The sequence below is a fragment of the Choloepus didactylus genome, chromosome 5 (assembly GCF_015220235.1).
Source record: "Choloepus didactylus isolate mChoDid1 chromosome 5, mChoDid1.pri, whole genome shotgun sequence".
NCBI lineage: Eukaryota > Metazoa > Chordata > Mammalia > Pilosa > Megalonychidae > Choloepus > Choloepus didactylus.
In genome coordinates this window covers 126797924-127086281 of record NC_051311.1, presented here as the reverse complement: position 1 = coordinate 127086281, position 288358 = coordinate 126797924, and positions in this window count along the sequence as shown.

Below are 288358 nucleotides of genomic sequence, written 5' to 3'. Positions count from 1 at the left end.
TTAAATCATCAGTCAATTGGATGCAGCTGTGACTGATGACACCAGTGAAGGGCATGTCTTCTACAATGAGAGAATGCAGTTAGCTGGATTTAATCCAATCAATCAGTTGAAGACTTTTAAATGAGACAGATAGAAGACCTTCACTTCTTCTTCCGCTGACCAGCAAAGTGTTTCCTGAGGAGTTCGTTGAAGTTGCCAGTTTGTCTCCTGAGGAGTTCATCAAACACCTTCATTAGAGTTGCCAGTTTGCGTCCTGCCCAATGGAATTTGGACTCGTGCATACCCACAGTTGCGTGAGACACTTTTATAAATCTTATATTTATAGATATCTCTCATTTATTCTGTTTCTCTAGAGAACCCTAACTAATACAGGGATACTCTTAATTTTGTAAATAGAATAGCATTTGTTGATTTGTGGAGTCTCTTACTATGGTTCTTAGCAATTAATTGTCAAAGAATAATACAATGAATTGCTAAAATGCCAGGTGCTATTTTTTCAAACTTATTAAAAGCTGTCTTGCTGATGAGTCACAGTTGCAACTTCACCTTTTGCTTAAGTAATAATATTAGAAAAGGTAATACTTTTCCCTGCAGGTTAATTTTAAGGGTGTCAAGCATGGAAAAATCCTGTGTCTATTGGCAATAATTTTTAAAAATCATTCCCTCTAACACTTTCTTCATTAAAATTGTTACATATGTGTAAGGCCTAATTATCACACAGAATACTTGTAATGAAAATCCATTTGCTACTTACTAGACAGCTGAATTTTGCTACCTTTCACCGTTTTAATTGGTTTTTCTTAAAATAGTATCATTCTTTAATGGGAGGCAATAATTTAGATTTCTTTCCTTCATCATACTAAATAATCTATCACACACCTGGTAAGATCATCGTTTCTCCAACATTGTGTGGCTTACTGCATTTGTGATCCTCTGTGCTCTGATATGAAACAAGACTTTTATCTTTTTTATTATAAGATTTTTAAAACTTCCATTGACAATATTTATAGTTGTCAAACTTCCCTTTTAAATCTTACAAGAATGATATATTTTTTTCAGCTCTGTTAATACGTTTCTTGGAAAATGTTCAGTTACTCTTGATGGGTTAATTGCCTCAATTAAAGAAAAACAGGAGGACACAGATACATTTACAGGGCTGAAAGCTGGTTTGTGCCCATATGGACACATCAGTTGTTAAAATAGTGAACCATTCTCATTCCAGCTGATAAAAGAACCCTGTTCTGAGTCTCTGGATGTTTAAAACAGTGGGTTGATATGCAATTTTGTTTATATATACAGCAGCAGTAGAAACTGGGCTCAGATAATTGGAAGCAGTTTTAGTGTATTCTCTTTTAATCCACATAAATGTCTGGAGCAATATTTGAATATTCTGAAGAATATAGGACAAGGTTTTGTAGTGCTGGACTGCCTAGCTTCCCACAGTAAATACCAACAGCATTCTCTGGTCATTGGGTCAACCAAAAATGTCTTTTTGAGTTTCCAGAATTTTCCATGAAGGGCAAAACTGGCCCCATTGGGATAAACTGGATTCACATATGTTATTAAGTACTAGAATAGCCCTTGCTTTAGCTCATCAAGCAGACTTGAATCAAAGCAGTTAGTTTTAGTTCCTCTCTTTGAAAAACCAGAATAGAATAATGTGTCTTATTTCCATATAAACAGAGAATGTGAGGCAAATGAGATGAAAACTAAAAGAGGAAGGGCAGGGATGAGCTTTTGGGGATAAGAACATTCTGAATTAAAAACACTGTGAGCACATGTGATTTTCCATAGCAATAATGGTAGTAAAGTACTTAAAATTTATTGAAGGATTACTTTGTGCCAGACTCTGTGCTCATTATTTTAGATTTTAGAAGTTTAGTTAATCCTCTCAGCCTAAAGGGCATAGGTATTACCATCCACTTTAGAGTAAAGATGTATTCTCAGGAAATCTGCCTCTTGTGTATCTTAGCCAATGGCTGATTTTTCAACAGGCTCTTTAAGGTCAGGGTTTTGGGGTTGTTGGCTATGCCCAGACCCAGCAAATATACAGTGTGAATGGTTAAGAGCACAGAAAACATCATCTATATATTTTTTTGTCTGCCATACTATATCCAAGAACCCTGATTTTTCAACTTCTTACATGCAGTTTTTGTTTTATTTATAAAAGTTTCTTCTTAATTTTCAAAATTGGGGCTATTAGCTTGATCTAACCATGTATTTATTTTTTAAGCATCTTCATATACTATTCCTTGAATTCTTGGACTGATCACCAGAGTTTTTGTTTTCAGATAGGAGTAATCAAGTCTTTCTGTAGCTGATTAGTTCTGTAGCTGAATAGAAAGATATTGCTATTTAGAGATAAATTGTTTCTAGCAGAAACTTGGAACATCAACACACTGGATAGAAAGAAGCCATTTAACTCAAACTTATGGGAGAAAACATTGCTTTTGTTAATTCCTATCATTTGGAAATGAAAAGTTTATTCTTCCTGTCAATTCAGATCTGTTGATATATCATTGAGGGTAGTATTTGGGTTCAGGAATATCTACGATAAGGCAAAAAGAGTGTGTTATTTGGACTTCAGACAAACATATCCTAACTGTGTAATGGCATTAGAAAATCACTACAGAAACACTATTAGAGCCTTAATAAGGGATGTTTGGGTGAGGACAGGCTTGCCTACTTGAACTGATGTGCTCTGGGTATGGAAAACTTCTTCTAAACATAAGCAGTTTTTATCTTAACTCTAAGTTTATCTCTGCTATGACAGGAGTCACTATTATTTCTCATCAATAATCTTGGGAAATTGTAACATTAAACACTCAGAGACTCAGAACAGGGGTTATTTACCAACTAGAATGGGAAGAGTTCAGTATTTTAACAACTGATATGTCCACATGGATACAAACCAGATTTCGGCCCTGTAAATGTATATGTGTCCTTGTATTTTTCTTTAATTGTGGCAACTAACCCATCAAGATTAAATGAACATTTTACAAGAAACACATTAATAGAGGAGAAGTGGCAGTTGATGCACTGACTTACAGATTTGTTTTCTGAACTATTGGAACTGATCACTATTCAGGGACTCGAGGACACATAGTGTCTTCTAGTGATGCAATCTGTCACTATCAAGCCAATCTACAATAATATTTAAAGAATAAAGGAAAATTTGATTGTCAGAGTGTGGCTAACAAAATTTCAAGTCAGAATTTCTCTTTGAGGTAGGGGTTGGCAGGCCATAAAGAACACTAAGAGCAGTTAGTGAACACACATCTGTGTGCAAGTCAGCAAGAGAAGTGTCCTGAACAAGGATTTTCCAAGAAGAGGGAACACATATCAAAAGCTTCAAGTTGCCAAATGGTGTGGCACACCCTCACCATGGGGAGACATTCACTAAGGCTGGGGAGAGTGGGAGACAAAGGGGCCTCTTTTGAGACCTGGATGCAAACAAATACTGATTTGATACCTGGACTCATCCCTTATTTATTTAATACATGTGAGCTTTAGTATAAAGTTGGTAGATACAACTTGATTATAATACAGAATTTTAAATTTAGGGGCTATTCCAGTTTGCTAATGCTGCCAATTATGCAAAATACCAGAAATGGATTGGCTTTTATAAAGGGGATTTATTAGATTACAAATTTATAGTTCCAAGGCTATAAAAGTGTTCAAACTAAGGTATCAACAAGAGGATACCTTCACTGAAGAAAGGCCGATGGCATCCAGAACACCTCTGTTAGCTGGGAAGGCACATGGCTGGCATCTGCTGGTCCTTTGCTCCCAGGTTGTGTTTCAAAATGGCTTTATCCAAAATGTCCCTGGGATTCTGTCTTTGCTTCTTTCTCTCAGTTTCTATGAATCCTTGCTTCTTTCTTCCAGGGTGTTTTTCTCTAGGCATCTGGGGGTCCTCTCTTAGCTTCTCTGGGGCAAACACTGGGCTTCATCTCTTAGCTTAGCATCTCCAAATGTCCTTCTGTCTGCATCTCCCAGTGTCTCCAAGTGTTAGCAAGCATCTGGGTCTGTGCTGACTCAGCTTCTCTCTTAAATATTCCAGTGAACTAATCAAGACCCACCCTGAATGGGTGGGGTGTCTATACCTTCCTGGAAATAATTTAATCAGAGTTTCATCCACAGTTGTGTGAGTAACACCTCCATGGAAATACTCAATGAAAATTTTCCACCCAACAAGATTGGATTAAAAGAGCATGGTCTTGGTCTGGAGATAGGCATGGGATATATAGAGCAAAGACATATAGGGAGCAGTGTTGGTGAAAATGTCTACTTATATATGGAGAGACATCTGTTATTGGAGTCATTGAACCACTAAATTTAAGTGGCAACTATTAACTTCTATTTCATACACTGAAACAAAAGAACATTGTGGACCCAAGATTTGCTATTTATTGTATAGTTAATGGAAAATACTGAACCTTTTTAGCTTCTTAGTTCAGATAGAGGGTTTGGCAAAAAAAAAAAAATGATAAAAAAATAAAAAAAAAAATAAATAAATCCATTTACTCTCTGATCCCTAAGCTTGTATAGCTTACAGTGAGAATTCCTATAAACAAAACAAAATTATCTCAATGCATTTAGTTCCTTGGTTCATATAAAAATAATTTGAATAGCAAGGGTTATGTGTAGGCATGTTTGTAAATACACAAAGGAGGAAGAAGGGGAAGTATTGATCTGTATTCAGATTTATTCTGCAACCTATGTATGGTGAGAATAGTGCAAGAATATCTTCATCTGTAAAATTTGTAACACGACCACTGTGATGGTTAGGTTCATGTGTCAACTTGACCAGGTGATAGTACCCAGCTGTCTGGTCAAGCAAACACTGGCCTAACAATTGCTATGAGGATGTTTGAGGCTGGTTAATAAATCAACAGGCTGGTTTATTAAATCGTCAGTCAATTGACTGCAGTTGTGACTGATGACTCACCAAGGGGCGTGTCTTCCGCAATGAGAGAATGCAACTGGCTGGATTTAATCCAATTAATCAGTTGAAGACTTATAAGCGAGACAGTTAGAGGACCTTCACTTCTTCTTTGGCTGCCCAGTGAAGTGTTTTCCTGAGGAGTTCGTCGAAGTTGCCAGTTCGTTTCCTGAGGACTTCATCGAACACATTCGTCGAAGATCCCAGTTCATTTCCTGAGGAGTTCGTCGGGCATCTTCCTTGGAGTTGACAGTTTGCTGACTGCTCTACAGAATTTAGACTCGTGCATACCCACAGTTGTGTGAGTCACTTTTATAAATTTGATAGTCAGAGACACCTCTTATTGATTCTATTTCCCTAGAGAACCCTAACTAATACAGCCACTATTTTGTGATATCAAATAAGATGACTATAAATATCTGAAAATTAAATACTATTCTAAATCTTAAAAAAAATAATAGAGGGGCACACAGGGAAAAAATATACCTATTGCAAACTAATTACAGTTTGTAGTATTTTAACGTTCTTTCATCAACAGTAACAAATGTACTATACCAATACTATGAGTCAACAATGGAGTGAGGGGTAGTTAGGGGTATGGGAGGATTTGAGTTTCCCTTTTTTTGTCTGTATTTCTTTTCTGGAGTAATGAAAATGTTCTAAAAACTGAAAAAGAAATTAATTGTGGTGATGGATGCACAGCTGTATGATGATACCGGGGGCAACTGATTGTTTGATTGTACGCTTTGGATCTTTGGATAATTGTATGGTATGTGAACAATCTCAATAAATAAAAAATTAAAAAAAAAAAAAGAAAAGCATGGCTTTTGTGGGTGACATAATATATCCAAACTGGCGCAGGGGCAAATTAGGAGCTAAAGCTGAAATATAAGCAGATGATTGAAAATGAGTGATATATATTTAAATCTTATAGGTATTTTAGCCCAGGTGCTATAGAAAATAGAGCCAGCAAAGTGTTTGTTCAAATACACTATTAGGGGGTGCAACCCCAGAGAAGCAAGAGTGAAGGAAGTAGGAAGTGGGGCTAAGAAGGAAGGGGAGCAAATACAAGGAGGGGCATTTTGGAGCTAGATGCCATTTGATAACAAATTTAACTGATTGCTCTATTTCACAGGACCATTTTATGAGAGGTCATGTGAACTACTGCATTTTAGGAAGGTCCATTTTAGGGGAGAATGAAGAAGAATTTCTCTGCTACCTCCTATCTTCTGTTGGTCAAAGATTTACCCCACAGAGTGTTAACTCTTCACAGGATGTTTACTCTACCCTTCCAGGGTGCTTTAAGCACACCCTTGAGCATTAAGGGGATCCCTGGCCCCGCAGGCTTCATAGCAACAGGGACACTAGGGAGAAGAGAAGAATGAGGCAAGGCACTGTTGGATTGAGCTATGGCAGCTAATGCAAAGCAAATGGCAAGGGCCCTAGAGGTAGATGGTGCTAAGAAGATCTGAGGCAGCAAGTAAAGGTCCTGATACAGGGGTGACTCAACATGAATCAAGATGAAACTCTGTAACCCCATGTAGAGAGAGAGCCCCATAATAGGAAAGCCTCTCTCTGGGCCTCCTTTAGGCTACAAGACACATCACAAATCCTGAGACAGGAGACAATTAGGACCCAATTTTCTTGGTATACCAGTAGGATGGATTTGACTGAAAGTAGCTGAAAACTCAATTTTGCTTAGCATTGCAGCAGAGTATTAACTCAGATAAGAAGTCCAGATGTTGGCTGATTCAGTAGTTGAATTGTGTTCAAGTTCTCTGTCTTCAAATAAGCACCATCTGTCTGTCTTTTTTTTTTTTTTTTTTGATAGAGCCATACATGTGAAAGAAGGGGAGCACAACTCTGTCCTCAGTGTCCATGCAAAAGAAAGTTTTATTCTACTCATTTCTACAGGTCTTTATAGCATACAAGGTAGTCTCCTACATGACTGTTCTCAGGTACATTTTTTCTAAAGCCATGAGGTGTATTTACATATCTTTAGTCTTAAGGGACAATTTCCTTGGGGGCTAGACAGGAAACAGCAGGGGTAGGGGGCAGGAGGCAGGAGACAGGAGCACGGAAGGAGCCCAGCAAGAGCTCAGAGACTATTCCCTCATCTAAATTGCAGTCCGCTTTCAGACATGCAAGGCTTTTGGCCTTTTGCAATTCCGGAGCCCGCCTACAGGCTTCCAGATTTTGGGAAATGGGCCCTATGTATAATCTATCGAGCCAGGGGACCTTCTGTGTGTCCACACATGCAGTCAGAGATCTACATGTGATATGCTCCAATATCATATATTTTCCCATTTCCCTTTAGACAACAGCCACTGCACCCTGAGGTATTACTGTTTAGTCAGCTGTTTTCCAACTTCATAAGAAAAGTCACCAATTTATCAACTAGAATATGAGTTGGGTTCTCATTTATTTCTTCCCTAACTCTTCCACTCAGACAAATCCACATTTTAGGTTCCCTTATTTGCCATCTCTCCTCTTCCTATACCACGATTTGTACTTTTAGGATTCTTGGTTGCAAGCAAAGGAGAAAATATGGCTAACTTAAGCAGTAGTTGAATCTATTAAAAATATGCCTAACCTGACAGAATATGTGGGGAAGCTGGAAAAACACTTTGGTCAGGAGCCAGGCCAGGTGAGGCCCAGCCCAAACTCTGCTCCAGGAATGGTCAGCTTAGGACATCAGTGTTGGTGCTACCACCATCCCCCAGCTGGACCCATCGCCTCTGCCAAACCCATCCTCCTATTGTGACACCTCACCTGTGCACTTGGTGACGCTTTTTCATCATTATTCTTTGCTGAGAATCATAAAGTGTGATTAATAATTGCATTTCAGAAGTAGAGACCTTTAAGTTGAATGGGTTTTTCTTTCAGGTTTTATTGTCTCTGAAGACTTGATTTTTCAAAATAAAGGATCTTAAACATTATCCAATAGCAAACTTCATTACTTTACTATGTGATCTAAGTTTCCCTGTTGTAGTTTCACTACAAACGATTGATATTTTCTCCCCTTTGGTTTTGCTACAGGTTTAATCAAATATAATCAGATAATTTGAATTTTCTGCCAGAGTATTTGGCATGTTTTCAGGCAACTGAATGAATAAATTTATTGAGCATGCATAGCTTGAAATTTTCTGGTTATAGTGTTTTATTGATTTGCTCTTTGTGTAATTAAATCAAATAAGCTAACATTTCTAGGTACCCAGGCAAAGAGAACATGACTTAAACACTTATTGAACTGGATTTTTTATTTTGTGAAATTGTACTGATGGACACACTGAACCATGCAAGATGAGATAGGAAATGTAATAAATCTCATGTTTTATCCACAGAGCAAAATCTACTATTATCTGAGCTGTCCAGATTTTTCAGAACGGAGGGAGGAGAAGACCAGAGTAATGGTAGCTTATATTACCCATGTAAGTATGATTATAGCTAGAGAAATGGATTCTTTTCAGCCTAGAGGGTCTTTTCTCCAAAGATTCCCCAAACTGTGACATTTTGCAGCTGTTTCCAATGTATTTAGTTAAGGAAAAACAGTAGAAGTCAATGAAATTTAACTGGGAAATGGGATCTATAAGACACATGCAAACAAATGTTTGACTTTTAATCCTCAATCCAGCATTTAAGATATGTTGAGCTAGTCAAAATTTTTCATAAATACTATATACCTTCATTGAGACTGGGTTAGGGGCTTTAAAAAGGAAGGAACCAGAACACAGAGATCTTGCATTGCTGCTATTCACAAAGTTAATGAACGTAAGCCATGACTAGATTATTTTGCTTTCCATAATGTATAAGCAAACAGTCTTCACCAGCCCTTCCCCACACCAAAGAGTTGTCTTCTCTTGATTGTGGCTCCAGAGTGGGCAGAAATATATAAGAGGCTCCTGCCTGACTTGATTCTATTAAAATTGCATATGGGAAATCCAATCTAAATAAACTTAGAAATGTAGTCTTTCTTTTTCTAACCAAGAAAAAAGATCAGGGCTTAAAAGCATGAACTATTGAAACTGAATGTTAGTTTTAGATGAAATTTTTATAAATGGTATCATTGCATGGAGTGGCAACCTTATTCCAGGGCAAAATGGCAAGAGGACATCCTGCTTCCATCTGGATGGCAGCTCTAGAGGCACAAAATGGGGGTGAGCTTGGAGAGTGTCATTCTTCATGAGCATTGCTAAATGAGCCCCGCTGGAAAGGCTGTTTAGCAACTAGAGATACTTCAAAAGAGCTTGTGGAGGCCTGTGGAATACAGGTTTCCTCCACAAACTTTAAAGGGCTTTGGGAACTACCTGAATTTCTCTGGCTGGAATGTATTCTGTACTTAGCAGTAATAAAACTAACAGAATCAGATGCATTACAAGCTCACTAGAGTTCCTGGCTCTTGACCCTGTAAAGATGGAGAGCTCCCTTTGAAATGCCTGACATTGTAATCCTAGTTAAGAGGTACAGATTGGAGGTGACCTGTAATTGGAAGGTTTCCTTTTGATCTCCCAGCCCCCCTCTTTTGCTGCACTGCCACATGTGGGTTCCAGCGGAGCAATTGTCCCTGCACCTTCCCTAGAGAGCAATGCACCTGCTCTCAGCCAGCAGTGCTTTGAAGTGAAGACTTCATTTCACACGGTGCTCCCATCCCTTACCCTCCCAGTCCCCTAGCCCCTCCCCTTCCTGTTGGAAAAAAAATACATCATATTGGGCTCCTAGTTTAGACTGTAGAAGCTGATTGTATGTTGGCTTCCCAAAGAAAATTATACCATAGTTTTTATGATTTAGTAGCCAACAGGAATGATGCAATTAAGCAAAAATTACCCAGTGACATTATGAACTCAAGCTTGTGTCTGTGGTGACCTGGGGGTAATTCATGATCACAAACAATTCCCACATTACAATCCAGCATAGACTGTTTCTTGGCACTCTTTCTCTAAGTTATATAGGGATAATATGGTTCTGAAGTTCTTATAGACTTGCCATTAATTTTTAAGTTATTTTAATCATTTTGTACTTAGCAAATGGCCAGCAGTGTGCCAAATGTTCTGAGTATGTCATTTTTGAATAGTGATTAAAAGATGATTAATTATTTGATCTCTGTCTTATTTGCTAGCCATTATTTAAAAGCAACACAAAATCTTGGTTTCTCCACTTTAGTGTTTTTTGGAAGATATAAGCAACAGTTCGATTTTTAAAAAAAGACTTCTCCTAAACAGAACGCAGAGCCTAGAGTAATGCCAAGGACTTTTTTATCTTGGGTTTTCCAACATTACTCTACATTTTAAAGAAGGTTCAGTTTAAAGGGGTAACAGGATGGAGTCCTGCTTCACTTTGTTAGTTTGGAACAGATTTCATGACCTCTAGGAGCCTCAGTTTCCTCACCTATAAAATGAGGAAAATGGTTATTTCCTCCTGAGGTTAAGTGAAGGTAGTGCTCAAAAAATACCTGGGGCTGCTTCATAAGGAGAAATCCCAAAACTGCTTGTGTGGAAGGATGTGTGTGTGTGTGTGTGTGTGTGTGTGTGTGTGTGTGTGTGTGTGTGTGTTTGGGGTGGGGGTGGGGGGATGGCCCAACTTGACTTCCTGGGGATTAAGTGAAAGTTTATGAGAATCAGGTCTTTTCTCCAGAACCTCACAGTGGAGCCAGTTTCTCCCTCTGCTCCCTTCTTCCTTCCCCCAAGCTGATTTCCTACTCTTTGCGTAACCACCTGACTTAGAAATTCCTTCCAATTTCCCAAGGCACAGGCTTTTAAAAATTTTTATCTGTATTTTATTAGAGAAGCTGTAGGTATACAGAACAATTATGTATAAAATAGAGGATTCTCATGTGCCACTCTACTAACATAATTCATTGTCACATGGTACATTTGTGACAATTGATGGAAGCACACTTTTATAATTGTACTATTAACTATAATCCATAGCTTAGCTTTGTGTTCACTGTTTGTGTAGTGCAGTTTCATGGATCTTTAAAAAAACTTTTTATTTTATTACCATAAACACAACCCAACGTTTCCTCTTTTAACCACATTCAGATATATATTTCAGTGCTGTTAATTATGTTCACAATGTTATGCCACCATCACCACCATCTATTACCAAAACATTTCCATCATTCAAAATAGGAAACTTGTGCATTTTAACCCTTAACTTCCCATTCCCTATCCCCACTCTGTCCCCTGGTAATCTATATTCTAGATTCTGACTCTATGAGTTTCTTATTCTAATTAATTCAAATCAATGAGATCATACAATATTTGTCCTTTTGTGTCTGGCTTACTTCACTCAACATGATGTCTTCAGGGTTCATCCATGTTGTCACATGCATCAGAACTTCATTCCTGTTACAGCTGAATAATATTCCATTGTATGTCTATACATATATATCACGTTTTCTTTATCCACTCAAAGGTTAATGGACACTTGGGTTGCTTCCATCTTTTAGCAATTGTGAATAATGCTGCTATGAACATGGGTGTGCAAATATCTGTTCAAGTTCCTGCTTTTAATTCTTTTGGGTATATACCTAGTAGTAGGATTGCCAAGTTTTATGGTAGTTCTATACTTAACTTTCTGAGGAACCTCCAAACTGTCTTCCAAACAGTGTCTGCACCACTTTACACTGCCACCAGCAATGAAAGTGTTTCTGTTTCTCTGCATTCTCTCAAAATTCTCTCAAAATTTTCTGTTTTTTTTTTTTAATAGTAGCCGTTCATTCTAGTGTGTGTGAAACGGTATCTCATTGTGGTTTTGATTTTTATTTCCCTGATGGCTAATGATGTTGTGCATCTTTCCATGTGCTTTCGGTCATTTGTATATCCTCTTTGGAGAGATTCAAGTATTCAAGTTGTTTACCCATTTTTAAATTAGGTTATTTGTCTTTTTGTTAAGATGATGGATTTCTACAACTATCCTAATTATTAACCTTTATCATAAATGTGGTTTCCAAATATTTTCTCCCATTGTGTAGGTTGCAATTTTACTTTCATGATAAAGTCCTTTGAAGCACAGAAGTTTTCAACTTTGATGAGGTGTCATTTATCTACTTTTTTCTTTTGTTATTTGTGATTTGGGTGTAAAGTCCAAGAAACCATTGCCTATCACAAGGAACTGAAGATGCTTCCCTACGTTTTCTTCCTGGAAGGCACAGGCTTTTGAGCAGTAGCATTTGCCAGATCCTCGAGACACTTTTATAAGATGCTCTACCGCTCCCACCTGTCCCCCAATCCGCTCCCGCCAATGGCCCTCCATATTGACCAAACTGTAAAGTTTAAGGTTACTTTGCAGTTCTTTATGTCTTGAGAATATATTCGAAGAGTACTGTGTTCTGATTACATGAATGAATTCTTTTTCTCTGTGTGGTCATGTTCTCAATTAGAAATACAGTTAAGATAATTTGCTTCTGATTGCATTTAATTTTCAGACTTACTTTTTCCATTCTTTTTGATTTAATTTTATTTATTGAATACATAAAACATTTATTTGGTATATAGATTATACCTGGAGAAGTCTTCTTCCCATTCTAGACTTCTCTATACATTCAACTCTGTCATTATAGGTAAATATTTTCATTAGTTTCTAGTTTATCCTTTCAATGTTTCTTTTAAACAAAATGTTATATATATTTTCTTATTCCTTTTATTTTTCTTACACAAAAGGCAGAATACTATATATACTCTTTTGTTATTTACTTTTTTTTTTTTAAACTTAACACTATAACCTGGAAATGACTCCTTATCAATTCATAGAGATCTTCCTCTTATGGCCATTATTTTTATCAAATTCAGTTTTCCTGACTTAAATGGATTCTTCTATCAATTTTAAGTCAATAAAATTTACTGGGTGCTATCAATGTCAGTTATGGTTTATGTTTTGACCTGGTTGGGTTTTAAAAATTGATTTCGTTTATTTTCACTGAGATATTATTGTGATGTCAGTTTTTTCATCTAAAACAAATTTTACCATTGTTAGTTTCAATATTGTTTTTTAAAAATCACAATTGTAATTTTAGCATTTTTTAAAACAACAGGCTTATTTTGTTATTTCTTTTAGAAATATTTTTATTAATTTGATAATTAACCTGTGATTTTTATTTACTTCTCATCTAATCTATGGGAAGATTTTAAATAGTATCCTTCAGAATTGCTCTATTGTTCAGGTTTAGATGACACATGAATTTTGCATTCTTTACATCACTTTGCCATGTGAAGTCACTGACATCATATTGCTGTCTGAGTGGGGTTAAAATTGGTTGAATTTCCTTGGTTCAAGTAGCAGGGTCAAAATGTCTGCTGTTTCTGCAGGACAGACAGCTATATGGATAACCTGTACTATTTCATTAAATGAATTAGTCTCTTCTGATATTCCAGATTGGCTTTTGACATTTTATCAGATGATAAGAGTCTCTATTATCACACCAAATTAGAATTTTCTAGTAGATTATTAGAGAAAACAGAAGAATTTGGTGACTTGGTGGCTCTATTTCTCAAGCCGGAACATCACAAGAACAAATCCCATGATTATTCTATTTGCTTGCCACCTTTGTGCCAGTTACAAGGTGGCCTCTAACCTCTCGCAGTCAGGTTATGTCTGAAAATGTTTTTCTCAGGCAAGGAGGACTTGCTGATCAGATCCCAGTTGTTCTTCGAGGAAAACCCAAACTCATACCCTTGTTGCAATTCTTCCACTGACTTGTTCTTTCTGTATGACATTTATAAATTTATCTCAGTCTCTCCATTTACAGACAACAGTTGGTGCAAACTGAGAATTTTGGGTAATGAGCTGGCAGGGGTGGGGAGAAATGAGCTGTACAGAGGGGTGAAATAATCAGGGATCAAATTTCTCTCCCCACATTTCACTTGGAGTCATTACCATATTCTTACAGAGTCAGGAGATTACAGTTCCTGTCCTAGTTCTGCCACTGACTAGCCATTTTATCTCAGGCTCTTTTGAGCACCAGTGCTCTCTTAAGTAAAATGGAGATAATGACGCTCGACCTATCAACTTGAGAAGTGTTACTGCAAACATCACAATTAAACTGTGCTTATTCAAAGAAAAGCAATAGAGATACTGTAAAGACCTATATAAATAAATGCAAGGCATTTTCATTATTGCTGCAGCTATTAACATGACTCCATTGTTACTTTCCTACATCCAGCTCCATCATAATCTTTTTAGTTTGGTGGCGGTGGACATTTTCCCTGGTAGTAATATTTGAGAAATAGTATGAGATTTGGAGTTTGATTTGATTTAATATGGTGGCTCTTTCAAGTCATCACTTCTTTTAAAAGTGGAAAGTATCTAAGGATGTACTTTCTTTCCCCCAAGGCTAGCAAATAAGGCATTTTGACTATTAAAGCAAGTTGACAAAATTCTTTTAATTCTCAGTAAAGGGACATCTGGAAGCATGCTTCTTTAGATCAGCCTCTGGTAGGTAGAGTAGAGATCCAAGTTTGAGCCCAAGTGCTCTCCCTTCAGCTTTGGACTTGTTGGGTAACACCTGGGATTGTGAGGGCAGGCTCCAGAAGAGGGTATTTGCCAGATAAAAAAGGCATCCCATCCTAAGGAAGGAGAGAGTCTGAAGACACAGGCTTGGTCTAACAAGAAGGTCTCAGCTTAGGAGAGGAGCTGAGGACAACATGACAGCTGCCTTTCGGGGCCTCCTCTGGCATAGCCCACAAAATTGAGAGGCTCCATGGGCAAAGAGGAGACAGGGTGATCACAGACAGACATTAGGGATTTGAGATAGTGTGCTTTGGGAACTGAACTGTGTAACAGGAAAAAGGGATCTTGTAGCCTTGCTTTGGTGGGCTGGGAGCTCTGATGCCAGCAGTTCTGACAGTGACAGACACAGAACAAGTGAAGTACACGTCCGAGTGTATGACATCAGGCCAAGACTCCCCTGGGCATCCAGAAATGTGTGTGACTATGTGTGTGTATAGGAATGTGGGATGGCGTGTGTGTGTTGGGGGAGAATGTGTGAGAGGAGGTACTTAAAAGGGGCTATAGGTCTCAAGATAACAAGTGGAGAGGGAGCCAGAGACACCATTTTTTTTTTTTTTTTTTACCATTATTGAGACCTTCTATTTTGTCCCAGACTAATGCAGTAGGATGCTTAATAAATTAAAATTAAATTTGGAGCAGGTGGGAGCAGATAACTTTTTCCTTTGAAGGGGGGAAAAAAAGGTAGCTAATTTAATAAGTAGAACAATATAGGACAAAGGATAGCCCCAAAGGGATTTCTACCAGCCAGGCTGAATGATAATCCACTCTGGCTGGGTCATTAGCTCTCCTACCTGGTCATTAATCCCTGTACCTTGAAAAAAGACAAGTGCCAACTGCAATCCTTCAACCCATTTTCCAATAGGATATTCAAATCAGATCCCATTCCCCTGAACCTTTTCCAGACCAGATGTTTGAAGATGTTTTAGTCCTCTGGATGAAAACTGTCCTTTATCTTCTTGATTTATTATGGCCTTTCGTTTGATGATCTAAGGGAGCAGCTAATAATTCTGCTATAGATGTCTTAGGAGGCCCTTAAAGGAATATTTATACCTGGACTGCTTTCAGCCTTCGGTCCCGCGTCACTCTATCATCAAAGGTTTTAGTGCGCTCTGAAACTGAACTTCCCTTCCATGCTGGAATATTATTTACATGTTTGCTCTTTTCTGTTAGTTCTTTTACAATCAGCGCCTGTGGGGTGATGCCCGAAGTGGCAGCCACCTGCTGCAAGGCACCACGGGGGTCTCGGCCGAGCTACTCTTGTAACTTGGCTTGTTCTGGCCTGGGGTTCTTCTGTCGGCACAACCACTGTGGTATTACATAAGGTTTTCTATTTTACCCACTCCATATGGTGGGAAATAAAATGACTATATATTATTTATAAACCTGTATCTTTCTTTTAGAAGAAAGATAATGAAAGGAACATCTTTTATTTCAAATGAAAAACTTGTAGAGGACTCAACAATAAGGTTGAAGTGGTTGGAGCATTCAAAGAGATGCACATTTGGAAATGTAACATGATGTTTCTACTTGATTCCCCCCACCCCATCCTGGCTTTAAGAATAGCACTATAACATGACCACAGACATAGGGGACTGGTGGTTTGATGGGTTGAGCCCTCTACCATAGGTTTTACCCTTGGGAAGACGGTTGCTGCAAAGGAGAGGCTAGGCCTCCCTATGGTTGTGCCTAAGAGCCTCCTCCCGAATGCCTCTTTGTTGCTCAGATGTGGCCCTCTCTCTCTGGCTGAGCCAACTTGAAAGGTGAAATCACTGCCCTCCCCGCTACGTGGGATCAGACACCCAGGGGAGTGAATCTCCCTGGCAACGTGGAATATGACTCCTGAGGAGGAATGTAGACCTGGCATCGTGGGACGGAGAACATCTTCTTGACCAAAAGGGGGATGTGAAAGGAAATGAAATAAGCTTCAGTGGCAGAGAGATTCCAAAAGGAGCCAAGAGGTCACTCTGGTGGGCACTCTTACGCACAATTTAGACAACCCTTTTTAGGTTCTAGAGAATTGAGGTAGCTGGTGGTGGATACCTGAAACTGTCAAACTACAACCCAGAACCCATGAATCTCGAAGACAATTGTATAAAAATGTAGCTTATGAGGGGTGACAATGGGATTGGGAAAGCCATAAGGACCACACTCCACTTTGTCTAGTTTGTGGATGGATGAGTAGAAAAATAGGGGAAGGAAACAAACAAACAAACAGACAAAGGTACCCAGTGTTCTTTTTTACTTCAATTGCTCTTTTTCACTTTAATTGTTATTCTTGTTATTTTTGTGTGTGTGCTAATGAAGGTATCAGGGATTGATTTAGGTGATGAATGTACAACTATGTAATGGTACTGTGAACAATTGAATGTACGATTTGTTTTGTATGACTGCGTGGTATGTGAATATATCTCAATAAAATGAAGATTAAAAAAAAAGAGAGAGAGAGAATAGCACTAAACAAAGCAATTGAGCCGTCTAGTCATTTTAGTCTTCTTAAACACTAAATTACACGGACCAGGCAGCAATTGATTGGAAAACACTTGGTTTGATTTTGGATAAAGCCATAGACCTGTGAGCTTTTTGCTTTTTGTTTTGTTTTGTGTTGTTTTCTATGTAAGAAAAAAAAAGATTTTACAGTATTGGTAAGTATATGCAATTTTGAGAGTCTAGGGAAACCTATACTCCCTGAAGAATAGCTCTATTATCTACTGTCAGGTTCCCAATGTGCTAAGTTCCTACATTTTTTTTCTTCTATACTTTAATAACTTATGTACAAATGTCTCTGGGAGAGTTATATTTAAATTCACTTTTTTCTAAGTGTGGAATAGATGTTTTAAAATCACTTAGGGTGCTTGTTAAAATTCAGGTTTGTTGGAGGGTCAGCAAGACCATTTGAATCAGAAATTTGAAAATCTACATTTTAACAAGGCCATGGGCCATCCCCCCCTCCCCAAGCTTAATACCACTGTTTTAAACTGTTTTTCAGTCATTTTGAGGTAAAATAAGCTGTTGTCCTGAGGGCAGATGTTGCTAGGGAGGAGATCATGAGGGAACTGAGAAGGAGCAACTCTCAAAGAAGGAGGAAAAGGAGGGAAGGAATGAGAAAACAGAGGCTGGTGGCAGAGAGACTTGTCCTATTTCACAGTTTAACTTTTGGAATTCAAGTTGAATTCAAGGATCCTCTGGGTGTTTCAGAACGTGTGTTTCAGGAAAATTAAAGAAGAAAATAAAAAGTCAGACCCTAGAAAAACTAGAAGGGACAGAGTAGACATCCTACTTAACAGTGGAGGAATGAGAGCTTGTATCTCTTGGAAATGACAAGAAATCACAAAGAAAAAGATGATTTAAAACTTCATAAAAATGTAACATTTCTGTATACCAAAATACAAGAACAGGAAGGTAAACTAAAAAAAAAGGTAAACATATACTTAATAAAATATGGCAAAAATTATGAAAAAAATTTAACGTATTGTAAACCAGGAATTTGCACATATTTAATCTCATTTAATCCTTTCAACCACCCTACAAGTTCTTATTCTTATGGTCATATTGGAAAATGAAAAAACTCAGCATCTGAGAGGTGAAGTAACTCGCTCAAGGTGGTGATGAGAGTTGATGGGTGTTTCTCATTCTAGAGCCTGTGTCCTTACCATGGGGCACAGGGTGTTTCATTCATGGTAGAGACTGAGAGCTGCTCACCATGGTCCATGTTATCCTCTTCCTGGGCACACAGCTGGACTGCATTTCCCCAACCCTCTGCAGTGAGGTTGGCCATATGATTGAATTCCCACTTCCAGGATTGGCCTAAAATAAATCCTTCTATGAATAGAAGGATTCTATTCTATTCTTACATCCTCTTACTGCCTGTCCCTCTATTTGCTGACTGGAATGGAGATGAGTGGCAGGGCAAGTTTGGAGCCTGTGGGTTAAAGATGGAGGTGTCTCCATAGCCTGGCCCCTGGGAACTGTGTGGAGACCAGTCGGTGTGCGCAGTGAACAAATTCCTCATGTACTTGAGCCATAACACATTTAGAGCTATTGATTGCAATGATTATCCCATCATAACCAATATTCATGTGAAGAAATCATACAATACCACCAAAACTCCAGGGACACATGAACACATGATTTATAAGCAGTTTATATAACAGGAGACATGCCCATAAAGAAATTAATGGAATCATATTCCATCTACAGAATAAAGAATTGCAAATTAAAATGTGAAATATGTGAAATTCATATTTTTTATAGGAAGTAAAATAGTTAAGAAAGGAAGAAAGTATATGTGGGGGGGAGGGAGAGACGGAAAGAGAAAAGAAGGAAGGAGGGAAGGAGAGAAGGAAAGAAGGAAAAGAAAATCATAACAGTTCCAACCTAATCAACACTATTATGTCAGCCCCCACAAGACTGCATTAAAGAACATGGCATTTTGGGAGGACATAATACATCCAAAATGGCACAAAGTCATAACTAGTAAAATTGAAAAGTCAGTGTATGGTAGGTAAAATCAACAAAGCCAAAAGTTGTTTTTTTGAAAACACTAGCAAAATTGGTAAACTCTTAGTAAGACCAATCGTGAATAAAAAAGAGAAGGCAAAATTCACCCATATCTGGGCTGAAAAAGGGACATTGCTATATATTCTAAAGGCATTAAAGAGAGAAAGAGGATATTAAGAACATTTTTATTCAATATATATAAAATCTCTTGAAACGAAAAACAAAAAGAAAAGCTTCTCTGACTTGTCAATCCTGGAGACCAAAGATTGCTAAATCAGGGCTGCTCTGTCATTACAGAAGGAACCCTCTGGTTTTAGAAAATTGAGGTCAGCAGTAGCAACTTCGGTTTTTCTGAAATGAGCCAAGGTTCATCAGCAGACTTATGGATATGTTCACTGTGGTATAGTCATCCCATGAACAAACTTTGGCACACAGGGGAGCATGGATGGATTTTGTAAACATAAGATTGAGCAAAAGAAACCAGACACCAAAGAGTATATTCTGTATGGCTGTCTAAAGTTGAAAGGAAGAGAAAACTGATAATGGCAAAAACAGAATTGTGGTTGCTTTTGGAGGTGAACTAATGAAACAGGCTCCTGGGGTGCTGGAAAAGGACTGTACCTTAATCACTGTGGTGATTAGGTGGGTGTCTTTGCTTTGAGAAAATACATCAAGCTGTACCCTTAAGATTTATTTATGTATTTTTCTATATACGTGTTATACTCTAATTAAAAATTTACTTAAAAAATTCAGTCCAGACAGAGGCTAAGAGAGGGGTTCTTTCTTTCTTCTAGTCTCATTCCTCTCCTACTCCTAGTTGACTCTGCATTGTCTTCTGATTTGCTTCTGTGCTTCCCATTCAACCAGGTCTGCAACCGCTTTAATCAGAACAGGTGTGGAAGTCTGGTTTGCAATGGCTCAAGAGGTTGAAGTACAGAGACATTTTGCTTTCATTAGGAGGACAACATCAGCTGGATTTCAGCTGCACTGGCTGATTGGGTATGTCACACAAGCTGCAAATAAGGGAACTGTGGGGAGAGGGACGCTTTCTAATGACAATGCACTCAGCTGAGCCTTTTGTAAAACTGTTGGTTTGACTTGCTGGGTGGGTGGAAACTTTATAAATTGCTCTGATTTTAGGCAGGAAAAAAGATACCTCTGGGCTAAACATCACTCAGAAATCATTTTTGCTATGGTTGTTTCTAATCTGTTTCTAACTGTATCCTCAAGATTGCCGGCTTGCTGCTGCACTGGGACTTTTGCTGTTCAACTTTTTCATGGTTACTTGCCTCTAGGTGTTACTTACACAGTAACAACTTTAATGGATTGGATTTAAAGAGTATATCCCACAGAGTAGCCATATAAAAATACAAAAAGAGAAGAAAAAATCCATTTACATTTTTAAGGGACACACTAACACTTTTTTTTAAAAAAAGTCACCAAATTTTGTTAAATTTAATCAATTTGCAGAAAAAATAAGCAGTTACATGGGGTGTCACGGAAGAAGGTAGATCATCATGTTATTCAGTTTTCAATTGTCTGAGTTGGTTTCATGTAGACAGTTTATATGTCTTTGTCTTTCATATACTTAGACTAATAATCTTTTAATCATTTGACCAAAGTTTTGACCACTTTTCGGCCTTTCTAGGCTTTTGTTTCTGTAGCCATCCAGTGAAACTATTTCTTATTGTTTGAATATAGATTGCCGGGGGACAGGACGCTTTTAGGTTGTCTTTGATCCATTTTGAGTTAATTTTTATATATAGTGTGAGGTAAGGGTCCAATGTTATTGTTTTGCATGTAAATAGCAGTAGTCCCAGCACCATTTGTTGAAAAGACTAATCTTCCTCCATCAACTTGTGCTGGCATCTTTGCTGAAAATCCACTGATCATAAATGTATGGCTTATTTCTGGACTCTAAGTTCTATTCTACTGATTTAGATGACTGTTCTGATGCCAGTACCACACAGTCTTGCTCATTGTTTCTTTGTATTAAGTTTTGAAATCAGGAAGTGTGAGTTCTCCATCTTTGTTCTTGTATTTCAAAATTGTTTTGGCTATTTTGGGTCTCTTGTATGCCCATATTAATCTTAGGATCAGCTTGTCAATTTCCACAAGAGAGCGAACTGAGGTCTTGTTAGCAATTGCATTGAACCTGTAGATCAATTTGGGGAATCAAATTGCCATCTTAAGAAGATTGGAAGATCTTAATATATTCCAGTCCATGAACTTGGGATGTCTATTCTATTTATTTAGGTCTTCTTCAATTTCTTTCAATATTCTGTCATTTTCAGGGTAAAAGTCTTGCACTTCTTTTGTTAAAATTATTCTTAAGCATTTTATTGCCTTTTTATGCTATTGTGAATTGAATTGTTTTCTCAACTTAATTTTGGATTGTTCATTGCAAGTGAGTACCTTCTTTTATGTCCAAGAATGACTTTTCAATTTGATTGAAATAGTCCTCAGGCATTCACTTTTAAATATGGCTTAACAGAAAAGGTGATTTTTGTGATATGAAGAATTTAGAGGGACCATTAAGACCACATGGGTAATTTTTTTGTAACTGCTCAAAATTTGAGCTCACACTTCCAGATTGAGCTTAATCTCTTTAGAGGAGGTAGAGTTCACATACATAGCTTACCATTTAGTTATCAATGAGACATGCACAAGAGTATTCAGTTCCAAATTGAGCATTTTGGTAAATATTTTATTCCTTACTCAAATGACTCTAATTCTAAGTTTGATTAGTAACTTTCCTTTTGTACACTTAGTTAGAATGATATAAGCTTTAAACTGCTTATGAAAAATATATCTTCACTATTCCCTGAGGATAGGTCTCAGGGATACTAAACTAGGTACTTAAGTGTCTCTTGTGTTTTTTTAAAGTTTCCAGAAGTTCTTATAAAGTGCATTGGATCAGCAGAAAGGATTTCACAAATCCAACTCATCCTGTCACAAGCAACTGATACTTTGTGCTACTTCCCATCATTTCCAGGGTTGAAACAGGAGATTTGGAGAATATTTATTATGCCAGGATAATTCTGTCAGTTTCTTAGAAAACAAAAGGTTACCTTTTGTTAAGATTTTCCTTACAATGTGGCTGTGGACAAAATAAAGTTCTCCAGGTAAAGAGGGAGAGCCATCAGCCCTTGCTGATGAAGGCTGCAATTGTTAAACAGCACTGCCCTCTTGTGGAAAACCTCAAAAAATGACCAATTTGGAAAAGTTCCCTCAGGGCAGTGCTGCTTGTCTGTTTATAATAAAACTGTCGCCTAACCAGAACCTAAAGTTTGCGAACCATTGATTTCTACCACAGGTTTCCATCATAGTTTAGGAAAACCCACTGACACTAAATTTTTGCCTAAAAGAACAAAAATGTTCCCTGTGCCCTAAATAATCATGGTTGTGCCCCCCCCCCCCCCAGTAATTCAAAGTGTCTTAGATTTCTAACATCTCAATGTGTTTTACAAGGTAAGTATAAACAACATCAAGTATGGTTTTTCCTTGGTAATGAAGGCTTCCTGACAGCAGGAAATTGACCATGTGACTAAGAGGAAAATCGACTAGAGTAGCAGTTTTTTCAGAGATGATGCTCCTCCTTTATGTGGGCGAGAAGCCAGAGTCGAGAGAAACCGGGGAATTATCAGAGCTCGTGATTTGCATTCCTCGTCTCTTTCCTCTCAGTCCAGCCCTCTCATTGCTACAGCATATGACAGGGAATAATTCTGTAAAGACAGAACCTGCTTCCTTAACATTTCTGTCAGCCAGACAGAAGTATGATGAATATCGATTACAGAGGTTTTCCTTTCACTCATCAATTTGCATCCCATTTTAAATCTCTTTTCTCATAGCCTTATCCTCCATCCCCTTGAAACCGCTGATTAAAAAAAAATTTTAACTTTTTATTGTAGCTGTTACATACAACTCAAAATTTCTCATTTTAACCACTTCCAAGTGTACAATTGTGTATTGATTATATTCAAAATATTGTGCTTTCATCACCAATATCCATTACTCCAACTTTTTCATCACCTCAAACAGAAACTCTGCACCAATTAAGCCTTAACTCCCTCACCTCTCCTCGACACTGGCCCCTGGTAACCTGTAATCTGTTCACCATATTCTTCTAGGTATTTCATTTAAATAAGATCATACAATATTTGTCTTTTTGTGTCTGGCTTTTTTACTCACCATGATGTCTTCAAGATTCATCCATACTGTGGCATGCATCAGAACCTCAATCCTTTTTTCAGCTAAATAATATTCCATTTTATGTATATACTGTATTTTGTTGATCCTTTCATCTGCTGATGAATGCTTGGGTTGCTTCCATCTTTTGGCTATCGGTGAACAAATGTCTGTTTGAGTCCCTGCTTTCATCTTTGCAGTATGTATTAAATATGTAAGTGGGATTACTGGGTCATATGGTAATTCTATGTTCAACTTTCTGAGGATCCATCAAACTGATTCCCAAGGTGGCTGCACCTTTTTATAATGCCACCAGAAATATTTAAGGTTTCCAATTTCTCTGCATCTTTGCCACACTTGTTTATTTCTGTTTATTTAATAATAGCCATCTTAGTGGGTGTCAAGTGGTATGAAACCATTGATTTTTGAAAGAAAGAAGACGTAAGAAGATAGGAAGAGGTAAGCAAGGAACTAAAAGAGAAGGGCATTCAGGAGTGGTTAAGGGGAATTAAAACCACAGAAAAGAACAGTGCTTCTTGCCTTCTTGCATTCTTGCTCGGTTTCTTTCCCTCCCTACCCACCCCTAATCTATTTTTAAGCAGCTGACCCAAATGTATTTTTAAAATGACCAGTTGGCATAATTGCATTATCTTTTCCCCAGGCTGGCAGTATTTGTTTGCTTTATCCTGTTTTCCCACTCTATTTCCCAACCCTTAGTCTCTGGTGAAAAAGTGCACTTCACATGACCTGATTAAAAATTTTCACTCATTCAAAAAGTGGGGGTTGGTCAGTGATCTTCTGTTATGTGGGATTAAGGCATTTACTCTGAGTTGTCTCCTGAACTTCATCTTCCTTATTAGTCACTCCATGGTGTTTACTGAGAATCATTTCTGGGGCTCATGGTTGTGGGTTGTGTATTGCACAACCCTACTTGGTAGCTGTGAATAAAACACTATCCTTGCTCTCACAGGTTACAGATTGTACAGATTCTATTTCCAGTGGCCTATTTGGATGTCTCAAACACCTTAACTGAGTGTCTTCAAAACCAGACTCACTAGCATCCACTCAGCAATCTAAGCCAGGGACCTGGGAGTCACCTGGGCTCTCTGTTCTCCCACCACTGCTGTTCATTTACTAGGGCCTGTTGATTCCACGGGAGTCCATCCCCTCTCCATGACTACTGCCGCTACCCAGTTCAGGCCTGTGTATCAGGGCCACCCATAGACTTGTGCATTTTGGGCATTTACCCCCAGGGCAAGAGGGTGAATGGGGCTGAAAACTAAGCCCCGCTCCTGGCACAGGTCTGCGAAGGTGGAAGGAAGGGCAATCTGTTTCTTGTCACAAAGGGACTCTTTCCAGCTGTGTACCCAAGGGACTGCGTAGCTCTGAGAAGGTCCTTTGCTTTCATTATTCTATCCAGAGGGGGGTAATGTGGTGAATTTTTCTAATTGATACAAAGATTTCTTAAAGAATAATGGCCAACTCTTTTCTGGGTTAGCACAGTTACTTCCTTACTGTTCTCTTGGGCCCCTTCTCTCTTCTAATACACCTTTACATGCAGCAGATTAGACTGATTTTTATAAAACTCAAAACTGAACATGGTATATCCTGCCAAAAATCTTTCTTTGGCATCCCATTGCCTTCAGAATAAAATAAAAATCACTTTAATGGCATATAAGACTGTTCCTAATATGGCCCCAGCACCATTGCTACCAGAATTCTGTTTTGCACCCTACACTCATTTTACAGCCCATCCCTTGTGGATCACCTCACAGTCCCTGAATGCTCCAGGATGTCTTTACCTCTATCCCTTTGCAGGTGCTGTCTCTGCACCTTATGGAGTCTTTTGTCTTGTTCATTTGGCTCACTTCTCTGCATGTTTCAAGACCTTGTCTGTGAGTGATTGGCCCCTAGCATTATCCTTGTGATATAGTTGACTGCCTGACCTCCCAGAACATCATGGTTGCTCAAGAACTGTGCATTAAATGAATGCACTGACTCGTCATTCAAAATGTTAGAAGAACCTGTCCAGCTTCTTCTGAGCTCCTTCCAGAGAGAGCAGGTCTCAAGCTGATGTTCCAATGAAAACACTTGCAATACAAATTACCAAACCGATCAAATAACAGACATTGGGTGGGGCTTTGCAGGGTCAGAGAAGGCAGAGGTAGACTCCCCAATAGGCAGGCTGAGCATATGCTTAGAGCACCGGTAAATAGGGACACACATGCAAACAAATTTAAAAAAAATGGAAAGAATTTCATACTTCATAAAATGCACTGCATAATTATCATGGTAGATGTCCAAACATTCTTGAAGTTCCTTTTACTTATTTCAGGGTTTACATTGTTAAAACATTTTGTGTCACAAATGGTGGTGGTGGTGTGGTGGGCAGCATTATCTCTGGATGTTTGAGGAGGCAGGCCATATAAATCCTTACATTAAGGTGGAACATTTGCTCCAAGCTTTGGGCTAAGTAGCCCAACCATTGCTGATGACTGGTGATCTCCAGGGACAAAGTCCTAGCGGAGAAGAGGGGAAGGGCCTCCCCAGCTGGATGTCTTTGGCTCCTTCTGCCACTCTGGAGGCCTGTGGGAATAGTCTTCCTCTTCCCACACCCCCTCTGATTGCAGGTTACCCCGTTCTGCTCTGGAGACACAGTCCAGGCGAATTTTACCTTTGTCAAGGATCTAATGGGTGTCCCCTCAGTGGGATTTACCAGGACCAGAGATGGCCTTGACTGAATGGTTTCCTGATTCTTGTGAGGAAAAAAAAGGGGAGTGCTGGTGCTGAAATAGGACAAGCAGTGAGGTCAGAGGAGAAAAGCAGGCAGTGTTAACAGATTCACTCTCAACATCAATCAGAGGTGGAGCTGTTTAACTTAGAGAACAGAGGAGAATTCAACCACAAAGACAGAAAGAAAACATGGAAGGACAGCTTGTTAAATTAACTTCTCTGATGTTTATCAGCTTGAATACCTCATCTTCTCTTTTACTGACAGAGATTTCTCTCTGGTGAAGTCATCTTAGTGAGTAAGAAAGGCTAAGTAATTTTCATCTGCTCGCCTTGTGCAGGAGGGGGGCCCTGTGGACGCCTGCCATTGTTTGCATTGCTTGGTTTGAGTGACGCAAGACCCAAGCAGCAACCTGCGACAATGCTGGCCTCGCTGAATGCCTCCGGCCTTGTTCTAGACAATATCTCTTTTCAGGCTAAGGGGTGGCAGGCTGCCCACACTGCTTTATTCCCAGTACCGAATGAAACCTCCTTTAAGTGATACTACATGTTAATAAACATAGTCAGTGAAACCCACTTAAAAAGAATGATCTGTTTATGAAAGAAACCTTTTGAAAGACAGAATATTTTCCCCTATGGGCCAACGCTTAGGCATAAAAACAAAGAGCTCTTTCAAAGGCTTAAAACACGATGGAAGATGGATTCTGACTTTCTAACTGAAAAAAAAAAAATACTTTCAGCTCCAACCTGCCTTGCTCCAGGGAGATGTAAATACACTTCATAGGCAATGGATGAGTCTTCCAATTTTCTACTTCAAATGCTATTTGAACTTAGGGGGAGTGATGTTAGCCCCAATTTATGCACCAAGAAACTGAGGCAATAGAAATTCTGTTATATACTCAACATCAGCAAATAACAAACATGTGAAATCAAGAATATAATAAATGGAGGCCAAATGCTTCTGTGAGACATGAATATCTCCTACCATCAGGATTGGTTGCTGTGTTTTTTTCTCATTATCTTCTTCTCTTTTTCCCTCTTCTCTGATTGTACTTTACGTTTCATTGATTTTTAGCTCTTTTCCAACATGAGGGTTGACATTTCTGTCAGAAGATGTGTGTTAGCCCAAGAGGTAAAGGTTCTACAGCTTATACAGCTTGTTGTTCCCGTGAACAATAAAATATCATTAGAAAAACTGATCTTGTAACCAACAACATTCTTTAATCCCAAACGAGCTTGTACTTCTAGAAGTACTCTAAAATATTTAATTTTACATTAAAAAAATTCCCCCGGGTTTGATTGGCATTTTTCTAAAGAAATGGTGGCTAAGTAGTTCATAATTGCTGCCTTTGATTGGTCTGTAATCTTTCACATGCACATTCATTCACTCACTCATTAATGTTTTTATTTGTTAATCATATATTCTAAACTTACTTTTGGAATTTCACTGGGCTTTGTAACAGATGTGGTAAAGGAGATCAAACTTCTATCTTCTTTCCTACATGTTTCTTAAGAAGTCTATTTGAGGAATTGGAGCTTGTGTCTGGTTGGTTAATTTCCCCAATTAGAGAATTGAAAGTTAGCTTAAGGGAAATGAGTGTCACTTTGAGTAACTAACCACTTTTGATGTATTGTCTAATACTATTTTGAAATATATTAATGTGCTTTCTCTTGTGCGGTCGCAGTTGATTCGTCTGGGGGAGGGTGGCGGCCGGTTGCTAAATCCTAGGCTCCCAGGATTGCTCCGAGGGTACCGGCGGCGGGGGCTCTTTCCCGGAGGCGAGGGCGAGGCGGGGGACTTGGCCAGGTCCCCGGCGGGAGGCGTGCAAGTATGGAGGGCGGCGAGAAAGGAACAGGCGGGACATGGTTCTTTTAGGGTGATGAAACCAAGAGAGTTTATTAGGGGAGAGTACAAGCTTATATCGGGCATTTAGAGGGCGGGGTAGCTGTAAGGGTTAAAGGCTTGGATTGGTTCTGAGAGGGCGCGGAGGTTGATTGAAAAGGGGCGGGAGTTGCTCCGGTAACGGGGAGTGGGTGGGCAAGGTAAAGGGGGCGGTTTTCTCCGGCAAGCCCTCCCCAATGGTTTTTACTTTGGGGTGAGGAAATGGGGCCTGCATTCGGCTCCACTTTCTCAGGCCCGGGGGGCCGTGGAGGGCGCAACCACCCGTGCCCCACTACCTTTCCTAGGGGCTGATCAGTTCCCCTGGCCCAGGCCCGCCAAGTCAGAACTCGATAACAGTGTCCCGCACTCTTGGATACGTCTATGTAGAAGACCTTCCTCAATTCAAGTGTCCCATTGCCTTGGGGTAGATTAAGTTTCCAGATTTGCTCAAGAATAAGAAAGGATCAGTGCTCAACCTTGAAAAATAGGACCAAATAAATCCCTGAGACAGTAGTTGTAGAGCTAAATCTTTCTATTCGAAAGAGCTTTCTGAGTGCATGTTAAAAAAGATTTCCTAAACAAATAAAAACCAAACCAGAAAACATAAATCTACCCAAAAACTTGTACATGAATGTTTATAGCAGCATCACTCATCATAACCAAAAAATAGCTAATGAATGGATAAACAAAATGTGGTATATCCATATGGTGGAATATTATCCAGCTATAAAAAGGAATGGAGTTCTGACACATGCCCACAACATGGGTAAAACTTGAAAATATTATGCTGGTAAAAGAAGATAGTCACAAAAGGCAACATATTGTATGATTCCATTTATATGAAATGCCCCAAATAGGCAAGTCCATAGAGACAGAAAGTAGATTAGTGGCTTTTGTGTACTGCGGGAAGAGGGAGATTGCTAATGGACATGTGGCTTCTTTTTAGGGTGATAAAAATGTTCTGGTATCAGATGGTGGTTATGGTTACACAACTTTGTTAATATACTAAACCTCGCTGAACTGTATGCTTTAAAAGTTTGAATTTTATGCTATGTGACGTTTATCTCAATGAATAGCAACAACCACCACACTGAATGTGAAGATAGAGTAGAGAGGAGATAGGTGTGGGGCCCCTGTGGCCTCTTGGATCTGGGAGATCCTCGTGTCCCATCCTCGGAGGAGGGGGTCAGCTTTGTGAGATTGCTGAGCATGGTCTGGGCAGGGCTTCCGGGAGCGGGGTCCTCCGTGGTCGGCATGAGGTAGCACTGTGGGAGCCAAGCAGACTTCAGCAGAGGGTTCATTCCTGTGAGGGAGCCCCTGACGCCACCCAGCACCTGCTTGCGAATCTCACTTGTATCTTCCAACGGGAAAGATGGATGCTGCTCCTTCAAGACATTGCTCAGCCCATCCAGCACCCCTCTCCCTTTAAAAGATCAGGACACTTGGAAGTGCCCACCTCTGGAGTAAAAACAAATTGAATGAACAAAATAAAGTGCATGGGAGATGCAGGTAGTGCAAAGGAAAGTCCCCTTGATACCACCTGCTTGGATGCCCTCTGATCTGAGGTGTGAGAGGATGAAACCTCTTCCCAGGTTGTGATGATATAATTCATCTGGAGAAGATTCTTTTAACAGCAATGTTGCTTCTGGGTGTGTGTGTTGGGGGGGTGTTCCGGTTTGCTAATGCTGCCATTATGCAAAACACCAGAAATGGATAGGCTTTTATAAAGGGGGTTTATTTGGTTACAAAGTTACAGTCTTAAGGCCATAAAGTGTCCAAGTGAAGGCATCAACAATAGGGTACCTCCACTGGAGAAAGGAGGATGGCCCCTGGAAAACCTGTTAGCTCGGAAGGCATGTGGCTGGCATCTGCTTGCTCCCAGGTTGTGTTTTAAAATGGCTTTCTCCAAAATGTCAGCTTCAGCTTTCAATGGCCATCCTCAAAATGTGTTTCTGAGCTGCTGCACCGAGCTCCTTCTGTCTGAATTCTTATATAGGACTCCAATGATTAAATCAAAGACCCACGCTGGATGGGTGGGGCCACATTTCCATGGAAACATTCAATCAAGAGGTCACACCCTAATCAAAGGTGTCACTCACAGTAGAGTGGGTCACATCTCCATGGAAACAGTCAATCAAAAGGCAGACTAATATGTCTGCCTCCACAAGATTGCACCAAAGAACATGGCATTTTGGGGGACATAATACCTCCAAACTGACACAGGGGTACAGTGCTGGGTGCCATGAGCCTCACAGTTTCTTAAGGGGGCTTAGCTTTTCTTCTTCTTGGAAGTTCTTCTATTACCAGTTTTCCCAAGACTGCCACTCCTTTGACCTTAGTCCCCATGTTCAGGAATTTTGAGGCCTACTGGTATACTGGAAGGACATGGGATTAGAAACCCTGAAGAGTGATGGAGAAACGACTTCTTCTTATCTGTGAGGCTTGGACTGGAGACTCCCAGCCCCAGGGGTGTGAACGAGTGGCAGGCATGCTTCAAAGTACTGATTCTGCCCATCCCTTGGTCACTAACACCCCAGGCCAGGCACCTCTGGCTATGAGCAGGCTTGTCTGGGGCTCTCGGAGGGCAGACCCGGCAGAGGGAGCCCACGGTACTCAGGTGGTGATGGTGAGTACAGTCAGTTGCATCAGCATTCACGGCTCATTCCCTGCCGATGAGGTACTCTGCCACCAGGACAGCTACCTCAGCAGCCCAAACCACCGCCCATCATAAAAGAGTGGCCCATGGAATTGTGGGTGGTTCACATTCCAAATGCCCAAATATGAACACAGCTCAGCCCAAAGTGCAGACGGTCAGAAGTGGGACTATGGAGCGGGGGTAGGGATTCTGGGTAGGGATACTTGAGGGCACTGGTCCACGTGGAAGTCCCTGTGCCTCTCCTCGTATCTATGCTACTTTGTCCCATGTTGGCTGAGGGGCCATTTTAGTAGGATTCATGCTTGCTGTGGGATGACTGCTCCAACAATGCATACATCTTTTGCAAATTAGTGCTTCATCTTTATCTGGAAACACCTGATAGTTCTCTTGGATTCAAAGTAAATTTGCAACATCATAAAGAAATTTAATAGTACGCTTGTCAATGAAAGAAAGGAGGTACTCTTCCAAAATGATCCATTTGTGTGCTCTAGTGTGGAAAGGGATGAGAGGGAAGAAAAAGCCTCAGTTTTCTCATCTGCCAACTAAGTATAATAATTCATAACTAATTTAGGCCAAGGCTCAAGGGAGGATCTCTTCTCCTTTCCATACCCTCAATTAATTTGTAGGTTCTTTTTATAAGACATAAATAAAAGCTTGAGAATTCCAAGAGGCAGACTTTTTTTTTTTTTCAATAAAGTCCCTTTTATTTTATGCTCAAGATAACATTAATTAGTAATCAGACATTGTCCATACTGGTTTCTCAGCTTGTGCTGGTGGGGTTTTTCCCTTCCTTTGTTTCACATCTTAGTGCAATGAAAATTTCTTTCCTCCCTCTCCCCAGTTTTGGGAGACAGACATGGAGAGAGCCCTCACCGCCCAGCTCCAGGCACATAGTTTGTTCACTGTTAACTTCCCAAAGTGAAGTGATCCACAGTGAAGTCATCTGCTATAAATTATTTATTTTTTTCATTTGTGTCTCTTTACTCTCATTAAGAAATATTGCAAGGTAGAAGGCATATAAAACCTCTCACGACAGAGGGCAAAACATAAAGATGGCAAAAATTGTAAGCTTTCTGTCCTTGCCTTCTTTTATTTCATATAAACTCTCTCCTGGCAATGGAGCAGCCCGAGCCTTGGGGTGACGTGCCCTCTGGTGATGTCGAGTCCATCCTTCTCCCACACAGAAGAAGGATTGTCACACACAAATAGGCAGGGAGCCTTGGCCTGCTAGGACATGTCCCCAGGGATTCTGGAACACACAGAATATATATGGCGAACAATTTACAGGGTTATTGTGAGGATCAAATGTTATATCTGTCAAAGTGCTTTGTACATTTCAAGTACCGTGTGCCTGTGCTCTATTATGGGGACTGTTTTGGCCAAAGGTGGCTCTCTTAATTAAGATGTTAGACTGAATTGAAATGGGAATCCTTGTGGATGTGGCTGGAGTTCAGGCAATGAAGGGTGGGAGCAGGTGGTGGCAGGAAGAGTCGGAAGAACCTGCCCTTTACTTGTGCATTTTAACTCTTCCCCCACAGGACCCAGAGGAGAGGGGTGATTTTAGATCACAGCAAGGAATGTGTTTTTCTACCTAATAATGGTTACCATTTCTGAGGACCACTGGAGCAGGATGGCTGCTCTAAAGGGAAGTGATGTTATCACAAAGCAGTGGCCTCAGAACATGAGGAAAACCAGTCATATTTCAGCCAGAAACACCCACTGTGCCTGTGGTGCTCAGAGCCAAGAATAATTCTAGAAATGACTTTCTAAACCACAGTTGTTATGCTGTCTTTTCTACCATATTGGTGTTTTTCATCAACTCTAGAAACTTACTGTAGTCTCAGGGGGAAATAGGGGTGGGATGTGGGGAGAACATGTTTCAATTGAGCCAAATGAGTTTTCCAAAATGTAAATACTCCAAGTTAAGATCTTGGAATCACTTACAGATGGGGATCACTTTTAAACATGTCGATACCTCTTAATGCATAAAGGATTTATTCTAACTTACACACATTTCTTCAAAGGAGGGAATCTTTATTATACGTTGTCATTATTCTAAATTAGAGCTTGAATCTGTAATCACCATTTCATACAGACAAAGAAGACAATGGTAGCCCTACCAACTGAACCAAGACTTATCTTCTTGAATTTTAATGATGGACAGTAGTCCCAAAGTGATAGTTTGAAGCTGTGTGTACCCCAGAAAAGATCATTTTCTTTTAATCCATTTCTGTGGGTATAGTAGACCTATTGTAGGTAGGACCCTTTGATTAGGTTATTTCAATTAAGATGTACCTACCTCATTCAAGATGGGTCTTAATCCTCTTACTGGAGTCCTTTATAAGAGGATAAAGGACAGAAAAAAAGCACCAGAGAAGCTGAGAGAGGAAGCCACTGAAGCCAGAAGCTGAAAGCAACAAAATCCAGGAGAGAAGGACTGACAGATTTCACCATGTTCCCTGTTATCTGACAGAGGAGCCCAAGCTCATTGGTAGCTTGTCTTCAGGGAGAAAGCATCACCAGTTGATGCCTTGAGATGGATGCCTAAGAACTGTAAGCTTGTAAGTTAATAAATCTCTATTGTAAAAGCCAACCCATTTCTGCTATATTGCATTTTGACAGCTTTAGCAAACTAAAACATCCATCACATATATAAGTGCTACTACATTCCTGGAAGGAGTGTGAGCCAGCCATAGTATAATTAAGTTGCCTATGACTTTGAAACTTCCTTCAACCAATTCAACAATAAATTGAATCTGTTCTGTATGGGCTTAGCTCTTGTTGGAAGTTTTCCTTCAGCCATGATCTTGGCATTTGGCTGTCCCGGGTTATATTCTAATTGAGTACCCAAAAGGCTGAAGAAGCACCCCGTATGTAAAAAATGAAGGGGTGTTAATTTTACTCCATGGCACAAGGTATAAGAAATATCATGTTTCTGTTTGTTTCTCTAACTTCAATTTAACCTAAGTTCCAATTCTCCAGGGTGGGTGGGAGATTCAATCTCTTATTGTCATGTGCCATCTCCTTTATTCTTATCCCAGGGATGTATAAGGGCCCAGGTCTTTCATTGTCCAGAGCGCGTAGAGGAGGCCCTATGGTCTCTTGAGTGTACAGTATTCGCTTCTGAGATTTTAGTTGTCCTGGCCCATTTGGTCCCTTAAAGGTAAATAGCTTGACTGTCTTCAGGCCAAGCTTGGACATGTGCTTTGACAAAACTAGACTCAAGGGCCTGGGCCCAGCCTTTCTAAGTTTTACTTCAAGAGACAGGAAAGCTTCCACTCCCTTCCTGACCTTCACAGGAAGTCACCCCAATCTTGTATCTCTTTCTGATGTGCCCATATCCTTAACTACAAGCCCATTCTTCCATTCCCTCTACCTCTAAGACTTTCAGCATACGTCTCCTGAATGAGCTAAGGTTTTCTATAAATAAATAGCTATGGCCAGAAGGGGTGAGGTGGGCATTGCTGTCTTCAGCCCAGCAACACAAAATCTCTGAGGTAAGGAAAGTCAAGTCCAGACTACCCTCTTAGCATAAGAAAGAGATGAGTCCTTACAATAATGAAAGCAAAGTAAGTTATCCTGTCGATTGTAATGCCATATTTGGTCCATAGTCACAGAATGCAAAAGCTAGATCAGACTGAGAAACAAATAAGCTAGTAGGGAAGTGAAACATATGAGTTTCTATTATATGCCAATGCGTAACACAAAAAGGTATTTTGTGTTTCATTTAATCCTCACAATAAGCCCATGCAGAAGGCATCATTATTCCCATTTTCAGAGAAGGAAACAGAGGCCCACAAAGATGAAGTAACTTGCTGTGAGAGACATTGGTGGCTGCTAATTCCACCTGCATTCCCACTCCTTTATTTCTGGTCTGGCTCCGTTGTGGACCTGGAAGAGCTGAAGACGCACTTCCTCAGCCTCCCGAGGGCCACGAGTGGCTGTGGGACATGGTGTTTGTCCATGAGACAGGTAGGGGTGATGGGAACTTCTGGGGGAGGTTTTGGCATCCTTTTCTGGTTTCTTCCTGTCCTGTGGATGCTTATTCACCTTCAGGTACCTCACATACCTGAAATGCTGAGTGGTGTTCTCTAAAAGTGCTTGTCTCTGGAGTGGACTTTACTCCAGCCCCACGTCCCAGTCCTACTGACATGGTTGGGCCCAGCTTAACTGTTACCTCTTTCCTTGAAACATTTTCTGGTTCTACTGTATAAAGAGCAATGTTTCCATCTCCTGCATTTCCACACACATTATGTAGTTCTCCTTTATGGTTCTTAATGCAAATTTGCCCTAAATCATATGTCTTCGTGTTTGCTGTTCTCTGCTTTCATATAAGGCCTTCTAGGCAGGGCCTATATATATATATATACATATTTATTTATTTCCCCCAGAAGAGCCTAGCATAGTGCCAGGAATATAATAGCATTGAATAAATATTTTCTGAGTGAATAAAAGAGAATCTAACACCAGATTTGATTTGGGGGACCATGAGGAAGAGGCTCGGAGACTCTTACACCCCAACTCAAACAAAGTGAAGCCTGCTGAATGAACGCCAGGTGCTGCTTCCCTTCAGACTTGGCTTACATGACATAATTTACTGTCTTTTGCTTAAGCCACTGTTTGTTGGGTATTGTGTTACTTAGAGCTAAAAGCAGTCCAACTGATGTACTGCCCAAGATCACAGGAGTTAAGTGCAAGGGATGGTGGCGAGTGGTGGTGGATATCTGACTCGTAGATGCAGCATCTCTTACAAACAGGGCCTAAAAAGTCAGCCAGTACTGAACTACCTGTAAGTGTAGCCAGAGAACACCTGTGTTTTAGAAGAGGCTGGAGAATAAATAGAGTTTGATATTAAGATATTATTAGAGAAGAGTTGAAGCCCTTGCACAGCACCAAATCTGAGCAGAGCATGAGTGCAATGGAAGGAAGATGTGGCTTTATCTCCTATCAGCAGGATAAGGATTTTAATGTATTGAAATTTATGGGGAGAGGTTAATGTGGGCATTTGAGTGCTGGCTGGGGTGACCACAGTTTTCAAAAAGGTTAGATTTCCAACCTTTGGTTTGTTTGTAGCCCTGACAGAAGCAGAGAATCTCCATATGTTCTGTGAATAGCCATGGCTGCCCCTGACATAGAAGGGTTGGGGAAAACTGCCAATTAATTCACACCAGCAAACCACTAAGACTTCCTGCAGATTTACAGCTCTTTGGAGAGCAGTTAGAGACCTGTGGTTCAAAGTACAGTAGTTCTCTCTATCTAAATTCACTGTATCAACAGGATGGAAAGTGAACTGGAAAATGAACTCTCAGATTCATTTGGGGAAGGCAGTGTATAATCACATGTGCTGAGAGGGACATTGAATCCTTGAGAAAGAAAAGCAAGGCTATAAACTAGGGTGTTATGAAAGGACCCAGGGAGGGTTTTAACTTTGAGCTATTCATGGTGGGCACTATGGACTGTTGGTTTTATGTAGCAGCACTTGCTTCTGATAAGAAGACAATTTTTACGATGTTATTTATTGATTGATTTTTTTCTTTGTTACCCTGGTAGGTACCTGGTCAGGAAGGTTTCAAGAGAAAAAAAAGCAGCTTCAAGGGGCTTCAGGACTTGCTTGCATGCCCAGGTATTATTTCAACCCCACCCCCATCAAATTAGGCTAAAAAAGAAAAAAGTAAGCACTAAAGGAATTTTAAGGCCATTTCCCCCTCTACAGTCTCATGCTGTTTTAAATCACTCTGGCAGTATAACTGCCCTTAGTTGGAATCAGTGTTTTTACTGGTCTGTATATTGGTATGAGATAAAAGACCACCAGCCCATGCTTTAGGGCACATCTGATATCCCCAGGGGCACCAGAGATTTGAAAAAACAGGCATTTGATATTACTATATTACTTCATATTTTCTTTAAATTGGTTTAAATTGGTTCAACTTTTAAACTTATATATATATTTAAAAAATAATACCTGAATTCATGGATCTGATGAGCTGGAGGTATATATATATATGTGTATATATATATATTTAATGCAGTTTTATTGAGATATATTCATATACCATGCAATCCATCCAAAGTATACAATCAATGGCTTTTAGTATAATCACAGAATTGTGTATTTATCACTTCAATCAATTTTAAAGCATTTTTATTACTCTGAAAAGAAAACCCCAAACCCCTTAGCAGTTACCTCTCAATCCCTTTATCTTTCCCTAGCCCCACATAACCACTAATCTAATTCTGTCTCTATAGATTTATTTATATTTTCATTTAATATAAATGAAATCATATAATATATGGTATTATATGGTCTCGTTTCTTTCACTTAGCATAATTATTAAAAAGATTATTGTTTTTTTTAGTTAAAGAAGTTGTAGGTTTATATGAAAGTCTGTAAAAATACAACATTCCCATATACTCCCCCTATTTTGACACTTGGCTTGAATGTGGTACCTTTGTTACAACTGATGAAAGAATATTACAATATTACTGTTAACTATAGTCCAGAGTTTATATTAGTTGTTTTTCCCCAAATACCACCCTATTCTTAATAGTTTGTAATAGTGACTTACATTTGTTATAATGCATGAAAGAACATTCTTATATTTGTACTATTAGCCACAGTTATTGTCCACAACAGTGTTCAAAAACAGTGTCCAAAACAGTCCCATGTTTTATCCTCTAGTTTTCCTTCTAGTGACATGAATGACCCAAAACTTTTCAGCTATATTCACCAACATAATTTAACATTGTTAATTATAATCACAATAATGTGCTCCCATCACCACTATCACTTTCCAAACATTTACAATCAGCCTAAATAGAAATTTTCACAATTATGCATCAGCTCCCCATTCTCTACAATTTTTCTATCCCCTGGTACCCTATATTCTATATTCCAACTCTACAAGTTTGCTTATTATAATTGGTTCATATTAGTGAGATCATGCAATATTTGTCCATTTGTGTCTGGTTTATTTCACTCAACATAATATTCTCAAGGTTCATCCATGTTGTCACATGTATCAGAACTTCATTCCTTCTTACTGCTGAATAATATTCCATTGTACTTATATACCATATTTTGTTTATCCATTAATTGGTTGATGGACACTTTGGTTGCTTCCATGTTTTGGCAATTGTGAAAAATGCCATTATGAACATTGGTGTACAAATGTCTGTTCACATCTCTGCTTTCAGTTCTTCTAAGTATATACCTAGTAGTGTGATTACCAGATCATATGGCAATTCTATTTTTAGCTTCCTGAGGTACTGCCAAATTGTCTTCCATAGTGGCTATACCAATTTACATTCCCACCAGCAGTGAATGAGTATTCCTATTTCTCCACATTCTATCCAACACTTGTGGTTTTCTGTTGTTTTTTTTAATAGTGGCCATTCTAGTAGTTGTCAAATGATAACTCCTTGTGGTTTTGATTTGCATTTCCCTAATATCTAGTGAGATGGACCATCTTTTCATGTGCTTTTCAGCCATTTCTATTTCCTCTTTGGAAAATTTGCCCATTTTTACTTGGGTTGTTTGTCTTTTTATAGTTGAGTTGTAGGATTTCTTTATGGAGGGATCATTTATTTTTTCTTTTGTTGCCTGTGCTTTGGGTGTGTAAAGTTTAAGAGACCACCACCTTCCAAGATCTTGAAGATGCTTCTTACATTTTCTTCCAGTTTTATAGCGCTTACTCTTATACCTGGGTCTTTGATCCATTTTGAGTTAATTTGTGTATATGGTATGAGGTAGGGGTCCTTTTTCATTCTTTTGGACATGGATATCCAGTTCTCCCAGCACTATTTGTTGAAGAGACTCTTCAGTTCCAGTTGAGTAGATTTGGAAGCCTTGTCAAAAAATCAATTGACCATAAATGTGAGGGTCCATTTCTGAACACTTTATTTGATTCCATTGATTAATATATCTATCTTTCTGCCAGTACCATGCTGTTTTGACCACTGTAGCTTTGTAATGTGCTTTAAAGTCAGAGAGTGTGAGTCTACCAACTTTGTTCTTCTTTTTCAATGTATTTTTGGCTATTTGGGCACTCTTACTCTTCCAAATAAATTTGATAATTGTCTTTTCCATCCCTGCAAAGCAGCCTTTTGGAATTTTGATTGGGATTGCATTGAATATGTTAATCAGTTTGGGTAGAATTGACATCTTAATGATATTTGGTCTTGCAATCCATGAACACAGAATGTCCTTCCATTTATTTAGGTCTTCTTTGATTTCTCTTAGCAAGGTTATGTAGTTTTCTGTGCACACGTTCTTTATATATTTAGTTAACTCTATCCTTAGATATTTGATTCTTTTAGTTGCTATTGTAAATGGAAAAATTTTTTTCTTGATTTTCTCCTTAGATTGTTCATTATTAGTGTATAGAAACACTACTGATTTTGGGGTGTTGATTTTGTATCCCATCACTTTGCTGAACTCATTCATTAGGTTTAGTAGCTTTGTTGTAGATTTTTTTTTTTTTTTTGGACTTTTTATACATAGGATCGCATCATATGAAAATAATGAAAGCTTTACTTCTTCCTTTCCAATGTGGATGCCTTTTATTTCTTTTTCCTGCCTAATTGCCCTGGCTAGAACTTCCAGCACAATGTTGAATAAAAGTGGTGACAGTGGACATCCTTGTCTTGTTCCAAATATTAGAGGAATAGCATACAGTCTTTCATCATTGAGTATGATGTTAGCTGTGGGGTTTTTATTAATGCAATTTTTTGAGATATGTTCACATACCAGATAATCATCCAAAGTGTACAATCAGTGGTTCATGGTATCATCATATACTTGCACATTTATCACTGCAATCAATTTTTGAACAGTTTCTTTACTCCAAATAAAAGTAAAAATAAGAATAAAAATAAAAAAGAACACCTAAACATCTCATAACCCTTATCTCCCATCTCCCTCCCCCCCCCCATTATTTCCTTATTTTCTGTCTTTATTTTCTTACTCATCTGTCCATACACTGGGTAAAGGGAATGTCAGTCACTAGATTTTCACAATTGCACAGTCATACCGTAAAAGCTATGTAGTTATACAATCATCTTCAAGAATCAAGGCTACTGGATTACAGGTTAACAGTTTCAGGTATTTCCTTCTAGCTATTCAAGTACACTAAAATCTAAAAATGGATATCTATATAATGCATAAGAATAACCTCCAGAATGACTTCTTGACTCTATTTGAAATCTCTCAGCCACTGAAACTTTATTTTGTTTCATTTCTTTTTCCCCTTTTGGTCCAAGAAGGGTTTCTCAATCCCATGATAACAGAGCCAGACTCATCCCCTGGAATCAGGTCCCACATTGCCAGGGAGATTTATACCCCTGGGAGTCATGTCCCATGTAGGAGGGAGGGCAGTATGTTTACCTGCAGAGTTGGCTTAGAGAGAGAGAGAGAGAAACCACATTTGAGCAACAAAAGAGGTTCTCTGAGAATGACTCTTAGGCATAATTATAGGTAGACTTAGCTTCTCCTTTGCAGGAATAAGTTTCACAAGGGCAAGCCCCAAGATTGTAGGCTTAGCCTATTAAATTGGTAGTCCCCAATGCTTGCAAGAATATCAAGAATTCCCTAGGTTAGGAAGTTTAATATTTCCACATTTTTCCCATCCCTGAAGTGGGCTTAGCAAATACTTTTTTATTTTCTGACCAAATATCTCTGGGATGTATTAGGGCTCCCCACTAACCTGTACAAACCAACAAGATCTCACTCCCTCTCCATGTAATTATGGTGTTCTTATAAAATGACTATACAAGTTAAATTAGATAGTGTGCTACCAAAATATAAATTTTGCACCAAATAAACATCTCTTCCTTTGGTATCACAATAATTTGAAGTTTTAAAACACAGTCAATGTTGTCCTTTAGTCTTTAGTCTGATTTTCCTTAGCCCTAACCAGATCAGCTTCATTCATATCTCTAATTGAAGTCTGATCTCTTTTTTAGCTGTTTAAACAGTTGCTGTATGGAGTAATGATGACTTTCATAGTTGCAGAACTCTAGCTCTGAGTCTCAGGTGTCGCACAGCTACCCGGAGTTCCAGGGAATGAACACGTTATACAGAAAGAGCTCAGGATCTCAGAATTTAGAAATAACCATAACAACTCTATAATAGATTTGACTGCTATAAGAGCTTACAATCTAGGAACCTTTATAATAAGCCTTCCCCTGATAACCTATGCTTTCCAATTCAATTTCTCAGAACTTGCACATTGTGTTTAGTCCATATTGGTGAAGCATTATAATATTTGTATTTTTGTTTCTGGCTTATTTCACTCAACATACTGTCCTTAAGTTTTATTATCTAGCTGCATGCCTCATGTGTGGGTTTTTCATATATGCCTTTATCATATTGAGGAAGCTTCCTTCTATTCCAATTTTTCAAAGTGTTTTTGTCAAGAAAGGATGCTGGATTTTTTCTGCTTCAATTAAGATGATCGTGTGGCTTTCCCCCTTCAATTTGTTAATGTGGTGTATTACGTGAATTGATTTTCCTGTATTGAACTATCCTTGCATACCTGGGATAAAAATGACTTGATCATGGTGTATAATTCTTTTAATGTGTTGTTGGATTCCATTTACACATATTTTTTTTTCACATTTTATTTTATTTATTTATTTATTTTTTTAATTAAATTCAGTTTTATTGAAATACATTCACACACCATACAATCATCCATGATATACAATCCACTGTCCACAGTATGATAACATAGTTATGTGTTCATCACCACAGTCTATCTCTGAACATTTTCTTTACATCAGAAAGAACCAGAACAAGAATAAAAAATAAAAGTGAAAAAAAACACCCAAATCATCCCCCCATCCCACCCCATTTGTCCTTTAGTTTTTATCCCCATTCCTCCACTCATCCATACACTAGATAAAGGGGGTGTGATCCACAAGGTCTTCACAATCACACTGTCACCCCTTGTAATCTACATTATTATATAATTGTCTTCAGGAGTCCAGACTGCTGGGTTGGAGTTTGGTAGTTTCAGGTATTTACTTCTAGCTATTTACACATATTTTGTTAAGGATTTTTGCATCCATATTCATTAGAGAAATTGGTCCGTAATTTTCTTTTCTTGTAGTATCTTTATCTGGCTTCAGTATTAGGGTAATGTTGGCTTCATAGAATGAGTTAGGTAGTTTTCCCTCCTTTTCAATTTTTTGGAAGAGTTTGAGAAGGATTAGTAATAATTCTTCTTGGAATGATTGGTAGAATTTTCCTGTGAAGCCATGTGGTCCTGGGCTTTTCATAAAAATATTGCTTTACCTCTGAATTTCCAGCTGGCTTTGTTCCTCCTTCATGGCTTTTCTTGCAAGCTTGGTTGAAGTTATGTGTATACACATTTGATCTTCTCCCATGTCATGTAAGTTATTTTGGGCAAGGAATATATTTATTAATTTCCTGTCAAAAACACCCAGCACAGTGTGTGGCATATAGTAGCATTCAATAACTATTGTATTTAATGAGCAATAAATGAATACCTGAGCATCCAAGCCAGCTCTTATCTTGTGTGTTGTGTGTGTGTGTGTTTGAGTTAGAGGAGTACCCAAAGTTTAGGGTTCACCAGTTATAATATCTTTAAAATACATAGAAATTAAGTCAACTTTGGGTGTGTAGATTAGGTCATAAGGCAGCTTTTGGGACTTAGAAATTTTCAACCACAGAAATGGTGACAGCACAGGCAGTAGTGAGTCTAGGCTCCATGAACAGCCTGGTGTATCTAAGACTTGCCTCGTGCCACATCCTCAAAGTGTGGATCTGGACCAGCAGTATCAATATCTCCTAGAATCTGTTAGAAATGCAAATTCCAGGGCCCCATCCCAGACCTACTTAAGAAAAAACTCTGGGGATGGAGCCTAGCAATCTGTGCTTCAACAAGCCTTCCAGCTGCACTGATCCATGCCCGAGTGTGAAAGCCACTGGTTTACAGGATGTTTTAGCAGGGCTTCAATTCAGACTTTACCCCTCTTGTTTCAGCTACCAAAATAGGGCTTTTTCTTTTTACAAATTGTATTTTTTATTGTAGAATACGACATACATACATAGAAGTGATAACTTTCCAAGTGCAATTTAACAACTAGAGAGCAAATTTCAAAGAATATTATAGGTTGCAGTTCCACAGTTTCAGTTATTTCCTTATTATGAAATATAACTTATATACAAAAAGGTGATATCTTTCAAAGTATGATTTAACAAGTAGATATATAGGAAATTTCCAAAGTTGTTATGAGTTATAGTACCATAGTTGCAGTTATTTCCTTATTGTGAAATATAACATATATACAAAAAATATAACTTTCAAATTACAATTTAACAAGTAGCTATAGAACAAATTTCAAAGGCTGCTATGGGTTACAGTTCCACCATTTCAATTATTTCCTTCTAGATAGTCTAATACCCTAGCAACTAAGAAAAATAAAATTATTTAAAGATTCAGTATTCATAGTCCTTTGTTAAATTCCATCTTGTCTGTTGCTACCCCTTCCTCTAGTTTAATCACTTTCCCAATCTTCAGAGATGTCTAGGCATTGACCACCCTAACCCGTTCATGTTGATAAGGGCTGTCAACTTTATGAGCAAAGGGGACACATCTAGTAGAAGTTCTTGAAGAGGCTATTGCCTCTGGGTTTTGGCATAGGAGCACTCTGAAGGATTTATGTTTCTGAAGAATAAACTTAGTGAGTGAAACTTTTATAGAGTCTCAGATAGGGATGCGAGTGTTCTTTAAGATTTTCAGGACTACTGTTGACTTGGGCTTATCATTTTGTGGTTATTTGGCATAACTAGATGAAGCTTGCATGGGAGTAACCTCCAGGAGAACCTCTCGACTCAATTCTCTTAGCCACTAAAACTTTATTTTGTTGCCTTTCTTTTCTCTCTTTTGGTCAAAAAGGCATTCTCAATCCCTCAATGCCAGGGTCAGGCTCATTCCCAGAATCCATGTACCATGTTGCCAGGAAGGCTCATTCATCTTGGGGGTCTTGTCCCACATCATGGGGAGGGTGATGAATTTATTTGCAGAGTTAGTCTTAGAGAAATTCCACATTTGAGGAACAAAAGAGGTTTTCTGGAGGTGACTTACATTATAGGTGGGCTTACAAAATAGGGCTTTTATAATTACAGAATGATGGAGTGTAAATTCTATAATTGGCAGATTACAGCATGGAATAATGCTTGCCCAGTCTCAATAAATGAGTCAATGGATGGCAAATTAGGAGCCAATCTTTACCTACCTCTCCCATTTGATTCATTGTGAGAAATTGCTGCTTCCTTGAGAGAAATTGCTGTCAAGAGAAACTGTTCACTTGACAAGTGAAAAAAGGTGCATGTATCTGAGAAAAATATGCTGATACTGAGAAGCTGAGGTGAGAAATAAAAGGGGCTGATTCTTCCTATCAGCTGACTAGTGAAGGTAATGGTGGGACTAATGTCCCATCTTAGAGGAATATTCATCAGCTCTGAGTTGCCTGGATGCCCCATTTTCTGATCTCCCATTTCCCAAATGTGTGCTTTGGTTGCATTATCCTGCTGTAGCAGACAGCACATTTTCCCTTTCTTGCATGCTGGCAGAACCTCATTTTGTTTCAGTGTCTGCCCTTTCCCCACATGAGTCAGATTCTGTTTTATCCAAACCAATCATGATGGGCCCATTCCCTCAACAGTGACTGGAAGAAGATTGGGCAGGTAGCCCACTTATGGCCAATAAAATGAGAAGGTAAGTCTGCTAGAGAGTTGTTTTGAAAATTTTCTTCTTACTTATTAATAGATGCACAAAGGGAAAATATTCCATTTTTATGCCTTTGGGCTTTGGTGTGTGAAGATGTGATGCTTGGAGCTGTACATTTTTCTCGGCACCACAAAAGCACTTTAGCCAACACAATGAGGATAGCAGAGTAGAAAAAGTGGAGGGAACCTGGACCCCTTATAATGTTGCTGAGCCACTGAAATAACCACTCCAGGACTTCTGTTACAACATGTAATGAATCCCCTTCTGTCTAAATATTTATTAAATATTAAACATATATCATTGTTATTTTCTCTCCTGAGTTTCTCATTAAAAAATAAAAAGGACTGATGTCATAATGTTGCTTGAATTTCTTCCAGCTGTAACAATTGATGATTCTTTCCTTAAAGCATCTGTTGCTTCCAGGTGAGGCAATATTTGGCAGAGGTGGAATTTTGGAAGGTAGTTCAGGTATTATCTAAGTTAGGGTCTAGTTGGTCTGAGGTCCTAGAGGTAGCAGCAATGTGAGGTAGTGGGGTCAGTACAAAGGATGCTCAGGAAGGACATGGAGTAGTGTCTTAGTGGAGAGCCTAAGTCCTAAGTTATAGGACAGAGCAAAATCAGAAACCCATAGGAGAAACCAGACACTGAAGATAGTAGCAGGGAGTCACAGATAGGACAAATGAGAAAATTCTGATGAATAAGGTGCTTGCCAGCAACCAGAGCTCACAGTATGTGTGTACTACAGAGCCCTTGCAAGAATTCTTTGGTTGTCCAGATTCACTGATTCTCCTTCCTGCTGTCTATCCCGTGAACTCCTGTCCTGACCTGCTGTTTTGAGACCATCTCTGTTACCTCATGCAGCTCCTTTCCTTTCTCCTCCAGTTGTCTCTTTACTTCTGATTTTCCAAATCCCCATGTTTCATTTCTCAGTTCTCACTGTATAGTAGTGCAATTTCTAACCTTTTTGTATGCCTTGACTCTTAGAGAATAGATTTAAATTAGCCACAAAATAGGAGTGTGTTTACCTTGGTTGCTAACATTTTTGGGTCAACATTGCCACCTAGTGGTAAAATAATCTTTAAACCTGTGTGTGACTTGAAACTTTAATTTTATTGTGATTGGATATTTGATACGTCATGGATTCTAAAATGATACAAATTTAAGCAAAAGAGACCTTAATGATGATTCATTTCAAATGCATCGTTTTCAACTCCAGGAGATTAAAACTCAGGGTATGTCATATGGTAACCAGTGTCCTTATGCCCAATAACCTAATTACTAACCTATGGTTTCTGATTCACAGACTATAACTTTTTCCAGGAATTCTTAATATCTTGCTGATGCTTGATTTTAGCAATAAAGTGATTGGGGAATTCTGATGTGCAAAATGCATTATTCTCTCTTAAGGTTTTGGTTGCTTCCTCAACTTTTCTCCCTTAAGTTTTAAGAAATTCTTACCCATTTTTGCCAATTCCTGGTGGTAATTACAAAACCAAACCTAACCAAAGCAAAACAAACAAGAGCAACAAAAATAAGTTTCAAATAAACCAAGTTTATATTATTTTCTCCCTTTTTTATGTGCTTATTTTTGCCTCTTTTTCTGAGTCTTTCTCAATGATGTGTCAGTCTATTAACATTTCTTCCACTACAGTAAAAATATTTTAATGATTCTGTGTCATCTAGTGACATATCTATACTACATCTATATCTATGTAGAGTTACATCAGTGCATACATATATATGTAAACTTTTAAAAAAAAATCGTTTTCCTCCTTTTGGATTGTAGACTCCCAGGGTCAAAGAATTATTGTGCTAGGTCATCCTGAATTTCTTGCCCATTTAGTGTATACGTACATATGCATGTTTATACCGAAAATGCTTGATGGTGGTGTAGTTAATTCACGTACTGTTTTGTTAATCAATTTTTTTTCAAAACTCTATTGACTCTACTATGTATCTAGGACTAAGGAGACCCTATGATAGATGACAAGGTTGTAAGACCTGATTCTTTCTTCTAAAAGCTCCCATGGTCCATGACTTCAATACTTCCTTATATTTATATAGTTCTTCACAGTATTAAAAGTGTTTAAAAGTGCACATATTATCTCCTCTGTCTTGATACTAGCTGACCCTTGGCTCAGTTTTCCCACGACTGGTCCTTCTCATTGTTCTTTCTTAGCAGGAGTGCTTTTGAGAGTGGGACTAGTATAATTATGAGACCTTTAATGCATCAATTCGATGTCCTCATATTTATACATATTTGTCTTGTTCATTTGATCACTTGTTTATGGTCTATCTCTTCCACACTGTATGTTTTATGAGGTCAAGGAAACTGTATGTTTGCTTGCTATTGCAGTCCAAAAGTTTAGAAAAGTGGCTAATGCTAAAAGAACAAAATTCTTGTTGAATGAATGAATGATGAAATGCCCATAGCACGAGGGACAAAAAAGACTTTAGAATTTGGCTGTTTTAATAGCTCAGGTTCCATATCTAGGAAAAAAATCTTTCTTTTAGAGAGCTCAAACTCAATTTCCCAGTTACAAGCATGTTGGCTATAATACTAAAATAAACCTCATCATAGACTGGCAGGCAACTTGTTATTATGGAATGAAACCAGGCTTTTTTAGTCAACTCTGGTCTTTGCAGACCATTTTTGAAAACTCATATTCTCCTACATACAATGTCATAAGTACTGTTGTCCATATTTATAAGGGTTTTGTGCATCAGATGTCTTCTTATTAGTGCTTCTAGAATGTGCTTACAAATTGCTTGGGGATCTTGTTAAATTGCATATTCTGATTCAGCAGGTTGGGGTGGGATCTGAGCTTTTGCATTTCTACCAAACGTCCCGATGATGCCAATATTGCTGGTCCCGGTACCACACTTTAAATAGCAAGGCTTAGTGGAACAATGGACCGCAGTCTTGATAACCCAAAATCTTTCTTTAAAATGGATGAGAGAACTGTGTGTTTGTTTGCGTGGATGCGGAGGATAAAGTAAAATTACTTTGCCTTAAGCAGCACCTCAGCTCGTGGCTAATTCCATTTTGGCTGACATGAGGGTCATGCAACCATGTGAAATTGCTGCTGCTTGCACTATTTAACATGACGAGGTCGGGAAATTTTCCACTCCAAAGAGGCCTGAGCTCTGAAATGACCATTAACTCACTCCAGGGTGTCTGGGATAACTGGGTCTGGTGAATGTCCTCCCAGCAGTGATCTTAGTGAGATGGTTGTATTAAGGTTCTAAATTTGGTTACACACTGGAATCTCTTAGGAAGCTTAAAAAAATACTGACATCAGATGTTTAAAAGCTGCTCAGGTGATTCTAATGTGCAACAGGCCTGATAACCTAAACCCTGTAACAGGCCAAGAAGATGCCAGCTTGTCCCTTCCCTTCCTCTCTACTCATCACCAGTTCAGTCTGGAAAGAGATTCAGCTCTGAGATGCTCTGATTATTACTCATTCTCTCATGTCCCTCCTTCCCATCTGTACTCCAACTGGATAAACAAGCTTTTGTGAAGCAAGTCCAATGCCTTCCTAACATCCCTAAGGGCTTGGTGAACTTTGTGTTAAATTTTAATGTCACACCCACCTGCTCTCCTCTAGACCAGCTGAGGCCATTTGATAAGGTGGCTGCAGCAGTTTGATGCAGGTCATTTGATAAGTGCTGCATCCGTTTTACCTCCTGGGAATGATGAAGCAGAGGAAGCAGATGGTCTGGATTTGTAAGGCTTGTGGAGTCAGAAATGTTTTCTAGATTTTTCCTGTAGAACTTTTCTTATGAGATACTGGGAGTTAGAACTAAAACGACTTTTGACTTTGAAAACAAATTAATTAGGAATGAATTTCTTTTAGGCTGCTTTTGCTGCTTATATATAGTTTTGATAAAAGACAGCAGTGCTTAGGGTTGAAACTTTAATGAGATGGAGAACAAATTTCCAATTTCATAAATTATTGATCCTGTGGAACTGTGGTTAAAGATCAAAAGAAAAATGCTTTGTTTCTCCAATCCTGTCTTTTGCATTAGACATTTACTGGCATCAGAAACAAAGAAGAGAGGACAAGGAGGTGGGGAGGGGGGATCTGTACTACTTATGTGTAAACAGAACATTTGTCTATCCTTATCTTCTTTGCTCTTCTTTGTTTTTCGTCCTGTTAACCAAATCTCCTTCTTAAAAATCTTTCCTCTCTGACTTTCCTGTGTTCCTGCTTCGTGGTTCTCCTTTAAACTCTCCAGATGCCCTTCAGTCTCCTATTCTTTCTCAAATGCAGAAGTTTCCAGAAATCCATTTTTGCCTCCCCACCCCACCCCACTCCAAACTCTCCTGTCAGAGGGCTAACACTCAGAACCCTTCAACTTTGGTGATACTCATCAGTATGCTGATGACTCCATCACCACTGTATATAGCCCTGGGCTTTCTCCGAAGCATGAGACCCATATTTTCACTGCTGACTGGACATCTCCATCCATCCATCTTGCAGAATCTAAAATTCAACATGCCTCAAATATGTTGACACATTCAGTGAACTGCTATGAACAAGACATTCCAGTGGGGAGAGTAACAAAAAAGCAATATGATGTAATGTCAGGAAAGGATACATGATATGAAGAAAAATAAAGCTGGGTAAGGGGATGGAGGATGATGGATGCATTGTGGGAAGGAGAATCAGGGAAGCCCACTCTAGGGAGGTGGCTTGGAGCCCAGACAGTGTTGAGAGAGACCCGGGGCTCTCAGCAGGGGAGTGTGCTGGGCAGAGGACATCTCCAGATCTGCTGCTTCGTCTATCATCCACTTAGTTGTTCAAGCTGGGAACTTGGGTGTACTTTGTTTCCTTTTCCTCACCCCACCCCTCCCATGTACCCAAAGTCATAAGACCTATGGTTTTCTTTTAATGCAATTTTATTGAGATACGTTCATATACTATAAAATCATTCAAAGTGTACAATCAGTTGTTCACAGTATCATCATACAGTTAGGCATTCATCACCACAATCATTTTTTTTTTAACATTTTCATTACTCCAAGACATAAAAATACAAATAAGCATAAAAATAAGTGAAAAAGGACACCCCAATCATCTCATACACCTTTCCCCCCTTTTGTTCATTTACTTTTTGTCCCCCATTTTCTACTCATCTGTCCATACACTAGATAAAGGGAGTGTGAACTGCAAGGTTTTCACAATCACACAGTCATCCCATATAAGCTAAATAGTTATATGATCATCTTCAAGAATCAAGGATACTGGATTGCAATTCAACAGTTTCAGTTATTTCCTTCTAGCTATTCTAATACTAAAAACTAAAAACAGATAGCTATATAATGCTTAAGAATAACTTCCAGAATGACCTCTTGACTCCATTTGAAATCTCTTAGTCACTGAAACTTTATTTTGTTTCATTTCTCTTCCCCCTTTTGGTCAAGATGTCTTTCTCAATCCCATGATGCTGGGTCCAGGCTTATCCCCAGGAGTCAGGTCCTACATTGCCAGGGAGATTTACACCCCTGGGAGTCATATCGCATATAGGGGAGAGGGCAGTGAGTTTACCTAAAGTGTTGGCTTAGAGAGAGAGGCCACATCTGAGCAACAAAAAAGGTTCTCTGGGGTGACTCTTAAATACAATTATAAGTAGGCTTAGCCTTTCCTTTTCAGTAAAAAGCTTCATAAGGGCAAGCCCCAAGATCGAGGGATTGGCCTACTACAATGGTAGTCCCCAATGCGTGCAAGAATATCAGGAATTCTCCAAGTGGAGAAGTTTAATATCTCCAATCTTTCCCCAATCCCTCATGGTGGCTTTGCAAATACTTTTTATTCTCTACCTATATTACTCTGGGATGTATCAGGGTTTCATACTAACCTGTGCAAACCAACCAGATCTTGCCCCCATTCAAGGTTCCAGGTAATTATGGTGTCTGAGTAAACTGACCATACAAGTTACATTATATAGCATGCTACAGAAAATATAGATTTTCCACCAAATAAACTTCTCTTCCTTTGGTCTCACACAGAAGTCAAAGTTTTAAAGCACAGTCAATATCATCCTTTTTCCTTTAGTCCCTTAGTCCTAACCAAGTCCATTTTGTTCATATCTCTAATTAAAGTCTGATCTCTTTTTCAGCTTCTTTAACATTTGCTTCATGGAGTAATGCTGACATTCATAGCTGCTAAACTCTGGCTCTGAGTCCCAGGCATTACACAGATACCCAAAGTTCCAGGGACTGAACAGGTTATGCACAAACAGCTCATCACCTCAGAATTGAGAAATAACCATTACAACTTATGAATATATGTGACTGCTTTAAGAGCTTACAGTCTAGGAACCTTTATAATAAGCCTTCCCCTGATAACATACGCTCTCAGATTCAATTCTCGGCGTTTACACATTATAGTTAGTCCTTATTACTGAGATGTTATCATGTTTGTCTTTTCAGTTCTGGCTTCTTTCACTCAACATACTGTCCTCAAGATCCATTCACCTAGTTGCGTACCTTACAACTTCATTTCTTCTTGCTGCTGCTCAGTTTTCCATTGTATGTATATACCACAGTTCACCATTCCGTTTATTGGTCGATGTACCCTTAGGTTACCTCCATCCATTGCAAATCATGAATACTGCCACCACAAAGACCAGTGTGCAATGTCCATTCATGTCCCTGCTCTCAGTTCTTCCAAGTATATACCCAATAACATGGTTGCAGGACCATATGGCAACCCCATAGGTAGCTTCCTGTGGAACCACCACACTACCCTCCAGATGGGCTGCCCTGTTCTACTTCCCTACTAACAGTGAATAGGTATTTCCCTCTCTCCACATTTTCTTCAGCACTTGTATCCCTCTATTTGTTTTTTAAACAGTTTTATTCACAAACCATACAATCCATTGTAAGCAAACAATGATTCCCAGTATAGTCAGATAATTATGCATTCACTACTACAATCTATATGAGGACATTTCCATTTCTTCTGCAAAGGAAGAGTAAAAGGAGAAAAAAAAAGAGTAAAAATATAAAAGATAGAAGAGAGTTAAAACAAAATAAAATACAATGAAAAGGTCAGACACCGCCACCACCACCACCACCACCCAGAATCCCATATCACTCCCTTATATCCCCATCTTATAGACACTTAGCTTTGATATGTTGCCTTTGTTACACTTAATGGAAGCATCTTACAATGTTACTGTTAACTATAGACTCTAGTTTGCATTCATTATATTTTTTTTCTCCTATACCATCTAATTTTCAACACATTACAATGTTGATATTCATTTATTCTCTCTCTTTTAAAAACATTCATATATTTGTACATTTAATCACCATCATTGACCACTCTGGGTTTCACTAAATTGTACAATCCCTGTCTTTATTTTATATCTTTCCTTCTGCTGTCATACATGCCCCTAGCCTTCCACTTTCAACCATACTCACACTCATCTTTGTTCAGAGTACTTACAGTATTGTGCTACCATCACATAATATTATGCTATCCATTTCTGGATCTATACAATCAGTCCTGTTGAACCTTATGTTATCAGCATCAAATGCCAATCTTCTAACTTCTTTCTATCTCCTGACAACCTGTGTTCTCAATTTTAACTTTCAAATTTCGCTCATCATTGTTATTTCATGTTAGTGAGTCCATAGAGTATCCACCCTTTTGTTTCTGGCTAATTTCACTCAATGTGATGTCTACTGTCTACCATTTAGTCTTTTGGATTTTATATGTCATATCTTATTTTTATTTTCTCTCTTTCTCTCCTCTTACTCTTACTGATAGTCTTCATTTCTACTCTCTTCTCCAAACCTTTCTCTCCTGTCTTTTCCTATCTGCCTGTAATGCTCCCTTTAGTATTTCTTGTAGAGCAGGTCTCTTAGTGTCTGTTTCGCTGAAAATATTTTAAACTTTCCCTCATTTTTGAAGGGAAGTTTTGCTGGATATAGAATTCTTGGTTGGCAGTTTTTTTCTTTCAGTATCTTAAATAAATCATGACACTGCCTTCTCACCTCCATGGTTTCTACTGAGAAATCTGCACATAGTCTTATCAAGCTTTCTTTGTATGTGATGGATTGCTTTTCTCTTGTTGCTTTCGGAATTCTCTCTTTGTCTTTAACATTTGATAATCTGATTATTTTGTGTCTTGGTGTATGTCTATTCATATCTATTCTGTTTGGGGTATGCTGCACTTCTTGGATCTGTAATTTTATGTCTTTCATAACAGATGGGAAATTTTCAGTGATTATTTCCTCCATTATTCTTTCTGCTCCTTTTCCCTTCTCTTCGCCTTCTGGGGCACCCATGACATGTATATTCATGTGCTTCATGTTATTCAGTCCCCTGAGACCCTGCTCATATTTTTCCATTCTTTTCTCTATCTGTTGTTTTATGTGTAGGATTTCAAATATTCTGTCCTCTAGTTCCTGAGTCCTTTCTTCTGCCTCTTAAAATCTGCTGTTGTATGTCTCCATTGTGTTTTTCATCTCTTCTATTGTGTCTTTCATTCCAATAAGTTCTGTAAATTGTTTTTTCAAACTTTCAAGTTCTTCCTTATGTTTGCCTATGTCTTCTTTATATCCTTCATCTCTTTTTGCCATATCTTCCCTCAACTCTTTGATTTTATTTTTGACTTGATTTAGCATATTTGTTTGAAGAGCTTTAATTAGTTGTTTCAACTTCTGTATCTCATTTGAAGTGTAAGTTTGCTCCTTTGACTGGACCATATCCTTGTTTTTTCTAGTGTGATTCATAAGTTTTTGTTGTCTAGGCATCTGGTTTCCTTGATTAACACAATCAGATTTTCCCAGACCAGATGGGCCCAGGTCTTAGGAAGAGGGTGTAATCAGTATCAGGTTTCCCTGAGGATGAGACCCAGCAAGTTGTCACTTTCCTCTAGATGCTGTGCTTTTCCTATCCTGCCCAGCAGGTGGTGCTTGCCAGCCTGCAGCTCCCTACTGGTGTAAAGAGATGCATTGCCTTTAATTCTCAGTAGACCCTGCCCCTGCCAGGGGATGAGAGTGTCAGCAGCCCAGTTTAAGCTGTTTCTGTTTTTTTATTTTTCCCCTGGACCTAGGGCCTGAGTTCTCTGAGGGAAGGAAACCATTTGAGCTGGGTGCTGCCTCCCCCTTTTCTTAGGGAGGATAAGCCCTTTAAGGATTTATCTCCTACACTTGACTTTTTCCTTTGACCCTCTATCTTAACTCCACCCTTGCCTGGGTCAGTACTGACAATTGAAAATGCCTGAGGTTTTCAGAATGAGAAAAAAAAAAAAAGGAAAAAGAAAGAAATTCCCTTTTCAGAGCCAGTCCCCAGCCCCTGATCTCCCATTACCAATCAAGAACTGGAGTTGGAACACAGCTCTATTCCAGTAATCTGAGTTCAGATGATTTCAAAAGCCTCTGCTTTTATTTATTTATTTATTTATTTATTTATTTATTTTTTTTACCATCAGCCCTGCCTCCTCTCTGCTGGGAGAAATCTCCAGGTTCCTTTCTTGCTTGCACTTCATCTTGAAGTCATTGAGGATAAGATGTATCACTACTGAAGATTCTTCAGGTATTCAGGTGGGGGGGAGGAAATGGACTAAATTAAAGTAGTGATAATGATATAATGAAAAGATAATTTTGAAAGTTATTAAGGTCATTAATTAAAACCACAATTGGAGCTTAGTTGAGCTACCTTCCCTTCCTCCTAGTATGCTGCTTCTTTTCCCCACAGGGAAGTCTTCCAACTTCATCTGCAGTGCCTGTGGGGGAGGGGCACCAACTCCGCAGTTTGGGGAGCTTTACTTACACTTCTTATGCTGTGATCTCAGCCATTCCACCCATTCCAGACTGGTGTATGATGTTTGTCTGGTCACAGATGTCCCTCAACAGTTGTCCCGGACTATTTATCAGTTGTTCCTGGCTATATGCTGGTTGTTCCAGAGTACTAACAAAATTGCACACCTCTCTATGCTGCCATCTTGCCCTGCCTCTCCCTATGGTTTTTATGACCTTAATAGCTTTCAAAATTATCTTTTCATTATATCATTATCACTACTTTAATTTAGTCCATTTTCCCCCACCTGGATACCTGCAGAATCTTCAGTAGAGAGACATCTGATCTTCAATGACTTCAAGATGAAGTGCAAACACCTTCACTTGGCACATGAAGACTTTGATGATTTAGCTCTTACTTCTGTCTCAAGCCTTATTTCCCTCTAAAGTAACACCCTGTCCCTAAACATTGCCTTTATCTCCCAGTCATACTTAGAAGTTCTCCAAATAAACCATATTCATTTTTACTTTAAGACTTTGCTCTTGGAAGAGCTTTCCTCTATGCTTTGTTGATAAACTCCGACTCATTACCCTAGAAAGTCCTTCCTAATCTCCTCAAGGATAGTTAAATGACCTGTCCTCTTACTGTACCCTGTGCTCTTTCAAAGGACTTAACTGCTTCTTGATGTATCTAGCTCAACCATCCTCAACTTACCTATCATGGAAGCTTCAGCATATGACTCACAAGAGGTCCTTTATTGAATGTATGAAAAACATGTAATATGTTTTAATATTGAATTTTAAATATTGTTTTTAAAATAACAGTAGTAATAATTACAGTACCTATTAAATGTAAGGTGCTGTTCTGAAGGGACAATAAACATTTGAATGTTCTTGCTGTGATATGTTAAGAAATTTCTGATTTTACTCTTAGCAAATCTGGGATGAGTCAATAGACTCACAGACTTCCACAACAGGGTTGAGATGAATGAAATGAAAAACATGGGACTGGATCATATCTCAAGATATTTGTTTATGGATTTCTTTTCTTTCTCTTTTATCCTCCATTTCCTTTCTCTCTTCCATTTAAGCTAGGAGGCAGGCTTTGTGTTTTATTGCCTCAGGAAAGGTATCTGGAAGTACAGAAAGATGAAATAAACTAGATTTCCTGACTTTTGTTTTCAAGAGCCTAAGCCCATCAGGAATGAAAGGGAGTAAAAGAGAGAAGGAGGCTTATAAAAAGAATGAAAATGATTTATAAGAAATGGGAGAAAAAGCAGCAGATACTCCTCCAAGAGAGAAAAAATATTTCACTGGGCCTGGGAGGGAGGGGTGGAGAATAAAAGAAGATTTTGGGGGACCCTAGATAGGTGGAGACATGCCTAGCAGCAATTTGGGGATGTGGGAAAATTTGTCGATAGATGAACAGAGGGCCCCTTCTGCTACCTTAAGGATATTTTAGGTTTGCATAGGACTCTGGAGCTATGCCACAAATTTGGGTAGGTTTTGGGTGGAGGAGTTAAAATTTCTACCTCCATGGTTGAATGGGAGCTCATAAGAAAATTAAAGTACTTTATAGAAAATATATAGCTGCAAAAAATCTTGCACATAGATATTTATATGCTCCCAGCCTGTAGAGAGCTGTTCTCTGAATATATCACTGCTTTCTGTAAATTGTTCTTTGAGAAAGTTTGTTGATTGAGGAAAAATTTTAATAAAATCCTCTCTAGTCTCAAATTGGGCAAAGTCATCCTTGGAGAGCAATTATCGTCTGATTTGTAGACTTAGAATGAGAAGGGAGGGAGGTTATAAACATGCAATTTCAGGCAAAAACACCAGGTGAATGTAATCAGAATTGTTGACGGACACCATTACAGTGAGAGATTTGGACTATTGCTTGCCCAAGAATTGCAAAATGCTTTTGGTAAATAGCAGATCTCTTGTAAAAGTAAAACCTCTTTTTGGTTGTGGTTATCAGCAGCCTCCAGTAAAAAATTATTAGTTTAAGTTCTCTCAGTGGATCTTATATTCCATGGCCACTCCCTAAGTAGTTGTATCACTGAGTGAGGGACAGAAACCATATTTGGGGTGTAAGTCAGACTGCCAAGGGGTCTGGGGTCTGGGATTTTGACTGTGGAGTATAGAGTTAGAATGTTCATGTCCTAATATCAGCTTGGTTATTTATTCTCCTTAGCCTCAGTCTGTTTATCTCTACATACAATTGAGCTAGCATTCCTCTCAATCTTTCAGGGGAAGTATTGGAGGGCCCATTTTATTTATTTCGTAAGCATTTTTTTAAAGCATTCCTATAGTTTCTCTTGTGTGCTGAATTTATTTATTTAACAAACAAATGAATGTTCTAAACGTTCAGCAAACGGTTATTGAATGCTACAATGGGCCAACCATCTGTGATGCAGAGATGAGTGATAGGGTTCCTGCCTCCCAAGAACTGCAAAGTGTGACGGTGGAGAGAGGGCTGCAAATCGGCCACTCTGAGTCTGTTGTGTGGCAGACATTGTTAGATCTCTGTTCAATAGTCATCCTCTGCATCTTCCTGCTAATAGTCTTGATTTCTTTAAATTTTATTAAATTTTAGATAAGAGGCAGTAGTAGCCTCAAAAAAAGGTGACCCCCCCCCCATGGGATGAATCATTTTCAGTCTAAGCAATTTGTGGAATGCTCTCCCCTTTGTCTCCCCTTTGTCTGATTGGTTGGAGTGGCCATGTGACTCAGCTCTGGCCAATCAGGGAGAAGGTAGATTCTGGGGAGGCATGCATGGAAAGGAAATAGAAAAACAGAGAAATGGGTAGAATGTGTCTCCTCTTCCTGCCATTAAACGTGGTCTTTTGAGGTGATGGTGTTGGAGCTTGTAACCGTGAAAGACAATATTCCTAACTCACAATATTCCTAACTGAACGACAGAGTAGACAAGATGGAAGGAGTACACAGCCATGGTGATACCATAGAACAACCGAACCAATCTTATCACCAACTTTCTCCAGAATTATTGTCCTGTGTGGTAATAGTGATAATAATCTACTTATTGTTTAAGGCACTTTTAGTCAGCCAGTAAATTAGACACCTGAAAAAATCCTAATTGACATGTATTTCAATAATGTTATATACAAATCCTGTGTGGACATTCATGGGGCAATGAAAGCAGGTAAGGGCATGAGGGAGGGTGGAGGGAGGGCACGTGGAATGACATGAAGGAGTGAAGGGGTGTGGACTCTAGACTAGTTTGTGGTTATGAAGTGTCCAGGGTATTTTAGATTTTCAATAGAATAGATTCATGGCGTTTTTGCATTTAACATTCATTTACATATGATCTTTAAAGGTTTTCACATTAAGCCTATGAAATGTACGGTAACCTGTAATTTGTCCAAGACTTGACTCCAAGCCTTGGCTTTGAGGCTGGGGAGTGGAGGGACCTCCCGTGGGTAGTGAGCAACCAAGCTGCCTGCGGAGCAGAGTGCAGCTTCTGTGTTCTCAGTTTTTTACTGATAACTCGGCTACTTTCATAAAATATTGCAAACTTTGTTCCTTTGTTGCCCAGGTCCACTGAGAAGCAGAAACCAGGATGGGATTAAACACATTTAAGTGTTTTATTAGAGGAAATGCCTGGTTTTATTAGGGAGCCAGATGAGGGAGCCAGACCATGAGGCACTTCTTAGGCAGAGAGAAGCAGAGAAGCAGAGAGGTTGGGAACCTTGGGTGGAAGTGTCCTAAACCACTGTGTGGTCTAAGAAATGTTTGGAAAGGCCCACAGGGAGTCCCTGAGCCAAACATGTCATCAGAAGAGTCCCCTGTCTCACAGAACAGTCCTGCCTCAGTATCTCTGCTTTGCTCAAAGCAGCCAGTGGGAAGCAAAACAGCAAAAACTGGCAAAAGATTTCAGCGGATATAGATGGGGGTCATGTCTACTATTCTCCTTGTACTTGGAGGTCTATGGTATATTCTCATTGTTTTTTTTTAAATTGCATATATTTTTTATTAGAGAAGTTGTAGGTTTACATAAAACTCATGCTGAAAATACAGAATTCCCTTATACCCTCTCCCACAATATTGCCTATTATTAACACTTTGCATCAGTGTAGTACCTTTGTTACAATTAATGAAACAATATTATTATAATTTTACTATTAACTGTATAGTTCATGGTTTACATTAGGATTCACTGTTGGTGTTGTACAATCCTATGGCATTTTTAAAAATTTATACCAGTAACATATATATGCCCTAAAATTTCCCCTTTTAATGACATTCAAATGTATAATTCAGCAGTATTAGTTATATTCAAAATGTTGTGCTACTAGCAGCTCCATCCATTACCAAAACTGTTCTGTCACCCCAAACAGAAACTGTACCAATTAAGCATTAATTACCTATTCCCGCCTTGACCCCTGTATTCTAGTTTCTGGCTATGAATTTGCTTATTCTAATTATTTCATATCAGTGAGATCATACAATATTTGTCTTTTTGTGTATGGCTTATTTCATTCATCTGTTTACTGACACTTGGGTTGCTTCCATCTTTTAGCAATTGTGAATAATACTGTGATGAATATGGGTGTGCAAATATCTGTTTGAGTCCTTTCTTTCAGTTCTTTTGGGTATAAACCTGGAAGTGGGATTGCTGGGTCATATAGCAATTCTATACTTAGTTTTCTAAGGAACTGCAAAACTGTTTTCCACAGGGCTGCAACATTTTACACTCCCACCAGCAGTGAATGAGTGTTTCTATTTCTCCACATCCTTTCAAAAACTTGTTACTTTCTGTGTGTGTGTGTTTCTAATAGTAGCCATCCTAGTGGGTGTGAAATGGTATATCATTATGGTTTTGATTTGCATTTCTGAAATGGCTAATGAGGGTCTTTTCATGGGTTCTGTGGTGATTGGTACGTCTTTGGAGAATTAACTATTCAAGTCATTTGCCCATTTTCCAGTTGGGCTGTTTGTTGTTTTGTTGTTGAGTTGTAGGATTTCTTTATATATTCAGGATTTTAAACTCTTACTGGATATATGGTTTCCAAATATTTTCTTCCATTCTGTAAGTTGTCTTTTTGCTTTCATGATGAAGTTCTGTAATGCCCAAAGGTTTTTAATTTTCATGCAGTCCCATTTAGTATTTTTTTTCTGTTGTTCTTGTTGCTTGTGCTTTTGGTGTAACGTCTGAGAAACCATTGCTTAACACAAGGTCCTAAAGATGTTTATGTATGTTTTCTTCTAGGAGTTTTATAGTTTCAGTTCTTATAGTTACATATTTGATCCATTTTGAGTTAATTTTTTATGTGATGTAAGATAGGTGTCCCTCTTCATTCTTTTGCATATGGATATCCAGTTTTCTCAGCACCATTTGTTCTTTCCCAGTTGAGTGAACTTGAAATCCTTATCTAAAGCCAAAAATCATTTGGCTGTAGATGTGAAAGTTTATTTCTGAACTCTCAATTTGATGCCATTGGTCTTTATGTCTATTCTCATGCCATGCCATGCTGTTTTGATTACTGTAGCTTTGTAATAAGTTTTAATATCAGGAAGTATGAGTCCTCCAACTTCATTTTCTTTCAAGATAGTTTTGGCTATTTTGGACCCCTTACCCTTTATAAATTTGATGATTGGCTTTTTCATTTTGGCAAAAAAGGCTGTTGGAACTTTGATTTGGGATTGCATTGAATATGTAAATTGCTTTGGTAGAATTGACATCTTAGTGATATTATTCTTTCAATCCATTAACAAGAAATTACCTTCCACTTATTTAGGTCTTCTTTGATTTCCTTTAGCAATATTTTTTAATTTTTCATGTATAAGTCCTCCACATTCATGGTTAAATTTATTCTTAGAAATTTGATTCTTTTAATTTCTATTGTAAATCAAATTTTTAAAAATTTCCTCTTCAGATTGTTCATTACTAGTGTATAGAATTCTACTGATTTTTGCTCTCTCCATATATCTATGGAGAGAGAGGGAGAGAGAGGATCATATCATCTACAAGTAGGGAAAAATTTACTTCTTTTCCTATTTGGATGGCTTTTATTTCTTTTTCTTGCCTGAATAACTTCTAGTGCAATGTTGAGTACAAGTGTGTCAGTGTGCAGCCGTCTTGCTCTATATCTTAGAGGGAAAGCTTTTTCAGCCTTTCACTACTGAGTATGAAATTAGCTGTGTTTTTTTGTAGTTGCCCTTTATCATGCGTAATATATTGAAAGAGTGTGAGAAGGATTAGTATTAATTCTTCTTGGAATTTTTAGTAAGATTCACTGGTGAAGTCATCTGGTCCTGAACTTTTCTTTGTTGGGAGGTTTTTTATGAGTGATTCAGTCTCTTTACTAGTTATTGGTCTGTTGAGATCTTCTGTTTCTTCTTGAGTCAGTGCAGACAGTTTATTTGTTCCCAGGAATTTGTCCATTTCATCTAGGTTATCTAATTTGTTGGCATACAGTTGTTCATAGTATCTTATAATCCTTTTTATTTCTTTGGTGTTAGTAGGAATGTCCTGCTTTCATTTCTGATTTTAGTAATTTGTGTACCTTTTTTTTTTTCTTTGTCAGCCTAGCTAAAGGTTTGCTAATTTTATTGATCTTTTTCAAGAAACAACTTTTGGTTTTGTTGATTTTCTCTTATTTTAGAAAATTCTCTATTTCATTTATTTCTGCTCTAGTCTTTGTTATATTCTTCCTTCTGCTCATTTTGGGTTTAATTTGCTCTTCCTTTTCTAGATCTTACAGTTGTAAAGTTAGGCCTCTGATTTGAGATCTTTCTTTATTTTTAATGTAAGCATTTAGAGCTATGAATTTCCCTCTTATCACTGCATTTGCTGCATCCCATAAATTTTGGTTTGTTGTGTTCTCTTTTTCATTTGCCTCAAGATAATTCCTAATTCCTCTCGTGGTTTCTTCTTTGACCCAATGGTTGTTTAAAAGTAAGTTGTTTAATTTCCACAGATTGTGAATTTTCTAGTTCTTCCTCTGTTATTGATTTCTAGCTTCATTCCATTGTCGTCAGAGAAGACACATGGTATAATTTCCATATATTTGAATTCATTGATCCTTGTTTTGTGGCCTAACATATGGCTTATCCTGGAGAATGACTCATGTGCACTAGAGAAAATGTGTATTCTCCTGCTGTTGGGAGAAGTGTTCTATTTATATCTGTTAGGTCTAGTTGGTGTACAGTATCATTCAAGTCTTCTATTTCCTGACTGATCTTCTGTTTAGATCTTCTGTGTATTATTGAAAGTGGTGTCCTGATGTCTCCTCCTACTGTATAACTGTCTACTTCTCCCTTCAAACCTGTCAATATTTGCTTCATATATTTCAGGGCTCTGCCGTTACGTGCATACATATTTAAAATTGTCAGGTCTTTTTGTTGAACTGGTGCCTTTATGGATATGTAGTGACCTTCTTTGTCCCTCATAACAGTTTTTGACTTAAAGTTTATTTTATCTGATGTTACTGTAGCTCTCTTGGTTACTATTTGAATGATATATATTTTTCCAATCCTTCACTCTCAGCATATTTGTGTCTTTTTATTTAAGGTTAGTCTTTTTTTAAACAGCATATAGTTAGGCTGTGATTTTTATCCATTCTGCCAATCTCTGCCTTTGACTGGAGAGTTCAATCCATTTACATTTAAAGTGACTACTGATTATGCAGGATTCTCTTCTGCTATTTTGCTATTTGGTCTTTTAAAAGTCTTATACATTTTTCTGCTCCTCAATTCCTCCATTAATGCCTATTTTATATTTATTTAATTTTTTTGTGTTGTACTATTTTGAGTCTCTTCTCATTTCTTTCTGTGTATACTTTTCATATATTTTCTTTGTAGTTACCTTGTGTATTAGTTAGGGTTCTCTAGGGAAACAGAATCAGCAAGAAATATCTGTAAATATAAGATTTTATAAAAGTGTCTCACGCAACTGTGGGGATGCATGAGTACAAATTCCATAGGATGGGCACCGAACTGGCAACTCTGATGAAGGTGTTCGATGAACTCCTCAGGAAACTCTTCAGTGGCTAGCCAAAGAAGTGAAGGTCCTCTCTCTCTCTTCCTTAAAAATCTTCAACTGATTGTATTAAATCCAGCTTATTGAATTCTCTCATTGAAGAAGACATGCCCTTCGTTGACATTATCAGTCACAGCTGCAGCCAATTGACTGATGATTTAATAAACCAGCCTTCTGTGTCAGGATTCAGCTCTCAAGCTAGGGAGTGTTAAATAAAGTGGGGGCCCTGCCTCAGGGAACTCCCAGTGTGGCCTTGGTGCCAGGGAGAGAAGTAGGGCAGCCTTCTGCTTTCTTAACCAGCCACAAATGTCCTTGTGATAATGGTTAGAACAGTGCTTGCTTGACCAGACACCTGGACACCATCACCTGGCCAAGTTGACACATAAACCTAACCACCACACCATGGTTCCTCAGTTTAACATCCTAAATCTATAATGATCACATTTGATTTGATATCCACTTAACTTCAATTGCATAACCATAGACTGTTCCTATACCCCCGTCCCTGTGCCTTTTGATTTACTTGTTACAAATTATATATTTATACATTGTATATGCACAGTATCATAGATATATCATAACTTTTTGTGCACTTGCAGTTTACATCCTGTAAGAAATAAACAATGGAGTTACACACCAAAAAATACAATGCAATAACACTGTCATTTGTAATTACCCATAGAAGTACCTTTATCAGAGATCTTTATTTCTTTATGCCACTTTGATCCATTGTCTGGTGTCCTTTCCTTTCAGCCTGAAGAGCTCCTTTTAGCATTGCTTGTAGGGCAAATCTAGCAGTGAGAAATTTCCTTGGCTTTTTTAAAATTTGGGACTGCCTTAATCTCCTCCTCTTTTTGAAAGAGAGGCTTGCTGGATATAAAACTCTTGACTGGAAATTGTTTTCATTCAGCACTTTAAATATTTTGTGAGAAACCACAGAGGCAAGTAGGCAGTGGACTCTCTTGGGTGCTCTATTTATGACTTCAAACAGGCAATCCTTTGCCCTAGGCTGCTTTGATTTAATTGTTTCGTGCGCTGTTTCAACTGTCTGCAAGCTGCTTCTGCCTGCAGGATCTGTAAGATCTGGGGGAACAAGCCGAAGATGAATTCCTGGTTCCATCTGATAGATTGTCACCAACATATAGGCACCCCAGTATGTGCACAGAGGTTACTCTGTCTCCTCTGGAGCAGGCCCAGGTACCCACCAGGGAGCACAGGCTGGCTCCATTACTTGCTGGGGAGGGGGTGTAGGAGGGGCTGAGAGTGCCATGAGCGTCTCCGTTTTTTAAAGCTGCGTTTTCTAGATTTGGATTTGCCCAGTTACTGCAACTCAGAGTTTTGAGGAAGATGGCTCTGCCAGTTTTTACTAGTCGTTCACAGATTCTCTGGGGAAACTGCAACTGGAGTGTCTTATGCTGCCATCTTAGTCAACCACCTGATGTTTCTCTCAGTTTCTTTTGAAAATATGTCTTAAAAGGAAAACTATCAGCTAGGATTTTTGATGGAATTAGAAAAAAGAAAGATTATTTTATACATTTTGTAGGTAAAGTTCTTAACCTTTTCTATATCATGGATCCCTTTGATTTCACCTATTGTTTCTAACCCCAGAGAAGTTCACGCTTAGCAAAGGCTCCTGGGTTACAATGACTCCTTGAGTTCCTAAACCTCCAGTCTTTCTATGTCTGTGTTTCCACCATCTGCCACTGCAGTGTCTACTTCACTCACCACTTGCTGTCATCTGAATTTCTTCTGCCAATTGTTGTCTTCCTCTCGAATGGACTACTCAGCTCCTGGGTTCAGCAGTTACAAGCACACTTTTCATGTGAACAATGCCTTGGCTAAGAGTTCTTGCTTCAGTTACATCCTCTTCCCATGTTTCTTTTCCCATATGGGCCCTTTATCTGAAATTTGGGGTTGACAACCCCTAGAAATTTGGGGTTGACCTTGACTTCATCCTTAATACTTAAGTTTATCATGTGTACTCTTTTTATATACAACCTCAACCCTGTGCTCCTGTAATAATAAAAATGAAATATGTAATATACATGCATACATACTCTCACATATTCAGTAGTAAAAATACACATATAAGGTTAAAAAATTCATAATGTGCAAAAGCAGTGAAAAGCAGTTCTCCTTCTCTCCCCTGTCCTTGGATGTTCCACTTCTCCCCTCTTCCTCCACCAACCCTCAGGAAACGACTATTATTGATCTTTTATTTATCCTTTCAGAGCTACCCTTCATAACACCTTGGACAAAATGAGTGGTTAAGAATAGGGAATTTGAATTTGAACAGCTCTAGCTTCAAAAGAGCTGTGCAAACATGGTGTCTTAGTTTCCTAGGGCTGCTATCTAAGTACTACAAACTGGGTGGCTTAAAATAGCAAGTTATTGTCTCACAGTTCTGGAGGCTAGAAATCCAAAATCAAGGTGTCAGCAGGGCCATGCTTCAATCCAAGGCTGTTGGGCCATGATCAATCTAAGATCTGCTCTGTGCCTTTTCTACCTTCTGATGATTTGCCAGCAATCCATGGTGTTCACTCCTCTGTCTCCCTGTGTCCAAATATCCTTTTTTTTTTGTAAGAACACCATCATATTGGACTAAGGACCTTTTCTGCACAGCATGACATCATTTTAACTTGCCTAAATCAGACTCTCATGGTTCTATTTCCAAATACAGTCACATTCTGACGTACTGGGGATTTGAACCTAAACGTGTCTTTATGGGGGAACAGAATTCAATCCAAAACAATGGGAAAGTTGTGTAAACTCTGAAGCCTTAGTTTCCATAACTCTAAAATGGAGGCAGTAATTTTTCTTCATAGGTTTGCTGAGAAGATGAAATTGTATCACCTTTGTAAAGTACTTACTTGTCCCATAAATAGCCTGCATGCCAGCCATGATCTTCACCTGCCCCCCAAAGCCTTCTGATTTACACTGTGATTCTAACTGACTTTGCCTGTCCCATAGCTTGGACTCACTAACATGTTCTCAACCTTGGGACAGATTTCGAAGTGAAGGATCTGGCTGGAGGGAGCAGTTAATTAACTGTAGCCATTCTATGCAGATTAAGCGACCACTTTCTAGTTAGAGGATTTATGAAAGGGTCATATAGATTTTCTGCATTTTTTTTAAAGAACTGATAAATATCAGAGTTTAATTTTAGCTTCAGCCAAACACATAGAAAGGAGACAGAAGATACAGGCTAAAGGAGAAGAGAGGGGGTATTTCCTCATTCAAATAAATCAGACAGTGTTGCTTCTTCCAGAGTAAGTACCCAATAACACTAGTGTTCTTTCCTTCTTTAGGTATCAGTTTTCCTCAGAAAAACTAGGGGAGTCAAAAGCCTATAGAACCTTGCATTCTGCCTTTCCAAATAAATTTTAGACCTGATAATGCTTGAAATGATTGATGTGAAACTGATTCCCTTGAAAGAATTAAAGAGCTTTTTTTGGGCAATTGTAATTATTTTTTCAATTATACATATATTCTCACTGACTAGATGCGTCACAGCTGACAGTCTGGTAGAAAGGATTTAGCATACATGCCACCATTTATTTAAAGAAAGATAGTGTTGTATGTGGCTCAAATCTTTCATGCAGTCCATCAGTCAGCATATAAATAAACGTGAAAATAAAATAAAAACCATGTCACGGGGAAATGAGCCTATATTTGAATCCTTTATCTGTTTTATATTCCTGGGCAAAGCTGCCTGGAGCTCTGTTGTTCTATGGGAGACAAGGATACTGGTGTTTCTCTCCATTGTGTATCTTTGAGATTTAATTTATACTGACTTGAAAGGGAAAAAAGGTAGCATACACATCATTTCTGTTATAAGTAGGGCTTCAGAGGCTTGTCTGCCCTTTTAAAGAAAATAAAAGCCTTTCTGTTTCCTCACTTACTCAGGAGCTATTGTCATTAATGTAAACTCACATTTCTCATAGTTTTATGTTTTACGTTAGGAACAGAGTATCTAGAATATGCCTGTATCCTTTAACTTTTTCTAACTCTGTAGCCTAAGACACCTGAGTTAAAATCAGGACATGTAAAATTTATTCTGATTATTGAACAATTAATTCCTTTTTCTATTTTTGATGTATTAGCTCTGGGCCTATATTTGGGAGGGTGGGAACCTTTTGCTTACTTTGCATCCCAGAATTCCAGACCAAAAATATTACTATAGTATTCCAATAATATTCTAATATCAAAATATTTGAATGATATTACTCTTTGCTCCCTGCCTCTACCTCGAGCTCTGGATCAAGGTGTGGGGACATTTACTAAAACTAATTCTTTGCTGGCAATCTGTAGGCTGCATCATAATTATTGACAAATACTTTCTCACTCTTTGTAAATCTCTTGGAGATGAAGGGGAAATTCTCACCTTATGTAGCTGTTTATAATCTAAAAAAATTAGTAGGTGAGGTGTTTTTAATTGCTCCATGTCTCAGAAAATGTTTCTATTACTATGTGCTCTTCATTGGATTATTCCCCCACCATGGATCAATGTCCCTTAATGGGGAAAAATGTCCCCTTCCTGTGCCAAATGATGACTTCTTCTAATAGTAGAAGACTAAGCTGGGCTCAATACATGGAAAAGGAAAATTTGTTTTGTGTTCTAGGGAAGCTTACAGTCTGGCTGTTAGGAACACACATGGAATTGTTTGCAATGATATACAAGTACTTAATGTGGTTGTGGTTTAGATACGTAATTCTCAACCCATTTCTATGTCATAGCACATGTGTAAATTGAAATTCACATGTGTGACACATACCCGTGTGTGTAATCATGGTTAAACAAGTTTTTTTCAGAAGTAGCTATATCCCCATCCCTTTCTCTCCTGTTTAAGAAAACATTAGAAGCAAGTGAATAAATATGCTAGTATTTTAAGGATATCCTTGAATTTATTCCATTTAATTTAATTTAATTTATTCCCATTTGTTTTTATTTAAAAATGCCAGTTACTTAGGAACTTGGGTCTTTGGTAATGAATTATTTGTCCACACAGTTCAGAAGCTGAACGATGTTGATCTATGCACTCATTGCTACTGGGGTTCCTACCGCGTCCCTTGGATTGGGCCCCACTGATGCACAAACATGAAGTTTTCAAAGAACCTACTACATGTGCCAGTGCCTCAGGAGTCTGCACTCTGCACTGACAGCCCCCAACCTGGACATACCTTCATGTGATGAACACTTTGGAGGCCCCAGAGAAATGTGACTCCACATCTCTTGCCCTGTGTCCTTGATGTCCTGTGTCTGAATGCCACAAAGATTTGTAGGTGCTACTGTGAGTGTCAGAGACTGACCCTACTGCAGAGGCAGAAAGGATTTTAACAGCGGAAGTGCTTGGGTACGCCGATTCTGCTCTTTCAGTTTCAGTCGAACAGCAGGCTGTGCATGCAACTTGCTTTGTCCATTTAAATAGGGAGCAGACGTGACGTATGTCATTTCCAAGTGGAAGCTTTAGGAGTTGTGTGTTTCCACCAGTGCTTTTTTCTCCGTTGCCACAAGAGCAGCACTCACTGCCCAAGGTAGGGATTATTCTGGAATGCACAGGACATAGAATTTGGCTGAAACCCACCTGCAACAGAACTAACGTGAGCCAGAAGTAAACCTTTGTTGTTGTAAGTCACTAAGATTGTGGGACTGTTTTATTGTTTGTTTTTAACCAAGCACAACTCAGCCAATTGATGTACGTGGGGTCATGAAAATGCCGTTCATCTTCATTTAGAGACCTGGCCTCAAGTTGGTGCCTTTTTACCGCAGTGGGCTGAATGGCGGTCTCCAAAAAGATATGCTCTCACCCTTGGAACCTGTGAATGTGGCCTTATTTGGGAAAAGGGTCTTTGCAGATGTAATTAAATCGAGGACCCTGAGATGAGATTATCCTGGATGATCTGGATGGGGCCCTAAATCCAGCAATAGGTGTCCTTATGAGAAAAAGGCAGAAGGAGATTTGAGGCAGAGAGGAGAGGAGTGACGACAAAGGCAGCGATTGGAGTTACGCAGCCCCAAGCTAAGGAATGCCTGGGAGAGGCAAGGAAGGGATCTCTCCTAGAGCTTTTAGAGGGAACATGGCCTGCTGACACACCTTGATTTCAGTCTCTGGCCTCCAGAACTGTGAGAGAATAAATTTCTTTTGTTTTAAGCCAGCATGTTTATGGTAAATTGTCATGGCAGTCACAGGAAATGAATACATTTACTACAGGCATGTTCCTTAACGTCTGAGAACTTCCATTGCTTCACCAGCAATAATAGGAAATAACTTTTTACTGCTGCGGTGCAGATCAAGTTGAACAATTGAAAGTTCATTGTGAACTTGAAGAATGGACCAACGTCAGGAGGCAGCGTCCCTTAGAAGGAGGTTCACCTAGGTTCACCTCTCCTCCTGATTTGCTTTTCAATCTTGCCCTGAGATGTTCCTGAGATTATCCAGTTTCCTAAAATGTAAAAAGTGAATCTGAAAACTAACTATGCAGCTTTGCTGAGTAGTTATTGTTTGGAAAGTGTCTATCTCAGTGTAAGAACTGTGGGTTGTAGATTAGTGGTATACAGTCAACAAAGTTATTTAACATTTGAAGGGGTTACGCATTTTGTACGACCCAGTTAAGTGTGTGGTAGCTGTTGTTTACCTGCTAGAGTTCTCCTTCCTGTACTCTGATATCCTTTAAAAAAGAATCAATTTATTTTCCTATCCCTGGCCCTAGCACGTAGAAGGTGTTTAGTAAACGTTTCTTGGAAGTTGAAAGATTTAAATTTTAATTGTGGATATCCTTAAATACTAACAGCTAAAAAGTTTGTTTGTTCGTTCGTTCGTTCGTTCCTTCCTTCCTTTCTTCACTTCTGTCCTTAACTTCCTCCCTGCCTTCCTGCTTCCCTCCCCTCCCCTCCCCTCCCTTCCCTTCCCCTCTGTTAGTATTTCTGAAGGTGTGGCCTGAGGACTAACTGTATCAGAAGTTTGAGAAGAGGAGTAGGTGGGCACTGCTTGTTAAAATGCAGATTCCTGACCTACTGAATCAGAATCTTTGAGGGGCTTGATGCTCACAGAATCTGGCTTTTTAACAGGAATCCCGATTGACTCCTTTAAACACTGAAGTTTGAGAATTGTTGTTCCCAATGATAGAAGGCTCTTAAAAATGACTCTCATACATTAGAACCTAGTGGAGAGCTTGTAAAAAGGCACATTCAGTGACCTCACTTCATACCTTAAGGCTGAGTGTGATGGATGCCTGGAATTGGGCACTGTACCCACTTATACTTGCATTTATCACAAGCACCCTTCCCTGCCCCCCATCCCAGGTAAATTCTGATGTGGGCATCTGAACACCAAGCTTTGAGACACATGGAACTAGACATCTAAGAACTGACATCCTCTTCCTCTATTTTAGTCATTGCTGCTCCCTTGTTGATTTTGTGTTCTTGCATTCAGCTGAAAAGTACCTGAGGAAGATTTAGAATTCTCTGCTGCTGCATTTCACCTAAAGTGGGTTAGGGTCGCTGGGAAATAAAAAGTAGCATGTGTTCTCATGGTTCGATGATTTGTGAGGAGTGATCTGCAAAGTGTTTGTGGTTGGCTCTAGAACTGACTATTGTCTGGGCTCAGATGCATGAAGTATTACTAAGTACTTCCTAACTTAAGATGGATCAGTAATGCATCTGCCCCAGCAATTTGCTCAAGTGGCATAGATCGAGGCCACTATGTCCTTTGGTGCTTTCCCCAGTCCCTGCTGCTGCTTGGCTTGTTTCAGTTTCCAGACTCCACAGAGGATAGGGAGAGGGTCATGACTACCAACAGGGTGCTTTTTTTTTTTTTAATTACAGAAGTTGTGAGTTTACGGAAACAATCATGCATAAAATACAGGATTCCTGGGCACCACCCACTCCACCCCCAACAACTTGTATTGGTGTGGAACATTTGTTACTGTTGATGATAACACTTTAAAAATATTTGTACTATTTTTTTTTAACGTAGTTACCTTTGTTACAGTGATGAAAGATTATTCAAATAGTTCTTTCTTTTGTCCATTATTTATATTAGGTTATTTCTTTTCCCATATACCATCCTGTTATTACCATCTGGTATTAGTATCGTACATTTGTTATAATTTATGAAAGAACATTCTTGTACTATTAACTATAGTCCATCATCTACAATAGGGTTCATTGTGTTGTACAGTCCTATGGTTTATCTTTTAATTTTTATTCTAGTAATATATACATCCTAAAGTTTTCTCTTTTAACCACATTCACCTATACAGTTCAGTGTTATTGATTACGCTTAAAGTAAGGTGCTATCACCACCATCCATTTCCAAATTTTTACCACCAGCTAAATAGAAAATCTGTATAAATTAAGTTTCAATTCCCCATTCTCTAACCCAGTCTGTCTCCTGGAAACCTATATTCTAGATTCAAACCTATGAGTTTGCTTATTATAATTAGTTCATAAGAGTGAAATCATACAATATTTGTACTTTTGTGTCTGGTTTATTTTATTCAACATAATGTTTCATGGTTCATCCATGTTGTCATATACATCAAGACTTCATTCCTTTTTACAGCTGAATATATTCCATTGTAGGTATACCATACATTGTTTATCTTAATCATTGGGTTGATGGCAACTTGGGTTGCTTGCATCTTTTGACAATTGTGAATAATGCTCTATGAACATCGGTGTGCAAATGTATGTTCGAGTTCCTGCTTTCAGTTCTTCTGGGTATATACCTGATAGCAAGATTGCTGGATCATATGGTGATTCTATATTTAGCTTCCTGAGGAACTGCCAAATTGTCTTCCACAGTAGCTATACCATTTTAAATTCCCACCAGCAGTGAATGAGTGTTCCTGTTTCTCCACATTCTCTCCAATATTTGTAGTTTTGTTTTTTTAATAGTGGCCATTCTAGTAGGTAGAAAATGAAATCTCATGGTTTTGATTTGCATTTCCCTAATAACTAGCAATGTTGGGCATCTTTCCATGTGCTTTTTAGCTATTCATATTTCCTTTTTGGAGAAAGGTCTATTCAAGTCTTTTGCTCATTTTAAAATTAGGTTGTTTGTCTTTTTATTGCTGGGTTGTAGGATTTCTTTATATATTCTGGATATTTCACCCTTTTTGTATATGTGGTTTTCTAATATTTTCTCCTGTTGAGTAGGTTGTCTTTTCACTTTCTTGACAAAGTCCTTTGATGCACAAAAGTATTTAACTTTGAGGATGTCCCATTTATATATTTTTTCTTTCATTGCTTATGCTTTGGGTGTAAAATCTAAGAAACCATTGCCTGCCACAATATCTAGAAGATCCTTCCCTCCCTTTTTTCCTAGGAATTTTATAGCTCTGGCCCTTATATTTAGGTCTTTGATCCATTTTGATTTAATTTTTGTATAAGGTGTGAGATGGCAGTCCTCTTTCATTCTTTTGCATATGGATATCAAGTTCTTCCAGCACCATTTGTTGAAGAGACCATTATTTCCTAGTTCAGTGCTCTTGGCAGCCTTGCCAAATATCAATCTGCCATAGATGTGAGGATTTGTTTCTGAACTCTCAGTTTGAGTCCAATGTTCAATATATCTATCCTTATGCCAATATCATGCTGTTTTGACCACTGTAGCTTTGTATCCTGGTGATTTGGGATGTAATGTTCTATATATGTCTGTTAAATTTCTCTGTATCTCTCTCTGCTTTCTTTGTTTCTCTGTCAGTAGGACTCCCTTTAGTATCTGAAGTAGGGCAGGTCTTTTATTAGTAAAATCTCTCAGCATTTGTTTGTCTGTGAAAAATTTAAGCTCTCCCTCAAACTTGAAGGAGAGTTTTGCTGGATAAAGTATTCTTGGTTGGAAATTTTTCTCTCTCAGAATTTTAAATATGTCATGCCACTGCCCTCTCGCCTCCATGGTGGCCGCTGAGTAGTCACAACTTAGTCTTATGTTGTTTCCTTTGTATGTGGTGAATTGCTTTTCTCTTGCTGCTTTCAGAACTTGCTCCTTCTCTTCAGTATTTGACAGTCTGATCCAAATATGTCTTGGAGTGGGTTTATTTGGATTTATTCTATTTGGAGTTCACTGGGCATTTATGCTTTGGGAAGGTTTGGGAAGTTTTCCCCAACAATTTCTCTGAATACTCTTTCTAGACCTTTACCCTTCTCTTCCCCTTCTGGGACACCAGTGAGTCTTATATTTGGATGTTTTATTTTATCTATCATATCCCTGAAATCCATTTCGATTTTTTCAATTTTTTTCCCCATTCTTTCTTTTGTTCTTTTATTTTCCATTCTGTGGTTCTCAAGGTCACTGAGTCATTGTTCAGCTTCCTCTATTTTGTACTATGAGTATCCAGAATCTTTTTGATTTGGTCAACAGTTTTTTTTATTTCCATAAGATCATCTATTTTTTTATTTACTCTTGCAATTTCTTCTTTATGCTCTTCTAGGGTCTTCTTCATGTCCTTTATATCCTGTGCCATGCTCTTCTTCATGTCCTTTATATACTGTGCCATGCTCTCATTGTTTGTCTTTAGTTCTTTGATTAATTGCTACAAGTGCTGTGTCTCCTCTGATCTTTTGATTTGGGTGTTTGGGTTTGGGTTATCCATATCATCTGTTTTTTTCATGTGCTTTAAAATTTTCTGTTGTTTTTGGGCTTTTGGCATTTGCTTTACTTGATAGGGTTCTTTTAGAATATGAAGGATTATTCAGACACCAATCTCTAATTTTTCAGATCTACAGCTTGGTGGCTTACACTTTCTCTAACTAACCAGCAGATGATGTCCATGAGTCACCTATTCCCCTCAAGTCAGTTCTCCCCAACTTTGTCTTTGTGGTATGTGGGGGTCTGGTTCTTGTGGGGTCCAATTGGTACACCAAGTTTGGGTGTGTTGTTGGTGCTGTCCACCCTGAATGTGGGGTGTATGTCTGAGCGGTTAGGGAGGCAGGGCAGCTTTAATAGTCAAACCTCCCAGGTGTTCCTGGAGATTTAAGGCCGCTGCAAGAGTCTAAACCTTCATTTCAGTCTCACCACAGATTGTCTCTGACAATGATCCACAAGTCCTTGGTATTGGTATAGGGTCCCTGGGATTTCCAGGTAGGTTCCTCTTCCCAGCTGTGCCCTTCTAGGGCCTTTGCTGAGGAAAGGCTGTGCTATGTCACAAGAGCACACCGTCCCCCTATGGAAGCCCTGGGCTGTGGGGCCATGCAGGGGCATTCCCAGCCTGCTGTATAGGTGGCTGAATGGGGCATGTTAATTTCCCCCTCTTTGCACAGCTCCACCCTCCCAACTCTGGGACAATTAGCTGTGGGTGTGTGAAAGGCTATTGTCCATGCCCGATATTGTGGCGTGTGCGCGGTGTTGCTGGAAACACTTCCCATCACACTGGGTCCCTTGGCGCTGCTCTGGGCTGTGGCTCAGGCACTGGGCAGGAGCGTTTCCAGCCCGCCGGGAAGATGGCTGCAAGGGGCATGGTTTTTTTCCCCTTTTGGCTCACCTCTGCCCTCCTTGCTCTGAGACAACTAGCAGTGGGTGTGTGAAAGGCTATCTTCCACGCTAGATATTGAGGCGTTCGCACAGCCCTTTCCTGCTGCGCTTCACTGTGTGGTTCTCGCTGTCGTATCTGCAGCTGCCCTTGGGTTTTTTTAAAAAAGAACTAGTCCACCTCCAAACACCAACCCATGGTTTCCTCACACCACAGCGTGGCTGCCGGATATTCAGTGGCTTACTCACTCATTTCAGAATGCAGACTCCTGGTTTCACCAAGTGCACAGTCCCTGTGGATTTAGCAGATCTTCTCCAACTGGTGCATTGCTGGAACTGGTATTCTGGGTCACTTTCTGGACATGGAGGTGTTTTTTTGCCGTCTCTTCTAGCTGCCATCTTAGGTTCTCCTCCCCTGTAGCTTTGTAATATGCTTTAAAGTTAGGAAGTGCAAGATTTCCAATTTTGTTCTTTTTTAAGATGTTTTTGGATCTTTGAGTCCCTTACCCTTCCAAATAAATTTGTTAATTGGCTTTTCCATTTCTGCAAAGTAGATTGTTTGAATATTGATTGGGACCAACAGGGTGCTTTTAATTCGAGGGCTTGAGAAGGAAGCAGTTAGGTGTGGGGGAACCTGAATATTTGGCTCTTCTGCAGCTCCATCCTCCATATCAGAGATGCGGTGCTCCTAGCACTGCCTTGTAGCATAAACCTGTCTCAAAAGGTCTGATGCCAGAGGCAATGGTCTGGGCAGAGCTTTGATCTCAGGTGCATTTTCTGTGGGGGACTGGTGTCCTTGTCATTGGCCCCTTGTGAGGGATAAGGGGAGAAGGAAGAGGAAGGAGGTGCTACTGCAGTTCTTCTAATTCCCAACATTGTTGACTCCTTCCCTGCCATTCCAGACCCTTTTTTGATGACAAATGAGTTCAAGAAAGGCATAAAAATGGAGGGAGAAGTGACATGTACGTGGATGAATTTCTGTACATTTCTGATAAGAAAGGCAGGAAGGAGAAGTGATGTGGAGGTCTTGAGCAAAAGCTTTCAGTCATTTATATTTTGAGATAAGAAATCCCCAATTGTGTCACAATTACTGAGGGACAGCAGCTTGCCCAGTTGGTGTGCTTTTTAGTCAAAAGGGGGATTTCTACCTTGTGATAATCACAATTAAAAAAAAAAAAAAACAAAACCTGTAAAGGCTATTTTTGTTTCCCAGTTGCTAAAACAAATACCATACAATGGGTTGGCTTGAACAATGTGGATTCACTGGCTTACAGGTTAAAGGCTAGGAGAAGTCCAAACTTGAGGCATCAGGAAGGTGGTGCTTTCTCCCTACATGCTGTGGTGTTCTGGGGCTGGCTGCCTGCCATCCTGGTTCCTTGACTTTTATGTCATATGGCAATGCACATGGCAGCACCTTCTCTTCTATCTTCAGGATTCCATTGACTTCCAGGTTCTGGCTGCTCCCTGTGGCTTCCTCTTTTGTGTCCACTTTCCTTTGCTTTTAAGGATTTCAGCCATATGGGATTAAGGCCTACCCTCGTGCAGTTTGGGCACACCTTAATTAATAACATCTTCGAAGGTCCTATTTACAAATGGGTTCACACCCACAGGACCAGGGGTTGGGAGCTGAACATGCCTTTTGTGGGGGACTTGATCTCATGCCTGACATAGACTCAAAACACTTTATCAAATTCTTGAGGTTTCTTGAGATATTTCCATTCTTGGAACTGAATGAGCCACTAGAAGAGGGGTGGGGAATGCCTGTGCTCAAAGATGGCAGTGGAGAATCAGAATAGATTATTGTAATGCAATATGTTGACAATAAAGAAATAATATCCAGTTTTTATTCATTTGCTAATTCAGTTCCAGTTTATGTAGTTTATTTTAATTAAGTCATCCTCAGTAACCCTGCAAAGCATGTATCATTATTTCCATTTATAGTGGGGAAAATAAGATTCAGCAAGGGTTAAGCAATGTACCCAAGCTAGTAAGTGGGAGACGGAATTCAATCCCAGACTCTCTGGCCTCAAACCTGCGCCCTTTCTTGTGAACCCAACCCACGGTGGATGCGTGGCCACTAAGGGTATTGCAACCTCCTTGCAGATGTTGCAGCCGGCACTCACTCTCGCAGTCATCTGCCAGCGCATGGTGGTGCCACCAGCGTCATGCTTGCCCTTGAGACCCTTGGTGGTGGTGGTGGAGGAGCTTTTGGAGGATGGTTTATGTGGCCAATTTCCACCTCCTTGGGCAGAGCACGATGGCAGCATGCAGGTCTCCCTTTGTAGATGTGACCCAGTGGCCCCATCAGAGGACAGCAGCTGTTGCAGGGTATGGGGCGAGGAGAAGTAGACCAGATGGGGTCCAGGGTGCCAGGGATGGGGCAGCTGACAATTCATCCCTGGATGGTGGAGAATAGCTGGGGAAATAGCACTGCACATGAACTGGGGCTCCAAATCCACAGTGCAAATTCAAGGCTGAACTTAAGAAATTTAGTACGGTGACTGAAGAGCATTAAGTCCCTCAAGCAGGGCCCTTTAGAGGGAGAGGCAGATTGCACACCCACAAAGCCCATGCTGAATCTAGGGATGACTCCTTTTGCTTCTCTCTTAAAGGGAATTTTGACTTTCTAAGCTTTCAAGAGTTGTTGAGGGTTTCTCTCCTTGCATGGATGAAACAAAACAATACTTTGGACCAAGATAATATTACAAATCATTATACAATTTTGTTCTTTTGCTTTTTAAGATTTTTCTTTTATTTTTTCTCCTCCTCACCCCCCATCCTCCCCCTTCCTTCCTTCCCCTCCCCCTCTTCCTCTCCTCCTTCTCTTTTTTTGTAGGGATGAGCAATCATTACAGAGTGCTGTGAAAAGTCCAAGTAACTATTCCCTGTCTGTGGATCATTTAAAGATTTTGTTTTCTTTCTTGAGGGCTCCCTGTAGACTTAAATCTCATATGCCCACAGGGTCAGCATGGTCTAATTCTAGGAAAATAAGATGGTTTTCTACTAAGGGAGACCACATACACATTTGATGTGGATACATAATATTTTCCACATGTGACCACAAAGCAACCCAAATCTTCCATCAAAGGAGACATGATTATGACTTTAAGTCCAGGGCAAACAGCAGGTGATGAGGGTAAAGGAAACTATGATTGGTGAGTGCTCCTTGCCCCTGAGGTTTCCATTTAATAATTAATACAACTTTAGAAGCCACTTAAAGATCTCTCTGGGGATTACATTGATAAGAGCAATAAGACGTACTATGCATGTTGCCACTGGTTTTCCTTGTGAACTTGAACCTACTTTGCAAGCTGTTTCTCGCAGTCAGGGCAGCATTATGCTCTTGTGTCTTTGCAAGAGTGTGTGGCTACTATGTGTTATGGGTGACATTCACTGGTCCTAGGTTTTTCAGATCTTTTCTCATGAGTGGAATCAAAAGAACAAAGATTGTGCCTGACTATATGTTCCATGTTGTATTTTGAAACTGGAGTGTCTTGAAATTGCTAGCATACTAGGGAGATTCACAGTTGGATATGCTGATTGGCCCCAGTGAAGGTGCTCTTCTCAGGGAAAATAAATAAGGGCAATTCTCCCAGCCCTCAGGAGTCTCTAAGACTTAGCAGAGATGGCTTCTAAAGGATTGTTTTCTTTTGCATTGAAAAAGGAGGCAGAGAGGGGGTTATTCTGTTCTGCTTTTTGAGTTTGGGGAACTGGCATGTGAGAGAAGGATACCTACTTTGTTTTAATCATGCTTCCTTTCTTGTTTTGTCATTGTAGATTCATTTCATTTGATTTCATGTTCCTCTGCTTTGTTTCTTCTCCATATTACTTATCATTTAAGATGCATTTACTTGATTTTTTTGTTTATTGTCTGCCATTCCAGCAGAATATAAGCTTTCTACTGGCAGGGGCTGTGTTTTTCCTCTTCTGTGTACCCAGCTCTAGCCCAGTGACTAGCAGAGAGTGACAATAATCTACATTTATTGTTGACAATAGCTGACATTGGCATTCATTATATTACTTCATCCTCACAACACCCTTTGTGATAAACAATATTTTTATCCCCATCTTGCAAAAAAAAAAAAAAAAAAAACACACACTAAAGCTTGGAAAAATTAAGCACCTTTCTCCAGTCACTTAGTTGGAAAGTGGCAGAGCCATGATTCAAACCCAGGCCGGGCGGCTCTAGAATTTGCAACTAACCATTAGGTTATACTCTTCCATGGGTGGGCAGGACCAGTAATCAGCTTGAAATGTAGTGTTCTTGGCAGAAGGGACAGTAGCCATCAAAGATAGAGAAAAAGATGCAGTAAGTCATCAGTACTGGCTTTGTCTCAAGCAGTCAGGTAGGATAATATGGAGACAGTTCACATTCCTCAAACCTGTGTCTGCCCCTTCTTCCTTTTTTCTCCACCCTTCCTTCACCAGCATGTAGGTTGCTGGGAGCAGCGGCTGCTCTGGATTCAAAGGGGTGAGCTCTGGGAGAGGCCTCAAATCTCTGCCCACAAATCCAGAGATCAAATCCCTCTGATGTGCCGCTGAGTCATGGGTGCCTGCAGAGCCAGCACGTCTCCAGCCCAGCTGTCCATGCCCTGGATCTCATCACAGTGCCCCCACAAGTTGTTTAGCCCAAGAAATGTACGGATCCATTTGACTCATGATGTTGTCATTTGATGTCCTTCGTAAGGCGCTCTCTCCGGGGGCAAGTCTTTGATTTACCCTTCTCTTGTCAAACTAAAGTGCTCAGCAATGTGTGTGTGTGAGTGTGTGTGTGTGTGTGTGTGTTTGTTGAATTACTGTGGCTGGGCCCAGAGAGCATTTGTATCAACTTTAGAAGCAGTTAAGTCTAAAATATTCAATTTCCCTTGTTCTTTCTCTTTGCTGCACAGTTGTTAAGTTGTAAGAGAGTCCAGTGGCAGCTTTGGAAAAGAACATTGCTCCATTGAGTATGTGTATGTGTGTGTGTGCAGGCTTGTGCACCTGGGTGGGAAGGAGAGGACAGTACAGCTACACCACCAGGGTTCAAGTTTCAAAACACAAATGTGTTGCTTCACCAGGGACTGTTAAGCTTTGCAGCCCATTAACACACACAGTGGGGAATCTCCACCCTTCCTGTACTTGGAGTTAACACATTCCACCCCTCCTTGGACACAAAGGCTGCCTTGGGAATGAGGTTGCTAACCACAGTTGAGGGAAGGCCTTTCAACTGAGAAGGAAATGAGCAGAATAAAAGAGGCCTCTATTTGCCTACAACTGACAAGCTGAATCCTGCTTCTGTCTCTAGGGAATTGTTTTAAGAACAAGGTATGATATAAGCCTATAAAAACTGAACAAGGAAATAGAATTACTGTTCAACCATCAGGTTTCTGATAGATACAAAGGATGCCTTGGGACTATTTCAGACTTCTACACAAAAAGGCAAATATGTAATAATGTAAAACTCATTTGGCAGCCAGATATCCTTGGCTCTCATCGCATATTCTCATATGGGAGTATGGGAGCTTTTATTTTAAAACATCTGGTAAAGAAATGGCATTTGTCCTTAAAAGTTTATTTAAGTGTTTTTGTTTTTCAAACTATCTTTATTCTTATAATTCTAAAGTTCTGGTGTCTTGCTAGATGCCCCTTGGAAAGGTGGCTGCTGCAAGCATGGTTTACCTCTGCGTGTTTGATAACTGCGTGCTGCCCTGGCACTGCAGAATCTTGAAAACTGTAATGTTGAATAAAGAATGATAATAACGAGTAATGTATCCAATTCGAGTCCATATTAACTATTTTTACATGCTAACAGAGGGTTTTAATGATCTTCATACAGGAATAAACTCTAGGTTTTTGTTCAGGGAAGGGCACTTTACTTAAACATTTGCTAAGAAACAGGAAAAAAGAGGCAACGATGTCTTCCCTCTTGGAGCCTACATTTTCTTTTGCTGAGGAGAGAGCCGATAGACAATTGACATAATAAGTAAGTAAAAAATGCACTGCTAAAAGGTGATGTAAGCTATGGAGAAATAAACGTAAAATGGGAAAAGAGAGATCAGGAGTCAGGGGTGAGAGATATGTGGAAATTTATGATGCGACGGTCAGGGTAGGCCTCATTGAGACGGGGTATTTGATCAAACATTTGAAGGGGGCAGGGGAGTTAAATGTGTGGATATCTGGGGGAACAGCATTTCAGGCAAAGGGAACAGCCATTGCAAAGGCCAGGGTGCGAGCACACCCAGCATGTTGAAGAACAGCAAAGATGCTTGTGGGGCTGGGGCAAAATGAGTGCAAAGGAGAGACTCATGGGATTTGAGGTCAGAATAGGGGTTTGTAGGATATTTTAGGTCATGTAAGGATTCTGACTTTTACTCTAAGTAAAGTGATCCATTGTGGGGTTATGACTTGAGGAACAGCTTGTTCAGACTTGTTTAAAAGTTTTAGTCTGGCTGCTGACTTGATGGTCAAAAGTTGAAGTAAGGTTACCAATTACAAAGCTATTCTGTAATCTGGGTGTCTTAGTTATCTATTGCTGTGTAACAGAGTACCTCCAAATATAATAGCTTAAAATGACAGACATTTATTATCTAATAGTTTCTGTGGGTTAAGAATTTGGGAGTAGTTTGGCTGGTTCCTCTGGCTCCAGGTCTCTCATAAGGCTGTGATTGAGGTGTCATCCAAGGCTGCAGCTATTTCCAGGCATGATTAGGAGAGGATTCACTCCCAAGCTTACACACATGCAAGACAGTTCCTTGTGGGTTTTTGGGCTGAGGGCTTTGGTTCCTCGCTGAATATTTATCAGAGACCACACTCAGTTCCTTGCCATAGGGGCCCCTCCTTAAGATAAGGAAGCTTAAAACATGGCAGCTTACATAATCAGAGTGAGCAAACAAGAAGAGCCAGAGAGTATAAGATGGAAATCACAGTCTTTTAAAATTTAATCTTGGAAGTGATACTCCATTTATTTGTCATAGTCTATTTGTTAGCAAGAAGCCACTAAGTCAAGCCCACACTCAAGGGGAAGGGATTGTACAAGATCATGAATATCAGGAGATGAGGATCATTGGGAGCCGTTTCACAAGCTGCCTAACACACTTGACAACATTTGATGCCAGAATATTGGCAGTGGAGGTGGTGAGAAGTGGTGACAAAATCTTGGAGCTGTAATCCGTGATCATTCTGTAGATGATTTCATGATGTTTAATACCTCTGGGCTTCATTTTTCTACTTATAATTGAGAATCTACTGCTACCCCAAAAGTAGTTGAACCTTAGAGTTTAAATAACTTGCCAAGGTTTACATGACTCTGTACTTTTAAACCCTGGCAGTCTGATTCCAAACCTAAGCTCTTAATCCAGAGAGGACATCAGAAAGGATGAATTGGCTGAACTTATTTTAAAAGATGCAAAGTGCTATAAAGATTCAAGTAAATCATGGTTACCAATGTGGGCACAAGAAGAGAAATAACTGTTTATTTCAAATGATGATGTTGGTGTCAATTTTCCTGGGTGGAGAAATTGAACAGTGCTGGGAAGAAGAAGAAGCCCTTCTCTCTTTCCTTGTGTCTCTCATGCGTTTCCACGGAAGTAGAAGCAGAAAGTAATTCAGAAAGCTTTAGTCTGTTTCTACACAATCTGGCAGCACTCAGATACCACCCAGGATAAAGCTACATGGATATTGACCTAGAACTCAATGTCTGGAGCTGGAAAAGGAAGGATGTTGGGGAACAGATGTAGAGTTTGACTTCTGTAGGGCTAGTGTGTGTGTGTGTGTGTGTGTGTTTTCCATTGTAGTTTTACCTACATTCAGTAAAGCACACAAATCTTAGATGTGCAGCTTGATGAAGTTTTATATTGTATACATCTATTTTAATATCATGCAGGTCAAGATAATGAACATTTCCAGTACCAAAATAGGCCCCCTCCTTCCCCTAGTCTGTCTATATTGCCAACACCATCTTCCCCCAAGGTATTAACTCTTCTGAACTCTTCTATCATAGATTCATTTTGCCTGTCCTAAACTTCTTATAAATGGAATCATATAGTCTTATGCATCTGGCTTTTTCAGTCAACAATATGGATTGTTGTGCATAGCAATAATTAGTATTCATTGTTATTTAGTATTTCATTATTTGAATAAGCATGTATTGTTGGTTTTTTAATTGTGGTAACATGTATTACAACATACATTTCTCATTTTAACCATCATCAAGCATTACAAATTAAAAAAATTATAGATCAGTTGTAGGTTTACAGAAAAATCATGCAGAAAGCACAAAGCTTCCAAATACCCATCCCCTACTCCCTAACCCTCCACAGTTTTCCCCAGAATTGGTTCTGTTTTTAACCAAGAAGGCATGTGGCTTTGGCAAGGGCAGAAGGGCCTCATAGGACCCTGTAGTGGCATGAGGTCTGGAGTGAAATGAAATCCACCAGGGGCTAGGTAGTTCAGGGTGGAGTTTAGGGGCTGAGCCAACTAACTAGTTGCAGTGTGGGTAGAAGGAAGTGAGTCTACATAGACACAGCACTAAAACAGAATGAGACAAAAGTCTTAGTGACATTTGGCTATTGGAACCACAGTGATAGCTGTTCATATATTATTATAGCAATTCCAGCTTTCTCATGAGTAGATTTCTTTTTGCATGGTAAGTCTATTTTCCTCCTTTTACTCATTTTATGTTATTTGTGTCTTTATATTTCAAAGGAGTTTCTTGGTACCATATAGTTGAATCTTTTTTTTTTTTTTTTTTTTAAATCTAGTCTGACAGTCTCTGCCTTTTTATCACAATGTTTAGGCCATTTACATGCACTCTAACTAGCATTATGATTTTTTTTAAAGTATGCCATTACTATTGTATTTTTTTTTTGATATGTAACTCTACTTCTTACAGGTTCTAAAATGAAAATGCATAAAAAGTAATGATAAATCTATGGTCTTGGACATAAAATGTACAAAGATATAGATTGTAACAAGGGCAAAAAAGGATAGGGGTGGAAGAGTACAGGAAGGGTATACATTTATGCTATTGAAGTTAGGTTGGTATCAAATAAAATATGATTATTATAGATTTATGATGTTAAATTTTAACCCCATGATAACCACAAAGAAAATACATGAAAAATATATACAGAGAGAAAGAAGGGACTCGATGTAGTACAAAACCAAAAAATCAAATGAATATGAAAGTAGGCATTAATGGAAGAATTGAGGAGGAAAAAGAAGACTTATAAAGACTAAATAGCAAAATGGCAGAAGAAAGTCATGCATTATTAATAGTGACTTTAAATGCAAATGGTTAAACTCTGCATTCAAAGGGCAGAGATTGGCAGAATATATAAAAAAGCATGATGACTATATGCTACTGTTCCAATTTGCTAAAACTTCTTTGTGGAAAAGGCTGATGGCGTCTGGAACATCTCTGTCAGCTCGTCAGCTGGGAAGGTACGTGGCTGGCATCTGCTGGTCCTTTGCTCCTGGGTTGCATTGCTTTCCGCTTCTGATTCCAGTAGCTTTCTCTTTAAGTGTCTGTGGATTCTCACTTAGCTTCTCTGGGGCAAACTGAGGGTTTTATGTCTTAGCTTAGCGTCTCCAAATGTCTTTCTCTCTGCATCTCCAAGTGTCTTATGATTGGTTTTGAATATACAATTTTCTTATGTGTTTTTTATTTGTACAATTTGTTCTTTTCTTTTTTCATGCTTCCTTTTGGGTTATTTTTTCAGGATTTCATTTTATCTCAACTATTGGCTTATAAGCGCTACCTCTGTTTTATATTTTTAGAAGTTACTCTAAGATTTATAATATGCATCTTTAACTTACCACAGTCTACTTTCAAATAGTACTATGTATCACTTCACATATAATGTATAAATCTTACAACAGTATACTTTCATTTCTCCCTTCCAACCTTGAAATTATTGTTGTCATAAATTTTATCTCTAAATATGTTAAAGACCCCAAAATACACTGTTATTGTTTTTGCATTAAACAGTTAATTATCTGTAGAAGAAATTAAAATGAGAAAGAATAGTTTTTTATTTACCCACACATTTACTTGTTTTGGTACTCTTATTCTTTTGAGGAGTCCACATTTCCATCTGGTACTATTTTTCTTCTGCCTAAGGACCTTCCTTTAATGTTTCCTATAGTACAGTTTAGGTGGTGATGAGTTCTTTCAGCTTTTGGTTGTCTAAAAAAAACCTTTATTTTTCCTTTATTAAATTTTTTTTTTATTAGAGAAATTGTGGGTTTACAGAAAACTCATGCAGAGAGAAGAGTTCTCACATCCTCCTCCTCCTCACTCTCGCAGTTTCCCCTATTATTAACATTTTGCATTAGTGTGGTACTTTTGTACAATTGATGAAACAGTCTTATTATAATTATGCTGTTAACTTTAGCCCATTGTTTACATTAGGGTTCACTCTTTGTGTTGTAAGTTCTATGGTGGTTTTTTATTTTTTTGAAGTAACAACCCAGAATCTCCCTTTTTATCCATTTACACATTTACAATTCAGTGGTATTAATTAAATTCCCAATGTTGTGCCTCCATCTCCATTATCCACTGCCAAAACTTTTCCATCACCCCAAACAGAAACTCTAGACCAAACATTAAATCCCCATTCCCCTCCCCACTCAGCCCCTGGTAACCTGTGTTCTATTTCTGACTCTATGATTTACTTATTCTAATTATTTCATATAAGTGAGATCATACAGTATTTGTCCTTTAGTGTCTGGCTTATTTTACTCAATATGATGTCCTAAAGGTTCATCCGTGTTATAGCATGCATCAAAACTTCATTCCTATATATGACTGAATAGTATTCAATTGTGTGTATAAATCACATTTTGTTTAACCAATCATCTGTTGATGGACACTTGGGTTGCTTCCATATGAACATGGGTGTGAAATATTTGTTTCAAGTCCCTGCTTTCAATTCTTCTGGGTATATACCCAGAAGTGGGATTGCCAGGTCATATTATAATTCTATACTTAACTTTCTGAGGAATTGCCAAACTGTTTTCCACAGTGGCTGCACAATTTGACTTTCCCACCAACAATAAACAAGTGTTCCTATTTCTCCAACACTTTTAGTTTTCATTTAAAAAAATAGTAGCCATTCCAGCAGGTATCAAAAGGTATTTCACTGTGGTTTTGATTGAATTTCCCTAACGACTAATGATGTTGGGCATCTTTTCATGTATTGATTTTCCATTTGCATATCTTCTTTGAAGAGATGTCTATGCAAGTCTTTTGCCCATTTTTTAATTGGGCTGTTTGTACTTTTGTTGTTGAGTTGTAGGAGTTTATATGCATATTCTGGATATTAAACCCTTATCAGATATGTGGTTTTCAAATATTTTCTCCTAGTCTGTATGTTGTCTTTTTTACTTTCTTGATAATGTCCTTTGCTGTACAAAAAATTTTTAATTTTGATGAAGTCCCATTTATCTATTTTTCTTTTGTTCCTTGTGCTTTTGGTGTAAAGTCTAAGAAACAACTGCCTATCATAAGGTCCTAAAGATGTTTCTCTCTGTTTTCTTCTAGAGTTTTATAGTTTTAGTTCTTACATTTAGGTCTTTGATTCATTTGAGTTAGTTTTTGTAGACAGCGTGAGGAAGGGGACAATCTTAACTCTTTTGCATATGAATAGCCATTTCTCACAAAACCTTTTGTTAAATAGATCATTCTTTCTCCATTGAGTAGACTTGGCACCCTTACCAAAGACCAACTGGCCAAAGGTGTGGGGGTTTATTTCTGAACTCTCAATTCGATTTCAATCATCTATTTGTTTGTCTTTGTGCCAGTACCATGTTGTTTTATTTTAAAAAAATTAATAAAGTATTTTATTTGACCAGATATATTTAAAATATCATTTCAGCATGTAATGAAAGTAAAATTATTAATGAGGTATTTGACATTCTTTTCAGTACTGTCTTTGAAATCTGGTATGTATTTTATACTTCGAACATATCTGAATTTGAAGTAGACACTTCAAATGCTCAGTAGCTGTATAAGGCTAGTGACTACCATACTAGACATGCTGTTTTGATTACTATAGCTTTGTAGTAAATTTTAAAATCAGGAAGTGTGAGTCTCCAACTTTGTCCTTCTTTTTCCAGATGTTTTTGGCTATTCGAGGCTACTTACATTTCCATGTAAATTTGATGATTGGGTTTTCCATTTCTGTGAAAAAGAAGTCTATTGGAATTTTGATTGGAATTGAGTTGAATCTGCATACCACTTTGGGTGGAATTGATGTCTTAATAATATTTAGTCTTCCAATCCAGGCACATGGAATATCCTTTCATTTATTTAGGTCTTTAAATTTCTTTCAGCAATGTCTAGTTTTCTATATATAATCCTTTGCAACATTGGTTAAATTTATTCCTAGATATTTGATTCTTTTTGTTGCTATTGTAAATGGAATTTTTTCTTGATTTCTTTTTCATATTGTTCATTACCAGTGTATAGAAGCCACTGATTTTTGCATGTTGATCTTGTACCTGCCACTTGCCTTCATTTTTGAAAGATGTTTTTCCTCAGCATATAATTCTAGGTTAACATTTGTTTATTCTTTCAGCACTTCAGGAAATTGTTCTATTGTCTCCTGGCTTGTATAGTTTCTGATAAAAACCTGTGGTGATTCTCTTTGTTTCTATGTTCTTATTATGTCTTTTTTTCTAAGACTGTTTTTAAGAGTTTCTCTTTATCCCTGGCTTTAAGCAATTTGAATATGTTGTCCCTTAGTGTGGTTTTCTTTATATTTCTCCAGCTTCTGGTATGTTAAGCCTCTTAGATTTGTCAGATTACATAGTTTCATCAATGTTTGAATATTTCAACCATTAATTATTCTTTTTTTTTTTTTTTTTTTTTTGTATTCCTGTTTGTCCTTTTGGAAGGCCAATTACATTTATGTTAAAGCTCTTGACATTGTGCCACAGATCACTGAAGGTCTGTAATTTTTCCAGTATTTTTTCTCTGTGTGTGTTCTAGTTTGCTAATGCTGCCGGAATGCAAAACACCAGAAATGGATTGGCTTTTATAAAAGGGGCTTTTTTTTTGGTTACACAGTTACAGTCTTAAGGCCATAAAGTGTCCAAGGTAATGCATTAAGAATCGGGTGGGTACCTTCACTGGAGGATGGCCAATGGTGTCCGGAAAACCTCTGTTAGCTGGGAAGGCACGTGGCTGGTGTCTGCTCCGGAGTGCTGCTTTCAAAATTGCTTTCTCCCAGGACGTTCCTCTCTAGGCTTCGGCTCCTCAAAAATGTCACTCGTAGCTGCTCTTGGGGCGCTAGTCCTCTCTTAGATTCTCCGGAGGAAAAGTCTGCTTTCAAAGATCATCTCCAAAATGTCTCTGTAAGCTGAAGCTCCTCTCTCAGTTCCAGTGCGTTTTTCAAAGTGCCCCTATTGGCTGTAGCTCCTCTTCAAAATGTCACTCTCAGCTGCACTGAATTCCTTCTGTTTGTCAGCTCATTTATATGGCTCCAGTGATTTAATTTAGACCCACCCTGAATGGGTGGGGCAACACCTCCATGGAAATTATCCAATCAGAGTTATCACACACAGTTGGGTGGGGTGCATTTGCATGGAAACAACCTAATACAAATGTTCCAACTTAATCCCCACTAATATGTCTGGCCCCACAAGATTGCATCAAAGAAATGGCTTTTTCTGGGTGACATAATATACACAAATCAGTACAGTGTGCTTCATTTTGGATGGATGGTTTCTATTGCTTTGTCTTCAAATTCACTGATTTTATGTGTCTAATATTCTACTGATCCTATTCAGTGAATTTTTTTATTTCAGATACTGTATTTTTCATCTCTGTTTTTATTGACTGATTTTTTCCCTTGGTTATGAGCTCTATTTTCCTGCTTCTCATGTCTAGTAATTTTTGTTTGGATCAAGTTGTGGACCAGGTTTATCTTTTTTTATCGTTTTAAAAAAAATTTTTAGGGTAGATCTCAGTCTTTACGTTAGGCTGATTAAACCCACTCTCTGGTTTGGGCCTTCTGTTATCTCCACAACATACTCCACAGGTCTTTTACTTTTGCTGGTAGAAACTCAAATTTCTCCTGACCCTGAGTGAGTTCTAGGAATTATTTGACTTATAGATCCTCAGTATGTTTTCTTTCCTCAGAAGTTATTCTTTGCCTTACCTCATGATTTTTCATGCTCTGCAAATACATATTGATATTCATTCATAGATTCATGGTTCTCCCATGTATATTTTTGGAACTCTTTCTCTGTGTGGGTCCATCTTCTTAGGTATTCAGGCATGGAATTATAGCAACCTTTGCTTCTTGAAATTTTATCTCTGTCTTCTCTCACTGAGACTGAAGTTTGGGTTTTTCCACCCTGCACAGTAGTTCAGAAATTATCTCTAGGCAGAAAGCCTGGGCAAGCATAGGGCTCACCTCATTTATTCCTTTCTCTGGGATTACAGGCCTCTTTTGTTCGGTGTCTGAAAATAGTTATTCCTATATTTTGTCCTGTTTCTTAGTTGTTTACAGTGGAAGAGTATAGTGGTTTGGAGTTATGTATCCCAGAAAAACAAGTTCTTAAACTTAATCCATTGCAGTAGTCCATTTTAAATAGGACCTTTTGATAGGTTACTCAGTTAAGGTCTGACCTACCACAATCAGAATGGGTCTTAATCCTATTATTGGAATCCTTATAGAGAAGGTCACAGAGAGAGACACCATGATAAGCTAGAAGCCAAAGAGAAAGGAGAGGACATCCCATGTGACAGAAAAGCCAAGGAATCCCCAGGATGACAGGCAGCCAACCCCAGAACACCACAGTCATTGGAGAGAAAGCATTGCCTTGCCGACACCTCAGTTTTGGATTTCTCCTAGTCTCAAAACCATTAGCCAATAAATTCCCATTGTTCAAGCCAACCTGGTGTATAGTATTTGTTTTAGTAGCCGAGAAATTAGAACAGACGGCAGTTCCAGACCCTAATGCTACCCTATAGCCAAAGCAGGAGTTCTTCCCTAACCGTATTGACAACTTTTATCTTGTAGACTTTATATACCTCTGAGACAGGGACCTGGTAATGGAAGACACTTAATAAATGGTTTTTGAAATAATTGAATTAGTGAATGAAGCTTGGAATTAGTTCGAATCAAATGAAATTGCCAAGATGAAGGCAGCTTCATCATCAGTATGAGAGCTCAGCCAAAGAGATATCCTTTTATTTTAAATGATGTCTGGAACCATGCATCTGGAAATCTTAGAACATTTTTGTTGACTCCGTTCTTCAAACAGAAAACTAGGTCTATATGGGCTTTGGGTTTTATATTTCTTTGGAAAGGAGCACACTTTCTCCGAGTAGGTTTATAGTTTATAAAGGAGTATGTTCCTCATAGTTTCAGTTGAGTTGTGTCCCATGACAAGAGGTTTATAAAAGCAGATTTCAACTTCATCTTCACCAGGGTGATCAAGCTCAGTGACCCAGTGTCTAAGCCCTGGATCTTGTAGCTGGAGTGCGGTTGAGTTCTTTGTAAGAAAAGCAATCTCACTAAGGAATAGGACCATTGTTTGTTGTTGAGCTTGTGGTTTTGACTGCCAGGAGGGAGAGAGGATTTGGGGACTATGATAGGGAGCAACAAGAATGCACTGTTTTCTGCTTGTTAAATACACAAAGTGGAGAATTAAGCTTAGTAAATACCACAGGGGAGCAAGATTGAAGAAATAGGCAAAGGTATTTTGTTCTCTAATTGCGTTCTATAATTATCTATTGTGGTTTTAGTTTCACTATGTCAAAATATTTTACATTAGAGATTACTTCAGATATATTGAGAAGAAAAGGTGCTTTATGGGACACCAGATTGCAATAAATTTCATTTAGCATTCCAGGATAGATGCTTGTGAGGATTATACTGTGAGCTTACTTGAAAAGGTGTTAATGAGCTAACATATGACTCAGTGCGTTTGGCATCCTTGTTTCTTAGAGTGAAATGTATGGAACACGTATAAATCATAGTATTTTAGTTAAATGTTTGGTATTTCTTATTATCTAGTCTCTGTCTTTCCAAGTTATGTGGGTAACTGTAGTTTTTTGGACACCTAACTTATCCTTTCCCCTACTTGCTTTTTGTTTATAAAATTTTGGCCGGAGTTAAAATGGCAACTGTCTTAAAGTACAAAACAAAGGAATGAAGTCCAAATATTACCTCTCAAACAATGAGACCTTATTAGTGATGGAAATGAATAGCCCCAGACGCTCACTCAGAGAATGAGGGAGGCTGCTGAAGGGTCCCCAGGCCTGTTGGGAGACTGTTAGAATTGATGCCATTCCCATTACTCTGACTGCTGTATAATTGAAAACTCAGTTGGTTGGCTTGTCTCAACTTGATTTTAACAGTTCCCAGGCTGTAAGGAGTTTAGCCAAAGAGGTTTTCATTAATTTGCCTTCTCCCTGAAGACTTGAGGCCTGCTGTTTCAAAGAAAGCTGGATACCGTAAAGAGCCAAGTTTTTGGTGAGAAGTTTCTCCTCTGGGAGAAAGCCGTTTGCTTAGATGCCAGCCTTTCAAAGGTCAAATGTTACTCATCGTTGCTTTGGCTCTTCTTAGCATGTGTAGTTCTTTTTTATTTTAATTTGAGAATGTTTGCTTCCACTGGTAGCTCAGGGAACTTTTACTTGCTGTTTGAAATCTAACCCTGCTACACAAAAAAGAATGACTAATCCTACTTACTGGAATTTCAGTGTTTTCATCAAGGCCGCAGTTTCCATTTTCAATTTTATATAATAGGGGCAAAATACCAACTGGCAAACACACTCTTGTTCTTCTGGGTTGTTGCAAATCAAAATATCTACAGTGTTATGATAAAAAAGAGAAGTTGCATGTCAGTTATTTTTGCAAGTTAAAGAGAACTGTTGCCAAGTGCATTTGAAGAGTTCAAGATATGATTTCCCTGTTAAGATATTTACTCAGTGTGGCACTTAATGCTAACTTCTCAGCTGCTCTTCATCTCCTGTACATCAAGGATGTTAGATTATCTCTAGGAAAGAGGAATGGAATATGCACTGGAGTCACGGCCAATGGAAAGGTTTTAGAACAATATACAAATACTCATGCTATAACAATGACTTAGTTAAACAATCATTGTGATGGCCATTGGAAAGAGGAAAGAATATCAGTTAACCAAAACCAAATTGTTGTCTTCTTCCACAGCAGTCCTTTATCGTTTCCTTATGTCATTAGAGCTCTAAATATGGATTTCTGGAATGTTGGTGGGAAATACCCATATCAGGAAGCTTGGTAGAATTGGATTGAGACTTTACTCAATAGGCAGCACTTTTAAGTCAAGGTCTGACTAACTTAAAGGGAAGAGAGATGTTAGTTTGAAGTGGCCTAAAAGAGATTTCCAGAACTTTCTGCTCAAAAAAATCACCTGAAGATTTTTAAAATGTAGATCTCCAGGTTTCATTCTCAGAATGTCTGATTCAGTAGATCAATGAGTATTCAAATTTGTTTCCAGATGATTCTGAGGCACAGTCATGTTTGAGAACTCCTGGCCCAAATTGCCAGATTAAGTAACTGAGGCAAAAAAGGACTTATTCTGAACGATGGTATCAACTATCTAGGGTCTGCTGAATTTGGCACATAAATACAAAACTTTCTGCTTTTTGTTTAATTGATAGATCAACCCCACGTCTCCTATTGTTTGTGTGCCTTCCTTGACTCCTTGTGGGCTGGTACATTTGTGCGTCAGCTGATAAGCAATCAGGTGGGATCTTTCTTGGCAAAACAATTTCGGGGACATGGATGGATGTACATCAGAAACACCTGTGGAGCTACTTGAAAATATATTTTTCCTGGACCTATTGAATCATAATCTTAGGGAGAGACCCAGATCTCCATTCTTATGTAGCACCATGGTTGATTTTGATAGCTAATTTTGAGAATCTGGTTATGGTAATTGGGTGGGTGTATTAGTTAGGGCTCTCTAGGGAAACGGAATCAATAGGAGGTATCTGTAAATATAAGATTTTATAAAAGCATCTCATGCAACTGGGGAGATGCACGAGTCCAAATTCTGTGAGTCCAAATTCCATAGGGCAGGCAGCAAACTGGCAACTCCTATGAAGCTGTTCAATGAACTCCCCAGGAGACACTGGCTAGCCAAAGAAGTGAGGGTTCTTGTTCTTCTCCCTTAAAAGTCTTCAACTGATTGGATTAAATCCAGCTGATTGAATTCTCTCATTGTGGAAGACGTGCCCTTCATTGATGTAATCAACCACAGATGCAGTCAACTGACTGATGATTTAATAAACCACCCTTCTGGTTTATTAACTAGCCACAAATGTCCTTGCAGTAACAGTTAGGCCAGTGCTTGCTTGACCAGACACCTGGGTACCATCACCCGGCCAAGTTGACACATGAACCTAACCATCACAGTGGGGGAAGGAAGTTGATTGACTGTTGTTGACTGTTAACTGAAGCTGAATTGTCTGTAAGGAAATTGTATTTATTGGATTAAGAAGATGAAAATTATTCATTTCACTCTTCCGTGATTAGATTCTGCATTTGATCAATAGATATTTGCTGAAACACCCACTGTGCTAAATTGTTTGATAATGATCATAAGTCCCACTGAGAGGGTAGGAGAGATCTTTAACACTTGGGGTATACAAAAGCTTTCAGTTAAGGTTTGAGGTGAATTTTTTTTTAAATTAGAGAAATTGTGGGTTTACAGAGAAATCATGCATAAAATACAGAGTTCCCATATACCACCCTACATTAAAACCTTGCATTAGTGTGGTACATTTGTTACAGTTGATGAAAGAACAGTTTTATAATTGTACTGTTAACTGTCATCCATGGTTTACATTAGGGTTTATGCTGTGCTGCACAGTCCTATTTAAGTTGAAGCTTGAAGTATGGGTAGGATCTAAATAGCAAAGAAGGGAGGAGAGACTTCCAGGGGAGGACAGAATGAGTGAAGTGACTGAAAGGGTAATAGAATTCCAGGTCAACAGGACAGTGTGTTAAACAGAATAAAGCATATCTACTGGGAAATAGTGGAAGGTGAAATTGCGCTGGGTGGACTGGGACCTGGGAAGTGGCTTAAAGCGGCAGGCAATTAGAAACCATTATAATGTTTTTGTGTGTGTGCACGGGAGTAAAGTGATAAAATGTTATTTTGGCTGTTGGTGCAGCTGTTTGGGAGCAGGGCTGTGGCAGGAATGCAGTGAAAAGATGGAGCTTGGTCTAGGGTAGTGGCTGGGGAATAGAAGGACAGATTTGGCTAATATGTATAAAAATACCATTAAAAAAGGCCTAAGAAAAGCTCTTTCTTTTGGAGTTTACTTAGACTTTTTCTGTTTGAGAAAAAAAACAAAACAAAACGATATGCAGAAGAAGAAAATAAATATCTCCAGAATTACAAAGATAACTTCTTTGGTCAAATTAGCTGCTTGCTTAAAATGGTGAGTCAGAAAGTAAATTCAGACACAGTTTTTGCAAGATTTTTGGTTGTTCCCATGGTTGAAACTTGCTCAACTTAATGAGGATAGAGCTACCCTCGTTTGTTGTGCAAACGGGTATTCAGGTATTTCAGTATTAGGAATAAGCAGCTGAGAGAGATGAATATAATTAACTGTAAAAATGTTTTAATAGTCTCCTTTCCCCCAATATGCATAATGTTGGCAATTCATAATGAGACTATACTCTTAGAATGACCCTTGAGTTAAAGGAGAAAAATCCTGGAATTTTCCTAGCTTTCTATTTATCTTTCAAGATTCATTTCAAAATTGCCTCATGGGTGAATCTTTCCTTGTATACTTCCTTTTCATGCCTTGCCTCCTACCTAATGGCTCCAATTGCTCCTCACCCCTCTTCTGTTCACTCCCAGAGTCCTGATGCCAAAGCACTCAAGTCAACAGAGGTCAGCAGATGGCCTATGTAAAAATCAGAGGACTCTCTCTTCTGCCTGAGCGTTGTAAGGGACACCCAGACTAGCTGGGATGTACTCCTGGAATCTGGATCTTGGAGCAGAATGGGGAAGCAATGAGAACTAGAAAGGACTTAGAAAGATCTGTATTGTGTGCAGATGCATCAGGTTGCAAGTTTGCAAGTGAAAGTCGATAGTTCATAAGAATAGAATTTGTTCAGTTCATAAAGAATGCTCCACAAACATTCATGAAGAGGTTACTAAGCGTCAGGCACTGGGAATATGGTGTTGAATTAACTGAACACAGTTCCTGCTGTTATGAAGGCTTGCCTCAAAATGATCTCAATTTGTGAAGGAAAAAAAAAAGGATTATAGAATACGTACAAATCCATTCTGCTTTTTGACCCTCCACCATCCCTGTGGGAATAACTTTAGTCTTGCTAGAACAAAGCCTTCCTATTAAATTACATTCAATGTTGTGTTTCTTTATGTCCTTAAACACGAAAATGAAATTGAAAGGTGCACAGATCTGAACAGCACAGACTTGGGGCACCAGATTTTAGGATTTAAAGTAAAGAGCAATAGGAAAAGGTTGCTTACAGCCTGGGAGGTTTTTCTCAAAGGACCTGTCCAATTTCTCTTGTAATTTTTAAAATTCTCTTTGGAGATCCCAAGATATTGCAATGTTATCAAGTTCGGTAATTTCTTAGCTTAAATTTCTGTCCAATCACATATTAAAGAATGGACTCTATTATTACTATGGATTATAACAGGTGAAAGATAATTTGTCAAACATAATTTCAAATACAATGTGCAAATTTGAATTTTTCTTTAATGACCAGTGAAAGCTTCTATTTAGTAACAAAAATCTTTCAACTAAATGAAAAGTTGAGAATGGACTTTGCACTAATACTTAGATAAGTTGCATCTAATGTTAACATGATCTAGTGGGGCAATTAAGTAGAATTATACTGGCCTAAATTAAAATACATTTTGTCTTCCAATTTCATCTATGAATGCCTACAATTCCTCCTTCATTCAGATGTCTGCTCCTCCATGGGTAGAGAATGCCAGAAGACTTCATTCCAACAATGTGCACTTTTATAGCTCAGGTTACTTTGACAGGGAAACATTTTATTCACCTTAATTCAGGCATTATCTTCTCTCTTTGAAAGCAGGCTGCGTGAGTGGCTTGCTGGAAGATTCATTCCCAATGTGGTCCTTCTTCCCTGTGCCTTGGCCACATCCTCAACTTGAATTCTAGCCTGAGATTAGAAGGAAGATGCTCTTTCCCTGTCCTTAAGGATGTGTGACCTAAATTTATAGCAACTATCACTTACATATGAATACTCAAGCTCAATATATGCTTTGATATTTTTGAAAGGTAATGACAGTTTTTCAGCACTGAGAAATTCTGTGAAATAGAAGCATATCCAGCAAGGTCATTTCTTTTGTCCTGTCCTTTCTAGCTGGAATGCTTAAAAGATGGATAATCCAGCATTAGAATGTTAATTCATGATTTGGCTTTTGTTTCATAGCTCAGCATCAGAAATTTATTATGGATTCACCTAAGGGTTTAATTTTTTTTAAAACTATAATAAAGTTTTTAGTTTGACAGATCATTCAAGAGATTGATTCTTGTCACTGTTTTCTTCTTCCTGGGCAGTGCTGTTAACATCAGATATTTTTAGTTCCAGTGCCAGAAATTCCCAGCAGATGTCATTGTAGGGCAGATTTGTTTAGCGAGGCATTTCTAAAATAACAAATAGAAGTGTTGCATATAGGAGTTGTGTTTATGTTGGGTAATGGACTTAGTTTTACCAGAATAGGAGCTGTTATAAAGCTAGGCAGGAGACTCCTGAGATTCTTGCCTGCCTTCGCCTAATGTGGGGGAATCACTTTCATTCATTATAAATGAGAGAGGAAGGGGTAGCAGCTTGCACCTAAGCACTCCCTGGACTACTCTTGGGGCTGCCCAGTTCATCATAAGGCATGGCTGTTGCTTAGACACATAGACAGTAAGCAAGGGAGTTAGGGTTTGAAACGAGGCAGCCTCACTGATTTTGCTCTTAATGCCTAAGGAGAAGTACAAACAGATGTAAACACACATATCCTTATCATGACCAATAGAATACATCATTGGTCCTTATCTGAAAAGGAAGGGGAAAGTTATATTGGAACAGCCTAATTTATTTCTTGGATACAAAATTCAGGCGGGAAAAAAAAAATTCAGGCAGAAAAGACAGCTTGCGTAGGGAAAACCAGGATGCATTTGACATATCTGATATAAATGTAAATGAAAATCAAACTATAATACATATTAAAAAATTTAATATGGTGATAATTTTTTTTTAACCTATGGAGATTACATTCTGTTACTTTTTAATATTGAAGGAGCTCAATAATCACTTGCCCTTTTTCAGTTTTTTGGGTGGAATTTTTGAACTACAATCTACTGAGGAATCCCCTTCTAAAAAGCCAAAATGATATTTTATATGACATAACGTTAACCAAAAGACTAATGACTTTGAAAATTTTAATACAATGTATCTGGAAACCAACTACTTTATAAAACTTTAGGCATCAGGCAAAAGAAGCACAGGGCACAAAAGATGGCAGGGTGGAGGTGTAACAAAATCAGTGAATGATTTGGACTTGAATATGCTCCCAGTTGAGTAGCTCCACTTACTAACTCACCAGATTAACCAATTTCTTCTGAAAAAAAAAATTATTTGATGTCTCCATCATTCTGAGCATTTATTTGTGGGAAGATTTTTGATGACTGATTGGATCTCTTTGCTTGTGATGGGTTGGTTGAGGTCTTCTATTTCTTCTCTGGTCAGTCTAGGTTGTTCATATGTTTCCAGGAAATTGTCCATTTCTTCTACATTGTCCAGTTTGTTGCCATACAGTTGTTCATAATATCCTCTTATAATTTTTTTAATTTCTTCAGGATCTGCAGTTATGTCACCTTTTTCATTCATTATTTTGTTTATATGGGTCTTCTCTCTTTTTGATTTTGTCAGCCTAGCTAGGGGCTTGTCAATCTTGTTGATCTTCTCAAAGAACCAACTTTTGGTGATATTTATCCTCTCTATTGTTTTTTTGTTCTCTATGTCATTTATTTCTGCTTTAATCCTTGTTATTTCTTTTCTTCTACTTGGTTTAGGATTGGTTTGCTGTTCATTTTCTAGCTTCTTCAGTTGATCCATTAGTTCTTTGATTTTGGCTCTTTCTTCCTTTTTAATATATGCGTTTAGTGCTATAAATTTCCCCCTTAGCACTGCTTTTGCTGCATCCCATAGGTTTTGGTATGTTGTGTTCTCATTTTCATTCGTCTCTATATATTTAGCAATTTCTCTTGCTATTTCTTCTTTAACCCACTGATTGTTTAGGAGTGTGTTGTTTAACCTCCAGGTATTTGTGAATTTTCTAAGTCTCTGATGGTTATTGACTTCTAATTGTATTCCATTGTGGTCAGAGAATGTGCTTTGAATAATTTCAATCTTTTTAAATTTATTGAGGCTTGTTTTATGTCCCAGCATATGATCTATTCTGGAGAAAGTTCCGTGAGCACTAGAAAAGTATGTGTATCCTGGTGATTTGGGATGTAATGTCCTGTATATGTCTGTTAAATCTAATTCATTTATCAGATTGTTTAGGTTTTCAATTTCCTTATTGGTCTTCTGTCTGGTTGATCTATCTATAGGAGAGAGTGATGTGTTGAAGTCTCCCACAATTATTGTGGAAACATCAATTGCTTCCTTTAGTTTTGCCAGTGTTTCTCTCATGTATTTTGTGGCACCTTGATTGGGTGCATAGACATTTACGATTGTTATTTCTTCTTGCTGAATTGCCCCTTTTATTAGTATGTAGTGGCCTTCTTTGTCTCTCAAAACATCCCTGCATTTGAAGTCTATTTTATCTGAGATTAATATTGCTACACCTGCTTTCTTTTGGCTGTAGCTTGCATGAAATATTTTTTTCCATCCTTTCACTTTCAGTTTCTTTGTGTCCCTGTGTCTAAGATGAGTCTCTTGTATGCAACATATTGATGGTTCATTTTTTTTGATCCATTCTGCGAATCTATATCTTTTAATTGGGGAGTTTAATCCATTTACATTCAACGTTATAACCGTGAAGGCATTTCTTGAATCGGCCATCTTATCCTTTGGTTTATGTTTGCCATATTTTTCCCTGTCTCTATTAATATCCTTTATTGTACCCATACCGAATCTCTTTAGTACTGAACCTTTCTCCAAGTCTCTCTGTCCTGTCTTTGTTTCTCTGTCTGTAAGGCTCCCTTTAGTATCTCCAGTAGGGCAGGTCTCTTGTTAGCAAATTCTCTCATCATTTGTTTGTCTGTGAAAAATTTAAGCTCTCCCTCAAATTTGAAGGAGAGCTTTGCTGGATAAAGTATTCTTGGCTGGAAATTTTTCTCACTCAGAATTTTAAATATATCGTGCCACTGCCTTCTCGCCTCCATGGTGGCTGCTGAGTAGTCACTACTTAGTCTTATGCTGTTTCCTTTGTATGTGGTGAATTGCTTTTCTCTTGCTGCTTTCAGAACTTGCTCCTTCTCTTCTGTGTTTGACAGTGTGATCAGTATATGTCTTGGAGTGGGTTTATTTGGATTTATTCTACTTGGAGTTCGCTGAGCATTTATGATTTGTGTATTTATGTTGTTTAGAAGATTTGGGAAGTTTTCCCCAACAATTTCTTTGAATACTCTTCCTAGACCTTTACCCTTTTCTTCCCCTTCTGGGACACCAATGAGTCTTATATTTGGACGTTTCATATCATCTATCATATCCCTGAGGTCCATTTCGAGTTTTTCGATTTTTTTCCCCATTCTTTCTTTTATGCTTTCATTTTCCATTCTGTCATCTTCCAGGTCACTGATTCGTTGTTCAACTTCCTCTAGTCTTGTACTATGAGTGTCCAGAGTCTTTTTAATTTGGTCAACAGTTTCTTTAATTTCCATAAGATCATCCATTTTTTAATTTAGTCTTGCAATGTCTTCTTTATGCTCTTCTAGAGTCTTCTTGATTTCCTTTATATCCCGTACTATGGTCTCATTGTTCATCTTTAGTTCTTTGAGTAGCTGCTCTAGGTGCTGTGTCTCTTCTGGTCTTTTGATTTGGGTGCTTGGGCTTGGGTTATCCATATCGTCTGGTTTTTTCATGTGCTTTATAATTTTCTGTTGTTTTTGGCCTCGTGGCATTTGCTGAACTTGATAGGGTTCTTTTAGGGTTTGCAGACCTATTGAAGTCCTTATCTCTAATTTATCAGATCTACAGCTTCGTGGAGTACACTTTCTCTAACTAACCAGCAGGTGGTGTCCACGAGCCACCTGTTCTCCACAAGCCAGTTCTCCCCTGCTTAGCCTTTTTGGTGAGTGGGGGAGTGAGTCTTGTGGGGCCCAATTGGTGTACCAAGCTTGCGTGTGTAGTTGGTGTTGCCTGCCCTGTATATGGGGCGTGTTTCTGGGCAGTCGGGGAGGGGGGGGTGGCCCTAACAATCAAATCTCCCTGGTGATCCTAGAGTTTTAAAGCTGCTGCAATAGTCTAATCCTTCAGTTCAGTCCTGCCACAGTTTGTCTCTGCCACTGACCCACAAGTCCTTGGTATTGGCGTATGGCTCCTGAGACTTGCAAGTGGGCCCCTCTTCCAGGCTGTGCAGCCCGGGTCCTCTGTTGAGGGATGACTGTGCTATGTCACAGGTGAGTGCCGTCCCCCCAGGGCAGTTCTGGGCTGCTGGGCTGTGTAGGGAGGCTCCCAGTCTGCTCAAATGATGGCTGAGTGGGGCTTTGTTAATTCACACTGCTCCACCTTCCCAACTCTGGGACAATCAGCTGAGGTTGCAGGGAAGGCTAATGTCCACGCCCAGTTTTGTGGTGTGTGCCTGTTATTTGAAGCACTTCCGTCACACTGGGTTGTCTGGGGCAGCTCTGGGCTATGGGGCTGGCGATGGGCAGGAGTGTTTCCTGTCCACCAGGATGGTGGCTGTGAGCGGACACCCCCCTTTTCTTGGGAATTTGTGGTGTTTAGTGAATTTTCTCAGCCACTGGATTATTGCCTTTTGTCTCAGAGCTCTCTTAGTTCTGCTCTTGACTTGACGTGCCCAAATTGAAAGTCTTTGAAGCTTTCTGTATTGGGCTTCTTAGAGTAATTGTTTTAGAAAAAGAAAAAAGGATTAAAAAAAAAAAAAAAAAAAGGGCCCTCCTCAGAGATCTAATGGGTTATTGAAATGCTAATAGACAAAGCAACCAGGGCCATTAAGGAAAGGTCCACAGGGCAGAGAGATCAACTTTTCTTCGGGATTTGCATATGTGCCTGAAGGCCTGAGCTCCGCCCTTCCCCTTTCTGTGTTCACCAGAACTCTAAAAATCCTCTGCTTTTATTTTGGAGTTTTTCGTGTTGTTTTTTTTTTCTATGCCTGTCTCCTCTCTGCTGGGCTGGCTGCTCTCAGATTCTCTGGTGTCTGGTCTCAGTCTATCTGTGGTTGGAGTTTGGATCAGTAGAATGAGTTTCCGATAAGGGCTGCCACTGCAGTTCTCCCTTCTCTTTCCCAGAGCTGACAGCCCCTCCTCCCACGGGACTGAGCCTGGCAGGGAGGGGCGCGGGTCCCCAGGCCACAAAAACTTACAGATTTCGCTGATCTCAGCAGTTCGACATTTTCATGAGTGTTGTATGAAGTATGCCCAAAGACAGATTGCTCTGTGGTGTCCAGTCCACGCAGTTCCTGGCTTTCTACCTACTTTCCTGGAGGAGTAACTAAAACATACAGCTCACCAGTCTGCCATCTTGCCCCGCCTCTCTCCATCATTCTGAAGCTAGGCAAACAGGCTCCTCACACTTCTCCCCCAATAAAGTTGTATGCTTGTCAAGAGTCAGTTGTATTTATCTCAAACCTGTTTATGCCAGTTACACTTGCTATTCAATTAAAGTGGATAATTACAATATTATGTAAACTGATGAACTATGACTGCAAAATTAATGGGGATTTTTATTTCTGTGAAAGCTAGGGGGTACTCCTTGAAAAAGAGTCAATAAAGAGAGGTTAATAAAATTGCTATTAACTTGAACGTGGCTCTAACAAATATAAGTCAGAGGGGAAACAAAATCTTGAAGAAATCTGTACTCAGATTTCTACACAAATGTCTGAGTTCTTGCCCTATTTAAAAAAAAGTGAAACTGGAATTTGCAGAGGATGCCTTGTGGGTGTGGCTTATGCAGGAAAGATGATGTGGATTTCTGATCAGATAATATGCCCTCAAAAAAAGAGACCCTCTACAAAAGATCAGTGAATGGATGTTTATTCCTATGTTTTAAGTTACAGTGTTTACAGTATATTTGATTTTTTAAAATTTCCACTTTATTCAACTTTTCCAATTAACTATTGATCTTATCACCAGGTGGAAGTTTCTACTCTGCATTTTAAAATGATTTTTAAATGGAAACTGTGATTTGATGATATATTCAGTACAGTTTATGCTGTGATACAAGGGGACACTCTCCAGGTGAACTCAGTAACTTTCCAGGTTTGTTTTGCTCTTTTAGGAAAAGTTATTTTAGAAACAGATTACGTGAATACCATAAACTGTTGCACTAGCGCTTGGTGTAGAGGATTGTATGCTAGCTAATGATGCCAAGCTTATTTCTATATGAAATGTGATTTTAAAGCAAATTTACTGATTTCTTAAATAATCATGCAGTCATTTGCAGCCCCCGTTGGCATGCTGAAGTTTTTGCCAGGTTGACTTTGGCATGAGGTCTGGGAAAACTGACTTGGCAAAGGGTGATAAGCTTGTGGCAAGCCCGAGTCCAGGTTGTCCCTAGTCAGGGGATTCTGATGGATGTACAGGAGAGTGGAACATGGCACGTTCTTGTGCAGGAGGGGGCCCACTTTTCTAGCTTATCTCTTGTCGTACTCAGTTTAGTGTAGCTTCTGAAATCATCACAAATATTGAAAAATAGGTACATGGTATGCATAATTCTGACCTTACAATGCACAGTTTAACCTTATGTATTAGCAAAATAGTGACAGTAGTGATGGTAGAGATTGCAAAAGAATCTTTTTATTGGTTTTCTTTTTTCCATCAGGTTTAACTCTCGAGTTGTTCATGTTTAAAACAATTCTAAGGTGGAGGAGAGGTAGAGGACTGTCTTTCAAAGGAATAAACCTTTTTGGGTGGTAATGGGTAGAGATAGCAATGGGGAAATGGAGAAAGGAAGGTGGAAGGAGGAGGAAGAGAAAGGGAAGGAAAGCAGACAGCTCACTTAGAAGGTGAGATGGTACTTCTTGGAATCTTGTACTTTGATTTCTTTTGCACTCTACTGGGAAGACATTAGCTTAGTTTCATTAATAGTTGAAGTTAAATTGAATAATAAGCACTGATTATCTACAGTCTAGATCTGTACAAACCCTTCCTAGGCATTTTAAATTAAAACTTTTTTCCTCAAGTGTTTGGTCTTGTAAAGGAAAATGGCATAATCAGCTTGAGGATGATGGTTTGAAGAAATGTTTATGAGTGTAAGCATACCCTGCAGTAAATACAGCAAGTGGAAAATCAAATTTCAATTGCCATTTATTGTCCATCAGAGGAATATAATCATAGAGGGTATATGTAATTCATGTTTCAAAAAAATACAACATTTTTTTGTAAAAGGATAATAATTATTCCCATGGAACTTAAAAGACTTTTCCATTGCTGAATTTAAGCATCTGGGGAGAATTCCCTGAGCAACTCTAAATGCATCTGAAAATGGGATTGATCTTTGAGCTTTCAAGCCAGATGCCAAGATTCTGACTGCTCTCTCTCTTTTTCAGTGGGGTATTGTTTTGGGGTGAGATCTTACATAACCTTGGCAGAGAGCCTCTCATTTTCTGCTTCTGGGCTAGTTGCTGGAGCTGAATTTTTGGTTTTCCTGGATTTTGTTCCAATTCAAAACATATTGACCCTAGACGGCCTGGGGTGTGGAAAAAGAGTGTTAACTTTTACATACTTTATTTTGATTGTTAGGCATTTTGAGGTAGTAGAAAGGGTACTGAGCTGAACGTTAAGAGAGTTTTTGATTCTCATCCTAGTTCTGTCCCTCTTGGGTGATCTTTGTTATGACACTTAAATTTGAAGCCTCTTTCTTCAAGGCTTAGGAATGTGGACAGAATTTTAAAATTTTATGGAGAAAAATAAAACTTTAGTCATTTTCTTTCTCAGGAATTCTCTCCTGGGTTTGAAGCTTGTTTGGGAAAAAAGAAATTCAAACTGAATGACATCTCAAATCCACTTTGTGTGTTAGTTTGAATTCTCTGATATTTCTGGGAGATAGTTTCTATCTAGCTGTCTAATAGGTACATGGGGTGATGGGGAAGGTCGGGCAAAGACTGGCTACATTTCCAGACCACAGTTATGACTTTAGGCAGTAATAGAGCCCCAAGAGGTTTAAGTTTTAGTTCTGTTGTTCCTTAATCTCTCCCAAAGAGATTTCCTTGTTTAAATTGAAAAGAAGTTTCTGCCATGTGATTTTATTTTTTTGATAGGTAATAGTTTCTCTTTTTTAAAATTCAATTTAATTGAGATATATTCACATACCATACAGTCATCCCAAGTGTACAATCAGTTGTTCACAATATCATCATATAGTTATGCATTCATCACCACAATCAATTTTTGAACATTTTCATTACTGCAAAACAAAAAAATAAATAAAAATAAGAATATAAATAAAAGTAAAAAAGGACACCCAAAACATCTCATCCCCCCTATTATTCATTTAATATTTAATTTTTGTCCCCATTTTTCTACTCATCTGCCCATACACTGGATAAAGGGAGTGTGAGCCAGAAGGTTTTCTCAATTACACAGTCACACCATGTAAACTACAGTTATACAATCATCTTCAAGAATAAAGGCTCCTGGGTTGCAGTTTGACAGTTTCAGGTATTTCCTTCTAGCTATTCCAATACACTAAAATCTACAAAGGGATATCTATATAATGCATAAGAGTAACCTCCAGAATGACCTCTCGACTCCATTTGAAATCTCTCAGACACTGAAACTCGATTTTGTTTCATTTCTCTTCCCCCTTTTGGTCCAGAAGACTTTCTCAATCCCACGATGCCAAGTCCAGGTTCACTCCCGGGAGTCACATCCCACATTGCCAGGGAGATTTACACCCCTGCGAGACAGGTCGCATGTAGGGGGAGTCTGCCAGGTGATTTTAACGTGATTGAAAAGACAGGTGGCTGATAAAGAAGCTCTGGCTCCACACACTGACCGCTCTGTCTCCATGGAAGTCTTCCATAGATTTTTTTTTTCTTTTAAGCCTAAAATACCATTGTTTTGGGAAAAGTAGAGGAAAAGATAATGAAGGTGAAGATGAGTCCACATGTATTTCTTTTTTTCACCTTTATGGTTATGGGCACTTGGGTACCATCTTCCACAAATACAACTCCTGCTGCGTTCAGTGAAAAAAGGAAAGACGACCGACTCGGGCAGCATGTGCGACGACGGCACAACCACCGCTAACTTGTTAGACACCTTGGGTGCCGGGCTCCCGACCTCAGTGCCCTGCACGCGGGACCTTGTTTTATTCTCACAGGGTCCCCAGGAGACAGGTCTGATTATTACTCACATTTTACAAACGAGGAAACTGAAGTTCTGAGAGATTAACTTGCTCAAAACCTTTTAAAACCACCAATCTTTTAAATCTTTTTGAAGTTTTGAATCTAAATTTTATCAACACTTTTAAATTATATTTCTCTTACCATTTCTCCCCTCCTCTTTTTGTTTTGTTGGATATTTTCCATCAAATATTTCTGGCTGTGAAGTGAGATCTGATACTTTCATTTTCTGATTTTCATAGAGTTGATGCAGATGAACTTTATGAAGATTCTACAGTTTAGAAATAGCATTTCACAAATAATTCTTCAAAATATGTACTTAATATGATCCAGTACCTGAATTTAAGCATCAGTAGAGTCATTTTATCACATGGATTAGGTTTTGATAGAATTTATTCTGCTGTAAGAAAATCCTAAATGGGAAACACCACACATTTACTCAAAAAAATAAATGATGGAGCAGTCATTAATTACTCACTTTGCAAAAACATCTTTTGCTTAAATTATTCATGGAGACCTATTAAATGTGATATTTTCCTAATTCATTTGCTGCTATGTGATTAGACTTAGAGTCAGTTTTATGATGAAGAAAGAAAATGCCTATTGTAAGCACTGGTTATAATTCTAGCCTGTGACTCACTATTTGTGTGATCTTGAACAAGTTATTCAATTCTCTGAGTCTCTGTTTTTAAATCTGTAAAGTGAAGATTATAATAGATCCCATACCATTATTGAGAGGATTAACTGAACTAATAAGTGTAAAGCTCCTGGCTCATTATGAATATTCAAAAAATAAAATACTGGTTTCTTTCCCCTTAAATTCCCTTGTTACACTGGAGGAACATTGTAAGTTTACGGCAGCGCAGGACTGAATCCAGGTACCTCCTTGACCAGTGCATTCCCTGCAAGCCCATACCCTTCTCAGAAACCTAGTTCTGTGTGCAGCAAGGGATGCCCGTCCACTTATGGAACAGGTTGTAACTTATGGAATCTGCAAAGTCACGAATGCTCACCAAATAGACTGACAGAACCTATTTGAGTGGACCTATTTGTTAAGCTCATCCTTGGTAAACTGTACCAGGCATATTTTCCAGGCCCTGTTTAGTGTCCCTGCACTCATCCCCCCACCCCCACCCTCTCTACCCACTGTAATCATTTTCAACAGCTCAAGTCTGTAAAAAGCCCTCTCAAGATACGTAAGCACAAGCAATAGGCTCTTCTGAATCAGAGAGCCTAACTCTCCAGACCTGTGAGGAGACTTGAAGCCTGGTGGTTTTGACAAGTGAAAAGCTGTGTGCAGTTTAGTGATGGATGAGCCACTTTCAGAAAAGAATAACTCACTCTATCTCCTGGATGCATTAATTGCTTAACTGCCAGTTGGTTTCTTCTAGTCCCTTCTAACTTTGTTTGATTCTTCAAATCACAAGGATGTCTACCTTGTAGACAGAAATGTTTAACCTTTTGGCATCAAAAATTGCTTTGAGAATCAGACGAAAGTCATGGACCTGCTCCCCAGAAAATGCACATCCATACAGCAACCTTTACAAAGATGTTTGAATTCAATTTCAGGGAGCTAACCTCTGCTGTAAAAAAGTTAGACATCAAAAGCACTCAAACACTCACAAAGGAGCAAAACTAACATTGGAAATTAAAGTTAATTATTAAGCTGTTGCCTCTCTCTATTATAAACAGACAATCAGAGAACCTCTGAAATGAGCCACATTCACAAAAAATGTTAAGCCCAAAGAGTTATTCCTTACTGTATAAGTGGACAGGATTAGGTTTAGGTTGCCCATAGAGTTGGTGCTCAAAAGTGAAGAAAGGTCAGCAAAAACTGTTTCAGCAAAAAAAAAAAAAAAAAAAAAAAAAATCTAATTCTAATGAAACAAAGGCAGCCAATATTTAAAATATTCATTTAAACAATAATCTGTAAGTATATAGCTCTCTTTCTCTACATACTTTTAGGAAGCATGCTTAGAAAAAGCAGCCAAAAGTAGAGTGCTTTAGGAAGGAAATTTCTTGGTGGGAAAAATGGAATCAAAACATTATTTGGTATGTTTGATCAAGTGGAAGGTTGTTTTGAGAAACTGAGAATGAGGGAAGCTAAAAAGTTAAAGAAAATACTGTTTTCTGGAAAAATAAAACAAAAGTTGTACATGAAGGAAATAATTATGGCTCAATACTTGGCTTAGCAGTGAACCATTTTTACAGAGCTGTGGTAATTTAAGTAAAACTAATGAAGGGGGACAGGTAAGGAAACTAATTCCCATCCTACTTTCATAATAAGAATTGAAAAGAATGCCCTTAAAATTGATATATCAAGAAATATCAACATAAGCACAATTTTTTTGAAATATAGAGTTAAATACTTGGGGAAATACAAGACATTAAAAGTGCTTACCTATGGGGATTGAAATTAGAGAGTCAGAGGGATAAGTTGGGACAGCAGGGTTTTGTTTTGTTTTTTAATGTAGCAAGATCAAATGAAGATTTTATGAAAAGTGAGAAGCCTGTATCAAGAGAAGAAAACAATGGAAGGAGGGAAATGCAAGATGCTGGAACAGCAATGAGAGAGTAAAATCTAAGAGGAAAAATGAAGGAACAAAATGGGGAGACTGAGAGGTTAGTGTCGAAAATGGTACCCTCTTCCTCTGAGCCTTGAGGGAAGGATGAGTTGACACAAGAAAAGTCAAAGACATTTTGTAGTAAACAGGTTATTTAAGAGATTAAGTCACATTATTGCTATAATTGTGCATCAGTAAGTTTCCCATTGATGGAGTTATTACTGTGTGACAAACATTATGTTCTTTGTAATTTTCACGACAATCTTCAGTATTAACACCATTTTTCAGGGGAAGAACATGAGGTTTAGAGATTACACTGAAGTAAGATGAACATTTAGGTCCATGTATCTGTTAGACTTCTCAGCTTGCTTTTTGAGGGTTATGGGCATTTTTGATAATCTGATGAGAGCAGAGAATTCTCTCTCACAATAGAAAAGCACAAAGGCACATACAAACCCATTTTACATCTAATTTCAGAAGATTCATTGACTGCTGGAAACCCATCTAAGGATATTTGTGGGTGTGTTGACTCCAGAATAAGAGCTATGAGTCAATTTTTAAACAAAATAACCTTTAAATATGTGTTAGCCATCTAAGTCATGACAGTGTATTACTATTCAAGTGAACCTTCTGTGGCTCAAAACATTTCTGGATCTCTATCTTCAAAACTGCCTCAGAACCAGTTTACTGGCCACAAAAGAAAATCAGTCCCAATTATTTACTTTAGTTTTCCCGCAAGCAGTATTTGTTTGTCCTGGCTTGTTCATTATACTTGGTTTCAAATGACTTTTGGCTGTTTTCAAAATTGTAAGCAATCCTCAAAGCATTTCATCATTAAAGAAATTCAAAGAATGTTCAATAGGCTCAGAAAGAAACCCTAAAGGGGAATTTTAGGAGGGATTATGTGAGAGGTTAAATTTTGGGATAAGGAACTATGTTTTCACCTACAATCACATGATAGATATACATGCAGTCTAAAGTTATTACTTTAATGACAGAAGCATGGAAAGGCATGCTTCTGAAAATATTATTTAAAAACATACTAAATTTGAAGATTTTGTTATCTGGTAAAATTGCTGCTTCAAGATATTTCTAGATTATTGGAAATAGAACTTTTTCACTCCTGTGAGTACAATGTAGTGTCAATTTTGCAAATCTAATCCTTCAGTGAATCCATGTAGAAATATTACACAGCTTAGTCAAAGTCACCTGACTTTTCTTGTATGTTTCTGTGATCCAGTTAATTTTCTATGCCTCTGAGGATGTGTACCAGTACCTAAAATAATCATGTTTAAAAATTGCTTTTATTTCTTGTGGCAGTTTTTGTGGCATCCTCTTTTCTTCTAAAGTCTGACTGAAATATATCCATTTTATAAATTAATTTTATTTTGGGATAACAGTTACCTCTTAGATTGGAGCTAATTCTAGAATTGTTTATCTGAACTCACTTTGAATGTTTAAGTTATCAATTGTTTTGACCAGAAAACTGCTTCTTCCTCACCATGTATCCTGTGGTGCTGGAAAAGCCAGGTACCCAATTTTACTGCACGTAAATGTCCATATATAGAAGAACACTATTACAGTTTTCACAATCTCATCCTGCCCCCATCCCACTTAAATGAATGCTGATTTTACTTATGTGTTTATACCAAGCTCTTGGGCTACCCTTCTGGAATAGGCTCAAGGGCTACAGAGATAAGTATATTCCTCCCATAGCAGCAGACAAATGATTAGGCAATGATTCTCATCTTTTTTTGTTTGCTTGTTTTACTGCCCCACACACCTGTTCACAAGTTCTCATGGTCAATACAGCCCATAAGTAACTAATAGTTGGGTCATCAGTAACATAGACTGTTGTGTACAGGGGTGATTCCCAAGACCAGGTATCAGCTCTAATTCTATCACGTTCCTTTTCATGGCACCAGTCCTGCTAGTATACTGTGTTTTCTCCATTGTTGCAAGGGATAGTCAGGTGATGCCTTCTCATATTTCCTCAGTGCATTTAGGGTTGCTTCTTGCTACTCAAAGTGTGATGTGATCTGGGGACCAGAAGCATCAGCATCACCTGAGAACAGAATCTGTCAACCAGCTTGTGTGAGATGCAGAGTCCTAGGCCTGGCTCATCACAATACCCTGTGAAGGAGGGATTATCTTCATTTTACAGAGGAGAAAATTGAGGCCCAGAGAATTATTCATTACATAGTTAGCAAGAGGTAGAGCTTCTGATTTTAATCCTAATGGTTGCTCTATCGAATAGACTGGTACAGAACTCTGTCCTTATGAGATCACATCCTAGCAGGGAGAATTTTTGGAGATTATTGTCATGTATTCTACATGGGTCCTTAAAATGTTTTGTTTTGTTTTGTTTGTTTTGGTGAAAATACCTTTGTAAATATTTAATTTGCTACCATGGAATTAGCAAAATATCCAGTTTTAAAGTTTTTGAGTTATAGAAAAGAGATACTCTGTGTTCCAAATATTTAACATTCAATAGCCAATGAGGATGCTAAATCTTATTTTTGACTTACAGAGCTCTCTATTAGAGGTGCATGTTGCTCTGATTGGAAAGATGGTGCTGCTGAGAAATGGAATGGGACTGACTCTGCTATTTTGGGTTATGTCTACACTGACAAGCTGTGCAACACACTCTTACCTTTTATTCCAGGAAAGCCCTGGTTTCATTTCTAGTAGTTGTTGGTGTGATACTGCTGTTAAACTGCTATATTTATACTTCCATTAAACTTTCTGAACAGTTTCCCAACTGTAGGGGAAAAATAAATCTCCTTTAAGCATTATTTAACAGCTATATGTGTTGAGCACTTATTATGCATCTGTTATTGTGCAAAACCATGGTACCAGAGAGGGAACAAAGGACCTAAGAACCTGTGTCCTCATGTATTCAGATCACTTTTGTCAGAGGTCCACTTTTAAAACCCCTTTCCCTCATTTTTAAGTTAAAGATCAATTGAAATGAAGTTTTGTGTATAATCTAACTTGTTGGAAGTGTGAAGGTGTGTGACATCCTGTACAAGTGAAGCATCACTCCCGTAGAGGAAGATCCACAATATATTAACTCTGTGTTAAAAGTGCAATTATTGTGGTAGTTTGAAGCTGTTATGTACCCCTGGAAAAGGCCATGTTCTTTTAATTCATTCCTGTGGGTACAGACCTATTGTGGGTTGGACCTTTGGATTAGGTTATTTCAATTGTGATGTGACCCAGCCAATTCAAGGTGGGTCTTAATCCATTTACTGGAATCCTTTATGAGAGGATAAAACACATATAGTAGCAGAGAGATGAAATAAGAGAAGCTCATAGAGAAAAACCCTGGAGAAGCTAAGAGAGGACCCACAGAAGCTCAGAGAGGAAGCTATTGGAATCAGAAGCTGAAAGCAATGAAAGCTGGGAGCAAATGACCTGCACACACTGCCATGTGCCTTCCTATGTGACAGAGGTGCCCCGGCTGCTGGCAGCCTGCCTTCGGAGAAGGTATCGTCCCATTGATGCCTTAATTGGGACATTTTCATGGCCTTAGAACTGTAAATTTGTAAGCTAATAAATCCCCATTGTTAAAAGCCAGTCCATTTCTGGTATATTGTATTTGTCAGCTTTAGCAAACTGAAACAACTATTATTATTTTTTTTTGGTAAATAGAGTCAAAGAATATGGTTACTCTGAAAATCCTGTCATGCTATTTAATGCTCTTTCGTTGTATCTGATCTTCAATTTTATGGCTGCTTTGGTCAGTAGTGGTAATAGCAGAGAACTATTGTAGTCTTGAGGGAATAAAAGGAGGGATAGATATGATTTTAAAAACAAAGTTAGCTTTTTCCTTTGTAAGAAGGAGGAATGGTATGGAAACAACAATGCATTCTTAAAATGATTAAGTAATTTACTGGGCATTTTCAAGTCTCATTATAAATTAACAAATTGGAAACTGCAGGGTCTCATTCTCAGGGGAACTTCATATGGATTATGCTTTCCTTTCCTCCTGAGAGCTGGGCCTCTCTGGACTGGAAAAATCTGATTGGGGTTATCACGTCTGGGGAGACCCTCTCACAAAAAGGTTACAGATAAGCAGGGTAAGAACCAGAAAAACAAGAGCTGAAAAATTCTGATCAAACTAAATAGAAGCTATGTTAGAGGTCTAGAATAAGTTGAATTGAATGCCAAAGAACAGATAGTGAACAAAGCCAACCAACAAGAAAACCCTAGGTAAAAGAGTGAAAATGAGCTCCAGAATAAACTAATCAAGACAATCAGATGCCTAGACAGCTGAAACTAATGAGCCATACTAGGAAATATGAAAATATAGACTGTCCAAAGGAACAAACTAACACTTCATCTGAGATACAGGAATTGAAACAACTATTTAAAGATGTCCAAATAATATCTAAACCAAATCAATGAGCTGAAGAAAAATGTGGCAAAAGAGATGAAGGATATAAAGAAGACACTGGATAACCATAGAAAGAACTTGTAAGCTTGAAAAAACAGATGGCAAAACTTACGGGAATGAAAGGCACAATAGAAGAGATGAAAAACAAAATGGAGACATGCAAAAGTAGATTTGAAGAGGCAGAATAAAGGATCCATGAACTGGAAGACAGGCCATCTAAAATCACACAAACCAAAGAACAGATAGGGAAAAGAATGGAAAAGTAGGAGCAGGGCCTTAGGGAATTGAATAACAACATGAAGCACATGAATATATGTGTTATGGGTGTCCCAGAAGAAGAATAGAAGGGAAAAAGGGCAGAAAGAATAATAGAAGAAATAATCACTGAAAATTTACCAACTCTTATGAGAGACATAAAATTACAGATTCAAGAAGCACAGCATACCCCAAAAGAATAGATCCCAATAAACCTACTCCAAGATACTTACTGATCAGATTGTCCAATGTCAAAGACAGAGAGAGAATTCTGAAAGCAGCAAGAGAAAAGTGATCCATCATATGCAAGGGAAGCTCAATACCACTATGTATGGATTTTTCCACAGAAACCATGGATGCAAGAAGGCAGTGGTATGATGTATTTAAGATACTGAAAGAGAAAAACTGACAACCAAGAATTCTATATCTGGCAAAACTTTCCTTTAAAAATGATGGAGAGATTAAAATATTTTCAGACAGACAGTGAGAGAGTTTGTGAATAAGAGACCTGTGCTACAAGAAATACTAAAGGGAATGTCACAGGCTGATAGGAAAAGGCAGAAGAGAGCGGTTTGGAGAAGAGCATAGAAATGAAGACTATCAGGAAGGGTAAAAGGAGAGAGAGAGAAAAAAATAAGTTATGACATATAAAATACAAAAGACAAAATGGTAGAAGAAAATACTGCCCTTACAGTATTAACACTAAATGTTAATGGGTTAAACTCCCCAATAAAAAGGCATAGACTGGCAGAATGGATTAAAAGACAGGACCCATCTATATGCTGTCTACAAGAAACTCACTTTATATACAGGACAAAAATAGGTTGAAAGTGAAAGATTGGAAAAAGATATTTCATGCAAACAACAACCAGAAAAAAGTGGGAGTTAATATCAGACAAATTAGACTTGAAATGTAAAACAAAAGAGACACAGAAGGACACAATATATTAATAAAAGGGACAATTCATCAAGAAGACATAACAGTCAAATATTTATGCACCGATCCAGAGTGCATAAATACGTGATGCAAACACTGACAGCACTGAAAGGAGAAGTAGATACCTATACAGTAATAGTTGGAGACTTCAATACACCACTCTCTTCAACGGATAGAACATCTAGACAGAGGATCAATAAGTGAGCAGAAATGTTGAATTGTACAATAAATGAACTAGACTTGACAGACATGTATAGAACACTACACCCCACAACAGCAAGATACACATTTTTTCTCAAGTACTCATGGATCATCTTCTAAGACAGACCACATATTGGGTCACAAAGCAAGTCTCAACAAGTTGAAAAATATCAGTATTTTACCAAACATTTTCTAGGATCATAATGGAATGAAATTGGAAATCAATAACAGGCAGAAGGTCAGAAAATTCACAAATATATGGAGTTTAAACAACATGCTCTTAAACAGTGGTTAAAGGAAGAAATTACAAGAGGATTAGTAAATACCTTGAGCATTGACAATGAAAACACAACATATCAAAATTTATGGGATGAAGCAAAAGTGGTGCTGAGAGAAAAATTTATTGCCCTAAATGCCTATATTAAAAGAGATGAAAGAACAAAAATTGAGGAATTAACTGTTCACCTGGAGGAGCTAGAGAAAGAATAGCAAACTAACCCCAAAGCCTACAGAAGGAAAGAAATAACAAAGATTAGAGTAGAAATAAATGAAATTAAGAATAGGAAAACAGTAGCAAGAACCAACAAAATCAGAAGTTGGTTCTTTGAGAAAATAAATAAAATCAATGGACCCTTAGCTATGGTAACAAACAAAAAAAGAGAGTGGATTCAAATAAATATAATCAGAAATGGGAAAGGGACATCACTACTGACTGCACAGAAATAAAGGAGATGAGAGGATACTATGAGCAACTATATGCTAATAAACTAGAAAACTTAGATTAAATGGACAACTTCTTAGAAAAGTATGAACAACCAACATTGACTTGAGAAGAAATAGATGACATTAACAAATCAGTCACAAGTAAAGAGATTGAGTCAGTCATCAAAAAGCTCCCCAAAAAGAAAAGCCCAGGAAAAGATGGCTTCACATGTGAATTCTATCAAGCATTTAAGAAAGAATTGGTACCAATCCTGCTCAAACTCTTCAAAAAAATTGAAGAGGAGGGAAAGCTACCTAGCTCATTCTATGAAGCCAACATCACCCTAATACCAAAGTCAGACAAAAATAATACAAAAGCAGAAAATTATAGACCAATCTTTATAATGAATATAGATGCAAAAATCCTCAACAAAATACTTGCAAATTGAAGCCAACAGCACGTTAAAAGAATTATACACCTTGACCAACTGGGATTTGTTCCATCTATGCAAGGCTGGTTCAACACAAGAAAATCAATTAATGTAATACACCACATCAATATATCAAAACAGAAGAAGCACAAGATTATCTCGATCGATGCAGAAAAGGCATTTGACAAAATTCAACATCCTTTCTTGATGAAAACACTCCAAAGGATAGGAATAGAAGGGAACTTTCTCAATATGATAAAGGCAATATGTGAAAAACCCATAGCTAACATCATACTCAATGGGGAAGGACTGAAAGCTTTCCCTCTAAGATCAGGAACAAGACAGGGATGCCCACTGTCACCATTGTTATTCAACATTGTGCTTCAGAATTTCCAGCTAGAGCAATTAGGCAAGAAAAAGAAGTAGCAGGCATTCAAGTTGGAGAGGAAGTGAAACTTGCAACTGTTTGCAGATGACATGATCCTACATTTAGAAAATCCAGAAAAATCTACAGCAAAGCTACTAGAGCTACTAAATGAATATAGCAAAGTTTCAGGGTACAAAATTAACATGTAAAAATCAGTAGAGTTCCTATACACAAGTAATGAACAACAGGAGGAGGAAATCAAGAAAAAAATTCAATTTACAATAGCAGCCAAAAGAATCAAGTATTTAGGAATAAATTTAACCAAGGCCACAAAAGACTTATACACAGAAAACTACAAGAAACTTCTAAAAGAAATCAAACAGGACCTAAAAAAATTGAAGAATACCGTGTTCATGGATTGGAAGAGTAAATATAGTTAAGATGTCAATTCTATCGAAACTAATTTATAGGTTCAGTGCAATACCAATTAAAATCCCCAACAACTTAATTTGCAGAAATATAAAAACCAGTTAAAAATTATCAAATTTATCTGAATACTTCTCATATTATTTTGTTGCCTAGTTGCCCAATGCCTTAAGGCTCTGGTAAACGGGCTTAGATGATAATCTTTACCAAATGGCAATAATCTGACTTTTTAAAAACCACTTTCTCTTTCTGTTGATTATAGTGATGCAAAGATAGAAAAAGGGGGGCCCTTCCTTTCAGTGATTATCCTGAGATGTTAATTTATTGGCTATACAAAGAAGATGAAATCTGCAAGTGTGGCTGCTGAATCTGGGACTTACAAATGCCTTTGCCAAACACCAGCTACATCTACAAATGTTTAAGTAAATTAGACAGGAATCAAAATTCTAAATCTCTTTGAACGACTTAAATTTGCGATAATTGTATGGAAGTTGAAAGTCCAATAAGCTGGCCTGGCTGTGGGATCCAGGCCAGTGCTGGACTTGGCACTATTCACTCCTGCTCAGAGAGGCACAGTCCTATGGGTGTTTATTTTTGTGTTAGCAAATTAAGAGGCCTCCTGTGACTGTCCATGCCCAAAAGAGTTTTATCTTCACAGGGCACCAAGCTTTTCTTTTTTGGTATGCATCATTACTTCATATTGAAATCTATGGTAACTAACAATCATTGAGCTAGAAAGATTCCTAAAAGCTGCTGATTCAAATCCATGCTTTTAGGACTTTTTTTCCCTGTACACCTGCCCCCATTTTTTATGGCTGAGGCTATGTAGTTTGCGTAAAGACATAGAACTAGAATGCAGAAGAGAGTCACAACAAATTCTCTCCCTTGGCTCATCACCATCCCCACCTCAATTATTGACTGAGTCCTTCCACCTTATTCATTTATTCAACACACACATGCATGTGTACATGCACTCTGCCTCCTCTTCTATTTACAGTTATTCTCTATTTATTGATTGGTTGATTGATTGATTGAGATTGTTCACATTCCATACAATTATCCAAAGATCCAAAATGTTCAATCAGTTGACCATGGTACCATCATACAGTTGTGCATCCATCACCACAATAGTTTTTTTTTGAATTTTTATAACATTTTCATTACTCCAGAAAAGAAACAAAGACAAAAAAAAAAAAAAAAGGAAACTTAAATCCTCCCATACCCCTAATAACCCCCCTCCATTAATGACTCATAGTATTGGTATAGTACGTTTGTTACTGTTTAAGAAAGAATTTTAAAATACTACTAACTGTAGTATATAGTTTGCAATAGGTATACTTTTCTCCCTATACGCCCCTCTATTATTAGCTTCTAGTTACAGTGTCATACATTTATTCTAGTTCATGAAAAAGATTTCTAATATTTGTACAGTTAATCATGGACATTGTCCACCACAAGGTTCTCTGTTTTACACATTCCCATCTTTTAACCTCTAACTTTCCTTCTGGTGACATATGTGACTCTGAGCTTACACTTTCTACCAAATTCACACACCATTCAGCACTGTTAGTTATTCTCACAATGTGCCACCATCACCTCTGTCCATTTTCAAACACTTAAGTTCAACTTAGTTGAACATTCTGCTCATAATAAGCAACTGCTCCCCATTCTTTAGCCTTGTTCTATATCCTGGTAACTTATATTTCATGACTATGGGTTTACATATTATAATTAGTTCATATCAGTGAGACCCTGCAGTATTTGTCCTTAGGTGTCTGACTTATTTCACTCAATGTAGTGCCCTCAAGATTTCTTCATCAACCCATTTTTTTTGAGATGGTTTTGTTCACACCACATACATTCCATCCTAAGAAAACAATCGATGGTTCCCTTTATAGTCACATATTTATGTATTCACCACCCTCACCACTATCTATATAAGGACATCTACCTTTCTTCCACAAAGAAGGGGGAAGAGTCAAAGAAGGTAGAGAGACAAAAGAAGAAAAACAGAAAAAAACAAATATCAGCTAGAAAGCAACAAAAGGAAAGATAGCATTAAACTAAAGTAGAATAAGGAGTCAGACAATATCAGCAATGCCAAGAGTCCCATACCCCTCCCTTATGTCCCCCTTTTATATTCATTTAGCTTTGGTATATTGCCTTTGTTACATTAAAGGAAGTATAACACAATGTTTCTGTTAATTATAGTCTCTAGTTTGCACTGATTGTATTTTTCCCCCAATACCACCCTATTTTTAACACCTTGCATGGTTGACATTCATTTGTTCTCCCTCATGTAAATACATATTTATACTGTTTATCACAATTGTTGAGCACCCTAGGTTTCACTGAGTTATACATTCCCAGTCTTTGTCTTTCCTTTTTCCTTCTGGTGTCCCACATGCTCCTAACCTTCCTCTTTCAACAATACAGTCATCATTGTTCAGTGTACTTACATTGCTGTGCTACCATCACCCAAAAATGTGTTCCAAACCTCTCACTCCTGTCTTTTCCTATCTGTCTGTAGTGTTGTCTTTAGTATTTCATGTAGCACAGGTATCTTGTTCACAAACTCTCTCATTGTCTGTTTGTCAGAGAATATTTTAAATGCTCCCTCATATTTGAAGGACAGTTTTGCCAGATATAGGATTCTTGGTTGGTGCTTTTTCTCTTTCAGCATCTTAAATATATCACACCACTTCCTTCTTGCCTCCATGGTTTCTACTGAGAAACCATAGTCTTAATCAAGCTTCCTTTGTATGTGATGGATTGCTTTTCTCTTGCTGCTTTCAGGATTCTCTCTTTGTCTTTGACGTTTGATAATCTGATTATTAAGCATCTTGGTGTAGGCCTATTCAGATCTATTCTGTTCAGGTTATGATGCACTTCTTGGTTCTGTAATTTTATGTCTTTCATAAGAGATGGGAAAGTTTTGTTGATTATTTCCTCTATTATTGCTTCTGCCCCTTTTCCCTTCTCTTCTCCTTCTGGGACACCCATGACACACACATTCATGCATTTCATGTTGTAATTTAATTCCCTGAAATGCTGCTCATATTTCCAATCTTTTCCCTATCTGTTCTTTTGTGTGTAGAATTTCAGGTGTCTTGTTCTGCAATTTCTGAGTGTTTTCTTCTGCCTCTTAAGATCTGCTATTGTATGTTTCCCTTGTATCTTTTATCTCTTGTGTTGTGCCTTTCATTTCCATAGATTTTGCCAATTGTTTTTTTGGGACCTTCGATTTCTACTTTATATTTGCTCAGTGTTTTCATTATACATTTCATCTGTTTTGCCACATCTTCCCTAAACTTTTTGAATTGATTTAGCATTAGTTGTTTAAATTCCTGTATCTCAGTTGAAGTGTAAGTTTGTTCCTTTGACTGGACCATAACTTTGTTTTTCTTAGTGTAGGTTGTAGTTTTCTGTAGTCTAGGCATCTGGTTTCCTTGGTTACCCCAGTCAGGTTTTCCCAGACCAGAACAGGCTCAGATCTCAGAAGGGGGCAATATTCCATATCAGGTCTCCCTGAGGGTGTGTTTTAGAAGATTGACACACCCTGTGAGGACTCAAGCCACTGTGCTTTTCCTAACCTGCCCAGCAGCTGGAGCCTGTCAGCCTGTAGCTCCTGACTAGTGTAAGGAGGTGTGGCCCCTCTAGTCCTTAGTCTCTGTTTTGGCCTTTTTCCCCCAAGCTCTGGGGTCTGATTCTGAATGGGAGGCAGGTAGTAGGGCTGGGCACCACCTCCTTCCTCTTAGGGAAGATACACCCCCTAGAGAGTTTTCTTTTGCAGTTAAATAGGCTCTTTGTCTCTCTGACTTTGCTATCTCCTCCCTTGTCTGGGTCAGGGAGGTGAACCGAAAATGGCTGTGGCTTTCTCCACTGAGCCATCCAGGTTGAGAGAGAGATAAAGGGACAGAAAGCCCCCATTTAGGGCCAATCCATGGTCCCCCCAGGTTTACCCACCAGCCAGAGATAGCACCCAGTCCTCTGGGCTTCCCCTCCTGGCACAGAGAAGTCCACCAGCTCTTTAATGTCAGTCTTCACTAAAAGCCTCTGTCTACTTGTTGGGAATTTGTAGCTTGTACTGAGCAGTCCACACTTGTTAATCAAAACCCCAGTTGGAGCTTGACTGAGGTATATTCTCTTGTTTAGAGAGTGCTGCTCTCTATCACAGTGAGGCTTTGCAGTTTGGGCTGCTTTGGGGGAGGAGCTCTCGGCATGGGTCCACAGTCTTTACAGATTTTATGCTGTGATCTCAGGCATTCCTCCCAATCCAGGTTGGTATATGATGTGTGGACAGTCACGTTTGTCCCCCAGCAGTTATTCCAGATTATTTACTAGTTGTTCCTGGTTGTTTATTAGTTGTTCCAGGGGGACTAACTAACTTCCACTCCTCTCTGTGCCACCATCTTCTTTCTCTTTCCTGGTTATTCATTTATAAGGGGAGGGATAATTTACTGATACTTTTGAAGCAATCCATATAGAGCCTTAAGGCATTAAATAAAATGCTCCAATATTCCTAAGCAGTTCATCCATACCTCATATATTAACAGTTTTTTTCCTAGAGTTTTGCATTTGTGAATTTTTCCACAGCATCAAATTTAGTGTCTATAGAAATGCTAAATAGCTGTCTCTTTCCTCTCATACCTCATGGGTTTACAAAAAATTTACATGATTGTACAATAATAAGTATAACTGGAATCTGCAGTTTTGAGACCACAGAGTGATGACACACACAGGACGGAAGTGTGCAAGGGCATCCGAGAGGCGTGTGCTGCTCATGGGGTTCAGCATTCAATGGGCAGCAGTGATGTGATTAAGAGGAGATTAAGAGAGCTGTAATGACTCACATTTACAGAGGGTTGCTCTAGGCCAGGCCCTGTGTTAATCACTTCATGTACAGTCTTTAGTCTGGTCTTTACTGTAACTATGACAACTAGGCATTATCCCCATTCATGCAGATGAAAAAAATCTCACTAAGCAGTTTGTCCAAAGCTACAATGCCAGTAAGTGGCAGAGTAAGAAAAATCCGAGATCCAGCTAGCTGTCTCCAAAGACTAATCTTAACCACCCTGCTATATTATAATAATGGATTTTGACTCTCTAAAAACTGAAAGAAATCTACACCCACAGAAAGAACATAGATGTCACAAATGAAATCTTTATTTCAATAAATGACTATCATTTTCCTCTTTTTGCATCTGTTTGTTGCTATTTCTCTTATAAGAATTCACGAGAAAAGTTTTGTAAAGTATCCTGGAGAAACCCAAGGCAATAACTTTTGGGTTCTGCATAAATAAATAAAATGTTTTCTCCCACTCTAAGTTATTTATTAGAAAGTTTACAATTTCAGTCATGAATGATATCAGATTTAATATATCCCCAGGATTTACATGATTTGAGTCAGCTTGAAAACTTCTAAGCTAGCAACATGGAGACTCTACGACAGACGTTTGTTTTCTTGTGGTTCTTTGTACTGTTACTCCACCCTGTTTGACTTAAGCTCTTCAGTTTTGATGAATGCTTTGATCTTTCATTAGAGAGAATAATTAGGGTAATTAGGGAATGTTTTTGGTTTTTATTGATGATTTAGTTGGTTGATATGTATATAGTTAAGCTGTGGGATGAACTTGATTTCATATAAACATATATATATATATATATATTTGTAACTTCTGCTTTTAAGAATAAAAGGATTTTTATAAAGGAAATTAAAAATAGAAAATTTAACCTTGACTTTTTGAAATAAGTCTTGGGGTAAGCCAAACATTTGTTTTGGAAAGTCCCTAGAGTTGTTGAAAAAACTGTCTAGAAGCCCTAATCATAAGTGGATCAGCCGGCTCTATTGCCCCCACTCTGCTTAATGGAGTCAAGATAATCCTGGGTTTCATTGATTTTTGGAATCTCCTGCACCTAAATGGAATGCTCCTGCCTTAAACTAGTTTGGTACTCAGTTCGCTAGAGCACCTTCATCATTGGCATATGCATTTCATACCTCTTGCTTACTTTCATGAATTAAGGAATTACTTCTGTCATTCTTGCCTCTGAGTGGTAATCCAGGACACTCAGTTGATGCAGAACAGCTTCTCCTTCACCCAGTGGTGTGCTAGCAAGTGGCTCTGGGGGTTTGCTGATTTCTGTAGTGTAAATACTTCCCCCATGTCCTGTTCCAAGCTACCAGGTGTTGGGGAGAGCCATTCACAATCACCTCTCACCCGAATGGCCCTGCTTCACCCTCTGTCCATTAATCAAATAGCACTTCAGGCTCTTCTGATGTTCTTGACCAATGCAAAGAAATGAAAAGTCTCTTCAGGCAGCAGTTCTTTGCTAGGTTTCAAGTTGTTGCTTTGTCAATTCCTAATATAAATGCACTTCTAAGTGACAGATTTCATTTTAGGAATTATTTGTATCTATCTTTCACTCTTTATATATACTTAATATAAAAGTATATTTTTATGTATTTATATATTTATATATAACATTATATGTAAATATATGATATATATATTTTGAATTTATATCTGTTGTGCTTCAGGTACTCATTTTGGTGGCTTACCACGTTTCCTGGTATTTTCAAGGGTGTAAAGCCTTGTTTAACTTCTTCAGCACCATCAGTCAGTAATAAAATCAATCCAAACATCAGTCCAACAAATTCAACCCTATCTCCTATCCTGTTCTCACTGATTTCCCTGTTGCAAACTGTTACTGTGACTGTGAGCCTATGATTCCACAAAGTTTATGAAAAAATCATGCAAGAGGGAAAAACTATGCAAGTGTGATACCAGTCTTCAATTTTGTACAAAGCTTCCTAACATTTGAATAGGATTCCAAGTACAATAAGATGATACAAATGATCTTTTAGTGATATAATGAAATGGGGCTAACTTTCTCATGAAATGTCTTGTGCTTTTCCTCTCATGTTCTAAAGCTCTCTATATTGAATTGTATAAGATCAGCAGGATGAAATGCAAGAATTATACTATCCACTGGTCTTTCATCCTCAAGACAGGATTTCTAAACTTAAAGACCATTTTGCTCTTCTTGGATAAGCCTTTAGGCCTTTTACACTTGGTACAAAGAAATGACTACTCCATTCAAGAAGATGCGGAAAATTCATGCTTTGATAATTCCTTCTGCTTCAAACTCATAGAAATGACAGATAAATATAACATGCAAAAAAATGGACCATACCCCAAAAAGACATAGCTTGCTCAAATACAAAATAAATATTTTTGGATTCCCCAAATATTGAAGGAATGCCCAAGGGTGAGCAAAGCTGATGCTACCCTCTTTCAAGTCTTTCTTAGTTATCACCTTCTCAATAAGGCCTTCTCCAGACACCCTATCTAGAGCTGTAGCTCCTTCCTCCCACCCTCACCCTCACTGTCTTCCATCCCTGCTTCTCTAGCCTCAGCACTCATCATCTTCTAACACACTACACATCTCACTTATTTATCTTACTGTCTTTCTCCTCTGACTATGGTGTCAGCTTCACAAGAGCAGGGATTTTGTCTGTCAGATATTTGTTGAGTGAGTCAATGAATGATAACACATGTAGAGCATTTAGCATGCAAGAAATGATATTTAGTGTTGTTTAGTTATTATCATTAGCAGAGAAGTTATGGTGCTGGCAGTCTCTGATGTTTCCTAGCTCATTTCTAGTCTCTCCCACCTCTCTGCTACCTTTTCCTCTGTATTTATTCTCTATTTACTGCTCTCTTTTCTCACTTTCTCTCTGTCCAGTGTTGGGCCAATTGCTTTGTGCCTGTGGAGAAGAGCAGAGGCCTCTAGGGACCCTTGTGCTTCCAGTTCAGGTTTCTTGCAGGTGTCTGGAAGCCAAGAGAAGAGGCTGTGGTGGAAGAAGGAGGAGGCTCGAGGCACAGATGGAGGCTAAGGCCCCTTCTCATCCCTCCCTGATCTCAACTTCACTGCCGACTCCTCAGGGGTGTCTAGCTTTGGTGAGAGTACAGCCCGAAGTTTGACCCGATTCACACCAAACCACACAGATCTCAGTCAGATTGGTTTTGTGTCTGTTTATGAAAAGAAAGCTGGGTTTTGACATGGAAATGAACTGGAATTTGTGGAATCAAGAGGTGAGAAATAACCCACCACAAGGATATTATGGGAGAGGGGCAGGGCACCAGGGATTTGCATTTTAGTGCTGGAACAATTTCTGTTCAGAAATCCAGCGAGGTCAATAAACACAGCTTCCGCCTAAACAGGGTCTCAAGAGAAACTTGGAGCCTTGAATTGGGCTTTAGTATCTGAGGGCCCTGATGTTTCCTGAGCTCCTAGACCCCTGTCTAGAGAAGAGGAGTCAGCGGGGTGCCTGGTAGGTGGGAGGACGGAGCACCTGCCTTTGGCAAGAGTGAAGTTGCCAACTTTTCTTAGTAAGAATCAAGTGAAGAGTGCAACTTGGTCCTGTTAGCAGTTTGTGAGATTTGTCACATCCTTTATGCTACTCCTCAACATATAGAAGAAAGAAATTATAGACACTACTGAGGATTTTATCCACCATAAATAACATGTGGATTACAGGAATTATAAGATGATAGAGCACCAGCAAAGCAAGAAGGTGTCAAAGCTAAGTTGAACATTCTAGCTTGAATTTAAAGTTAAATGAGGATAAAACAGCTTCCAGTACCATGCCCATACATCTAAATATGACTTTAATTATAGGTGTTTACAATAAATAGCTTAGTATTTGACTGATTAGCTTCAAGGCGATGCTCATCTCTGCTGAATCTTGGACGGTGAGAGGAGGATGCAGTACTTGGGTGCCCTAAGGTAGCAGTGGGGAGTGGGAGATGTTAGCTTTCTATGCCAGTGAAGATCCCTCCAGGGATACCATCCTGATGCCCACAAGTTGAGGGGGCTACTTACATCTCTGGGGACTTGAAGTGGTGAAAACTGTTGAGAAGTTTCACAAGCAGGAAATTCCTCAACCACAGGCACCCCCGTTGCTAATGGGCACTGACTGCACATCAGTTTTGGGGATCATTGCATTTTAGAGCTGGGAGAAAAATGGAGCGTGCTCCAGTCTGTTTCCATTGCTGCAGCCTTGCAGAACTAGTCCAGGCTTTGGGGTTATAAAACCTGGTTCCAAATCCAGGCTCTTTTGTTTACCAACTATGCTACCTTCTGAAAGTCACTTACACTTTCTGAGTCTCAGTTTCTTCAGCCGTCAAATAAAAATAATGCATATCTGCAAGGTTGTTATGACAATGGACATAGAGTCATGAAAAAAATCTTATTAAGTATCTGCTATATGCTAGACCTATGTTTGTTGTTGGAGATACAGCGATGGGCAAAGGAAATAGTGTCCTTCCCCTCAGGGAATTTATAATCCAGCTGGCAAGAGAGCTATTGAATCATGATGGCACAGAGCAGGGTCTCAGAAATGTGGCTCTATTATTATTCATGTAAAATATGAGATCAATGCAGTGCCAAGCGGTTAAGTGACATGCTCCAAATTACAGTTAATGAGTAGCAGAGTCAGGACTGTCCGTCAAGCCCTCGAACTTAAAATCCAGTGCCTCTTGTGGAAGCTAGGGTGATGCTGAGCCCTGGTGACGACACTGGCCCATCTGACTCATTTGGAGGCAGCAATCTCTGACTAGAGGCTAGCATGGGTCTCCTACACCACTGCTGACTGTTGCCAGGTCAGACTTATTTCAGGTCAATTGGAATAATTTAAAAGTCACCATTACTTCATTCTATATGGAATTTTTTATGCTTTTGTGGGTTCTTGAAAAATTTGCCTAAAGGTTGGTAACAAGCCATAGGCGAAAAGGGTTAAAAGCATTGCTTTGCACTGACCACAGAAACTGGATTTTAGGAGAAAGTCCATTATGTAACTGAAAGGCTCCCACTAAAAGACCCATATGAAAAATTTATTTGAGAATTTTGTGCCAAAAAAACTTCATGCCCTTCTTTCTTACAATGAGAACCATGTAAATAATCATGTTTGCCTTTTAGCCTAGCCTGCCAAAAACTTGGATTCAAAACTTGTGCCCAGTCTCAGGGACTGCATTAATCCTTGAAGTTGGCATGTTTCCTTCTCATTTCCTTGGTTCTCTATATCTTTCATTTCTATTGTTTTATTGACTATATGAGCTGTTTTCTGAGCTAACATAAAAAAAGTTGTATTCTTAGCAGGAATCAACAGACATTTTTTCTGTTTGCTACCAATGGAACGAAGCCCAAGGATCTATGCTCTCTCTATTGACCTGGATCTGTTTTCAGAATGAATGCCTTCCAGCCCTTTCCCTCTAGTCTCTGTATAGCTTTTGTCTGTGTATCAGATAAGGCACAACAAATTAAAAGCCTTTTGGTCCCATATTTCCCCTTTGTCTAGATTTGCAAGGTCAGTTTAACCTTGGTGTGCCAGTTTGAATGTATTGTGTCCCCCAAATGCCATTATCTTTGTGGTCTTGTGGGACAGACATTTTGGTGCTGGTTAGATTTGCTTGGAATGTGCCCCACCCAGCTGTGGGTGGTGACTTCGGTGGGATACTCCTATGGAGGTGTGACCCCACCCATTCAGGGTGGGCCTTGATCAGTGGAGCCATATAAAAAATGCTGACTCAAAGAGAAAGAGAGTGCAGCTGGGAGTGATGTTTTGAAGAGAAGCAAGCTTGCTAGAAAGGAATGTCCTGGGAGAAAGCCGTTTTGAGGCCGGAGCTTTGGAGCAGACGCCAGCTGCCTTCCTAGCTAACAGAGGTTTTCCGGACACCACTGGCCGTCCTCCGGTGAAGGTACCCGATTGCTGAGGTGTTACCTTGGATGCTTTGTGGCCTTAAGACTGTAACTGTGTAGTGAAATAAACCCCCGTTTTATAAAAGCCTGTCCATCTCTGGTGTTTTGCATTCTGCAGCATTAGCAAACTAGGACACTTGGCTTCCAGTATGCCCATCCTTTATGATTAGGAATTTGTTCTCAGCGACAAGAGTTATGGTTATCTCTATTTTCTTTACCTTTGTGCACTAAGTTGACATCATTTTTCTGCAAAATGGCATGCTTTCTGCAGAATTGGCTCTTCTATTGTTATTGAGAAAGGAATATAAATAAAGCATGTGGACCCAAGCCTCAAGTATGAATACATTTCTACCAGGTACAGCTATTAAAAACATAAAACAATCCAGATTGACATCAGCCCTTCAGCCTAGGTACACAATAAGGTCATAGTAAGAGTCATACAGCAGCCAATTTATACCTCAGCCCCAACTATTGATAATGCTGCAACCCAAGTTTCTTTCTATTTGAAGCGGTTACGGGGTGCCCACAAATGACTTACTCTCTTGCTGCTTTGGTGGTCCTGCTGTTCCCTCTGCTGGGTTGTTCTGTGTTTCTCCAGTGATCCTCTCCTTTGGAGGACATTCTTCCTTTTACTCCATCCCCCTTGGAGCCATGGTTGTAGCTACTACACCTCTGCTTCTTTCCCATAGTATCCATGCTTCCTCTGACCAGGGTTACAGCCTGTAATAAGGTGCAAGGCAGAAGTGCCCATGTCCTCAGTTATTTATGAGCCCCTTAACATGACCATTCTTTTACTTGATCTGCTCATTAGTTGGGTGGGACATACTGCTAATTATCCCCCAAATCTGTCTTGCCCTTCTTCCGTAGACTATGCCTGTCTAGTTAGAGACTGCCTTTCTCAGCCTATCCATCAGCTAGGTGAGGCCACGTAACCAGCAGAATATGAGTGAAAATGAGGTATTCAACTTTTTGTCACTTGCTTAAGAAGAAAATGTGTATGCTGCATCTTATCTTTTGTCCTTTCCCCTAGGAAACTTCAGCCATGCAGATGAGGACAGAATTGCAGTGCAGCAGTTTTCAAAGTGTGTTCCTAGACCCCTGGAGATTCCCGAGGCAGTTTCAGGGGATCTGTGAAGTCAAAACTATGTCCATAATAATATTAAGATGTTATTTGCCTTTTCACTGTTTTGTGTTTGCACCAATGGTGCAAAAGCAATGGTGGGTAAAACTGCTGGTGCCTTAGCATGAATCAAAGCAGTGACACCAAACTGTACTGAGTCATTGCATTCTTCACAGCTATGCACGTGCAACAAAACAAAACAAGACAGAAATGCTTGTTTCACTTAAGAATGTCATTGAAGAAGAAGCACAAATGATTAATTCCTTTGAATCATGACCCTTGAGTGCATATCTTTTTAATATTCTGTGTGACGAACTAGGACATATGCATAAACACTTCTGATGCTTATGGAGGTTTGTTATCTCAAGGAAAAGCACCTACATAATAAGTTTGAGTTGTAAGCTGAACTAGTCACTTTTCTCAGAATACGATCTCTACTTGAAAGAATGATTGAGAAACTATGTTTATTCAGATATTTGGCATATATTTCCTTGAAAATGAGCCTGTCACTACAAGGAAAATCCTGACAGTATTTGTTACCAATGATCCAATTTGAGCTCTGGAGTGAAAATGTGAATTTTGGACAATATGTATCTGCCTCCATGAACTTGACTGTGTCCCAATAGTAACAAACTTTTCTGATGAGATTGGTAGTGATATTAATGAATGTGATTTTTTTTTTGTTATTGTGTAATGAAATGTGCCAACATTTTGACATTCTGCACAAATCAGTGAACCGATAATTTCTAAAAGACCAACGCATGATATTATAAAACAATGCATTAGTAAAGGGTCCAATGACAGTATGAAATAAATTTTTGTTTGTATGAAGTCAGATTCATTGAGATATAATTTGCATACAGTAAAATTCATCCTTTATAGGTGTAAAATTTGAATTTTGACAAGTGAAATAAGTTGTTTAATCACCACCAAGCCAATGGATTTTAATGTAATAGAGTATGAAAGGCTTATTGATAGGTTCAGATTCTACATTGCAACTAACCTTTAAGAAATCACCACTTAGTTTTGATGCATTAGCAAAGTTTTGGTGTAGTATAAAAGAACAATATTCATAATTATCTGAAATGGCTATTAAAGTATTCCTATGTATTTGTGTGAAGTTAACTTCTCTTCACATACTTTACTAACAACTTACTACATTAGACTGAAGGCAGAAACAGATAGGAGATTCCAGATATTAAAGAGATTTGCAAAAATGTCAAATGATGCCACTCTTTTTAATAATTATTTTGGGGAAAGATATAGTGTTTTCCATATAATAGCTTACTATGTTAGCATGCAAGGGGTTTATCATCATTATTTAAAAATAAGTTAATAAATAAACATTTCAATATTCTAATTTCAAATACAGTAAAAATTAATGCATATCATCCACATAAACAGAATCTTTTTGGGGTCTTTGGTAATTTGTAAGAGCGTAAAGGGGTCCTGAGTCCAAAAGTTTCGAGAGTCCCTGCCATCAGTTATGGCAGACAAACGTGATGGAATCCATCTGTACCATTGAATGAGCTCTCAGAGCCCAGCTAGCTCCTTCCAGACTGGTATATGAAAAAGAAATAAATCTCTACTTTGTTGGAGCCACTGTATATCAGGGACTCTGCTACAGCAACTTGACCCGTAAGACTAAATAATATATTAGAGTCTCCAAAGTGATCTAAGGGACTCAGTTAGAATTGTTCCTCCCCTTCAGTCCCCACAGTTTCCCCATATGAGCTTCTGTATCCTAACTCTCTTTCCCAGGTATAGCTTTCCTTAACTTTTCAGAAAAATCATTTGTGAGGGCAAATGTTAGTCTGAACACATCAAGTCAATTTTCCTTCCCGTGAAGGACCTCAGGATTCTGACATGGGGGAATTTTTAACAAGTAAACCACTGACGCCCATATTCTGGGTCCTTTGATACACAAGGTTTTAATCTGCATCCTGTCTTTGTTCTAACATCAGTGTGTTTGGTCTAGTTGTTACGGTAATAACATCTTTCTGAAACAACAATTAAGGCATGTGGTCTAACAAGTACAGAGCTATCACTTGGAACAATGGATGAATACTTGAATTTGAAACTTTCCTGGAAAATTCATCATTCTTGGTCATCAATCATGCTTGTAACAAAAAGTCCCTAGAATATAGGAATCACATTTCACTAATTTTTCCTTTACTGGACCCTGTACAGTGGATATAACTGATTTACTAAGAAGCTCTTTAATAATAGTGTTGCTGTTCTGCAGTGTAAATTCAACTGCATAAACCCCCACAAATCTTTTTTTTATGAGTAAAAGAACTTCTAGTTTTTATTTTTTAAAAATCATTTAACAAGAAAAATATTCAGCCAAATTAAAAATATCAGAATGGATTAATTTACAATAAAATAGTCAAGTTAAAATCAGCCATTTTATTTAAGGCCAAGGAAGCCAACAGTTCCTATTTAAACAGCAGAATTGCACAGTTGATATTTTTACCTATATTTGATGGCACGGAAATATAAAAGTCATACAACTTCCAATGAGAACCTCCTCCCCCTCCAGAATAGAGTTCATATAATTGCTTCTTAGGCTTTTAAAAATCTTGTTATATTTTGAAATATATCTGCAACTACTCTGATAATGAGTACACTTTAAAAACAATTCTTATAGAAAACAAAGTATCTTAAAATAATTTTGTGGTATGTTAGACTGCTTAAAGCAACTTAGCAAAGATGAAAAGTAACATACAAGAATTACAGTGCCTTATTTATAGCAACCACCCAAATAAAATATTTTTCCTAATTAATTATCCTCACTTCTTAAATATATTAGTAAAGATGAATTATCAGAAGTAGAATGTACTGTTTTTTGGTTTTCGGTTGTAGCTGCCAGCTAATGCATTCATGACTGTAAATGTGAAGCAAAATATGATTATGCTCACAAATTCTGGAATGGGAAAAACCCAAAATATCTCTTTCAAGTTTTTCTCTATCCTTGCTTTCAAGTCAAGATAAAAAATTCACAGCAGATTAGAGGATGGTGAAAGACTATGGGGCACACTAAAATAAAATTGTGATTAATTTTACCTATTACACTTCTAAAGTGCTAATTGTAATAAGTATGATATTTTATTACCAAGTAGCATTCTATGGTAAGCTTTGAGTAAAACAGCACTTAACAGATTCACAGATTAGTCATGGTAGCCTTTAGATAGACAGAACATCTTTTTTTTCTCTTAACCTGCATCCTTAGAAAAAAAAAATACATAAAGGAATATGTAATTTATCATAGCTGGCCAGGCACTTGGGGAAAGAGATTTTCAGATTTTGAGGGAACTTAACATTGTTTTCAGCAATATATATTCAAAAAAACACATTTTATACCAGCTCTTTTTTAAACTTTAGTTTTGTCACACTATTGTGCCAAAACTTATGCCTAAGTTCAGCTTCTTAAGATGATGATAAAAGAACATTTTCAAGTCTGAATTTTGGCCCTGTTTAGATAGTTCTGTGCTTAGAACATACTTGAGAAAACTATAAAGAAAGATGGGCATAAGAGCCTGAGATGAGTATCTCTTTCTCCTTAATTTCACATTAAATTTAATAGACTTTTTAGGAAAAGAGTCAAGCTACCATCATATAGACACTTGAAAAAGGAAGAAGAAGATTGGTTGAGGTGATAAGCCTCAGTCTAGCCTCAGGAAAACATCAGAGCAATGCTCAAAAGGAGCAGAAGTAAAGGAGAGAGTTTCTGTATAGGTGAAGACCTTACTGTGAAAGCCTCCAGAATCACCACTAAGGAGCACAACTCTCTGAGTTTATTGTATTCTAGGCACAGAATGTTTCTTCCCCACTTCTGAATTCCTTTCAACATAATATGGAGTTTGCTTAACAAATGAAGATTCATACTAAATACTCATTAAGTATTTAGAATTAGAAGATCGGAACAGACAGTGGTCATTTGGAATTATTCTTTTAAAAAAATTATCCAAGTCTATTTTATATTTTCTATTCCTTTATCAGAAAGCAATTTCAATTCAAAGACTACTTATTTTGAACAAACTTATTAGCTTTGGTTATCTGGTATGCATAGACTAATTAATCAAATTCCTGTTTTAAATCCTTCAGAGAACATTGTATATAAAGAAAAATTTTTTAGTTTTTATTTGAGGCATCCTCATTCTCAAAAAAATATTTAACAAGAAAAACTATTGGTTACTTTAGTATTTCTACATGGCTTAAAAAACAGTCTAAATACCTAATTCATAAAGAATTCTAAACTGGCCTGCGTTAGTATACCAAGTTATGGTGAAGGATTTGTGCTAATTGCCCTCTTTACTTGCAGGACCTACAGCATGCATCTGAGAAAACTACTAGCAGGATTTACTGGTGCAATGTGCTAATGTGGGAGAATTTCTCTCTCTGTTATGCTAACTGGCTTGTTCAAGTTTTTTAACACTGTGACCCTGGTTCATTAGCATCATACTTTACACAAGTGAAATAATTAATTAAGTATGTTGATGCAGGGTGAGGGGCACAGGATGGGATGAGAAGGGGATTGAGGGCAAGTGTTATATCATCATCAGGATACCATTTGCAATGAAAATGTAACTTGTTTGTTAATATACTGCATTTGAGGCTTGAAAATAGTTGATCACAGCTATTAAACAAAACTGCACCCAAGTTTTTTGCAATATCTGAATACCTGCAAATGTCCAGTTCTCTGGTATGACCCAAATTTGAATAAGAGTGGAAATTCATTGAACATAAGTTTATCAGTAAGCTAGAATAAACAAATAACATATATTTTATACATAGTAACCTACAAAAAATGTGGAGATTAGGTAAAAATTAAGTGAGATTATTCATAATTGTTTCCAGTTTCAACTTTCTCTTTGGAGACCCCCCAAACAGGCTTCTGGAAGACCAACTTAATACATGTAAGAAATGTCATCTGCTACCGTATAGGTGTATCTTTCCCTCACAGGATAGACTGATCATAAATATATCTCAAGACATTCATTTTCATAATGTTTTTTTGAGACATCAACTCCACTGAAGTATCTAAAGGAAATCTATTGTAAAGGAAGTCTTCTGGAAAGAGGCACTTCATTGTGAAAGTTGGATTTAATTACACAAAAATTGAGAAGACTAGGGTAGACTCAAAAGCCAGTATTCTATCTAATTTATCCTGTATAGTTAGTTTATTTAAACAACATAATTACATGGTGCCTAGAATAGGGAATGATATCCTGTTATTCTGTACAGGTTAATGTAATACCCTGAAACATCTCAGAATATTTTGGGCAGAAAACAAAAAACTATTTGCAAAGTCTCTTTGAGGGATTGGGGAAAAATGTGGAAATATTAAAATTCCCCACCTGGGGAATTCCTGATATTCTCCTAAGCATTAGAAACTCCCAATTTAGTAAGTCAAGCACTCAGTCTTGGAGCTTGCCCTGATGAAACGAAGCTTATTCCTGCAAAGGAGAAGCTAAGCTTACCTATAATTGTGCCTAAGAGTCACCCTCAGAAAACCTCTTTTGTGGCTCAGATGTGGCCTCCCTTTCTCAGCCAACTCAGCAAATAAACTCACTACCTTACCCCCTCCTGGGATGACTTCTAGGAGTGTAAGTCTCCCTGGCAACATGGGACATGACTCCCCTCTTCCTACCCCCCCCCCCCTTCTTTTTTGAAATGTCTTTCTCAGGTCCCTTGCACTTGCCCTTTTCTCCACTTGGAACAATGCTCATTTAGGTCTCAGCCCACAGATCACCTCCCACCTCCCCAGAGAAGCCTTCCCCAACCACAGTAACTAAGGTGGGCTTCCCTCCAGTAATTCTCTTTCCTGTTGTGACGTTTTTTTCCTGTAGTATTTATGACTATCTGAATTTGTATTATTTATCTATTTGTTTATGTATGGCTAGCAAGATGTCTAGCACAAAATAGAAGCCCAATGAATATATGTGGAATAACTGCAAAGGCAGGGACGGGATAGGATACAGATTCTTTGTTTCAGCCTGTTAATTTTTGTTCTCACTTCTGCACCATTGATATTTGGTTCTATTCCTAATGCTTTTCTTTTCCTCTTCAAATCCTTCAAGGTTTATACCAAGGCATCTTTCTAGAAGTCTTCCAAAATACCATGGTCTAGACTAATTTTTCCAGTCTCTGAATCGTCTACAGCAGTTGTTGCTTCAATGAATTATTTTGGCACGTCATTTAATATTGCTTGGGGTTCTCTAACTGCTCCATGTCTATCGGTATGCTCCATCTCTCCAGTAAGACTGTGGTATCCCCAAGGGTGACAAACATCATTTATTTATTTTGTTTCTGAGTATATTATAGAGTTCTGAGCTGGTCATGAAGCTGCATTAAACAGACTTGAATGCAATTTCCTTTCCTCATTTAACAGCAAAACAGGCAGCGAGAATGGAGCTGGCATTTATCCATGTGGTTGCTTTCCACATTAAGAAGAATGCTCTGCACTGCCTATTCATTTTTGCCGCATCCATCCCTCCACATTTGTTCATAGGTACCTAAAATTCTTGTAAAGGCAACTTTCTGGAAAGTTTTTCAGGTTGAAAAATAAATCAAGCTGTTTCAAATGAAAATATCTCCCAGGGGTTGTACCTCAGGGACTACATCCAGATTTATTGATGGGTAACTTGCCTTTCTTTAGAAAACAGTCTTAAAGGAGGTTGAGAGGGGACTGGATGCCTGGAGTTCTGGAGGCATGAAAAACAGGCTGAAAAAGAGAAGCTGAGGACTAATTTATTCTTTAGCTCATGTCAGCCCTGACCTGGACCAGCAGGCTGAAAAATAAGATATTTTCTTCAGTTACAAACATGTGTGGCTGAATCTCTGCTGTAGGGCACCAAATGTCACTCTATTAATTAGAAACATTAGGAATATTACGTAACTTCTTTGTTTCTGAGTACTCCATCTGTAAAATAGAGTACTTGCAGGCTTACTGTGAGGATTAAATTAATGTTTAATATATGTTAACTATTTTTTTTTTTTAACTATAGGGCCCTTTTCTTTATTTAAACCATCCTTACTGTAAGTTATTCTCCTGGGAGGGAGTATGGGGTTGGGGGTTGGGCTCACTGATTTATTTACTTACGGGTTTGCCATTCTTTCCCTATATGCTTATTTATTAAGGGCAGTGGTCCTCAAACTTTTTGAGAAGAGCTGCTTTTTTTATTTTCCAGAAAGTTACCAGGATGCAAATGAGAAGGGAGGTACTGGTAATGAGCAATCATTGAGTAAGTTGAGTTGGGGTTGGGGAGATGGTGCTGACATAGTCTCAGAGAGTGGTATTGCCCCTTAGAGATCATAGAAGGAACAGTTTTTTTTTAGCACTGGGAAATCCATCAAGCTATGGAAAGGCGACTAACTGTGAAAGAAAAATAGGTCTGACGTTATTCCTATTTTACAGAAAAGTAAAGCCCAGTGGATTGACTTGAACGAAAGTCCCACAGATGAACTCCAAGTCAAGTGACATCATGCTGCCTTTTCCACAGGGTTCAGTGATAAGAGCTGGATCACAGAACTGTCAAATTCTGAGGTGTATTCTAGAAATCCATGGGGACCTCTCAGAGGTCCTTAATGTAGGGTGGGAGTGACCTTGCAAATAGTTTAGAAATACAGTGTTTATATTACATCAAGATTTTTTATAGGCCTCATCTACTTTGAGGCCAATTTGATACTCTGGAGACACATACCACTTCCTGCCAGCTACCCAAACAGCCTTGAAGTGATGGGAATAATAGCTCATCATCATGAAACATTCTTTTTAGACACATATCAGCATATCTGTTTTTACATTACTGCCCAAACACCCACAGAATCACAAAAGGTTCAATAGGCTTTATGTTGAAGAATTCAGTCCACCCATTTCTCTTTCCTCCAAATCAAACTTTTGAAATGATCACTGTTGAATATTATGTTTTGCTTCTAATAAGAAATAAGGTAAGGATGTATGACCAGGCTGGCCTCAGTCCTTTGGAATCAAGCCACATTCTGTAACTATTTTATTTGGAAACCACATCTATGTCATAGCAAAGAAATAATCCAACGTGTATCACATAACCCAGCTTGCAGGTGTGGAACTGGAAGGAGCTGACATTATATAGCAATGGCACAGTATATAATGAGTAGCCAAAGGTATCCTATAAAATGCCCTTTAGCTAGTCACCTTGCAAAAATTTCTTATTTACAGCTGAAACTGGTAATTTGAATCTAAAAAAATGGTCCGATTCACCAATCTCAGCCATTAATCTCATACCATAAAACATGGCCAGACTCTTTTGCATGATTTGCTTAACTGGTCTGTAAATAGTGTAAAATATCTGTGATAGCTACAATGTGCATTAGATTAAGTAAGGAATAGTTTATGTCAACCATAGGGTGTAAAGGTGCTAGCAAATTTCTGAAAGTCCATTACATGTGCATTTGAATAATTTCATAGAGTTTGTTAACATGCTGAAAATATTTTAGTATCACCCAAAATATTTATTCTTTATATGAATATTAATGTCATAGGCACGTTAATTCATTTATTCACTCAGCAAATATTATTGAGTACCTAATCCAAGCACCAACTCTAGTTCTTTCTCATTGAATGACTTTTGGCAGTTACTTAACCTTTTGGCTTCAGTTTCCTCATGTATAAAATCAGTAAAATAATAGTGCTTCCCTCCTAAGGTGGTTGTGAGGATTAGGTGAATGAATTTATTTGAAGTGCTTAGAGTATTGACCCACACATATAAACACTTATAGTTATTATCTTTGATATAGGAGATACAATGATCTGCTGCATAGCAAATTGCCCTAAAGCTCAGTGATTTAAAACCGTAAACATTTATTATCTCATACTTTTTGTGGGCCTGGAATCTGGGCATGGCTTAGTTGGGTCCTCTACTTCAGAGTATTTTATATGCTGCATTCAAGGCATTAGGTGGGCTTCACTGGGGAAAGATCCACTTCCAGGCTCTCTCAGGGGGTTGTTGGCAGGATTCTGTTCCTTGATGACTCTTAGCCACAGGCTATCCTCATTTCCTTGCCATTTTGGTCTTTCCAATATAGCAGCTTGCCTCATCAAATTTTGCAACCTGAGAGAGTCTACAGCAAGATGGATGTCACAGTCTTTTACAATCTAATCATGGAAATGATATCCCATCACTTTCCCATATTCTCTTTATTGGAAGCAAGTTACTAGGTCTAGCTCATACTCAAAGGGAGGGGATTACACCAGAGAGTGAATACCAGGAAGCGGATTATTGGGAGCTATATTGGAAGCTGCCTACCATGATGGTGAACAATACAACTATGAAGATTACATGACTAGTAGGGGAGACAGACACATATAATCCTGAAATAAAATACTAATAATTAAAAATTGGGATCAGTGCTGTGAATTGGAAGTCTATTATTTGATGAGAAATTATAACATTGGGTTCCAGGATGGAAAGCCCGAAGGAACACTCCAAGGGAAGGAAGCAGAAGCTGCCAGGTGAAGCTGCATGGAGTTCCTTCCACTGTATTACTTGATCAAAGCAGTCACAGGCCCAGCACAGAGGCAAGGGAAGGGGGAATAACCTCCCCTTTTTGACTGGAGGAGCAGCATGCTTGCACAGGGAGGAGCAGAAATGTTTTGGGGCCATATTTGGAAACTAACAATCACAGTCAGTGATAATTAGCAAGAATCACAGAGATTAAAGATTGAATAAGAAGTAAGAAAGCAAAGAAAATATGTGTAGATACCTCTTTAAGAAGCTTAGGTGGGACTGGGAGATGAGACTTAGATGAGTAACTGGAAAAAAATGGGGGTAAAGAGAGGCTTTACTAAAAAAGAGTGATGTTTTCATATTGTAGGGAATGATTCTTAGAGAGGAGAGCCTGAAGATCATGGTTGAGATGGGATTGCAGATGAAACTGGTTTCTGAGAGACAGAAGAGGGAGAAATTCAGAACACAAATTTAGCAGATTGGGCTTTTAAAATTTTTTTTTAACAATTTACTACTTTAGTATCCTTTATTCCTTCTCAAACCTCTTCCTTTTTTTAAATGTAGATTTGAGTTTCTGACCTATATAATTTTCTTCTTTTTTAAAGAAATTCTTTTAGCATTTCTTGTAAAGCAGATCTACTAGTGACAAATTCCCTTAATTTTTGTTTGTCTGAGAGTCTTTATTTCTCCACTTTTTAAAAAAAACCTTTTTATTGTAGTAATATATAAGCAACTCAAAATTTCTCATTTCAGCCACTTTCAAGTGTACAATTCAGTAGTATTAATTACATTTACAATATTGTGTTACCCATCACCAGCATCCATTACCCAAACATTTTCATCACCTCAAGCAGAAAATAAACTCCCCATTCTCCTCATTGCCTGACCTGTGGTAACCTGTAATTTATCTGTCTCCATGAATTTCTGAATATTTCTCTTGGAAGTTTTTCTCTTTTGAAGACATAGCCTATTTAATTTGTTGAAAAATTAAAATACTAAAGCAATCACTGTTTTCCACTTTTTTTGCACTATGTGTCAGGATCTCAGACCTAACTTAATGCTACACCATGGTATCTATCGGTGGTCATGGGATAGTATTTAAGAGCACAGACTTTGAAGTCATATTGGGCCAGATACTTAATTTCTGTAAACCACAGTTTTCTCACCTATAAAATAAGATAATTTTGGAAGCTACCTCAGAATTATTTTGAGGATTAAATGAGTTAACACACGTGAAGTACTTAGAATAATACTATTTAGCATTTGATTGTTAGTTCTATGGTTTTAATTGTATGCTTCAATTTTCAGTGGCTGATTTGCTTATTGTAGAACTTCCAGATTTCTGGGCTTTCATTTCTATAGTGACCCACATTTGTCTGGAATAATCAGGTTTCTTTCCATTGCTTTCATTCAAAACATTTCCCATTTCTTTTTGACCTCTCTATCCTCTTCTGCAGAGGCTAGAGTAGATGGTCTCTAAGGAATCTTCCATATCGTTGATCATATGCATTTTATGAATCTTAGCTGTGGGAGCACAGACATAAGATAAGAATATATTCAAGAGAAGGGACAAAGATGGTGGAGTAAGGTGTGCCGCGGCGAACCAGCCCTTGGGCAGTCGAGTGAATCTTTTGGAACGTGGAGGTTATCTGAGAAGCCAACGAGGGAAGAACGAGCAGGCATAGTTATTTCATCTCATCTAGGAGGAAAAATGAAGATATGGGGGCAGAGAAAAGGAACAGAACATTCTTCCTATCTTACAGACATTTGAGAGGAGTAGTCACCTACACTAAAGCAAAGATTGTTCCTCATCACAGGAAGAACATTTTCCTTGATCTTCAGGTGCTTTTTATATTTTCTTCATCTCAAAAACAAAACAAAATTCTGCACTCAGGACTTGGCACAGAATTTCTATATTGTCTTGGAGTGGACAGTCCTGCTTCTTTTATCTGGCCACTTTTCCTAGTCTTGAAATGTGAGTATCTCTTCTGGGCCCTTTGCCTCCATGATTTGGAATGGACAAGGCCACTATTTTTTTCCACCTCTCATATTCAACACAGTGGAGCCCCTATGATGCAGTCATTCTGCCCACTTTTCCAGGAAGAAAGAAGCAACTGACTTGGATTTTCTGCTGCTATTTGCTTAATTGTAAAGAAATTATGTTGCAAACTTGATTCAGGTGCTTACCTGCTGGTATTTGTGAATTCTTTACCTTTTCTTCCAAACAAGAAGACTAAATAGCAAGTATGGATGACTTCAAATTTTTTATTGTCTTCTAGTCTTAGCCAATATCATAAAAAGCACACTTTATACTGCAGCAGTAAATGCAAGTATTTGTTCCATTTTGGAATGAAAGAGATACTTAAAAATTATGTATATTTATATAGCTAAATCATAACTCATCCCATGACATAGATTTGCTAAGAACAAATTTTGCAGTTAAACCTTTGGTGTGATCAAGAAGCCTAAAGACAACATATGTTAAGGTTAATTTCCTATGTGAATAAACCATCACAATCTCTGTACAGTTACACATATTTGCATGTGTAAACTCACATTTTTGGATTAGACAAGGGATTTTTCTCCTAGAGAAGGGAACTGTTAGTTTTCTCAGAGGTCTTTGGACATTGGTATTTTTAAAGGTTTTTTCCATTCTCCAAGGAAGGATCAGATTGTGCAGAAGCTCACCCTATGAATGCACACTTGGGTTGAGCGAAAGGGAGGTGATAGAAAACAAAACAGTTTGAGTCCAGTATGGAAACCTCATTTACTTCCTTAGGTATTATGTCATCCTTTTTTGTGGAGTCTTATATAACACTTGAGACTTGGTTTTCCATGCTGCTAATACTGGAAGAAAACTGTCATAAGTGGTTATTAATTTTAGAAGATGCGATGGACCCTATAGTTTTACCTGCCTTCAACTTTGGACATAGAAGAGTTGGGAAAAAGAACAAGAAAAGTTCGCACATAACCCCTTTCTAAGCAAAAGAAGCAAAAATACCTTATACAGCTCCATCTGACTTTTTGGTGTTTTACATTCTGTTGCTCCATTTTTTGTAAAAGTGTAAATAACTTTTTTTTTTTTTTTTTTTTTTTTTCTCTGACCAACATAAGGACCTAGATATTTGGCTTATTTTTCTAGGTGATAGTTGTAATAATAGGCTGAAAAAGCTGGGACTCAGGTAACTCCCACTTGAGTTACTTCTTATTAGTAAGTGGCCTCAGAAGCAATGTTCCCAAACTTGTGGCTGGGTCATTGTAGATTCAGAAGAAATCTGGGGTCTGAGAAAAACCCTTAAACAAGAAGAAAAATAGTTCCAACAAGAAATATGGATCTTCCCTCCCTTACCTTAAAAATTATGCGATACGAAGAACAGACTGTAGTGGAAAGCTGTTCTTCCTTCTGAATCCATAGAAGACCATTGTATGAATTGTCAGACCTTGACATAAGTAGAAACTTTTACTCCTTTGTGAATACGGAAAGTAAAGCTTAGATGAAATTAAAAAAAAAAAAAAAAATATATATATATATATATTCAAGGCAACATACAATCAATATGATTGGGGTTCTAACTAACACTGATGGGCTCTTTAGTTACTTTTGCATTGGAAAGAGGGTGTTAATTTAATACCTGTGATATTCTTTTCTTTATGGAAAACTTCTTCCCTCTTTGGTGTGAATGTATGGGCCGAGCAAATAAAGAGTTTACTGGCTTATATCATCTGGCAAAAGGCAGTGTAAGAGAACTTGAGAATTCTTCAGATGTAGGGGCAGAGAATCTTCCACATTTATGAGGGAAGAGATTATTATTTACCACTATCGTGAGAAAAAAATCAAGGGGATACACATCATTTGAGGTATCCAGTGATTTTACTGTTATTTAAACATTGAGTTGTGAGATAATTATTTCCTTGTTCAAGTAAAGCTGATGACCATTTTTCTAGAATGTTTTAGATAGAATTGATACATTAAGTAGAAGGTTGGAATAGATAAACTCTGATGTCCTTCCAACTCTTAGTATTCATGCTTTTATGATTTTGTTTTCAGAGCCTTGAGTCCGGAAATTCTCTCTCCACAGTGCGATGTCCTCATCCGAGAATTAGGTGAGTCGTTTTGATTATATTCATGGAGCTGGGTGTCAGTGAGTCCAAAACATAGGCAACCAGTCCTTTCCCTGTGCACTCTAAGTTAATACTTCTGAGGTCAACTGTAGCTGTTACTTCAAGGTTTGGCTCTCAGGCTGCATTCTTTTGGATCACAGTATGATTTTTCTCTCTACTTGTAGTTCTATCATAATGTGGGTTATCAAATCCTTGTTAAGGGTTTGGTAGGCTGGATGTACTTTTACATGAAATCAGGGCTTTTTTTTTTTTTTTTTTTCATTTTACATTTAGCTTGGCACAAAAAAGACTGATGTACCATAGGGATTTCTTTTATCCGAAGCATCAGGAATTCACTGGCTGCCACCCAAGTCTTTGAATCAGACTGGAGTCTCTTCACCAGATTTGTGCTGTTTTGATAATGTGGGTGTATGCTCAATGTTAAAGGCAGACCATGGATGGAGGGGGGCAGTTATCTAGAGTTTAAGGCATGGGCATTGGGAGGCAGCTCCCCTTACACCCTGAAACTGCCAGAATAAGACTCACTCTCTTCAGAAAGGGGTAGGATGCCATAAGTTTATCAATATTCTTTTGTCATATTACTCATGTATCTGAAATAGCAAGACCTATGGACGTTCCAGTCCTATCACATAGAAAGAACACACCTGACTTATGTGTGCCTTACATCCTGGTAGACATTATATAGAGACTAGAGAATGGTAGGTGATCATTGCTAACAGTTACTTTTGATACACGACATTGATAACAATGTGTCTGGGGCTTTTTCTTTTAGTCTTTAAAAATGTCAAACTAGGGAAGATAGGTAAACATTTCCTAAAATCCCTTTTACTAGGTTATAAATAATCTTGTATTGTTCTCTAATTGTTTAAATTGTAGATTGGAAGCATTCCAATAGCAGGCACTGGGCTTCCACATCTCCCCTTTACACCTTAGTGCCTTATCCAGGGCTAGGTAAAAAGTAAAGGTACAGTCTTCTCATCTGTTAAGTAGTGATAATAATAGTAGTTGCCTGTAGGGTTGTTTTAGGGATTAAGTGAACAGAAGCTGGTACATAGTAAGCACTAAAGTGGTAACCCCTGCTATTGTCATCATCATCAACATCAGCTAAAGTTTAACAAAGAGGGCCAGAAGGACTTGGGATGCAGGCCAAGGAAATCGATTGCCTTCAGGCCTAATAATAATAATAGTGAAAGTAAAAAAAAAAAAAAAAAAAAAAAGTAAAGGTAAACTCTTGAGACTTGTTCTTTGACTAAGAAGTAGGATTTGGTTCCAATGAGTGCATTAGAATTGAACTCTTAGGCTCTATTTCTTCAGATTATTCTAGGTGCTCTAACAATTGAATAGTGTAGTATGTGGCTGCACCACTTTCCCCCAGTGAAGACTTGGTGTGTCAAAATGAGAGGAAAGAGAGGGCAAGAGGCGGAGAGGCTTGGGAAGGGCGTGGGGACACGCCTCCCCAGGGCCCAGCACATTGCCTAGTATTTGGTAGCCACTTGGTAGAGGATTGCTGCTGTATGAATGAACTAATATATGAAAGCTGAATTAATCTGGAGGACAGATATGTTGGGTTAGCTCCAAACCTTCCCTCTCTTTCCTTGGGAAAACTGAATTAAATACAGCTGTTCTTCAGACTGCCAAGCCACTTTTGAGCAAGTTCCTTTCTATTTCTTCCATTTCTATTTATTTTTCCCTTGGGTGCTATAGAAATAAATGCTTCACCCATTATTTATTTTTTATAAGGGTTGGCCCTTTGTTCTTGACATTTTCTTAATTGTTCACATTCTGCATATTTACTTATTTTTCCTAAAGCTGTTCCATTGCCAGTAACATTTTAGAATGTAATCTAGTGATTAAAATCCAGCAGAACATTCTATCTGAGCTGTCTTATTTTGTCTCTGCTAGAAAATTTCCCTAATACCAATTTTCTTATCTAAGCTGACCATGCCATTGACTACATAAATGTGACCTTGAAATTTCAAATGGCTTGATATGTTGTATTTCCTAGATTTAGAATAAAATATTTTAAAAATAGGGAGTGCAATTCAGCTCTTTCCCAGAAAATCTACCAGGCTTTTTAGAATGTTTGCACATTAACTAGATTTGCTGATACAATGTGACATGTGTCAAACTTTGTGAGAACATATGTGTAATAGATTTACACAACATACAATGTGAGCAGTCCCCTGGATACCATTGGGCTCTACAGGACATGGTTATAGGAATAAGGAAGAAGAGTAAAACTGAATCAGAGCATCCCCTGGCACATACAACTTTCCTACATCCTTTAGCCACCATAACTTAAAAAGACAATACATTAACATCAAAGTCAATATTAAGAAAAAGAAAAAAAAATCACCAGTGTGGTTAGGGCTAAATTGTGTCCACCAAAAAAGAAATGTTCAAAAACTAACCCTGGTCTGCTGAATGTGACCTTATTTGGAAATAGGGTCCTTGAAGATGTAATTAGTTAAAATGAGACCCAAACTGGATTAGAGTGGGCTCTAATCCAATATGACTGGTGTCCTTAGGAGGAGAGGAAACTTGGACATGGACATACACAGGCCTGAGGGAAGAAGGCCATGTGACAAAGGAAGCAGAGACGAAGTGCGGCAGCTGCAGGCCAGACGTGCCAAGGATTGTAGGCAAGCACAACAAGCTATAAGGGCAAGGAGGGATTCTCCCCTATAGCTTTCATATGAGCATGGCCTCGCCTACACCTTGATTTGGGACTTCCGGACTCCAGGACTGTGAGGCAATAAATTTCTGTTGTTTTAAGCCACCCAGTTTGTGCTCCTTTGTTACGGCAGGTGCATTCATTGGAAGATTCATTCATATCTTCCAATTTTTGTTCACATAATACATATTTTAAAAATTGTAATGGTTATAGAATGCATACAACTTTATATTCAATTCTGTTCTTGACCATATTGTGTATAACATTTTCTTTGTTGTTATGTCACTTGCTCATCACAGATCTTCCTCTTTCTACTTAAATATTCACTATGATTATTATTACTGCTGTTTAACTTCTGAAGTACTTTGCATGCCAAGGGAGAAAGCCAAACAAAGCACAGTCACATTCAAACTTCCTCCTTCCTTCCTTGTTCTCTTCCTCCTTCTCCTAGTTTATTTTCTCTTGTCTCTCTATCTGCTGCTGGATTTCCGCACAGAATTGACTTGATTTGATAAATCATACTCCTAAGTAGCAAAATATTATAATTATAATTATATATATTGTAATTTGTATAGGCATGGCCCTTATTTTTTGACCATTCTTTGCCTCATCCCCTTTGGAATCCCATATTATGATCAATGTATAGCCTGTCCATCTACCTTCTGTTTTTTTATTTTATATATATGTATCCATGATAAATAACTAATATTGATTAAGAAGCATTTTCATAAATTGTGTCATGCTTTTTACTGCACACACACATATACACATACACACAAACATGTATACATGCACTCATATAAATTTAGATTCATCTTTGTTGATATATCTCTCTATAAACATACTCAGACACAAATGCACACGTACAGAGAGATAAAGAAAGAGAATGGGCAATACAGTTTGCTTCTTTCAATCCAAAGCCTGCCATCTTACTCTTTCCCTTCCTTCTCATCCTTTCATTTTTCCCACAATTTTTTTTTCTTTTTTAGCCCATCTAATGTATAAAGGACTATATTTTGGGCCGTATTGACATTGTATTTAGTCTCTGCATCCTAGGAGTTTGCATGCTAGGTAATAAAAAAAGTATATCCTTAAGTATGAAATCAGCAACATAGTTGATAAGTGTGGATTAGGTCTGATTGGGGCTAAAGGTTTATCAATTTTATTGATCCAAAAAACCAGCTATTTGTTTCATTGACTTTCTCCCGTATTTTTCTTTTTTTCAATTTAATTTTTTTCTCTCATCTTTATTTTTACCTTCTGCTTGCTTTGTGCTTGATTTGCTCTTTTTTTTTTAAAGTTTAAGGTAGAAACTTAAGCTAATGATTCAAGATCATTCTTGTTTTCTAGCATTTAGTGCTATAAATTTTCCTTTAAGTGCCTCTTTAGCTGTGTCCTACAAGTTTTGATAGGTTGTGTTTTTATTTTCATTTATTTAAAATATTTTCTAATTTCCCTTGTGATGTTCTCTTTGGTCCATGGGTTATTTATAAATGTGTTGTTTAATGCTTAAATATTTAGGAATTTTTTAGATATCTTTGTGTTACTGATTTCCAGTTTAATTTCATTGAGGTCAGAAAGCATTTGTTGTATGATTTCAATTCTTATAAATTGGTTGAGATTTATTTTCTTGTCCAGAATATGGCCTATGCTAGTGAATGTTTCATGTACACTTGAAAAGAATGTATATTTTGCTGTTGCTGGGTGGAGTGTTCCATAAATGTCAATTAGGTCAGGTTGCTTAATCGTGTTGTTCAGTTATTGTATGTCCTTAAAGGTTTTCTGTCTACTTGTCCTATAAATTAAAAGAGGAGAGTGGTGAAGTTTCCAACTGTAATTGGGGATTGGCTATTTCTCCTTCCGTTTTTTTTTTTTTGTTGTTGTTGTTGTTAGTTTCTGTTTCATGTATTCTGAAGCTCTGTTGTTGGGGCATCCATAGTTACAATTGCAATATATTCTTGGTGAATTTAACCCTTTATCATTATGTAAAATGATTCTGAAATTGACTGTGTCTGAAATTACTATAGCCATTCCAGCTTTCTTTTGGTTAGAGTTTGTATGGTATATCTTTTTCCATACTTTACTTTTAACCTGTTTGTGTCTTTACAATTTAAGTGGGTTTTTTTTTTAAGCAGCATTTAGTTGGAACTTATTTTTATTCTCAAAGCTGATTGTTTCTGCCTTTTGACGGACTATTTAGAGTACATTTAATGTACTTATTTATATGGTTGGATTTAAATCTACCATTTGCTAATTTCATTCTACTCATCCCATCTGTTCTTTATTGCTTCTCCCTCTTCATTTCCTGCCTTCTTTTATATTAATCAAGTATTATTTTATATCCTGTATTGGCTTTTTATTTCACCTCTTTAAATAAAGTTTTTGTTAGCAGTTTCTCTAGGGTTTACAATATACATATTTAAGTTATTACAGTCTAATTTCAAATAATTTATACCCCTTCACATATGCTGTAAGGACCTAGGAAAGTATGCTTCCATTTGCTCCCTCTTATTCATTGTCCGATTGTTGTCATGCATTTTACCTCTCTCTCTAAATATACACTATAAATTATAAACCCTAGAATACATTGGTACTGTTTTGCTTTAGACAGTTGATTATATTCTCAAGTGATTAAAAATAAGAAAAATTATATTTTATATTTATTTGAACTATGTTTTGAAAGCTGAGTTTTTGATAGGTAGAAGGGAAGAGGGATTCTTTCCATGTGGGGAAAGCAGTGTGAACAAAGGTATGAGTAGAAATGAAAATGGAAATCCTACTGGATGGAAGAGGGAGCCATTGAGAAGCCATGGAAAATAAGATGTAGAGGGAAGGTGGGTTCAGATTATGGAAGGTCTTGGAAGCCAGACAGATGATGTGTGATGGTATGTCCAACACTCACCTTAATATCTATATTCAGAACACTTTAGCCTAAGGACTGGCTGTGGTGGTTTGAAGCTGTATGTACCCCAGGGAAACAGGTTCTTATACTTTTAAGTATAAGAACCCATTGTAAATAGGACCTTTTGATAAGGTTACTTCAATTAAGGTGTGGCCTAGGATGGGTCTTAATCCTATTACTGGAGTCTTTTATAAGCAGAATGAAACTCAGACAGAGAGAAAGCCATGGAAACAAGAAGCTGAAGGTCAACAGAACCTGGAAGACAAGGGAGAGGCCAGAAAAAGCCGCCATGTGCATTGGCATGTGCTGAGGAGAGGACTTAGGATCACAGGCAGCCAGCCCCAGAACACTGGACTTTAGGAAGAAAACATCACCTTGATGATGCCTTCATTTGGACTTTCTCTTAGCCTCAAAACCATGAGCTAATAATTCTCATTGTTTAAGCTGATCCATTGCATGGTATTTGCTTGAGAAGTCAAGGAAACTAAAACATTGCCCTACTGACGAGTTAAGAAAAAAAAATGTTTGCTGCTTAACTGGCAAACACAAGGCTGACCACTGCCAGTTGTCTCACTAGGAGGCTTCATGAATTAACACTAATAATGGAAACTGAATATACTTAATTATGTAATGATGAGCTGAACTAATTTAGTTCCATTGCAGTTGCATTATGAAGCATTATAACATAGCACAAATGAAAATCAGCATTAGTAAAGCCTCCATGTGAACTTTGAAATTGCACGTGAATATTAAACAAAGAGGGGAAAAGAGGGATAATGAGGAGAAGCAGAATATATTAACTTCTACTTGCTTCTCCTTCCTTGTGTTGCCTCCACTAGTAAGTTTCATTTTGGTTTATTTTCATGGCAGAACTGACTATTCTTGCATGTGACCATTTGTAAAAAACCTATCTGCTTCCTTAAAGGCACAAATATTCAGTGTATGTAACAGTCACAGTTCAATATCACCAGCAATGAACAAAGTAGAAAACTCATAAAGGATAATAATAAAAAATTAAACCAAATAAACCAAAAGCTCTGATAATGTATCTTTAAGTGATGGCTTGCTAAGTTTAGAGTTATACAGACTTCATAGTGATTTGGCGTGGGCCCATGATGAGTTCCATAAAATAACCTGTACCAATTGAACTGAGTTGCCTGCATCTTTGATCAGGTTTGGTTTTCAGAAATCAGTAGTTGAGGGATCCCAATATGAAAACAGTGCAACTGAAAGGGACCAATTCTCCCAGACCAAAATATATCTCTATTTTTTTGGAGGGGGAGGGCTAGGAAAGGGGGTTCCAGTTTCAGTGGAAAAATATCCTAAGGTTGAGAATGCCTCCATTCCAGAGGTGGAATAGTGGAGTTGGCCATTAGTCATTTATGTCATGGGCCACAGAGTGGGTACATTCTCACTTCAAGTGTATGAAATGCCATTTTTCCATTTGTCCACTGGGTTTCTAAACCCTTTGAGGCAAGCTAATTACTTTTTTCACTCTTGGCAGGCTCACAAGAACAATCCACAGAGACTGGAAAATGTTCTAGTTTCTTTTAACTGCCCTGGGTTGGCTCTCATTATCCTAGTGCTAGATTACCGGCACCATATCTTGGTTTGCATGTTTATGTACCTGTCTCTAGCCTCTTCAGTTGGCTAAACTCAAGAATTCCCTCCTGGTTCCTTGGAGGGATCTCCTGTTTTCTACAAGTTGGAACACAAATCCCTTGGAACTCATATTTTACTGGGTGAGAAACTTGGCTCTGGCCATTTGCCCTGGGGAACCCTGTCCACAGCTGGGCCAGACCCCAACTATTCTCTACCGCCTGCCAAAAGATTATCTTAGCAACATAATTAAAAAAATTCTTCTATTTACTTGAGATATATTCTTTTCCTAAGTTATTTCTTTCAATCATGGAATTAAAATCCAGGGCAGGACCAGGACTAGGGTGAGGCTAGTGAGGCACAAAATTTAAGGGGGTGCCCAAAATTTCAGTAATTGTTACCTTTTTTCTTTTTATTAGAAAATTTATAGGTTTACAGAAAGATCATGCAGAAAATACAGAATTCTCATATACCCACCCCCATTTTTAACATTTTGCACCAGTGTGGTACCTTTGCTATAATAATAGATGGGAGAATATTATCATTGTCCTATTAACTTCAGTCTATGGTTTACTTTAGGGTTCACTCTGTTGTACAGTCCTAGGGTTGTTTTTGTTTTTAATTTTTATTCTAGCAACAGATATTTTATCTTTAGTGCTTTAACAATCAAAATTAGCAAAATATCAAAACTTTATATCTTGACCAGGGTTCCATTCATAAGGCATCCTTATTTTAGGTAGTTATTAGGGGCATCCCCTGAAGAATCAGATACTTCACTGTTTCTATGGAAAGTCTCTTCTCCTTTTTTGGAAAGAGGAAATTTCCCCATATTTTTTCCATTCATTTGCTTGTGCCTGCTGGTATCCATGATGAATACAGTAGAGCAGTGGTTTTTAAATTTTAGTGTACTTCGGTGTACCTGGAGGACATGTTAACACAGACTGCTGGGCCCAATCCCAGAATTTCTGGTCCAGGTTGGGGCCCAGCAATTTGCTTTTTAGATGATGTTCCTAGCCATGTTGAACCACTCTTTTAGAGGATTTCCACCTTTTAATCAAAGCGCAACTGAGAGAGAACTGGAGATTATTTTAGGGAGAGTGATTTGTCTCAGTTCAGAAACCCACGGAGTTATCCAGCATACATGTTTGTTATGGATTGAATTGCGTCTCCCCAAAGACAAGTTCAGGTCCTCTCCACTGATCTTGTGAATGTGAACCCATTTGGAAATAGGATCTTTGAAGACGTTATTAGTTAAGATAAGGTCAGACTGGATTAGAGTGGGCCTTGATCCAGTATGACTGGTGTCCTTATAAGGAAAGGAAATTTGGACACAGACAAGCAGACAGAGACAGAGAGACTGCTGTGTGACAGGCAGGGATTAAGCTATGCCGCCCAAATCCAAGGGACTCCACGGATTGCCGGCCACCCACCAGAAGAGGCGTGGAACAGATTCTCTTCTTTGCTGATGCCTTCATTTTGGAATGCTAGCTTCCAGAACTGTGAGACCATACATTTCTGCTGTTGAAGGTGGCTGCAAGTACAGGCAACTGCTGTACCTTACAGAAATCCTGGCAAACCAAGACATTGTTCTAATGCTAGAAGGCACCTTTGCTATCGAAAGCCATTAAGCCATACTCAGTCAGTCCAGGGAATAGGTGTGTGCTTTTATTGTTTATTTAGCAATGCTGCTAGGGCTGTCCTTTCATTTATGGGGTGTAAGTTAAACCCCACCTTAACACTCTAAGAAAGTCCAAAAAATTAATTGCATAAAACATGGGAGTCCATTATTTCCAGGTTAATGAAGAGCCGTGCTGAGTCATCTCTGTCAGATGGAACTGACGGCCAGCTGTGTGTTAGTACAAGTTGGTTATCCGGGAGCTCCATCGTAACATTTTAGTTATTTGTAGTACTCAGACTCTTGAGACTGGGGTGATTGAAAATAAAACATTCTTAGGTATGGGATGCAAATACCCAGCTGATCGGAGCCAGCAGTGAATAACACAGAGGCAGGAGCAGTACTAAAGCTTCTGCAACATAGCACAAGATCCAATATTAGGAAAAGTAAAGGAATCTTCACTTACCTGCTCCCCTTTACCTTCCTTTTCTAGTTCTTTCTTTCTTTTCTACAAACACTTATTGCAATAATGAACGAGTGAATGCAAACTTAACCCAGGGCTAGGTACCTAGTAGATGTTCAATAAATATCTGTTGGATAAATGAAAAATAAATGGTAGACATAAAATTCTGCAGGATTGGAGAGAGGGATGATGACATTATTTCTCAGTGTCATTGTCAGGGCCTGAGGGGAAGTTAGAGATCACCGTGCATCAGGGATTATCCCACAATCCAAGCTCATGTGGTGACTGAATCTAAGTAGTGTAGTTAAATCTTGCTGAGAGCAGGACAAAGTAAACTGAATCATTAGCATCTCGGTGAGAATTTGTGTTTCCCACCGAATGTGATGTGATGGGGCATTTCATGAAGAAAGGGAGGGATTTGGGGGACCTGGAGGGGAAAGGTGAGTTTGGGACATTGGGCACCTTCTGGGCCAGCTGCCACCAACCCAGAACCCCAGCCCCCAGGCTCATATAGAGAAGACGCCACCTCAGAGAGGGCACTGGAGAGAGGGAGTGGAGTGATGTGTTCACCTCTCAGGTGTCAGCCCTACTCTTGGGATTCTTTATGTCAGGAGTTGTCACATCACCTAGAGGGCTTGTTAAAATGCAGATTGCTGGGCTTTCCCCCAGAGTTTCCAATTCCAGAGATCTGGAGAGCAGCTGAGAATTTGCATTTTTAATGAGTTTCCAGGTGATGCTGGTGCTGTTGGTCCAGGGATCACAATTAAGACCCACTGCTTTAGTTATTTCTGCGTGTAATGTGAACTTCTCAGTTAATACCTTACCTTCAGTTATGAGGATAAAGGTTTAGCAATGGCTGCAATATATTTTGAAGAAATGTCTTGGTTTTGATTGACTCAAACTTCCTAAAAATGTGTTAGAGACTTCCTATTCTTCCCAGGAGAGCATATAATAAAACAGACTTTTTATTTTAATCAGGACAAAATAACAAATTTAAAAACTAGAGTTGTTTTAATTAGGAAAGAAGATTAACATATGTTATATACCAGGGGGAAAAAACCCTGTGGCTATATAGTTTGGAAGCTTTATTATCTTTCCGGTTAACTGCATAATTATTTTCCTACTCCATTAAATTTCACTGGAAAAGGAAAAACAGCACCTAAAACTGTAGATAAAAATGATGGTTAGAGAAATGTGGCTGGTTGTATGTGTATGTATGTGTGTGTGTGCTTGTGTAAATGTATGTGTGAGCACACATGTTCAGAGGAAAAGGAGATGTGTTGTAAACATTTCAATAGCACACGTTTTAGATAAGTGTAAGTCAAGCTAAACATTTAAAATTTTCATCTTACATTGTGAAATCCAGCACACGATCACCAGAAGTTTCTGTAATAGTAAACATCTTATCTTTTACATCCCTTTTATGTTTTAACAAGTTGCTTGAACATGACATTGACTCAGTGATTTTTATCTAAGTAGAATCAGTCTTATATTCATTTTCTTTTTTAATAAATGGCTATGAGGAGGGGAAGCCTTACATGAGTTTTACATGACAGTTACAATAACAATAATCATAATTTATATTTGCTATATAGTCATTCAGGATACAATTTCATCCAAACTCTTGTTTCTTTTGATTACCATAAATAAATCAAGATGCTGATATCAGCTCACTAAAGTTATAGTCGCTTTGAAGTACTCACAAAATAAATATTATCATTTCTGTGTTGCATATTGGATCCAGGGACCCTAGACAATAAAATTGTTTCCCTGTACTCACTCAGGCTGGGTTAATATAAGAGAAATCACTAAATCTAAGAATAGACGACCCACAATTTCAGCCAGCTTCATTATCAAAGCATGTTGATGGCATGAGTGATCAATATGGCGATAGATAAAAGACAGACTAATAGCCCAAATCATTTGAACAATATTGTGGATTAAATGATCAATTCAACCCAAATCAATTGAGTATTATTGTAGGAAAAAAATAATTTAGGGTACTATAAAGTCATCCTACCCTGTGTACAAACATTTAAATATGTTAAGGACTACAGCTTACTTAGGACCATAATTAACTTTTATAAGAAGCCCTTTGGAATTACCTGAAAATCCTTATGGCTTTTAATAGGGAAAATTTCCCTGATTTTTTTTATGTTTAAACACAGAGTATAAGCACTTAATCAGATGCTTGTGTTGTAGAAGGAACATAAGAGAGTTAAGGAATTTAATGTGGATTTAAAAGATAAACACCCATTAAAATTATAGAAATAAACATAAAAAAACTATTTTAATGCTAAATTGTTTGAAACAGACTAAGAATTTTAGAGGAGTTTAGGGCAGAGGAAAGGAAATCTGACTGGAGTCAGGGGAGGAAGTGAGATGTGGCTTTAGAGAATGGGTGCTTTTGGGATAGGTGACTTGGAGGGCAGAACATTTGTACAACTGCCCCACTGGAGTATGCACGTGCCTGAAAAACCTCCTCAGCCTATTAGCCTACTGTAGAAAGTTGTGGAAGCTATAATAATAATTATCTGCCTAGCAAGCTTTCCTACTGTCCTTTCTCTAGAAACAGGCCCACGTTGTCTGACTACAGAAATGTGTGTGAGTTTGAGTCAGGTGTGGCCACTCACCTTGTCCTATCCCATCAGCCTGACCACAATCTAAGGTTGAGCAGGTGATGCAAGCAGAGCCGGTGAGACTCCTCCCCTGTGGCTCATGGGGGTGGTGTGAGCCCGGGGCTGCTGGCCACTATGTCTCCTGCCCCAGGAGAAGGCTCACTTCAAGAAAGATAATGAAGCCAACACACGGAGCACTAGAGGTGAGCAGATATGAGGGGTGAGTGGAGAGATACAAGAGGCGGAGGTTCCTCAGCGCCTTGGGCCCTGCAGCTCTTTCTTCAAGCCTGAACTTACTCCAGTACATATCAGTAAGTTCATTTTTTGCTTACGTTAGTTTGAGTTGGATCTCTGTCACTTAAATGAAAACAAGTCCTAACCCAGGTGTCCTTTCTAACTCCAAACTCTCCTTCATTAGAGTTAGCAAACTGTTGAGGGAAAATCTTTCTTAAACGTTGCTTTCTGAATATCATTTCCTTTCACAAAATCTTCCGCGATACTACTTCCTACTATTTGGAGTCTATGTTCCTTTGGTTTAACTTCAAAGCCAGAAAGGGTATTATTGGTGGGCTCCCAGACTTTCGAATCACTAAATAACCTAGGCCATAATCTAGGAATCACTAAGCCTCAAATGCCCTAATCCAATTTGGAGGCTGTGATAAGTTTGTCTCTGGGAGTGATAGAATTCTTAATGTCCAGTGAGAGCTGATTACTGTTATTGGTTTTAATGAATTTAAGTTTTAGACTCACATGAGCTCAACCTACAGGAACTTCCTTAGAGAGGATCAGGACTTTAAAGAAAGCTGAAACCAATTTAGCTTTTTTGGCTACCACAAGCTGCTTGCAGACCAGAAAGTGGACCAACATGATAAATCTCAGTCTACTGTCTTTTGAGTGCGTTTCCCAGGTCAGTCAGCTGCTGTTTTCTGAGAACTTTGGCATTCCCTGGACTTTGCCAGAATTCCAGGGCAGTGTGATACTCTCCAAGTGCTCAGCTCATTTTCAGGGGATAGGTTGTTTAGCACTGTCAGGAATTCCTTCTTTAAACTGACACAGAATGATAGGTCCATCCAGCATGTTTTGGGTTTAAGGACTGTCCTGATTTATTGCTTAAATATCTAGGAGCTGGCAGTGTGTTTTCCACTAAACAGATTTTCCTTTACTTTTTTGAACCAATGAGCTTTATTTGAATGTATTAGAATTCATGTGTTTTTCATTAATTCACAATTAACTCATATCAAGATGTTGTTTTATAAGAGCAAGTTAACATTGTTCAGACTGAGTATGTTTTTAATATGCTCTAAGTTCTTTCATAACCCTAGGAGACATTAGGCAATGGTACCAAAGGCCTAGATGCAGATTTGGCTCAAAGGAGAGAGCAGAGCAGGGTAAGTATTGAATGAGGAGCCAATAAAGCTGAACTGAGACTTGAAATTGGAGACCCGCATTCTAATTTAGCTAGTTGTGAGATGATGGATTTTCATTGCCTTCATTTTCTTATCTATATAACGGGGAAAAAGCTCTCCTGTCACAGGGAGTTGTCTTGAATATAAAAATGTGATAAAATTAGAAAAACACTTTGAAAGATAAGACACAGCTCAATAAAAATTAACACTATGACTCTTGTATTCTATCAAACCTTTCTTTCCTCAACACTGATGACAGACTCCCTTGATCTTGAAATGAATTCTGCCTCTGCCGGTATTCCCCAAATTATAAATCAAGATGGGTCTTGCTCCCAAACACTTCCCAGTGCCTCCATTTTATATTACTATAAATAAAAAAATGTGGTCCAGTTGGATAAACACAGGGTTTGAGTCCAAATTGTATGTATTGGAGACATAGAATTGAAGGCAAGTCAGTTATCCTGTTTCTTCAATGTTTTCCTCCCTTCTTGGAGGAACATGTGGGAAATTTGCCTGTGAGGTGTAGAGGGCGATTAAGGTAGCATGCATGAAGTCCACCTTCAGCGATGCCGGAGATGTGCAACATGGCCGCCAGGGCTGATACAACAGTAGCTTAAGTTACCCTCAGCCTTCTTTACGGAAGTAGTTCGCGCCAAAAGTGCTAACCCCACATCTGCCATCCGCCCTAGCAACAGCAGCCACCAATCCTAGACCGCCACGAGCCCTTGCTAGCCACTTCCCCTTCTCCTAGAGTATATATGCTCTGCCTCTTCAATAAAGTTTTGCAGCTTGATCAGAAACCTGTCTTGCTGTCGTTCCTCGTGTCTCTTGTCCCATACCATTCCTCCCTCACAGGACTCGGAGCCTCCGTTGAACGTCCCGCGGGCCGGGACAGTGAGGTGTTATGGGACACTGTTCATAGTCCTGTCCGAATCAATAAAAATTGGGAGAGTTTCCTCTTTGGAGATGTATATTTGATGTGTAGAGTAGTATACCAATGTAGGACTATATTAAGAATGCCGTTAATATATAAAAGTATTGTGTTTAATATAATTTAATATGTATTAAATGTATGTAATTTCCAATGGAAGTTGTTAGGGTAGTAATCATTTAATGCATTTTAGTTTTATCCACATTGTTCCGTTGGAAAGAATTCATTTCTTAGACATCACAAGGCTTAGACTTTTTTTGTCTAAACTAGGAAGATTCTCATGACAACCTTTTACTAAGTAGAATCTTCAGGGTAGAGGGAAAAGTGCTTACAGTTCCAGGGGAAGCTATGCCTGGATTATACTTCAGTTCTCACTTGGAATCCTGTATATGTGCTTTGATTTTCCTTACCCTTCCTTCTTGCTCCTGATTAACCTATGGGCTGCTGCCAGAAATTTCCTTTTAAATTACAACTCTGATTATGTAATTCCACAGAGCATAAATTTTGATGGCTCTCCAATGACTATTAAATCAAACAGAAATATATTAAACTGGCATTCAGCATTCTCTAAAACATGATTTAAACTTTTTAGACTTGTTATGACCCTTTAGTCTTGTTTATGCTCTGCAAATTAGACCACTTGCTCTTTCCTAGATGTAGCTTACCTCCTTGCCTACCCCCATTTGGAAGAGGGTGTCCCCTCTCACATTATTTTGTCCCCAGTGCTAAAATTGGCAACTTTCCCTTCTCTCCTTGTGAAACGCTCATTTTCAGCCTTGCCTGGCAATTAGAGTCACCTGGAGAGCTTTAAAAATTCCCATTGACCAGGGTGGCACCAGAGACCAATGAAATAATTATCTCTGGCATCAGTGTATGTTAAATCTTCCAGGTTATTCCAGCGTGCAGCCAAGGCTGAGAACCATTGTGAATAGACTAGAAGTGGGGGTGAGAATAGAGGTGTTGATGGTACTTTTTAAAATGCCAAGCCCTTCTCTCCATTTTTTTTTTTTTTTTCTAGCTGTGGAACCTAACCAACCATTCTGGGAAAAATTCCACTCTACATCCTGTTACACAAGGACAAAATGATATCCTTGAGTATAGAAAGTGAAGTGAAACAGGGCTAGCTGTTTTCCTCAGGCGTGGCCCCTGAAAGGGAGGTGATCATAAAGGTTAAACAACCCTGAGCATTTGTGTTGTGATGAATTGTGTGGACATGTGCCAGTGGCTTGCTTTTTATTCCTTCATTTCCAGAACAAATAAAAGCAGACACTGCAAGGTTATTCTTTCTTTCTTTTTCTTTTTTCTCTCCCTTTTTGTTTAAGGAATGCATAATGCTGAGGCTATTTTGTTGTGATTTAACTACCCATGGTTGGGTTGTTGTAGGATGCAAAATGAGTGTGGCTGAGAAGAGAGAAAAATTCCATCTGTGAAAATGAGAAACACAACTAACTCTAACATTTGAGGAAAAAAGGAAGTGTTTAAGCATTTTCAATACAGATCCAGCAAAGAGCCTCAGTGACCAGGATCATAAAAACCTATCTTGGCTGTTTGGAATAAGAAATTTTAGAGTGGAAAGAATGTGGGATTTGGCATTGGGATCCTTGTCTTCTGTCCTTGACTCTGCTGCTAACTGGTTTAGATTGGCAGCTAAAGCATTGGTTAGTGACCTCATGTGTGGAGCTGACATCTGCCTGGGAACAAATCCTGGGTTTGCCACTGTCTTTCGGAGGTCTAATTTCTCTGTGCCTCAGTTTCCTCATTCATAAAGCGGAGATCCCAATGACACCTACACCAAGGTTGTTTGTGAGTGTTAAATGAGTTAATATTTTAAATGTTCTATATAAGTAGCTTTTAAAATGAATTTGGGCAAGTCATTGGGATTTTCAGGACTTCAGTTTCCTCATCTCTAAAGGGTGGAGCTAAATCTTTTCCTTTCCTTTCCTGTATCACAATTCAATGATCCTACATTGATTTGGTATTTTTCATTTTCCTAGGTACTTCTCTTATTTATTTATATTCAATTGATGTGCAAAACAGCTTTGGAAGTATATCTAACAACAGCTCTTCACCAATGGCGTTAACAATATCCTAGAACATGGATTTATTTAAAGTAGTAATAATGATTAAATAACAGTGATTTGTTATTCAGCTCGACTAGTTCCTGAGAGTGTTGGAAACAGTTCATTCTAATTGGTATACCATGAATTTAGAGAATTGGATGCTGGTGAGAAGTCCTCACTTTCCTACTGTTCTATCTGAAATGCCCTTTGCCTCTAGTGGCAATGTGAGGAGCCAAGCTATCCTTCCATGTCCAGCTCAAATGCCCCTTCACTGTGGCTTCTTTGGTACTAGCATGATTATTAATGAGTATAATAGAATACCTAGCATTATATATACACATAGAAACATATTGTTTTAGTTTCCTTGGATGCTCAAGCAAATATCTTGCAATGGGCTGGCTTAAACTATGGGGGTTTATTAGCTTATAGTTTTGAGGCTATGAAAAAGTCCAAATCAAAGCAATGCTTTCTTCTCCTGAAGACTGGCATTCTGGGACTGGCTGCTGGTGTTCCTTGGTCCTGGGCTCCTCTGTCACATGACAATGCACATGGCGGCCTTTCCAGGCCTCTCCCTTCTTTTCTAGATTCTGTTGACCTTCAGTTTCTTGCTTCTCATGGCTTTCTCTCGCTGTGTATGAATTTCGATATGCTTAAATAGGACTCCAGGAATAGGATTAAGACCCATCCTTACTGAATTGGGCCGCAAGTTAACTGAAATAATCTCATCAAATGTCCTACTTACAATGGGTTCACACCCACAGGAATGGATTAAGTTTAAGAAAATGTTTTTGGGGGTACATACCACTCCAAACTACTACACATATGTATATACTGATAAATTGAGTTAAAGTATGATTTTTTTCTTTTAATAATGCAATTTTATTGAGATATATTCACAAACCATACAGTCATATACAGTGTACAGTCAATTTGGGTGAAGTATGATTTTTTTTTAATTCATTTTATTGAGATATATTCACATACCACGCAGTCATACAAAACAAATCGTACATTCAGTTGTTCACAGTACCATTACATAGTTGTACATTCATTACCAAAATCAATCCCCGACACCCTCATTACCACACACACAAAAATAACCAGAATAATAATTAAAGTGAAAAAGACCAACTAAAGTAAAAAAGAACACTGGGCGCCCTTGTCTGTTTGTTTGTTTGTTTATTTCCTTCCCCCACCTTTCCACTCGTCCATCCACAAACTAGACAAATGGGAGTGTGATCCCTATGCCCCCCCCAATCCCACTGTCCCCCCTCATAAGCCACATTTTTATACAATTGTCTTCAAGATTCATGGGTTCTGGATTGTAGTTTGATAGTTTCAGGTATCCACCACCAGCTGCCCCAATTCATTAGAACCTAAAAAGGGTTCTCTATATTGTGCATAAGAGTGCCCACCAGAGTGACCTCTCAGCTCCTTTTGGAATCTCTCAGTGACTGAAGCTTATTTCATTTCCTTTCACATCCCCCTTTTGGTCAAGAAGATGTTCTCCATCCCACGATGCCGGGTCTGCATTCCTCCCTGGGAGTCATATTCCACGTTGCCAGGGAGATTCACTCCCCTGGGTGTCTGATCCCATGTAGGGGGGAGGGCAGTGATTTCACCTTTCAAGTTGGGTTAGCTAGAGAGAGAGGGCCACATCTGAGCAACAAAGAGGCATTTGGGAGGAGGCTCTTAGGCACAATTATAGGGAGGCCTAGCCTCTCCTTTGCAGCAACCGTCTTCCCAATGGTAAAACCTGTGGTAGAGGGCTCAACCCATCAAACCACCAGTCCCCTGTGTCTGTGGGCATGTTAGCAACCATCAAGGTAGGGCAGGCCAATAACCCTGCATTCTCCACCAGCTCCTCAAGGGGGCTCTGCATATTTTTTCCTTGTTTTTTTTTTTTTTTTTTTGAACTTTTTTTTCCTAAATCAACTGTATGAAAAATTAAAAAGATTAAAAAAAATAAAAAAAAAACATACAATGAAAGAACATTTCAAAGAGACCATAACAAGGGAGTAAGAAAAAGACAACTAACCTAAGGTAACTACTTTACTTCCAACATGTTCTTACACTACCCCAAGAAAGTAACTAATATAGCAACATTTCTGTGAACTTGGTCCTACTGTACCCATCAGAAATTAACAGACCATAGTCATTCCTGGGCATTCCCAGAACATTAAATTTACCCGTGATAGCTTATCTGTTCTTCTTGGATTATTGTTCCCCCTTCCTTAATTGCTCTCTATTGCTAGTTCCCCTACATTCTACATTATAAACCATTTGTTTTACATTTTTCAAAGTTCACGTTAGTGGTAGCATATAATATTTCTCTTTTTGTGCCTGGCTTATTTTGCTCAGCATTGTGTCTTCAAGGTTCATCCATGTTGTCATATGTTTCACGACATTGTTCCTTCTTACTGCCATGTAGTAGTCCATCGTGCGTATATACCACATTTTATTTATCCACTCATCTGCTGAAGGACATTTGGGTTGTTTCTATCTCTTGGCAATTGTGAATAATGCTGCTATGAACATTGGCGTGCAGATATCTGTTCGTGTCACTGCTCTCCGATCTTCCAGGTATATACTGAGAAGTGCAATCTCTGGATCGAAGGGTATCTCTATATCTAGTTTTCTAAGGAACTGCCAGACTGACTTCCAGAGTGGCTGAACCATTATACAGTCCCACCAACAATGAATAAGAGTTCCAATTTCTCCACATCCCCTCCAGCATTTGTAGTTTCCTGTTTGTTTAATGGCAGCCACTCTAATCGGTGTTAGATGGTATCTCATTGTGGTCTTAATTTGCATCTCTCTAATAGCTAGTGAAGCTGGACATTTTTTCATGTGTTTCTTGGCCATTTGTATTTCCTCTTGAGAGAACTGTCTTTTCATATCTTTTGCCCATTTTATAATTGGCCTGTCTGTACCATCATCATTGAGTTGTAGGATTTCTTTATATATGCAAGATATCAGTCTTCTGTCAGATACATGGTATCCAAAAATTTTTTCCCATTGAGTTTGCTGCCTCTTTACCTTTTTGAGAAATTCCTTTGAGGTACAGAAACTTCTAAGCTTGAGGAGTTCCCATTTATCTATTTTTTCTTTTGTTGCTAGTGCTTTGGGTGTAAAGTCTAGGAAGTGGCCGCCTAATACAGTGTCTTGAAGATGTTTTCCTACATTATCTTGTAGGAGTTTTATGGTACTTTCTTTTATATTGAGATCTTTGGTCCATTTTGAGTTAATTTTTGTGTAGGGGGTGAGGTAGGGGTCCTCTTTCATTCTTTTGGATATGGATATCCAACTCTCCCAGCCCCATTTGTTGAAAAGACCTTTATGACCCAGTTGAGTGACTTTGGGGGCCTTATCAAAGATAAGTCGGCCATAGATCTGGGGGTCAATCTCCGAATTCTCAATTTGATTCCTTGATCTATATGTCTGTCTTTGTGCTAGTACCATGCTGTTCTGACAACAGTGGCTTTATGATAAACTTCAAAGTCAGGGAGTGTAAGTCCTCCCACTTCGTTTTTCTTTTTTAGAGTGTCTTTAGCAATTCGAGGCATCTTTCCTTTCCAAATAAATTTGATAACTAGCTTTTCCAAGTCTGCAGAGTAGGTTGTTGGAATTTTGATTGGGATTGCATTGAATCTGTAGATGAGTTTGGGTAGAATTGACATCTTAATGACATTTAGCCTTCCTATCCATGAACATGGAATATTTTTCCATCTTTTAAGTTCCCCTTCTATTTCTTTTAGTAGAGTTATGTAGTTTTCTTTGTATAGGTCTTTTACATCTTTGGTTAAGTTTATTCCTAGGTAATTGATTTTTTTTAGTTGCTGTTGAAAATGGTATCTTTTTCTTGGGTGTCTCTTCAGTTTGTTCATTTCTAGCATACAGAAACATTACTGACTTATGTGCATTAATCTTGTACCCTGCTACTTTGCTAAATTTGTTTATTAGATCTAGTAGCTGTATCGTCGATTTCTCAGGGTTTTCGAGATATAAGATCATATCATCTGCAAACAATGACAGTTTTACTTCTTCTTTTCCAATTTGGATGCCTTTTATTTCTTTGTCTTGCCAGATTGTCCTGGCTAGCACTTCCAGCACAATGTTGAATAACAGTGGTGATAGCGGGCATCCTTGTCTTGTTCCCGATCTTAGAGGGAAGGTTTTGAGTCTCTGACTATTGAGTACCATGCTGGCTGTGGGTTTTTCATATATGCTCTTTATCATGTTGAGGAAGTTTCCTTCAATTCCTACCTTTTGAAGTGTTTTTATCAAAAAGGGATGTTGGATTTTGTCGAATGCTTTTTCAGCATCTATTGAGATGATCATTTGATTTTTCCCTTTTGATTTGTTAATGTGTTGTAATACATTGATTGATTTTCTTATGTTGAACCATCCTTGCATGCCTGGAATGAACCCCACTTGGTCATGGTGTATGATTTTTTTAATGTGTCTTTGGATTCGATTTGCAAGTATTTTGTTGAGGATTTTTGCATCTATATTCATTAGGGAGATTGGCCGGTAGTTTTCCTTTTTTGTAGCATCTTTGCCTGGTTTTGGTATTAGATTGATGTTAGCTTCATAAAATGAGTTAGGTAGTGTTCCATTTTCTTCAGTGTTTTGAAAGAGTTTAAGATTGGTGTCAATTCTTTTTGAAAAGTTTGGTAGAATTCTCCTGTAAAGCCATCTGGCCCTGGGTATTTATCTGTGGGAAGTTTTTTGATGACTGATTGGATCTCTTTGATTGTGACTGGTTGGTTGAGATCTTCTGTTTCTTCTCTGGTCAGTCTAGGGTGTTCATATGTTTCCAGGAAATTGTCCATTTCCTCTGCATTATCCAGTTTGTTGCCATACAGTTGTTCATAGTACCCTCGTATAATTTTTTAATTTCCTCGGGATCTGCAGTAATGTCACCTTTTTCATTCATTATTTTGTTTATATGGGTCTTCTCTGTTTTTGATTTTGTCAGCCTAGCTAGGGGCTTGTCAATTTTGTTGATCTTCTCAAAGAACCAACTTTTGGTGTTATTTATCCTCTCTATTGTTTTTTTTGTTCTCTATGTCATTTATTTCTGCTTTAATCCTTGTTATTTCTTTTCTTCTACTTGGTTTAGGTTTGGTTTGCTGTTCATTTTCTAGCTTTTTCAGTTGATCCATTAGTTCTTTGATTTTGGCTCTTTCTTCCTTTTTAATATATGCATTTAGTGCTATAAATTTCCCCCTCAGTACTGCTTTTGCTGCATCCCATAGGTTTTGGTATGTTGTGTTCTCATTTTCATTCATCTCTATATATTTAGCAATTTCTCTTGCTATTTCTTCTTTTACCCACTGATTGTTTAGGAGTGTGTTGTTTAAGCTCCAGGTATTTGTGAATTTTCTAAGTCTCTGATGGTTATTGACTTCTAATTGTATTCCACTGTGGTCAGAGAATGTATTTTGAATAATTTCAATCTTTTTAAATTTATTGAGCCTTGTTTTATGTCCCAGCATATGATCTATTCTGGAGGAAGTCCCATGAGCACCAGAGAAGTATGTGTATCCTGGTGATTTGGGATGTAATGTTCTATATATGTCTGTTAAATCCAATTCATTTATCAGATTGTTTAGGTTTTCAATTTTCTTATTGGTCTTCTGTCTGGTTGATCTATCTATAGGAGAGAGTGATGTGTTGAAGTCTCCCACAATTATTGTGGAAACATCAATTGCTTCCTTTAGTTTTGCCAGTGTTTGTCTCATGTATTTTGTGGCACCTTGATTGGGTGCATAAACATTTATGATTGTTATTTCTTCTTGTTGAATTGCCCCTTTTATTAGTATGTAGTGACCTTCTTTGTCTCTCAAAACATCCCTGCATTTAAAGTCTATTTTATCTGAGATTAATATTGCTACACCTGCTTCTTTTGGCCGTAGCTTGCATGAAATATTTTTTTCCATCCTTTCACTTTCAATTTCTTTGTGTTCCTGTGTCTAAGATGAGTCTCTTGTATGCAACATATTGATGGTTCTTTTTTTTTATCCATTCTGCAAATCTATACCTTTTAATTGGTGAGTTTAATCCATTTACATTCAATGTTATAACCATGAAGGCATTTCTTGAATCAGCCATCTTTTCCTTTGGTTTATGTTTGTCATATATATTTTTCCCTCTCTCTATTAATATCCTTTAATGTACCCATACTGAATCTCTTTAGTACTGAACCTTTTTCCATGTCTCTCTCTCCTTTCTTTGTTTCTCTGTAGGGCTCTCTGTAGTATCTTCAGTAGGGCAAGTATCTTGTTAGCAAATTCTCTCAGCATTTGTTTGTCTGTGAAAAATTTAAGCTCTCCCTGAAATTTGAAGGAGAGCTTTGCTGGGTAAAGTATTCTTGGTTGGAAATTTTTCTCACTCAGAATTTTAAAGATTTCATGCCACTGCTTTCTCGCCTCCGTGGTGGCTGCTGAGTAGTCACTATTTAGTCTTATGCTGTTTCCTTTGTATGTGGTGAATTGCTTTTCTCTTACTGCTTTCAGAACTTGCTCCTTCTCTTCAGTATTTGACAGTGTGATCAGAATATGTCTTGGAGTGGGTTTATTTGGATTTATTCTATTTGGAGTTTTCTGGGCATTTATGATTTGTGTATTTATGGTGTTTAGGAGATTTGGGAAGTTTTCCCCAACAATTTCTTTGAATACTCTTCCTAGACCTTTACCCTTTTCTTCTCCTTCTGGAACACCAATGAGTCTTATATTTGGATGTTTTATATTATCTATCATATCCTTGAGGTCCATTTTGAGTTTTTCAATTTTTTTCCCCATTCTTTCTTTTGTGCTTTCATTTTCCATTTGTCATCTTCCAGGTCACTGATTCATTGTTCAGCTTCCTCTAGTCTTGTACTATGAGTATCCAGAATCTTTTTAATTTGGTGAACAGTTTCTTTAATTTCCATAAGATCACCTATTTTTTTTATTTAGTCTTGCAATGTCTTCTTTATGCTCTTCTAGGGTATTCTTGATGTCCTTTATATCCTGTTCCATGCTCTTCTTGATGTCCTTTATACCCTGTGCCATGGTCTCATTGTTCATCTTTAGTTCTTTAATTAGTTGCTCTAAGTACTGTATTTCTTCTGATCTTTTGATTTGGGTGCTTGGGCTTGGTTATCCATATCATCTGGTTTTTTCATGTGCTTTAAAATTTTCTGTTGTTTTTTGCCACTTGGCATTTGCTTAACTTTGTAGGGTTCTTTTAGGATTTGTAGACCAATTGAAATCCTTATCTCTAATTTGTCAGGTCTACAGCTTCGTGGAGTACACTTTCTGTGACTAACCAGGAGGTGGCATCCGCGAGCCACCTGTTCCCCTCCAGCCAGTTCTCCCCCGCTTTGTCTCTGTGGTGAGTGGGGGAGTAAGTCATGTGGGGTCCAATTGGTATACCAAGCTTGTGTGTGTAGTTGGTGTTGCCTGCCCTGTATATGGGGCGTGTTTCAGGGCAGTCAGGGAGGGGGGGGTGGCTCTAACAATCAAATCTCCCTGGTGATCCTAGAGTTTTAAAGCTGCTGCAATAGTCTAATCCTTCAGTTCAGTCCTGCCACAGTTTGTCTCTGCCACTGACCCACAAGTCCTTGGTATTGGCGTATGGCTCCTGAGACTTGCAAGTGGGCCCCTCTTCCAGGCCGTGCACCCCGGGTCCTCTTTTGAGGGATGACCGTGCTATGTCACAGGTGAGTGCCGTCCCCCCAGGGCGGTTCTGGGCTGCCGGTCTGTGTAGGGAGGCTCCCAGTCTGCTGAAATGATGTCTGAATGGGGCTTGTTAATTCCCACTGCTCCACCTTCCCAAGTCTGGGACAACCAGCTGAGGGTGCAGGGAAGGCTAATGTCCATGCCCAATTTTGTGGTGTGTGCCTGTTATTATAAGCACTTCCGTCACATTCGGTTGTCTGGGGCAGCTCTGGGCTATGGGGCCAGTGACAGGCAGTAGTGTTTCCTGTCCACCAGGATGATGGCTGTGAGAGGACGCCCCCCTTTTCTTGGGAAGTTGTGGTGTTTAGTGAATTTTCTCAGCCACTGGATTATTGCCTTTTGTCTCAGAGCTCTCTTAGTTCTGCTCTTGTCTTGACCTGCCCAAATTGCAAGTCTTTGAGGCTTTCTGAATTGGGCTTCTTAGAGTAATTGTTTTAGAAAATGAAAAAAAGATAAAAAAAAAAAAAAAAAGAAAAAATCAAAAGGGTCCTCCTGGTAGATCTAATGCGTTATTGAAATGCTAAGAGACAAAGCTATTAGGGCTATTAAGGAAAGATCCAGGGGGCAGAGAGATCAGTTTTTCTTTGGGTTTTGCAAATGTGCCTGTTCACCAGAACAGAACTCCTGTTCACCAGAACTCCAAAAAGCATCCACTTTTATTTTTGAGTTTGTCTTGCTGTTTTTTTTCTATGCCTGTCTCCTCTCTGCTGGGCTGGCTGCTCTCAGATTCTCTGGTGTCTGGTCTCAGTCTATCTATGGTTGGAGTTTGGATCAGTAGAATGAGTTTCTGATAAGAGCTGCCACTGCAGTTGTCCCTTCTCCTTCCCGGTGCTGAGAGCCCCTCCTTCCACGGGATTGAGCCTGGCAGGAAGGGGCACGAGTCCCCTGGCTGCAAAAACTTACAGATTTCACTGATCTCAGCAGTTCCACATTTTCATGAGTGTTGTATGAAGTATGCCCAAAGTCAGATTGCTCTGCGGTGTCCAGTCCACGCAGTTCCTGGCTTTCTACCTACTTCCCTGGAGGAGTAACTAAAACATACACCTCACCAATCCACCATCTTGCTCTGCCCCTCAAAGTATGATTTTTAATGTACTTTTTGTATGCTTCATTTTTAGTAGAAATTAGAAAATAAATTATCTTTGTGCTTAGGGCAGGAAGTTGTAGCAACTTTCTTTCTAAATTACGTTTATATATCTGACTAAAAAATATTACCTCATTGGTTTTGTAATTTGTCTCTAATTTTTCTGAAATCCCAAAGTACTGCCAGCTTAATCATGCAGCAAGTACTTTTTCATTAGTCATAAAGACCGAAATGTAAATTTATAATTTTTTTTTTAGTCAACAGAGTTTAGTTGTAAGGGAGAGTAAATGTAGACATCTAAAAAACTTTTGGAGACTGTAAAAACATTGATATTTCTCTACTGCCGTAGTTACTTATAGAACCATATGGAAACAGGAAAAAATTCCAATTGAAGATTATTTGCTAATATTGATTCACTTTAGTTCCAGTCTTTGGGTGTGAAGATTCATTTTCTGCCTATGAGGAATCAATTTTCAGCAGAAGAGCAAAAGACAGTAGGTTATTTTTTCTCTGCATCTCATCATTACAAAGAAGATACTAAAACCCTGACCTAAACAGCTTGGCAAGCACCTTGGATAGTGATATGTTTTCTAGAATGCTTTTCTTTAACATACATTTCTTAAGTTAACTTGCATCTTTAAAGAAGAGTTTACCCAGGCACGTGGTAAAATATCCAAGCATTGTAATAGGATAAACAATGAAATGTAAGTCTTTTTATTCACCTGGGTCCCCTTTACCCTTAATGTTCCCAGCCATCTGGTGGCACTCCCAGTCCTCAGTCCTTGAAGCACTGCTGTCACTGGTGTCTCTTGACTGAGTTTAATTGAATTATGATTTTCTGGCTACCTAACTTTCAGTGCTCCCCCAAGTTACCTCCCTGTCAGAGCACATTGTTTTATTTTTATTAGGGCATTTATCACTACTTGATATTTTCTTGTTTATTTATTTTGCATGTTTATTTATAATCTTCTCCTCTCCCACTCTTCATCCAGAATTCGAGATCCACGAGAGTAAAGGCTTTCTTGGCTTGCTCAGAGCTGCATTTTTTAGAAATATTCCTGAAATGGAATAGACAAATTAATAAATGTTTATTGAATATTGAATCCTTTTGTCCGCTTTGTTGAGCTGTAATTTATATACAATTAGATTTACCAATGTAAGGGTACAATTTGATAAATTTGGGCAAATGAATATAGTTATATAACCACCACCATGTTTTCATGATATGCAACATTTCCGTCATCTTAAAAATCTCCCCATACCCCTCTGCAGTAACTCCTTTTCCCCATACCTGGCTCTGGGAACCACTGATCTTTTTATCACTACAGTTTTGCCTTGTATAGAATTTCAACTAAATGAAATTATATAATATGTAGTCTTTTCAGCCTGGTTTCTTTCACTTACCGTAATGCCTTTGTAATTCATCTATGTTAGTGCATGTATCAGTAGTTAATTACATTTTACTGCTGAGTAGTATCCCATTTTATGAATATACCATATTTGTTTATCCATTCATCAGTTGATAGACATCTGGGCTGTTTCCAGGGTTAAGAACTGAATGCTCTGAGATTTTACCTGACCTGCCAGCTAATCAGCTGTCATGGTTTTATGGAGGCTGGCAGAAAACACGAGACTCCTGGGTCTCAGGCTGAGGATGACTTATGACTCACTGCAACAGAATAGCCTGAGCACCAGCTTTTGTGCCAGTTCCCTGAGCTCCAGTTCCCATAGGGTGACATGAAGAGGGCCAGGGAATGCTTGCATAAGTGTATTATAGGAGAGGAACCCTGAGTGAAGGGAACTGGGATGTTTTATAATTGGCAGTAAGCTTGCCTGAACTTTGTCCCAGAGGGAGACTTTATCTTTATTATACTGCTCAGTAAAACAAATCTCCTATCTCTGTCTTCTAAGACTGTTAAACACAGATTCTTGAAAAGATAGTCTGGAAAACAGGCAATCATTGCCTCTGCTTGCAAGACATGCATGCAGAATTGCAAGAAACTCATGGATATTTAGCTCCCAGTGTCCAGTCTTTGCCTATAATAAAGTTGCTATGAGCATTAGCACACAGATTTTTGCATGGATGAATGTTTTCATTACCCTTGTGAAAATAATGTACCTAGGAGTGGGATTGCTAGGGGTGTGTTTGAATTTAAAGAAAATGCTGAACTGTTTTCAAAAGTGGCTGTACCATTTTGCTTTCCTGCCAGCAATTTATAAGATTTCCTGTTCCAAATCTTTGCCAGCACTGGTATCGTGAGCCATTCTACAGAGTATGTTGGAGTATTGCATTGTGGTTTTAATTTATGTTTCTCCAGTGAGTAATGATGGTGTGAGCACTCTTGCATTTGCTGTTTTCCATCTGCATCTGTTCTTCAGTGAAGTGTCTTTTCCAATATTTTGCTAAAATATTGGATTGTTTGCCTTGTCATTGAGTTTTGAAAGTTCTTTATATTATTATTATTTATTGAATATTATTGGAGGATAATTCTTCATGGATCTTTCATGTTTCTGTATATCTTTGGAGAAGAGGCACTGAAGCTTTTGTTCCAGGCCATATTTTCAAAGGTGTTTAAATAGCAAGCAGCACGGGAAAATTGATAATGCATCTTCTTTTCGAGGAGAGGAAAATTTGTTTGTTCTCCAGGATAATGAAGATAATATTTCCCAGATTTGCTTGCAGCCCTTTAAAAATATTGGGCTGTAGGGCCCAGTTGCACATCACCCCCATGGGACATGTGGGATAAGGAGAAGCAACTGGGATATGAAGCTCATGCTGCTTACTGCACTGTGAGTAATAAACTCCTTTGTGTCTGACCTAGGAGTCTCATGTCTTCTGCCAGAATCCATGAAACTGGCAGTCTAACTTGTCAGATTGCAAGTAGTATAAAATCTCAGACCTTACTTAGCTCTTGACAGATATATGTCCTGCAAAAATTTTTCCTCCAGTATGTGGCTTTCTTTTTCATCTCCTTAAGTGGCTTTTGGACAGTAAGATATTTAAATTTTTATGAAGTTGAATTTCTGATTTTTTTCTATTTTGGTTATTGCTTCTTATGTCCTAAAAATGTTTGCCTAATCCAAGAACAGAATGTTTTTCCTGTTTTCTATAAAAGCTTTGTATTTTGATCTAGAGTCATTTTGAGTTAATCTTTACATCAATTATGAGATTTGTTATTTCTTGCATAAGGATATTCAATTGTTCCAGCATCACTTGTTGAAAAGGTAATCCTTTCCCCACTGCATTTCCTTAGTACCTTTGTCAAAAACGAATTGGCTTAATATAAATAGGTCAATTTATGGAGTTTCTATTCTGTTCCATCCATCTATATGTATATCCTTATGTTAACACCATTCTCTCTTGATTACTGAAGTGTTATAATAAAGTCTTAATATCAGGTAGTGTGAGTCCTCTAACTTTGTTCCTTTTGAAAATTATTTTGTATATTCTATATCATTTGCATTTCCATCAAAATTTGAGAATTGGCTTGTCAATTTCTTTAAAAAAAGTTTCAGGGTTTTGCTTAGGATTATGTTGACTCTTCAGATCAATTTTGAGGAAGATGTTCTCTTACAGTATTGAGTCTTTCGATTTATTAACACAATATATCTCTGTTTCTTTAGATCTTTAATTTTTCTCTGTGGGATTTATTTTTATTGTAGTAACACATGTATAAAATATAATATTTACCATTTAACTATTTTTGAGTGTACAAGTCAGTGTCCTTAATTACATTTAAAATGTTGTACTACCATCACCACTATCCATTACCAAAACTTTTCCATCCCCCCAAACTGAAATGCTGTATCCTTTCCTCTGACCTTGATAACCTCTAATCTATTTTCTGTTTCTCAATTTGCTTATTCTAGATATTTTATATAAGTGGAATCATACAATATTCATCCTTTTGTGTCTGGCTTATTTCACTCAACGTAACATGTTTAAGGTTCATTCATGTTGTAGCATGTGTCAGAACTTCATTCCTTTTTATGGTATATATGCATTGTATATGGATGCCACATTTTGTCTATTCATCTGTTGATGGACACTTGGGTCATTTCCACCTTTTGGATATTGTGAATAATGCTGCTATGAACATGAATCTGCTTGAGTCCCTGCTCTCAATTCTTTTGGATATATTCCTAAGAATGGAATTGCTGGGTCATATGGTAATTTGATGTTTAACTTTTTGAGGAACTGTCAAACTGATTTACACAGTGGTTGAATTATTTTATAATCTTACCAGCATGTATCAGTGTTCTGATTTCTCTACATCCTTGTCAACATTTGTTACTTCTGTATTTTTAATAATAGGTATCCCACTGTGTATGAAGTGGTATCTCATTGTGGTTTTGATTTGCATTTCCCTAAGGGTTTAAGATATTAACCATCTTTTCATGAACTAACTGTCCATTTGTATATCTTCTTTGGAGAAAGTTCTATTTAAGTCCTTTGCACTTTTTTTCCCCAATTGGTTGTTTGTCTGTTTGTTGTTGAGTTGTAGGAGTTTTTCATATTTTCTGAGATTAAACCCTTGCCAAATAGATGGTTTCCAAATATTTTTTCCTATTCTGTAGGCTGTCTTTTAACCTTCTTGTCAATACCTTTTACAAAAAAAAAAATGTTTTTAATTGTGATGAAGTCCAATTTGTCTACTTTATCTTTTGTTTGTCATGCTTTTGGTATTATATCTAAGGATTCATTCCCAAATACAAGGTCCTGAAGCTTTCCCTCTGTTTTCTTCTAAACGTTTTATGGTTTTAACTTTTGCATTTAGATTGTTGATCCTTTTTGACTTAATTTTTATATATCGTGTGGGGTTGGAGTCCCATTTTTTTTCTTTGCATTTTTTTTTTTTTTGTTTGTCAGAATCATTTGTTGAAGAGACTATTCTTTCCCCATTGGGTGCACTTGGCACCCTTGTCGAATCAATTGGTCATAAAGGTGTGTAGGGTTATTTCTGAACTATTAATTGTATTCTGTTGGTCAATATGCCAGTACCACAATTTTTTTTACTACTGTAGCTTTGTAGTATATTTTAAAATTGTGAATCAGCAAGATTTTATAGTTTTCAACTTACAGATCTTGTACATATTTTGTTACGTGTATCCCCAAATATATAATATTTTCTTGTGTTATTTTTAAAAAATCCAATTAATATTTACTGATTATTTATGAAACTGTGCTAGACATTATGGGAGGATTTGTGGTTGTAAAGGATATGGTTCTTAGTTTCAAGGAAAACCAGTTTAGTAGAAGAGAAAAGACAAAGTACAGTCTGTGTACATCTCCAGAACTGCAGCTGATATGTCTTCAGAGACAGAGCAATTCACCATCACAAAGCAATTTTTCACATCCATGTGGAGGACTTCTTGTCATACCCTAGATGTCTTTCTTACTTTGGCCTTTACTTCCTTGTAAACACTGTATCAACATGGGCTCCAGTGTCCTGTATTATATGGGGTCTCATCACATAGACATGGTTGATAGAATCAATGTCCATGTGGTTGAGTTCAATTTGCAGCCTCCTTCCCCTTCCAGAGTTCAGGGAGGTGGGCTCATGCTATTTGTTTTTAATTTTAATTTAAAATTGTTCATTGCTGGTATGAAGAAATATAATTGATTTCTATATATTAACCTTGTATCCTGTAACTTTACTAAACTCACTAATTTATTATAAATTTTCTGTTTTGATAGCTTCCATGGGTTTTTCTACATGGGCTATTGTATACACTGGGAATAAAAAGAGGTTTATTTCCCCCTCTCCCCCATCTATAGGCATTTGATTTTCCCTCCCTCCCTTCCTTCCTTTCCCCCCATTTCTATTTCTTTCTTTCTCTCTTGCCCTCAATCCCTCCCTCTTTTTCTTTCTTTTTTCTTTTTCCTTTTTTCTTTTTTGTGTTGCTGCACTGGATAGGTCCCACAACAGTGCTGAATGGAAATAATGAGAGTGGACATCCTTGCCTTGTTTTTGAACTTAGCAGAAAAACATTCAGTCTTTCACCATTTAGTTTGATGTTAGCAGTAGTTTTTTCATAGATTCCCTTTATCAAGTTCAGGGAGTTCCTGTCTATTTCAAGTTTGCTGAGTATTTTTATCATAAATGAACTTTGATTTTGGTCAAGGGCTTTTTCCTGTGTTTATTGAGCTGGTTATATGGTTTTTCCTTTTCTAGGCTCTGGAATTAATGTATTATACTGATTTTTGAATGTTACACCAAATTTGTATTCCTGGAATAAAACCCATATGGCTGTGATGTGTAATTCTTTTTTGTGTGTACTTGATTCAATTTGCCTGAATTTTATGAGTTTTTGTGTCTTTGTTTATGAGGAATATTAGTTTTAAATTTTATTTTTAGGCATTCCTTATTTTGTTTTGGTATTGAGGTAATGATGTCTTCATAGAATGATGTCTACTATTTTATGGAAGAATGTGTGGCAATGTGGCATTATTTCATCAAGTTTATAATTGAACTCACTAGTGAAGCTATATGGGCCTGGACTTTTTTTTTGTGGGAAATTTTGAATCTCTAAATTCATTTTCTTTAAGAAACATATCACTGTTCAGGTTATCTCTTTTTTTTCAAGTGAGATTTGATAGATTGTGTCTTTCGAGGAATGTAACCATTTCAATTAAGTTGTCAAATTTATTGACATAATGTTGTTCATGATCCTTTTGATGTTTGTAGGTTTCATGAAGTGATGTTGGTACTCATTCCTGACTTTAGTACTTTGTGTGTGTGTCTTTTTCTTGATCGTTCTCTTCTGAGGTTTATACATTTATTTAGTCTTTTCAAGGAAACAGACTTTGGTTTCATTGCTTTTTAAATTAATTTTTTATTTTAATCGAATCTTTGTTGCTTTTATCATCTACCAATTTTGGGTTTAATTTGCTGCTCTTTTTCTAGTTCCTTAAAGTGGCAGATAAGATCATTGATTTAGGCTCTTCTTTTATATACAATACTTATTACATGTAAGTACTAGAATTTTCCTTCTAAACACTGCTTTAATTGAATTTCATAAAACTTGATAATTATATTTTCATTTTTATTCAGTTCAAAATGTTTTCTAATTTCTCTTATGATTTGTTTCTTTGACTTTTAGGTTATTTAGAAATATTTTGCTTAATTTATAAATGTATGGGGATTTTTCAACTTGTTTTTCTGTTATTAATTTCTAATTTAATTATACTGGGTCAGAGAATATATTTAGTGTGCTCTTTAATTTTGTTGAGACTTGCTTTATGGCTGAGAATATGATGTATCATGATAAATGTTTTGAATGCACTTGAATAAAATGGGTGGTCTGCTGTTGGTGGAGTCTTCTAGAAATGTCAGCTAAGTAAACTTGGTTGATAGTGTTATTCAGGTTTTTTATATCCTTCCTGATTTTTTTTTTGTCCACTTGTTCCATCAATTATTGAGAGAGGGGTTTAGACATTTTTAACTGTAATTGTGGATTTGTCTATCTCTCCTTTCAGTTCTATCAGTTTTTGCTTCATTGATTTGAAGCAAAATATTACTTTGGTAATATTGTTAGTCTGAAATATACTCATCTGATAATACTATAGATGTTCCCACTTTGTTTTGATTAGTGGTAATATGGTATTAGGTAATATGGTAATAGGTTGCTTTTATCCACCATGTAGTTGGGTTTTTTTTTGGGGGGTTTTTTTTTTTTTTGCTATCCAATCCAAATAGCTTCATCTATTTAGACAATTTAGACCATTTATTTAGACCATTTAGACAATTTACTTTTAATGTGATTATCAATAGGCTTGGAGTAAATCTATCTTGCTAGTCTTTCTGTTCCATTTGTTGTTTGTATTTTCATCTTTTCCTATCTTCTATTGAATTAAGTGATTATTTTGTTTCAATTTTATCTTCATTGTTGACTTATTAACCATACTTTAAATTTTTTCTAGGATATACAACATATCTTTAAGTTATCACAGTCTACCTTCAAACAATATTATATGATTTCAATAACAAATACTTTGGTATCCTTTTTGCTTGTTTTTGTGTATTATCATCTTAATGCACTCAATTAAAAACACAATACCTTGTTTTTAGTTTTGATTTTAATAATCTGTTTAAACTGTTTTAAATAAATAAAGCTTTCATATTTATACACATACTTACTATTTCTAATATTCTTTGTTCTTCTGTGTATATTACAACTTCCCTCTGGAATCATTTTCCTTTCTTCCTGAGAGATTATCTTTAAAATTTCTTGCAATACATGTCTGTTGGCAAGGAATTATGTCTGTTTTTGCATATCTGAAAAGTCTTTATTTTACTTTCATTTTTGGAAGATGTTTTTGCTGTATATAAAATATTAGGTTAATGTTTACTTTTACTCTTTCCATTGTCATCTGGTTTTCAATTTTTCTGACGAGAAGCTTGATGTCGTTCTTATCTTTGTTCCTTAGTATATGATGTGTTTCTTCTCTGTGCTTTTTATTTATTTATTTATTTTATTTATTTTATTTTTTTAAATTTGGTTTTATTGAGATCTATTCACATACAATCATCCACAGTATACAATTAGTTGCTCACAGTATCATCATATAGTTGTGCATTCATCACCACAATCAATTTTTTTTATTTTTTTATCTTCATTTTTTTGAGATATATTCACATACCACACAGTCATACAAAACAAATCGTACATTCGATTGTTCACAGTACCATTACATAGTTGTACATTCATCACCTAAATCAATCCCTGACACCTTCATTAGCACACACACAAAAATAATAAGAATAATAATTATAGTGAAAAAGAGCAATTGAAATAGAAAAGAACACTGGGTACCTTTGTCTGTTTGTTTGTTTGTTTCCCTCCCCTATTTTTCTACTCATCCATCCATAAACTAGACAAAGGGGAGTGTGGTCCTTATGGCTTTCCCAATCCCATTGTCACCCCTCATAAGCTACATTTTTTATACAATTGTCTTCGAGATTCATGGGTTCTGGGTTGTAATTTGATAGTTTCAGGTATCCACCACCAGCTACCCCAATTCTTTAGAACCTAAAAAGGGTTGTCCAAATTGTGCGTAAGAGTGCCCACCAGAGTGACCTCTCGGCTCCTTTTGGTATCTCTCTGCCACTGAAGCTTATTTCATTTCCTTTCACATCCCCCTTTTGGTCAAGAAGATGTTCTCCATCCCACGATGCCGGGTCTACATTCCTCCCCGGGAGTCATATTCCACGTTGCCAGGGAGATTCACTCCCCTGGGTGTCTGATCCCACATGGGGGGAGGGCCGTCATTTCACCTTTCAAGTTGGCTTAGCTAGAGAGAGAGGGGCACATCTGAGCAACAAAGAAGCATTCGGGAGGAGGCTCTTAGGCACAACCATAGGGAGGCCTAGCCTCTCCTTTACAGCAACCGTCTTCCCAAGGGTAAAACCTATGGTAGAGGGCTCAACCCATCAAACCACCAGTCCCCTATGTCTGTGGTCATGTTAGCAACCATGGAGGTGGGGTAGGCCAATACCCCTGCCTTCTCCACAGGCTCCTCAAGGGGGCACTACATCTTTTTTTCCTTGGTTTTTTTTTTTTAACTTTTTTATTCTTTTTTAAATCAACTGTATGGAAAAAAAAATTAAAAAAACAAAACGAAACAAAAAACATACAATAAAAGAACACTTCCAAGAGACCATAACAAGGGAGTAAGAAAAAGACAACCTAAGATAACTGCTTTTTTAAAGATTTTTTTCTTTATTGTTGGTTTTTGGCAATTTGATTATGATATGGTTTGGTATAGTTTTTCTTGATTTTTTTTTTTCCAGCTTTTGGACCATTGAGATTCTTGTATTTGTAGCTTTACAGCATTTGTGTTTTCTTTATTTTTATCATATATTTTAATTCACCTCATCTTTCCCCATCAATTCTCACTTTTCTACTTTTTGTATTGAGAAATAAAATGAGAAGATGTGACAATTCTAAAACTCCTAGCCTTTTATATAAAGGCTGGTATTATGAGAAAGAAAGAATAGAAAATAAAAGCTCAATTTAAAACCCCCTATTTTGTCTTTTTATGCCATTCATATTAAAGTAGTTTGAGTAATAGTGACTAATAATTTCTACACTCCTGGAAAGAAAGAGTATAGAATGTCTCAACAAAGGACATACTAAACAGCTGCTTTTATAAGTGATCTCTTTGGATTTTCTATTTTTCCTACTGGGTGGTCATGAACATACCATTTAGATATTATTTTTGTCTTTGTGAGAAACAGGAAAATTCATGATTCTAGTGATTTTAGTAAGTGTATGAAAGAATTATTTGCATTTGTGTATTTTTTAGAACACTGATTGAAATGACCTAGAACTACATTTTACAAATACAGTATACTTTTTTTTCACATTTGTAAATGGATAAGCTGTTATATGTCATAGTCCACTTGTAGTAATTTTAAGTTTAAAGGCAGAGTGGACAGATGAATTGAGACTCTAGGTACTTGCTTTTCAATAATTTGAAAATACTACAGATATATATTGCAGTATATTTTTCTAAAACTTTATTTTAAGGAAATTTATTATTTTACTATTTGGCCCTCTCTGTATCCATCAGATTGTGATATGGTTGAATGACTTAGGATGTATTTTTAAAAAAGGTTTTTAGGGTAATAACCTTGTGCTCTGGCAAAGCAGACGCATAAGGATCCAAGATCTGTTATGTGCCTCCAAATAAACTAGTGCTGCATCTGATACTGTCATGTTAAGTAGAAAGAGAATTACCTTTCTTATCCAAATTACTAACTGGGGATTTCTGGAATATATGAAATAGAAACAGATAGTTTAATAGGATTGAAATGTGTGGTACTATAAAATTTATTAGTAACTTTCTCAACATCCTATGAGGTAAACAAGAAGAAATGAATATTTTTAAAATTTGTTATCTTTGGCAGTAAGAATTTAGGTAATTTTCCAAGTCTGGACAAGGAGTCAGGATCAGAAGAAGCTTTGGATTTTGAAGGCAAATGTGTTCTCCAAATCCTGGTGCTTTGGTGAGTCATGTCAGTGAAAAAGGATTCCCATCAAGGAGATCTTTACTCTCTGTTTTACTATTAACCCTGTTTTGGTTCATTTGAAACCAAGATTACTCACAAATCCTTAAATTGGACATAATTGGTAGAAGGGGTCAGCATATTATTTAAAAAAAATACAATGGCATCAGGCTAGTCATGGGAAATACATTAGAAACATCTGTGCATATTAATCGCCTCTCCAAACACTCAAAATATGTTTTGAAGTGGAGGGAATTATTTAGAGAAGTTGAGTATATACTCATGTATGTGTGTGTATGTATATCTGGATAGAAATGTGTATTTGTGTTAGGATAGGATGGGGCAGGAGAAGATGTTCATATGACAACGAGCATTGAAGTGAGTTGATGTTGTAGAAATAGTTTGCTTATCAATGTCAGGAATTTGGAAGAAAGAAGGCAATAGTGGATATAGATTTAAAATCTTTTTTCCACCAATTGATTTGTTATGAAATATAGACTATTTCTCATTCACAGCTAAAATGTAACCATTTTATGAATGTTATAGGGAGAAGATACTATAACTCATATCTTTCACATGGTTTTAGCCCAAGTACTTAATTTTTTTCATATAATGAAAAGTCTGGAGTAGTTGGTGGTATTGATTCAGCTCCTCAATGATTCCATCAAAGATCCAGGATCTTTTCTTGTTTAGTTTCACTATCCTTTGTTATCTTTGTTTCCTAATGGTCACAAGATGGCTTCTGATGCTTTGGTTAACTGGAGGACTTCTCATTCAAGCCAGCAAGCTGGAGGGAAAGGGTAATGCTTCAGCAAAATGCCAAAAGGCCTCCAGCAGACTTTCCTGTATATGTCTTGGTCAGGACTGGACCACATGGCTACATCTGGCTGCAAGGGGGGCTGGGAAATCAGGGAAAATAATTGTTATGATAGACTTGGTCTTATCATGATCCATCACTTGAGTTTGGGCACATTTACATCCTAAGGAAAAGAGTGTGTGTATGGGGTGGGGTGGGGTAGGGTAAATAATGGGTAGCAATTATTTGCCACATAGGATCATAAATACATTCTTCACTACTATAATTTAAGTAGCACTCTTCTGTATAATACATTCCAAAAGTTCGATAAAACTGAACTACTCTGTATTTTAAAATTCTTTACAAATGTCAAAATGCTTCTGTGAAATACCTTTATTTACTGACTCTCTCATAGGTCATATGTCTGTGTTCCATCATTCAGTCACCAGGATATTTAAGTAAAGCTTTGAAAAGACATTCAGCAAATACATAGTGAACATCCACTTTGTGCTAGGAACCACGCTAGCATGGTGGAGATAAAAAGATGAACCTTAAATTCTTCCTTCAATCCTATTACAGAGTGACATGAGTTTCTCAGTAACACAGGGTAGAAAGTATTCAAAGTCTTAAGCAATAAGTTAGGGATTTTTAGTATCACAAACAACAATTCGAGAGTCTTTATATCAAGTATCAAGCTGTAAGTATCACGTTAGTCAGTTTTTGACCAAATAAATAAAACTAACAAATATCTCACCCATAACACTGTTTTTTTTTTTTTCTTTTCAATTTGCTGATATAGAGATAGGATGAATATTAGGTGATAGTATTTTCCTGCTTTCAAGTCAATTGTTTTGGCATTCTGAAACAATAGTTTGTTATGTAAATAATAGAAATAATGCTTACATTTAAAGAACACTAAATGTTTATTCTAGAAGCATATGAATCAAAAAATGATGGATGGAAAATAAACTGTCTAGGTACATAGACATTTATATTCAAGCAACTATGATCTGAAGTACCTAATGTAGAAATTTTCATGTAAATCTCATAGTAACATGCTTGAAAGGTACTATGATCTCCATTTTACAGATGTGGAGACTGAGTCTCAAATGGCTGACTAGCTTGCCCAAATTCTCACAGGTAATGTAACTGAAGGCAGTTGGCAACTGGAAGGAATTGGGGAACAAAAATTCTCTTTCTATCTTATCCAGTAATACAGTTGTACACAATCTTGGCTCATGTTAAAATCTTCTGGAGAACTTTTAAAAATACTAATGCCTGCCCCCCACCCTATGTCAATTAATCCAGATCTCTGGTGATATAGTCCAGGCATGGGATTTTTTCTTTTTAATGCTTCTATTGTGCAGCCAAGGTTGAGAATCAATGATTATTAAGAATATCTGAGGATGTGATTAATTAGGCTGTTGAATCAGGGTGATCCATAATCAATGGACACTCAAACATTCAGTTCCTGTGGTAGTTCATGAATTGAAAGCAAATACAGACAGGTTCCTCTATCTTATTTGATAACTTGTCATCTAGAATCATCTTTTCAAGTCATTCTTCTTTTGTTTATTTTCGGATGACTCATGCATGGTAACCTCAGAAAACAAAACCTTATGAACAGTACATTTATTTCATGTTGGAACTTAGTCCCTCACACAATTGTCCCAATGCCCCACTTATCTTTGTGGTCATGGGCACAGCCTTGAAATTTAGAACAATGCGAGTCATTTAGAAATTTAAAACATGATTTCTGGTAATGCTTCAGGAAGTATTTTAAGGTTAATTTCTATTTCCACAGTTCCCTGGACTGGTTCCTGAAATAGATTAAAAACTGCTTATTGGCTAATAGAGAAGAGAAATAGGTGAAAGAAACTTGAGCTAACATTGGGATCTATGTGATCAGGCCTGATTTAAAAGCTGGAAATGACAATTGAGTGAGTCATTTATGACTTTTCCAATTCTGTATCTTTTCTGAAATATTTTAACACTGAGTGGGTAAACATTTAGAGCTCAACTCATTGTTTCTAAAAGAACAGAGACCCTAGATTTATTAGGTACACAGGCAGACACACTCTTTGTCTCACATATATCAGACACACATATATACCAAGTGAGAAAAAAATCATATTTTTTTTCTTTCAGATAAAATGGGAGAAAAGGACACAGTGACTTCTGCTATATATATTCTGAATTTGGACAGGATCCAAATATTTTGAAGGTCATCCCAGGGGCATTCTTTACTCAAACCCTTAGGTAGACCGGTTGTCTTCTGTCATCTTAGATTCATTACCCCTGCTCCTTACAAATCTGTGAGTGTGTGTGTGTGTGTGTGCATGCACATGATTTTAGAAAATTATATAATCACAGCCCCTTCCCCACTGAGCAAGTGTTGCTTTGCTAAAATGACTTATTTGAATTCTGAACTTACTATTTACCAGCATGGGCTTTGGGAAATTTTTTTAACTTCTCTGGGCCTAAGTTCATTCACATCTAAAACAAGGATAATGTTACTTACCTCTTAATATAGTTGCAAGGATTAGCATGAGATAATTTATATAAAATACCTAGAGCATCCTAGTAGTTCCTCAAGAAATGTAGTTTATCCTCTCTTTTCCTCTCCTTTCCCTCTGTTAAGCTATATTCTCAGGAAGAAATCTTATGCCAGTAATCTATATGTAAGAATGTGTGTTTTTTTTTTTTCATTTTCTATGGTATTCTGTAGAAATAGATGTATTACAGTGATAAGGGCAAAGAATTATAGTGCTTGCTATGTACTTTACCATGAAAGTTATTAGATAGATGGCTTATCCTCTTTATAGAAATTTAAATCAGTGAGTTATTTCTGTGTGTGGTCGGTCAGAGAACAGAGGAGAATTTACTCCATGCAGACAGCTTTCTACTCTGTGCACAGGGCCAGCCATCCTAAGTCAGATTCAATGATGTGCTGGCACAGGCAGGTATGAATGGCTGTCACAGAAGGACCTAGTATCAGAGCTCTAACACAACCCATTCAAGCTATAGTTTAAGCATGAAAGTTGGAATATATGAGATTCAGGTTCTAGTGTAGAAATTATTCTGGACTTATATAAAAACTGTCATGAACAAGTAACAATAAGGAGGAGAGTGGGAAATATGGCCTTCAGCCCTACAATGCCCTGATAGATATACAATACAGCACACTAAGCCTGGTGGATGTGAGATAAACCATGCTTGAGCTGTCTTTGACATATTTCTCACAGAGACTCTTGCTGGGATACTAGTTAAGAAGTGCCTGTAGCCTGTTTTTCTAGAGACATGGAACCCTTTATTCAAGGACTTGCAGAGAGAAGGTGGACAAGATTTTAGATCTGCTCCCTTGTCCTCTGGAGGGCATGCCTTATTTACAAAAGGAGATTTAGATTGCATGATCCCATAAAACTTGGCATAGAGAAGCTCAAAGCAAATATTTATTCTACTAGAATGGGATAACAGTGTTAAGATAGGGGGATTTACCTTGTACAACTCTAAAGAAGTTTTTTGAGTTGTTGATGAAATATCTGTGATTAACGCATGTTGAGAAACTGCTTTCAGATTTCTGGTAAATATTTAACAATACTTGTGATTCAGATAACAGAAATGGAATAAAGTTGTCCTCCCCAAAAAGCTACATTTTTCATTTGGCTCAAAGTCAGTATCAAGATGTTATTCAGGATAAGATTTTTGCCACGTAGAATTGGCCCCTTTGTTGTGTATCCTTCAAGTTTTTGGATCAGCATTATGGCGAAAGTGATACAGCCTCAAAGTTCCCTCAGCTATGTTTGCTTCATTTTTTCTGACTCATAAATAGACATATAAATACCTGGTTCTTACTGAGATTACACTAAATAATACTTTAACCCTTATTTCGGCAAAGGAAGAAAAGGGTTTTTTGCCCCTCCCACCACTGTGTGTTAATACTTGCTACCTTATTGTGTCATGTTGAGACTTCCTTTGCCTCCGTTCTGCTGGTAAGTTTCAACTCTTCAATAGCCTGGAGGTTGTGACTGTTGTTGTTACAGGTCTGGGAATATTGGTGCATGACTTCCAACAAGAGATCAAAGCTGGTTTCCAGAGGGCTTCCAAGTGTGTTCTGTGACTGCTGGTAAAGAGTACAAAACATTCATGATCCATTAACTGTCTGCACCACACAGAACAAAGTGGAGATTTGGTACTTATATAGTCATTAATTTATTATCCACCTACACTGATAGACCACACTATAAAATTAATTGCCTGATTGACAGCTCTCTACCTTGCTATTTGTTTTATAGACAGACCCAGGGTCTAGATGCCAAATGTGAGCTTCTATCTTTGTGCACAATTCTTAGGATGACTTTTGGCCAGTCTAAACATTGCCTAGGAATTGTTTATCATGCCTGATTTGATACTCTTCCTGAAACATGTGTACTATTAATATCTTGGTGAGGATCTCCAGCAAAGAAAACATTTACACAAAGACAGTGATTCCCTTCTAGCTGCAGGGAAGGATCAAGTCACTGGTACCACAACCTATGACTGTGTCCAGAATCCCAAAACTTTAGTTACATTTAATCACTGTACAAGTTGTGCCAAAAGGAAGGGAGATGTGGTGCTTCTGTGACTAGGCAATATTTCCTGTCTCTCTCCAGAGAAGCTGTTTATATGGCCTCAATAGAAGGGCTACACTGCAGTTTCTCCCAACTCTATTTATCATCTACTTATTGGTAGAAAACCATATTTGATGTATTTAAAAACACTGAGAGTAGGGCAAGGCAAAGAAGGAGGAAAGATACTAGGATAAAACAAGTTTCTCCCAGGAATTAACAAAAATTTATCCCACAAAGAAAGCCCTTTACGATTGCTTGTTGCTCAAGGAAATCTTTTCACCTCCCTTGCCGAGGCCTTGATGCTGATATCCCAGAGGCATTAAGAAATCCAGAAAGTTCATTCATTAACTTTGATTCATCTTGATTAATGAAAGAGCAGAGAAATCAGTTGTTTCCCTCCTTCCCCAAACGTTCGGGATTTGTAATGCCAAATTTCTAGCTCTCTACTTAGAGCAAACACATTAGTCAAATTTGATATGCTGACTCATAAATTGCACATTAGGGCCAGACATGTTCTGTTATGAGAAATTAAGACGCACTCGACACAACTTGGCTCTGAATTTGAGATGAATAACTAACCTCTTTTGTTTAAATGCCACTTTTGGAAATTAAATTGAAAAATATAGGCAGTAAAAGTTAATCTCTTCACCTCTCACAGATATTACTAGATTCAGAGCAAAAAGTCCTGTGTATTTTGGGCTTCTTTGAAATGAATTCCCTTTCTTAGGGCTTCAGACCCTTGAGTCTGAACTTGAGGTTGGGGAAAGTTCTAATGACTGGTTGTTGTGAGGAGGCAATAGAGAGGAGTGTAGTCTGCCTTATAGAAGCATCTCCTGGTCTAGGGTGAGGAGAATTCTTGCTGAGTCGAATTGAACCTGAACTCCAGCACCTTTGAGACTCCACAGCTTAACCACTGGGGCCACAGCCTAACTACCAGGATAAATGCACTGTGCATGGTGGGCAACCATGTGACCTTGGCAAACTGCTTTAATGGGCAATGCTGAAATACTCACTTATGTTTTTACTACAATATTTGAGATCAGAAGAAAGATCATGCTAACAATTGACTCGTTCTACTAAAGAAGACTTCAAAGAAGTTTCCTAATCAAGACAATGCATTAATGGCTTTCTGCAAGAAGAACAAAATTTTCTGACACTTTTCAATTAGTGACAAGATAAATTTAAAAGGAGAATTTCCCTTCCTCTCTGAAATCAAGAGAATCCTTTAAATTATGAAGATATTATAATAATCTACTTAATTCCTTGGAGGAATTTTAGATTTCAGCTATCATTATAGATAGCTTTAGATAACTTTATAATTTTCTAGGTAGAGATTTCCATCTCTTCTAAATGTCAAAGTCACACTGAAGCTGTCTCCTGTGACTTAAGAGAAACTTGCCCTTCTCACTAAATCTTTTCCCTACAGGGTCAGGCTGACCTCTGAGTGCTAAAGCCAAGTGAAACCGGAGCCTGGTTAGGAACAGCTAGGCAATGTGAGTGAAGTTGCCATGTGGCATCAGGCCATGCTTGTCAGAGATGGGAAGGAAGAACTTAGGGTGGCAATATGTTTGATGAAGCCCATGCAATCTGGGGATTAATTAATACGTATCTACTGAGTCATTCAATTTTTTGGCGTATACTATGTGCCAGACACAATTCCATGCTATGTTTTAGCATCCTTGGCCTCATGCTTTGCAAGACACGCCAAATCCTTCCTTCATCACCCTTTACTTTCAGCATCATGGTCTATTGGAAAGTAGAAGGACTTTCAAGTCAGGGTTCTGAGTTTGTATTTGAGCGCTGGCCTGATTTGTGTGGCCTTTGGCTGCTTATTTTATCTGAACCCCAGATTCCTGATTTATAACCTGGAATAAAAATGTCTCCTACCCTAAAATAGGTAGCGTGCTTAGTAACCTTAATGATTTTTTTTTCTGGGGTTCTCATTGTATGTGTGAGGACAACATTTAAAGGAAGTGGCAGCAAGAAAGAAAAATAAAGAAATGGAGGATGGGTTTGGAAAACAGTGGTTAAGAGGAAAAATGAGAAAACAAATGCTGCATAGACAGCTTATGAACTAAGGTGGAAGGTTACCTGGAAGAATTTTTAAGGATTTAAAAGATTTGAAAGTCATGCTGCTAAGTGAGTCAATTGTATCCCATAATTGGCTGGTGTGGTTTGACTGGTAGTAATGGGGTGTTCTGGTTTGCTAAAACTGCCATTATGCAAAATACCAGAAATGGATTGGCTTTTATAAAGGGGATATATTAGTTCACACATGTCCCTAAGTGTCCAAACTAAGGCATGGACAAGAGGATACCTTCACTGAAGGAAGGCCAGTGGTATCTGGAACATCTCTGTCAACTGGGAGGGCAAGTGGTTGGCATCTGCTGGTCCTTTGCTCCTGGGTTCTGGTTTCAAAATAGCTTTCTCTAAAATGTCTCTGGGCTTCTGTTTCTCTTAGCTTCTCTCAGTTCTCTGCTGGTTCTCCTGGGGTGTTTCTTTCTAAGCATCTGGGAGTCCTCTCTTAGCTTCTCTGGGACAAACTCTGGGCTTCATCTCTTAGCTTAGCCTCTCCAAACATCCCTCTGTCTGCATCTCCCAGCATCTCCAAGCATCTGTGTTTGTGTCAGCTCCTAGCTTCTCTACAAATGTCTCTTTCAGCATCTCTGAAGAGAGGCAATGCATAAAGTGGGAAATCCATGCAGGAGAAATTGGAAGTGTAGCAGCCAACTGCAAGAATAACATCCCTGAGTGCATGAGTAGGGATGAGAGATAGTTTACAACTGGAGGGATTGAGCTTAAACAGAAGTATGAATAATTCATCTGCAATAACAAGAAAGGCAGATTATATGGGGAAAAATTCAGTTAGGTGTGTCAGATTGGTGGATGGGGAATGAAGAAGGTCTCTTCTTATTGCTTCTGTTTTCAGTAAAATAGGAAACAGTTATCAGCTGATAGTGAGAAAGGGAAGGATTGTTGGTGGTATGACTGGGGAGTGATATCAGAGATGAAAAAGAGAATGAGATCACTGGAGATGAGATGAAGGAACTGTAAGGCTGAGATAAGAATGATGAGAAGATTGGAGATGGAGAGTAGCTAGTGAATGATGGGCTAAACTCTTGAAGAGCAGTGAGATGGATATCTGTAGATTATGGCAACAAGGAGGGGTAGTGAGAGCTATATGATTTCAGGCATGGCTTTCAAAGACTTTATAACTGAGATGAGAAGAACTATGATCTGGAAGCAGTACTAACTAGCAAGGAGGACAACTTCTGACCTCCAGTCCTGGTGGCACAGGAGTTTGAGAACTTAAAGGACACTTACTTGCAAAGGTTATAGGAAAGCAGGGTCCTCTGGAGAATCCGGGTTTCAAATATAGCAAGAAAGTGAAGGGAACATTCGCAGAGGAAGTTGAGGATACATGGGGATTTTGCCTATGACAAATTGGAGTACCAGAGAACAGAGAAGATTAAGGAAGATTAGAGTGGGTGATGCTAGCGGTACGCTTTTGGTAGATGCATTAGCCAGACTGAGGAAGTTCCCTTTTAATCCTAGTGGGCTGAGAATTTTTATAATTAATAGAAGTTGAATTTTATCAAATGATTTTTCTTTATCCATAGAGATAATCATATAGGTTTCTTCTTAAGTGTGTTCATATGGTGAATTACATAAAGGGATGTTAAATGTCAAACATTTAACATAATGTTAAAGCAGCTTTGTATTCCCAGGATAAACCCCACTGGTCATAATGTATTATCGTTTGTATATTGTGCTGGCTTCTATTTGCTCAGATTTTGTTGAGGATTTTTGCATCTATATTCATGAGGGATATTGGTCTGTAGTTTTCTATTTGTTGTAATTTCTTGGTCTGGTTTTGGTTTCAGGGTAATGCTGGCCTCATAAAATGGTCTAGAAAGTGTTCTGTCTTCCTCTAATTTTTGGAAGATTTTCTGTATACCACACATAATTGCTTCCTTAAGTCTTTGGTAGAATTTGTCAGCAACTCCATCTGTTCCTGGAGGTTTCCTTTTTGGAAAGTATTATCTACAGATTCAGTTTCTTTAAAGATAAATAGTTATTCAAATTATCCGTTTCTTCTGCAGTGAGCTTTGGTAGTTAGTATCTTTCAAGGAATATCTGAATTGTTGAATTACCTATATTTGTAATTGTGTTCTCTGTTGCTCTCACTCTCTCTCTTTCTCTTTCTGACGGTCTTCTTAGAAGTCTATCAATTTTATTGATCTTTAAAAAAAAAGCCTGCATTTGGTTTAATTGATTTTATCCATTAAGTTTCTTTTTTCAGTTTTGTTGATTTTTTTTTTCTTCTCTCATCTTTATTATTTCCTTCCTTCTGCTTGCTTTGGGTTTAATTTGCTTTCTCTTGTTTCTTAAGATGGAAACTTAGGTAATTGATTTGAGCCGTTTTTTTTTTCTTTCCCTGTAAGTGCTGCTTTAGCTGTTTCCCACAAATTTTATATGCTCTGTTTTTATATTAATTCAATTCAAAATATTTTCTAATTTCCATTTTGACTTCCTCTTTGATCCATGAGTTACCCATATGCCTGTTGTTTAATTAGCAAGTGTCGACATCTTTAATATCTTTTCATTAATGGTTTCTAGATTTTTTATCATCATAAAACATATTTTGTATGATTTAAATTCTTATAAATTGGTTGAGATTTGTTTCATGGCCCAGAATATGGTCTGTCTTGTTGAATGTTTCTCATGTACTTGAAAAGAATGTTGTTGGGTGGTTTGTTTTATTAATACCAATTAGTTCAAGTTGGTTAACAATGTTCAGGTTGTATGTTCTTAACTGATTTTGTTCATCTTGCTGTATCAGTTAGAGAAGGAAAGGAATATTTAAGCTTCCAACTATGGTTGTGGACAGTTCTTTCGCTTTTTGCGTTTTGCATTTTTAAACTTTATTGTTAGATGCGTACAATTTAGGATTGTTATGTCTTCTTGTTGAATTTACCCTTTTGATGTTGTGTAATGTCCCTCTTTATCTCTAGAAATATTCCTTGTTCTGAAATCCACTTTGTCTGACATTAATACAGTCATTGCAGCTTTCTTTTTATTATTGTTTACATTGCATAGTTTTCCCTATGCTTTTACTTTTATTCTATTTGAATCTTTAGTGTAAAGTATGTTGGTTATTTGTTACCAGCATATGTTTACATTTTGTTTTTTTTTTCTTTCTTTCTAATCTGATTCTCTCTGGTTTTTAATTGATTTGTTTTGACCATTTACCTTTAATATAATTACTGATATGTGGATCCTTCAGGGTTCTCCAGAGAACAGAACCAACGTGAGATTATAAGGTATTGGCTCACATGATTGTGGGGGCTGGAAAGTCTGCATTTCTTAGGGGAGACTGGCAATCTGGAAATTCTCGTAAGACTTAATATTAAAGTCTTGAAGCAGTAATTCTGACCTCTGGAACTTTCAGTTCTTGCTGTTAAGGTCTCCAACTGATTGGATAAAACTACATTATAGAGGGTAATCTCCTTTATTTAAGATCAACTGAGTACAGATGCTAATCCCATCTATGAAATACCTCCAAGGTAACAGGCTGGTGATTAACCAAACAACTGGGCATCATAAAGGAGCCAAGTTAACACATGAAATCAACCATCACAATATGATTGCAGTAAACTTTACCATCTTGCTTGTTGTTTTCTATTTATTTCATCTTTCTTGTGTTCCTTTTTTAAAAATATGTGTGTTTTTAGAATGACTATTTCTGAATTTTTGTCTTCATTATTTGCTTATTATTTTTGCTTCTTTTAAAAGTATTTTTATTTCCTGCCCTAGGATTAGAATACAGTTTTAATTAATCACAATCTTCTTTCATCTTATATCATAGTACTTAATATGTAATATAAGAATCTTAAAGCAGTGTCCACCCAATTCCTCCTTCCTAGACTTTGAGCTGTTGTTGCCACACGGTTTACTTAAACACAATAAGCTTATGCTATTATTGCTTTGGACAGTCAATTTTATTTTAGAGCAATTAAAAATAAGAAAAAAAAACTTTTGCATATAATTTCATTTTAACCATTTCTAAAGATCTTCAATTCTTTGTATAAATCCAAGTTTCTCTCTTGAATCATGTTCCTTCTGCCTGAGGAACTTCCTTAGTGCAATTCTGCTTGTAATGAATTCTTTCTTCTTTGTCTGAAAAAGTCTTCAATTTATCTTCTTTTTTGAAGGATGTTTTCACTGTGTATAGAAATATCAGTTGCAAGTTTTTAAAATTTTATTCTTTCAGCATTTTAAAGTTGTTACATCTTGCCTTCTTGCATAATTTCTGATGAGAAATCTGTTGTCAGTTTTATCTTTGTTCTCGTATATGTAATACACCTTTTTTCTCTGGTTGTTTAAACTTTCTTTTTACTTTTGGCTTTCAGTACCTTGTGCATAATATGTCTTTGTTGGTTAAATTCATGTGTCAACTTGGCTAAGTTATGATGTTTGGTTATTTGGACCAGCAAGCACTGGCCTGATTGCTATTGGGAGGGTATTTTGTGGATTTGAGTCACTAATCAGTTGATTACATCTACAGTCAACAAAGGAGATTGGCTTCAGCAATGAGAGAATTCCCCTCATCCAATCAGTTGAAGGCTTTAAAGGAAGAACCGATAATTCTTTTAAAGTCAGAAAGAGGAATTTCTATTGCTGCTCCAGACAGCCAGCTTCTCCTGGGGAATTCATCATCACCTTTATTGGAATTCCCAACTTGCAGCTTTTCCTGGAGAATTCAATGTCACCTCCATTGAGTTTCCAACTTGCTAACCTGCCTTACAGAATTTGGACTTGCCAATCCCCATAGTTGTATGAGCCAATTCCTTTTATAAATCTCTTAAAATTTACATATATATGTATCTGTATATATCCTTTCATCTCTGTTTCTCTGGAGAACCCTGACTAATACAGATCTTGGTACAAAGTGGTTCTTTTCTTTTTTTTTTTTTTAATTTTAATTCTTATTGAGCTTGTTCACATACCATACAATTATCCAAAGATCCAAAGTGTACAATCAGTTTCCCCTGGTACCCTCATACAGCTATGCATCCATCACCACAATTAATTTTTGTTCAATTTTTAGAACCTTTTCATTACTCCAGACAAGAAATAAAGACAAAGAAGCAGAAAAAAAAAAAAAAGAAAAGGAAACTCAAATCCTCCCATATCCCTAACCACCCCTCCTCCATTGTTGACTCATAGTATTGGTATAGTACATTTGTTACTGTTTATGAAAGAACACTGAAATACTACTGACTGTAGTATATAGTTTGCAATAGGTATATATTTCTTCCCTATATGCTCCTCTATTATTAACTTCTAGTTGTATTGTCATACATTTGTTCTGGTTCATGGAAGAGATTTCTAATATTTATATAGTTAATCACAGACATTGCCCACCATAGGATTCAGTTTTATACATTCCCATCTTTTGATCTCCAACTTTCCTTCTGGTGACATATGTGACTCTGAGCTTCCCCTTTCTACCACATTCACGTGCCATTCAGCACTGTTAGTTATTACCACAACATGCTACCATCACCTCTGTTCATTTCCAAACGTTTAAGTTCATCCTAGTTGAACATTCTGCTCATACTAAGCAACCGCTCCCCATTCTTTAGCCTCGTTCTATATCTTGGTAACTTAGATTTCATGTCTATGAGTTTACATATTACAATTAGTTCCTATCAGTGAGACCCTGCAATATTTGTCCTTATGTGTCTGGCTTATTTCACTCAGTATATTGCCCTCAAGTTTTCATCACCCCATTATTTCTTTTTTTAAGATGGTTTTGTTCACATACCATACATTCCATCCTGAATAAACAATCGATGCTTCCCTTTATAGTCACATATTTATGTGTTCACCACCGTCACCACGATCTATATAAGGGCATCTACATTTCTTCCACAGAGCAGGAGGAAGAGTCAAAGAAGGTAGAGAGGCAAAAGAAAAAGAAAAGAGAGAGAGAAAAAATAAGCAAACAAAAAGCAAAAACAAGCAAAAAATGACAGCTAGGAAGCAGCAAAAGGAAAGATAACCTTAAATCAAAGTAGAGAAAAGAGTCAGGCACCACCACCAATGTCAAGTGTCTCACACCCCTCCCCTATCCCCACCTCTTATCAATATTTACCTTGGTATAGAACCTTTGTTACATTAAAGGGAGCATAATACTATGATTCTGTTAATTATAGTCTCTAGTTTATGTTGATTGCATCCCTCCCTGCACCCCCAATGCCTCCCCATTTTTAACACCTTGCAAGGTTGACATTCACTTGCTCTCCCTCGTGAAAGAACATATTTGTACATTTTATCACAATTATTGAGCATTCTAGGTTTCACTGAGATACACAGTCCCAGTCTTTATCTTTCCTTCTTTTTTTCTGGTTTCCCACATGCTCCCAACCTTCCTCTCTTAACTGTATTCATAGTTATCCTTGTTCACTGTACTTACATTGCTGTGCTACCATCTCCCAAAATTGTGTCCCAAACCTCTCACTCCTGTCTTCTCCTTTCACTCTGTAGTGCTCCCTTTAGTATTTCCTGTAGGGCGGGTGTCTTGTTCACAAAGTCTCTCATTGTCTGTTTGTCAGAAAATATTTTGAGTTTTCCCTCATATTTGAAGGACATTTGTGCTGGATATAGGATTCTTGGTTGGTGGTTTTTCTCTTTCAGTATCTTAAATACATCACACCACTTCCTTCTTGCCTCCATGGTTTCTGCTGAGAGATCCGCACATAGTCTTATTAAGCTTCCTTTGTGTGTGATGGATCAGTTTTCTCTTGCTGCTTTCAGGATTCTCTCTTTGTCTTTGATGTTTGATAATCTGTTATTAAGTGTCTTGGCGTAGTCCTATTCAGATCTATTCTGTTTGGAGAACACTGTGCTTCTTGGATCTGTAATTTTGTCTTTCATTAGAGATGGGAAATTTTCATTGATTATTTCCTCTATTAGTGCTTCTGCCCCTTTTCCCTTCTCTTCTCCTTCTGGGACACCAATGATACATACATTCTTGTATTTCATTTCACCCTTAAGTTCCCAGAGACGTTGCTCATATTTTTCCATTCTTTTCTCCATCTGCTCCTTTGCGTGTAGGCTTTCAGGTGTTTTGTTCTCCAGTTCCTGAGTGTTTTCTTCTGCCTGTTGAGATCTGCTGTTGTATGTTTCCATTGTGTCTTTCATTTCTTCTGTTGTGCCTTTCATTTCCACAGATTTTCCCAGTTGTTTTTTCGAACTTTCGATTTCTGCCTTACGTATGCCCAGTGTTTTCCTTATAGCCTTTATCTCTTTTGCCATATCTTCTCTAAACTTTTTGAATTGATTTAGCATTAGTTTAAATTCCTGTATCTCAGTTAAAGTGTAACTTTGTTCCTTTGACTAGGTCATAACTTTGTTTTTCTTAGTGTAGGTTGTAGTTTTCTGTTGTCTAAGCATCTGACCTCCTAGGCCACCCCAATCAGGTTTTCTCAGATAAAAACAAGCTCAGGTTACAGAAGGAGGAAATATTCAGTATCACAAAGTAGTTCTTGAGAAACAGTCTTAAGTATGAGATTTCAGAGTTGGTTCTGGGGTTTTGGGAATTGTTTCTCTAATTGGCTTAGATTAGAAGGCACTAATGACTATTCCCAGTGACCAAGAGGGCACTGATAATCCATGTCAGGAATTAATTGGCAATAGAGATACGCAAAGCATCATAATTGGATACTGTGCCAGTTTGAATGTATTATGTACCCCCAAATGCCATTATCTTTGATGTAATCTTGTGTGGACAGACGTTATCAGTGTTGATTAGATGGTAATTCTTTGAGTGTTTCTTTGGAATGCGCCCCACCCAGCTATGGGTGATGACTCTGATTGGATAATTTCAATGGAGGTGTTGCTCTGCCCATTTGGGGTGGGTCTAAGTTGAGTCACTGGAGCCATATAAATGAGCTGATGGACAGAGGGAACTCAGTGCAGCTGTGAGTGATGCTTTGAAAAGGAGCTACAGCCAAGAGGGACATTTTGAAGAAAGCACAGGAGCTGCAGATGAGAGACAGTTTGAAGATGGCTGTTGAAAGCAGACTCTTACTCTGGAGAAGCTGAGAGATGACAAATATCCCAAGTGCAACTAAGAGTGACATTTTTAAGGAACTGTAGCCCAGAGAGGAACATCCTGGGAGAAAGTCATTTTGAAACCAGAACTTTGGAGCAGACGCCAGCCATGTGCTTTCCCAGCTAACAGAGGTTTTCTGAACACCATTGGCCATCCTTCAGTGAAGGTACCCAATTGCTGAAGTGTTACCTTGGACACTTTATGGCCTTAAGACTGTAACTATGTAACCAAATAAACCCCCTTTTAAAAAAGCCAACCCATCTCTGGTGTTTTGCATTCTGGCAGCATTAGCAAACTAGCACAGATACCATTACTCAAATGCTTATAAGAGGCAAGATCCTGAGTGACAGTGTATTTGATACATTAGCAGAGTTTTGTAGACAGCATATAGATGGGTCCTGTTTTTTAATCCATTCTGCCAGTCTGTGTCTTTTTATTGGGGAGTTTAATCCATTTACATTTAGTGTTATTACTCTAAGGGCAGTAATTTCTACTACCATTTTGTTTTTTGGAATTTATATGTCATATCTTATTTTTTTCTCTCCTTCTACCTTTCCTGATAATCTTCATTTCTGCACTCTTCTCCAACTCTCTCTCTCCTGTCTTTTCCTATCAGCCTGTAGCACTCCCTTTAGTATTTCTTGTAGTGCCGGTCTCTTATTCACAAACTCTCTCAGTGTCGGTTGTCTGAAAATGTTTTAATCTCTCCCTCATTTTTGAAGGAAAGTTTTGCTGGATATAGAATTCTTGGTTGGCAGTTTTTCTCTTTCAGTATCTTCAATATATCATGCCACTGTCTTCTTGCCTCCATGGTTTCTGCAGAGAAATCTGTACATAGTCTTATTGACCTTCCCTTGTATGTGATGGATTGCTTTTCTCTTGCTGCTTTCAGAATCCTCTCTTTGTCTTTGACATTGGACAATCTAACCAGTAAGTGTCTTGGGGTAGGTCTATTGGGATCTATTCTATTTGGGGTACATTGTACTTCTTGAATCTCTAATTTTCTGTCTTTTATAAGAGTTGGGAAATGTTCAGTGAATATGTCTTCTATTACTCTTTCTGCCCCTTTTCCCCTCTCTTCTCCTTCTGGGATACCCATAACATGTATATTTGTGCGTTTCATGTTGTCACTCAGCTCCCTAAGACCCTGCTCATATTTTTCCATTTTTTTCACCATCTGTTCTTTTGTGTATATGAATTCGAATGACCTGTCTTCCAGTTCACTGACCCTTTCTTCTGCCTGTTCAAATCTACTGTTGTGTCCCTCCATTGTGTTTTTCATCTCCTCCATTGTGGCCTTCATTCCCATGAGTTCTGCCATTTGTTTTTTTAAGTTTATGAATTCTTCTTTATGGTCAGCCAGTGTCTTCTTTATATCCTTCATCTCTTTTGCTATATCTTCCTTCATTTCATCAAATTTATTTAGCATTGGTTGCCTCCACTCCTGTGTCTCAGCTGAGCTATTAGTTTGTTCCTTTGGCTGGTCCATGTTTTCGTGTTTCCTGGTATGGCTTGTTATCTTAAGTTGTCTAGGCATCTGATTCTCTTGATTAGTTTATTTTGGAGCTTGTTTTCTGTCTTTTACCTAGTGGTTTCTTGTTGGTTGGCTTTGTTCTCTGGCCTCTGTTATTCAGTTCAACTTATTCTAGACCTCTAACTTAGGTTCTATTTAGTTGATCAGAATTTTTCCCCTCTTGTTTTTTCTGCTTCTTGCTCTGCCTCTATGTAACCTTTTTGTGAGTGGGTCTCCTCAGATATGGTCGAACCTAGTCAGATTTTCCCAGTCTAGTGAGGCCCAGGTCTCATTGGGAGGGTATGGAGTTTTCCTGAGAATGAGACCCTCCTATGAGGCCTTTAGAATTGGTGCTTTTCCTCTCCTGTCCAGCAGGTGGTGCTGGCCAGCCCGCAGCTCCCCCACCAGTGTAAGGAGGTATGGAGCCTTTAGTTCTCCTGGTGACGCTGATCCTGTCAGGGGCGTGGCTGACTGAAGCCGGAATCTGAATTCCAGCCCCTGGGGTCTGAATTCCCAGAAGAAGGACTGCCAGTTGAGCTGGACCTCCCTCCACTCTCCCAATCCTCAGAACTCCAGTTGCCTCTCAGGGGCACAATTCCCTTCTCCCCTCTCCTCTTTGGGGCCTCTCCAGGTAGATTCCTTGGTCAGCCTGAGTTGCCAATTAAAGATGGGGGTGGAGGCCTTCAGTAGTGAATACGGAATTCAAAGACACTGTGGGTACTCTGTCTCCTCCCAAGCCCAGCCTAGTCCCTCAACCTGGGCTTTCTGATAGAAAATAACCACATATATTACTTCTAGATTTAAAAAAAAAAAAAAAAAATAGGAAAGAATTCAAGAAAAAGAAAAAAGGAAAAAAAAAAGTCTCTTTTAAAAGTCTTTCCCCAGCCTGGAAGTTTTGTCAGTGTCAGAATAGAGCATTTAAAGATATGCTTTGGGCTATTGTCTGATAATTACTCTCCAACCGCTTCAGTTCCACCCCTGCTGGGGGCTATTGAAATGCAAAAAGATAAGGGATCAGTGAGAAGCCAGAAGGGACAAAATGTAGGGGGAAAAAAAATGGCTTTTTTGGAGTATGGGAATGGGTGCCCTCTTTTACGTGCCCCCACTTCTCGGAGCCCAGCCCTTCTTTAGCAAACCAGCTCCCAAAGTTAGTTAATTAATTTGTTAATTAATTCTGCAGTTGAGGCTGGGTTGAGCCTCCCTTCTTGCCCTAAGCAGATTGCTGTTTTTTGTTTTTTTTTTTTTGACCCCTTTCAGGGAGCCGGCAGCAAGATAGTCTGTGAGGTCTGGGTGGGGAGGGGTGCCAGACCCCTGGTCCGGGGAACTTACAATGTTCGCTGCATTCTCAGCTTTTCCTCCAATTCCAAACTTGCGTCTGATGTGTGACTGGTTACTGGAGACCCCGAAAACACTGTTTCATATAGTTCTTGGGTAATTGCCAGCTGCTCTAGGGGAGAGATGAGATTCTGCTCCTCACCACTCCACCATCTTGCCCCACCTCCATTAGCAGAGTTTTGTGGAGTTAGAAATTATAATGATTCCTAAATATGTGGGATAAAGTTTTAAAGAAAAGGATGTACTCAGGGCTCCAAATTCCCAGCTCAGGCATTGCATGAACGACATGAAAGTTTCTGTGTGTGTCCTGAAGGAAATTGTTTGTTATTTCTTTTAAGTTTGTAGGCTTGAGATTCCTGAAAACCAGACTTAGAATCTTATTTTGGAAACTGAATTTCCAATCTTGTAGGATATCTGCTGTTAGAGTGAGAGCACTGATTGGGAAGGAATGGGACTGTGAAAATTGGAATGGGGCCATATGGGCTATACTCATGACAGTGGAGACACTGAACCCCTAGATTCTATTGAGTCTTTGCAAGATAAACTTGTCTGCCCTGAGGAATTGGCCACCACAGCTCTAGTCTGCCCTGAGTAACCAGGCATCCCACCTCCCTCTGAAGAGATTAACCCTACTGTGCCTGATAAATTGCAACTTCCTCCCCTGGGGAAACAGCCCTCATACCTCCATCTGAAGAGATTAACCCTGCTTTACCAGATGAAACTGCAGTGGAAGGCCCTGAGGTAGTTAGCTTGGAGACACTGCTAAGTCCTCTCGTGACCCATCCCTACATCTTTTCTCCCAGACCTAATAAATAAACTGAAGTCCCAGTAGGCTCTGAAAAGTGAGGTAAAAAGTGTGATCCATGAGGAAGTGCACTACACTAAAAAAAAAAACTGTGTAATTTTTCCAATTTATGACAGAAATCAGGGGAATATGTGTAGGAATGGATACGAAGGGTGTGGAATAATGGTGGAAGGACATAAAATTGTATCAGGCTGAATTTATTGATATGAGCTAAATAAGCAGAGATTCTGGATTCAGTGCCACAGCTCGAGGGGTTAGAAAGAGCTCTAACAGTTTGTTCCGGTGGTTGGCTGAAGCATGAAGCAAACTGTGTCCTACATTGCCTGGAGACAAAATGCCAGAACTGTAGATGAAGGGATCCAAAGGGTCAGAGAGAGTGGAATGTCAGAGTGTATTTGTCATGTAAGACCTGCTCACCCACCTCAGGAATGTTCAGAAGACACAACTTTCACTAGGACTGTGAGGAATACATTTGTGAGAGCAACTCAGTCATCCCTGAAGAACGCCACGGTACTCTTCTCTGTACCATGATATTACTGTGGGAACTGTTGCCACTGAACTTGGATTCTTAAAACACAATGGGACCGATCAGATCCCATCTTGGCAGGAGCTAAGTGGCACTTATTTGCCAAAGATGAGGTAGGCATGGATACCATAATGGGCAGCAGAGTCAAAACAGTAATCAGAATGGTCAGACTCACAAAGATCTATGGCATTTGCTAGTTGATACAGAAAATTCAATGATCATTCAGGTATGAAAACCAAAATGTTGAGAGCACTCCAACAGAAAAGTCTGATAGTAGCATCTCATTTTATAAAACAGTGTGTATTTAGGCTACTGGCACATTTAAATACGTAAGGGAAAGAGAAATTCTTTGCCCTTTCAACATTTTCCCCTTTCACTACAAAATATTACACAACATTCATTAAAACTCTGTTTTTATTTTAAACTGACCTTAAACTATTAGAAAACAAGGCAATATTCTCCACAGGAGAATTAAATGAAAATAATACCTTAAGCTACAATCCATAAGTTTTTTGTGAATTTCCAAATTGCAGTTAACTGCTTAAGAACATTCTAGGTCAAGGGGCCATCGAAGGGCCCCTGTGATCAACAGCCACTGCAACTTGCTACAGATCTTGCTTATGAAAATTAACAAAATAAAATAAACAACTCCAAATTTACATTGGAATAACCTTCCCACAACATACTTCCCTTAACTCAAACCAGAACTTTAAATTCAAAATATTGCTTCAGAAGTAATAATATCAGGTGTCAGGTGCTGTATCACTCATTCATAATTTTACTGGCTGATAGGAATGTGACTGCATAACACTAACAAGTGCAGTGGTTTAAAATTAAGCTTGTTTGTTTTCATACCCACTATAATTATTGTTAATTAAGAAAAATGAAAGATTTCTGGGACATTCTCTTTCTCTCTCTCTCTCTCTCTCTGTCTGTCTATGCAAGAATTTATCTCTTTGGATTGCTTTTACACATTTTAAAAAAAGTTAGGTAGACGGGCAATCTACTAAATTCTTACTTGATATGCATAAGCAGAAAAGTTCTAGGTCAAGTGAACAAAAGTAACTTGAGTCACAAAAACAGTGTCACAGCCCCTCGATCAATTCCCAGACTTGAGACAGTTTATAGACCTAGAATCTTTTGAATGAAGGGAATGCAGGGATCCCTTGGGAAAGGACCTTGCTCTACTGCCCAAAATTTATATTGTTACTCTTCCTCCCAGCCTTCCCTAATGGGGCCTATAGCCTTTTACCAGGGTGACAGTGCATCAGGGAAAAGGAAATGATCAGACATTTCATGGATTATTAGACACTTTCTCTGAACTGACCTTAATTCCAGGAGACCCAAAATCTCACTGTTGTCCACCAGTCAGAGTAGGGGCTTATGGAAGTCATGGAGTTTTAGCACAGGTCAGTCTCACAGTGGGGTTCACTGAATCCCCAAATACATTCTGTATTTCCCCAGTTCTGGAATGCATAATTGGACTAGACATGCTCAGCAACTGGTAGAATATCCACATTTGTTTCCTGAACTGTGGAGTGAGAGCTGTTATGGTAGGAAGGGACAAGTGGAAGCCACTAGAACTTCCTCTACCTAGCAAAATAGTTAAACAAAAGCAATACTGCATTCCCGGAGGGACTGTAGAGATTAGTGCCACCATCAAGGACTTGAAGGATGCAGGTGTGGATGGTGATTCCTAGCACATCTCCATTCATCTCTCCTATTTGGTCTGTGCAGAAAGACGGATCTTAGAGGGTTGCAGTGGATTATTTTAAGCTTAAGCAGGTGGTAACTCCAATTACAATTGCTATTCCAGTTGTGGTATCATTGCTTAAGAAAATCAATACATCCCCTGGTACCTTGCATGCAGCTATTGAGCTGGCAGAATCTTTTTTCTCAACCCATGTTGGTGAAAACCATTAGAAACAGTTTGCTTTCAGCTGGCAAGGGCAGCAATGTACCTTCATTTTTCTACCTCAGTGATATTTCAACTCTCCAGCCCTATGATACACACTGGTCATCAGGGACCTTGATCGTCCCTCCCTGCCACAAGATATCACACCAGTCTGTTACATTGAAGACATTACACTGATTGGACCTAGTGAGGAAGAGGTAGCAACTACTCTAGAATTAATAGTAAGATATTTTTGTGTCACAGGGTGAAAGATAAATCCAATAAAATTTCAGGGGCCTTCCACCTCATTGAAATTTCTAGGCATCCAGTGGCATGGGACACGTTAAAATATTCCTTTGAAGGTGAAGGATAAGCTATTGCCTCTGGCCCTTTCTACAATTAAAAAGTCACAGTGCTTAGTTGGCCTCTTAATTTTGTAGGCAACATATTCCTCATTTGGATATGCTACTCTAGCCCATTTACCTAGTGACCTGAAAAGCTGCTAGATCCAGTGGTGTGCTATAAATGTCAGTGGCAAATAAAGATGCTGTCTGGGGCCTTTGGCAGGCCCCAATAGGAGAATCACACCATAGACTCTTAGGATTTTGGAGGGAAGCCCTGCCATCCACTGCATCCAACTACTTTCCTTTTGAGAAACACCTTTTGGCCTGCTACTGAGATCTGTAGAGACCAAATGCTTAACCATAGGCCACCAAGTTACCATGGAAACTGAGTTGCCTATCATGAACTGGTTGTTGTCTAACCCATCAGGCCATGAAGTTGGTCATGCACAGCAGCACTCCATCATCAAATGGAAGTGATATATATGAGATCAGTCTAAAACAGTCACTAAAGGTACAAATAAGTTACACGAGGAGGTGGCCCAAATGCCCCCACTCCTGCCATCTTACCTTCTCTTTCCCAGCCTACATCTGTGGACTTTCGGGTAGTTCCCCGTACTCAATTGGCTAAGGAAAGGAAAACTTGGGCCTGGTGTTCAGAAGCTTTTCCACAATATACATGTACCACCTGAAAGTAGACAGCTGTAGCACTAAAGCCCCATTTTCTGGGAAATTTACCTTTTTTTTTGTGAAGGGAAATTCTCCCAGTGGACAGAACTTCAAACAGTGCACCATGTTATTCAGTTTGTTTGGAAGGAGAAATGTCTGAAGCTGTGTTTGTATTGTGATTCATGGACTGTTGCCAATGGTTTGGCTGGCTAGTTAGGGATTTAGAAGGAATATGATTGGAAAACTGGTGACAAAGGGTTCTGGGGGAATGACCTTTCTGAGTAAATAAAAAACATGAAGATATTTGTGATCCATTAGAATGCTCACCAGTGGGTGAATTCAACGGAGGGGGATTTTAATAATCAGGAGAATAAGATGACTCATTTTTGTGGATACCAGTCAGCCTCTTTTCCCAGCTACTCCTGTCACTACCCATTTGGCTCTTGAGCAAAGTGTCCATGGTGGTAGGGATGGAGGTTATGCATGTGGTCAGGAAAATGGGCTTCTACTCACCAAGGCTGACCTGGCTACAGCCAATGCTGAGTGCCCAATCTGCCAGCAGCAGAGATCAACTGTTCCTGATATGGTACCATTGCCCGAAGTGATCAGCCTTCCACTTGTTGGCAAATTGATTATATTAGACCACTTCCATCACGGAAGTGGAGGTGTTTTGTTCTTACTGGAATAGACATGTGCTATGAATATAGATTCACCTACCCTGCACATAATACTTCTGTTAGTACTACCATCTGTGAACTTACAGAATGACTTATCTACTGCCATGGTATTCCACAAAGTACTGCTTCAGATTTAGGAAACCACTTCACAGAAATGAAGTACAGGAATGGGCACATGATCACAGAATTTATTGGTCTTACCATGCTCCCCATCATCCTGGTGTAGCTGGATTGATAGCCTTTTGAAGACTCAATTACAGGGCCAACCGGGTGGCAATACCTTGTAGGACTGGGGCAATGTTCTCCAAGAGGCTATGTATGCTCTAAATCAGTGTCCTTTCTACAGTGCCAGGATTCATGGTTCCAAGAATCAAGGGTTGGGGGTGGGGGGTGGGAAATGGGAGTAAACCACTCACTATTTCTCTTAGTGATCCACTAGAAACATGTTTGTTTCCTGTTCCTGTCCCATTATGCTCTGTTGGTCCAGAGGTCTTAGTTCCAAAAAAAGGAGTGCTTCCACCAGAATGCACAGCCCTGATTTCATTAATCTGGAAGTTAGGACTGCCACCCAGACACTTTGGACTTCTCATGCCCCTGAATCAACAGGCAAAGAAGAGAATTACCATACTGGCTGGGGTGACTGATCCTGATAATCAAGGGGAAATAGGACTGCTACTACAGAATGGGGGGTAAAGAAGAGTTTGCCTGTAATACAGGAGATCCCTTAGGGCATTTCTTAGGGATCAATGGAAAACTGCTACAACCCAATCAAGGCAAAACTACTAATGACCCATACTCTTCAGTAATGAAGATTTAGGTCACCCCACCTGGCAAAGAACCAAGACCAGCTGAGGGGTTTGCTGAGGGTAGACAAAATATGGAATGGGTAGTGGAAAAAAGTAATTATATATGAGCTGTAACCACATGAGAAGTTACAGAAATGAGGACTGTAATGATTATTGGTATTTCTTCTTTGTTTTCTTATGAATATATGTGCATGTATACATAAAGAAATATCTTTGTTTCTTTCCTTCTGTTTCCCCCTTATCATCTAACATAAGTTGTATTAACTTTATGGAATAGTATAGTTATAGGATATGAATATTATCCAAAGACTTGTATCCTTTTCTGGGGAAAGGGTTAGTGCATTTCTGGCTGTACATAGGACACTTGAATTATGTTCAGTGAAAGCATGACTATTTATCATCTTTATTTAAATGTTGTTAGGCATAAGGAGATGTGTATGGGTGCCAAGCTGGCAATGGGAGGACTGTGATGGTTAATTACATGTGCCAACTTGCCTAGGATATCATGCCCAATTGTTTGGTCAAGCAAGCACTGGCCTGACTGTTACTGTGAGGGTATTTCCTGGATTTAAATCAATAGTCAGTTGGCTACATCTATGGCTGATTGCATCTAAAATCCACAGAGACGGCTGTCAGAATAAAGAATTTCCATCTGTACTCCAGACAGCCAGTTTCTCCTTTGGAACTGATTCTCACCTTCATCAGAATTCCTAACCTGTGGCTTCTCCAGGGGAATTCAACATCACCTTAATTGAGTTTCCAACTTGCAGTCTGTCCTACAGAATTTGGTTTTGTCATTCCCCATGGTCATGTGAGCCAATTCTTATCATAAATTTTTATATGCATATATATTATATATTGCATATTCTGTTGGTTCTGTTTCTTTGGAGAACTCTGAGTAATAGAGTGCTTTTCTTTCCAAATTTATTTATCCTGCTTGGAAATCTCTGAGTTCTTACATCTGTGGCTTGATGCCCATTACTTTTGGAAAAAATTTGGCCATTATCTCTTCAAATATTTCTGTCCCATTCTCTCTTTCATTTCCTTTTGTGATTCCACTTAATGTATGTTTGTATTGTCCTATAGCTGTTGAATGCTCTCTTCTTGTTTGACTCACTGTTTTTCTTTGTGTTTCAGTTTAGTAATTTATAATGACCTGTCTTCAAGTTCATTGATTTTCTCTTTTTTGGGGGGCAGTTTTATGTCTACCAAAGAGAGTTGAAAGCATTCTTCATTTCTGTTTCTGTGTATTTGTTTCTAGCATTTCCATTCAACTCTTCCTTATAATGTTCATCTCTCTGCTGAAATCCAACATCTATTCATGTATGTTGACAACCTTTTCTGTTCGAGTCTTTAATGTGTTCATTATAGTGTTTAAAATGTCCGTGTTGTGGTCCAACATATGGTCATCTCTATGATCTCAATGCTTTGTCTCTTGTAAGAGGGTTGTTTTTCCCTTGTATTTGTTGTATGCCTCAAAAATTTTCATGAATACTGTATATCATGTGTAGAACAATGGAGAGTGAGGTAACTAGTATTTATGCCTGGAAATGAGTATATTCTTCTGTGAGGTTGGTATTGGGTGGTGAGTCAGTCTAGTCGGAAGTTGAGCTGCATTAGGGTTTCGTTGTTGCTATGGTAATCTTCGCTGTATTCTTGGCTTCACATTCCTCTGGTATTGCCTTGTGTTTATGTTGGGGTTTGGTTTGCAAGTGGGTTTTTCTTAATGTTCCTGCTTCACCCTCTGCATGTGACCTTCCCTATGCACCTGTGCCACAGATAGGATTTCTCTCCGTTCTTGCTGCTCCCCCCTGCCCCCGGTGGTGGACTGCTGTTGTTTGTTACTTGGTTCTTACTAGCCTATGGGAAAGAGGGATTTGGTGTTTTACTGGTGGAGTATCATGGAAAAAAATGACTGAGAGCTGTGAATTCCCCTTGTGTTTGCAGTACCCAGTATTCTCAGACTGGCCAACAGTTGGACTTCACTAAAAATGTTAGCTGAATTTTTGTTACTTGGATGACAGAACTGGCTTCCTCCTATTCTTTCTCATTAGCAGGCTCACGCATTTATCCCCTCTCTCTTTGGAGATGCCTGTCTTTTCTTAGGTTTTAGGTTATCCTGTGACCTCAGTTCTCTAGATTCAAGAAAAATCAAGATTTTTAGTTTATACAGCTTTTTTTTTTTTTTCACGTTAAACTAGGGTAGGGGTGACACTTTTTCTAAAATTCTAGATCATATGTAAAAGCCAGAAGTCAGTGTAAGCTTTGAAGTAACATTTTAAACATTTTTCACTTTTATTCATGCCATAATGGTTGTTAAAACATTTTGATCTTGACTATTTGATATTTATTTATCTTTTTTATTTTTTTATTGAGATTGTTCAAATACCATACAGTTATCCAAGATCCAAAGGGTACAATCAGTTGCCCATGGTACCATCATAGAGCTGTGCATCTACCACCACAATTAATTTTTTTTCTATTTTTAGAACATTTTCATTACTCCAGAAAATAAATAAAGACAAAAAAAGGAAACTCAAATCCTCCCTTACCCCAACCACCCCCATTCCATTATTCACTCATAGTATTGGTTTGGTACACTTGTTACCGTTGATGAAAGAATGTTGAAATACTACTAACTGTAGTATATAGTTTGCAATAGGTTTTTTTTTTCCTATATTCCCTTCTATTATTAACTTCCAGTTATAGTGTCATACATTTGTTCTAGTTCATGGAGAGATTTCTAATATTTGTACAGTTAATCAAGGACATTGTTGACCACAAGATTCATTGTTTTTTATACTCCCATCTTTTAACCTCCTACTTTCTTTCTGGTGGCATATGTGACTCTGATCTTACCCTTTCCACCACATTCACACACCATTCAGCACTGTTTGTTATTCTCATAATGTGCTACCATCACCTCTGTCCATTTCCAAATGTTTAAGTTCACCCTAGTTGAACATTCTGCTTATAATAAGCAACAATTCCCCATTCTTTAGCCTTGTTCTATATCCTGGTAACTTATATTTCATGTCTATGAGTTTACATATTATAATTAGTTCATATCAGTGAGACCCTGCAATATTTGTCCTTATGTGTCTGTCTTATTTCACTCAATATAGTGCCCTCAAGATTTCTTCATCAACCCATCTTTTTAAAGATGGTTTTGTTCACACACCATACATACTGTCCTAAGTAAACAATCGGTGGTTCCCTGTATAGTCACATATTTATGTATTCACCACCATCACCACTATCTATATAAGGACATTCCATTTCTTCCACAAAGAAGGGGGAAGAGTCGAAGAAGGTAGAGAGACAAAGAAAAAAAAGAAAAAGGAAAAAAAAAAAAATGACCGCTAGGAAGCAACAAAAGGGAAGATAGCATTAAACCAAAGTAGAATAAAGAGACAACATCACCAATGCCAAGAGTCCTATACCCCTCCCTTACGTCCCCCCATAAGCATTTAGGTTTGATATATTGCTTTTGTTACATTAGAGGAAGGATAATACTATGTTTCTGTTAAATGTAGTGTCTAGTTTGCATCGACTGTATTTTCCCCCAATCCCACCCTATTTTTAAAACCTTGCAGTGTTGACATTCATTTGTTCTACCTCATATAAAAAGATATTTGTACCTTTTATCACAGTCATTGAGCACCCTAGGTTTCACTGAGTTGTACAGTCCCAGTCTTTATCTTTCCTCTTTCCTTCTGGTGTCCCACATGCTCCTAACCTTCCTCTTTCAACCATGCTCACAGTCATGTTTTTTCAGTGTACTTACATTGCTGTGCTACTATCTCCCAAAATTGTTTTCCAAACCTCTCACTTCTGTCTTTTCCTTTCTGTCTGTAGTGCTCCCTTTAGTGTTTCCTATAGAGCAGGTATGCTGTTCACAGATTCTGTCATTGTCTGTTTGTCAGAAAATATTTTAAGCTCTCTCTCACATTTGAAGGACAGTTTTGCCAGATATAGGATTCTTGGTTGGTAGTTTTTCTCTTTCTGTATCTTAAATATATCACACCACTTCCTTCTTGCCTCCATGGTTTCTGCTGAGAAATCCGCACATAGTCTTACCAAGTTTCCTTTGTATGTGATGGATCGCTTTTCTCTTGCTGCTTTCAGGATTCTCTCTTTATCTTTGATGTTTGATAATCTGATTGTTAAGTGTCTTCGCATAGGCCTATTCAAATTTATTCTGTTTGGGGTATGCTGCACTTCTTGGATCTGGAATTTTATGTCTTTCTTAAGAGATAGGAAATTTTCATTGATTATTTCCTCTTATTGCTTCTGCCCCTTTTCCCTTCTCTTCTTCTTCTGTGACACCCATGACACGTACATTCCTGCATTTCGTGCTGTCATTCAATTCTTGGAGACATTTGCTTATATTTTTCCATTCTTTTCTCAATCTGTTCTTTTGTGTGTAGGCTTTCAGGTGTCTTGCTCTCCAGTTTGAGTGTTTTCTTCTGCCTCTTGAGATCTGCTGTTGTATGTCTCCATTGTCTCTTTCATCTCTTGTGTTGTGCCTGTCATTTCTATAGATTCTGCAAGTTGTCTTTTTGAACTTTCAATTTCTACCTTATGTATGCCCAGTGTTTTCATTGTATGCTTCATCTCTTTTGCCATATCTTCCCTAAATTTTTTAAATTGATTTAGTATTAGTTGTTTAAATTCCTGTATCGCAGTTGAAGTATAAGTTTGTTTCTTTGACTGGGCCATAACTTCATTTTTCATAGTGTGGGTTATAGTTTTCTGTTGTCTAGGCATCTGGTTTCCTTGGTTACTCCAATCAGGTTTTCCCAGACCAGAGCGGGCTCAGATATCAGAAGGGGGCAATATTCAGTATCAGGTCTCTCTGAGGGTGTGTCGTAGAAGATTGTTACACCCTTTGAGGCCTCAAGCCACTATGCTTTTCTGCCGAGCAGGTGGTGCCTGTCAGCCTGTCACGCCAAACTGGTGTAAGGAGGTGTGGCCCATGGCTGTTTTCCCCTAGACTCTGGGGTCTCTTTCTGAATGGAAGGTGGATAGTAGAGCTTGGTACCATCTTTTTCCTCTTAGAGAAGATACATCCCCTGGGGAGATATCATTTCATTGTAATAGTCTCTCTGACTCTGCTATCTCCACCCTTGTCTGGGTCAGAGATCTGTGAACTGAAAATGGCTGAGGCTTTCTCCACTGTGCTGCAAAAGGGACAGAAAGCCCCCCTTCAGGGCTAAGCCATGGCGACCCTCAGTTTCACTCATTGGCCAGAGATAGCCCCTAGTCCTCTGGGCTCCCCATCCCTCCCAAAGAGATCCTCTGGCTCTCCAAGGTCAGCCATCACCAAAAGCCTCCCTTTCCTTGTTGGGGATTCATAGCTTGTATTGAGCAGTCAACATTTGTTAATTAAAACCTCAGTTGGAGCTGGGCTGAGGTATATTGGCTTGTTCAGAGAGTGCTGCTCTCTAGCACAGTGAGGCTTTGCAGTTTGGGCTGCTGTGGGGGAGGGGCTCTCAGCTCAGGTCTGCAGTTTTTACTTACAGATTTTAAAATGTGATGTGTGGACATTCACGTTTGTCCCCCTGCAGTTATTCCAGATTATTTACTAGTTGTTCCTGGTTGTTTATTAGTTGTTCCAGGGACACTAACTAGCTTCCACTCCTCTCTCTGCCACCATCTTCTTCTGACTCCTTGATATTTATTTTTGATAAAAGAAAAAGAACTGAACTCATGAAGCTCTGAGCCCTGTCTGTACATTTCCAAAAAATGAGCAACTGTACATTTTACAGAAGGTGATTCCATATAAGACACCGCATCCTTGGGCAGTAATTCAGCTTTCATAGCCATTGGGTAATCTGCCCCCTATTTACTGCTAAATTATGGGGAAAATGAGTCACAGGCACATTCTAAATATATTAGCATCCCTGCAATATGTTTCAGAGACACATTCATCAATTCTGGTCATGAGAAAGGTCATGATAGTACAGGCTTTCATCATAATTCAGTCCTCCCTTCCGAAATTGCCTTGGGTATGTTAAAATACTGCAATTGTTCAGTTAGAATCATTGTTCATTTTTGAGGTCATCTTACTGGAAATGAGTAGAATGTATCTGGGAGAGCATCCCATTTAATGGCATATTTTCTAATTCTAAAGCTTTTTATGTAATGAAAGTATCACAAAACACTTCAGTGAGATTCACGAACCTCATTCCTTCCAAACCATTAGAGTCCATAACTTCAACTGAAGAAATGATTCACTGTGAACTTGGATTCCAGTCATTTTCACTGAATTCCCCTTTCATCCACTCCCATTAATAACATTGCAGTATAATTCTCACTGTTGTGGCCCTTCTCTCTAGCATGGTAGGTGTATCTGAAAGTGCAACCCTGGAAGCATGGGACAATCCATAAAGTGCCCTGACAATTTAATATAGTTTTACTATAGGATGGAAACTTACAGAGAGCCACCCTAAAATTAGCTTTGGATAAAAGAACATTGTTCTGAATTCCATTACTTTGAATAGTGTTCTTTTCCCACCAAAATGATTATCCTAGCATTACTCCACAGTGTTTACAAATAAAATACAGATAACAGAAATCAGGAACCCAGAAGACACTTTGAAATTAAATATTGAACAGTCTTCTAAAGCCAATACTCTAAATTCAGCATTTTCCCCCCAGTTTTTTTTTGTCCCCCCAGTAAACTGTAATGTAAAGCAATTCATGCTTTCCTTTGCTAACCTTTAGTCCAAAATCATATGGATTGATCAAATGCCAGGGGATTATTAATCACATTGGTTTATTTCAGTAATTTGTCACTATTTTCTGACCATGTTTTGGCATATCAGTGTTTCCCTGAAAGTTAAAGATTATATTTTCCATATATCATTTAGACTCAGAAAGAATTAAAAAAGGAATCACACCTTTTTCTTGTTGGCTTATAATTTGAAAGTCATATATTTTTCCCTCCAATTAATTTGGAGTTATTTTTTAAGTGCCTCATCACCTGCTGTTATTCACCCTCCATGTATTTACATAAAAATGCATAGAGAAGATCTTAATTACTGGATTTGTGATCACCTGCAGCTGTGTGAAGGTCTGGAACCACATCATAGGTCTTTGGCACAAAAGTAGAATATATTTATTTTGGAAGAAATGCAACTTTAGTGGAGACCAAACCATTTGGAGATCTTTTTGTTTGTACTAGAGCTGAATTATTCAAACCAGAAAAATTGCTTAGCAACGTCCAACATTAAAAAGATTCCACAACAAGATATAAACCACATGAAGGATAAGATAGAAGACCAACCAGACCTCAGCTAGATAAGAGCCAAAGTCTGCAAATGGAGCTGACTTTAAATCTAAACAGAGAAGATAGAAGAGAAATTAGAGATAGATACAGGGGAAGAACTAAGTCAATGTAAGTTAACATATTTGAGTGCCTTGTTGGTTTCAGATCCTGCATTAGGTGCTTGATAAACAAAACTATTTATTGTCATTTACAGGAAAACAGGGCAGCATATTAAAAATCATTCAACTCTTAAAGCCCAGCATCTGTTTACATTCTTGCTAGATTTTTATCAGTTACAGAACCCTAGGCAAATTAGTTATCTTCAAATTTGTAGCTGGAAATTAGTACATTTTGAAAATAAAGATTTTTAAAGGTTTGAAGAAGAGAGTTTCTCAGAAAGTTTAAGTAGAATGTCCAATTTTTCAAACTTTCTAATTGATCAAGTTCTTGTCATCATAAAAAACCACCAAGACGGGTGTGCTACAATTCAGGCAGCCTTCCATGGAGCAGAACTGAGGGAGATAGCTCGCCATTTACTGTCACTTCATGGGGAGGGTGATCCTGGGAGTGGGAACCAAAAAATGATGTTTGGTGCTGAGGTTGGCGAATCTTCAAAAATAAATTTTAAATCTTCCAAATAGCTGACCAAGTTATTTTCTTTGTACTGAAAAACCCATGGAGAGAGATCAAGACCAAGTTGTAGCAGAGGAAAGAAAAAGCAGCTAAAAGTAAAGAATTTTTTAAGATGTAGCATTCTTCTGGAGTGGGGAAAAATACTATCATTGGGTTAATAGGAAGGCATGCTTTAGAAGTAGATGGAGACCCAGTCTTGGTCAATCCTTGATGAAACAGATGACCTATTTTCTGGGACGTCTGGCTTATGAGGCATTGGTTTCTTTTCTGTTACTTGTGAGGCCATGGGAAAGTAAGCATCTGGTGAAAAATGGAAATTTTGTGAGAGTTTTGCCCTTTCTACATAATCTGCATACTCAGCATTTATTACTGAATCCTTTGTTATTTTGCTTCAAGAATTATTTGGCAAGCAGTTGGGTATTTCTATATGGGATACATTCCCAAGAATACTTGAAGACAATGAGGAAAATATGCCAGGAAGAAAGAAACGGAAGAAATACCTGTTTCAGGATATTTGAACTCTGACCATGGTTGGCTTTCAATATGTGATCAACCGCCTTGCCATTGGCATGGCTTAGATATTTACATGACTTCGTAGGTTGGTTACTTTTTAGTGTGTGGTTGGGTATGCATTTTTGTATGTGTGTGTAATTTTCTTTTCTGTGTGCAGTGGTTCAAACCATCTGGCACCCTGTAGGTGTTTAGCTCAGCAGTATCAAAGGATTATAAGACCCAAGTTAAGAAGGAGCAGAGAACCCTGCAAAGCAAAGCCTTCCTGATAGGCTTGGCTCTTTTCTACCAACATCAACCTTTCCTAAGAGGTCAATGTGTTTTCTTTAGAGTGAGAAAAATTAGGCTCCCTTTAAACTCTTATCCAGTCTACACAAGCTGTCAAGAAGGTCATATTATCCAGGCCCAGAAGAAAAATCAGAATGAGATAGGAGTGAGATCTTAGAAATGCTTAATGAGTTAATTCTCCTCTTCAAACTTGGCATGGAAAAGTTTTTGTCTCTCTTGTCAGAAAAGGAGAACATCTTGTCTGTGCGTCTCTGTGCTGGATTCTAAGAGTGAACAGGTGAATGAGTTGGCTCCCTTGAGAATCAGTTGGCCTTACTTCTAACAATATGAAAAAATCCATTCATTTTTACTGAATCTCCACAGCTTCAGTTTTTCTTCCCTCATCCCTCTTGGCACTATACTTTCCTCCCCCTGAAAAGCACACCCAAAGATGTATCCTTCCTACATAGAACATTCTACCTTGAATCTGTGAGCTTAGAAATGCAGTTCTACTCCTTCCTGTAATACTTATAGCACCCCTCAGAAGCTTCCTAGATGCTTTGATAGGAGCTAGTCTCAAAGAGTCTGTAATTCTCAGATCCAAACTAAGAACGTTATTTAGGAATCTTCAAGGTTATCAAGTCTTAAAGAAATATGGTAGTTAGTTATGATAGTCTTCTAAAGTGACTTCTAAAAATTACACAGGCTCTAAAACACATTTTATCCTTATGGGTAAAAACTCGTTTATTTTTATATGGATTATAAGTAAAAATAGTTCTCAGTTACTAGAAATCCAGAAGTTTTGTCTTCAAAAAAGGGAAACAACAACAATACCAGGAAATGTTTAATTACATTGTCTAGGAATCCTGGGTTTTGAAGGCTGCTCAGGGGAAGTGTCATCACCACTTAACTATGGCTGATTTCAGTAGAAACTTGCATAGTTTGGAATAAATATTTGGTATGTGGAAAATAATTTTGAAGCTTTACATTTGCACAGAATCTCTAGATACAGTGGTTGATTTCTAGTGAACCAGTTTTGAGAAAGATTTATTCACAGTGTTTGGGCCAGGCAAAGTAGAACTGCAAAGTAGGAGCAGGTTGCTTTTGCTGCCCTTGGCTGCTGCTTTAAGCACCCTTAGCTCTTCTTTCTTGGTAGCACCTTCTCCATCCTGCTAGTAATGCAGGGATTCCACCCTAAGTGGAGTTCTAAGTACTATAGAAAAGATAACAGATAACGCGATTCTCTTGGGTATAACTGTGGGGCTCAAGAATCCATGTCAGATCAGCACTTTTCGTATTCAGGCCTGTAAGTTTAAATGGCCTTGTTTCCAAGAAAGATTTCTCCAGAAGTGTGTGTGCGTGTGCCTGTGTGCACATACGCACACGTGAACACAGAGGAGAAAAAATGAGGTGTGGTGAAATGGAATGATGCCTGTGATCTTCAGACCAAATATTTCATAAGTGACTATTGCTTATTTTCTTTACAAATTCTACACACAGAACACCCCTGGAGAGTAAATTTGTGAAGCACAGTACCACAGGAATGCTGGTTTCCTGTTTTCTTGTTCCAAGTTGACTATAGGCTAATTCCACCTGGAATCCTCAGTTTTCATACAGCACCGTACAATTAGGTTGGTGTCTTGGCTTGGTGAGGAGGACATGCGTAACAGAGCAGACTCTTTCTCTGGGTCTGCAGACCTTCTATTGTCCCTGCAGTTGAGGATTCAGTGTTTGGTGGGAAGGGGGAGTGCACTCTTAGAAAATATTTTCAAAAATTACATTATGATCCTTAGTCATTGGTTATCTTTCACTTTGCCAGCAGCCACTGTGTCATATTGATGCTACAGGACCTTTGAAAGATGCTCGCAAAGGCTACTCATTTTGTTCCTTATGATAAAAGGAAAACAAGTTTGATTTAGAAAACTTGAACCAAAAAAAAAAAAAAAAAAAAACACCAATAATCTCACCACACAGAAATAATTTTAAAAATATTTTCATGAATATTGTGAATATCCTTCCAGTCCTTTAAAAAAATGTGTTTGAGTTAATATGTATGTATGCATGCACAAGAGCAAACAGAAGAGAGAAGGGGGGGGAGAGGAGAGACAGAGAGATATTTGTCATAATACTTTGTAGCCTCCTCCTTTCATCTTTTAGCTCATTGTAAACATGTTCCCATGACAATAAATATTCCTCTGTAACAGTGATTCTCAACTGGAGGTAATTTTCATCCCCAGGGGACATTTGGCAGTGTCTGGAAACATTTTTGTTAACTGGCATCTACTGGATAGAGGCCAGGTGTGCTGCTAAACATCTTCCAGTGCACAGGACAGAAAACAACAAACACAAGGAAATACATAGTCCAAAATGTCAATAATGCCAACATTGAGAACCCCTCCTGTACAACATTATTTTAAATGCCTGTTTTTCTATCCTAAGGTAGAATTATCCAGAGTTCCACTGGAAAGTTAGATTGTTTCCATTTTTTCCAATTATAAGCATACTGAGATATGTTCTTGCTCACACACATTTGTGCAAATTTCTGCTTGGATTAAACCAGAAAAAAAACCTCAAACATGAAAATTGCTGATCAAAGGAAATTCACTTTTTTTGGACTTTAGTCAGTGCTGTCAAATTGTTCTCTAGAAAGGTGATTTTAATTCCTATTCTCACTGGTAGGATGTCCCTATCTTTATGTCTTCTATGTTACTCAAATCCTGTCTGCTTAGAATGTCTCATAGACTATTTGAAGGAACTTTTTAGCACTCACTGGATCCATACAAGATCCATCAGAGAGGAATGGGGAAGTTAGGTAGCTTCTGTGGTGCCGCAGCTTCACTCTTGCCACTAAAGGGTATTCTTTGAACAGAAGGTGTAAGTAGAGGTGTGTGAAGCTGTTTAATTCCTTATCTACTTTCCGGCAAACGGATTGAGTATCTATATTTTGCTGTGGTCAATGGGCAGAAACCAAAATGGTTTAGGCCAGAATTTACATGTAAGCATTTATCAATCCAAAATCTACCATCACATTAAAATGGAATGATATGTATCAAGTGTTAGCCTAGAGCTGTACATGTAGTAATTGCTCAATAAATTTTAGCTGCTATTACTATTTTTCACTTAGAATAATACAGTCCTCCAAATTCTCTCTCCTTTAGGTCCTGCAGCAAGTCCATTGTGGATGTCCTTTCATTATGTCTCTGGTCATTGATTTTACTTTTGCATGACAGGTCTCCGGCTAGAGCCTGCAGCCTGCATTGCTAAGCTCAGGCTCAAATCTCCTATTCACTGTTTGCAGCAGAGCTTGGAAAATACTGATGACAGAACAAAACTTCCAACTTTTTAGAAAAGGTGTTCTGTGATAGCACTTTAAACATATGCCTGAGTATTATAGGTGTGTTTTCCGACTTCTAATTAGTCATTATTATTTTTCTCTAAACCATTAATTTATATATTAGTCTGATCCTTTTACTTTAGTTTTTCTTCATTCCATCAGGAACCAGGCACAGATTTATCCCATCAATATTGACTGAAAATTCATTTTGGTATTAAACTTTTAACGTACAGTATTCATAGTGTTTTGCAAAGTGTCTCTTGACCTGTGGTCAGATGTATACCTTTTCAGTTGCTTGGAGGGATACACACGTTTCCTTCCTCCACTAAACTTGAAACCCCTGGAGAGAATGGGCCATGGCTTTTGCATCTCTATACCCAGGGCCTACTATTGAGTCCGATGTATCATAAGTGCTCAGCACATACCCACTGGACCAAACTGAATGTGAAAATTTACCCAGCATCTGTAAAATCAAAACTTAAAAGGGCTAACTATAAGTGAAGGAAAATCAGTTACTGCTTTACTTTTCCTTGGCTCATTGAATCAATCTTCCCTTTTTTAAAAAAATCAGGGTTCTGATATTTCTGGGGATAGATAGATCATGGAATATAGTGAAAAATCAGAACAACCAGTCCTTTGGATGTCCTAGATTTAACCAGTCATGTTTACATATGATTCTGAGATCCTTTTAAAGATACTCTTAAACAGAAGTTACATTATTTTAGTGTGTTTATGCTGTTTTTCCTTAAAGGACCAAAAAGCATTGACCACACACAGACAGATTTTCTCTCAGCCTTCTGCTGAGACATAGATTGCTATCACTGTTTTTGGAAAATAAAACCAGTCTAATTCCAAAGAGTTCAAACTCTTATTTCATCAGAAATACTGAATTGCCTGTTGTCGCATGAAATGAGGTTCACTTTGGGCTGCAGAGATCCTTGGAAGGTATATTAAGTTTGGAGTCTTGAACTCCACCAAATTCTCTATCTGTTGTCTCAATGGAAAGCACTTAGAACACTGTGCCGAATGCCATAAGCATTGTGGAATTGTTTGCTTTATGAAACAATAGCTCCTAAGAAAGGAATGCTTTCACATGTTATAAAGCGTGATGTTTGCCATATGTTTCTATAGACATACTTCATCAAGTTTTTTTCTGTTCCTAGTTTAAGATTTTAAAAAAAATCATGAATAAATACTAAATTTCATCTAATGCTTTTTCTTTTTTTTTTTTTTTTTTTTTTAATCATCATTTTATTGAGATATATTCACATACCACGCAGTCATACAAAACAAATTGTACTTTCGATTGTTTACAGTACCATTACATAGTTGTACATTCATCACCTAAATCAATCCCTGACACCTTCATTAGCACACACACAAAAATAACAAGAATAATAATTAGAGTGAAAAAGAGCAATTGAAGTAAAAAAGAACACTAGGTACCTTTGTCTGTTTGTTTGCTTCCCCTACTTTTCTACACATCGATCCATAAACTAGACAAAGTGGAGTTTGGTCCTTATGGCATTCCCAATCCCACTGTCACCCCTCATAAGCTACATTTTTATACAACTGTCTTCGAGATTCATGGGTTCTGGGTTGTAGTTTAATAGTTTCAGGTATCCACCACCAGCTACCCCAATTCTTTAGAACCTAAAAAAGGTTGTCTAAAGTGTGCGTAAGAGTGCCCACCAGAGTGATCTCTCGGCTCGTTTTGGAATCTCTCTGCCACTGAAGCTTATTTCATTTCCTTTCACATCCCCCTTTTGGTCAAGAAGATGTTCTCCATCCCACGATGCCGGGTCTACATTCCTCCCCGGGAGTCATATTCCACGTTGCCAGGGAGATTCACTTCCCTGGGTGTCTGATCCCACGTAGGGGGGAGGGCAGTGATTTCACCTTTCAAGTTGGCTTAGCCAGAGAGAGAGGGCCACATCTGAGCAACAAAGAGGCATTCAGGAGGAGACTCTTAGGCACAAATACAGGGAGGCCTAGCCTCTCCTTTGCAGCAACCGTCTTCCCAAGGGTGAAACTTATGGTAGAGGGCTCAACCCATCAAACCACCAGTCCCCTATGTCTGTGGTCATGTTAGCAACCATGGAGGTGGGGTAGGCGAATACCCCTGCATTCTCCACAGGCTCCTCAAGGGGGCACTACATCGTTTTTTTTTTTTTTTTTTTTTTTTTTTTTCCCTTGTTTGTCTTTTTTCTTTTTTTTTTTTTTTAACTTTCCCTTCTTTTTTCAAATCAACTGTATGAAAAAAAAAGTTAAAAAGAAAACAAACATACAATAAAAGAACATTTCAAAGAGACCATAGCAAGGGAGTAAGAAAAAGACAACTAACCTAAGATAACTGCTTAACTTCCAACATGTTCCTACTTTACCCCAAGAAAGTTACATACTATAGCAACATTTCAGTGAACTTGTTCCTACTACATCCATCAGAAATTAACAGACCATAGTCATTTCTGGGCATCCCCAGAACGTTAAATAGCTTATCTGTTCTTCTTGGATTATTGTTCCCCCTTCCTTAATTGCTCTCTACTGCTAGATCCCCTACATTCTACATTATAAACCATTTGTTTTACATTTTTCAAAGTTCACATTAGTGGTAGCATATAATATTTCTCTTTTGTGCCTGGCTTATTTCGCTCAGCATTATGTCTTCAAGGTTCATCCATGTTGTCATATGTTTCACCAGATCGTTCCTTCTTACTGCCGCGTAGTATTCCATCGTGTGTATATACCACATTTTATTTATCCACTCATCTGTTGATGGACATTTGGGTTGTTTCCATCTCTTGGCAATTGTGAATAATGCTGCTATGAACATTGGCGTGCAGATATCTGTTCGTGTCACTGCTTTCCGATCTTCCGGGTATATCCCGAGAAGTGCAATCGCTGGATCGAATGGTAGCTCTATCTCTAGTTTTCTAAGGAACTGCCAGACTGACTTCCAGAGTGGCTGAACCATTATACAGTCCCACCAACAATGAATAAGAGTTCCAATTTCTCCACATCCCCTCCAGCATTTGTAGTTTCCTGTTTGTTTAATGGCAGCCATTCTAACCGGTGTTAGATGGTATCTCATTGTGGTCTTAATTTGCATCTCTCTAATAGCTAGTGAAGCTGAACATTTTTTCATGTGTTTCTTGGCCATTTGTATTTCCTCTTCAGAGAACTGTCTTTTCATATCTTTTGCCCATTTTATAATTGGGCTGTCTGTACTATTGTCATTGAGTTGTAGGATTTCTTTGTATATGCAAGATATCAGTCTTTTGTCAGATACATGGTTTCCAAAAATTTTTTCCCATTGAGTTGGCTGCCTCTTTACCTTTTTGAGAAATTCCTTTGAGGTGCAGAAACTTCTAAGCTTGAGGAGTTCCCATTTATCTATTTTCTCTTTTGTTGCTTGTGCTTTGGGTGTAAAGTCTAGGAAGTGGCCTCCTAATACAAGGTCTTGAAGATGTTTTCCTACATTATCTTCTAGGAGTTTAATGGTACTTTCTTTTATATTGAGATCTTTGGTCCATTTTGAGTTAATTTTTGTGTAGGGGGTGAGGTAGGGGTCCTCTTTCATTCTTTTGGATATGGATATCCAACTCTCCCAGCCCCATTTGTTGAAAAGACCATTATGGCTCAGTTCGGTGACTTTGGGGGCCTTATCAAAGATCAGTCGGCCATAGATCTGAGGGTCTATCTCTGAATTCTCAATTCGATTCCATTGATCTATATGTCTATCTTTGTGCCAGTACCATGCTGTTTTGGCAACTGTGGCTTTATAATAAGCTTCAAAGTCAGGGAGTGTAAGTCCTCCCACTTCGTTTTTCTTTTTTAAAGTGTCTTTAGCAATTCGAGGCATCTTCCCTTTCCAAATAAATTTGATAACTAGCTTTTCCAAGTCTGCAAAGTTCTGCAAAGTAGGTTGTTGGAATTTTGATTGGGATTGCATTGAATCTGTAGATGAGTTTGGGTAGAATTGACATCTTAATGACATTTAGCCTTCCTATCCATGAACATGGAATATTTTTCCATCTTTTAAGGTCCCCTTCTATTTCTTTTAGTAGAGTTATGTAGTTTTCTTTGTATAGGTCTTTTACATCTTTGGTTAAGTTTATTCCTAGGTACTTGATTTTTTTAGTTGCTATTGAAAATGGTATCTTTTTCTTGAGTGTCTCTTCAGTTTGTTCATTTCTAGCATATAGAAACATTACTGACTTATGTGCATTAATCTTGTATCCCGCTACTTTGCTAAATTTGTTTATTAGCTCTAGTAGGTGTATCGTTGATTTCTCAGGGTTTTCTAGATATAAGATCATATCATCTGCAAACAATGACAGTTTTACTTCTTCTTTTCCAATTTGGATGCCTTTTATTTCTTTGTCTTGCCGGATTGCCCTGGCTAGCACTTCCAGCACAATGTTGAATAACAGTGGTGACAGTGGGCATCCTTGTCTTGTTCCTGATCTTAGAGGGAAGGTTTTCAGTCTCTCACCATTGAGTACTATGCTGGCTGTGGGTTTTTCATATATGCTCTTTATCATGTTGAGGAAGTTTCCTTCAATTCCTACCTTTTGAAGTGTTTTTATCAAAAAGGGATGTTGGATTTTGTCAAATGCTTTTTCAGCATCTATTGAGATGATCAATTGATTTTTCCCTTTCGAGTTTTTAATGTGTTGTAATACATTGATTGTTTTTCTTATGTTGAACCATCCTTGCATGCCTGGAATGAACCCCACTTGGTCATGGTGTATGATTTTTTTAATGTGTCTTTGGATTCGATTTGCAAGTATTTTGTTGAGGATTTTTGCATCTATATTCATTAGGGAGATTGGCCGGTAGTTTTCCTTTTTTGTAGCATCTTTGCCTGGTTTTGGTATTAGATTGATGTTAGCTTCATAAAATGAATTAGGTAGTGTTCCATTTTTTTCAATGTTTTGAAAGAGTTTGAGTAAGATTGGTGTCAGTTCTTTCTGGAAAGTTTGGTAGAATTCCCCTGTGAAGCCATCTGGCCCTGGGCATTTATTTGTGGGAAGATTTTTGATGACTGATTGGATCTCTTTGCTTGTGATGGGTTGGTTGAGGTCTTCTATTTCTTCTCTGGTCAGTCTAGGTTGTTCATATGTTTCCAGGAAATTGTCCATTTCTTCTACATTATCCAGTTTGTTGCCATACAGTTGTTCATAATATCCTCTTATAATTTTTTTAATTTCTTCAGGATCTGCAGTTATGTCACCTTTTTCATTCATTATTTTGTTTATATGGGTCTTCTCTCTTTTTGATTTTGTCAGTCTAGCTAGGGGCTTGTCAATCTTGTTGATCTTCTCAAAGAACCAACTTTTGGTGATATTTATCCTTTCTATTGTTTTTTTGTTCTCTATGTCATTTATTTCTGCTTTAATCCTTGTTATTTCTTTTCTTGTACTTGGTTTAGGATTGGTTTGCTGTTCATTTTCTAGCTTCTTCAGTTGATCCATTAGTTCTTTGATTTTGGCTCTTTCTTCCTTTTTAATATATGCGTTTAGTGCTATAAATTTCCCCCTTAGCACTGCTTTTGCTGCATCCCATAGGTTTTGGTATGTTGTGTTCTCATTTTCATTCGTTTCTATATATTTAGCAATTTCTCTTGCTATTTCTTCTTTAACCCACTGATTGTTTAGGAGTGTGTTGTTTAACCTCCAGGTATTTGTGAATTTTCTAAGTCTCTGATGGTTATTGACTTCTAATTGTATTCCATTGTGGTCAGAGAATGTGCTTTGAATAATTTCAATCTTTTTAAATTTATTGAGGCTTGTTTTATGTCCCAGCATATGATCTATTCTGGAGAAAGTTCCGTGAGCACTAGAAAAGTATGTGTATCCTGTTGATTTGGGATGTAATGTCCTGTAGATGTCTGTTAAATCTAATTCATTTATCAGATTGTTTAGGTTTTCAATTTCCTTATTGGTCTTCTGTCTGGTTGATCTATCTATAGGAGAGAGTGATGTGTTGAAGTCTCCCACAATTATTGTGGAAACATCAATTGCTTCCTTTAGTTTTGCCAAAGTTTCTCTCATGTATTTTGTGGCACCTTGATTGGGTGCATAGACATTTACGATTGTTATTTCTTCTTGCTGAATTGCCCCTTTTATTAGTATGTAGTGGCCTTCTTTGTCTCTCAAAACATCCCTGCATTTGAAGTCTATTTTATCTGAGATTAATATTGTTACACCTGCTTTCTTTTGGCTGTAGCTTGCATGAAATATTTTTTTCCATCCTTTCACTTTCAGTTTCTTTGTGTCCCTGTGTCTAAGATGAGTCTCTTGTATGCAACATATTGATGGTTCATTTTTTTTGATCCATTCTGCGAATCTATATCTTTTAATTGGGGAGTTTAATCCATTTACATTCAACGTTAAAACCGTGAAGGCATTTCTTGAATCGGCCATCTTATCCTTTGGATTATGTTTGCCATATTTTTCCCTCTCTCTATTAATATCCTTTATTGTACCCATACCGAATCTCTTTAGTACTGAACCTTTCTCCAAGTCTCTCTGTCCTGTCTTTGTTTGTCTGTCTGTAGGGCTCCCTTTAGTATCTCCAGTAGGGCAGGTCTCTTGTTAGCAAATTCTCTCAGCATTTCTTTGTCTGTGAAAAATTTAAGCTCTCCCTCAAATTTGAAGGAGAGCTTTGCTGGATAAAGTATTCTTGGCTGGAAATTCCTCTCACTCAGAATTTTAAATATATCGTGCCACTGCCTTCTCGCCTCCATGGTGGCTGCTGAGTAGTCACTACTTAGTCTTATGCTGTTTCCTTTGTATGTGGTGAATTGCTTTTCTCTTGCTGCTTTCAGAACTTGCTCCTTCTCTTCTATGTTTGACAGTGTGATCAGTATATGTCTCGGAGTGGGTTTTTTTTGGATTTATTCTATTTGGAGTTCGCTGAGCATTTATGATTTGTGTATTTATGTTGTTTAGAAGATTTGGGAAGTTTTCCCCAACAATTTCTTTGAATACTCTTCCTAGACCTTTACCCTTTTCTTCCCCTTCTGGGACACCAATGAGTCTTATATTCGGACGTTTCATATTATCTATCATATCCCTGAGGTCCATTTCGAGTTTTTCAATTTTTTTCCCCATTCTTTCTTTTATGTTTTCATTTTCCATTCTGTCATCTTCCAGGTCACTGATTCGTTGTTCAACTTCCTCTAGTCTTGTACTATGAGTGTCCAGAATCTTTTTAATTTGGTCAACAGTTTCTTTAATTTCCATAAGATCATCCATTTTTTTATTTAGTCTTGCAATGTCTTCTTTATGCTCTTCTAGGGTCTTCTTGATTTCCTTCATATCCCGTACTAGGGTCTCATTGTTCATCTTTAGTTCTTTGAGTAGCTGCTCTAGGTGTGTCTCTTCTGGTCTTTTGATTTGGGTGCTTAGGCTTGGGTTATCCATATCGTCTGGTTTTTTCATATGCTTTATAATTTTCTGTTGTTTTTGGCCTCGTGGCATTTGCTGACCTTGATAGGGTTCTTTTAGGGTTTGTAGACCAGTTGAAGTCCTTATCTCTAATTTATCAGATCTACAGCTTCGTGGAGTACACTTTCTCTAAGTAACCAGCAGGTGGCGTCCACGAGCCACCTGTTCTCCACAAGCCAGATCTCCCCTGCTTAGCCTTTTTGGTGAGTGGGGGAGTGAGTCTTGTGGGGCCCAATTGGTGTCCCAAGCTTGCGTGTGTAGTTGGTGTTGCCTGCCCTGTATGTGGGGCGTGTTTCTGGGCAGTCGGGTAGGGGGGGTGGCCCTAACAATCAAATCTCCCTGATGATCCTAGAGTTTTAAAGCTACTGCAATAGTCTAATCCTTCAGTTCAGTCCTGCCACAGTTTGTCTCTTCCACTGACCCACAAGTCTTTGGTATTGGCGTATGGCTCCTGAGACTTGCAAGTGGGCCCCTCTTCCAGGCTGTGCACCCCGGGTCCTCTGTTGAGGGATGACTGTGCTATGTCGCAGGTGAGTGCCGTCCCCCCAGGGCAGTTCTGGGCTGCTGGGCTGTGTTGGGAGGCTCCCAGTCTGCTCAAATGATGGCTGAATGGGGCTCTGTTAATTCACACTGCTCCCCCTTCCCAGCTCTGGGACATTCAGCTGAGGTTGCAGGGAAGGCTAATGTCCACGCCCAGTTTTGTGGTGTGTGCCTGTTATTTGAAGCACTTCCGTCACACTGGGTTGTCTGGGGCAGCTCTGGGCTATGGGGCTGGCGATGGGCAGGAGTGTTTCCTGTCCACCAGGATGGTGGCTGTGAGCGGACACCCCCCTTTTCTTGGGAAGTTGTGTTGTTTAGTGAATTCTCTCAGCCACTGGATTATTGCCTTTTGTCTCAGAGCTCTCTTAGTTCTGCTCTTGACTTGACGTGCCCAAATTTCAATTCTTTGAAGCTTTCTGTATTGAGCTTCTTAGAGTAATTGTTTTAGAAAAAGCAAAAAGGATTTAAAAAAAAAAAAAAAAAACGGCCCTCCTCAGAGATCTAATGGGTTATTGAAATGCTAATAGACAAAGCAACCAGGGCCATTAAGGAAAAGTGCCCAGGGCAGAGAGATCAGCCTTGCTTCGGGATTTGCATATGCGCCTCAAGGCCTGATCTCCGCCCTTCCCCTTTCTGTGTTCACCAGAACTCCAAAAATCCTCTGCTTTTATTTTGGAGTTTTTCGTGTTGTTTTTTTTCTATGCCTGTCTCCTCTCTGCTGGGCTGGCTGCTCTCAGAGTCTCTGGTGTCTGGCCTCAGTCTATCTATGGTTGGAGTTTGAATCAGTAGAATGAGTTTCCGGTAAGAGCAGCCACTGCAATTCTCCCTTCTCCTTCCTGGAGCTGACAGCCCCTCCTCCCCCGGGACTGAGCCTGGCAGGGAGGGGCGCGGGTCCCCTGGCCGCAAAAACTTACAGATTTCGCTGATCTCAGCAGTTCCACGTTTTCATGAGTATTGTATGAAGTATGCCCAAAGACAGATTGCTCTGTGGTGTCCAGTCCACGCAGTTCCTGGCTTTTTACCTACTTTCCTGGAGGAGTAACTAAAACATACAGCTCACCAGTCTGCCATCTTGCCCCGCCCCCCATCTAATGCTTTTTCTGCATTTATTGAAATGATTGCATGATCTTTCCTATAATCTGTTAATGTATTGAATCATAGATTTTCTTATATAATAACAACTTACCGTTCCTGTTGATGATTGTTAGCCTTTTATAATCATTGATGGTTTAGCTTGCTAGTATTTTGCTTAGGTGCATATATTATCAAGAGTGAGTTTAGACTCTAATTTTCCTTTCACTTAGAGACCTTCTCTGGTTTTATTATCAAGTATTTATAGTTTCATAAAATAAGTTAGGGAGTATTAGTTTCCTATTTTCTGGAATAATTTCTGTGGGATTAACATTATATGGACCTTAAAATGATTGGTAGATATTGGCTATTATGCTATTTAGTCTTAGTGTTTTCTTTGTGGGAGGACTGGAAATTACTAATCAATTTTATTGACTTTATTATTTCTGTATTTTTAGTATTTCTCCTTGAGTTGACTTTGTTAAATTATTTTTCTAAGAATTCCTCAATTTTAGCTAAGTTGCCAAGTTAGTGTTACATGGTTGTATATAATATTCTCTAAATATCCTTTATTCTCTTCTCTGTCATTATGTCCCCTTTTGAAAGCCTCAATTGTGAATTCTCCCTTGTTTTCTTTTTTTATTGCTGTTTTATTATATATATACACAAATCATAAAATCATCCAAAGTGTACAATCATTTGTTCACAGTACCATTATATAGTTGTGCATTCATCACCACAATAAATTTTTGAACATTTTCATTACTGCAAAAAAAAAAAAATAAGAATACGAATAAAAATTAAAGTAAAAAAAGAACACCCAAAACATCCCATCTCCCCCATCCCTCCCTATTAATCATTTACTTTTTGTCCCTATGTTTCTACTTATCTGTCCAATATACTAGATACAGGGAGTGTGAGCCACAAGGTTTTCACTATCACATGGTCACACAGTGTAAGCCAAATAGTTATACAGTCATCTTCAAGAATCAAGGCTGCTGGGTTGCAATTCAACAGTTTCAGGCATTTCCTTCTAGTTATTCCAATACACTAAAAACTAAAAAGGGATTTCTATATAATGTATAAAAATAACTTCCAGAATGTCCTCTTGACTCCATTTGAAATCTCACCGAAACTTTATTTTTTTTTTTCATTTCTTTTCCCCCTTTCAGTCAAGGAGTCTTTCGCAATCTCACTCTGCAGGGTCCTGGTTCATCCCTGGGAGTCATGTCCCACATAGGGGGTAGGGTAGTGAGTTTATTTGCAGGTTGTCTTAGAGAGAGAGGCCACATCTGAGCAACAGAAAAGGTTCTCTGGGGATGACTCTTGAGCACAATTATAATTAGGCTTAGCCTCTCCTTGGCAGTAACAAGCTACATTAGGGCAAGCCCCAAAATCGAGGGCTTGGTCTTCTAAATTGGTAGTCCCCAATGCTTTTGAGAATATCAGTAATTCCCCAGGTGGGGAAGTTTAATATTTCCACATTTTCCCTGTCCCTCGGGGATTTTGCAAATATATTTTTATTCTTTGCCCAAATTACTCTGGGATGTATTGGGGCTTCTCACTAACCTGTACAAACCAACCAGATCTCACTCCCCATTCAAATTATGGTGTTTGAATAAACTGACCATACAAGTTAACTTATATAGCATGCTACAGAAAATATAGATTTTGCACTGAATAAACATCTCTTCCTTTGGTCTCACAAAAGTTGAAGTTTTAGAACACTTTCAGTATCATCCTTTGCCCTTTAGTCTGATTTACCTTAGTCCTAAACAAGTCCATTTCTTTCATATCTCTAGTTGAAGTCTGAACTCTTTTTCAGTCCTTTAACATTTGCCATATGGGCAAATCTGACATTCATAGCTGCCAAACTCTGACTCTGAGTCGCAGGTGTCATATCACACAGATACCCGAAGTTCCAGGGACTAACTGACCAGGTCTACACAAGAGCTCAGCATCTCAGAATTTAGAAATAGCTCTTAAACTCAGGAATAGATGTAACTTCTGTTAGAGCTTACAGTCTAGGAACCTTTACCTCAAGCTTTTCCCTGATAACCTATGCTCTCAGATTCAATTCTCAGAGTTTGCACATTATAGTTAGTCCTTATTAGCGAGGGATTATGATGTTTGTCTTTTCATTTCTGGTTTATTTCACTCAACATAGGGTCCTCAAGGTCCATTCACCTAGTTGCATACCTCACAACTTCATTCCTTCTCGTAGTTGCTCAATATTCCATTGTATGTATACACCACAGTTCGCCATTCCATGCATCAGTTGATGAACCCTTAGGCCACCTCCATCCATTGTGAATCGTGAATACTTCCACCAGAAACCCCACTGTGCAAATGTCCATTAATGTCCCTGCTCTCAGTTCTTCCATGTATATACCCAGTAATGGGGTTGCAGGACCATATGGCAACTCCATGCTTAGCTTCCTGTGGAGCCACTACACTGCCCTCCAGACAGGCTGTACCTTTTCTACTTCCCCACCACGAGTGATTAGATACCTCCCTTCCTCCACATTTTCTCCAGCACTTGTATCTCTGTTTACTTTTTAAACAGTTTTATTCACATTCCCTCCTAAGTAAGCAATCAGTGGTTCCCTGTATAATTATATAGTTATGCATTCCCTACCACATTTGTATGAGGACATTCTCATTTCTTCCACAGAGAAAGAGGAAGAGGAGAAAAAAGAAAAAAAGAAACAGAAAAAATGACAACTAAAAAAGAAACAAAAAAAAAAAGTTAAAATACAATAAAAAGGTCGGGCAACAACACCAATGCCAAGAATCCCATACCCCTCCATTATATCCCCCTCTTATAGACATTTAGCTTTGGTATACTGCCTTTGTTACAATTAACGGAAGCATATTACAATGTCACTGTTAACTATAGACTCTAGTTTGCATTGGTTGTATTTTTTCCCAATAACATCCCGTTTTCAACACCTTGCAAAGTTAGCATTCATTTGTTCTCCTTCATGTAAAAACATTTGTATATTTGTACATTTAATCACAATCATTGACCACTCTAGGTTTCACTAAGGTATACAGTCCCAGTCTTTATCTTTCCTTCTGGTGTCATACATACTCCTAACCTTCCTCTTTCAGCTGTACTCACAATCATCTTTGTTCAGTGTACTTACAGTATTGTTCTACCATCACACAGTATTGTGCTATCCATTTCTGGATCCATACAATCAATCTTGTTGAATATTCTGGACTCCTTCAGCATCAAATGCCTGATCTTTACTCTCTTTCTATCTCTTACTATTTTCATTTCTACATTCTTTTCCAAACCTCTCTCTCCTGTCTTCTCCTGTCTGTCTGTAGCACTCCCTTTAGTATTTCTTGCAGAGGAAGTCTCCTGTTCACAAACTCTCTCAATGTCTGTTTATCTGTAAATATTTTAAACTCTCCTTAATTTTTAATGCAATGTTGAGATATGATCACATAACATACAATCATTCCAAGTGTACAGTCAGTTCACAGTATCATCATATAATTGGGCTTTCATCACCACAATCAAACTTTGAACATTTTCATTACTCCAAAAAGTAAAATAAAAATTAAAATAAAAAAGAACATCCAAAACATCCCATTCCTCTGCTCCCCCCTTGTTCATGTACTTTTTAAAATACAGTTTGAGATATATCCACACAGCATACAGTCATCCACAGTATACAACCAGTTATTCACAGCACCATCATACAGTTGTGTGTTCATCACCAGAATCAATTTTTGAAACTTTTCCTTACTCCAAAATAAAAATAAATGTAAAAAAAAAGAACCTCTAACTCTTTCCATCCCCTCCATCCCACTCTATTCTTCATCTAATTTTTGTTTCTGTTTTTCCCCTCAACTGTCCAAATGCTGGATAAAGGGAGTGTGAGCCAAAAGGTTTTCACCGTCACACAGTCACAATATGCAATCTATATAGTTATACAATCATCTTCAAGAACCAAGGTCACTGGTTTGCAGTTTGACAGCCCCAGGCACTTTCCTCTAGCCATTCCAACACACTAAAGACTAAAAGATGATATCTATATAGTGCATAAGAATACCCTCCAGAGTGACTTCATTTGAAATCTCTCAGCCACTGGAGCCTTACTTTGTTTCATCTCTCCTCCCACTTTTGGTCAAGAAGATCCTCCCAGTGCTGGGTCCAGGCCCATCTCCAGGAGTCATTTCCCACATTGCCAGGAGCATTCACACCTCTGGGAGTCATGTCCCATGTAGTGGGGAGGGCAGTGAGTTCACCTGCCCAGTGGGCTTAGTGAGAGAGGGAGCCACATCTGAACTACAAAGAGTTTCTCTTGTGAGGGGACTCCTAGGCACAACTATAAGTGGGCTTAGCCTCTCCCTTGCAGCAACTAGCCTCACAGGGGAAAGCCCCCTGATCGAGGGCTTGGCCCATCAAATTGGCAGTCCTCAATGTTTGCAGGAAAATCAGCAATAGCCCAGGTAGGGAAGTCCCAACACTTCTGCATTTCTCCCCAGCTCCTTGGGGTCCCACAAATACTGCCCATATTACTCTGGGATGTGTTGGGGTTCCACTCCAGCCTGTACAAACTCAACAAATCCCACTTCCCATTCAAAGCTCCATACACTTATGGTGTTCAAGCAAACTGATGGTATTAGTTAAATTGCCTAGTGTGCTACAGAAAATATAGATCCTGCACCAGGTAAACATCTTCTCCCTTGGTCTTACACATAAGTTGTAGTTTTAAAACCCAGTCAGTATTGTTCTTAACCCTTGGGCCTGATTTGCCTTAGTCCTAATCAGATCCTCTTCTTTCATATCTCTAATTAAATTCTGAATTCTTTTTCAGCTCTTTCAACAGTTGCTGTTTTGGGTAATACTGACATTTGTAGCTGCCAAGTTCTAGCTCCAAGTCTCATGTGTCACACAGATACTCAAAGTTCCAGAGACTGACCATGTTATACACAAGGAGCTCAGCATCTCAGGATTTAGAGATAACCATTACTACTCAGGAATAGATGTGACTGCTGTAAGAGCTTAAAATCTAGGGACCATCACAGTAAGCATTTCCCTGATAAGCTGTGCTCTAAGATTCAGTTCTCAGAGTTGACACATTATAGTTAGTCCATATTAGTGAAGGCATTATAGTGTTTGTTCTCTCATTTCTGGTGTGCTTCATTCAAAATGTTGTACTCAAGATCCATTCAGCTAGTTGCGTGTCTCACAGCTTCATTTCTTTTTGTAGCCACTCAGTATTCCATTGTATGACACAGCACAATTCACCATTCTTCCATCAGTCAGTGTATTCCTAGGCCACCTCTGTCTATTGCAAATAGTGAACACTGCCACTATATATACCAGTGCATAAATGTCCATTCCTGTCCCTGTTTTCCAATCTTCCAAAGTATATACCCTATACTGAAGTTGCAGGACATTGAAACCCCCAAATACCTAGCTTATTGTGGGACCATGTTACTGTCCTCCAGATAGACTACACCATTCTACTTCCCCACCAACAGTGAACACATACCTCTCTCTCTCCAAGTCTCTTCAGCACCTGTGTCCTTCTGTTTATTTCTTTTTCCCTGCAATTTTATAGAGATATATTCAAATACTATGCAATCATCCACAGTGTACAATCAGTTGTTTACAGTATCATCATATGGCTGTGCATTCGTCACCACAATTAGCACTTACACATGTTGATTACGCAAAAAAAGAGAATTGAAACCAAAGAATAACAAAAAGGATAAAAGTAAAAGTAAAAATAAAATAAAATTCAGCAATAAGGTCAGTAATAAAAAGGTGAAAGGAAAAATAAAAATAAGATGAAATACAGCCACAAAGAAAGAGGATGAGGCAAAAAAAAAGTAAAAAGACAAAAGAAAAAGAGAAAAAATGGCAACTAAAAAGCCACAAAAGAAAAGGCTAAAATAAAATAAAATACCATAAAAAAAGTCAGATAACAACATTGATGCCAAGAATCCCATACCCCTCCCTTGCGCCCCCTCTTATAGGCATTTAGCTTTGGTGTATTGCCTTTGTTACAATTAAAGAAACCATATTGCAATGTTACTGTTAACTATAGACTCTAGTTTGCATTGATTGTGTTTTCCCCCCAATACCACGCACTTTTTAACACCTTACAAAGTTGACGTTCATTTGTCCCTCATGCAAAAACATATTTGTACATTTTATCACAATCATTGACTGCTCTAGGTTTCACAAGCCACACAGGCCCAGGCTTTATCTTCTATCTTTCCTTCTGGTGTCCTACACCCCCTAACCTTTCTTTTTCAACCATTCTCACAGTATGGGTTGGGGGAAGGGCTTTCAGACCCAGGGCTATACCATCCCATTTTTAACACCTTGCAATATTAACATTCATTTGTTCTCCTTCATGTAAAAATGTTCTTATATTTGTACATTTAATCACCGTCATTGTCCACTCTAGGTTTTGCTAAGTTATACAGTCACAGTGTCATACATGCCCCCAGCCTTCCTCTTCCAACCCTACTCACACTCAGCTTTATTCATTGTATTTACAATATTGTACTATGATCTACCATTTTGTCTTTTGGATTTTATATGTTCTATCTTATTTTATTTTTATTTTTTCTCCTCTCTCTCTTTTTACCCTTACTGTTAGTCTTCATTTCTATACTTTTCTACAAACTTCTCTCTCCTGTCTTTTCCTATATGCTTGTAGTGCTCCCGTTAGTATTTGTTGTAGAGCAGATCTCTTGTTCACAAACTCTCTCAGTATCTGTTTGTCTGAAAATATTTTAAACTCTTCCTCATTTATGAAGGATAGTTTTGCTGGATATAGAAATCTTGGTTGGCATTTTTTCTCTTGGTATCTTAAATATGTCATACTATTGCCTTCTTGCCTCCATGGTTTCTGCTGAGAAATCCACACAGAGTCTTATCAAGTGTCCCTTGTATGTGATGGATCACTTTTCTCTTGATGCTTTTGGAATTCTCTCTTTTCTTTGAGACCTGATAATCTGATTAGTAAGTGTCTAGGAGTAGGTCTATTCAAGTCTGTTTTGAAATTACTTCTTGGATCTGTCATTTTAAGTCTTTCATAAGATATGGGAAATTTTCAGTGATTATATCCTCCGTTATTTTTTCTGTCCCCTTTCCCTTCTCCTTCTCAGACATCCATAGCATGTATATTAATGTACTTTGTGTTGTCATTCAGTTCCCTGAGATCCTGCTCATATTTTTCCATTCTTTTCCATTTCTGTTCTTTTGTTTGTAGGATTTAAGATGTTTTGTCCTCTAGTTCACTAATACTTTATTCTGCCTCTTCAAATCTGCTGTTGTAAGTCTCCATTGTATTTTTCATCTTTTCTATTGTGCCTTTCATTTCCATAAGTACTGCTAATGTCTTTTTCAAACTTTTGGGTTCACCCAATGCCATTGTCTTTTTTTTTTTAAATCTTCATTTTATTGACATATATTCACATACCACACAGTCATACAAAACAAATCGTAATCCGATTGTTCACAGTACCATTACATAGTTTTACATTCATCACATAAATCAATCCCTGACACCTTCATTAGCACACACACAAAAATAACAAGAATAATAATTAAAGTGAAAAAGAGCAATTGAAGTAAAAAAGAACACTGGGTACCTTTGTCTGTTTGTTTGTTTGTTTCCTTCCCCTATTTTTCTACTCATCCATCCATAAACTAGACAAAGGGGAGTGTGGTCCTTATGGCTTTCCCAATCCCATTGTCACCCCTCATAAGCTACATTTTTATACAATTGTCTTCGAGATTCATGGGTTCTGGGTTGTAGTTTGATAGTTTCAGGTATCTACCACCAGCAACCCCAATTCTTTAGAACCTAAAAAGGGTTGCCTAAATTATGCATAAGAGTGCCCACCAGAGTGACCTCTCGGCTCCTTTTGGAATCTCTCTGCCACTGAAGCTTATTTCATTTCCTTTCACATCCCCCTTTTGGTCAAGAAGATGTTCTCCATCCCACGATGCCGGGTCTACATTCCTCCCTGGGAGTCATATTCCACGTTGCCAGGGAGATTCACTCCCCTGGGTGTCTGATCCCACATAGTGGGGAGGGCAGTGATTTCACCTTTCAAGTTGGCTTACCTAGAGAGAGAGGGCCAAACCTGAGCAACAAAGAGGCATTTGGGAGGAGGCTCTTAGGCAAAATTATAGGGAGGCCTAGCCTCTCCTTTACAGCAACAGTCTTCCCAAGGGTAAATCCTGTGGTAGAGGGCTCAACCCATCAAACCACCAGTCCCCTATGTCTGTGATCATGTTAGCAACCATCGAGGTGGGGCAGGCCAATACCCCTGCATTCTCCACAGGCTCCTCAAGGGGGCTCTACATATTTTTTTCTTTGTTTTTTTTTAACTTTTTTTTTTTTAATCAAGTGTATGAAAAATAAAAAAAAATTAAAAAAAATAGTTAAAAAGAAACATACAATAAAAGAACATTTCAAAGAGACCATAACAAGGGAGTAAGAAAAAGACAATGAACCTAAGGTAACTGCTTTACTTCCAACATGTTCCTACTCTACCCCAAGAAAGTTACCTGATATAGCAACATTTCTGTGAACTTGTTCCTACTATACCCATCAGAAATTAACAGACCATAGTCATTCCTGGGCATTCCCAGAATGTTAAATAGCTTATCTGTTCTTGGATTATTGTTCGCTCTTCCTTAATTGCTCTCTATTGCTAGTTCCCCTACATTTTACATTATAAACCATTTGTTTTACATTTTTCAAAGTTCACATTAGTGGTAGCATATAATATTTCTCTTTTTGTGCCTGGCTTATTTCGCTCAGCATTATGTCTTCAAGGTTCATCCATGTTGTCATATGTTTCACGAGATTGTTCCTTCTTACTACCGTGTAGTATTCCATCATGTGTATATACCACATTTTATTTACCCACTCATCTTTTGAAGGACATTTGGGTTGTTTCCATCTCTTGGCAATTGCGAATAATGCTGCTATGAACATTGGCGTGCAGATATCTGTTCATGTCACTGCTTTCTGATCTTCTGGGTATATACCGAGAAGTGCAATCGCTGCATCAAAGGGTAACTCTATATCTAGATTTCTAAGGAACTGCCAGACTGACTTCCAGAGTGGCTGAACCATTATACAGTCCCACCAACAATGAATAAGTGTTCCAATTTCTCCACATCCCCTCCAGCATTTGTAGTTTCCTGTTTGTTTAATGGCAGCCACTCTAATCGGTGTTAGATGGTATCTCATTGTGGTCTTAATTTGCATCTCTCTAATAGCTAGTGAAGCAGAATATATTTTCATGTGTTTCTTGGCCACTTGTATTTCCTCTTCAGAGAAGTGTCTTTTCATATCTTTTGCCCATTTTATAATTGGGCTGTCTGTACTATTGTCATTGAGTTGTAGGATTTCTTTATATATGCATGATATCAGTGTTTTGTCAGATACATGGTTTCCAAAATTTTTTCCCATTGAGTTGGCTGCCTCTTTACTTTTTTGAGAAATTCCTTTGAGGTACAGAAACTTCTAAGCTTGAGGAGTACCCATTTATCTAGTTTTTCTTTTGTTGCTTGTGCTTTGGGTGTAAAGTCTAGGAAGTGGCCGCCTAATACAAGGTCTTGAAGATGTTTTCCTACATTATCTTCTAGGAGTTTTATGGTACTTTCTTTTATATTGAGATCTTTGGTCCATTTTGAGTTAATTTTTGTGTAGGGGGTGAGGTAGGGGTCCTCTTTCATTCTTTTGGATATGGATATCCAACTCTCCCAGCCCCATTTGTTGAAAAGACCATAATGACCCAGTTGAGTGACTTTGGGGGCCTTATCAAAGATCAGTCGGCCATAGATCTGGGGGTCTATCTCCGAATTCTCAGTTCGATTCCATTGATCTATATGTTTATCTTTGTGCCAGTACCATGCGATTTTGACAATTGTGGCTTTATAATAAGCTTCAAAGTCAGGGAGTGAAAGTCCTCCCACTTCATTTTTCTTTTTTAGGCTGTCTTTAGCAATTCGAGGTATCTTCCCTTTCCAAATAAATTTGATAACTAGCTTTTCCAAGTCTGCAAAGTAGATTATTGGAATTTTGATTGGGATTGCATTGAATCTGTAGATGAGTTTGGGTAGAATTGACATCTTAATGACATTTAGTCTTCCTATCCATGAACATGGAATATTTTTCCCTCTTTTAAGGTCCCCTTCTATTTCTTTTAGTAGAGTTATGTAGTTTTCTTTGTATAGGTCTTTTACATCTTTGGTTACGTTTATTCCTAGGTACTTGATTTTTTTAGTTGCTATTGAAAATGGTATGTTTTCTTGAGTGTCTCTTTAGTTTGTTCATTTCTAGCATATAGAAACATTACTGACTTATGTGCATTAATCTTGTACCCTGCTACTTTGCTAAATTTGTTTACTAGCTCTAGTAGCTGTATCGTCGATTTCTCAGGGTTTTCGAGATATAAGATCATATCATCTGCAAACAATGACAGTTTTACTTCTTCTTTTCCAATTTGGATGCCTTTTATTTCTTTGTCTTGCCGGATTGCCCTGGCTAGCACTTCCAGCACAATGTTGAATAACAGTGGTGACAGCGGGCATCCTTGTCTTGTTCCCGATCTTAGAGGGAAGGCTTTGAGTCTCTCACCATTGAGTACTATGCTGGCTGTGGGTTTTTCATATATGCTCTTTATCATATTGAGGAAGTTTCCTTCAGTTCTTACCTTTTGAATTGTTTTTATCAAAAACGGATATTGGATTTTGTCAAATGCTTTTTCAGCATCTATTGAGATGATCATTTGATTTTTCCCTTTCAAATTGTTAATGTTTCATAATACATTGATTGATTTTCTTATGTTGAACCATCCTTGCATGCCTGGAATGAACCCCACTTGGTCATGGTGTATGATTTTTTTAATGTGTCTTTGGATTCGATTTGCAAGTATTTTGTTGAGGATTTTTGCATCTATATTCATTAGGGAGATTGGCCGATAGTTTTCCTTTTTTGTAGCATCTTTGCCTGGTTTTGGTATTAGATTGATGTTAGCTTCATAAAATGAGTTAGGTAGTGTTCCATTTTCTTCAGTGTTTTGAAAGAGTTTAAGTAAGATTGTTGTCAGTTCTTTCTGGAAAGTTTGATAGAATTCCCCTGTGAAGCCATCTGGCCCTGGGCATTTATTTGTGGGAAGATTTCTGATGACTGATTGGATCTCTTTGCTTGTGATGGGTTGGTTGAGGTCTTCTATTTCTTCTCTGGTCAGTCTAGGTTGTTCATATGTTTCCAGGAAATTGTCCATTTCCTCTACATTATCCAGTTTGTTGCCATACAGTTGTTCATAGTATCCTCTTATAATTTTTTAAATTTCTTCGGGATCTGCAGTTATGTCACCTTGTTCATTCATTATTTTGTTTATATGGGTCTTCTCTGTTTTTGATTTTGTCAGTCTAGCTAGGGGCTTGTCAATCTTGTTGATCTTCTCAAAGAACCAACTTTTGGTGATATTTATCCTCTCTATTTTTTTGTTCTCTCTGTCATTTCTGCTTTAATCCTTGTTATTTCTTTTCTTCTCCTTGGTTTAGGATTGGTTTGCTGCTCATTTTCTAGCTTCTTCAGTTGATCCATTAGTTCTTTGATTTTGGCTCTTTCTTCCTTTTTAATATATGCCTTTAGTTCTATAAATTTTCCCCTCAGTACTGCTTTTGCTGCATCCCATAGGTTTTTGTATGTTGTGTTCTCATTTTCATTCATCTCTATATATTTAGCAATTTCTCTTGCTACTTCTTCTTTAACCCACTGATTGTTTAGGAGTGTGTTGTTTAACCTCCAGGAATTTGTGAATTTTCTAAGTCTCTGATGGTTATTGACTTCTAATTGTATTCCATTGTGGTCAGAGAATGTGCCTTGAATAATTTCAATCTTTTTAAGTTTGTTGAGCCTTGTTTTATGTCCGAGCATATGATCTATTCTGGAGAAAGTTCCATGAGCACTAGAGAAGAATGTGTATCCTGGTGATTTGGGATGTAATGTTCTATATATGTCTGTTAAATCCAAGTCATTTATCAGATTGTTTAGGTTTTCAGTTTTGTTATTGGTCTTCTGTCTGGTTGAACTATCTATAGGAGAGAGTGATGTGTTGAAGTCTCCCACAATTATTGTGGAAACATCAATTGCTTCCTTTAGTTTTGCCAGTGTTTCTCTCATGTATATTGTTGCACCTTGATTGGGTGCATAAACATTCATGATTTTTATTTCTTCTTGTTGAATTGCCCCTTTTATTGGTATTTAGTGGCCTTCTGTGTCTCTCAAAACATCCCTGTATTTAAAGTCTATTTTATCTGAGATTAATATTGCTACACCGGCTTTCTTTTGGCTGTAGCTTGCATGAAATATTTTTTTCCATCCGTTCACTTTCGATTTCTTTGTGTCCCTGTGTCTAAGATGAGTCTCTTGTATGCAACATATTGATGGTTCATTTTTTTTAATCCATTCTGCAAGTCTATATTTTTTAATTGGTGAGTTTAATCCATTTACATTGAATGTTATAACCGTGAAGGCATTTCTTGAATCAGCCATCTTATCCTTTGGTTTATGTTTGTCATATATATTTTTCCCTCTCTCTATTAATGTCCTTTAATGTACCCATACCAAATCTCTTTAGTACTGAACCTTTCTCCAAGTCTCTCTCTCCATTCTTTGTTTCTCTGCCTGTAGGGCTCCCTTTAGTATCTCCAGTAGGGCAGTTCTCTTGTTAGCAAATTCTCTCAGCATTTGTTTGTCTGTGAAAAATTTAAGCTCTCCCTCTAATTTGAAGGAGAGCTTTGCTGGGTAAAGTATTCTTGGCTGGAAATTTTTCTCACTCAGAATTTTAAATATATCGTGCCACTGCCTTTTTGCCTCCATGGTGGCTGCTGAGTAGTCACTACTTAGTCTTATGCTGTTTCCTTTGTATGTGGTGAATTGCTTTTCTCTGGCTGCTTTCGGAACTTGCTCCTTCTCTTCCGTGTTTGACATTGTGATCAGAATATGTCTCAGAGTGGGTTTATTTGGATTTATTCTATTTGGAGTTCGCTGGGCATTTATGATTTGTGTATTTATGGTGTTTAGAAGATTTGGGAAGTTTTCCCCAATGATTTCTTTGTATACTCTTCCTAGATATTTACCCTTTTCTTCCCCTTCTAGAACACCAATAAGTCTTATATTTGGATGTTTTATATTATCTATCATATCCCCGAGGTCTGTTTCGATTTTTTCGATTTTTTTCTCAATTCTTTCTTTTGTGCTTTCATTTTCCATTCTGTCATCTTCCAGGCCACTGATTCATTGTTCAACTTCCTCTAGTCTTGTACTGTGAGTATCCAGAATCTTTTTAATTTGGTCAACAGTTTCTTTAATTTCCATAAGATCATCTATTTTTTTATTTATTCTTGCAATGTCTTCTTTACACTTTTCTAGGGTCTTCTTGATTTCCTTTGTATCCCATACTATGGTCTCATCATTCATCTTTAGTTCTTTGATTAGTTGCTCTAGGTACTGTGTCTCTTCTGATCTTTTGATTTGGGTGCTTGGGCTTGGGTTATCCATATCGTCTCATTTTTTCATATGCTTTGTAATTTTCTGTTGTTTTTGGCCTCTTGGCATTTGCTGCACTTGATAGGGTTCTTTTAGGATTTGTAGACCAAGTGAAGTCCTTATCTCTAATTTGTCAGATCTAGAGCTTCATGGAGTACACTTTCTCTAACTAACCAGCAGGTGGCATCCACGAGCCACCTGTTCTCCACAAGCCAGTTCTCTCCTGCTTTGCCTTTGCGATGAGTGGGGGAGTGAGTCTCGTGGGGTCCAATTGGTGTACCAAGCTTGCTTGTGTAGTTGGTGTTGCCTGGCCTGTATATGGGGCGTGTGTCTGGGTGGTCAGGGAAGGGGAGTGGCTCTAACAATCAAATCTGCCTGGTGTTCCTGGAGTTTTAAAGCTGCTGCAATAGTTTAATCCTTCAGTTCAGTCCTGCCACAGTTTGTCTCTGCCACTGACCCACAAGTCCTTGGTATTGGTGTATGGCTCCTGAGACTTGCAAGTGGGCCCCTCTTCCAGGCTGTGCACCCCCTGGTCCTCTGTTGAGGGATGACTGTGCTATGTCACAGGTGAGTACTGTCCCCGCAGGGCAGTTTTGAGCTGCTCACTGTGTAGGGAGGCTCCCAGTCTGCTGAAATGATGGCTGAATGGGGCTTTGTTAATTCACACTGCTCCACCTTCCCAACTCTGGGACAACCAGCTGAGGGTGCAGGGAAGGCTAATGTCCATGCTCAGTTTTGTGGTGTGTGCATGTTATTGGAAGCACTTCCATCACACTGGGTTGTCTGGGGCAGCTCTGGCCTATGGGGCTGGCAACAGGCAGGAGTGTTTCCTGTCTACCAGGATGATGGCTATGAGTGGACACCCCCCTTTTCTTTGGAAGTTGTGGTGTTTAGTGAATTTTCTCAGCCACTGGATTATTGTCTTTTGTCTCAGAGGTCTCTTCGTTCTGCTCTTTTCTTGGCCTGCCCAAATTGCAAGTCCTTGAGGCTTTCTGTGTTGGGCTTCTTAGAGTAATTGTTTTAGAAAAAGAAAAAAAGATTAAAAAAAGAAAAAGGGGGCCCTCCTCACAGATCTAATGGGTTATTGAAATGCTAAGAGACAAAGCAATTAGGGCCATTAAGGAAAGGTCCACAGGGCAGAGAGATCAGTTTTTCTTTGGGATTTGCATATGAGCCTCAGGGCCTGAGCTCTGCTCTTCCCCTTTCTATGTTCACCAGAACTCCAAAAAATCCTCCACTTTTATTTTGGAGATTTTCTTGCTGTTTTTTGCTATGCTTGTCTCCTCTCTGCTGGGCTGGCTACTCTCAGATTCTCTGGTGTCTGGTCTCAGTCTATCTATGGTTGGAGTTTGGATCAGTAGAATGAGTTTCCGATAACAGCTGCCACTGCAGTTCTCCCTTCTCCTTCCCAGTGCTGACGGCCCTTCCTCCCACGGGACTGAGCCTGGCAGGGAGGGGTGCGGGTCCCCTGGCTGCAAAAACTTACAGATTTCGCTAATCTCAGCAGTTAGACGTGGTCATGAGTGTTGTATGACGTATGCCCAAAGTCAAATTGCTCTGTGGTGTCCAGTCCACGCAATTCCTGGCTTTCTACCTACTTTCCTGGAGGAGTAACTAAAACATACAGCTCACCAGTCCACCATCTTGCCCCAATGTCTTCTTTATATCCTTCATCACTTTTGCCATATCTTCCCTCAACTCATTGATTTTATTTTTGAATTGATTTAGCATGTTTGTTTGAACATCTTTAGTTAGTTGTTTCAACTCCTGTATCTCATTTGAAGTGTTAGTTTGTTCCTTTGACTTAACCATATCTTTGTTTTTCCTAGTTTGACTTGCAATTTTTTGTTGGTGTCTAGGCATCTGGTTTCCTTGATTACTTTATTCTGGAAGTCATTTTTCACTCTATTACCTAGGGTTTTCTTGTTGGTTGAATTTGTTCACCATCTGTTCTTTGGCATTCAGTTCTTTTTCTAGACCCTCTAGCATAGCTTCTGTTTAACTGATCAGAATTGTTCAGCTCTTGTTATTCTGGTTGTTGCCCTGCACATATGTAAACTTTTTTTTTTTTTGAAGAGGTGTCTCTCTACCCAGATATTATCAATCCCAAACAGATTTTTCCAGAGCAGGCAGGCCCAGATCTCAGGAGGAGGGTGTAATCAGTATGAAACCTTTTCCCTGAGGAAGAGACCCAGGAGGTTGTCAGACTTTCCTGTGAGGCCTCTAGGTTCTGTGCTTTTCTTATCCTGCCCAGGAGGTGATGCTTGTTAGCCTGCAGTTCCCCACTGCTAGTGTAAAGAGGTGCAGTGTCTTTAATTCTCAGTATACCCTGTTCCTGCCAGGGGTGTGGTTAAGGCAAGCTTAAGCGTTTCTTTTTTTTTTTTTCCCCTGGTGCCTGGGGTCTGAATTCTCTGAAGGAGGGCTGCCACTTGATTTGGGCCCTGCCCCCTTTTCTTCAGGAAATAAGCTCTTTAAGGAATTATCACCTTCACTTGACTCCTTACTTTGTCTCTCAGACCTTACTTAACTTCACTTGCCTGGGTCAGTGCTGGCAATCAAAAATGCCTGAGGCTTTCTCTCATGAGCTACTTAGAATCTTTTTTAAAAAGAGAAGGAAAAAATCCCCTTTTCAGAGCCAGACCCCAGCCCCCCCGGTTTCACCTGTTAAGGGCTGGGGTTGGTACCTGGATCTATGTGTCTCTTTTCTTGTGGCATAGCTATTGTCCAGTATTCTGAGATTGGCTAACTCCAAAAGCCTTGGTTATCTCTCTGTCTATCTATCCATCCATCTATCCATCCATCCATCCATCCATCAGCCCCACCTCTTCTCTGTCAAGAGAGACCTCAGGGTTCCTTTCCTGCTTGCTCTGACTTTATCTATGCTTGTAACTTGAATTCAGTATTCCAAATTTATTAACTAAAACTGCAATTGGAGCTTGCTTGAGCCACCTTTCCTTGGTCCCAGCAGATATGTCTTATTTTTCCTACAGGGAAGTGTTCCAGCTCAGCCTGCCATATCAGTGGGAGAGGGGCATCAGCTCCTCAGTTTAGGGAGCTTTACTTATAGTTCAATGCTGTGATCTCAACAGTTTCACCCATTCCAGACTGGTGTATGATGTGTGTCCACTTACAGATATCCCCCAAGCAGTTGTTCCAGACTATTAGTTGCTCCTGGCTGTTTCTTAGCTGCTCTAGAGGACTAACTAAATTCCACATCTCCCTACATTGCTATCTTGCCCACCTCCTTTGTTTTCTTGATCACTTTAAAAAAAATCTGCTTCTAGATATCTTGATTGTCTCTATTGTATCTTTGTTTTCCATTTAATTTTAATTAATTTCTGTTCTTACTCTCATTAATTTCTCTACTTTCTTTGGGTTTTTCTGTTTTAGGTTTCCTAATTTATTAAGTAGGTTGCTTCATTTATTAATTTTCAGAATTTTATATTATAAAAGTTCTTAAGGCTTTAAATGTCTCTAAGTACTACTTTGGCTTTGTTCTAAAAGTTTTTATATGTAGTACTTTATTTCATTATCTTTCAGTTCTAAATATTTTCTATTTCCACTGTGACTTTTCATAATTTTTTTTGAATCATGTATTTACTTTCAAAATATATGAGCATTTTATAGTTATCTTCACCTTATTGTATTGATATCAGGTAATGTGAGCTATATGAAACAAATTCTTTTAAATTTTTTGAGGCTTGAATTATGGCCAGACATCTAATCAGTTTTTTATATTTTTTCCTTTATGCATGAAAAATTGATTCAGTGTATTAGAATATATATGCGCATTAGATGAACATAAGTAATTATGCTGTTCAGATCCTCTGTAGCTTCACTGGTATTTTTGTCTGCCTAATCTATTAATTATTGAGGATATTCTTTAAATCTCCCACTTTGGTGATGATATATTAATTTTTCTTTTGTAGTTTTGAAGCTTCTTGCTTTATGTGTTGTGATAATATATTATTAGTTGCATACAATTTAAAAATTTTATATCTACTTGGTGATTTGAACTTTTTATCATTATATAGTGATCAGATCTATGTCTTATGATGTCATATTTTAAAACCTGTTTCATCCTATATTAATTTAGCTACGCCATCTTTCTTTTGGTACATATTTGCCTGATATATCTTCTGTTCTATTACTTTCAACCTTTATGTGTTACTCAGTTTTAAGTGGGTTTTCTATAACCAGCATCAGGTGGTTATTTTTATACAGACTGAAAATCTTTGTCTTTTAAATGTTTATTCCATGGTTGCTAACATGACCACAGACATAGGGGACTGGTGGTTTGATGGGTTGAGCCCTCTACCACAGGTTTTACCCTTGGGAAGATGGTTGCTGCAAAGGAGAGGCTAGGCCTCCCTATGGTTGTGCCTAAGAGCCTCCTCCCGAATGCCTCTTTGTTGCTCAGATGTGGCCCTGTCTCTCTAGCTAAGCCAACTTGAAAGGTGAAATCACTGCCCTCCCCCCTACGTGGGATCGGACACCCAGGGGAGTGAATCTCCCTGGCAACGTGGAGTGTGGCTCCCAGGGAGGAGTGTGGACCTGGCATCGTGGGACGGAGAACATCTTCTTGACCAAAAGGGGGATGTGAAAGGAAATGAAATAAGCTTCAGTGGCAGAGAGATTCCAAAAGGAGCCGAGAGGTCACTCTGGTGGGCACTCTTATGCACACTTTAGACAACCCTTTTTAGGTTCTAAAGAATTGGGGTAGCTGGTGGTGGATACCTGAAACTATCAAACTGCGGCCCAGAACCCATGAATCTCGAAGACAGTTGTGTGAAAATGTAGCTTATGAGGGGTGACAGTGGGATTGGGAAAGCCATAAGGACCACACTCCACTTTGTCTAGTTTATGGATGGATGAGTAGAAAAATAGGGGAAGGAGGCAAACAGACAAAGGTAGCCAGTGTTCTTTTTTTACTTCAATTGCTCTTTTTCACTCTAATTATTATTCTTGTTATTTTTGTGTGTGTGCTAATGAAGGTGTCAGGGATTGATTTGGGTGATGAATGTACCACTATGTAATGGTACTGTAAACAATCAAAAGTACGATTTGTTTTGTATGACTGCATGGTATGTGAATATATCTCAATAAAATGAAGATTAAAAAAAATGTTTATTACTACTATTTGTCCTACTTTTCATGTTTCTTTTTTTCTGCTTTTCTTTCCTAGATTCAGATAGAATTAGTTTTGGTTACATGTGGTGGGCCTGGCCACAGATTGTCATGAGAGCTCCAGTTATCCCATCCAGCAGGATGGAGAAAAGGGAGAAAAGAGCACTCTCCATCTATGGTATACTTCTTGTAAGTTTTTCTTATAATTGCTGTTTACCTCTTGTTGGTCAGATCTTAGTCAAATGGTCACACCAGGTGGTATGAAACATTGGGAACATGGTCTTTATCATGGGAAATTAGATGGTCAGCTAGACATCAAGGGTTATATTATTAAGAAACAAGGAAGAGAGAAACTAAGATGGCGGCTAGGTGAGACAGGGCTAAAAAACACCTCTGTGAAAAACACTAGCTAAAAACCAGAAAGTGACCCAGAATACCAGTTACAGCGATGCGCCAGCTGGACGAGGTCTCCTAATTCCAGAGGGGCCGTATACTTGGTGAAACCAGGAGTCTGCATTCTGAAACTAGTGAGTAAGCTGGCTGGAAGACCCGCAGTCACGCGGTGGTCTGGGGAAGCCAGGGTTTGGCATTTGGAGACCGGCTGGCTCTTTTTAAAAAAAAAAAAAGAGGGAAAAACCCAGGAGCGGCTGCAGCTGCAATAGTGGGAACCATGCAGTAAAACACAGCAAGAGGGGGCTGGGCCAGTCTCTCGGTGTCTGGCTGGGAAGATACCCCGCTGCAGACACTCTTGGGGCTGGGGGAACTGAGGGGAGAGCCGGAAGCAGAAAGAAACCCCGTGGCTACCAGCTGGCTCCCCGGAGGGCTGGATAAACTCCTGCCTGAGGCCGTGCCCACAGCCCAGAGCCCCGCCAGTTGTCCTGGATCTGGGAAGGAGGAACTGTGTGAGGAGGAGTGGGTTGAGACTCCCCGTTCGGCCATTTTTGCTTCAGGCTGAGAGCGCCGCTGCACAGCTCAGTGGCCCAGGGTTTCCCTTGAGGGATGGTGCACACTGGTGACGTAGCATGGCATTCCCTCAACTGAGCTCCTGGAGGATCGCGGCTGGGAGGGGGGACCCACTCGGAGAACCCAGGGATGCTATGCCAAGTCCGGCAGTTTGTGGATCAGCGAGAGAGAGGGTCTGGGGCTGAACTGAAATGAAGCCTTAGACTCTTGCAGCGGCCTTGAATCTCCGGGATCCTGGGGGATTTGAACATTAAAACTGCCCTTCCTCCCTGGCCACCCGGACACACGCCCCACATTCAGGGCGGATGGCTCCAGCAACACACCCAAACTGAGTTCTCTTACTGAGCCCACAAGAATCATTTCCCCACACACCGCGGGAACAAGGTTGAGAACTGACTTGAGGGATATAGGTGACTCACAGACGCCATCTGCTGGGTAGTTAGAGAAAGTGTACGTCACCAAACTGTGTTCCTGAAAAATTAGATCGATATCCCTTTTTCTATACAACTTGAAAGAACCCTATGAAGCAAAACAAATGCCAAGAGGCCAAAAACAACAGAAAATCTTTATGCATATGATAAAACCAGAAGATATGGAGAATCCAACTCCAAACACAGAAATCAAAATATCGGAAGATACACTACCTCGCAAAATTAATCAAAGAACTACAATCGAGGAACAAAAACATGGCAAAGGATTTAAAGGACATCAAGAAGACCATGGCCCAGGATATAAGTGACATAAAGAAGACCCTAGAAGAGCATAAAGAAGACATTGCAAGAGTAAATAAAAAAATAGAAGATCTTATGGAAATAGAAGAAACTGTTGGCCAAATTAAAAAGACTCTGGATATTCACAATACAAGACCAGAGGAAGCTGAACAACATCTCAGTGTCCTAGAAGTCCACAGAACAGAAAATGAAAGAACAAAAGAAGGAATGGAGAAAAAAATCGAAAAAATCGAAATGGATCTCAGGGATACGATAGATAAAATAAAACGTCCAAACTTAAGACTCATTGGTGTCCCAGAAGGGGAAGAGAATGGTAAAGGTCTAGAAAGAGTATTCAAAGAAATTGTTGGTGAAAACTTCCCCAACCTTCTACACAATGTAAATACACAAAGCATAAATGCCCAGCAAACTCCAAATAGAATAAATCCAAATAAACCTACTCCGAGACATATTCTGATCAGACTCTCAAATACTGAAGAGAAGGAGCAAGTTCTGAAAGCAGCAAGAGAAAAGCAATTCACCACATACAAAGGAAACAACATAAGACTAAGAAGTAGTGACTACTCAGCGGCCACCATGGAGGCGAGAATGCAGTGGCATTTAAAATTCTGAGAGAGAAAAATTTCCAACCAAGAATACTTTATCCAGCAAAACTCTCCTTCAAATCTGAGGGAGACTTAAATTTTTCATAGACAAACAAATGCTGAGAGACTTTGCCAATAAAAGACCTGCCCTACTTCAGATTCTAAAGGGAGCCCTACTAACAGAGAAACAAAGAAAGGAGAAAGAGATACAGAGAATTTTAACAGACATATATAGTACCTTACATCCCAAACCACCAGGACAGTCATTTTTCTCTAGTGATCACACATCTTTCTCCAGAAGGGACCATAAGCTGGGACATAAAACAAGCCTCAAGAAATTACAAAAAAAAAAAAAAAATTGAATATACTCAAAGCACATTCTCCAACCACAATGGAATACAAATAGAAGTCAATAATTTTTGAACTGTAACTCCACTATTTACTTCCTACATGATATAAAATACACAAACTCTAATGACAAATCAGTGGTTTTGAACTCAATGTAAAATATGTAATTTTAGACAACTATATAAAGGTGGGGGAATCGAGGAGTTTAGGAACATAGTTTATGTGTCCTATTGAAGTGAATGTGGTATCAAAGATTGATATGGATTTAAGAGGTTAATTTTAAGCCCCACAGTAAACACAAAGAAATTATCAGAGAATATAACCATAGAGATGAAAAGTAGAATTTGGGTTAAGAGAAATGGTGGAAGGGGCAATGGGGAGTTAAGAAATGAGTGTAGGGTTGCTTTTTTGAGGTGAAGGGAAATTTCTAGTAATGGATGGTGGGAAAGAGCATTACAACATTCTAAATGTGATTAATCCCACTAATGGAAGGCTAGGGAGGGGGTGGAATGGGAAGATTTAGGCTGTATATATGTTTCCACAACTGAAAAAAAAAAAAAAAAGACAATCTAAATAGATGACAATTGAATGCTAAGGATGAACTTGGATGGGATTGGAGGATAGAGGACAGGTGGCTCAAAGGGACACAGTTGAGACATAAGGAAAAGGAAATATAGAATGTAAGCTTTGTATCATTGTTGAATCTCTTGTACTTCTTAGCTGCGCTTAATGGAATTGCATAAAAGAATGTTCTTGTTCATGGGAAGTGTATACGTGAATTATAGCGTGTGTTCAAGGATGTGTGCAGCTAACTCTCATATGTTCAGAAGACAGAGCAATAGATGATGGATGATAGGGAGGAAAAGATATAGCGACGTGACAGCATGTTAAAGTTGGTGGCTTGAGCTATCGGGGGAGGAGGGTCAGAGTATGATGCAATTCTGTGTATGGGGTTAGTATTGTTTTTGCAACTGTTCCTCTAACTTTGAATTTATTTCAAAATAAAATAAAAAAAAAAAGAAACAAGGAAGAATGACTTTTGGGGAATAACTCTTAAGTCTGCCACTTGCCTTCTTTTGAATATGGTGAGCTACTTAATCAAAATATCTTCCTGTTAATTTAGAAGGGTTACTTTTTTTCTATTATTTTGGTGATTATAATGAAATTTTAAGTCATTTTTTACATGAAATCAGTCAATATATTTACCCTTATTCTGAACAATACATACAGAGATTTAATGCTTCAAATCTAACTATTCTCCATTTTCAATTTTTTTTCTAGTATCTTAGCTATTATGGTTACAATCAGTTTTAATTTAGATTTACTCACATATTTTCCTGTTTCTTTGCTCACCATTCATTCTCTTGCCTTCTATCTGGTATCATTTTCCTTCTGTCTAAGGCAAATCTTTTTGAATTTCATTTATGGAGGATCAGCTGGTAGTAAATGTTCTCAGTTTGGTTTGTTTGAAATGGTCTTAGCAACCTCTTTACTGAAATACAGTGTCACTGGGTATGTACATGATTCTAGGCTGAAAGACATTTTCTCTCATCCCATTGGGACTGGCATTCTATTTCTTTTGATGTGATGATGTTAGCCAACTCTGATAATCATGTTTTTAGGTAATCGGTTATTTCTCTTTCACTATTTTATTTTTGAATTATTGTGAATGCATTTTAATTTACTTAATGATATATAAGAAAATATACATATCTGGAGATGTGCTTAATTACTGTAATGATAGAATGGAGTCCATGATTAAATTGCTTGAAAATCCCTGATCAGGTTAGGGGAGGGTGCATCATTCCCAATCAAGGCTGCATCCATCAGAATCACCTGGAGAGTGGTCAAAAATGCGGATTTCTGGGAGTCTGCATCTTAGCTTCTCCAGGGGATTCTGATGCAGGCAGTCTTCAGAGAATAGACAGGAGTTTGGGCAGCAGTAGAATCATTAAAAATTGCCCAATTTCCTTTTAGCTCTTGATTGTCAATGAGTGTTCAGGTGGACTTGCCACCCCATTTGGTTTCATTTTTTCCCAGCATTTTTCAAGACCCAGGGTCTTACCATTTGAGTAGGGTTGTGAATAAGCCATGCATTCTGTCACCAATTCCAGGCCTGCACCCTTCCCTAGGCTGACTTGCCTTAATGCTAATTGTGGTGGTTTGAAACTGTATGTACCTCAGAAAAATATGCTCTTAAAGTTAATCCATTCTTGTGGGTGTGACCCATTATAAGAAGGATCTTTTGATGAGACTGCTTAAGTTAAGGTGTGACTGACCATATTCAGGGTAGGACTTAATCCTTTTTTACTGGAGTCCTTTGTAAGAAAATGAAATTCAGACAAAGAGAGAGAAAACCATAGAAGCCAGAAGCTGAAAGCAAAGAAACCCAAAAGAGAAGGGAGAGACCAGCAGACACCGCCATGTGCCTTGCCATCTGACAGAAGAGTCCAGGATCTCTGGCAGCTGGTCTTCAGGAAGAAACCATTATCTTGATGGTGCCTATATTTGGACATTTACATGACTTCAAAACCATAAGCTTTTAAGCTAGTAAATTCCCATAGTTCAAGCCAATGCATTTCATGGTATCTGCTTCAAGCAGCTTAGCAAACTAAAACAGTAATTTCAACAAATTGCCCAGGGAGGGCTCATCTTGTCTTTTTTATTTTTAATACCATAATGCAATGATTTGAATACATTTGTAGAGTTGTGCACCATCACCTCCCTCCAGTTTTAGAACATTTCCATCACCCCCCAAAATATCCTTATGCCATTTGCTCCCACCTCAGCCCCAGGCAACTATGATTAGCTTTTTCTCTATATAAAATTTCCCTTTTGGACAATCAAATAATATGTAAGTCTTTTACATCTAGCTTCTTTGACTCAGCGTAATGTTTTTGTGTTTCATTCATGCTGTAGCATGTTTGTTCCTTTTCATTGCTTAATATTCTACTCCTGGCTATGCTTAAGATCTTTCTTTATTTCAGTATTACGCAATTTCATTAATTATTTTGCTTGGGACCTACTGGACTTCTTGCAGAATTGTTGCTTTCCAAAAATTCTGCAAAAATTTCAACCACCAGTATTTTGAATACTAACTTCTACCCTATTTTATCTTTTTTGGTATTTCTGGAACTCTGATATACATATATTAGACTTTCTCATTTTATCCTCCATGTCCTTCAATGTGTCTTTCATATTTTCTATCTCATGCTTTATTCTGGATAATTCCTTCAGCTTTTTCTCTCAGTTCATTTGTGGTCTTTTCTGCCATCTCTAATTTATTGTTTAGCCCATACATTGAGTTTTTACATTCACATATTATATATTTTTTCATTTCTAGTTTTTTTTTTTTTGTATTTCTTTGCCTAAATTGCTTGACTATTTTTCCTAAATCATATATTATTTTTATAAAAATATAAAATAAACTTTATAGTTGATGTCAGATAATTCCAATGTCTGAAATCTTTGCACATCTGAATCTGCTCTCTGTTATTTCTTATAACTCACTCATGCTACTCCATCTCCTTGTAGGCATTGTGATTTTTGACTTGGAAGTCATGATCCTTTATTTAATGAATTCTTTGAAGCCTGGTTATCAGTGGATTCCTGCAGTGTGTGATTGCTTTTGTTTCTTTCTGGCCTTTATGGTTTATAGTTAACTTATATGGTAGAGTCAGGTAATTGGTTAGGAAAGTGATATTATCACTATCTGAGATCAGGTTTTTGTTGTTGTTGTTGTTTCTTCTTAACAGTTTATTTTCCATTTTCTGGAAAAACAGTCTAGATAAAGCTAACAGTATGTCCAGATTTTTCCCTTTTTAGAATTTAACTTAGTTCACTTTCATTTCTTATTTAATGCTCTTAGTTACCAGAAAGAAATTTAAAATTTTAATCCAACTGAAGGGAGGTTCAAGGTCAAGTGTGTAATGGCAAATGCCTTAAACAGCTAGGTTTTGAATGTCTTTAAAGACCAAATTTGATGAGCAAGTGAGACAGGCACTTGTCTCTCCAATTTATAGGGTATAGCTTATGACTCTGCAATGTCCTCTCTTTCTATCCTGCATGTTGTAATGGATGAGGTCATCGGAAAATCATCTCTTTCTGCAAGAAGAGGTATTAGTCTTTGGATGTTACTCAACCCACAAGCTAATTAAATTCTTATTTTCCCACTCTTTCTTCTGTTTCCAAAATTGTATAAAACATTCAAATATATTAAAATACATTTTGAAAGTTCTTGTTGATAGGGCCCTCATCAAACAGAATAGATTCTTCCACTCACTCACCCACATGCAGCAAAAGCAGTGTTTTATACGTGGATTGTAAATTGCATTTTACTATAAAAAGAAGCAGAAGGACAGCATTAAATCTGAGTTAGATCTACAACATTTCCTATTAATTGCTTACACAAGACACAGATTTCAGTACTTTTCCAATATATTTCAGGGTTACTGCTGGAAGAAAACATTTCCACGTTTAAGGTGCTATCATTGTCTACCTGAAGATTAGAGACTACTACAATTAACACTTTGAAAGGCCGGTGCTGTAATTATATGATATTATTTTGCTTGTGATTGTAAAACAATTAACATAAGTGATTTTCTTCCTTTAAAATCTTTCTTCTAAATAACCTACATTATTTTCATGAATATGGAGACTTTTCTTTCCTACTTAAATAATTCCTGGCTTGTAGTAGGTGCTTAATAAACATTTGTGGCGTGAATGAAGCAAATGTGTCATTTTTGATCTGGGAATTCATATTTTGTATTGTGTATATCCAGTTTTGGAGTTGCAAGTTCAAACACTGAGGTCTCAAGAAAAATGTTTTGTAATTCAAACAACTACTCTTCAAAACACTGTAATAGTGGGTGGTGGGGTTGGGGTTGAGGGACACTTCCTGTTATGACATCCCGAACCAGTATTGAGGCCACATACAGAACTTGGACGTAGTCCCAGTACGTTCCTCCAGACCAAAAAAGTATGTAAATTTGAATGTATTCAAATTATTCATTGTGTTTCATTTTGAGTAGATTAGCCTTGAACATCAGCATAGATGCTTCCTTTGAGCATAGCAAGTCATTCTATATAACAGGGTGCCTGATAAAATGAGATTTAATTTTTTATCCACTTAGCAAAGCATGTGCCATTTTCATGGGGGTGGGGGTTGGTTACCAGCAATTTCAATTCCTGAGAGTGAAAATGTCATTATCTCTGGAGGCCAAACCATCTTGAGTTGGGACAGTCACCAGGGTTGACATTTTTGTGAGATGTTACAAGTATAGCCAGGCACCCACCACTAACCCAAGATCTTAAATAAAATTATGACATAATCTTTTGCTTGAATGTAGATGCTGGATCCTGGATGTTACATTTTTAGTTTAGTAATGCAAATTGGGGCTGAAGTAGTTCCACTATGCCTTGCCTAGGAAGAAATAATGGTTTTATGAAAGGAGGCATTTGTATTGGATTGTATTGGATTGTAATGAACAGAGAGTTATTTAAGATGGATTAAGCAACACTTGGGTAATGCACTGTGGCTACCTTTGACTAGGCAAGTTTCTCTACTTAATCTAATCCAGCTCATTGATTAGGTCTTCATTCATATCTATCATGATAGTCAATAAATTATTTTTTTGAATCCTTTATTTTTCGTATCTAGCATTTCCACTTGCTTTTTATGACTTCCCTCACTCCCTCTATCCCCGTTTCTTGTTTCCAGTATCTTCTCTGTCCCTTTGAGGATATTTTATATGCTTACTTTCAAATTTTGTTTCTGGCCTTTTAATTCTGCTTTATTAAATGTTCTCATAGTTTTTTTTTTTTAACGATTGTTCTCCTAAGATGTCACGTTACCATTTCCTTGGACCTCATATTCCCCAAGGTTCATTAGCTACTTTAGATAGTGAAGTATATGAAGGTGACCCTTTGATGAGTTTAGTTGGTGGGGTTGTTGTTATTTTCCCCTAGATCTTTTTAAGATGGGCCTTGGGATGCTGTGAATGACTGAAGGATGGGGTGGGAGGGTGGGAGGAGAACAGGCTGGGTGTGGTGGTGGTGAATAGCTTTGCTTTTTTATGTTCTTAACCCTTCACTTCCCTCGCCAGGCTAGAGCCCTGCCTTACTGTCACTCTGCCTCCTCCAGCTGGCATTGGACTGGCCTGTGCTTTCTCGCCCACAGAACCGATGGACAGGGCAATGATCTTCCCAGAGAAATGGGATGTGAGGAAAGGACACACACAAATCCTTTGTGACCAGCCACAGTGCCTTTGAATCTTGAGGGCTGCCTGAGTTCTAGGGGAAGAAGCTGGTAAAACAGGAGCAGATTGGTAGAAACAGGAGTAGTAGCTGCTGAATGACTCAACAGTGTGGTCAGGCCTCATGGGTAGCAAGAAACTAGGAAGTGGGTATTTGTGCAGCCCACATCACCACTTCCTGGTCCTGACTGTCAGTAAATTGGTTCTTGAAAGACTCCCTCCCCTATCCCTTTGTTCTATCACCCTTGCCTGAACAGCATAATCCATCCTGCTTGGGATGAAGGAAACATTCCAGAAACCTTTGTATTGGCCCTTAATTTCCTTGTCCCCTGGTCTACAGTGGGTTGTATGATTACTGGTGGGTTTTTCATGTTTCATCATTTACATTCCTGTCTGATGAGTAATTCTCTTTATTTTTTAGGCAGCTGATGTGGCAATCACAGTGACAGGTAGCTATAAAAACTAAGCATCTGTAAATCCTTTTGATAGATATTTGTGATGTTTCAAAATCCTCTGAGATGTGTAAGCCAGACTGCAAGACAGTCTGCTAAGAAAGCTGTCTAGAAACACAGCAGCACGCTCTGGCTGTGGGAACATTCTCACGGGGGTAAGAGGTTGGGAACGTAGAAGAGTTTTCAGCAAAGATAAATTAGCCTCACTGAAGGCGGACACCTTCAGACCAGATACTAAACTCATTGAGGAGAAACATTAAAAGCCGTATGTTTGGGAGCGGGAGAGTTGGAGGAGCAAAAGTCTGGTTTAAGGGGCTAATAGTCTAGAAGAGAAGTCTTTGCATTCTGCGCTCCTATTCTCATTAAATAAAGAGGCAAAATTCTACAGGAAGTATTCTTGTGTGGAAGAAAAATTTAAATGAAGGTTATATAAATTTAAAACTATCAAAATATTAAATAAATATAGTTTAACATAAATAGAATCCTTGGGCTATTTTCCCGAATTTGAACATCGTCAAAAATATCCCCCTTTTCTTCATCCAAGCCCATTCTCCCTCCCCAATATGAGCTGACTTATTAGCTAAAAAAGAAATGGTACTAGAATGTAAAAGTCCAAAATGGATAAACAAATGGGCTGGACTTAATTGTATAAAATAAGAAAATAGCTTTATTTTTCTCCTGCCATTCTTGTAAACCTCTCTGTCAGATATTTCTTCCTCACACCTGGATATTTTCTGATCACTTTTCAGTTTCACTTTTCAGGTGTTAAAAGTGATCCACTCTGATCTCAATTACACTTCTTAAATCCAATTGTTATGGATCAAATCATGTTCCTCTACAGACATGTTGAAGTCCTAACCCCATGTCCTGTAGATGTGAACCCATTTGCAAATAGGATCTTTGAAGATGGTGTTAGTTAAGGTGAGGCCTCACTGAATCAGGGTGGGTCTTAATCCAATATGACTGGAGTACTTATAAGCAAAGGAGATTTGGACACAGCAAGAATAATGTCTTATTTACTTAGCTGGTGCTGTTTGTAGATCTTGCTTGACCGTCAAGTATTCTCTATCATGGACATCTAATGCTGGCTCTTTCTTTAATGGGGCACTATTGTGGGTTTTTTTTTTTTTTTTTTTTTTTTTTTCCCATCTTCTTCCATCCTTCCCCATCTCTGGCAGTACAAAATTTGCTGCTACAGCAGGCACACTGTCTGGCTAAACCTTCATCTCTCTCTCTCTCTTTCTGCCTGCTCTAGTGGTAACTACCACTCCATAGCTATTGTTTGTGCTGGGTGACTCAGATGTGGCAGGCAGCAGGTGGTCTTGAGAGCGGTCCTTTTTTCAAGGCTGCTCAAACCCAGTGGCCGTCCAGGTGCCTACCAGTTCTGCTAATTCCAGCTACTCCCAATAATTTTATTATCCTCCCTGCTGATAGTAACTAAGAAAAATACCACAATTTTCTACAACTCAGGTAGCATAAAGGTAGCAGGATTAGGTATGTGGGTTTGTGAAACCTCAGCATTTCCCCTTCTCCAGTCAAGCTCCATAAAAAGCACAGTTTATGCGAATGGAACAAGGCATAGACAAACAAATTGGAGGCATTTATATTGCTTTGTCCAGTATCAAACTCAAATGGTAACACACAGTTTTCACTAGACAGATGAGGATAGGAAGGAAGTGGGAGTGATTAAGATGACTAAACATTTGATGAAGATTGATTTTGAGACAATTTAAGGTGTTTTAAGATCCAGCTGAATCTGTGATGAGGTCAATCTTCCATATAGTACTACACTGAAGAGTGCTAAGCCATCATTCTGAATCCATATATAATTTCCTGATTGGGTAGTGTGAGAGTGTTTCAGTTAAAAGGGAGAGTTGAAAATGTTTTTCTCTGAAAGTGCCTGTAGATGTCACTAAAGTAAATGACTCCTTTACCCTTGATTTGATAATGGGGCAAAAAAGCCCCACAAAAAAAGGAAGTAAAAAATGGTATACATTGCGACAACACCCTACAACTTAGCAACAATGGCAGCAAAATTTACAGTAAGTTTTCAAATTTTCCTAGAAGTTTACAGTTCTGATTTATTTTAGACAATGAAAGTTTATTTGGCACCTTGTTTTTGGTGTATAGCAGGGAAGGGAACCCCCTTCCTCCCCTCTTCCACATCCTTCAGGGCAGGGGGCACATTTCTTCTCCTTTACCAGAGACACTTTTGTCAAATTAAAAATATTTATGCCTCATGAAAGAAAAAGTAACTACATAGGCATAGGTAGTAAAAGGACAATGAAGGTAGGGGAAGTTTTTTTTACTTGCTTGGGGCAGCATTCACTTCTAAAAAAGCATTTAATAGGTCTTTCTCTCTGTACTGTTTTTTTTCTGTACTGTTTTTAAAGACAACTGTACATTTTGAGTATATAAGAAGAGATAATATTTCCCTCCCCTTCTAGGGAAGGGAAACTTGGGGCAAAATGATCAGTTAGGAACTCCTCTGAGCTTCCAGAGCCAGGGAGGTTATTTAATGACGTTATGTGGGAAGCACTTAGCACTTGTATTTCAGTGCTTTGGAGAATATGTTGTCAGCTGGGATCATATACTGTAGGCCATTCTTCTCATCAAAGACTACATACCACTTCATCTCAGAATGGACAAGACTGAGACCCATTGAAAGAAGAATGCTTTACAAAGAGGAGTTTACAGAGCTTCACTGCTGTGTTAGCAGACCGTGAATAGTCATTACCATGTAGCAAGAATTTCATAGGTCCAACTGGAAAAAAAATCCTCCTTAGAGACTCCTGATATTTAAAGTGAAATTCAAGCAAGTGTAAAAGTAGATACTAAGAATAAGTCTTTTGAAAATAGTTATGAATCAATGAAAGGGCAGGACAAGAGAGACATAAAATCCTAGGAATTATCAGCAGGAACGAGAAGAAAAAAATTCAGACAGAACAGAGACTGGGACAGAACAGATGCAATTCTTCATAGTTATTCTATAATTGAATGTTGACAAGAGGACTCCATTGTATATCTTTTATACTTTGTGGTGAATAGGATTTGCAAATGGTAAAAGTAATCTTATAATTTCAAAGTAATATATTCAGATTCTAATTTTAAGTAGGGATTTTAGCTTTTTCTACTGATAATTTTTTTTGTCCTTATGGAGACCTATGCTAAAGAACTCTTTCCAATATTATTACCTGTAGATAGATATTTGAACAGGATGAACACTACCCCCAGCTCCCAGGTAAGATTCTGGTCTCTAGATTGGAAAAAAGGATATGCAAACAGAATCCTTTGCAAAATTCTGTTTTAATGAGACTTATTTCTGCTTAGAAACATTTTCCACCTTGGTAATGTAACCAGAAAAACTTATTCTATTCAGTTGACATAATAAAGAGAAAAAAAATACATGTTAAACAAGAGAGATGTTCCTCACAAACTTAAACATAGAATTCTGCTCCTAGGAATATTCTCAAGAGAATAGAAAACAAATGTCCACAACAGAAACTTGTACATGAATGCTTATAGCTGCATTATTCATGATAGCAAAAACTACAAACAACCAAATATTCATCAGCTGATGAGCGGATAAACAAAATGTGGTGATGATGAAATATTATTTGGTCATGAAAGGGAACGAAGTGTTGATACATGGCACAACATGAATGGATCTTGAAAAAATTATGCTAAGTTAAAGAAGCCGGATGCAAAAGGCCACATATTGTAGGATTCCATTTATGTGAAATGTCCAGGACAGGAAAATCTATGGAGACAAATTTAATTAGTGATGCCAAGGAGGGGAGAGGCTGGTGTGTGAGTGGGAAGTAACTGCTAATGGTTTTGGGATTTTTTTTTTTTGAGTGATGAAAATGTTCTGGAATTATAGTGGTGATAATTGTGCAACTTTGTGAATATACTAAAAGGGTGGATTTGATGGTCTATCAATTTTAAAAAAGAGAGAGAAGAATGGTTTCTTGGGCATCAAGCTATCAGTTAGAGCTTCCTTCATTAATGCTTCCAGAAAGGGAAGGTTCTTATTGGATCAGTTTATGAATGCAGTGGGAATCCATGGGATTCTACCTCTTTCTTTGTTTTTCTCGTACAGATAAAGGAAAACATCTGAGAAACAGCCGATATTTTGGAGTATGTGGTAGATTGATTAGGTACCCCAATTTAGACATTTTCTTCATCTTAATCTGCATTCTTGTGGGTGTGAGCCCATTGTAAATAGGACTTCTTGAAGATGTTATTTTTAGTTAAAGTGTGGCCCAGCTGAATCAGAGTGGATCTTAATCCAGATTCCTGAAGGTCTTATAAGGAGAAGGCCACAGGGAGAAGCCAGGAGTCAGTGAACCTGGAAGGGAAAGGAGAAAACATTGCCCCATGACAGGAAAGCTAAGGAACCCCAAAGATTGCCAGCCACCAGCACCACAATGCTACAGTCTTTGTGAAGAAAGCAAGCCTTGCTGATATATCTAGATTTTGGATACTCCTAGCCTCAAAACCCTGAGCCATTAAATTCCCATTTAATGTTGTTACTATCCCCATTTTAAAATTGAGGAAACTGAGGCACAGGCAGGTTAAGTAATTGGCTTTCATAGTTAATAAGTAGTTCGATCTGGTATTTGATCCTGAATTTTCAGTCTTTGGAGCTGTGTTGAGCACTTGAAATGTGACTGGTCTGAATTGAAATGCTACATACTGGATTTAAAAGATTTAATATGATAAAAGAATGTAAAATATCACAGCAGTAATTTTCATATTGATTGCATGTTAAAATGATAATATTTTGTTTATATCGGGTTAAATAAAATACATTATTAAATTAAAAAAAAATTCCCATTTAAGCCAACCCATTGTGCATTATTTGTGATAGCAGTTCTGGCAAACTAAGATATGTTGGATGAGGGATGTGGTTGGTTGTTAGTCACTCTGCAGAGGACCATTTTCCCAGTGAAACCTGTTCAGTGGATACAAATGAGTCACTGCCTAAGGGAAATGAGTCACATTAAATTTGGGCCAGGGGGTGGTAAAAGACACAGTTGACTTATGTTAAAAAAATAAAATGTCAGTTTTTGGATATATAGGCAGATAAATTATATAGGAAACTAATTTAAATATTTCTATTTCTGTTTTTATTCCTTCTGTGCAGAATATAATTATACAAAAAAGTCCTGATTACTCTAAAAACTACAAGTATAATTATTAAAAGGATAATAACATTTTAGTAGAAATCAAGTTAGAATCATTCCCTTCCAAACAATGTGGAGAATTACCTTCAGGTCAAGACAATTCTGTTATTACAGAGTTTACTCCAGTGGCTTTGAGTATAAAGTATGTTTATGGAAACTCAATGGAGATTTATATCTAGCAAAGCCCAAAATATGCTCCTAACTATAACACATGATGGTCAACATGTAGACTGATGTACTTTCTCATAGAGCTGGGACAGTTCCTTTTTGTTTTACTGTGTGCAAAGGCTCCTTCAGCTTAGTATGGATTCCTATAATATGACCATTGGGTATCAATAGTCTGTAAATTAGTGAATTTATCTGTGATGACACTTACTTTAAGACAAATGGAGTGTTTACTTCACTTCTTCCTTTGGGCTTTTTTTTTTTCAGTACATTTTGAAGGTCTTTAATATTTTTTTTTCCTCCAAGAACAAAAGGATAAATATAATAACAAAATTTTGCATTCTCAGTTGTATCAAAAGCCATTTAAAAATATTTACTGATTTGTGATCCTCCTTTGTTTCCAAAATTATTTCACTGTGCTAATATCAAAAGAGAAAATATTGGTAGTAAAATATATAAAGGTATAAAAATAAGTGCATAAATGCACATATATGTATGCAAACAAATAAAATAGAGAAGAAATTTAACCAAGATTTAATCTAATAATTAATGATTGTTGATAGACGTTACCCAGACCATATAGAGCTTAATTTGACTTAAAAGTAAACAGTACATCTGATTCAAGATGATAAGCTTAGCACAGCATTTATATCCCTTCCCTCTTGAAACCCCAATATATGATGACATAAAATGGAGAGAATAGGAGGAGAACCATTCTTAGAAAGATTCCAGTAAATTTCTAGAAGATGCAAAGAAGATAAAACTCTGTTAACATAAAAAAATAAAAATAAAAAATCTAAATCATAGCAATTCAGAATATAATGGAGGGAACTCACCAATAAATAGAGGGCTGAGCAATGTAGCAGAACTTCAGAAATGATTCCAGCTCAGAAACAATAAAAATATGAGTGAGAAGAGAAACTAAATTGGAAGATTAATAGAAAAACTGGCCATTGAATGACTAGTAGGATCCCAAACCCCTTTTTCCCTGCCCTTCAAAGACAGGTAGAGCTCAGGTATTTCTAGGCAGCTGATTACATTACCTGCAGGCAAAGAGAAATTAAGAAATTAAGAAAATAGGAGGAAGGAAGGAAGAAAGAAAAATAACAAGACAACCCTAAAGCCTCTTCTCTAAAGAATTTAAATGCACCACAGGTATAAACTTAGGTCTTTCAGCATAAAGCCCTCCTCATTCTGTCCTTTAGAGGCTCTGTTCCCACCTCAGCCTTAATACCTTCTCCTTTCTTGCTCACCCTATTGTGAAGCCTGCCAGTAGACAAGATCTGCCCACATATCCCAAACATGCATCATCTTCGTGTGAGATACCCAACCATAAATAAAAATACATAGATGATGCATGTCAGAAAAGACTCAGTTTCTACCTTTATAAAAGTGCAGCAAGAGATGATAAAAATATAAAAGAAAACAACCCAGCAGCAGGAAATACCAAGTCCAACAAAGAAGAACATTTACTTTAGAAGAAATTTTACAGTTAATTCAGGAAACAGATGACAACTTTAAAACAAGCTAATAGTCATCATAAAAAAATTGAGAGGCTATTGTATCCAAAAATAAGAAAAGGAATCTACAAAATAAGTTGTGACATTGAATTAATGGGATTTCTGGGGGAAAAAAATAGGAAAAGAGAGGAAAGAAAGGTCTCAATGAAGAAGTTGAAGACAGATCTCCAATGCCAAAGCAACAGAAACCCTTAGATTATAAAGGCCCACTGAGACCCGAGAATGATGGAAAACTCCCCAAAATATCCATTCTTGAAATTTCAGTATGTAAGGAATAAATAAGAAAAGAACCAGGAGCTCATGGTTGGAGTGCAAGGAACAGGTCATATTTATGATTCACGATAATGAATCAGATTGACATCAGACATCTCATCAACAACACTGGATCCTAGAAGCAATAGAGCAATGCCTTCTAAGCTCTGAGGCAAAATTACAGATTTGGTCACACTGAAATCAAGTTAATGATAAAAATATAGCTTTTTAGACTTTCGGAGACTGTCATGCACTTTTCTATGGAGGTAACTTGAAGATTTATTCCTGCAAAACAAAGGTGAACACGAAAAAGAGAAAGACATAGGGGGAGAATACACAAGAATTAACCCCGGAGGCCTCTGAAGACAATCACTGTACATCAATTGTATAGGAGACCTAGAAATTCTTGACCCAAATTGCAATAGAGCATAGCCATGGTAGAGACAAGCAAGCCTGTAGTACAGTTAATGCCTGGGTTTAGAGGAAAAGGACAGAAAGAACTATGAGCAAAGCCAAGAAATGAGGCTGCAAAGTTGTAGGAAAAAAGTTAAAGCTCATTCAGATTGTATGTGATTTTTTCTAAGACTAACTTAGACTGAACAAGAGTTAACAACTTCTCTCAGATAGAGACATTGTATTAATTAGAATTAGACTTGAAAGCATGTGACAGAAAGAAAAAACACAAATTAATAGTGGCTTTAAAACACATGTTGCAATACTTCCACCTTATTTTTATTAAGTCAACTCTTCCTGTTTTTGGAACAGGATAACAAAATCTAGTAAAAGCTTCACCTATCTCTGTGGTCAGGCACTGGCTATAGGAGGGAATGACTTTCAAATCTTGGAATTACAAAAGGTCTCTCTTCTGGGAGTAAAAGGGGTTAATTCCAAGCTGCCTTGGCAGTGGAATTGGGACATTTAATTTTGCTTTGAATCCATATTCAGTTTTTCCCTCCTTTCCTTGCAATAGAATGAACTTTGCAGTCAGTTTTCAGCTGAGATTCTGATTTCCTTTTTTTTAAATACAATTTTATTGAGATATACTCACACATCATATGATCCATCCAAAGTAGAGAATAATGTTTTGAAAGAAGAATATGAAAGATAGCAAACCTTTAGAATAGAGTCTGACAATTGAAAAATGTTCTAAATGAGAAAAATCTTTTTCCTTCTTTTGGCATGCACCCCTTTAAACTCTGTTTTCAGGCAGTAGGGCCTATGCAGAAAGGGCTCTGGGTATGAATTGTGGTGCTAATACATCCTAGCTCAGTAATCTCTAGTTACTTAACCACTGTGTGCTTTGCGTCCTTGTCTGCTTTCCTTTTAAATCCTTGAAGGTCTTTTTTTTGTATTTACTATCCCTCAGACTTTTGTAGCACCTTCAGTTCCTCACCCTTTTACCAGTCATCTCTTTTGACTATTTTGTTTCCCTCCCTCGTTTCTTTATTTCTATTTTCTGGATATTTGTTTTTGCCATCGATTCTTTGAATCCTGGTGATTGAGTGGGACTATTTGCTTGTCTCCTTTTTCTCTTTCTGTGATGGGCGTGAGATAGTCTGTGTTTTCCCCTGGGGATTTTCAGTCCTCTCTTACATTTATTTTTAGCCTGCTTTGAGGCTATTAAATCCAGACTTCCTCTCAGTTAATCCTGAGTTTCTATGGATTATCTCATCATCATGTCCAAACATAACCGCCAAATCTACAAAAATCTACAATCTTCATCTTGGCTTGGGTCAGATCCCCTGATCTTTCATGAGCCGCACTGAGACCTTTGAAGTACGAGCTTCCCTCCCACTGACGGCTGCTGGCAGAGATTAGTGCGGGGCGGGGCAGGCATCACGGCCAAATACTTGCGGCTTATAAACAATGCAGTGTATTCTGCCAGAGACTACGCACTGACTGTGTTTGGCTCTGAGAGTGATGAAGTAAGGTTATTGAAATAAGTTTGAGATTGAGAAAGAATAGAGAACCGTCGATACTTAAAAGTAGGATAATCTCCGCAGAGTATGCAAAACATTTTCATAAGTGATTGTCAGTGTGTACAAAGACTGTGAATTTCCTTTTGGCTGGAATAATATGACATTTGCTATGATTTACCAGAATCAGTGTAGATTGCATTGTATAATATAATCTGAACAGTGTAGAACTTCTAATTGTCTCCACAGGAATACAGAATGCATGAAAGATGCAATAAGAAGGATCATATGAAAGGAAAGAATATAGCTGGTGTTACAGTATCTGTAATTCATTTTATATGGAGTGTGCAGGTTAAGTTAGGTTAGGCTATGTAATCCAGGTTCTAATCAAGAGTGCAAAAGTCCAAAGAAAGCCAGCTGGAGTTCTTCTGATCAGGAAGTCCATAATCCATACGTGGCTAATACAATGGCTTCCATTTTTTTCAGGAAAACTGACTTGGTGAAAAATATTTTAAATATACTCTGCATCCTTATGTCAACATAGAATTAAAGCAAGTAGGAAGGACTCTACTCTTTACTTTTAGGAATAGTGCCCAAGACTTTATCCTAAAATAGGGTCCAAGGCTTGATCCTAAAATAAGGTCCAAGGCTTGATCCTGTTGCCAGTCTTTGGTGTAGGAAGACTTCAGATTGTCTGGAACCGACTATCAGGATACTCGATCTTGCTTCTGGATGTCCAGTTTGCTAACTTAAAGTTTATTTTTTATGATGTAATTTATCATTTGTTTTTTTTTTGTGTGAGTCATTCTGGAATTGTTACAGAACAGTTTATCAAACAAATCTTTCCTTCCTCATTGATTTGTAATGCCTTATTACATACTTAATTTCTATATAATGATAGTTTCATGCTGTATAGGTTATTAGAACTTCATAACATGTTTTAATATTTGGTAGGCTTATAAGTTCCTCCCGCATTACTCTTATTTTTCAAAATTTTCTTAACTCTTTATCATTCATTCTTTACAATTAAATCTAGAAATATTTTGTCTAGTTTCCAGAGAATCTTTTGAAATTTTAATGTAATTGCTTCTTACTTATAAATTTATTTTAAAAGACCCAGTGTTTTAATAATAATCAGTTTCTTCTTCCATGAACATGGAATATTTCCCCACATATTTAAGTTGTTTATATTATTAACTCAGAAAAGTTTTCAGGATTCTTGAATAATTGTTTAAGACTATTTCTGCATATTTTGTGTTCTTTTCTGCCACTGTTCTCTCTTCTGTCATATTTTTTAATGGACTATTGCTGATATACTGAGAAGTGATTGTTTTTTTCAACTTTATCTTGTATCTATCTGATTTACTGAACTTTCTTATGAAGTCCAGTAATTTTTCAATGGATTACTTGGATTTTCTGGTTAGGATATTATCCCTCTTCCAATACCTAAAACTCCAACTTCTGTTTTATGCTTTACTTTGTTAGTTGAAACTCCTAAAAAAATTCTACAGAGTAGTGGGGATTGTGAAGGTCCTTTTTATTTCTTGATTTTCATGTATGGGGCTGAAATACATGAAATAGTGTTTCTCTACTAAGTAAGAAAATGGCTATTGATTTTATATAGACTGATATTTTTTGCATATAAATAAAATGCTTTCTCATTTTAGTTTTTTAAAAGAGTTAAAAGCAGGAATGGGGTTGAATTTTACCAAAATGATTTTTAGCTTCTCTTGAGATGATCAAATGTTTTCTGTGTTTGTTTTGGATCTCTTGATTTAATATGCTGCATGAAAAAGATTCCCAATTATTAAAACATCATTTATTCAAGGAGAAATTTTCAAAGTGAAAGCTCAATGAACCCTAGAAAATACATCACTTTATTAGATCTCTTGTGTAGACATCATAATATTTATGTATTTAAAAAAAACTAAATTTCACCTATTTTTCTTCTTTTATTAAACAACTCCACAATCATAATATAAATCTGGAGGGCAAACTTTTCTGTTTAATATTAAGGTGGAGCTTCCCCAACCTTTCTTTATAAGTTATTTATTTATTTATTGCCCCAGGCTTGGAAATGGATATTTAGTTTGGAAAGATTTTTCTTTTTTCTATTATATTTGGAAATTTCACTGTTTCACAAAATGAGTTGCTAATGTTTTCCTTTCATGTAGTTATTCCTTCTCATACAGATTTCAGGAAATTGTGGCCACTCTTTTGTTATTTTTGTTAGCATGTTACTCATGTCCTTCTGTCTTCCTTCCTTTATTTAGTTTTAATCAAGCTTAAAGGAAAAGACCAAGGGATTGCATCTATGTAGCAATGGCAACCATTTATAAAAGTAAATGTAGAAATATCTACATTGAATGTAACAGTGTTTAACTTAGAATTTTGTATTTTATACAGATATACAATATGTAGCTCAGGTAGTAAGTTCTTTCAGTGACTTCAGAATGGTATCTTTTTAAATTAAGATTTGTGCCTGAGGTTGTGAATACTACTATTCCAGTGAAAATCGAAATCAATCAGATTTTCTCTTGGGGCTCTGCTTTTGTGTTTCTTATTTATCATTCTGTACAAATTCAGTATAAGTGTAGAGGTAAAGATACCTAATATGTGATTTAGAAAGTCTCTTCATTAGCTGGTGTAGCTTACAGATCTATGTTTACAGAGTACAGAGATGCCTCTCTTTAATACAGATATTCCTACCTTTTAGACATAGGCCAAGTATCTAGAAAACATTGCAAAGATAAAATATAACTACTAGTAAATGTCATTGGCTATGATTTTTTTTAATTTTATTTTGAAATAAATTCAAACTTAAGGGAACAGTTGCAAAAATACAAACTCTATACACAGAACTCCAGCATACCCCGACCTCCCTCCCCTGAGACCCTGATCCACCAACTTTAACATCCTGTCACACCACTATTTCTTTCTTTCCTTCCCTCCTTCCCTCCCTCCCTATCTATCATCCATCATCTATTGCTCTGTCTTCTGAACATATGAGAACCAGCTGCAGACATCCTTGAACAAACAATATAATTCACATATACATTTCTCATGAACAAGAACATTAAGCGCAGCTAAGAAGTTCAAGAAATTCAACATTGATGCAAAGCTTACATTCTATATTTCCTTTTTTTTTTTTTTTCCTTATGTCCCAACTGTGTCCCTTTGAGCCTCCTCTCCTACATCCTCAGATCCCATCCAGGATCATCCTTGGTATTTAATTGTCATTAGCTATTTAGACTTTTTATTTTTTTCAATTGTGGAAACATATATACAGCCTAAATCTTCCCATTCCAACCCCTCTCTAGCATTCCATTAGTGGGATTAATCACATTTAGAATGTTGTAATGCCATCACCTTCCCACCATCCATTACTAGAAATTTCCGTTCACCCCAAACAGCAACGCTACACTCATTTCTTAACTCCCCATTGCCCCTTCCCCCACTTCTTGTAACCCATGCTCTACTTTTCATCTCTATGGTCATATTCTCTGATACTTTATTTGTGTTTACCGTGGGGCTTAAATTTAACCTCTTAAATCTGTAACAGTCTTGTTTTCCTTTGATACCAACTTAACTTCAATAGGACATATAAACTAGGTTCCTATACTCCTCCATTCCCCCACCTTTATGTAGTTCATGTCAAAAATTACATATTTACGTTGAGTCCAAAACCACTGATTTATCATTACTGTTTATGTATTTTAGATCCTGTAGGAAGTAAATAGTGGAGTTACAAAACAAAAATACAGTAATATTGGTATTTATATTTACCATGTGATCTTTATTGGAAATCTTTTTTTCTTCATGTGGTTTCAGTCAATTGTTTAGTGTCCCTTCCTTTCCGCCTGCTCAATTCCCTTTAGCAATTCTTATAGGACTTATCTACTGGTGATGAATTCCCTCAGCTTTTGATTATCCAGGAGTGTTTTCATCTCCCCCTCATTTTTACCCTCCAGGTGTTTTTGAATTTTCTAAGTCTCTGATGGTTATTGACTTCTATTTGTATTCCATTGTGGTCAGAGAATGTGCTTTGAATAAATTCAATTTTTTTTTTTTTTTTAATTTATTGAGGCTTGTTTTATGTCCCAGCCTATGGTCTATTCTGGAGAAAGATCCATGATCACTGGAGAAGAATGTGTGTCCCGGTGATTTGGGATGTAATGTTCTATATATGTCTGTTAAAATTCTCTGTATCTCTCTGTCCTTTCTTTGTTTCTCTGTCAGTAGGGTTCCCTTTAGTATCTGAAGTAGGGCAGGTCTTTTATAAGCAAACTCTCTCAGCATTTGTTTTTCTGTGAAAAATTTAAGCTCTCCCTAAAATTTGAAGGAGAGTTTTGCTGGATAAAGTATTCTTGGTTGGAAATTTTTCTCTCTCAGTATTTTAAATATGTCATGCCACTGCCTTCTTGCCTCCATGGTGGCTGCTAAGTAGTCACTAGTCTTATGTTGTTTCCTTTGTATGTGGTGAATTGCTTTTCTCTTGCTGCTTTCAGAACTTGCTCCTTCTCTTCAGTATTTGACAGTCTGACCAGAATATGTCTTGGAGTGGGTTTATTTGGATTTATTCTGTTTGGAGTTCGCTGGGCATTTATGCTTTGTGTATTTATATTGTGTAGAAGGTTTGGGAAGTTTTCCCCAACAATTTCTTTGAATACTCTTTCCAGACCTTTATCCTTCTCTTCTCCCTGTGGGATACCAATGAGTTGCAAACGTGTACGTTCCATTCTATCTACCATATCCCTGAAATCCATTTTGATTTTTTTCCCCATTCTTTCTTTTGTTCTTTCATTTTCTGTTCTGAGTTGTTCAACTTCCTCTAATCTTGTATTATGAGTATTCAGAGTCTTTTTAATTTGGCCAACAGTTTCTTTAATTTCCATAATATATTCTATTTTTTTATTTACTCTTGCAATTTCTTCTTTACGCTCTTCTAGGGTCTTCTTTATGTCCTTTATATCCTGTGCCATGCTCTTCCCCATGTTCTTTACATCCTGTGCCATGCTCTCATTCTTTGATTGTAGTTCTTTGTTTAATTGCTCCAAGTACTGTGTCTCCTCTGATCTTTTGATTTGGGTGTTTGGGTTTGGGTTCTCTACTTTGTCTGGTTTTATCATATGCTTTAAAATTTTCTGTTGTTTTTGGCCTCTTGGCAATTGCTTTACTTGATAGGGTTCTTTCAGGATATAAAAAATACCAGTCTCTAATTTGTCAGATCTACAGCTTGGTGGCATACACTTTCTCTAACTAACCAGAGATGGCGTCCACAAGTCACCTGTTCCCCTCAAGTCAGTTCTCCCCAACTTTGTCTTTGTGGTGTGTGGGGATCTGATTCTTGTGGGGTTCAATTTGTGAACTCTGTTGGGGTGTGTTGTTGGTGCTGTCTGCCCTGAATGTGGGGCATGTGTCCAGATGGTTAGGGAGGCAGGGCAACTTTAATAATCAAACCTCCCATGTGTTCCCAGAGATTTAAGGTTGTTGCAAGAGTCTAAGCCTTCCTTTCAGTCTTGACACAGATTGTCTCTGCCTCTGACCCATAAGTCCTTGGTATTGGTGTAGGGTCCCTGGGATTTCCGAGTGAGTCCCCCTTCTCAGCCGTGCTTTTCCAGGACCTCTGCTGAGGGAAGGCCATGCCACATCACAAGTGCGCACCAGCCTCCAGGAAAGCCCTGGACTGCCGGGCTGTGCAGGGGTGTTCCCAGCCTGCTGTAAAGATGGTTGAATGGGGCATGTTAATTTCCCCCTTTTCACACAGCTCCACTTTCCCAGCTCTGGGATAATTAGCTGTGGGTGCCCTAAAGGCCACTGTCCACGGCCGATATTGTGGCATGTGCACAGTGCTGCGGGAAACACTCCCCATCACACTGGGACTTTTGGCATGGCTCTGGGCTATAGCTCCAGCCCCAGGCAGGAGCGCCCCAGCCCGCCAGGGAGATGGCTACAAGAGGCGCGGTTTCTTTCTCCTTTTGGCTCCCCTCTGCCCCCTGGCTCCAAGACAATTAGCAGCAGGTGTGGGAAGGGCTAGCTTCCACACTAGACACCGAGGCATTGGCACAACCTGCTCCTGCCATGCTTCACTGCATGGTTCTCACACCGTATCCCCAGCCGCTCATGGTTTTTTTTTTTTTTTTTTTTAAAAGAACTAGTCCGTCTCCAAACACCAACCCATGGTTTCCCCACACCGCAGCGCAGCTGCTGGATTCTCAGCTGGCTCACTCACTCGTTTTAGAATGCAGACTCCCGGTTTCACCAAGTGCATGGTCCCTGTGGATTTAGCAGACCTCGTCCAGCTGGTGCATCGCTGGAACTGGTGTTCTGGGTCACTTTCTGGCTTTTATCTTGTATTTTTCACAGAGGTGTTTTTTTTTTTTTTGCTATCTCACCTAGCTGCCATCTTAGGTTCTTGGCTACGATTTTGATTGAATCCATTATAACTCTGGGGTTATGAAATAGTTGGGAGAATTTGAACAGTTCTTAAAAATGAGAAATCAATCACAGTGTAAGGAAAAAAAATTCAACTTTTTTTTTTTTGTTTTTTAACCAGATGAAAGTTCATAGTTTGAAAACAACAATCACCACCACTTCAGTGAGGTTATATCATCTGGTGAAAAGAGTAAGAGAACACAAATGTTTTTGCAAATCCCTTCTGCTACTTACCTGTATGGTTGGACTAAACCTCCCTCAGTTTCAATTTTCTTATTGATAAAATAGAGATAACCATCTCACAGAATTGTTTTAATAATTTGATGAGTTAATCTGTATGAATTCTCTAGTACTTTTCTACTCAAAGTGGTCCCAGACCAGCAGCAAGGGCAGCATCTGGGAGCTTGTTAGAAATTCAGAATCTCAGCACCACTGAGAGCTACTGAACCAGAATCTCCATTTGGTAAGACCCCCAGGAGTTCCCTGTGCACATGAAGTGTGAGGAACACTGTGCAGTTTATCACAAGCTGGCACAGAGCCGTGCCCAGTTAACATAGCTTCTGATTATATGAGTTCTAGCTCAGGAACCCGCCTCTCCCATAAGAAAACCCCGACAAATATTACCACAAATTATAGGATTGATTTACTCTCTCATTTGAGTTTATTCCTGGTAGTCCCTCCATAGAGAATATATGTTTGGAATTCCTATACCTGTTTCATTATCTACATGTAACTTCTTCAAACAGGAAGTTTTGAATAAGATAAAACAGATGTAAATTTCCAGAGACATATTTCAAATGCAGAATTCACCAGTTCCACAAGTCTTGGTCTCTCCACAAGATAGAGGATATAAGACTGAATCTGAGTGTGTAGTTGAGGAGTGGATTTTGTGTAGAAGCTACCTCCCAAGGAAGCTGTGCTGTGAACCACACTCCGTTGGAGTCAGGATGTCTGCTTCCTCTCATCAAACCTAGTGTTGGGGAAGATATTATGTGGATTGCTTAATATATGGCTCCTATATTTAGGCTTTCTGTAGCCAGGCTAACAGTAATATTTAGAAGGCAAAAGAAGACTAGCTGCTGGGTTGGTGATGTAGAAGAGGCAGTGTTGGGATTTGCCAGCACTTCAACGGTTTGCTGGGGCAAGGGATGTTTATTTCCCATGGAGTCAGTGGTGTGCTGAAAAACTGTCCAAAACATGAAGGCAGTCTTCCCCATAACCACAGCTCCCTTTGTGGAGCATTTGCCAATTTCTCTAGTGTAAATATGGTAATCATGAACAATTTTAAGCTATAAATGCGATGTTACTGAATGTGGAGTTGGGAAGAAACGAGCATTCTTCTCTCGTGAGCCTGTATGAGCTGGCATCGGCAAACTTCTGCAAGGACAGTGATGAGAGAGAGGGAGGGAGAGAGGGGGAGAGAACAAACGAGGGAGGGAGGGAAGGGGGAGAGAGAGAATGAGAATGAGAGAGAACCAAGAAGGGTTGTATCAGTAAGACGGAGGTTACGTTGCTACAAAAGTCATAAGGAACCACATAGAATAAGATATACCCTGTTAGAGCAAAGAACTTCATTTGGAGCCATTAAATGGAGATTCTTCAGAGACCTCTTTGCAAGAATCAGTTTTAAAATTCTGCTGGTCCAGAAGGTTTGAAGCCGGATAACCATAGAGTCCAGTACAATCTCCCCTGTCCTCTTGTCATCCATCCCTGGAAGGATTCAAAACAGACCAGCAATCTGGACAAGGCAGGCCCAAGTTGGTGAAGGAAGGCAGACTCACTGTTAAATGCAGTACAAATTTTTAATTAGTGTCTTGGACTATCATTCCTGTTACTAAAGTGAGTTCTGTTTGTCTTAATGTGACAGTAAGTCTGTTCATTACCTAAGAGTGAGCCTGTGAGTTTTTATCTAGTGCTAGGGGAAACCTCACCTACTGAATAAAGTTTAGCAGATGAAAATATAGTTTTATTCTGATAATGTCATGAATTGTGCTAGTTCAATATATCAGTTATACAAATCCATCAAGTTCGAGCTTCCAGAGCAAGCTTTAACCTGTAGGTCAAATTTTATCGCACACAAAAACTTCTTAACATTATTTTCTCTTAACGTTTTAACTGTTTTGTAGCATGTTGTACAGCAGATTTTTAATATTTGATAAGCTGTAGTGAACTTTTGATTTTTTTCTGTTCGCTTTAGGAATGTTATCCTAAGAATAGAGATAATTTCTTTTATTCATTTGTAACTTTCTCATCTCAACTAATACCTTCTAACCTGTAGTCCCTTGTAGAAGGTGTGGTTTACATTGGCTTGTTAAAAGAATGGAATTGAATTTTATTTTCTATGACTTTTGTTTTTGTTTGGTAATTGAAACAGAAAAGATTTTTAAAATGCACAAGAAAAGAGAAAAATACATACATTTCCTTTTACTTGATCAAACCTTTATGGCAAATTTGGCCCTTTAACACTGAGCATGTTACAGGGAAAAAGAAGAATATTTTAAGTCTTCTATGTTGCATTCTTGAAAACGGTATATTTGCAATGGGCAAGGCTATTGAAGGTATATTATAAGTCATGAATTATTACTTTTAGGGTTATAAATTATAGCATTTCATTACTATGGTATCTGATTCTAACATATCCTCCAAAGGAGCAGGGATGTTTCATATCCATCGTGGTCGAAAGTAGGTCCATGGTAAAAAGCTACTTTATAGAAATACTTTGTCTTAGATAAATTTGCCAATGTTTGGTATGAGAGATTTAATATTCTTTCATTATGTTACAAAATGTTGGTGAGAAATTTTCTTAAAGGTTTGGCAGGACAAGTTCCCTTCACCCTAGCACCCAGGTCAGTGCCCTGTGCCTGGTTAGTATTCTAATGCTTAACAGTAGGCACTTAACAATGCTGGTTAGTATTCTCTCAGCTCTTCCATAATGGGAGACTGGGAATGTAATAAAATGAAATGAGATTATTTATATATATAAGTATAACTATAATTATTATTATTATTTCAAAACTGTCACCGAATTCTTCTTAGAAAGAAAATTGAAAATGTTACTTCAAGAACTCTTGGGAAAGGAGGTTAGATTTCTTAAACAACTTGGGTATTGGCTGGCTCCAAGGTTCAGGGAAAAAGACAGAATAATGACTATACCTAAGAAAGAGCAGGGAAGAATTTACTTGCTTCAGAGAGAGAGAGAGAGAGAGAGAGAGAGGATAAGAGAACAGAAAGAATAAAGGGTGGCAAGAAGATTCAACCAGATGAAGAGAGCTGGGATGACACTAACAGAAAGGCCAATGACACTCCCTGGTGGTGATGTAACCAAAGGGAATTTTAAAACAGATAATACCTATTATTTAATTTGAAGTTGATTTTTGGCTGAGCGTAAACCCATTTTCTGCTCTCCATTTCAGAAATAATTTAGCAAAGTCAATGCCCTCAAGTTCTTAGTGTGTTTATCTATTTTTTTGTTTTGTAGAAATAGAAGAAGGAGATACAGCCTAAGTTTGGGTTAGGTCAGAAGAGATACAGCAAGTGTGAAAGCAGGATTTTAAATTGAAAATAAGCCACAAAATGAAGGCTTTCAACCTCCCTCTCCAGACCCAGTTGAATTTGTAGAGAATGCAGGGAGGATTTTTTATGTCCAAAATCTATAAATTGTTTGGGGTACAGCAGTAGGTCAAATTAATTGACTTAAATTAATGTCAGTGCAGCAGTCATTTGGGTTACAGAAAAATATTCTATTCTTGCCTAAGGTTATATTTTAATTTGTGTTTGAAAGTTCTTCCTTTTGAAGAAGGTGTCATTATAAGTTCCATGCATCCAGTATAGCAATCTTTGTCTTAAACATTCTTGAGGTCAGAACATTAGGAGTTAGAAAACAGATTTTTCGGCAGAAACTTAGTTCAACATGTTAATGTTGATTCATCAATTTGAATGGGAAAATTTCTGAGCAGTAAATTAATGGGAATGAATAAATATAATCAGCTGTTCATATTAGTAGGTATGGTGAAGTGCCTGGCATCTGGATCTGTACCATGCAGCATCAATATATTCACACATGAAAATTAGGAATTGATAAGCCAGAAATATCCAGTGTTATTGTGCAAGTCCAACAAAATTAAATTACTCCTAAATATTAAATTAAATTATGTACTATTAAGGAAAAAAAACAGATATTTTTGGAAGCTACTCAACATTTTAAGGCTAAAATAGAACTTTTGGATTAAGTCTGCTTCTATTCAATGTTCCTCTAAACTCTTTCTTTTTCATAGATATCTGTATCTTTACTTTAACATAGTCAATGTCATCAAGCAGAAGTCATAAGAAATAGGTTAATTGGAAACAAGGTATGGTTAATTGGGTCTTTTGGTTAGGCATTCAGTAGTTATACTTGTGGAAGCATAACAAATTAGGTACTTACACAGGAAAGAAAGAAATCTCAACTTAAATTTTTAAAAAATTCTATGGTCTACCTAGGGGAAAATAAAAATTGTGCACAAAAGAGAAATGGAGCAGTAAGTTAGTTACCAGGAAATTTAGGGGTGGAATTACTCCTGAAACAAGTTAACTGTGATTTTAGAATAGAAATAATATAATCTAGTTTATTTGGAGGTTGGTTATCCAGACACTACTTCTTCATTTGAGCGCCTACCATTGTATCATATCCCATGGGTGCACCCAGTAATTGGGCAATTGAATTAATTTTTTGGGACCATATATGAACTAACAACTTGACCTCAGTCTTTGTGTAGGTTAGTCGGTTGATAAAAATCTTTAGTGGGGATGAGGTGATAAACGCATTTTGGGTTTTTTAAAATGAAATTTAGTCCATGTTATACTTACAATCCCAGAACTGGGTATTAATTCATATTTATATTTTGAAGGGGAATGCAGGGGAAACATTTTATTTCATTGTAGGTACAGTTATGTTCTGATAGTGATAGCTTTCAATTCCCCATTTTTGAAAGTGTAGAAAAGCATTACTTTTGGTATGAAAATCATCATCTTGGTATCATTTTTCACTAAGCAGCATTCCCACTTACTGTTAAGACCAATGCCAAATCTTGAAGTTAATAATAACACGTAAAACACAAAATTGGGAGATCTCAGCATGGTGCTGTCATAACCTACAGAAAAACATCTTAATTGCTTAGTTGCATTGATATTTGTTTCCATCATATCCCGAATACAGCATTTTAAAAGGGACTGAATCCCAAACATCTGTGGACATTTGCTATGTCCTTTTCTGTAAATAATCACGGTGCATCCATAGTTTGCATGTATTGACGTGGAGTCTGATTCTCCCAGAATTGATATATTGTAAATCTGCCAGGCTGCCATAGAATATATAAATCATCAGTACTTGAAGGGTTAAAGAACTAAAGATTAGGCTGAATGGTTAGAAATTCGTAGAGAGTTAAAAACTTTCTTGTTGAAATGAGACAAAGGATTTTAGAGCCTGTTAACAACAGAAACAAGAGTCAGATTGGTGCCTTGTTATTTAATTCCTTCTATTTTATTGTATAATATCCATGTATCCATGAAAACATGAATACAATTTAAAAGTAAAGAATTGAGAGCAGGGTAGCAGTTAATAAATATTTGAAGTGTTTAAATGTCATGAAAAGGCAAGATTTAATATAGAACATAAAAAGAAAAAGGTAGAGCTTGAAACAGAGCCACAATTAAAGGTGAAATTAAATGCAGTTTAAATATTTAGAAGAAAATTTGTGCTATAAATAATGATTTCTATTAATTATTTTGATTTGAAATTCAACACTATATTGGAGAACAAGGTCTTTTTCCTTTGTCATATCCCCAAGGTTTCCTCTTATTCTTTAAATTTTAAAGAGCTCTGGCCCATTTAGAGGTATAACAGCTAAATGAAACAGACATTTGAGCCTCACAAAGCTAAACTATAGCAGATTAATTGGACATCTAACCATAAAATATTCCACATGAATAGAAAAAAGCTTTATGAGGATAAAATTATATTGCCATTGTCTGTAAAACACTGGAAAGTTCACAGAAGAGGAGAGTGGCAATTTAAAATATTTCCTAACTAGATAAAGGATGTTCTGCTATGTAGAATCTAAGAACATAAATAAGACTGTTTTCATACAGTGTCAGAAATACCTGTCAGTATATGTCTTTGTTAAAAAGCTTTTTTGCGTCTTCACTGTTTTTTTTGGAATTGTTATTTGTTGACATGGTTTATTTTTGATTTATATAGTGAACCACTATTACGCTGAGATTGGTTTTCAGACTGTCTTAAAAAAATCATGGAGCAGGAGATTCATGGGCCAGAATAAAAGTACTACACTACCTGACATATGCCTACCGATTAGCTGTTTTCTCCTGACTACAGTTACGTCATTCTGGAAATAATGGCAACAGCTAATGTTAGTTAAAATCCCCATAAAATATTCCATCTGGCACAAAGGAATGAGGAAACTCCTGACACTCAGTGTCAATTCAGCCATATCTTGATCCTGAAACTGTTTTTAGCTGCTTTAATTTTTCATCAAATTAAAGTTAAAATGAATTTGATGTGAAGAAGACATTTTGTAGCTTCCTTTAGAAGAATGTATTATGTGTCCTTATATCACTAACAATGAAGGGTTAGTTCCCTGAAAACTTCAAAAAATAATAGTTCAAATTCTAATTAAATAATTCCAGAGATACAGTAATGGAAGCCATAGCCATTTGGTTCTTATTTTTTAATGTGCCAGTTTGAAGCTGTTATGAAGCCCAGAGAAGCCATGATCTTTTTTTTTTTCTTTTTTTAATGCAATTTTATTGAGGTATATTCACATAACATACAATCATCCAAAGTGTACAATCAGTTGTTCACCTTATCATCATATAGTTGTGCATTCATCACCACAATCAATCTTTGAACATTTTCATTACTCCAAAAAACTGAAATAAAAATTAAAATAAAAAAGAAAATCCAAAACATTGCATAACCCTCTTCACTCCTGTTGTTCATTTACTTTTTTTAAATTTTATTTTGAAATAAATTCAAACTAATAGGAACAGTTGCAAAAACAATACAAACCCCATACACAGAACTCCATCATACCCCGACCCCCCTCCCCCAATACCCCGATCCACCAACTTTAACATGCTGTCACACCACCATTTCTCTTTCCCTCTCTCCCTCCCTATCATCCATCATCTATTGCTCTGTCTTCTGAACATATGAGAGCAAGCTGCACACATCCTTGAACAAACACTGTAATTCACATATACAATTCCTATGAACAAGAACATTCTTTTATGCAATCCCATTAAGCGCAGCTAAGAAGTTCAAGAAATTCAACATTGATACAAAGCTTACATTCTATATTTCCTTTTTTTTCTGTTTTCTTATGTCCCAACTGTGTCCCTTTGAGCCTCCTGTCCTCCATCTTCAGATCCCATCCAGGATCATCATTGGCATTCAATTGTCATCTATTTAGACTGTCTTTTTTTTTTTTTTTTTTCCAATTGTGGAAACACATATACAGCCTAAATCTTCCCATTCCACCCCCTCCCTAGCATTCCGTTAGTGGGATTAATCACATTTAGATAGTTGTAATGCCATCACCTTCCCACCATCCATTACTAGAAATTTCCCTTCACCCCAAACAGAAATCCTACACTCATTTTTTAACTCCCCATTGCCCCTTCCCCCACTTCTCGTAACCCATACTCTACTTTTCATCTCTATGGTCATATTCTCTGATAATTTCTTCGTGTTTACGTGGGGCTTAAATTTAACCTCTTAAATCCATAACAATCTTGTTTATCTTTGATGCCAACTTAACTTCAATAGGACACGTAAGCTATGTTCCTATACTCCTCTATTCCACCACCTTTGTATAGTTCTTGTCAAAAATTACATATTATACACTGAGTCCAAAATCACTGATTTGTCATTAGAGTTTGTGTATTTTATGTCATGTAGGAAGTAAATAATGGAGTTACAAATCAAAAATTATTGACTTCTATTTGTATTCCATTGTGGTCAGAGAATGTGCTTTGAATATATTCAATTGTTTGTTTGTTTTTAATTTATTGAGGCTTGTTTTATGTCCCAGCATATGGTCTATTCTGAAGAAAGATCTGTGATCACTGGAGAAAAATGTGTGTCCTGGTGATTTGGGATGTAATCACCAGGTCTTTTATTGGCAAAATCTCTCAGCATTTGTTTGTCTGTGAAAAATTTAAGCTCTCCCTCAAATTTAAAGGAGAGTTTTGGTGGATAAAGTATTCTTGGTTGGAAATTTTTCTCTCTCAGAATTTTAAATATGTCATGCCACTGCCTTCTCACCTCCATGGTGGCTGCTGAGTAGTCACTACTCAGTCTTATGTTGTTTCCTTTGTATGTGGTGAAATGCTTTTCTCTTGCTAGTTTCAGAACTTGCTCCTTCTTCTCAGTATTTGACAGTCAGATCAGAATATGTCTTGGAGTGGGTTTATTTGGATTTATTCTATTTGGAGTTTGCTGGGCATTTATGCTTTGTGTATTTATATTGTGTAGAAGGTTTGGGAAGTTTTCCCCAACAATTTCTTTGAATACCCTTTCTAGACCTTTACCCTTCTCTTCCCCTTCTGGGGCACCAATGAGTCTTAAATTTGGACGTTTTATTTTATCTATCATATCCCTGAGATCCATTTCAATTTTTTCGATTTTTTTCCCCATTCTTTCTTTTGTTCTTTCATTTTCCGTTCTGTGATCCTCTAGGACACTGAGTCATTGTTCAGCTTCCTCTAATCTTGTATGATGAGTATCCAGAGTCTTTTTAATTTGGCCAACAGTTTCTTTTATTTCCATAAGATCTTCTATTTTTTTATTTATTCTTGCAATGTCTTCTTTATGCTCTTCTAGGGTCTTCTTTATGTCCTTTATATCCTGTGCCATGTTCTTCTTCATGTCCTTTATATCCTGTGCCATGCTCTCATTCTTTGATTGTAGTTCTTCGATTAATTGTACCAAGTACTGTGTCCCTTCTGATATTTTGATTTGGGTGTTTGGGATTGGGTTCTCCATATTGTCTGGTTTTATCATGTGCTTTTTTGGCCTCTTGGCATTTGCTTTGCTTGATAGGGTTCTTTCAAGTTATAAAAAAAAATATGAATCTAATTTTTCAGATTTACAACTTGGTGGCCTACACTTTCTCTAAATAACCAGCAGATGGCATCTGCGAGTTGCCTATTCCCCTCAAGTCAGTTCTCCCCAATTTTGTCTTTGTGGTGTGTGGGGAAATGATTCTTGTGGGGTTCAATTGGTGAACTCAGTTTGGGTGTGTTGTTGGTACTGTCCGCCCTGAATGTGGGGTGTGTGTCTGGGTGGTTAGGGAGGCAGGGCAGCTTTAATAATCAAACCTCCCAGGTGTTCCCAGGGATTCAAGGCTGTTGCAAGCATCTAAGCCTTCATTTCAGTTTTGCCCCAGGTTTTCTCTGCCACTGACCCACAAGTCCCCAGCTTTGACGTAGCATCCCTGGGATTTCTGAGTGGGCCCCCCTTCTCAGCTGTGATTTTCCAGGACCTCTGCTGAGGGAAGGCTGTGCTACGTCATAAGTGCATGCCGTCCCTCAAGGGAAGCCCCGGGCCACCGGGCCATGTAGGGGCACTCCCAGCCTGGTGCAAAGATGGCTGAATGGGGCATCTCAACTCCCCCGCCTTTTCACACAGCTCCGCCTTCCCAGCTCTGGGACAACTAGCTGTGTATGCACCCAAGGCCACTGTCCACAGCCGATATTGTGGTGTGTGTGTGGTGCCGGGGGATACACTCCCCGTCACACTGGGTTTCCTGGGTCGGCTCTGGGCTGTGGGTCCAGCCCCGGGCAGGAGTGTCTCCAGCCCGCCGTGGAGCCGGCTGCAAGCAGCGCAATTTCTTTCTCCTTTTGGCTCTCCCCTCTGCCCCCCTGGCCCTGAAGGAATCAGTAGCAGTCTATCTTCCACACCAGACACCGAGAGGTTGGCACTGCCCGCTCCTGCCGTGCTTCACTGTGCAGTTCTCACCGTCGTAACTGCAGCCACTCCTGGGTTGTTTTTTTTTAAAAAAAGAACTAGTCTGTCTCCAAATGCCAACCCCCAGTTTCCCCGCACCGCATCGCAGCTGCGGGACTTTCAGCTGGCTTACTCACTTGTTTCAGAATGCAGACTCCTGGTTTCACCAAGTGCATGGTCCCTGTGGTTTTAGCAAACATTGTCCAGCTGGTGCATCGCTGGAACTGGTGTTCTAGGTCACTTTCTGTTTTTCATCTAGTATTTTTCACAGAGGTGTTTTTTTCCCTGTCTCACCTAGCTGCCATCTTAGGTTCTCCGTCAACATGTTGCCATGATCTTTTAATCTCACCTTGTTGAGTTGGTCCTTTTGATTAGGATGTTTCCATGGAGATATGCTCCACCCAATTTTGGGTGGGAGCTCTGATTGTATTATTTCCATGAAGGTGTGAACCTGCCTATTCAGGGTAGATCTTGATTATCTTACTGGAGTCCTTTAAAGAGAACTCACACAGAGAGAAGCTGAGAGAGACATTTTGGAGAGAAGCTAAGATATGCAATTCAGAGTTTGCCCCCAGGAGAAGCTAAGAGCCAACAGAGACCCAGATGCTGGGAGATGCAGACAGAAGGACGTTTGGAGATGCTAAGCTATTAATGTTATCTTGTATGAGCCCACAGGACTCTACAATATGCAAATTTTTAAAATTACATAGTTCATGATTTTATTTTATCCTTTCACTATCTCTTTCCTTTTCATTTATAAAAATCTGTTTCTATTTTATGTTATCATATTGTATTTCATGCATTCTTGAAAGCTGCCTACTCTGGGGAAAGACTGGAGTCAGAAATCATTTTTAAAATTGTTTTTAAGGTAGCTATTCCAATCTGCCCAAAATTAAAGGAACCACACCTAAAAGATAAAAGTGTCAATTTTCTGTTGGCAAATTATTTTAGATAGGTTAATAGGAAGGGGACTTTGTGTTATGAACTCTTCTCTTTGAGGTTATAAGAAATGGAAAATATCATTTATAAGAATTAATATTTAGTACTCATCATGTGCCAAACACGATAGATGCTTTACATACAGTATCTTATTTAATTGTTCCAAGAACACAATTATTATTCCGGTATTATAAATGAGGAAATTGAAGCTCAAAGGGGTTAGGAAATATCATAAAAAATTGAGGGAATAGGGTCTACTTTTCCACAGTTTTTTAGGCAGGCTGTAACTCTCTACAGTTGTAGCCATGGCTTCTGTTACTCTCTCTCTGGAATTATTTAAGTGGTTTTCTTTCTCCTGGTAAACCGGTTTGTGCCCAGGATTTACCCAGAATCCAACAGTTTTATAGAACAGAGATCATGAAGTTTTCAGACAGTTTTCTGTGTGGCTAATTCATTAGACAAAAAGACCACGATAATATAGCTATTCACACGTCTTGTCTGCTTATGCCTAGGGTGTATTTTTGGCTTGTGGGTCAATTGAGTTACTCAGTGTAAATGGTTCAAATCTTTCAACTCTTCTTGTTTTGGGCATAGACTGACCTCCCAGATAGACCACTGTAGCCAATAATTCCTTTTGCAATTTATAATACTTGGGTGCTATTTAAAAGAAAGCACGAATTACATTTTAGAGCAAAGGACAAAAAAGAACCAAGGTAATATAATGAAATAAAATAATAAGGTAAAGTGATATAAAATAAGCAGTACTAAATGGAAAAATAAAAATAAAAAAAAATAAAATATGCAGAATTTAGAGATAAGGATAAAAACTAGAAACTAAAAGATTAAGGAAAATAAAGTTAAAAGCAAATAAAAGAGTAAACTATGATGATTAGAATAATAAATAAGGACAGAATCTAGGGGTTAACTGGGTTCCTTTGGGCTGAGGCTTCTACAAACAGTCCCTGATCTTCATACTCAATTTTTCTTTTTAAACTAGGAATGTGCTGGCAGGGATTTCTGGGCTTCAGGGCTCCCAGATGGATGATTTCAGGAGAGCATAACCCTGAGGATTTTGCCATGATCCTCCATTCTTGCCTTTTTCCCTACTATAACCCCACTGGCTACTTCCAGTCAGACAAAGTTGACCTGATGTCTCCCCAAACAAAGATTGATGCAATCTTTATTTTAACAGATAGTCAAATATTGTGTTTCTTTGTACTATTCTATTTGGGCAAAGAAAGGGGAAGAATAAAAGGAAACTTAAATTTAGCAAAAGTCCCTAAGTTTTATACTTATCCCTGATTCCCTTTCAAAAGAGAAATCATTCTATGCATTGGATCCTCCCAATTTGTAAAGCTGGTTTAAATTATTTCTGCGCCAGTACCAATTCATCACACAAAAAAATATGATGTTTATTTCATTCACATATATGAAGTGCTTTATAGATCTGATTGTTTTCTTGAAGTATCCACTGTAATGCATGTGACACAAACTGGTTTAGGTCTAACTATCTGTAGTACTTTTACCACGGCTTCAAGTCCGAAGGTCCAATTTGGTTCTCTAAACAAATGAACACAACTTTTCTTAAATGTGATAAACTGAGGTATGAACAATAAGCAGGCTTTTTCTTATTTGATATAACATGAGATCATTTTATGTGATCCAACTGCAATGATTATATTGTAAAATGATTCAAATTAAATAAATGTACTTGAATAAAATTTCACCTTGATTTCATCCTCCTTTGACTAAATTTGTTGTAATGAACCAGTCATATGTATATAAACAATACCACATGCATGTATTCTCTATAAGCAGGTAACGGTAAATATATTGAAACTGACACGTAAGAACAATTGGGTTTAGAAAGATCTTGAAATCTGGGCAAATTTGATAAGGCTTGTAACTCACTGGGAGAAGGCCAACAGTAAAGCCATTTGGAGAAGTATGCATTGGCCATTTTCCCTGATTAATTCATTTCAGAATTTTGCAACCACCCTCCTTGAGGAAAGATTTCAGCAAAATAATCTATAAAACCTCCTCAAAAGTATTTAGTTATTAAACAACCACCAACCTGGGATTGTTTCTTACAGGATTAGCTAAAGTTAATCATTTAGTTTAACATTTCAAACCTAGGATGAATATGGCAGATTGAGTTATCTACCCGAGGAAAAAGTGTTCTTAACCTTAATCCACATTCTTGTGGATGTGAACCCATTGTAAATAGGACCTTTTGAAGATGTTATTTTTAGTTAAGGTGTGGTCAGCTGAGAAAGAACAGATCTTAATCTTGTTTCTGGGAGCTTTATGAAGAGAAATCCCCAGTGAGGAGCCATAAACTAGAAGTCACTGGAACCCAGAAGAGAAAGCAGAGGATGTCGCAATGTGAAGGGAAAGCCAAGGAACCTCGGGATTGCTGGCCAGCCAGAACACTACCTACTTCTAGTCTCTGAAATCTGTGAGCCAATGAATTCCTGTTGTTAAGCCAACCCACTGTGTGGTAGTCATAGCAGCCAGGAAATTAAGACAATGAGTTTATCTCAAAATAGCACTGAGAAAAGATATAAAACAAAATGGAATTACTATGGCTACAAGGTTTAAAATAGAGTTGAGAAGCCATTCAGGAAGTTACTGTTAGGCATGTCTCAGCCAGATATCACAAACTACCAAGGTATGCAAAACCAAAGAATGCAAACTACCAAGGTATGTTTCTGGGGACCTCTGGATACCATAAACCAAGTATAAGATAAAGAAATAAGAAAACTGTCTAGCTTGGAGGACATTTGGAAAGTCCCAGATATCCACCAGTCATAGTTCTTTACAAACAACTTACGTCATCTTCTTTTTCTTTAAAAACCCTTGCTTGAAAGCCTTAAGGTGAGACACAGTTTTGGTTGCTCCCTGAATCTGTGTTCCTGAATTACAATTCTAAGACACCAAATAAATGCTTTTATTATCCTGCAGCTCTGTTTGTAATTTCTCAGTTGACAGAACTAATTGGTTCAAACTAATTTCAAGGTCATAGTCCTAAGGGAAGCTTAGCTATCAGCAAACCTTCTGGAAGCTGAGAAAACAGCAGGCATGGTGATGCCACCAAATAGACTCTGTGCCAATATTGCCTGATCAAACACACGTACTGCCCTAGAAGATGCCCAGAACTCAGCGTATCGTGAAGGGCCACCTGCACTGCCAGGGCCACTGCACTCTTCCTCGACCATGACTGACTTTGCTGAGCCTGGCTGACAGATTTCAGCTGCCTCTGGATCAAGTATGTTTGAAAACCGTGACTTTTCTTGATTCCCAAGCTCCCTGGGGAGTAATTCTGTTCGAGTTTAAGTTCTGTCCACCACAAGTCCATGACACCATGATAGTCATAGTAATGGAGAGACCAATAAGTTCCAGTTCATCCCTTTTATAGCACATTATCAGCACCTTTTGGACTCCTCATTTTCAGGTTCCTCTTCCCCCAGCCCTGCCTCTATAAGGATTGACTGCGTGTTTTTCTGGCTTGGCTTTTCGTCCCAGAATTTGGATCATCTCTTGAATTTGGCATAACTGTTCTACAAAAAGATAATTGATAATGATCCCCACTGCCCCACTTTTGCATCATCTGCGAACTTCTATACCTGTGTACCATTCTTGCCGATTTGCAGTTAAGTCTAGATGTCTCATCCTGCAGGCAGACATTGGGCAAGGCTGAGACCAAGAGAAACTTGGTGAAATTGGTTCAATCCAATGTAAATTAGTTCAAGCCAGTTCTAACTTTAATAAAGCAGATAAAAAAGGATTTGAACTAAGTTAGAGTAATTAAAATGTATCTTTTAACAACCATTCTGTATCAATTAGAGATCCAAATCCTCTTCATTTAGTTTCAGTGCTGGTCAGTGGCCTATTTAATATGCAGTAGGAATGAACTAGAGGAGGAATGTTTTCTTCACTCAGCAGTTTAAGATTTTGCAGCTGTGAAATATTTAAACATTTCTCATATTTATATCATTCATCCATATTGAGCCTAAGATAATAATTCATTTAAGGAAACACAAGGTGAAATAATTTGGTCACGTAAACAGGAAAAGGCTACCTGAAATCTTAGAAAAATGTGGATTAGAAAACATAACAATTCTAATGATATTTCTTTGAATTTCTAAATTTAGTGGTAAAGTCATCCAAGTCTGAAGATATGAGGACAGAAAGCAGCATTGGTTTTAAATCCAGTATTATTAAGGGAAATGGGAAAAGAAAAGAGAATATTAGAACTATGTGAACTATTTCCAGTTGAAATGTTCTTAAAATTCCAAACTTTGACCTACACTTCTCAATATCTAACGAACACCAATATTTTTAGGCAGCAATTTGTTCCCAAGTCAAAAGAAAAGAGTCTTTTTCTATTAAAAGGATAATAAAATATGGTGTAAATTCATTTTCCTTTGAAGCAGTGTTCTTATCCCGGATTTTTTTTAAACCTTCCTAAACATTTTATTCACGCACCATGTTTTTTCAATCAGGTTTTGGCAACATATCTTAAATTTAGAATTGAAGCTGTTCCATTGAAGCCTCCCAGAAAAGAGAATATGAAAAATTAAGTGTTGATTTCAGGTTTATTGAAGTCTCTGCCTAAATCTGCTTTTGAGACTTAATAGTGCCAAAGTTATTTCATTTGTGACTTATTTACCATTTGGCAGAAATAAAGGAATGGAAATCATTATCTTATCAAATCATTGCCTCTAGGGCCAACAGTTTCTTTTCATTGAGTGCCTTCAAAAAGTTTTTGTAGAAGAGTGATGTTTGTATTAGAAAGTAGATATCTCTTGGTTGCTACTGGAGAGGTCTCTTTGCACTTAACAGATGGATGATGCTTAAAGTTTGTGCTGTCCTTGGTGTAAAGCTTCATAAATTTTGAAGACGTGGCTTAATAAGTGACAGTAGATACTATCGTCATATAAATCTAAGTGATGTGAAGGCAAATGTCTTGGAAAGGGGAGAACACTGTATATTAATGAGTCAGAAAACAAAAAGAAGGAAAAGATCTTTAAGATCATTCAATACAACTTTATTTTAGAGTCTACTAAATTAAAATCTAAACAGTTTTGAGGTGTGCTCTAAACCCCACAGATTACTTCAGGCAAAAATCAAGCCCAGTTTCCAGAGTGAGTCCTGTTCTGGAAAAGAATAAAATAAATGTCTGCAGTGTACTTTCAAGCAAAAAGGAATCTCTGAAGTTGTTCAGTTGCCCACAAAGTACTGTCAGTCAAGCTATATATTGTGAATACCATGATTCAGATTGGGGGAAAGAAAACCAAACTTCATTTGTTTTCATTTGAAGTTGAGCCACAAATATTCAAACATGCAGTTGGCAGAAAGCTAAATTTCCATCAGAGAATTGTGGGGTTTTTTTAGCTGATTTTTCCCATCTGAACAAATGACCAAGCCAATTTTGAACCTAATTTAAGGGCAATATTGGATAGCCCTAGGTGATAATGATAATAATTACTACATATGATTTATGACACTTACTACAGTTCCCTGGGTCCAGCTTCATTTTTGGGATATGGTTAGGCAGTGGTTTCCAACCTTGGCTGAACTTGGAACCTCTTCAGGGGCTTTAAAAATATTAATGCCTGCATCCCGGGGATTTTTATTTTATTGATTGGGGGTGTCCCATGGGCATCAGATTTCTATCTTTTCCTTTTCCTTCTTCTTTTCCTTTTCCCTTTCCTTTCCCCTTCCCCTTCCTTCCTTCCTTCCTTTTCTCTTTTCTTTTTTCTTTTCTCTTTTCTTTTCTCCTTTCCTTTCCCTTCCCTTCCCTTCCCTTCCCTTCCCTTCCCTTCCCTTCCCTTCCCTTCCTTTCCTTTCCTTTCTTTTCTTTTCTCCCTCCCCCTCCCCCTCCCAGTCCCCGTGTCCAGTGACTCTAATATAGAGCTAGGTTGAGAACCACTGGGTAAGGAAATGTGGTTCCTGTCCTGGAGCTGATTTGGAGGCCCTTAGAAATCCCAGCTCCTGCTTCAGTCCTCTGAGGAATCCCTGTTTCTGCCTTTGTGTCACAAAAGTTAATGAGGTGGGCTACTGTATTAGGGGTCTCTAAAGCAGGGGGGCATTTTCATTCTTCCTTTTTGCCATTAAAGACCCTATTCCCCAGGAGCTCCTGTTTGGATTCGGGTATTCCCAGGTGCCAATGTGGCAGAGATGTGAGAATGTGAATGTAACCCAGTGCTGCCACATTGGGTCAGCATCCCCTGTGTGGTGCTGTCCGGCCGTCAGGGGCATGTTGGTACTCATAGATGCTCAACGTCAGCAGTGCGGTGCTGACACACCCCCTCTTGATTTTTTTTGGACTTTGATCACAGTTTCATATTGTTTTGCATATTAGTGTAACTTTGTGTGATTAAGGAGGTACTTAATCATATGAGAAATGTTTAAGTGACAAAAACAGAAAATCAGATGAGGTGACAATGTGAAAGTATCTTGAGTTGCCAAAGTTATAGAGGGGCTTGATACATTTTTCTCTGTTCTGAAACCAACACCAGTGTCATACGTCTGTTCTATTTGTAAAATATACCCTTTCAGACTACTCTTGTTTGATATGAGCTAACCTCCATATTAACCATAGTAAGCTCTCTGGATAAAGTGATGGATAAAGTTGCCCTTGTGAGAATAGATCTCAGTATATCAACACCTCCGCTTGTGACTTTCAAGTTGGGGTTCATACTGTAATCATTTTCTTCAGCCCACAGCATTTTATACGAATGCCACCCTCTACTCATTAGCTGTCACAAGCCTCTGGTGATACCTTAGTTTTATCTTCCAACAATGAATTTTATGGATGTCACATGGGCTGGCTGTTTATCAGAACATTCCAGACACCACTTCCAAATTTGGGGGAAAACTGTTTAATATTGGTTTTTTTGTGTGTGTATTTTGGTGTTGAGGAAATAATCAACTAGCCACACATGTAAACATATTTTTACTGATTATAAAGAAATGAATCAATTTCCTGAGTTCTAACAGATCCAATGACCTCTTTTTCTAAGAACTTTTTAATCCGCTTTTCCTTCTGTGAAATGAAGTTCATGGAAAACACAACCTAATTATGCATAATTTAAAATAATACACATTACCCTATATAAAGGAACATGAAGGAGAAATAAAGGGAAGTGTTTTATGATAACATCATATTTATTCCAAAGTGTAAATGCTTAGCCAACACTTCACTAAAGAATAAATAGTTCTGCACATTTCTCAAAGAAACCTGAGGGAATTGTCCTGTTCTTTTGAGAACCATTGCCTATAATGTGTCCTTCCTACTTCCTTCCGCAATCCCCGAACCCACCATCCCCAAATTCTTTCAGTTCTCAAAATGTTCTCTGTCCCACCACTGTGTCCAGTGTCCAGGCTGTTTCCCTCTTTGGGCAGAAATAGTATGACTTGGTTGCTCCAGCTTCTTATCCCAATGTTGAGTGCTAGGCTGTATAGTTTCATGCTTACATTGGGATCTGATGCAAAAGAGATTCACCCAGATAAATGAAGGATCCTGATAGAGTTTGGAGTACTAAGAAAATGGGCTGTGCCTTTTGAATACCTTAATGATCTTCTAAAGAAAAGGCCATTAAAAAAGTAAAGAGCTTAAATTTTTAGCTTTCACTGGCTTGGCTTAGGATGAAGTAGCTGGGAATCCAGGGTTCCTACATGAAAGCTGGGTTCCTCCAGTTTCTTTCTTTAGCTGGGCTTTTGACTTGACAGAACTGGTCATAGCAGTTCCAAGCAGCCAAATTTGTTTAAATTTTAACAAGCTGAACTCTCAGACAGAAGATAAGCTGATCTGTTACAGATTGAAAGAAAATACATTTTGAGATCCATGAGAATTACTTTTTTCTCAAACTATTTACTCATTATATACTTAAAGGTCACCAGTACACATCAGTGTTTCAACTTTCTGGGAATTTGTTCACTGCTGGTAACTTAAATGAAGCTGCCCTGTTTTTCATTACTGGCTGGTATTTTAAGCCTGTGAGTTCTGAGCTTCTAACTTAGAAGCAGAACAAAACAGCTTCTTTTCAACATTCTGAATCACGGCAAGTGGTTTCCTATTCCCAAGGTGATCACAGGAACTCGATATGATGTTACCTCCTTCAGTAACCAGGAAACTCGTGTTTTTCCTCGGTGGGCTGTGTCTCATGGGTGTGAGTTTCAGTTAAAACATTGCCAAGTGTCTTTTGAGAAGGATAAAATGACCACTTTCAATAATGTATTGTTCTCTCTTTAGAAATACTGTTATTTGGATGGAAGAACAAATAGTTATCAATAGTTTTTTTCACATGGTGGGATCATGGGTGATTTCCATTTGCTTATTAAGTTTTTCCATATTTTAAATTTTGTCACTACAAATTTGATTTATCTTTTACAATAAAAAAGAAACCCACCAGATAGTGTCACAATTATTATTAATATTGTTGTTAATTTCTTTTTTTCAAATGAGTGTTTTATCATCAATGGTTCTGGACGCGGGTCTTGAGGATGAAATTTGACAAGGTCTAAACTAGCGTTTCTCCTACTTTAATATGCATATGAATCATCTGGGGATGTTCTTAAACGTAGATGTCTGATTCAGTAAGCCTGGGGTGCAGTCTGAGATCCTGCCTTAATTTTACAAGCTCCTTGGAGGTACTGTTGCAGCTGCTCTGGTAATTATACTTTGAAAAGCCAGGATCTAACCAGTGATTTCCAACTTTAGCTCATATCCAGATCACCCGAAGTGCTTGTTAAAATAGAGATTGCTGGGCCCACCCCCGGAGCCCCTGATTTATTAGTTCTGGAGTAGGGCAGGAGAATTTGCACATCCAAACAAGCTCCCAGGTGATGCCAATGCTGCCAGTTCAGGAACCACACTTTATGACCACTGATCTAGACCCTATTAAAGTGTGGTTCCAAGAACATGTCAACATCAGTGTGACCTGGGAGCTTGGTAGAAATGCAGAATCTTAGGCCCCATCCCAGACCTACTAAATCAGAATCTGCCTGTTAACAAGATCCACGAGGGATGCGTGCATTAAAATTTGAGTACCACTTCGTCTCTGTCGCTCTAAATCAGTGACTCTCAACCTGCCTATTTTATAATCAACTGTGGAACTTTAAAAAGTCCTGATGCCCAGGCTGAGCCTCAGAACAATTACATCAGAATCTCTGGGGTTGGGACCGAGGCATCCTTAGTTCCTTAGGCAATTCCCATGTGCAGCCAAGGTTGAGAACCACATTGTAGATGGAATTGGACATCCAAGAGGTAGTAATTCTGTTTGCCAACAGAGGCTTGGTGGCACTCACTTTTATTGTTGCCACCCCATTAGACAACATGTAATTAGCTATTGGACCGAGAGGAAACACTTTGGGCTGAAACACTGGATTGTTTTGATACACTGGATTTTAGGAATCTGTGTACATATCTACTGCTCTCTTGCTTAGCTTCACTTTGCTCTAGCTTTGTCATACACACCACTGAGCTAACTGTTCCTGTATTCTGCTGTCCTTGAGTTAAGATCTTAGTCATACAGCCCATGGGCATTTAGGTTATGTTCCTCCCACTTTCTCTGTCAAATTTTATGTTCTGTAATCTATTTTAGAGAGAGAAACAGTACCTTATTTTGTACCTACAAGTAACAATTTATGTGTTTGTTTAAGTAGAATGAAATGCTGTCCTTGACCATATATTGGTCATTTCCCCTAAAAAAATAGATTAGTCTTGGGTAGGCATGGGTGCTGGAACACTTGCTAGAATAAGCATGTCCTAACATTCTCAGTACTAAAAGATTTTCCCAGGATATCCAAGTGTTTGTGGTTGATTTTTGATTTTGGAAAAAATCATTAATTTGTCACCTATGAAGAAGTGTTAGATTATCATTTCCAAGGATTATAAAGCTTGCATTGAATTTTGTATAATGTTCCTCAATTTTATGTTACAGGAAAAGGAGAATTGCATTTCTACATACACACTATCAGAATTCCCACATGCATGATCCATTTTGTCCCCACAACAGAAGCATCACTTATGAAGAGGATAGAATTATTCTAAATGCCAGCCTCAGAGATGAGGATTATGTTGGGTTTCTTCCTTTGTATCTCTGTCAGCTTTTTTGTGTATTTAAATCTTTTTGATGCAACTTCTTGTAGGCAAAATGTTCCCCTAAGTTTGCCACCTGTTGTCTGAATTAGTATTCCTTTCACTTTTCCTACATTTCCTTCTTTGGGGCTTCGTGGTGTGCCCCATGTAAGGCAGGATCTGCTGATCTGTGTGCCTCCCTGCCCTCCTGATTCCAGCCCAGAGAAAGCCCTTCCCAGCATCTCACATGTCTCTTTCGTCATGTGGGTTGTCCCTCTCTGGATGCTTCCATCTCTCTCCTAGAGGCCGGGAGCAGACTTGTATACACACCCGGTTCCAGATGTGGCTTTCTCATTGGTTCCTAACACCTTTCCTGAGGATGTGCTGGATTGTGTTGGTGTTTGTGTAAAGAGTTTTGTTTTCCTGGGTTTTATTCATTTGAACATTTTGGATGTGTCAGGATGTACAGGCATACCTCAGAGGTATTGCAGGTTTGGTTCCAGACCATAGCAATGAAGTGATTATCACAAGAAAGCGAGTCACACAATTTTTTTGGTTTTATAAACATATAAAAAGTTATGTTTATCCTATAGTGTCATCTGTTAAGTGTGCAGTAGCATTATGTCTAAAAATGTGCATGCCTTATAAAAATACTTCATTGCTAAAAAGTGCTGTAATCTGAGCCTTTGGCATGTCTTAATCTTTTTGCTGCTGGAGGGTCTTGCCTTGATGTTGATGGCTGCTGATTGATCAGGGTGGTGGCTGCTGAAGGTTGGGGTGGCTGTGGCAATTTCTTAAAATAAGACAACAATGAAGTTTACTGCATCGATTTATTCTTCATTTCACGAAAAATTTCTCTGTAGCATATGATGCTGTTTGATAGCATTTTATGCACAGTAGAACTTTCAAAATTAGAGTCAGTCCCCTCAAACTTTGTCACTGCTTCATCAGCAAAATTGGTGGAATATTGTAAATCCTTTGTTGTCATTTCAGCAGTGTTCACAGCATCTTCACTAGTTGTAGATTCCTTCTTCAGAAACCACTTTGCTCATCTGTAAGAAGCAATTCTTCATCTGTACAAGCTTGATCATGAGATTGCAGCAATTCAGTCACATCTTCATGCTCCACTTCTAATTCTACTTCTCTTAATATTTTCATCACATCTGCAGTTACTTCCTCCTCTGAAGTCTTGAACCCCTCAAAGTCATTGATGACTGTTAGAATCAACTTCTTCCAAACTCCTGTTAATGTTGGTATTTTGACCTCTTCCCATGAATTGTGAATGTTTTTAATGGCATCTAGAATGGTGAATCCTTTCCAGAAGGTTTTCAATTGACTTTGCCCAGATGCATCAGAGGAATCACTATGTATGGCAGCTATAGGCTTACAGAATGTATTTCTTAAATAACATTACTTGAAAGTTGAAATGACTTCTTGATGGGCTACAGAATGGATATTGGGTTAGCAGACATGAAAACAATATTAATCTCATTGTACATCTCCATCAGCATTCTTGGGTGACCAGGTGCATTGTCAATGAGCAGCAATAGTTTGAAAGGAATCTTTTATTCTGAGTAGTAGGTCTCAACAGTAGACTTCAAATATTCTGTAAACCATGTTGTAAACAGATGTGCTGCCATCCAGGCTTTGTTGTTCCATTTATAGAGCCCAGGAAGAGTAGATTTAGCATGATTCTTAAGGGCCCTAGGATTTTCAGAATGGTAAATGAGCATTGGTTTCAAGTTAAAGTCACCAGCTGCAATGACCTCTAACAAAATAGTCATCCTGTCCTCCTAAGATTCGAAGCCAAGCATTACTTCTCCTCTCTAGCTAAGAAAGTCCTAGCTGGCATCTTCTTCTAACAGAAGGCTGTCTCATCTATATTGAAAATCTGCTGTTTAGTGAAGCCAACTTCATCAGTGATCTTAACTAGATCTTTTAGATAACTTCTACATCAGCGCTTGCTGCTTCACGTTGCACTTTTGTGTTATAGAGATGCCTTCTCTAATGAACCAACCTCTGCTAGCTTCAGGCTTTTCTTCTGCAGCTTTCTTGCCTCTCTCAGCCTTCATAGAATTGAAGAAAGTTAGAGCCTTGCTCTGGATTAGGCTTTGGCTTAACAGAATGTTGTGGCTGGTTTGCTCTTCTACCCAGGCCACAAAAATCTTCTGCATATCAGCAGCAAAGCTGTTTCACTTTCTTATCATCCCTGTGCTCACCGGAGTAGCACTTTTAATTTCCTTCAAGAACTTTCTTTTGCATTCACAACTTTGATAACTGTTTGGCACAAGAGACCTAGCTTTTGGCCTATCTTGGTTTTTGCCATGCCTTCCTCACTAAGCTCAATCATTTCTAGCTTTTGATTTCAAGTGAAAGGCATGCAATTCTTTTTCACTTGAACACTTAGAGGCCATTGTAGGATTATTAATTGACCTAATTTCAGTATTGTTTCTTGGGGAATATGAGGCATGAGGAAAGGGAGAGAGATGGGGAAATAGCTTCTTAGTGGATCAGTCAGAACACACAACATTTATTGATTAAGCTCACCATCGTATATGTGTGCTGTTTGTGACACCCCCAAACAATTACAATAGTAACATCATTGATCACTGATCACAGATCACTATAGCAGATACATTAATAATGAAAATAGCTTGAAATGTTGCGAGAATTAACCAAATGTGTTGTAGAGATACAAAGTGAGCACATGCTGTTGGAAAAATGGTGCCAATGAACTTGCTGGATGCAGGGTTGCCATAAACTTTCAATTTGTAAATAATGCAATATCTGCAAAGTGCAATAAAGCAAAGCACAGTAAAATGAGGTATGCCTGTAGATTAATTCCTCCCAGGTTCTTTCCCTGGCTGTTGCTGAGAGTCCAAAGCCA